The following is a 281,642-nucleotide window of genomic DNA, read 5'->3' on the forward strand; positions in this document are numbered from 1 at the left end:
CCAGTAAATAAATAAATCAAGGAGAAAAAAAAATAAACACAATTTGGAAGTATCCAAGTTACCAGGCAGAGCTTGCTTAGCATTTAAACTGGTTCTGTGACACACCGTTTGATAGATGCTGCTGGGAATTTGGGGCGCCACAGCAACAGAGTGAATTTCAGATCATTCCCAAAGGCTGGCTGCTTGGATTCCTCTGCTGGCAGGCCTCACGAGGAATTACCGGTGCCGGCTCAGACGTGCCAGCTGAACCCCGCTTGCTCTGAAGTGCCACAGACATCGTGACACCGCCTGTGCCCGTTCTGGGGAAGGGAACCTGCCATATCATGGCTTATTCACTGCAGCGAGGCCTCAGATGGAGGAATGGAATATATTTCCTGACTGTGGCGTGGTGTCCCCAGCGCGGATGCTGTCATCTGGTGGCACAAAGGAAGACGTTCTCACGCACTTGTTCTGTCCACCCATCGCTGTAACAAGATGCCGTCCCACAGCAAACGACGTGACAGGCCTGGTCTTACAAGAGGCATATCGGAGCCCTACATCTCCATGCAGGAAAAAGCATGGAGAATGCTGCTGTAAGTGCTGCAGAACAACAGCCTGCATTCAAAAAATAACTTTCAAGTGCCAGAACCCAGCTGCAGAAAACCAGCAGATAACCAGGGAGGACGCCCTGGGATCAGTTATACCTAACGCTTGGCTCAGCCCCACTTAAGCTCTAAGGCTGTAATAGAGCTAAAGACCTCATACTTGCAAATATTGCTTTTCTTTTTTATTTCCATGCACAGTAAGAAACATAAGAATTATAGCCCATAATAACACCTGTACTTTTCTCTCAAACAGCTAATAAATAAGCTCATGAACAATCTTGCATCTACTGAAAACCCTCCCGGAGCTGCAAAATGTTTGTGGCTGCCAGTACAGTGCTGCTCCCTGGGGAAGAGAGCCAGGAGGCCCCAGCCCAGGGGGGAAACAGCCTCACCGACCAGGCACAGTCCCGCACCGTGGGTAGCAGAGCAGGGTGGCGATGGAAATGGGTCCTACCAATACACCAGCTCCAAAGACAAGCAAAGAAAGCAAAGCTCAAGAACAGATCTGGGGAAGACTCACCTCCAACATCGAAGAACCCCAGGTTAAATGGAGTGTCTGGTGGGGGTCCCAAGTAAGGCTCATCAGGGTAATTAAAGGTAAATAAGGGTAATAAGGGTAAATAAAGGTAATTAAGGCACTCCCTGGCTTTGACATCCACAGTTTTTGTTACTGGTGATCCCTTCAGAATAGCAAAGGTCATTTGAGTATCAGAAGCCAAACTGAGTTTGCAAGGCTTACCGAGAGAAAATATATTTCTTAATCCAAAAACTAATCAAAGTTTGTTCTGAAATAACATTAATTCCTTCATCAAACCTTGGCTGGGCAGGCAGTAAAGCGGCAGGAACAGAATGAACTTATTGCAGACAACGATGACTCCAGGTCTGAGTTCTGAAAGGCAGAAACATCAGTGAGGAATGTATTACCATATGCTTAGGAGAGATTTCAATAGCACCAATCAAGGCATTACCGCCGCTATCGGGACAAATCCAAGAGCATTAAAGCTGTTAGACAGCTCCTGTCTACCAGTCCTGGCAGCGCATTCGATCCGAGGAGCAAGGGACATCTGTGAATCAAAATCTGCTTCCAGGTTCCCAGGCGCAGGAGCTACCTAGAAGTGCTGAGAGCTGCTTTCTGTTTGTTCAAAGCAAGAGAGGAAAATTTTAAAGAAGGAATAGCAATTTAGGCTTGACTTCATGCTGTGGTCACCTAAATGGCTCGTTTCACTGCATTTTGAAAGCACAGTGATGGCAGAGGTACCAGTGCCTAATGGATGGAGCATAGGCCTGTGGTTTGGATGACTGATCTCTGTTCTCACGGCTGCCAAGTGATTTCCAATGCTTTTTTTCTGTCCTTTTCTTTCTTCATCTTCACTCTGGGACTGAAGTGCGTTGAGATCTCAATATCAGACACCGAGGAGGAACATCTCCACCATCCAGATCACAGTTGTGCGCCTTTCTCTGCTCTCCACCCCCCTGCCAGCCTCGTCTCCCCCTCCAGGCACAGTTCGAACCCCTTGTGCCTGTGCAGCTTCTCAGCACCGCTTCCTCCAAAATCCCTGTGCGAGCCCTGCCCTTTACCTTAGTTACGTCTCCTCAATGCTCCTTTTCTGTGCTTTTTCCAGGCTCACACCTCTCTCCTTCACCACACCTGTGGTACCAGCTGTGCTCCAGTCCTTTCTTGCAGCCTTCCACTACAGAGGGTTTTGAGCTGCGTGCTCAGCATCCTCCCTTACCTTTGGCGTCACCTACCTCACATTTGCCTGCTACAACATTTTGCCTCTCATGGCAGGGACCTGCCTAATTTGTGTACTGCAGGGCTGCTTGATTTCTGGCTGGGCCAAAGCTTCCTAAACCAAAAACCTCTGCCTTAAAGTAAGATGAAATGTATTGACAGCTGGAATTCAGATGGACAGTTAAAGCTGCAATGCCCTCCAGATGCCTGGAGGAAACAGTTTGCTTTGGTTGCTTTTTTAAGGGAAATAAGCAGTCAAACTGAAAATGTTAGTCTGTAAGTGGTCTTCATTGGTCAGTGTGGACAGAGCGATCCTTGGCAGAAACAGAGAAGCGAGGAAAAGCCAGGAGGAAGACTCCTGCGATGCTGTAAATAAGCTGAGAGTCAACCGAGAACAAATAAACTCAAAGATTTACTACCTCCAGAGTAGCCCGTCTGTGTCTGCACTAGTGGAAGTGGTTAATTGATTGTTTTCCCAGTGGAGCAGGCTCTGACCGATTGAACCATGGAAAGCTCTGATAGATTTTTCCTGCTTTCTCTTTCTCTTCCAACTAGTCACGTAGCTTATATTTTTGTCTTGAGTCTTAGGTGTCTGGGTCAGCCTGGGAGATTATTTTTCATGTATTGGGGTGAGAGGATATGCTGCCTTGTCCCCCTTGTACTCCTCTACTGTTCTGCATATGTCTGTTCAGAAATAAAACCAAACTCCCTGCTTTGCTTACGGTGCTCTCTCTGCCCTGTGCGCTCACTGCTTGCTCCAAAGGGCTCCTGTGCTGGGAGCTCAAACGCAGTGGGGAGACAAACCCTGCTAGTGAGAACACGTCACGTGCATAAATCTGCTCAGGACAAACAGCCCTAAGAGTAAGGAGGGCTGAGGTCCTCCCTGCCTCGTCCTGCCCTTTCCTTTCCCAGGGCAAAGCCATCGCTGGTGCCTGGGCAGTGCGTAGCTGGCGGTCTGCAAAGGGCTCTGGCTCCCAAAAGCAGATGCAAAACGGATCACCCTGCTCCCCGGGGCTCTGACTGCTTCCCTCACCTGGTGTGAGCTCCTCCTGGTCTTCCTGAGCAGCCTGGAGGGCAGGAGAGGAGATCGTGCAGAACATGGATACACAGAAACGGGGACTAAATGCGGCAGAACGGCCTGGCATTGCCTCCTCCTGTCTTGTGGCATTGCATCACCGTGGGATGACGCTGAGAGATACTGACTCACGGCCAATTACACCGAGTACCACAGTTTCGCTGGATTTGGTTATTGTACGTTTGTATAACAATACTCATTTTAACTTATTTGTTATTCCTTATTATTTGTGCTGAGAGAATATTGAAGACTGATGCCCCGAAGAGCCAGGCACCGTATAAATACATGGTGAAAGACTTTTTCTTCCCCAGGTGCTCGCTGTCTACATAGTCTAGACAAAAACCAGAAGGCAGTATATTTTTTCTTATATGGTGCAGGGTGTGAAGCACAGGAGTTTTACTTGGTTTGCCCAAGACCACAAGGAAAAGCTCTGCAGGAGCAGGGAATTGAATGCAGATTTCCTGCTTTGATCTCAAGCCTACCTTCATCTTTTCACTAATATAAACATTCTGATTTTCCTGCCTCAGCAGAATTACATTGTCCGTGGGAAATTCTGCACATTGCCAAAGCAGCCAGACAGGCTTTTACAGCATCCTTTGCTGGCTGGGATCCAGGCGAGCCGAGAGTGCTCTGGTTTCGTGATAGCCCATCGACATCCCTGCCTTGCTGTGGCACAGCAAACGCTGCCGTGAGGAACCAGCCAGCGCAGTACTCTGTATGCACAGAGCAGTTCAAAATGCACTGCCCTTCTTTAAACCCCCCAGCCCCATCTAGAAGCAGATTTGTTTACAGTCTTGCTGTTCTTCCACCCTTCTCTCCTAATATCCTGTCTTAGTCATCTCTCTCTCTTCAGCTATCAAAACCAAGCCCACAAAGGTGCTAAACCACTGGTGAGACAGAGCTGGGAGGGTGAGTAATGCGATGCTGAGCCATCAGCCTGAGGTCCCACGTTCCCTCTCCTTGCTATCCCTGTTTCTTCTCACATTTGTCTAGCCAGCCTTCTCCCAGGGGTTAAGAAAACTCGAGGCTTCACACCGGATTCTGCACTGTTATTACTGTTGGCATCTGCTAAATCCAGACAGCTTCAGCCCATCCAGTGGCCTCCACCCCTTTGGAGCAGGAGTGTGTGAACGGGTTGGCTACTGCAGTGCGATATAATTCAGTTGACTATCTTCTGCTTCACCGTGCCTTCCCAAATGTTGTTTGGTGGTTTTGTTTGGTTGTTGTTTTGTTTGTTTGTTTTATTTTACTTTGCTTTGTTTTGTTTAGGCAGCAAGGATGGAGAACGATGTTAAATCAGGCTGTTTCTTTTCTGAACAGCTCACTGTGGGCCCAGACTGATGAAGTGCATGTACTCATCATTTGCAGACACGTGCTGTCTGTTGCAATATTCAGCAACAAGCAAAAGGAAAGAAGAAATATCTACGTGGAGAAAATACTGCTAGGAGCAGGTACTTACTTATCCGCTGGCCAGATTTATCACAAACACAAGGGGCTGTACTATTCCCCAGCTCTCCAGGCTTGGAAATGCTAGGCACAGTGAGGAGAAGCTTGACAGAGCTGGGAAAAAGAGAATAGGAGATCAAAAGCAAGAAGACCAAAAATGCTGAGCTGCAAGAGGCACAAAGGGAGAAGGAAAGGACTGGAGAGTTTAACTAGTCAAAAGAAGTTTTGCAGCCATGGCAAAGTTCAAGACAGCTGGAGGGAAATGGACTTGGGGCACATCCTATGGCCAGGAGCAAACCTGGGACACTAAGTGGGAGCTCAGGTACGGGAACAGCCCATCTAGCTCCTCTCAAAAGCTTCATAAGAGAAAAGCCCACCTGGATACCAGATCAACAATCGTAAGTGCCCGTGTATTAACGTAGCAGCTTGACTGGCCACAAATAAGAGAGCTGCAGCTCAGGCTGCCTGTCCTGCATGTGTGTCAAAACAAAGAGGCTGCTTCTGAAAATCTGAACCACGGTGTCTGCGCTGTACAAAGCATCCTACAGAGCAGACATTTTGTGGAAAATATCGTGAGAGTTTGGGGGGGTGGGCAGCAGATTGTGGCTGAATGAAAGCAAGGAATTGTGCAGACAAACTGCTTCCTTCCCTCCCTTCATTCATACCCGCTCGTGGCTTTGGCATTGTCACAAGCGGAGGCGATGCTGGGAATGACAGGTGGAATTTAGTGCATTTGAATTTTAATCAGCAATTATTGTAAAACACAATAATGCTTCAACTGGTGGGTAATTTAGCTCCAATTCCAAAAATATAGACTCATCCACTCTGGCTGTAAATTTCCAACCTCTTTCCTCCAAGCAAACTAGCATATAGAAATGTATGAGTGATAACCAAGCAAAGTAATGATGGCTGGAGAATTAAGATGGCTCAGAGCTATGAAGACAAATTACATTGCAATAGTATGGCACCCATCCCAAGTCATGCTTAGAAAGATTCAGGCTTTACTTCTCTCACTGGCTTTAAAAGGACTGCGACTGCACCCCACTCCCCTGTGCACACACGTAGGCATATGTTTGTGTGTGTGAAAGGCAAATAAATGTTTAAATCCAGTTGAAATATCAAAACTCAGTGCCAAGACTGCGAAGCTCTTCTACGTGTGCAACTAGCAATTTCCTGCGTGCTGCTTTGAAGGAAAACAGAAAGCTTCTCAGCTTTCCAATGTTAGCTTCTGAGTCTGAAGGCGTGAACCTGAGATTTTTGGCTTAGGATGAGCCGGCCCCAGGTGCTGGGGTTTGGTAGCCCTCAGCGCAGGACTCCTCCAGCCACCACAACAAGCATCCCATAGCGGGGCCAGCCCATGCCCCGGGCATCCCGAAGCACCGAGCCAGCTTGAAATAGCTTGGCTAGCAGCAGCCCCCTGGCCAGGAGGCCAGCAAACCCAGCCGATGAGGCCACAGGAGCTCTGTGCAGCGGCAAACGGAGGGCTTCTCCATGCTCCCCGGGGGCTAGCTGGGAGCTGATTTGCTTGGGTAGCTCTGCGGTCTGCGGCGAAAACACACTCTTAAAATAGGTACCTTTAAGGAGCTCAGCGGATGGTAATTTAATTTAGATTTAATGTCATGAGCTGGGTCCTTTGGTTGCTGGAACATATGACCACATGGACAAAATGCTCCTCGCTGCAGCACGCCTCATCTCGGCGCTTCTGCTCCCTCCGCGGGGGCTGCACGCTGGGCATCGCTGGCACGGCTGAAGTCGTTGGCTGTGGGACTGCCACGCACCCGTTCCCAGCCTGGTTTGGGTAATACAGTTTTTAAACGAGTCTGCTGAGTCTGTAATAAGAAGAGGACAGAAATAATCCTGTGTGTGACTTCCCACAGATGGGCTTTAGTACTTGTAAAAGTTGTAGCAAATGGATTTGCTCCGGGCTTTGGATAGGCAGTGACAGATTTATAGAATGAGAGGTGATGCAACATAGCAGCTACTGCAAAGCTGCATTTGGAAGGCGAAGTCGCTGCAAACAGTTGAGGACAGCTCACTCCAAATGTCACCATCTTGCTCCGGCACCTGCGCTGAGGCTGGACTCGGCGAGCAGCCAAGGAGGGCTCTGTGTCCTGCAGCGCGCGGCAGCTGGGCGAGACCCTGGAAGCCGACGAGGAAAGGCAAAAACGCTTTTTCTCCACCTCGAAAGCCAGCAACAGTTTGGCAAAATGGGGTTGCATTTTCACGGCGCTGCCTTAAAGGCTGCTTTCGCCCTTTTTCTTCTTTTGCTTTGCCTTTTCCCTTCCTCCTTCCTTCAGGCTGTGATAACTGCTCCAAAATGATAAAAAGGACTCACTTGTCTGTAGGTACCGACGGGGCTAAATTTGTTACACATTATGCACATTTTTCACGACGCAGCATTTTTTGCTGAAGTTGATAGGAACGACGTTACATAAGAAACCCTTAGCAGACTGTTTATAGCAGACTGTACAGGACAAATAACTCGAAGCTGTGACTCAAACTATGCAACTACAACCCGAAGGTCAGACTAACCAACTGATAGCACAAGTTTTATCATAACGCCCTAAAACATTGCATCACCTTGAAAATAAGCAGAGAGCTCAATAACGTGCTGTAGCCTTCACTGGCAAGCTCCCATTTAGCTTCACGACTCTCTTTTCTCTTCTGACATAACCTGTCCTAAAACCAAAAATAATGTGCTGTACCTTTCGAAGTGCCTCGTCTCAATGTGTCATCAGCAGACTGCTTTTCCAAGTGTTCCAACTCCTCTCTTAGGTCTCTAACTATAGGAAATTACGGGAGGGGATTTGAGGGACTGGGAAGAGCGTATATCTTCCAAAAGTTTAAATTTAAAGGAGCATAATCTAAAGTACACTGCAAGCGTATCTTGGGAATTTATTTTTATGTTGATTGCTTTAGTGGTTTCAGGGCTATTGTATTTCTTATCATCTGTCTGTGAAGATACATTGGTTCCTGGTAGTACCAGTAAAACCACAGATAATGTTTTCATGTTTTTATTGAGCCTATATTTCGCACAAAGTACTTGAATATATCACTCCACTTCCTATCTCACCAATCTCATTTTTATTCCCCTCTTCACATTTAATTTCAATATTTTTTTACGTTTGCACGCTCATCAAATCATTCACCTTTGTCAATCTTTTTGAGTGCAGCACTGTCAACATTACTAATGCAATTCCTGCTGGGTTTCACACTTCTTGCTAGGCAGAAATCTTCAAGTTCATCCAAATTACTTCCAGTCTTCAAAATATTAGGCCCACTCCTTCCAATACTCAGTGAAAGTACTGTGAAAACAATTTACCAGATTTTTTAATTTTGCTGCCAAAAGGACTCCCTCACTCCCAAGCTCAATTATTAAGGAGTTGATCGTTATTGTCTGAAAACCTGTCTCGGCTGGTGTTTTTTTTCATCCTATTGTCACAGGCCAGGACGGCACCGTGTTCAATTTCCTTGTCTCTGGTGGAAAACATCTTCAGTTTGCTTTTGACAAAATGGAGTTGCAGCAGTGATTCAGAATTGCTGAAAAACTGTTTTAATAAAATAGCACACTTGTCATATGAGAGAAAATATGGTTTCAATGTATCTTAGAGGTCGATAAATCTGCTGCTGGCTGGCTGTGGAGATAACTACCTTGTCTTACAAGGCCCAGGAGTTGCTTGCAGTTTATTTCAATAGCATTGTGGAGGATGGAGAAGTATGGAAAGAAGGTAACAGCACGGATTATGTAGCAGCACATAAGGTACCAGCCCGTCTTTGGATCCATTGGGAACTGCATGGACCGTATAACACCCATTGGGGACGTTCAGATTTAGGTTTTTCCTCAGTGCTACAAACACCTCACTTGTTTCTTTCCCCCCTGCCTATCTACAATGCCCTTCAAAGGAGGCAGGAATTCTGTTTGTCCAGCAGCATCTGCCCAAGCCCCGCTCTGCGCTGGTAACGAGCCCCTCAGCCTTTGTTCCAGCTCCGTGGGAGCTCCAGTGGCTCGAGCCCACTGCCGTTTTCCCCAGACAAAGCACCCGATTAAACTCGTGTGTGTCACAAGCACAAATGTCAGCTCCGATGGCGATTGGAGCAGTTGCTTCTTTTTGCTTTTTGAGGCTAAATGCACTTGGTGCTGGAGCCCTGGACGCTCTGGAGGAGGTGCTGCCCCACGCAGCCCTCCCTCAGACCCGGCTGGTGGCCCTGCAGGCACCTGCCCAGCTTGGCCGTGCTCCTGCTGCCAGCGTACATCCAGGAGTGAAATGCTGACACTCCAGGAGATGAGATGTTCGGGTAACTGGAGGCCAGGTTTCAGCACTGATTCCCTAAAACTCTCCTATTGCAGCAGAACCTGCACACCCCGCACGCACGGGGAGCCGAAGGGATGCTCGGAGCAGCGCTGCCAATCGCAGCAAAATCTGGAGACTGGACCCATCTCCAAAAGACTTTGATTTCTTAATTTACTTTCTGCTTGATTTAGCTATTTTCTGAAACAATTTCAGCAGTGAAAAGCCTTTTCAGAATAGAACAGGAAGGTTTTCTTTCTCCTGAAAATGCTGAAACAAGATGTTTTGATGCTGCCAGACCTTTTTGTTTGGTTGGTTCCTTTCAAAACAAAATTCCAGAGAAATGCAGTCAGTTTTGTGAAAGTGCTTTGATTATGATGGCTCTGTGTGTTCTGGCTTAAATATTTTTTCTGCCTATCTCTAATTTTCAGTTCAGGAAAAGCGGGGGGAAGGCAGAGCAGATGTCACCCAGTGTGTTGGAGGACCGGAGATCTGGCACCCACCTAGCAAACAGCCTTCAGAAGGGTGGGAACATGGAGCGGGCGCATCGGTGGCTCGGGGAAGGACACGGTAATGAAGAGTCACAGAGGAGTCCTGCAGAGCTCTGGGGCCATACCAGCCTCTGTTTCTGCCTCTCCCAGTGACCTCAGGCAGATGTCCGTGGCCCAGTGATGTACCTGTAAGATAGAGAACAACGGAGTGCCCCCTCCGATCGCATCTGCTCAGACTTCGGGCTTTTTAGGGCCATGACAGCCTTATGCATTGTTATTTTGGACAGCATCTTGGCCAGTGCAGCCCTCTTCCAGGCTGTGGGCTCTCTGCTCTGTGCAAAGCGAGGACAGTAATTGGACCTGTGTGTTTGTGTTAAGGCAGGCGGCAGCAGGAGAATTTCAATGCAGATTCCAGCATGCTGCAGACACAAAAAGAAATCCAGGCTTTGCAAAGTCAAATAGAAGCAGTTTCATCCTCCTGGGAGCTGCAAAATAGGTTAGGATGCCAAAAATAACCTGCTACTAGTTATAGATGCTCCAGCTCCTTTACCGAGACACGAAAACTTAAGCAGGGTTTGCTACAAGTCACTTGTTCCTTCTCCAGTGTCACTGTGACCTTCTGCAGTTTCCCCACCCCAGATCTACCCAAATTACAGATGAACCCATCCTCTCATTCACTGCTTTACTCTGCCTCCTGTGCTGCGCAGGGCTCGTGCCGCAAAGCTTTCTCAGGGAGCCTCTCCCCGTTTTGGAAATGGCTGGGTTTCTTCAGCTGTCTGCCCGTGCCTGCTCTCCCCCCGCAGCGAGCAGAAGCGTTCATCCAAGCAGTGAGTTGTGAACAAACCCGGGTGAGTGGTTCCCCCCTTTCTCCCCCCCCCCCAGCAAACTCATTTGCATGGAAACCTTGTTCCGAGCAGCGTGCTGGTTTTGTCAGGAAATGGAGCTGGATGCAGGCTTCCAGACTTCAGAAACGCCTCAGTGAAGGAGGAGCTTCCCGCGGGGGTCTCGCTGTTCCTGTCCATTTATACAGGCACCTGCAGACCCAGCTGACCTGGGGTGTTTAAGGTTTCACACAGCACCCCCAGAGCAGCAAACCAAGCCCAGTTTGGGCTTGGCACCCCAAAGAGAGTCACGGCCCGGGGATTTTTCTGAGGGAGATTATCTAAACCACAAACAAAGCTGATAAATTCCTAATCTAGAGACCATCCTGCTGGAGAAAGGGAAAATAGAGGGGCAATTTGAGCGGCCTCACCCTGCAGGTCATCCCAGTGCCTGCGTCTCTTGGTGCTTTGGGTGCTGGGGTGAAGCTGGGGCCACCCACGGGTGCCACTTCCAAGCCCAGCACCTCTCGCCCTGTGTCCAGCCCTGGCAGTAGCAGCTTCTTGGGCTGAAGGCCCTGACGTGTGTCCCTCTGTCCCTGGACGTGTCCCTGTCCCTGTGCAGGAGCCCCTGCCCCGTGAGCATGCACCCGATCCAGGGCTGGGAATAACGCCCCTGTCCTGCGCTGCTGGGCTGGGGTGGGAGGGGAGGCAGCAAAGAGGGTCACTGGAACAAAGGGAGATAAACAAAGGATAATCTGTCAGGCAACAATTCATCACTTAAAGCCAAAGCAAAGGAACAATTTCCCAGCGAGCCCAGCACTAAGCAGATGGGCTGAACCACTCCGTCAGCAAGCAGGTGTCCCGGGGCTCAGAAAACCCATCCATCCGTGGCCACGGGGCGATTATCCTGCACGGCTCAGGTATTTCCAAGCGTGGACAGCCAAATCCCTCGCTGCTGCCGCCGCTTTTATTGATTTATTTATTTCGTGTAACATTTGCAGACAGGACCAGCGGCATCTCGGGAGGATGCCTGCAGTGGTACAGCCGCTGCCTGAGGAACAGATGCTTTCCTGGCAAATCATTTCCATTTGGGAGACCTCACGTCAAAAGAGCAAACCTGGGTCATTCATGAGTTGTCTGAATGGGGAAGAAGCCAGAGAAGGGACTAGAGGGAGGTCAGGACTGCGGGAGAAGGAGCTGGCCCCGGGCAGACGGCTCTGTGTGTGCCGGGGTGTCACAGAGGTTCAGCAGCTGCACGGCCCCAGCACGAAGGCATCTTTCCTTCCTCCTCCACAGACGGGTTTCAGGCAGGTCGGTGCCGGAGGGCAGCCTTCGGGGCCCAGAAACCTTGGTGAAGAGGAGAGCTCGGGCTGCCCAGAGGCTGCTGCCGTCACCCCGCTGCTCTGCTGTCAGATGCCTCCGACAAACTTTGCTGTCAGTCAGAAGCCTTTCAGCAAACAGAGGCGCTGGCAGCTTGCAAGGCACACACCGCTGCTCGCCCAGCGTGCTTCTCTGCTCTCCTTTTTTAAGCACGCAGGTTGAAATTTCAAATTGCTGCTCCACTAATGGTCTCTGGAGCGAACGAACCTTCCCGTGGCCTCCAGCAGGCAGAGCTGAGCAGCGTTCAGCAGGGAGGGCAGGGACACGGCACAGGCAGCAGCGCGGCCGCTGTGGCTGGCTGTGAGCGGGGCTGGCACCCTCTCCTTCTCCATCCCGAGCTGTGCTGGATCCCAGGACGTGTAATATTTGCTTGAACATGTCAGCAAATCCCCCCTGTGCTACAAGAGGTCACCTTCCCTAATCTTCGATGTCCAGTTGCATAACCGAGATAGTGAACAAATAGCTTAAATTTAATCTTTCGTCCCTTCCGTCTCAAGCATGGAGAATCAATTCCTGGGCAAGCACAGCTTCAGCATGGGGCTGGGAGCACACACTGGTCACGTTAACCTCCAAAAGAGCCCCCAAAAAACACCAAGAGGAAAAAACAACCGGGGTTTTACTGCCCATTCCTGCACCCCATCCTGTCCAACAGCCCTCTAAGCCAGGGCTTTCGATGCCTTCAGCCCGAGACACGCAGCAGAGGCCCCGCAGCTTCCTGGAGCTCTTCTTGCTTCCCTCCGCCCCCAGCAGCTCTCACAGGGGTGGGGAGGGATGAGCAGCACCCGACACGTTGTGGTTTGTAGCCGGCCCTTCGATGGAGCTTTCCCCCAAGCCCCTTGGTATCTCTGGGTGCTGCTCAGCCCTTTGCAAGCAGACACAAGCAGACCAACGCTGCTTGCAGCTCATTTCAGGCACCAAAATCAATGGCTAGGCTTCAGCCAGGTTGGCCCCTTGCCTGCTGCTTAAAAACATAGCTTTTAAGGTTTCCAGAGTGCTTAGACTGCCTCAAAAAGCAGAAATGCCCCGGAAATGTTGCGTCTCGCTTCTGCCAGCTGAGGGGAGGCTCCATCAGGAGCCTGCTCCTCGTGCAGGCTTGGTGAGGAGCTGAGCTCAGCCAGAGCAAGGTCTGAGTGCAGGTGGCAGGAAAATTGCTCCATGACCTCCAAATCGGTGGCGCCCGGAGGCAAGAAGAGCAGGAGGGAAGGGCACCAGCAGCTGGGTGGGGAGGAGCACACCCTGCTCTCTGCAGAGCTGCAGTGAGGCACCATCCCTCCACCCCTGGAGGCAGCCGGGGAGCAGGGGCTGCTCCCACCCCTGGAGCATCTTCTGCACACGAATTAAAAGCGTTAGCCTCAAATCTCCTAATTTACCCCGACTTTTTCTCTTTGAGAGTATTCATGGTGCGAGCCATCTGGACCGGATCGTTTATTAGCTTAGAATAATTCAGCCTCTTTGCTAATCTCATCCCATCGCCCAGGGTTCCCCCCAGGTGCCTCGCGGGGCAGGCCGGGGCAGGGCAGCGCTGCCCTCGTGCTCCTGCCCCGGCCCCAGCTCGTGCCCCTGCCCCTGCCCCTGCCCCGGGGCCAGCTGGGGCTCCGCAGCAGCCCAGCTCTGCTCCTGCAAGAGGAGTGGGAAATACCTAACATGGAGCCGTGCACGTGACGTGTTTGTGAAGCCCTGCACCTTTATACATCCATACGCACACGTGATGGATTAGGACCACATTCAGATTTCTTTGGCGTCCCCAGCTCTTAGTAGGAAGTCAGAGGGTGCCGGATCCCCTGGGAGCCCCACTGGCAAGAGGGGATCGTGGCGGGTCCCTGCTGCCTCCCACAAGCCAGCACAGCCGTGACAGTGGCGGGGGGGACCCAAAACTCCCTGTCTCCTGGCGGGGACAGAGCTTGGCAGCTCCCGATGGCTCGGCCACCCCACATCAGGAGCCCTCCCCGGCCCCCAGGAGCCGCACAAGCAGGGCTGCCCCTCAGCCCCAGCAGTGGCACGCTGCCCCAGCACCGGCCCTGTCGCAGAGCCAAGACCGAGCCCTCATTAGCCTCACTGATTAAATTGCCCTCTACTGAGGGAAACCAATTTGCCAGCAAATTTCCTTCTGCTCGGCGAGTAGCACTGCGTGCTCTGCAGCCTGGTGCCTGCAGGGACAGCCGGGATGGGACCCCCAGCCCCGGGGGGCCGCACACTGCGCCCCGCTGCCCTGGCCCTGCTCCCACCGCCCGCGCGGGCACGGCGAACGCCTCACCCCCTCCTCTCCTCCACCAGAGAAAGAGCAGGGACCACGTGAATGAGATCATCCACCCCGAAATTACTCATGCTGAATTAATCACCCAGCACCGCAGCGGGAGCGAGCCGGGGTCGCTGGGGGCTGAGCGGGGAGCGGTGGGAGGGAAACCTGCCCACCGGGGAGAGATGGGAAGGGGCTCGCTGTGCCCCCTCTGCCGCGGAGCTGTAGGGCCTGATGGGCTTTTCAGAAATGTTGTGCAGAGCCCGGGGGCACAGCGATGCTCAGAGCAGGTTTTCCATCCCGGGAGGGCTCAGGGAGGGGGCCCGATGCCGCGCCCCTGCAGCGTTGGTGCTGCAGTTAGGGGAAGCAGCGTGGCACTGAGCTGCTGTGCTCGGGGAGAAGCCCTGTCCGGGCTGCTCAGCCAGCTCTCCACACAGCTGTGATTAAGTTACGGCTCATAGAGGAGCGCGGATGCCAAAAAACATCAAATCGCTTCCCCCTGTCACCATAGATTAGAAGTCCTCGTCCTGCTTCCTCCAGGAAGAAGCCAGCCCTGGTCTCACTGCTCTGCTGCTGGCTGCGTCCCCGTGCCGGCGGGTCCCAGCAAGGGGCAGGGGGATCGTGCGGGTGGGGTGTGGACACGTCCTGCTGCACCCCCGGGGCACGGAGCAGGACAGGGCTGGCACCAGAGCTGCAGCTGAACGCGGGGAGAGGGGGCCCGGGGTGGGCTCCCCACCTGGAGGGCGACTCCTGGGCCTTGGCCCATGGGGTGCTGGAGGCAGCTGCCAACAGCGAGCGGCAGATGAGTGTCTGAGAGAGGAGGATTTCCGAAAAAGCTGCAGCTGCTGGCTAGCGCTGACCTCGTGCCGTACGTCCTCAATCCATTTTGGGGGGCTTTGTGCTAGGTGTAAATCCGTGTGGTCCCAGTACGTACAGGGCTGGCTTGGTACAAGCCCCACGTCAGACGTTCAGCATCACTCGTGCTTTTTGGAGCTGCGCTGGGTGCCAAGACGAGCGGCTCCCACTTGGCACCTTCCCTCCTGCTGTAGGGCCGGGAGCCAACCCGGCTGCTCCAGGCCACGCTCTGCTGGCCCGACAGAAAGAGGCCTCAGCCCGGACCGGTCTGCGGCGGCAGGTGAGCACAGCCAGGGTGACAAGGAGGCACCTGCACAGCAGGACCTTACCCCGCGCTGCTGCAAAGCCATCGCCCACGTCCCGCTGGTGCTGCAGCCGTCCGGCCCCAGGCAGAACAGGAGGGGACGGGGTTTGGTCCCATGGGGTCCGACAGAGCAGCGAGTTTGGTCCCCAGAGCGAACGCGTCTGTGGTGGGTCAGTGCTGAGGTCAGCTCCAAACAGAGGAGCTTGGATGCTCGGCCCCGTGCACCACAGTGTGAGCGCATGAAGAAAGGGGGGTTCCCAGTGAGGGGTGAGTGTACATGCTCGGGGGTCCCTTTGGCTTCTAGGAATATGGGGGAAATCAGATATTTTTCTCTCCTTTTGATGCTTTTCAGAAAATTGCTTGCCTTAATGAAACGTTTGTATGTGAGCTTTAAGTAGTCAGCAGCTCAGAGAGGATCCAAAGCCATTTTTTTGCTCATGTTTTGCCTGTTCCAGAGAAGCTGCAACATTTTTCTGGATTTATGCCCATCATAAAACCAAGATCCTGTCCCAAAACAGCCATAATAAGGTATGGCTGAAAATATAGAGACTTAATAAAAACGTATGCAGTAATTTGGCTCTTAATCCCAAACGCAATCTCTCCCCTCAAATAATTGCAGTCCCCGCGAGATTGAATTCTCTCTACATATTGCTTGTAAGTCTGATACCTTCTATCAAGCTTAGAAGGGTTTTATCTTCTTAAGTCATGGCTCTGTAATTGCACATCTGATTCAGTCTGTGATGCAAGGAGCTCCCAAGGAATCTTTTGCAAAGGTTCCTCCATGTCTGACGGCGTTGTGTGACACCGGTGCAGTTTGAGCACTGTGCAGTGCATGCAATGCACAAGGCCGATGATTTCTAAAGGCAAGAGGAGGCTGTGCTCTTGGTCTCATTTTACCACTCAGCAGCAGGTCCCAGAAAAACCAGGACATCTGCAAACTGTTCCCTAAATGCCTGCTTCAGAAAAGAAGGGGGATCTGTTCCTCGGGCCTAAAAGCTTAGGATAAAGCAGAAACAGCCGTCCTCCCCTCCGCCCCCTTTGCCCCAGGGCTTCACTTTCTTCCAGTAATTAGCAACATCCCAATTCACAGTGGAGAGCCGAATGAGAGCTGGTGCAGTGCCAGGGGACGTGCAGCAATCCCCTGCTCCCTGTGTCCCCCCAGGAAGGGACGAGTCCCCCGTCCCTCTCCACCAGCCTGGACCGCAGCCCCTCGGGGCACCACGTCCCTCCAGCCCCGTGCTGTGAGGCTCTGTGCCTGCAGGAAACGTCCCACGCAGCCAGCACAGCATGGAAACAGCTGTAAGAGAAGCCCTGCAGGTGAAACTCCATCCTAAATTCCTTGTCTGGAGCAGGAGATTTTGTCCAGGTCACAAAGAGATGCTCCAATGTGGGCTCTTCTCAAAGCAGCTGCTGGAGAGCAACGAGCACGGAGAAAGCAGAGTACAGGGGAAATGCCCCCAGCTTCACTGCGCTTCACTTGGAGAAGGAGCGGTCACTGCAAAGTGCCAGCTGGGCTGTGTTTGCCCAGCCGAAGCTCTCCAAAATGCCACTGCCCCCGTGGCTTGCTGGAGAAACGCCCCGAAAGCTGTGCGGCTGCAGCAGGCAGGTTGTGCCCGCACCCTGCTCGCTCAGCAAAACGCCACAGCCAGGTTACGCTGAAGTCCTCGGCTCGAATATCATGGTCGTAACCTCCCCTGCAATCTGCTCGGGCAGTGACACAATTAATAGTGCCCTCGCTCAGGCTACAGGAGGAACATGTGATAGCTCAGCTAGCTATAAATCACGACAGAGTTTCCATCTGGCCCAGCGTCTATTTATACCTCACCAGCCCCAATTAACTTTCAAAGTTGGGGCTGGTGGTTAAATAGAAAAATGGTTCTTGGAGAGCGATGGGACATAGGAGAGGGCCCAGGGGAGGCACGGGAGCTCAGGGCTGAGGTCGGTGCCTGGGTGCCAGCACATCCCCGATGCCAGCAGAGCTCCCGGGTCTCACCCAGAGACATCAGCTCCGCTGGGACAAGAGGGTTTTCGTCAGGGTCGGGAGCACCGAGGAGAAAGAGCTCCTGGAAAGCACCGAGGGGTGGCGTGGCCAGGCTCCGTGGGGTGAAGGTCTCCTCCGAGAGGAAGCCTGGTCCACCGGCCTGCTTTCACTGCGCTGTCGGTCTCAGCTGGGCAGGCCCAGGAGGGTGATGCTCGGGGTGCTTCTGGGTCTCACCCCCTGTCACGTAGCTGCTGCTCTATCAAAAACCAAGCTGCTGCCAGGAGAGATTGGGACACTGAAGCTCTGCGTGAGCCAGCAAAGGCAGCCCGGCACAAGCCCCAAAAGGGGCACATCCTCCTGTGCGCAGGACGGTTCCTCAGGAGGAGCACAAGTCAGGAGGGCTTGGCCCAGCATGACACAGCCCTCAGCAAGGACTGCAGCACCACCTCCCTCAGAAAGGAGGCTTTCCCCTAAGTTTAGAGGCCAGCAGTGCCACTTTCCCGATGCGCACAGCAGCCCAGCATCCAGCCGGCAGCTGCCAGCCATCGAGTTAGAGGGCACAGACTGACTCCGTGGCTGGCAGCCCTGCAGAGCCTGGAGAAGCCAAATTCAGCAGGTTCTGCGGTAGAGGGGAAAAGCTACAGGCAGTGCAACTCGACCTGCATTGCAAGAGAGTCCTGTGAAGCTCTCCAGGCTCTTGGGCAGGAAGGAGTCAGTTTTGTCACCGGGCTTGAGCTCACCTCCCAGCCTCTTTATGAGTCTTGGGGCTCCGTGCCTTCTGCTTGGTAGTGTGCACAAACGCAATATGTTACGAGCCTCACCAGCTGAACTTGATCCCACTTTGCAGAAGGTCAGCCAAGGGGCAATCCTACAGCTGCCAGCTCCTCCTGTCCGGATTCTGCCGCCTGCAGCACGGCCCCAGGGGTGCTGGAGTTGCCCCAGTGCTACCAGGCTGCAGCTGACTACCGTAACACACCAGAGCATACGAGCTGCATCTTAAAGCCTCACTTTTCTCACTGGGAAGGAGCCCACGAAGTCAGCATTCCGTAAGAATCATTCCTTCTGGCAGTCTCTGAATTTGAGCTGGGTGGTAGACCGGTGCCCGGTAGCTTGGGGATGGTGAAAGAGGCCTGGCAGAGGCGCGCAGCAGCGGCAGCCCGTCGCAGCCTCTCTCTGCCTCCAGCCCCAGCCTCCCAAGCGATGGCAGAATCGTGCTCCAAGAGCAAGACCCGCCTGGGGCTGCTATTTTCTCACCCAGTTCCCAAAGGGCTTCCTCATCCCGGTGTTCGCAGACTGTGCTGGCTGCCAGCACTGCTGCGCCCGGGGCTGCGTGGAGATGTTGTCCTCCCTGGGGCTAAGCCCAGGGCACGCCCACCTCCACGTTTTGCATGCCCCCGTGGCAGGGAAGGAGCAAGGCGTGTGCATTTCTGGCCGTGCTGCGAAGGAAAGGCAGGCTGGGTCCTGCGGGTGTTCCCCGGGGGGCGCCTGGGCCTGGGAGAAGCTCCGGGTGCCGTGCTCACAGCGATGCTGTGCTCAGGACCCTGTGTGGGGGCCTGTGGTCACCGATCCCCCCCCCCGGAGCTGACTTCCAGCCCTGCTTTGCTGAGCAGCCCCGCAGCGGGGTGGCAGATGGCGGGCGTGCGATGGCGAGGCAGCGCCGCGTCACCGGCTCACCGAGACGCTCTGCCAGGCTTCCCGGCAGCAGCATCCCACTGCTGGGAGCTCAGCCTCCTGGCAGAAGCAGCCCTCTGTCTCTGACGAGCGCTCCTCTGTCGCTGGCACCGAGCGCTGCGCCTTTGCCTCCTCGCTGTGCGGTGGGGACGAGCCACGCAGCCGAAGCAGGAGTGCTTGTCCCTGCCCGTCTGGGCCACCTCCATCTGCTGCATCATGCCTAGCTGGCACCGCGTGTTCTCTGCGCCAAGGAGCATTTTATTTCCGTGGTTCTGGAAGAAAAGCGGCACAAGCGATCCGTAACTGGGAGCAGATCTGGCCAATGGTGATGATCATGGTGGCATCACAGCTTCTGATTTCTTTCATCACATAGCTACATGCGCAGAGAAGACCACAGAGGTACGGCCATATAAAAGAGAAGCAGGCATGAAAGGAACACATTACGAAGGATAACGGGAACCGTCCTTTGGAGACCAGGGCCACCCAACAGCCTGGGCTCTCTGTGCTCACCTGCTCAAACAGACCGCCCTGCCCCGTGTCCCACTGCCATCTGCTCACCCCATCGGGGCAGCTGCAGCGTGAATTTAGCATTGCCAGGCTTTTGGGATGTGGCTGCCAACACACTGCCCTCATCTATCGCGGTTATTGCCCGTGCCCAGGCCATGCCACGAACTGCCGCGCTCCCCGTGCCGCGGGAGGTGCCCATCCTGCTGTGCCAAGGCGGAGGCTTGGCCGCTGTCCAGCCCGCCACGGGGCTCCCCCGGGACCGAGGTGCGACACAGCAGCTCCGTGGGGTCAATGTGCTTTGCTAGTGCTGCAAAAAGTCCTGTCCGGCAGCTCCTGCAGAAAAACTGCAGAAGAGCAGGACTGCAGTACCCCCCGCTCCCCTCCCTGCTGCTTGTAGATGGTATCAGGGCACCCCGCCAAGCCTGTGCCCGCCCTCCTGGGTGCTGAGGGCTCTGCCGCCAGCTGAAAAGTTCCAGCACTGCCTGGGAAAAAAGCTTTGGTCCTCCACCGGTAGCTCTGGCTGCAGAAATGAGCTCTCAGTGCTCTTTCATTAGACTAAATGAGAGTCACATTTAAGACCTGGGCCTATCTGCAGCACAGGCTCGGAGCTGTCAGAGATGCAAATGACGGGATTTGATCGAATCCATTTCCCGGGGGGAGCGGGATATGGTGCCCTGACAGTGGAGTGGATCGGCTCTGTTCCTACTTAGAGGTCACTGCATTAAGATTTCATGAGACCCCACATTGTTAAAAGTGGTGCTGAGCTCATTTCCCTCACTGGGCAGTGATTTATCTCATGGGCTTCATGAAACGACTAAGCTAAAAATGTCACCCAGTGCCACTGGGGTGTAAGAAAGGTGGAAGGGAGGGGAGAAGGATATGATGGATTTTCCTAACAAGGGAGGCATTATGAAACAGCTTCCTCCTGATGTTCTCATTAGGCCTCTCTCATTCATCCTCAGGACCTGCCAAGCACAAATGACAGCACCCAGCTTGCACCAGAACAGGAGCAGATGCCCCCATGCCACCCTTCTGCCTCCAAACCCCACTTCTACCTCACCCTGCTTAGTGCCTGACATATTCCAGAGGAGGGACGCAAGAGATGAGAGCACCGCAAGTACCCTGTGTTACCACATCCAGCCTCATCTCCTGAAACTCTTCTTATCTTCTGGCAGGAATGGTTGGGAGGAGGCAAGTGGTGGCACCGAGGAGGCTAAGACACAAGCCTTTCTCCCTCCTTATCCAGCAGTGCAGTGCGTGGCTTGCAAAAATAATGTCCTAGATTGATTTGCCTTCCTTTCTGTCTGTGAGGAGGTTGCAGACTCCTCTGCTTCATTCTTTCTTTGAATCTAATCAAGATATTTTTTTTTTCTTGAGTCCTTACTCCCAGGAACGAATGCCAAAAAATGTGCTTTCTTGCTTAGTTGTGACTGATGGTGAATCACACGAAATTGCTCCTGTTCCCTTGCTGGATATGTTGGCTGGTTCCCGGTACGTGTTATTGTGTTACGGCTCTGGCAGAGAAGAAATAGCAACTGAATGGCAAGTGAGCCTAGGAGAGCGAGGACAGAGGAGGTGTCACTGGGTAAGTCACAGGACCACGGCCTTCCAAGTGTGGGTGTTGGGGCGTTGGAAGGTGCATGTTTCTAAAACCTTTGGTGGGAAGGACCAGGAAAGCTTGAAACACGTTATGTTTCTTTCCTGTTCTTAACTTCCTCCTGTGTCACATCCACAAAACCTTCTGAACAACAGGGCAAAGCAATTAAATGAAGGGAGAAGCAGCGTGCACAAAGCAGCGGATATGTGGCTCCGTTTCTGGTGCTACAGCCACAGACAGCTTCGTTCCTTGATACACTTAAATTTGCGAAATGTTTATGAATGCATTTATGGTGGCTTTGTTATCCATTCACATCTCAAACTCACCCAGCTTGGGGAGCCATGCCCTGCTATTTTCGTTTCAGCATTTCTTTGCCACTGCTGCTTCTTTATTAAGGGCTTGTTTTTGCCTTCCAAGGCGGCTGGCATTAACATGGGTAATTAGATAATGTTCTGGCAATCCAAAGGTAAATGCATTAACACTTTCCCATATACTGTCCTGGCCTTTGGCTGATCTGTGAGTATTCAATAAATGAATCAGGTCTGAAATAAAGTTGTTTTGCAGAGACAGGCAGATCTTTAATATGAATAGAGAAGTCTCAACTGGGATTTTCAAGACAGCCTCAGGATGTTATGGGCCCCATGCCTTATTCCTGCAGGATTCACCTTGGACAAAGACGTAAAGGAGTCAAAAATGAATCAATGCTCCTAATGTCCTTTGCCCAGAGAGGCTGTGCAGTCTCTTTCTCTGGAGATATTCAGAATCCACCTGGATGCCATCCTGCACAATGTGCTCTAGGGGATCCTGCCTGGCAGGGGGGTTGGACTCGATGATCTTCAGAGGTCCCTTCCAACCCCGCCTATTCTGGGATTCTGGCATAATGTGATTCCATGATTCTGTGAGTCTGTGTTTTTCTGAGCCTGGAAAGTCTCAGACCAGCTATAACATCCTGTCCAGAGATCTGGTGATGGTTGGTGGCTTGCTGGGAATTTGAGCAGAAAATCAGCTACGTCTTCTCTTCAGCTGTCAACAAAAGAGAGTGGCTATTCCTTTTCATCCCTCAAGATGCTTTATTAACTTTGGGAAAGAGTATATCTCAACCAAGGGGAACGCCAGGCTTCCAGGATAAATCATACAGCTCTGAAAGGGGCAGTCTTTTCGCATTTAATGTTTGTGTTTGCATTGCTCAGAAAAAAGTAACCTGGGGAATAGCTGAAAGCACAGCCCGCGTCCCAACCACCTCCACGCAGAAGCCTCTGGGCAGCCTGGTGGGTGTCTCCCACAGCGCATCCAGGACTGCAGACACAGACTAACAGCACATTAAACTCCTGGCTGTCTTGTGTTGTCTCTCTCTGCTGGGTTTTAATTTTCTGTCTGTACAAACATGAGAAAGACAGTCGGTTTTCTGTGATTTTTACCTGGGAATGCGTCAGCATGATCCTGCTGAAGAAACTCTGGTGGCCAATCATCAGCCCTGCTCTTCTCCTGTCTATGATATTAAGCTTCATTAGAAGGTGGGTGTGAAAGATGATTTATTTGAGAGTTTCTCATGAAGTCAAAGGGCGATTTAAGTTGTTTTTTAAAAAGCACAAGTAAATCTGCAAAAAGCTGTCCTGCACAGAAGACAAACCCCAGGCTACCTCAGTTGTCCCACTGTTCCTCTCACCAAGAGGTTGCCATGAAGAAACTGTTGGCCACAGCATCCTTCCATCTGTTCCTGGGATAAAAATAGGGTCTGCGTTTGGAAATCGTACCCTGGTTTCCAAATGCTTGTCACTAGATACAACTCAATGCTAAAGTGAATCTTGGTTTTGGATTCTCTTTCTTGCTTTGCCAGATCTGACTGTCTTCCAGTTCAGCAGAAAGATTACATTTTGCTTTTTTTTTTTTTTTTGCATTTTTTGCATTTTTTTCTGTACCCACAGACACAAGCTCAGATTTCCCTTCAAGGCTCTACCTGCTTTGCGAAGAAATAGATCAGTTCTAGTAATGTACTGAATTTGGTTCCTGAAATTTCATGCAGATCGGTGTGATGAAATGTCCTTATCTTGCCCTTGGGAGTGATGCCACCTTCATGATAACAAAACAGTTCTTTAATATGGAAATCACAGGTGGCAGGAGGAAAAACAGACTTTAATTTTCAGAGAAACAGACGGAACAATTCCAAGAAAAGTGGAGTCGTGGAGCTAGGCTGGAATAGTTTGCAGTTTTAATCTGAAAAAATATTCTACTTTTGTCATGATGGATGTGAGAGTGGGTGTCACCCCACGCCCTCTGCCTGTATCAGTTTAATCAGCACACCTCATATACAAGAGCTTACTTCCTGATAGCACTGGAGTATAAAAATGGATTGGAAAGAAATCTTGTCTAGGTTGTTGGGGAAAGCTCTAGAAAGCCCATCCCAGAGCTGCACGCTGAACTTCTGGGATGGGAAAGCAATTATGAGCACTGAATATACGAAATAATCCTCAGTGCCAGTCTCAGACAAACCTGCCCTCGCAGCTCTCAGTGCTGTGACTTATTAATCCTTTTATCAGCCCTGTGCCATCCTCAGAGTTATTTCCCAGCTCTGACCGTTAGTAGCCATTTCCTTGGAAGCTCCTGTGGATTGTTAAACTGGTAATAGTCTAGTGGTAGGTGTTTATGAAGAAAAAGACACCTTGAACCGCAAGCCAGAATAAAGATCAAAAATCCTGTTGGAGACATGCTGCTTCAGAGCTCTCACCATGACTTCACTGAGAATAATTAAGTTTTTGAGAGTCATTTGCATGGGGAGGTGGAGGAACAGTCACCTCTTCTTCTGCAGTTGATACATCAAACAACAGAACCAAAGATTTTGGGCAGAAATGGGAGGAGGGAAATCACTGTCCTATTTAGAAGGGGATAAAGCTCCACCCTATGCTGTAAATTCTTTTTTGAAAGTCAGGGCTTGCACAGGATGAAAGCTAAACAATCCATGCACTTATTAACATTATAAAGAACCTCTCCAGAGCTCTAGACAGCTAATGTTATTCTTTAAGCTTCAGGTTTTTAGGCCTCCAGACAGTCCTTACTTAAAAAGAGCACAACAAACATCAAAAGCACAGGGTGGGCTTTGACGTATGGCCACGGAGACACACGGAGCCACAAGAAGAGCTGCCATCCCGCAGAGACCTCCAGCTCCCCTGTGCTCCACCAAAGGAGATCCACTGTGCCATGAACTAGGGGGAGGTTTCTTTCATGTGGGCCATAGGGAGCCCAGACTTGTCCGAGTTGGTCTCATCAGGCCCCAAAGGTTGGTCTCATCAGGCCTTAGACGTTGGTCTCATCAGGCCCCAAAGGGGCCTCCTCCTGCCAAGGGGAGACTTCTCCTCGGGGTGAAACACCATCCAAAATTGAGCAGACCTGGCCCTGACCACGACATGGAGTTATGGTCTCTCCTAGCTGCTTTTCTAACAGAACCCATGCTTCAGAGGCAGCCGGAGGAGGGCTGCCGGTGAGCAGGCCGGAGCCATGGGCAGCCAGGCCTAGGGCCTGATGCTGGCCTGGGACACAGCATATGGGTGGAAACACTGAGAGAGGAAAAACATGAGAAATCAAGAACTGCAACAGTATTTGTACTTCCTAAAGATCAGAGTTTCCTATCAAATGAACACTTCCCTTTCAGTCTGAAAACATCAAGACATCTGCCTCTTTTTAGGGCTTGTCAGAAACAGCTAATAAATACGGGCCAGGGCTGGGATGTGACTTCTCCAGCCCTCTCCTCCCCTGCTTGGAAGCTGTGTTTCCTTGAGCTGGCAGCTTTGAAGAGTTTGCTATTTGTTCCTTGGCTTGATTTTTTTTAGCCATTACCTGGCATCAGATATGCACAGCAACTCTATACAGGTCTTAACAGCTACAAAATTTACAGCTATATATTCTGTTCCATTTATGTTTGTTTTCTGCACTGCCACTACTCATGAGCAGAACATAAATTACCTGAGTTTAATTCATGACCTAGAGTTCAGAGCACTTCCCCAGAAATAGCATTCTCTGTTTGGGACACTACTGCCAAGACTGCATTCCTGGAGCTGAATTCCTATCCCGTCCAAGACATTTATTCTACCCATATTTCCCATCATACTATTTTATACTATTTAGGTCATTTATATTTTCTTGCTCTCACAGTCACTTGTTATATGTTGCTCTGTCTCTTTGCAATTATGCTCTTACCTATGTTCTGTAAAGTCACCTTCAGACCTTCAAACAACTTCAAATTAAAATGGCCATTTTGACCTCAGTCCAAATTGCATTTAATAGAAATCTGTACTAAACCACTTGCATTCCTTGGACAGAAGGAAGAACTGAAAGATGCCCAAAGAAAGTATTATTTAGTCTAGTATTTAACTAGCAGGGACCATGAGGAAAACCTTCTGCTCTTTGCTTTAAATGTCACTTTAATTAAAGTTAATGACAATGCTAATATTAATTCTATCCTATGCAAGATGTTTATCCCTGATCCCAGTTTAGGTTCAGTCCACTCAGAAGTACTAGTATCTTCTGTAAATTTAATTCCAGCTAATCTAATTCCAGTTTTAACTTTGTCACAGCTGGTCGCAGTGTCACAAGCAGTTTATGTACAGAGAGAAAATACAAGACAGACATGAAATGTAGAAATTCTTCCGCTGGGGCTTTTTTCTTTCCTACTGCAGAAGTATTCATCTGAAAAGACACTGATTGTTGTCCCTTTCTGTCTTCAGTGTTGCTTCCTTACTAGGTTCCTTTCTTATCTCCACCATATACAACTCCAACCATCCCCACAACCAGAGCTGACAAATGATGAAACTCTTAATGTACCACCTGGGCTTCTGCTGGGCATCCTTTCACCAGCTTCAACAGGGAAACCATGGTAGATGCCATAAACTAATATGCTGATTCCATTTGGGATTCATCCCTTAGTACATTATTTAGTAATCTGTGAGATCCAGCTGTGGAACAACAGAAACGTGCAGACTGTAGATAGAGAACATAAAGAGATAGAGAAGACAGAGCAGAAGACAGAGAAAAAGGAGTAACAGAAGAATCAAGAAATAAACTATACTTAGTAGATCACAATTATATTTTGAGTATTTTGAGAATTTTTTATTCTGTGACAGACTGCTGGGAAACCAGGGATTCCTACACTGCAGGGACCACGATCATGTAGTGCCATCGCCTGTTTGCTTCCGGTAGCTACATCAGCTGAGATCTACTGCTTCCAAAATAAAATGACAGAAAAAAATAATTACAAAAACTGAGTAATTTATCAAGATTGTATTTCTGAACGAAAGCTCTCAGTTCACGCCATGATCCTCTCCTCTACTGCAGTGGCTCCCTGTCGGCTGTCTCTTGTTCTATAGCAGGATCCTGGAGCATATCCACATGATGAGCTGCCAGGGCCGGGTACGATGGTCATGTTCCTCTGAGATATGCTTGTTTTGGGGACACGTTGAGCATGTTCATGGACCAAATGTGTCCCCGAGATAACGGCTGTCATTTCACAAAGTTTTGGAGCTCTTCTCCCAGCTCTCCCAGCACCTCCATAGCTCAGCAAGAGTGCTGGGAGCAGCCCAGGGTGCAAACCAAGGAGATGAGGCCTGTTGAGAAGAGCAGGGGAAAAGAAAGCTTGGTCCTGGGAGGAGAAACAAGAGAAAGATGGTAATAACTGCTCCAGCTGAATCAGTGCTCGTGGCTGAAGATAAAGCATGGGCACCGAGTGATTTTCCTCCTGACTTTCCAAAGTCATTGACCTTTGGACTGAGGCAAAGCAGGAAACTGCAGAAGTCCTCCCATTGCCGACAGGTCTGACAGCAGCTTTGACAGGAATGGGATTTTATCTGAGGGAGAAAATTGGATGCCAGCATCCTGTAATTGAAAGGATTTTTGCTTTTCAGCCCCAGTAACAAAGCTTTGACAGGCGGTGCTGCTACAAACTTGTGACTCAGGGAGGTCACGTCATTTTGTGTCCCACGGGATTACAGGCATTGTAGAAGTGAGTGATTTTCCTCATATTCTTCATGGAAACCAAGCTAGGCTTTCCCTCAGGCCCCCCAAAACGCCCCCTCTCCACCCCTCAGTAAATGCCACTCATTACACAAAACACCCTAATTGCACAACACTCAGCCAGCAGATAAGGATCTTGTTTATTTTCTTGGGTTTCGGTGGGGTTTTGGTTTTGTTGGTGACTGAAACCGTGCAGTCTGAACCGCGGGGAGGCCAGCACCGAGGAGGCCACCCGGATCCCGCCGGCCCACCGCCCCCAGCGCCCGCCATTTCCCGCCCCGCTCCCTCAGGGCGGGCGCCCCGCCCCCACCCCCCTCTGCGCGCCGCCGCCACCCCGCGGGCACGCGCACGAGCACGCGCCCCCCCCCCCGCTCCCCTCCCCGCGCGCGGGCGCGCGCCAACAGCCCCTCCCCTCCCCACCATCCCCCCCTGTTGCTATAGCAACCGAGAGCCGGCTGGCGCCCGGCGGCGGCTGCCCAATGGGGAGGCGGCTCTTCCCGCAACTCCCGCCCCCCGGCGCCGGAAGGGGCGTGGCCTCGGGGCCGGAAGCGGGCCCGCAGCGCCGCAGGGTGTGTGTGTGTGCGTGCGTGCGTGCGCTCCCGCCGCTTCGCCCGCCGGGATCCAGGCCGCGGTGCCGCCGCCCCCGCCAGGTGAGGCTCCCCGGGCGCCCCCCGCTCCGCCCCCCGCAGCGCCCCTCGGGGCGAGCAACGCCGCTGCGGGCCCGCGGGAGGCCGGGGCCGGGCGGGAGAGGCCGCTGCAGGCCGCGGCGGGAGGGCCCCGGGGGGTGCGGGGCGGCTCCGGGCCGCTTTTTGTGCGCCCCCCCCCCCCCCCCCCCCCCCCCTCCATCGGGCCGTGCCCCGCAGCGGTGGGGGGGGGGGCGTGTAACGGTGTGCCCCTGCCGCCCCTGCCGCTGCGGGGCCCGGGCGGGGCGGCCGCCGCCGCCTCCTCCTCCCCAGCGGCCGGCACGGCACGGCCCGGCCCCGCCCGCCTGAGCCGCCCGCGGGGCGAGGCCGGCCGCGCACACCTGTGTGGAGCCCCAGCCCCGGCCTGCCCTGCGCCCTCTCCCGCCGGGCGTTGGAGTGCTCGGCTCGGCTCTGCCGTGCTGCGGTGAGGGGAGGGAGCCGGCCTCCACCGAGGAACGATTCCGAGCCGTCTTCCTCCTCCCGACGGCTCCTGCCTTACTGAAGCCTGCCCAGGCTCCGCCGCGGGGCCCTTCTCGCGGTTTTCCCAAAATCGGGGGCGACCCACCCATCAGGCCCATTCAGCCCCCCCGGGGTGGTGCTGTTTCTATGGCAGGTCGTGTGAGCACGCTCACGTACGAACAGAGGTGATTACAGAATGCTTTAGAAGGAAACTAAATAACGATATTTTCCAATTTTAACTCCTCGTGTCCATTTGGGAATAGGGATGAGTTTAGGGAGGACTGCAAAGGGAAAGACGGCTGCTTCAAGCCACTCCCAACGTATTAGAAGGCTGGGCAGTAACCCAGAGCTAACAACCCTAGGCTTTATTTAAGGTATGTATAACTGGATGTTAATTGGGATGAGCACATTTCAGGGGGATACAGTCACTCTGTTAATACATGGGAGCAAAAATATGTCTAATGCAACCATTACAGTATAAATTGATTGCTTAAATTCTGTGTTAACAGTTAAAACAACTTTTATGGTAGTAGAAAAACAAACTGCATGTTGTGCAGCATTGTAAAAAAATAAACCCCTACATTAAAAAATGAATTTGAGAACCTTTGGGAGGTTTTGCACCATCAGTGGTTGGAACGCTTGTTTTCACACATGTGCTACTGCAGGACCTTAGTCAGAAGTTTGCTTTTGTTTTAAAGTAATAGGGAGTTGTAAACTGATCTAGAAGAGAAAAAAGAAACAATACCTCTTTCATTGGCTCTGTTTCTGCAGTCCTTTAATATCAATGTAATACTTTGTTTATCGAATCGGTACCAGTGAAGTGGTAGACTCGTTGCACAGATGGGCCTAGTGCAGTTTTCTCAACCTCATTATGTCAGTACCGCATGTTCTGATCTCTGCTATTTTGATGTTGAGTCTTTTTTTTCTGTAAGCAGCCCTCTGCCAGTATGCAGCTTTTTGTGCTGTATGTGAATAAAAGCAGATGAGGAGGAGTTAAGAAAATAATTATTTGAATAACGAGGTAAAAAGCTAGTACTCCGATCCGCCTGGTATCGGATGCATCCCAGCGAGACCAGGCCTTCTGGTAGTGTCTTTTCCATGGCCACACGTTTTGCCCCACCCTCCAATATAAATATTCTCAGTTTATTGCTAACAGAAGTGATTTACCTGTGATACGTATGCATTAGTTTGGCATGAATTTTGTGCCTGGGGGAAGATTTTTTTGGGGTAACTCACTATTTCCACCTGGACTCTAGTCAAAAACAATTACACTGGTTGGAACAAAAAGGTGTTACCGTGTGAGGATGTTGTACTTTGGAACTGTGTGCCTGTCTCCACCTGCAGCTTTCCTGTACCAAGTGCCAGTGCAGTGCTTGTCAGCCTGAAGTTCCTCATTTAGAAGGCATTAAGAAGAGCAGGAATACTGCCACTAAATTTAATTTGTCCGTACAATATCGGTGCCCCTACATGATCTTGTTACCTCTGATGGAAAATCTGCAGTTGTCTACGGGGATTGAAAGCCTCGCGTGTAATTTTTCCAAAATGGTGTTGGTCAGTTTTAGGAAACAACAATTAATGATGGTAGAAGGTAACCAGAGCAAGTGGAGGCGTGGCTTTATTGAATGTTAATTTTATCTTCATGTTTGTGTAAAGACTTGCACTGAAGGCCAGGGCGTGTGGTGAATCAGTAGATGCAGAGGAGGCTGAAGTTACGTGCTGCACAAGGTCAGTGAGTGTCAGAACTGGGAAGTCACTTTTTTTCCCCTCGTCAAGTTAGCGGTATATTTTACTGAACTTGTTGTTCCCAGGCTTGTGCTAGTTGTAAAGGACTTCGGTGGTCAGATAGAACAGACAGGTTCGTTTTGTGATCAGTGACTTAACAATACGTGGTTACCTTGGGAGGAACTGGAGTAGAGCGACAAAGCTGATGAAGTGAAATGCCCGATGCCAAGCTAAAGAAAGGAAGGTTCCTTGCAGTCCATTAAGGAGCCCATTCCTTTCCTGTAAGGAATATTTATCGGGAGTGATGCCTACTGGACAGCGAATATCATCGATGTCACGCAGTTCTGCCAGCGTTGAAGCTCCAGTGTCAGCATGTGTGTACCTGAAGCATGGAGAAGGATTTGCCATTTGTTTCAGAAATGCTGTCTCCAAAGCATTTAGTCTTGGTAATTATCGAACTGTACTTTGAGACGCCACTTTCCTCACGTGAATGCTTAATTTTGGACTGAATTGCCCATCCAGAAATCTCTAAGGTGTGTTCACATGTTGTTGGGATTGCACTACAAATTTTGTACCAAACTTCTACTTCTCATGGTAGAATTTGAATGGATCTGCAAAGATGGTGACTGAGAATTGATTGTGTCATGCTTCACCAAATCTGGTTTTACGTCCCTTTTTCGTAGTGAAGCAGCCTGTTAACCTGCGTCTCTACTTGGCTCATTAGCGACTGATATGTCAAGCTAGTAATTGCACTGCTTTCTCACCAGGTTTTTAATGAAGTGGAAGCGTTTGTTTGACAGCTTCTAATGCTTGCTATAAAGAAAAGAACAATACGCAGAAATCAATAACTTAATTAGCATCAGAAGAATAGGTCATGGAGAGCAGCAGACTTCAGGCCACCGTAGGCTTATTAGTATTGTCCTGTCAGTTCAATATGTTATATAAGCCAGATTTTTTTCACTGTCAGTTTTTATCTGGTTTCTACAGACTTTAAACACGGTTACTTCTGAGCTGTTTCGGCTTCGTCCTAAACAGTTCATTGAGCCTGGAAACAATAAAGGCTGCGGAGCAGATGTAGTAACTGCCGGGTAGCAAGAAGCAGTCCTCAAGCACTCGCAGTCTCCTGAAGAACACTACCTATGTGTTTTGCTCCTCAGCTGTTGCTGAGATGTAGACCTCCAGTTCTGTGCATCCATCCTCTCTTGAGAGCTCTGGGGGCGTACAGCCTCTAGGTGCCATTTCCAGTTGGTCACACCTTCTCCTTTTTGCAGCTTCTTCTGAAAGTAGCCAGGCAGTCATAAACTAATGTTTGACAGGCTCTGACCTCCACCTTTGTCGTATGATTGTATCAGATCTCACCTACGCAGCCTTTTTTTTGGAGATGGGAAGTAAACAGTTGTAATCTTTTTGTATCTGTATACATGCAATTATGCCCTTGTAATAGGGGTTGGAAGACTTTAGGCTGTGTTGGGGAGAGATTTATTTTTTTATCTCCTATTTAGAGTGTGGGGAACTACAGTGCTCCGAATTTCTGGCTGCTGGTACTGTGGGCTGCAGGCTAGTGGTTGGCATTCCTTACTGTAAATAGTGTCCAGCCACTGCTTTGTGGAAGGCCACTAAGTTGTGGTTTGATAGATTCTGAAGAGGGCAGCCTTATGAATTTTACGTGTATTAACGCATCTGAGAATCTTCTGCTTAGAACGGGCAACTTCTGGGACTCCTCCGTGGCTGTGGTCTGCACGTCCTTGCTCCTTCTCCATCTCCCCTCTTTCTCCCTTGCCAACACGGCATGGCTTCAGTAGTGCTAGAACAGATCGTTCCTGTCGGCCTTCTGTTTGTCACCTTTGTGTGTTTTGCTCCTAGCTGCAGGTAACCTTTGTTAGATGGCTTCTGTTTGTGGCCTAGGACTATTTTTAGCTCTAGGCTTTGCTTGTTTCAGACTGTGGCACACTGATCCATTGTTAGAGCGTGGCTTTCATCTCCTTTATGGGAGGGACCAGTTATAACTGATAGTTGCTTCTTTGCCTTTTCAAACATCACTCCTTTCCTTGTATCTTTTTTTCCTTCTGGCAAACACTTCCCTCTTTCGGAGCTCAAGCCAGCATAGCTCTGCAAAGCTCTTCTCCAGCCTTCTAACAAGGTAAGCAATGGAGAATAAAATGAAGGTTTTAACAGTGTTCCTTTATGCAGCGCTTTGTGAGTGAAATAAAGGTAGGCTTACTGTCGGGTTGCAGACATTTTGGGGTGGGCAATGTTTTCCTTGTTGTATTTACATTCTGTCAAATCCATTTTTTGGAATAGTACCTTCTAGTTTCATGGCAAAACTACTAACTACTAACTAGATATTAAGATAAACAGTACAAGCCCCTGCATAGTGAAGTCTTAATTTGTCAGGCAGTGAAGTTCTGAGGAGCTCCATCTTCAGTAATCAGTTTGAGTTGCATTTAAGATGTGCATAAATTTCTTGTTTGAGAAACAACATTCTAATGCTTTGTGCTGGTGTTTTGGCTGTACAGCTGATGATATGTTAAGCTGGTTTTTGGAGCTCTTTTATCCACTAGCTCTTTGTCCTTGCAGTTCTGTCTGGTTTCCTTAACATGTCCTTATACGAACCCATTGACTGCCATGAACTGACTCGCATCCATGGATAAATATGTCAGCGAGGTTGATAAAACAAACCCTACGCCATTTCAAAACTAAACTGTATGCTGTTTGTAAACAGAATTCTGCATGGATAACTGGAGTAGGCATTAGAACAGTGTTGGCAAAATGCAGATCAAAGATGATACTGACCTTCCAATGGCAAAATGTAAACTGTTGGAGTTACTTGTCTCTGGGCTTCAACAAACAGGCTGCTTCTACAAAATAATCACTTTCCCCAAGAGGAAGAGAAGAAGATTGCAGTAGAACTGCTTCTAATAAGCTGTGCAGACGGTGAGGAAATTAGAACTGTTTTGGAACTGTTTTGTTTAGGCGACCTGTTACTTAAAGTTGGCTCTTGTGATATGAAGAGCATTCTTCAGGTATGCTGTGTTGGTGGGTAAGTAAGTGCCATTACTTCCCACGTTACGGACATAATCTAAATTTAGTGCTGAGTTTAGGGAGTGGTTGACAAGGTTGGATAGATGCACCAGTTACAAATGTAGTGGGTTCTCTCAATGGTAAATGTCTGCTGATTTCTCTAGTTTTTTATGTACGTATATATGCACCAGTGTGTTGTTGTTTCAAACAGAGCTGTAGTCTCTTGCCTAATTAACAGAAGCATATGAAAGCTAAATGTAAACTTACTGTTCTCATTTAGCTTTTCTTGTTCTTTTAGAGTTGTTTTTAGGCTGCTTAGGTCTCAGGCTGAAAGCTTCTGATCTAGACAGTGAGAGTCCTGATCGGACTTCAGGGAGTAAGAGAGGAACATTATTGCTTGGTACTAACAAGAACGACAGTTCTGGGTCTGTCTGAAAATGTAGATCTGCCTACCTGGATAAATTTTACTGATGAATCTGGGACACCTGAGAGTTTGAGGTATTGAGGTATCCACTTTTTTTTTTGATGAAAGCGAGGAGATTTAAGTTTTCCCATGAACCTGGGCCTAGGTGATGGCCACTGAACTAACAACGGTATATTCCAAGTTGATTAATGTTGGTGTTGTCCTGTAGAAGCAAGCAACATTCAGTCTGCCTCCCAGACACATTCTTTAGCAACTTCATTTTTCATTGCTCAAGTTCTTCAGCGGCATTGTGGCCATGTGATGTGTTTTTCTTGGCTTCATATGCTAAACTGTGTTATCAGAGACGATAAACAAGTTGTTTCCATACAAGCAATTGGTTTTGCAGTAGTGACTCTCATGTGGGCCACATCCCATTGAGTCTTTGTGAATGTCAGTGTTATTCAAAAGCTCTTCGAAACCAAAGACTGCAGCCACTCTAGGTGTGTAGAATTGTCTATTAAATACATGCTGAAGCATGTATAAAAAAAATGTAGCAGGACAGTATAAATCTGTTTTCCATAGGTGCCCCTGTACTGGGTATGGCTTACTTAACCCCACAGAAATAGCTCCTGCAGTGTGCAGACAAGCGTTGATGTGGGGAGGATCTGCCCAGTCCTTCAATACTCTTGAACAGTTGCTGTTGAAGAGTAATGCAGGTAAAAAAAAAAAAAAAAAAAAAGAAAGAAAACCAAAACAGCCCTGCTGGTTTCTGCATTAGAACATGAATTGTCTCCCTGGCTGAGCTATGGCCTGTATGGGAATAGGGAGAGATTTACACGGGGAACATGTTGCTGTGCTTAGACTAATGATGACATGGATTTTTCTGCACTGTGAAGAATAATGCTTATGAGTCTTCAGCGTTGTGATTATGTATAATTTCTAAATTGTGTAAATTATTGTCAAAAGTTTTTTTTACAAAACCTTCATATTTATTCCAGTTGATAACCTTCCCACCTGTTACCACCTGTGAGTTGTGCTTCACCCATCAATGTTAACTTCCACTGTGTAGACAATCAAATAGTTTTCTGTTTTTATTCCCCACTAATTACAGGACAGTCATGGATAAAAGTGAGTTGGTACAGAAAGCCAAACTGGCCGAACAGGCCGAGCGTTACGATGACATGGCTGCTGCTATGAAGGCTGTCACCGAGCAGGGGCATGAACTGTCCAACGAAGAAAGAAATCTACTCTCAGTTGCCTACAAGAATGTGGTCGGTGCCCGTCGCTCGTCCTGGCGTGTGATTTCCAGCATTGAACAGAAAACAGAGAGGAATGAGAAGAAACAGCAGATGGGAAGAGAATATCGTGAGAAAATTGAGGCTGAATTGCAGGATATCTGCAATGATGTTCTGGTAATAATCAAACAGCAAAAAATAACAGTAACTAGTACTGCAGCGTTCTTCAGAGAGGCTTAAAGAATCTTATTCAGGTTGTAGATACTGCAGCACTGTAGCAGGGAAATATTTTTGCATATCTATCCATTTGAGTCCAGTTCTAGGTCCAGAATTGTCTAGTTTAAGGAATTCATTTGTTCTTGTTACAAAAGAACGCTTTTTTTTTAAATATAAGGATGTAGACAAGGCAACGCTGGAGACCCTGAACTGCTGGCTAGTGATCACCATGAAAACAAACTTAGACCTGCTGGGGCACTAGCATAAGTCCTGCTAAACAGCCTACTGTTTCTGTAATTTCTTTTGTCAATGAATGCAGACATTGTGAAGCTTGTGTACTACCTCTTTGGTGGAAGCATAAGGTCTATATTTTTCCCCCAAGTTAGTTTTGCTGTTCCCCCTACTTAGATAAGAGGGATCCTTTTTATTGCTGCTCATCTTGCTAAAGATATGCTCTTAGGAACAGTTGCTGTCAGTACTCTCAGCCTTTGCCTCTCTTTCTGAAGGTACATGGTGCTGACTGTGCCACTATTCAGCTTTTCAGCCGGAGCTGCAGATAGAATCAGTTTGTTACGGATAGTTTCACTGCTCTGTATAGAATTCAAGTTCGTGGCAGGAAAAGAGTCTAGATCTGTGCTGATGTCGAGCTGCTGCCCTTTGTTAGCTTGCCTATAGATGTAGGTTTGCTTCAGTGTATTTCAAGGAAATATTTGCAGTCTTAAGCTCTGATAGCCATTAGGTTCTGCAGGAGTGAATTGTCAACAGCCCCAGTGTAGCAAGTTTTCTGCTTTCCAGGGACTAGGATACAAGTAGTTGTTTTTTTTCCCTGAGTTTAGGGAACATCAATATGACTAATACATGAGTATGCATAAGTCATTGTTAATGTTTTAACAGTTCATGTTTACCGTTGTAATGAAGGCTGTTCCAGACATTATTTGTATGACTTGGGGAAAACAAAGTGTTTCCTTTCTCAGGAACTCCTGGATAAATACCTTATTGTCAACGCCACGCAGCCAGAAAGCAAGGTCTTCTATTTGAAAATGAAAGGCGATTACTACAGATACCTCTCAGAGGTGGCGTCTGGGGACAATAAGCAAAGTAGGTGGAGGTGAAATTTCTCATTCTCTTGGGGGCTGGGCAGAATAAAGTGTGAAAAATACTTGAGTCCTTTTCTCCTAACATGAAATATTTCTTTCTTCAATAGTATTGAAGATGAGTGCAGTGCGAGTCACTTTTAGAGAAACAGACTTCATTGAAATTAATAGAAGTGATTGACAGATGTTCATCAAGCCAGTCAGATTCTGTTTGCAGCCACAACCTCAGTGGCAGATTTCTAAGCACATTTCACACTGTAAAATCCTTTTCCTAGAGTATGGAGGAAGAGAATGTGTTGTTTCTCATGGAAAAGGCTTTGTTGCTATCATCTCTCATTTAAACTATGAATTTAGCTCACAAGTCTTGGTTATTTGCAAGCTTTCTGCATTCAAATATGGGACATCGGGTTACTGAGTGCTAAGTCAATTAATCCTGAAGTGTTAAAGCAACATCCTGAATTCTTGGTGAGTGTCTGATCTGGTCAGTAGCTTGCAAACTTAATAAGCTCCAGAATGATGTCAAACTGTTACCCATTAGCCAGGGAAGGGACTGTTGTCTTTATTCTGAAACCTCAACCTGAAATACAGAATTCATGGCCTACCTGCTAAAAGTTTCCTTCTCCAAGAGTGTTTAAATTGGTAGTTTAGATACCTCTTTTTCCCCATATGGTGGTGTCTGGATTTATTAGAATTTAACTTCTGTAGTTCAAACCTTTATCTGAACAAATATTTGTCTTAATGGTTCAGCAAGTGGTAGGCTTTTACCTCTTAAATCATTGAAAGAAGCTTCCGTGTTTGTAATTATATGAATATCTAGTGGCATGGCAGTCTAGACAAAAAATGTAATAGCTTCCCCCATGAAATATGGTGGATGTACTGTGCATGAATATGATTGCAATTGCTTTTTGTAGCAACGGTAGCAAACTCTCAGCAAGCTTACCAGGAGGCATTTGAAATTAGCAAGAAAGAAATGCAGCCGACGCACCCCATTCGACTTGGTCTGGCTCTCAATTTCTCTGTCTTCTATTATGAGATACTCAATTCTCCTGAAAAAGCCTGTAATCTGGCAAAGACGGTAAGCAGACTCCTCATGTTACCAGTTCTTGGGGGGGCTAAGAAGATAATTACATGGTTACAGTAGTATTTTGCAGATTGTTATACTTTCTCATATGAAATCCTTTAAAAATGCTGTTACCTTTAAACTATAGTCATCTTAGTGTATTTTCAGGTAAGTTAGTTACAGCTAAGCTAGTCCGGCTAAGTTAAGCAACGGCAATTTGCTAGGGCAGTTGATCTAGTGAAAGGGGAGACCAAGTACCTCTTCCAATGTCCATGTAATTCTCTTAGAATGCTCTTGTGTCAAGTTTGAAAACACTCTTAAAGTGGAATAGTTTTTTAAATTTGAACACTTTGCAAATACGTGTTGTCTTTTTGAGTTATGACTATAGCATAGCTCACTGTGCAACTGCCTGCGCCTCTCTCTCCAGAGACCAAATGGAACTTGTATGATGCCAGATAGCTTGTCATTTGGTTTTAGCCTTCTCCCTAAAACAGGATTAGAACCTTCTGAATGGAGGTTTTTTACATCTGTGAAAGTTTTCTGGTAGTAACTTTAGTATGGCGTTAGCTGGCTTCGTGTTATTTATATGCACATTAACAATATTTTGTGACAAGTCATGATGTTTTGCTTTGCAAAATACTGCTGCTATTCCTGTTCTTAGTTTATATGCTTACATCTGTTTGAAACCTGAATGAGAGAGGACGCTTACTCATGGCTCTCAGCTCTGACCTGCATCATGTGCTTTCATGTGTAACGGATGGGCAGTGTGGCGTTATTAATCTCTATTAAAATGTACCCGATTCCTTGTGCTGTTTTGAAAAGAAATACAAAACACAACAAAACCGAAGAATTCTACTCCACTCTCAAAAGAAAAACCCACTACCTTGTTTGCCATTTACGTGTATAATGTCCATCAACTTAATGGTGGTACCTTTCTCTTTTACTGGCACTTTAAACCACTGAGGCCTTCATCTTTAATGAACGTATTGCTGTTAAGTGTTCATCTTAGACCTGACTGTGAGCTGTGTGAATCATTCTTCAGTATGGCAGTGTGTGTGCTTGCCTCTTCAGTGCTTGCTATTGGCATGGCAGTAGAGTGGCCTTAATCTGGCCCCTTTGCTTTTTCCACTGGTCATCTAGTGATCTTGTGCTCACTTTGGCTTACTTTTCTTCCCTTGGTGAAAAAGAAAAATACTGGAAGCTTTTGTCACAAAGCTTTTGTGGCAAATTTATGAGATCTGTGTAAGCAGAAGTGAGTTCAGAGCAGAGTAAAAGTTTCTCGTGTGTTTCTAGGCATTTGATGAGGCGATAGCAGAGCTGGACACGCTGAATGAAGAGTCTTACAAAGACAGCACTCTCATCATGCAGCTGCTTAGGGACAACCTCACTGTAAGTATTACAGGGCAAACTGCTGCATTCCGTGCTGTTACTTCTTTAGGCTGCTGGACTCCACTAAGTAGGACTCAGCATCTGAAGCTTTACGGAGGTCTGTGCCATTAAAATTGCCTTTTCTGAAGCATTAACTGCATGTCTTAACTGCACTGCTTTTTGTAACCAGACCAGTTAGACTTGCTGGTTTAGATCAGAGATCACTTGTTAACTACTGTAACAAACTCAGCCTTTCTGTAACACACAGTGCAGTGTGTCTGTTCTCAAGTCAGATTGTGTTCAGCTTGCAGACTTTTGTTGGCTTTTTACTTCTAATCCTTTACCCATTTTCTAGTTCATTCTTTATTTTTACTGTTAAGTTCAATTCTCTGTTACTCTTAAGCTGAGAAAATTGCACAGCTACTGCTAATTACTGTCTTCCCTTTCCTGATAGTTGTAATTAACCGTGTGCTTTCAGCATAAACATGTTTGTATTTTCTTACAGCTATGGACGTCGGAAAACCAGGGAGATGAAGGGGATGCTGGGGAGGGAGAGAACTAATGGCTGTCACGCTTCACTATATGTTCAATGTCACCCTGTATCCTACACATATATCCCTTTGTGCGACAAGCAAAAAGAATAGTACATCGACTTTCACAACCTCAACGTAGCAAAAACTGTCTGTGGGGTAAAAACGGTTGGTTGGTGTTTTGTGTACTTAAAATGGAGGTCGGTTATTATAATGGCATTCCGAATTTTCCTATTATGAACATTTACAGTTATGATTACCGTGTTTATATTTTTAACTGAACACTGTGATTATGGGTTTTGTGATTGCAATTGACTTTACAAAACTCCTATTGGTAGAAAAGTAGACATCAATTATGTAACAATGGCAAGCATAATCTGGCACCAAAATAGTCGAAGTACAATTCTGTTGTAAAGTTGTACAGAAAGTTATAGAGATTCTATTGTGACACTGGGGCATGGAAGGAAAACAATCCAATGTATGGCATTCCAGTTAGTAACACACTGCTATGAGTTAGTTTAACAGGCACACTTTGTAGACATTTTTAACCAAGTCTGAGGCACCGCTTTCAGTCAAAAGCTCACTTTGTCAATCCTGTCTTTCTGGGGATTGGGTTTGTTTTGGGGAGGAGGGTAACGGGGGAGTTAGCAGCTTGATTTCCAAACTCTTTACACTGGCAGATAACTGGGATTTGACTTTTAAGAGTGGTTTCATGCCCATACAAGATGCATGACTAAGCCCCTTCCCACAGCAATAACGTACCTAATTATACCTTAGATATTCTTCAGTAGTGAGAATTCTTGGTTCGCTACCATGGACTTGCAATAGGAGAAGATTCAATTTTTTGAATGGCCTTATTAGTTTGGATGATACCATGAAGCGATCTGCCACTTTAGCATTACTTTACTCTTGGGTGAATTGAAAACTCCATGGTATTCCCATTGCGATTTTATCTTGAAAGCCTTTTAAGTAGTCCACCGAGCCGTCTTTAAGTTTGCTTTATGGAAATTTTCTCCCATCGGACTCTATTCATCCTCGACCCTTTCACCTGCTTAAACTCCATTAAAACAATTTGGATTCCTACATATACATCATCCTTTCGTTGCGGGTGATGTCAGGATGGTAGGCGAGACCTGAGTCTGCTAGAGGACAGGTTTCTGTCTTGGATGTTTGAGAGCTGCCAGTGCTCTTGCGGTCTTCAGCTCATCTGCCATTTTTTTGGTAATACGAAGATCTGGCTCAAATATTCAGGTTTTCCCACTTATTGTACTGGAATGCAGACCTTACACATTTGCAATGCTTGTAATATTTGAGCTCCCAATGTCCTCACCTAGTTACGTTTCAGACATGTCCCATTAAATAAAACCTAATAAGAGTTGCGTGAATAATGCAGTGGAAAAGATTAGGAATAGTCACCTATCAGTCTCGCGGTATCATCCCCCTGCCTTCACATTCCACTTAGGTATAGGATCCATCTGTTTGTCTGTCCATCCGTCTGCTGGAGAGAGAATTTCATGCACTGATTTTAAAACTCCCCTCTACTAGCTGAACAAATTGTGCAGTTAATACTTGGCGCTTGATAAATGCAGTAGTGAATGTGGAACCGAGCCTGTCTGTATATCTGGTAGCTCTTTTCGCTTTGTTTTTACTGACCAGTATTCTGCCTAAAGTTTGCTTCTGTGACGGTTATATTGCCTAGCACACACGTGGTTGTGAGAATAGTATAGCAAAAAGAAAAACCTGGTTATTGATGTACTAGATTTGTGTATGTCTTTTAAACAGTTCTAGTTTCACCTTACACAAAATAATCAGGAAAGTGTAAAAGAATTCAAAAGTGAATAATAAAAAAATTTTATCAGTTGTTTGTGTCTGTTATCTTTGCCATCCTTGCCTACTTGGTGGTAGTAGAATCACCACTTTGTAGAATCATTAAGGTTAGAAAAGGCCTTCCACATCATCCGGTCCAACCATCCCCCTACTACCACTGTCACCCACTAAATCATGTCCCTAAGCGCCAGGTCCAACCCTTCCTTGAACACCCCCGGGGCGGTGAGGCCACCACTTCCTTCAATTAAACGCTCAGTCTTGAAGTGTGTGAGTTGATTCATGGTTTCCAAATGGTACTATGTAATTGCTCACTCCTTTGCAGAGAGAGTTTTTCCCCTCACGCTCCCACATTTGTAGTAGAGAATGCTGCTTCTCCTCGTTTTTGTTGAGGTCACATTTGTATTGTCACTGCAGGACGTAAAAGAAATGCAGCTATAAATATCTATCTAATTTGCCGTGAGTCACTGCATATTGTATGGGTGAGCACACTGTACATGAGAAAAGTATGTTACAGCACTTGCTGCTGCCGTTGGCCAATTACGTTTAAAGCTTTTTCCCTTAGGGAAACTTTTAAATGCATACTTCTGAATGCAGGGTTAGCTTTCCAGCTGGGCCTCCAACAATCATCTGCTTGTGTACCCGGTTGCACTGGTGAATAACCTGCATATGCTCTAGTTAACTCACTGTTCTCAGCTGGTGGTGTACAAAAGCAGCAGTACTGCGAGTGCAAATGCACGCTGAAAGTGTCTTCCTGGAAGCAGTGCTTGAAGAACTGAAGAGCGATAGTCCGGCTACTTGATACCAGTCATCCTGAGGGTGCTGAGGCGGTTGGTTGAGGACCGAGCAAATGTCCTGACTGCTTCAAAAGCCCGTTTCACTCAAGTGGGAGATGGTACAGCAGTGTGCTCTGTGCATAATGCCACTCAGATTCTTTTGTTTGATCACTGCAAATGCATTAGGCCAAAACAAAATGAGCTGCTGATCAAGCACTGATCTGTCCTATGCCCTGCTTTTAAATGATTCACCCTCTGTTTGCATCTGTACTTATTACTGCTTTGCCACTTTCTTCAGTGTTTATAGTCATATCTGCTCTCACAGAATTTTATAGCGTACGCTAACTCCCAGTCTGACTCATGCTAATGCCATTGTCAGCTCCTGAAAGGAAAAATCCTGGGCCGTGCTAGCTGCTTGAAGAGCGCTGGTCTTGCACCGGTTCTTTCAGATAACATCTCCTATTCTTACTTTCTTGTTTAGGAGTAATAATCTCAGGCAGACTGGTCTCCGGTGATGATGAGTTAGAGGGTATTTTTCAAGTAATTATATCTTTTGGGGAAGGTTGGCCCAGGCACTGTAGGAGTCTGGGTGTACTCTGCATGTTTGCACTGATCCAGTTGGTGCTGCTGTTCCCTCTTGTTCCTGGCACTGCTGATCTGACCCTGGGTGAGGCGGTTCAGCGTGGGACACCACCAGAAGACGTTTTAATGAAGTTCTGCCCCGGCTTGTGCTGCCGCTGCCCCTTCTGGGTGCTAAAGGAAAGCAGGGCATGGGGTGGAGCCAGGCAAGCATGGTCAGATCGGTTTGGCTTTAACCGTGTGGGACCGCAGGGCTGTGCGGTGCTGGCTGGAGGCAAGTCTGAGCAGTGCTGGAGCATTCTCCAGCAGCAGAGGAATCGCCTTTTGTCCTGAAATCCATCAGAGCTGTTCAGCTGAAGTCAGCGCGAGACACTCGCCCTGCTGCACGAACTGCCCTCCTTGAAATGCGGAGGCAGAGGGAGCACGGCCACGAGGCCCGAGCCCGGCAGAAGCGTGGACGGAGATGCTTGTTCGGCAGGCTGCTGGCCCAGCTGCCTCGGCTCTACCCTGGGCTCATCTGCTTCTTCATCCCTCGCTCCAGCTGCGCTGCAGGTCGTTTGGTGACGGCCATGGCCTCGGGAACAGCCCCGAGCCCTGACAGAGCCGTGACGGAGCCCCGGGCCGTGACAGCCCCGTGCCGTGGCGCAGCTGGGCTCTGACCTCGGGGGGCGAGGGGGTGCGGGGTGCTGAGGGGCGCCCTCGGGTGTCGGAGGGCGAGGGGCTCCCGCCGAGCCGGGCCCGTGTCGCCCGGGTTCCTCCTCCTCCCATTTCGCACCCCTCGGCCGTGGGATGAGTTCGGGACCGTCCCTCCAGGGAACTACCCGCGGGGGCCTGCCACGGCCCAGGCCGCACCGCCCGGCTGCCCCCGGGGGCGGTGCCGCGGGCCGGGCCGGGCCGGGCCGAACCGAGCCGGGCAGGGCAGGGCCGGGCCGGGCGGAGCCGCCGGAGGGCGGGGAAGGCCCCGGGGAGGGCCCCGGCCCCGGCCCGCCCCCGGCGCCGCCGCGGGAAGAGGCGGGGGCTGGCGGCAGCCGCAGCGGGAGCGGTGCTGCGAGCGGAGCCGCCGGAGCTGCTGGGCGTGAGTGAGGGGACGGGGGGGCCCCGCAGCCCCCTCACAGCCCCTCCGTGCCCGCGGGGATCGGGCCCCCGCCTCCCCGGGCCTTTCCCCCGGCTCCCTTCGTGGCCCCGGCCTCCCCTCAGCCCTCGGCTGCAGCCGGGGGTCCCCCGGTGCATTTCTCCCCCCCGTGCCTCTCCCCTCAGCGTCCGCGGGGGCGTTTTAATGAGTCCGGGGGGTTTGGGGCTCTCAGGTAGGAGCCCCGGAGGTGTGCTCCCAGCTGGGAGCTGCGCTTCTGTTCTCTGGGGGGTCCTAGCGCTGGCTGGTGTCTCCTCGCCGCTTCGTGCCCCGCTGTGTTGTGCTCTGGGGCTTCTCATCCCATGGAGGTCTCTCATGGGGAAGGGCTGCTCTGACCCCAGACCCGCGCTCTGCGTCTCAAACCCGTCTCCCTTCGCAGCTGAGCTTTGCAGTTGAACGCCATGAATGCCAGCGGCCCCGGCTACCCGTTAGCCTCTCTCTACGTGGGGGACCTCCACCCAGACGTGACCGAAGCCATGCTCTACGAGAAGTTCTCGCCCGCCGGGCCCATCATGTCCATCCGAGTCTGCCGGGACGTTGCCACGCGCCGATCGCTGGGCTACGCCTACATAAACTTCCAGCAGCCGGCGGATGGTGAGCCCCGTGTAGGGTGGTCCCGAGGGGCTGCCTTATGCCTTTGGGGCGGTGCAAGAGGAGCGGGGTCGGCAGTTGTCTGAGGGGACGTGTCAGCTGCTAGGGCTGCTGGTATCCTGCTGAGGCTGGGTGCTGGTTGCAGTTAACCCCAGTCTGTGCTCTCTTCTCCTGTGGCTGGGTGATTGCCCATCTCAGGGACTGGGAGATGACGCAGCAGCAGGGCTCTGGGTTCCTTCAAGGGGGGGAGAAGAAGGGAGTTGCAAGAGTCTCCTCCCTCTGAGCTCATGGGGAAGGGCACTGAAACCCCTTCTGCCCTGCTTGCTCGTGCCAAGGAGAAGCGAGGTCCCCTTCCTGATGTCCCTGCTGGCAGGCAGGGCCTTCTCACCCTGCTGACTGCAGCAATACAGTGCTGAATGGCAGAATTACCCACAGGGAGACTTATTTTGGAGGGAGGCAGCAGCGATGGGAAGGTGTTGGGTTAGTTGCCCTGGAGACCACAGTCATTACCCAGTAAATGACTTGGGCATCTGCCAAACTTGAGCTTGCAGCGAAATTAATGCTCTGCTGCCAGGTGCTTCTGGAATGTGCTGAGGCCTCCTGCCTCGTTTGGCTTAACGAGGTGCCCAGCAGTGTCCCCAATTCCTGTGTCTGTCTCGCGTGCTGTAGGACGGGGAAGGAGGTCCATCTGTGCGACCGTTCTCTCTCTTTGTGCTCACCTCTTTGCCAGCTGAGCGAGCCCTGGACACCATGAACTTCGAGGTGATCAAAGGCCGGCCTATCCGTATCATGTGGTCCCAGCGAGACCCCGGGCTCAGGAAATCAGGGGTTGGAAATGTATTTATCAAGAATCTGGATGACTCCATTGATAACAAAGCCCTGTACGACACGTTCTCGGCCTTTGGGAACATCCTGTCCTGCAAGGTATGTGCCTGCGGCTGTGCTGCGGAGAAGGGGGCTTGCTGCAGAGCTTCCCCAAGTTCTTGGCAGTGCATTCCCATCAGCTGAAACTCACTTGCCTGCTTTTCTTCCTAAATTTCCTCTGAATTCCCACCCTTCGCCTGGATGGAAGCCACAAGGCCCTGTGTTTCCCGTGGGGACAGGGTGCTTTTCTGCCCTGCACCCACCCCTCTCTTTTCCTTGTGGTCCCTGACCTGCAACCTGTGAGCACCTGATCACCGCTCTGCCGCTGTGGGAGCGGGATGTCAGGGGAGGGTGACGCCCCTGGGGAAGGAGGGTGGGCTTTCCTGAGACCTACTCATGTGCAAGGAGGGAGAGAACTACCATCTGCGGTTTTTACTTTTTTTTTTTTTTTTTTTTTTTTACTTCTCCTTGCCCTGCTGTTGTAGGTGGTCTGTGATGAAAACGGATCCCGTGGCTATGGCTTTGTTCACTTTGAGACTCAGGAGGCAGCAACTCGGGCCATCGAGACCATGAATGGGATGCTGCTCAACGACCGCAAGGTGTAAGTGTGGGAGGAGGAGCGCCCCTGGCCCTGCCGTGGCACTCCTCCCTCAGCTTGGTGCGTGCTTGTGAGCAAACACGTGCCCTGCTCAGGCTGCTGACTCCTGCCCTTGGTGTCTCCGCTCTTCCCTTCCTGGTTAAGCGTTACAGCTCTGCTTTCCGGAGCTGTGAGTCATTTGTGGTCCATGCTGATGGAAGTGTGATCGTGGTTTTGAGTCCTTCCTGGTGGTGGGGAAGGAGCCTGACCCAGGGCTGTGTTTTACTGCTGAGGCAGTGTAATGAATGCCCGCCAAGCAGGGCTGGTCCTCGATCGCTGCTATCAGGGTCAGATAATCTGGGGCAGGAAGAGGTCTGGTTGTTCTCCAGCCCTCTGCTGACATTGCATCACCTCAGATTTTGTGGGCTGCTTCCGTACATCCCTTTTTTGTGGAGGCAAGCAGCTCCCTGAAGGGCTTGGTGATAACTTCAGAGAAAGAGCTGAAACGTGGTGGCATCCTCTGGTGTTTTTTTTTTTGGGGGGGGTGATACCCCTGGCTGTGCCCAGGACGGGGCTGCAGCCTGTATCTGTGCTCATCCTGCTTCAGTGGGGTCTGGAGGTGCTGGGTGTGAAACACTTGGTGGCTTACGGTGACCCAGGGTGGTGCCTGAAGCGCAAGGGTCTCTCCCAGCCCCTACCAAGACAGATGCCTCTGTTTTCCCTCTGCAGGGGACATGGGGAGTTCATGGGCCTCTGCTTGCTTCCTGCAGGTTTGTTGGCCACTTCAAATCCCGCAAAGAGCGCGATGCAGAGTTTGGGGCTAGGGCAACGGAGTTCACCAACGTCTACATCAAGAACTTTGGGGATGACATGGATGATGACAGACTGCGGGAAATATTCTCCAAGTTTGGTGAGTGTGGTTGTTGAAGCCAAATATCTTAATGTCTGGTAAACTGGAGTTGGGGCAACCCCAAAGATGGGGAGAATGCTTGGCTGGAATACAGAGCCCTTATCTTGATGTGATCTGCTTTGCTTAAACACCATGTGGCCACAGGACTGCAGTGACTTAAGCTGTCAGGATGCCATGTGCGCTTTCCTGTAATGACAGAGGATACTATTAGGTGTTGTCTTTTTTTTGGAGCCACTTCCTTCCTTCCCAATAAAAGTTTCGTGGGTTTACAGGTTTTGATTTTTGTTTTTGAAACTGTCTTGAAAACAGTGTACTGGTTGTAGGAGCCACGAAAATAAGAGATGTTAAGTCTGAATTTAAAGCGAAAGTGGCTTTCCCAGTTCAGCCTGTTACTGGAGGATGCCTCTTGCACCAGGGCTCAGTACAGTCCACGTGGTAGCACAGCAGTGTCCCATGTGTGCATTCATATATGAAGGGAGATGAGAACTTCTGGCCACAGGACCCAAAAAGCCAGCAGCAATGTGAGCAGCACCCTGGGTGGGAGGGATTGTGCTGTCCGCCCCGCAGCCTCCATTTCCCCTGTGGCAGCAGGGATCCGGCAGCTCCTCCTGCCACTTGACTGATCTCCTCACTGCACCGGTGCCTCGTGGTGGCTTTGCCTGCTCCCGTGCCCTGGGTGGGCACCCTTTTTCAGAACAATCTCTCCTTCCCTCTTGCAGGAAAGACTCTGAGCGTCAAAGTCATGATGGACAGCTCCGGCCGCTCGAAGGGCTTTGGGTTTGTGAACTTCGAGAAGCACGAAGAAGCCCAGAAGGCAAGCTGCAAATTGCTGGGGCGAGGCAGTGGCAGCTCGGCTGCCTGTTGGCCGTCCCAGCCGGTCACCTGCCGGGACCTCCCCTGTCCTCGGGCGGGGACCTGCTGGCCCTGCTGGCCTGGGTGCCAGCGTGGGTGCCTGGACGGGCAGCACCCGCGAGGGCCAGCCCTTGGTGGGGGCTCTGTGAGAGCAAAGCCCCTGCCCTGTGCTCACCTGGGGAGGTCTCTGCTCGTGGTGGGGCTGGGCTGGGGTCTGCGGTGCTCAGAGCCGTGCTCTCTGCTGGCAGGCCGTGGCCGACATGAACGGGAAGGAGATCAACGGGCGGGTGGTGTACGTGGGCCGGGCACAGAAGCGGCTGGAGCGGCAGAGCGAGCTGAAACGGAAGTTTGAGCAGATCAAGCAGGAGCGAGTGAGCAGGTACCAGGTAAGGGAGGAGTGGGACGCTGCGTCCTGAGGACCCACACCATGGATGCGTCCTTTTTGATGCAAGTACCCATGCAGGGCTCTGGTCACCATCTAATGTCCAGGGAAGCAGTGTCAGCAAAGAGGAGAGAGATCTAAGTGCAGGGTAGTGTTGATGGGTGAACAAACAGGCCCACTTTTTCCAGAAATAAAATATTAGTTTGGAAATTAGGTTTCCTGAGCTCTTGGAGCAACTTCATAGCAGCGACCTGAGCCCTGCTTTGCTGGGGCATCTCCCCTGTGGGCACAGCACATGCGCAGCCCTGGCTCCTCTTCAAGTCACTGATCTCACTGGAGTATTTTTGGGTTGTTCCACCTCTTGGCTAAGCTGCTGATGAAACATCAGCTTTAAAAGCTGCAGTAAATCTTGGGAGCCTGCTGTACCTTCTGGAGGAGGCCAAGCTGCTTTTCTGCCTGTTTGCAGGGGGTCAACCTGTACGTGAAGAACCTGGACGATGGGATAGACGACGAGCGGCTGAGGAAGGAGTTCTCCCCCTATGGCACCATCACCAGCGCGAAGGTGAGGGGCCAGGGCTGGGCTGGCCGGCGCGTTCAGCCCTTGGAAAGGGGTCAGGACAGTCGTCCTGTTGAGCTGGAGCTCCCTGCTGATGGCTTGTATCTCAAGCCAAGCGTGAAGGATGTGTCACTTGTGTCCAACACTTACTGATTCAGCAAGTACTTTGTAACCTTGCTGAGTTATCCCAGCCCTGCTAAGCGCAGGATGTGACACTTGAAAAGAGGATCCTTCTCAATACCGCACGGTTGCTCACGTGGTTGCACACTGACGTGACAACATGCAACCCTCACATGCTCATTAGCAAGCAGCAAATGCCAGAGCATCTCTGGGTCCTGCAGGGCTTCACGCAGACCCTGTGGAAGGTCACAGGTCGCAGGTCTTGGGCTGGCCCAGACTGACCTTGGTGTTTAGCAAACCTTTGGGTTTCATCCCATTGTGTCCTCCCCTCCCCTGGGGTAATCTACCCTTGTGAGCCCAGCCCAGCCATGGGAGCACCCCGTGCCGACCTGTCCCACCCGGGGTGTGGGTGCTGGGGGGGGCCCCGACCGCGCCGTGCTTCTCGGGTGGCCGTGCTGATGTGTGGACTTAGCTGTGTTGTTCTAATCCAATTTTAGGTGATGACAGAGGGTGGCCACAGCAAAGGGTTTGGCTTTGTATGTTTTTCCTCCCCAGAAGAGGCTACCAAGGCCGTGACCGAAATGAACGGGCGGATCGTCAGCACTAAGCCTCTCTATGTCGCCCTCGCCCAAAGGAAAGAGGAGCGGAAAGCAATTCTCACCAACCAGTACATGCAGCGATTAGCTACCATGAGGGCCCTGCCCGGCCCTCTCCTTGGCTCCTTCCAGCCCCCCCCGGGGTACTTCCTACCCCCCATCCCTCAGGTGAGTCCCTGCTTCCTGTCCTGCAGTGACAGCCTTGCCTGGGGACCCGAACTTGCCGTGTGCTGGGGGAGGTGGGCAGTCAGGTCCAGGAGCATGTCTCTGTTTTGTGCAGAGCTGTATCTGTGCCGGCTGGTGGTGCCCAGCTGCCGACTCAGCGGCAGGGCTCGTGGAAAGGCTGGCTTGAGGTGCTCCAGCTATGGGCTGGGTATTTGGTGGATTGCCAAGGAGAAGTTTGGTGTGAAGGTTCAAGTGTGGAGAAAGAGCCCAGTAATGAAATGAGGGGAGGGAGAAGGGTTAGAGGCGTGCAAAAGCCTGTGGGGAGGAGATAAGTGGATGTGCTGGAGGAAACACAGTTGTCAGGACTGGAAGCAGATCTTTAAGATCTTTATAAAAGCTTTGGCATGCTGCAGAGCATGGTTTTGGCTCACCTGTCTGTGGTGGCTGCTGAGATGCTGCTCTGTGCTGATCTGACGTGGCTCAGCTCCCGGGTCACCTTGGATATAACGTGTTCTCCCTCCGTAGCCACAAACCAGAGCTACTTTCTACAGCCCCAGCCCAGTAGTCCCCGTCCGCCCCGCCACTCGCTGGAGTGCGCAGCCCTCCCGGCCTCCCCGTGAGTGCGTCCGTCTGTCCCCACGGGTGCTCGGGGCCAGCTGGGCCGCGCTGGGGACCGCGGGCTCTCTAAAAACACCACAAAATGTAAAACGTGCAGCCACGGGAAGTCAGTGCTTGGGAAAGCAGGCGGTACCTTGGTGCGGGGCTCACTGGTGACAGGCACTGGGGCTCAGGTTGCCCATGGAGGCTTTTCCCAGCCACGGCCCCTTCCCAGCATCTCTTCCATGCTTATTTCTACCCGGCAGCCTCGCTAATTGTGCTCCATCTCTCCAGCAGCGTATCCTTCAGCCACCCCCATCCTGAGAGCCGCCGTGCAGCCCCGGCGCCTGCTGTCCAACATCAGCACCATGAGACAGGCGTCCACCCAAGTGCCTCGCGTGCCCCCCCAGGCCCAGAGAGTGGGTGAGTGCAGGGGGACCCGGCTCAGGCCCCGCCGTGCTGGGTGTGCTCGTGGGGGAGTTTGGGTGGTGCTGGGGCTGGAGCAGTGTCCCCAGTAAATTCTGGGGAATGCTGTGGTCGTTCAGGTAAAGGGGCAGGTCTGTGACACCAGACTGGTTGTGTTGGGCGCTGCTCCTTGCATACGCTCTTTAAAGATGCTGCTGCAGCCATGGCTCAGTGCTCAGAGGTTCTCACCTGCTGCCAAGGCTGACTCCAGAAAAACCCACTCGTGTCAGGGCTGCTTGGAGCTGTGGCCTGACAAGGGGGTCTGTAGGGGGGTGAGATGTGGGTGCCTTGGCCAGCTCCTGCCCTCTGCCCAGACCAGTGGGTGGGAGAGCAGCGCCCAACCTGGGGACTCTGCCCTTGTCCTGGGGGCTGTTTGAGCCCGCGGCAGGGTTCAGCTGCGTTTGGTGTGTTTTTAACCGTCTCTTGCCTCCCTCTTGCAGCCAACATAGGGACGCAGACGGTCAGCGCCCGGGTGCCCTCCTCGCCCACCCTGCCGCGGGGCGCCCCGCAGTACAAGTACTCGCCGGCCGTGAGGAACATCCAGCCGCTGGGCAGCGTGCCGCCCGGGGCCCCGCAGGTAGCGCCCGCCTGCGCCGTGGGCGTGCTCCTTGTGGGATCCCCGCGGCTCTGGTTGTAACTGGTGCGATGGGTTCCTTTCCTGGGCTGTGGATCCAGGTCCTGCAGCAATGTGGAGGCGATGCCTGGCTCTGGTTTTTCCTAAAAGCTGGCGTTGGGGTACAAGTAGGCAGTGCCAGAGCTTGCAGCAGCAGCTCTGAAGGGTGAAACTCCCCGCTGCACCCAGGGACCAGCACCGTTGCTGCACACTGAACTTGTGCATTGCTTCCAGCCTGATTGCTGCTCTCTGCGTTGCTTTATCCAGGTGGGAGAACCCGCTGTGCATGTCCAGGGGCAGGAGCCGCTGACAGCATCCATGCTTGCAGCAGCCCCTCCTCAGGAGCAGAAGCAAATGATAGGTGGGTGTCCCTGCTGCCGGAGGAGGCCCTGCTGCCTGACTGCGTGTGCAGGCAGGCAGACTTAAATGCACCAGGGAAAACTTAGCTGCAAGGAGAATGCCCTTGTTGGATGGCTCTGATAATATGCTGCTTTAAAAAAAAAAAAAAAAGGAAGGAAGGATGTGGCAGAGCTCCATGGTGCCTGTGCTGCTCAACTCCTGCAGCTGGTGCCTGCTTCACCTGGCAGCTTCCCTCCGTGTGCCGAAACCCTCCCTGCCTAAGGGAGGGTTGGGAGCAGAGTAGTTTGGGTAGGGGAGAGGGGAGCACAGAGGTGGGAGGGCAGGGGGGCTTGGGGGTTTGAAACCACCGGGGGTCTTGTATAGTGCTCACTGATGTCCTCCCCGGTGCTCGGAGCAGGTGAGCGCCTCTACCCTCTGATCCACGCGATGCACGCCTCGCTGGCTGGCAAGATCACGGGGATGCTGCTGGAGATCGACAACTCGGAGCTGCTGCTCCTCCTGGAGTCCCCCGACTCCCTGCACTCCAAGGTAGGGGGCACTCGGTGCCCAAGCACATCGCGTCCCGAGGGCAAAGTACCCGCTGCTGCGAGCACTAAATGAGGAAGGTGGCTGTGGCCCAGAAGACGGGCCAAGGACTTGATATCCATAGAAAGATAAAGTAGCTGCCTCTATACAGTGAAAGACAGACAGCCAGGGCCCCAGGCTGATCACATCTGCCTGCTTTCAGCAAGAAGAGCTCAGAGCAGCTCTGGAAGCCTGGCCAAGCCCTAGGGGTGGTTTGGAGGTGAATAGGAAGCGAGAAGGGGAGAAGGCAGGGTGAGCATTGCTCCCCAGAATGAAATAGGGAAATGGTTTTGACTTAGTTTTGGTTTTAATCCCGGTGAATGTTTAGCTTCTGGTTCCCATTAAAACAGTCACAAGGAATTAACTGCATTGCCTTGCTGCTGCTCGGAGGCAGGATTCACTTTCAGCGTTCTGCTGGCACTTTTAGAGGAGCCTAGGCTCTGCTGGGTGCTGCTGGGCAGCTTCGCCTAAAGAGAAGCTTGAGTTCACTCTGGCCTTCTGTGACTCCTACAGAAAAGGAGAAATGCCCCAGCACTTCCTTAGGGAGGAGGCAGAAGAGGTCCGTGGGCTGATCCACGTTCTAGCAGAAGCAACAGACTTAGATTTATTATTGTTGTTTTTATTAATCCCCTTACCCCCTAGAAGTGGGGTTTGTGCGGGGGCTGCACTGAGACCTGGAGCGCTGCAGTTCTTGTGCAGTGTGATCCTGTGTCAAAGCAGCTCCTCTCTTCCCCAACTTGTGCTCTCTGCACAGATCGAGGAAGCTGTGGCTGTTCTCCAGGCGCACCAGGCCACCGAGACGTCGCACAAGGGCAGCGCGGCGGCGTTCCTGCAGTGAGCCCAGGTAGGTGCAGGGGTGGCTGCGGGAGCTGGCGTGCGCTCGGGGTCTGTGGCTTATGCCTGAAGCTGGGGATTGGGTTTCTTGTGCAGACCAAGTGAGGCTGTATGTACTGTAATACTCCACTTTAAATCATGTGATTCATCCTCCATTTTCCAGACTTAATTGTACTGCAACAACATAGTTCTGTGTGGTTCTTTCCTTGCCCTCTTCCCCTTGTGTTCATGAGGGCAACACCTGTGCTGCCAGGAAGGGACAGAGGGAAGGGCCTCGCTTCTCTGCCCTGCTTGGGGGGACTGGCACAACCTCTCCTAGGACTTCCCTGCTGGTGCTGCAGAACCTTGTCAGCAGATACGCTTAAAAAAATGTTGGTGCTCCTGCATGGGATAGATCAGGAGAGCCAGCCCTGCTGCTGAGTGTGGGACAGACTCATCAGCAAGCAATTCCCCCTTTGAAGGTGGTAATTTTTTTGACTTGTGATCACAAGGAAACGCCAAATTAATCCAAGTTCAGAGATGACCTGTGAATTCTTGTCTGGATCAAATTGTTCTTCTAGCGGCTGAAAATTACATATGTGCGTTCTTTGTGTTTTTTCTAACTAGGATTGGGAGCAAGTCCTGACAACATTGCCTTGGCAGAACGACAGCAGCCACCCCGCCATGCTTCTGGAATTATGACTGTATAGTGACACTGGTCTGTCTTCAATGCCCCATCCTGTTTTCTTGTGCGTATTGCAAACCTTGCTGCTTCCTCCCTGCACCTGTATAAAAATTCCAAAGTTAATTCTCTTCTCTTCTGAAAGTGTCTTGTGAGATGTAGCGTGGAACCCAGCCCAGTTCAGTTGCCCAGGAAATGACAAGTCCAGATGAATCATCCTTTTAGTGAATTGATTGGGTTCTGTAGTTTTACTTGTTCCTGTAGCTGACACTAATAAAGAACTGATGCTTCCACTCCCCAAAGCATGGGTTAGTTTCCTTTGCAGAAGGGCAGCAAATGCTGTGTCTATTTCATGCAGGTGGAGGGACAGACTCAAGCCAAGCTGTTGTAATTAGTGCTTGAAGCTTGTGGAGTTGGCAGGGTGGCAGTCCTCAGAGCTGGCTCAGGGACAGGAACTGCTGTGTAGGATTAAACGAACAAATTGCTGACCAACAGCTCTCCTGATCCTTCCACTCTCAAAGGGTGACTTTGAGCAAATTTCACAGCATCCACTTCCATTCTTATCCTTTCTAGCTAGCCCTTTCAATTTTCTTTTAAAAGGCTTCATCCTCTTGCTTGTATGCCTGCAGAGTACTGGGACTGAGTACCTTCTGGTCATCATACTGCGTGGCTCTGGTGCACAAGACCCAGCTTGAGATACTGTGACCAAAATCTGTAAATCAGAAGTTGCTTCTCCCATGGGTTTTTCTGACCAATTTCAAGGACTGAAAACACTGATAATTGCACCCTGGCTCAGTGGGATGCTCTGCTCATGGGCATCAAGGCCTGTTATTACTGATTTCTGTGCTCTTAGCCTCTCCTGGAGCATGCTGCAGTTGCTATAGTCATCCTGGCCTTAATGCTTTGCTCTTCCTATTTAGGAATGGAATTCCATTCCCTGGAGGCTCCTTGGTGCTGTCAACGTGTTGACCTTATTTGACTGCTTTTCCTAGTCTATAGGAGCACACCTCCATCAGCACAAGCTACCTGCTTTCTATCCAGTCTGTGTGCTGGTGCTGCTCTCTTGGGCTTGCTTCTGTGCTGTATCATACCCTGACTTCAGCTGGTTGCTGATTCATCCCTCCTACCTCTTGTTTTCCTTCCAGCATTTTAATAGCACTTACATATTTGCTCTTCCATGGTATATGTTCTGCTCAGCTGGGATTCTTTCCTGGGGCTTTTCTTCATTCCTGCTCTGATCTCCTTAAGTATTTCTTTTTGTTACAGAGGATGCCCCCCAGCCTGAACTGTGTACTGCTTAAACATCTCACTGATAAGTCTACAAAGGACTAAATCTATTTGATGTACAGGAGGAAAAAAATGCAAATTGCGTATCAGTTATGCATATAAGGAGCTGGGACAGAATTGTACAAGTAAAATTAATTCTGTTGTTGCCTAATTTGAGTCTGAAATGGTTGTTCAGGTGCAACGGATCAGTTGAGATGTGCCTGTGCCACCACTGACAGTGCTGGATGCCTTGGCTCAGGAAGACAGCTGTAAAGCTAGAGGGAATTCAGAGTGGGGGGCGCAGGAAGAGGCAGAGTAGGGAACAGCCTAAGAAAGGATATGAACAAAAAACAGGGTTTTTAAAACTTTTAAGTGAAAAGGTAAACTTGCCACTTGGATCCCTGTGTAGTGAGACAAGGACAATACCAGAAAGCTTTCAGAGTAGTTCTCTGAGCTCCTCCGGGGAGTCTGAGGCTTCAGCAAGTTGAGGCAGGAGCAACAATGCACATGTGAGTCCAGCTTGGAATAGTTGCTGTGCCCTTTGAAAAGGGCGGATGGAGGCATGCCTCTGTGACAGGCGCTCTCCAGCTGCCCGTGTGGATAGCAGTACCTTCGTGTGCCTGGGGAGCATCGTGTGCAGATAGCAGCACCCTTCCTGGAACAGAAGGGGACACAGGCAGAAGTGACCCTGGGCTTGAAGCATGGTGTCTTGTAGCTGCGCTTGATCTGTGTCTATCTGGTGGCATTGCGCTTCAGCGGGGAAAGCCTTAGAGATAAGATGGGGGGGCGGGGAAAGCATTCTGTGCTTAGAGGGGGAAGAGAGAGTGATTGCTGCTGCTTGGACCTACTGTAATGAAGTGTAGCTGAACAGGGCAGGTATCTGCCAGTCCTGATAACAGCACGGCTGTTAAAAGGAGAGCTCTTTCGTTAAGAGCAGACAGTTCCTCCTGTATGCCAGACGTTCCTCTGCTTATCTGTGCACTGCTGGCCTGTGCTGCCCCACCCTGAAATCCATCATGGTTAGCTCCCTAATAGCTTGGGGAAATGGTGGTTGCAGGATCTATGAGCTGCGGTGTTTAGAGGAATGGAGCAAACAAACCAAGTTGTGCCCCTGGGGGAGGTGTTGTTTCAAACCCTGGTGCGTTACAGCTGATGGCATACAGGCCCCCAACTTCCCAAGAGCTACTTAGCATCAAGCTAAGATAAGTCATTGTCTTACTTGAGCATAACAGCATAAGTGATGCCTGCCTTCTAAACTCAGTTCAATGGAGCACCTGCCTGGAGCACTAATGGCTGGGAGAGATAAGGTGGGGAAAAAAAGGTACACAAACCCAGACTTAGAGGCTAGCTTCTGTCTCCCAGTCTCTATTGTAAGCAGCTGGTTCAGGTCAATTGTTCACCATCATGACGCTACTGGTGGAAGCACCACACCCCTGTACAAGGTGTAAGAGTGAGCAATGGCTGGAGCCTGCTGTCTGGCAGCTGCCTTCCAAAGCAAGGCAGTTAGAGCAGTGCTTGAATTGGGGTCAGAATGAAGCAAAGCAGTAAGAAAAAGTGTTCCAGTTTCCCTACACCTTCCATTCCATAAAAAACACACATCTAGAGTGAAAATAAACATGGCTTTAATGTGAACATTTGTAACAGTTCATAGAACAACTCCAACCCTCTCTTTATCTACCGTTTTAAGTCAGTGCCATCAATACCATAAGGAAAAAAAAAAGTATAAACATGCATTGAAATAGTATGCCAGGCCTCAGCTCTGATATTACTGCATATCCTAGTCCCTGTAACACCCTGCATCAACTGCTCCAGAAGGCACAGACAAGCTAAAGTTTAAAACAAACCAAACAAAAAAACAAAACAAGGCTGTAAAATGCCTGAGCACCTGTAATCTCACAGAAGTAGTGCACTGTGTAACAAGGCAGGTTTAACTTAACTGGTGGTTTTCTTATATGTGCAGAACAATTAAAAATAAAAGAAAGCTGCTGCTGTAAACACCTGCCTGGTCACACTAAGTAGCAGAAATTCAGCTGAGGGCCAGCAGGTATCAAGTAGGAGAGGGAACATGCTCAACCCTGCGCAAGTAACCGTGCCTTGGGTCTAAGAGGGGTATGCAGTGCTCAGGCAACTGCAGCAGTCTGTCAGCAACCCTAGTTAAGTAGTAGCAGCACAAATGCAGCAAAACTGTCACCTGAATAAGGACTAACAAGAACACCTCAGTTTGTAGCTCTTCAGCAAGAACAGCCACTTCACATGCAGAGTCCCTGAGGCCAGTAGTTACAGGCACCTTGATTTCAGCCAGGGAAGCTGACCTATATGCCTCTTACATAGTGGCATTAAATCTTCTAACGATCTTCAAGCCATATAATCAACTTTGATACAGATTATGTATCTTAACATTCGTTATGCTGGCACAGAACCTACTACATCTCAGCAGCAGTTGAAGGTAGATTTCAGTACCCATCCTGCATTAAGATTGGTCCCTGCAACAACCTCAGAAGGAAAAAAGCTTTATTCTGCAGTAGAAAAAGCTTTCCTTGTTGGTTATCCTAGGCTCTCTTCAGTTCTTGCAGTAACTTCAGTGCAGCTGTGTTCTTTGGTTCAATTTTCAACAAGCTGTTGATGTCAGCAATACTTGATTTGTAATCCTAGAAGAAGAATTTTTAAGTGTTAGTGCACTGAAATACATTTTAAATTCCTAAGGCCCCTGCAGGAGAACTATAACCTGGTATTAGTGGAACGATAAAACTCAGCATAACATCTATCTGCTTCCAGCATTTCAAGAAGCAGGACCCAATGCTGAGAAACTCACAAGATCCAAACAGTAAATACTGAGGTAAAGGACAATTCCTTTCAACTTCATACAGGTCTCCACTATCTGATGGCAGAGCATTCGGTGCTAGATGTCTATAGGGCATTAACAGGTCCCTAATCCTAGCTTAAAGCTGGTCAAAAACTCCTGACTTACCTTCAGTTCTTTAAGTGCTTGAGCACGTCTGTAGAACGCCTTGATGTTTTTAGGATCTAATCTCAGAGCTGCTGTGCAGTCCTGTACTGCTTCCTTGTGTTGCTTCAGGGTCAGGTAACAGAGAGCTCTGCCATACAAAGACCTGGTTAGAGACCTTTGTCTAAAAGCAGCATCTGCTGCTGCAACGCACACAGATCTTAGTTAACCCCAGCACAGCGCAAAGCTGGAGTCCCCAAACAATCCCTATCCTGACATGTTACTTTTTCAGCTCAACACCTGTTTCAGTTAAAAGGGCGAAAAGTAGTTTTTCAGTCTGCAAAAAAGAGGATGTTTACAGCAATAAATAGAGCAGCCAGCACTTCAAGGGTGGAGGCTTGTAGCTACACCAGTCTAGAACATGACCTGCTTGTCTTGGAAGTACTCTGAGTATAGCAGCGTGCACTCTGTGATTCATGGGGCAGCAGACACTACTCAGAATAACGCAATCCTGGCAGACAAGCATTAAAGGGAGAAACCCCCTAGCAGTCCTAAACTGAGTGTCTCCAGGCTTTTTGCAGCATCTGATCAAAGAACATTATACAATCTACTTGGAAGACTGCACTGGGGGGGAACATGTGGGTGTTTTGTTGGTGTGTTTTTTATCCAGTTGTCTGGGAGCAAACATCAGGCAGCTTTGTCAGATGAAGTACCATGGTGGCTTTTATAAAGGGCCAAAAAGTACTTGGGCAAAGAGCTGAGGAGTACCTGTTGGTGTAAGCTGCACATTCCTGGTTGAGCTTTAAGCTCTCAGTGTACTTCTCAATTGCCTTTTTATGGTTTCCTTTCTTTACAAGTTCATTTCCTTCTTCCTTCAGAGCTCGAGCTCTCTCTACACCAGCAGCAATCTGGTCTGGAAACAGTGTGAAAGAATACAGAACACTATAAAACTGATAAGATCAGAGCAGCCTCTCAGAAAGAAAATAGCCCCTCTACACATAGAGGCAAGACAGAGAGATCAAAGGATCCAGCACCAACCAAGCAGGCTCTGGCAGAACCAGTAACCAGGCCCAGGTTTCTGGGGATCTCAGGCTGCAGACACACCAAGCAGGGATGGCAGCTGCCTCGCTCGCCATTACCCTGCTGATCTGAAGGGCTGTGCACGGCCAGGGACGTGCTCTCACCTGGGTGTCCCTGCGGTGTGCTTCCAGGGGGCGCATCTGCGGCGGGGGCTGCTGCGGAAGGAGCGCTCCATCTCTTCTGGGCAGAAATGGGAACCGTGGGAATTGGTGGGAGCTTCTCGCGCCAGTTCACACCATCCTTCTCCAGCAGGGCTTTAGTCATTCTGGAAGAGATGGCTGGAGGTCGCTCTGTTGGCTGGATGGGCCACTCACGAGCCAGCAGGGTCACGTTATAACCTGGCTCATACTGAGGACAGCATCTCTCCACTAACCCCGTGACATGCATCTAAACTAAGCTCCTTCCACAGACAGGGAATTAATGAAAGGAATATCTTCCTGATAGTAGGGCCAAAAATACCATAGGATGAGGGTTGGGGCTGTCAGTGCTCAGCTGGGCAAGAGATGTGTGGGTTATTCCTAAGCCCGGCAAGTAACGAAGTGAATCAGAATTTTCTCCAGGAAGGGAAAATGCCTATGGCAGCCTGTAATCCCTGTGAGCATAGGGAGGCTTATAGGACAGGATGCTGGAACTTGTAAGATTATTATTTCTTTAAAATAGGTACCAGACTAAGCAGAAAATTCCACTGAAAACATTCCCAGCCCTCAACAATGTACCGGCAGCTTGGAAGGAGCTAAGGGCGTTAGCACACAGGAAGCATGACGAAGCCTGCCCTTCGCACAAAGCGTCGGGGCCTCGGTTGTTTCATTAAAGCGCTCAGGACGCAGCTTGCTCCTGGCATCGCTGCAGACACGGAGCAGGGCTGCCAGCAGCCGCTGACCGAGCTGCTCTGCTCCCGAGCCTTCCGTCCAGGGAGCGTTCGGCATTACCTGTTGACACCATCGTGCGCCGACTGTATGGAGCAGTCGATCTGCAGCACGGTCTTGTAGTCGACGTAGGCCAGCTGGTAGCTCTCCAGAGCCTCGTAGGCTGCCGCCCGTCTGAGGAGGGGTTTGATGCCGAATGGGACCAGCTTGAGCGCGCTGTGAGGGGCGAGAAGGTGACACAGCCTGTGAGGCACCCGGCAGAAGTCCCCGGATACCTTCCTACAAGGCATTCAGTAGGCCCGGTCTAGGAAATACCGGACGGTGGGATCAAAGTCTTTATGTGCACTTCAAGCGATACGGTACCGTGGGAAGAGATCCTGCGGCAGCGAGCTTTTCTGTCTTGTTTTCTACCCTAATGAACTGACTAGAGCAAGGGAAAAGAAGGGAATTCCCTCCTCCCAGCTGGCAACCAGAAACATAGACCCGCTTTGGGGGCTACGCCTGAAAACTTTACACCTGCAAATCAAAGGCGAGCGGTACTTTTTCTACTCCAGTGTGGTGCAGAAGTGGAGTAAGTCACCAAGGTTTACCAGAGGGGTGCGTTTTCAGCTGGCGATCTGCTGCTGCATCACCTGTGGGGGTCCAGCGCCACAGGCGAAAAACCCCTGGGGTGAAACCCCCCTGAGTGAAGCCCCCCTGGGTGAAACCCCCCCAATGTGAAGCCCCCCTGAGTGAACCCCCCCTTAGTGGAACTGCCCCAGTTTGCAGCCCCCCCCGGGTGAAGCTCCCCCGGGATGAGCCCCCCTGGGGCACAGCCGGCCCCCCCCGGCTCACCCGCAGCAGTCGGCGACGCAGAGGCGGCAGGCGCCCTCCTTGAGGTGGCAGGCGGCGCGGTTGGCGAGCAGCACGCTCCTCTCCTCGGCGGCGGCCTCCCCTGCGCGGCACACCGGAGGGGCTCAGGCGCCGCTCCGACACCCCCCGGCTCCCCCCCGGTTCCCTCCCGGTCCCCCCTCCCCAGCCCGGCCCCCTCCTCACCCGCGTCCTCCAGCAGCGCCAGCGCCCGGCCGTACAGCTCGGCGGCCGGCCCGTACTGCCCGCGGCGGAACTCCTCGTTACCGGCGCGCCGCAGGGAGCTGGCGCTGCCCCCCGCCGCCATCCCGGGGGCGAAACCGGGGCCGGCACCGGGAGCTGGGCTCGGGGAAGCGGGGCCGGGGCCGGGCAATCCCCGGAGCCTTCCGGCGGCGGAGCGGAAGGGGCGGCGGGCTGCCATGGAGGCGTGAGGGAGGCGGTGAGGGAGCGGCCGGCCCCGCGGCGCCATGGACGGGGTGCAGCTGCGGAACCCGCGCCGGTAAGGGCTGGCTTGGAGGGACGGGGCTCCGGCGTGAGGCTCCTCGGCCCCACCGGGCCCGGAGGGACGGGGGGAGCGAGGGGAGCACCGGGGGTGCCGCGCCTCAGGTGTCCGGGCACGGCGCTGCCAGCCCCGGGACGCCGCGGGGTGGGCTCGCTCCTCGGGTCCGGCAGGAACGGGGCAGTTTGCCGTCAGTGTGGTGATTAGGCTTTTAAATTAGGCATCAAAACCTTCTCTTTTCCTCCCCTCGAAATAACGTAGGCCTTGTTTTAACCTCAGCGAGAGGAACCCGCCTTTTGTACCGCCGCTCTTTGGGCGCCTCGGGCATGGTGCCTGAGGTGGTCCCTCACGTTCTTTCCCCTCGTTACCCCATCCCGCGCCCTCCTCCCTCCCGCTCCCCGAGGATAATGTTCTCTTGCTAGGCGCTTATCTTTGCGGGGAAGCTGCCGGCTGCTCTCGGCATTTCGCCACTTCCTGACTCTGCTTCTGTTGGTTTCCTCCGCCTCAGGAAGCCATTCTTCGTGCTGCAGGCAGGCACCGCTTCGTGCGGAAACGGAGTAACCGGGGCCCAACCAGCGGCTTTTCGTTCTGGCTATGAAGAAACCGGGGGGAAAAAATACATATTTAGTGTCAAAATTAGTACGTACGTGCCTGGAGTGGCGGTCTTTAGCAGCAGCAGTAAGAGCTTTTTGCAGTTGCAGGCAGCCGCGCGTATTTCATCTTAAATGTTGGTTGCCGTGAGGCTTGTGAGTTCCGAAGGCACGGGCACTGACAAGGTTCTGGGTCTTGGAGAGTTGTGAGAGCTGGAGTTTGGCTTGGTTTCTCTGGTGGGGGTCAGTTTTTCTGGTAGTTTGTGCCAAAAACTTCCTCGTGGGCTATTGGGTGCTGCTTATTTGATAGTAAAAGAGTTTGTTTTCAGAACTTTTCGTATATTTTTAGTGTTTATACATATTACGTTTATAATATCTTTTAGAAATACAAATGTAGTCGTTAGCTGCTTTAGGAAGTTTCTTGGCGAACAGCTCTCCGGTGGGGTAGAAGTGAGCTGGAACAAGCGTGGTGGATTTTCTCATTGCTTTCTGTAGGGAGTCTCCCTGGAAGTCCCACTGGGGTGGGGGTTGGTAGGTGAAGGATCCCAGTACCTAGCACGTTGCACTAAAATTACCTCGATACGTAGAAGGTATTTCAGCAGACCCTTAGCAATGCATTTGAGAGGAACAGACCGAGCAGCGTTAAGATCCTCAAAGTCAGATGAGTTTCCTTTCCCTCCCCCCCACCCCCCCTTTATTTTTCCTTTCTCCCTGATAGCATTTTCCTAATATATGTCCAGGCATAAAGCCAGTATCTGAACTAATGTCCTTAAAAACGGACAAATGAAATCGGTATTGCCTGCATCCTCCCAACAGATGTATTCCTTACGTACTATAAGACCACAGAGAAGACCGTGTTCCCTTTTGCACAGCCCTAGTACTTACCTTCCATGCAAGAGTTTGAACATCTGCAGGTATGTTCGATAGCTACAAGAGACTGCAGTGCCAAGTTGGAATTGACCACCAGCGTGTAGATCCTCACATGCATTCCACAAAGAGGCACTGTAGATCTGTGTGCCTGAACAAATTCTGGTCTCTGTAATTCCCGGTCCTTTTTTGCTATTAGATAATGATAATATTTGTTTTTCTAACTATGTGACATAAACTTATTTGATAATCGACTTACTTTATGCAAGCCTTCCAGATACTAAAGTGGCATTATTTATTCTTTTGTTTCAGCAGAGCCCCCATTTGCAATAAAACTAAACGTAGTAATTTATCTATTCTTACATATACAGGCAGCTGAAGAAGTTAGATGAAGACAGTTTAACCAAGCAACCTGAAGAAGTTTTTGATGTGTTGGAGAAGCTTGGAGAAGGGTATGTGCTCTATTACAGTGGGCCCAAAGTACATTTCTCAAAGGGCAGATGTGTGTGATGGATATATGTTCGGTGGTCTTTGATTTTTCACTTTGTCATGATCCTATTACTGCAAAAGTATGCATTAGTGTAACGACTGCATTTGGTTAGTAACGGAATAAATAATTTGTTTGCCAGGAGTAAGATGTCTTCATTAAACCAAGCAATAGCTTATGGTTCAGCAGAAGGCGGTCAAAATGTTGTTGAAAAATGGCAAACTGGAGTGCTTTGTGGGAACTCAGGAGGTCTTGTAGTTCATCCCTGGTACCTCTTGTGGAGGATCTGTGTGGCGGAAAGGAAATTTTGTTTCATTGTGCCACTTGCTCAGGCAGAGCAGTTTGGGAACACTCAGTAAGTGATGTGTTTGTCACCTTAAGCAGTTCATTTGAAAAACCAAGTGGGAATTCTGCCTGGCTGCTGTAAGCAAAGAAGCTGGAAATAAGACAAATTATAGCTGACGAGAGTGAGCAGAGCTCTCTGACCAGAGCTGCTGTTCTTACTGTTGCTTAGCTGGTACCGTATGCTGGAGAAAGAGATGCTGCTTTGGTTGGATTTGTGTAAAAGGCCCTTCCAAATCTATGGGTGCATAATGATGATTGGCTCCTTTCTGACCGTCTCAGCATGCTGTTATATGTATAGTGTTTACAAGCTTGTGGACCGATTATTTAAATTAATGTAAAAATATTTGTAGCAGGAGGTATTATTTTTTTTTCCCCAAAGTAGGCACTTGCAAAAAGCATAACATTTGCATTTTTAAAACGGTCTTTTATTCATTGTTTGCTATTTTGTTTCATAGTTCCTATGGCAGTGTGTTCAAAGCTATTCATAAAGAAACGGGTCAAGTTGTTGCAATTAAACAAGTTCCTGTGGAATCTGACCTGCAAGAGATTATAAAGGAAATATCCATAATGCAGCAATGTGACAGGTAAATGTATACTGTGAAACCTATCATCAGTATGTAAAGAAAAGTATTGCCTGTGATCTGGCATTTAATCACATAAAAGCGATGATGTTGCCTTAAATGTTTTTTAAAAGGCTGGACTTGTACGGTCAAGTTACCTCGTATCAACTGAGTCATGTTAACCCACCATTTGGGTAGTGTTAATTCAAGCAAAGGTAAGACAACAAAAATTAAGCTTGCAATGCGAGAGCATTAAGCTAACTAAGTTAAATAACCTTGCGCTTGCTGCTGGCAACGAGCGAGGCGTGTGAGCAGGTACTGCAGTTGTCCCGACGCGCCGTAACTCGTTGAACAGTGGTAACTTGATTGTGGGTTAGCACAGCGGTTCCCATGTCCGAGGGGTAATGAATTACACACAAGTTTTGGTGTGGACATACAAACTGTTAGGAGAGGGGCTTGGTTTTGCTTTTTTTTATGCTCCTTTTTTTTTTAAGAGGCATGTGGATGAGAGCCACTAATGCATGACTACTCTTGCATGTGCGTCGTCTGCTTAGGTGGCAGAATTGTCCTTCACGGGGCCACTTTCTGCCTGTGCGGGTTATAGTGCGTTACAAGCTGTCTGCTCACGTTAGCATGCTCAGAATAACTTATGGACTGATGTTTGGCTCTCTGGGTTGTTTTTGCATGTTTCTTGTGGGAAAAGATGTTATATGAGCTCAGGCAGACAAGACCAGGAGGTGCAGAAGACCCCCTGTCAAAGTGTATCCTAGTCTGAGAGTTTAAAGTATACAAATTTCTTCTGATACTGGGAGTCTAGCCTTAAGAAATGCTATTTTGATAGACTTCAGGCATAGAAAACCATTTAAAGTAACTGGCAGTAGCAAAATAAAGCTATGGTCCCAGTCACTCTGTTGCATTTCACTCTCACTATCTTTAAATGAAGATGTCTGGTGGCAGCTAACTAAATGAAACTTTTAAAGAATTTGTTCTTGAAAAGTCTTACTGCATAACCTGGAAAGCATTAATAGGTGTCTCCTTAAAAAGAAATTAAATATTAACAGTGTAAGTCCTAAAATGAGATTTTACAGTTATGAACAGCAGAGGGAGTGAATCAATGGAACATCAGATTTTCTGTGCAAACATTCAGGGACACTGACTTCTTGATTTTGCTGGTCTTTCGTTTCTTCATTAGAAAATATTTGGCAAGGAATAGAATAAGTGCACTTTTATGCTTTAACTTTCATCCCACAAAATCAGAAAGGTTCCTTCTGTTAGTTTTTAGCTTTGCCTTTCCCAAAGGGCAGATGGTCGTTCTGACAATAGTGTACTTCGTTAGGTTGTTTGCTTTTTGGGCAATCTGATAACTGACTGTATGAGGGAGTTTTAAGTTGTACAGGATTCCTAAAATACATCACGTTCCTGAACGAAACTGTAGAGACAAGGTGTATGTGGTAATGGGGGGATATTCCTCTTAAGGAACCCCATAGCTATTTTCTAGCAAACTTTTGACCATATTTAATGTTTCCATTTGATTGCAAATGCTCTGCAGCAGCTTTACCAGGGACTACTGTGGTCCATTTCTCATTCCCTTGGTGCCCTGCCTTCTTGCCCACCATGGTACTGACCTTGTATTAATCCAGTTCTGGGAGCTAAACGAGACTGAATGCTGGCCCTTCCTTATTTCTGTAGGACTCATTTTCAGACATTTTAACTCCCTGAATCAACTTTTTGGCAGGTTGGTTGAGGGAAGAGGCCTGGCAGGACTGCAGTAGCCCTGTGAAAGTTCAGACTGGTTTGGAACACTTTTGGTCAGGGTTTCAGTGGCACTTCAGCTCTGGATTTTTAAAGCCCGCTTAGGGAGTCAGCAGTGTGTTTTGCTTTTGCTTATTCGGTTGTGCTGGTCATCAGTATTTGACCCTTTGGTTTCTTCTTCCTTTTTGACATTTCACAGTCCTCATGTGGTGAAGTATTACGGCAGCTATTTTAAGAACACAGACCTGTGGATAGTCATGGAATACTGCGGTGCTGGATCCGTGTCCGATATTATTCGATTACGAAATAAAACTGTACGTACTTTCTCCTTTGAATGTTACAAACGGGAAACATGGGTGTCCAGCAGCTCGAGGAAGCTAAGTAGCGCGTGCACTGCCTTTTGGGCATCACTCTTATGAGTTGTTCAGTGCCTGACACAGCCAGGGCTGCCACCTGAGATGCAGGCCCTTTGTTCCCCTGAAAATGAGGGAGCTGGTTATATTAATCAAGTTTTGGTTATTTGGATAAAGTAATCAGTTATCAGAGTTTTTGTTAAGATGTTACCTTGGCTTTTCCTGAAAACCCAGACTGATTCTGAGTAGCACACTCTACTTTGCCTTACTTTTGGCTATTGCAGGGTAAGAATTACAAGTTGTGAGAGGGTTGTGGTGTGTATGTACGTGTATGATGGTTGTAAGCTAACTCAACTACGTAATGCTGGAGGTTGCTGACTGAAAGCATATGGACTTTTCCATTAGTCAGTATGGCAACCTTTAATGAAGGCAATTAAATGCCAATTAGTAAATCTCAGGGAAATACAGACTGAAACAGCATTGTGTTATATCTCAGCAACTGGTAGGTTGATAGTAACTCTTCTTTTCTTTAGCTCACAGAGGAGGAAATTGCCACAATAGTGCAGTCAACACTGAAAGGACTAGAGTACCTGCATTTTATGAGGAAAATACACAGGGACATCAAAGCTGGAAATATATTGCTAAATACAGAGGGGCATGCTAAACTTGCAGATTTTGGAGTGGCAGGACAGCTTACCGTAAGTAAAACTAAGATGACTGTGTACACTTTCTCTTCTTAAACTGCATGTAAGTATTATGTGCTTGTGGAGACTTTAAGATGTTCTAAACTGCTTTCTAGAACTTTGCATCAACATAATAGGACAGTAGAACAGCAGCAGATTAGAGCACGGCTTCCTCTGGAAGCTGCTGTACCTAAGTAACAGTCTGTGATGATGTTTGCTGTTTGCCTCAGTTCATGTCTAACTTCTGTAAGCATGCTTCAATTTCCCTTTGCAGTCCTCCATATCCCAGTCTTGCTTAATCTAGTAATATATGTGCGTGCAAGTGACAGATAATTAGCATGATAATTCATTAGTGAATGCTTGTGGCTGATACAATTGCCGTTGTCTGGATTTTTATCTTACTCTTCTTCTCAGGATACCATGGCAAAACGGAACACAGTTATAGGGACCCCGTTTTGGATGGCTCCAGAAGTGATTCAAGAAATCGGGTATAATTGTGTTGCAGACATCTGGTCTCTGGGAATCACTGCAATAGAAATGGCGGAAGGCAAACCACCATATGCAGACATTCATCCTATGAGGGTGAGGACTGCGGCCTTTTAAAATGTGTTGCTCTGTGGAAATGATCTGCTATTGTAGCTGGCTGAATAAAATGCCAACATGCCATCTTGCTTTTAGTTTACAGAAAATGAGTTATTTTCTGTCAGTTGTTTGTGCTGTAGATTAAATGAAAAACGGTTCTTTGAGAGGGAGAACCTGCATGGAAAGGAAAATCATGGTCCTGTTCTGTCAAGACATAGCTGCATCTCCCTGTGTTGGGTGTGAAGAAACATATTTTCAACTATATATTCTCCAGAGTTATTTTTTTTGCATGCAAGCACATTTTTTTAAGACTTAAAAATGGCAGATTCGTGCCTCTTGAAGCATATAATGGGTCAGACAGAAGTGTAAGCACCTAGTGAGAAAAGTTTGATTTGTTGCTCCGTGTCCCTTCTGAGCAAATTTATGTATAATATTGGTATAAACTCTTCAGAAGCAGCAAACTCAAAGTGTCAGTCGTTCTTTAGCACCTGTGTATATCTGTGTGTGTTTATGCTAGGAAGTTTTAAACTTCGTTTGGAAATCTGGAATATTCTTCTGTTTACAGGCAATTTTCATGATTCCTACCAATCCGCCTCCAACATTCCGGAAACCAGAGATCTGGTCAGACAATTTCACGGATTTTGTGAAACAGTGTCTTGTCAAGAGCCCCGAGCAGCGTGCCACCGCTACGCAGCTTCTGCAGGTCTGTCTGCCTTTCCTTGCAAGAACATAAACTCTAGAGAAGGCCGCTAGTGTAGGCAGCGCTGTGCCTGTTGAGATGTTGGTCTCATTTCTTGGGGGATCCCATGCACTACAGATTTCACTAATGTCTGATTAAATTTATAGCCAACTTCAACTTTTCAGTTCTTCCCCAAGAACTGGTCTGATTTCAGCTTCCTATCTTTCTGGAGGTTTTTATTTTGCCTTCAAATTCTCATCGGCACTGCCAAGTGACTGTCTCTTAAAACACTAAAAAGGAGAGGCACAAATGAATGTAATTGCTCAGAATGGTATAGGCATGGCGATCTATGAAACTGGCTGTATACAGCTAAGCTGTTAAGGAATAAGTAGGGTTTGTGGGAGGGGAATGAGCCCAATGTTTCACAGCAGTAAGTGCCTTTAGAGTGGGATCTTGTTTGGGTAGGAGGGCTCCCTCTTGTGTTATACAGGAATATTTGATTTTTTTTGATTTTATTTTAGTAAGGTATTGAGTTAAGCCTTGATTTTGATTGGAAGTGGGCCATTGTAGCAGTGTCTACTGGTATACGTTGGTTCAGGTGCAGCGCTTACTAACTTTTAATATATCTTGCAGCACCCATTTGTTAAAAGTGCCAAAGGAGTGTCAATTCTGCGAGATTTGATTAATGAAGCAATGGATATCAAGCTAAAACGTCAAGAAGCACAACAGCGTGAACTAGATCAAGAAGATGAAGAAAATTCGGTGAGTATTTAGTAGCAATAGTATATGAGGTTCAATATCTCAGTCCTTGCATAATGCTTAGCTGCTGCTTTTTTTGTTTTTTTTTTCTTCAGTATTTTGTTCAATTGTCCATGGATTTGACTTAGTTCTTGAATTTTCTACTTTATGACTCCTTAACCTGATGCTTGAACTCTGCTCAAGCTTTGCGTTTGAGTGGGACAGTCAGCATGTCCCACCTAATATTTAGCTTACTTAATTAGCTCAAAGTGTAGCTAAAGACTTGCGATTGAATGTGATTATATAGTAGCATATGCAAGACTTTAATATAGGTTCATAATTGGATAATATTCTTTATGAAGTAATGAAAACTTTTTATTGTAGATTGAGGTCTTAGACTGCTCTGCTAGTATAAAACAATATCTGTGATACACTATGCTGTGAGTATGTTATGCTGTTTTACTATTGTTGTGCTTTAGAACCCCCCATATAGAAACTTTCTACTATGCAAGAACAACCGACAGAAATATGAGGTGAGGGCATGACAAGTGTTGAGGGAATTGCTGTGAATTTACGTCCTGGGTGCCTTGGTTCAATGGTTACAGCATGTGAATATGGAAAGCATGTTGAAAGCTTTTTTTTTTTTTTTTCTTGAGCCTCTGCTTGCTTCAATCTGGGTAAATGAAATGGGCAACAGAAGGCATTGTATGCCGCAGTCCTTTTCAGAGGTTGGACATGAATAGCATGTTGCACAGTAAAACAGATCGAATACATTGTTCATCTGGTTTTCCAGTTTAGGACTGCATATTTATTCAGTGTGGAAGTAATTTTATCGGTCGCCTTGCCATGATGTTGGCTCTAAGAGTGTTGTCCCTACCCTCTCCCCTTCGTTTCTGACTAGTCTGGGGTCTTGTTGCTGAGAGATGGTGTCTCTGTAGTGGAGCTGAGTGGTCTCTGTCAGGGTGTGTGTGTTTTCCTGAAGCTTCTGTATTCTGTGCCTGCTAGCAGAAAAGTGTTCTCAAGCGCTTCCCAAGTGCTATGGAAATTTCTGCTGTTGTTCTGTTAAATGATGTGTAGCAAAGGAATTTAACGCATCCTATCACCCACTCATCTCCACATAAAATATACTTTTCCTCCATTAAGATCTTGTGTAGTTTTTTTCCTCCTCTTGCTATTCGTTTTGAGAGTGGGAAGTTAATTATATAGGCATGCTCGACAGTGCAAAGAAAAGGCATACAACAGCAGAACGTGGAAGGGTGTACTTTTTCTGATAATGACATGGAAATGGAATATTACGGCTTCTTGGGCTAGACCTGTGTATTTCCTCTAGCGCTAATTCAGGCCAGTAAGGCCATGGTCACATATAGATTAAAGAGCCATGAGCTTTGTACTTACAACAAAACATTTGCTTTTTTATTTATTATTTTTTATTTTTTATTATTTTTTTTATTTTTATTTTTTATTTTATTTTTTTTTTTTTTTTAATATGTAGCTCCAAGGTGAGCTGCCTAGAAACTTTTTGCGAGATTTAATAAGTAGCACAGCTCTAAACCTAGAAGGTGATTTCTATTGCTGTTGTGGGATGCCAGGTGCACATTTCCAGGAAACTAAATAGATTGTAGTAATTCTGACCTCACTCTTCATGAAATTCTAGTCATAATTGATACCGAGGGACACAGCCTAGCAAAACTACTTGCTCTGACCAATGTAGGTATCTTCCAAAAAGCTGTCCTACCAGGATTTATTTCAGAAGTTTGTGTTTTCTTAAATATTCTGCCTCCTGACCTGTGACAGCATTAGTTCAAATTTCTACAATATCAATTATCTGTTAACAAATAGAAGAATAAGAAACCATTTTTATCTGAAAAAGAAAAAAGACTGGACTTTGATAACTTATTTCATTTAAAGATCTGCAAATTTTTTTCAGTTTTCTTCAGTGCTTCTGAATGTTATAGGAGTAAAACTGCCCAAATGTTGAAGTCAGAGTTCTGAAATATAGGCTAATCACTTTCCTTTGGTGAGTCATGTGCACTACAGACTTAGAACCGTTGCAGTCTAATAACTCATAATTTGGTGAACTATATCACTTGAGATAGGGGTTTTAGGTCAACTGGTATAACTGGCAGCATGAATAGAAACATAAATGACTGAATGAGTATTGTAATCTACTTAGGGACAGGTCACCAGGTCAGGAATGAGATACTGGTTGTATTGAGACGTCTCTGCTGATTGTTTACGTGCTCTCTTATTTATCTACATGCATAAACCAAAATGTCACTGGTTTCCATGTATATTTGTCAAAATCTCTGAATTATTAAGATTTGCTAGTATCCTTGAATACAGCCACTCTTCACAGGATTTGACCATCATCAATAAAAATGTATTTATGACATCTTTGTACAGGAGGAAGATGAAACTGATTCAGGTACTATGGTGAGGGCGAGTGGAGATGAAACCAGTACCATAAGAGCTGTCAGCACACTGGGTGATGGAGCCAATACGATGATAGAACTTGATGGCACCTTGGAATCCCAGCTGGGTACAATGGTCGTAAACGCAGAGGAGGAAGAAGAGGAGGGCACCATGAAAAGTAAGAACACATCTTTAACTTCTACAAAATTACTGGGAAATCGATGCAACACGTAAAGGGCTTCACTTATGAAATGACAGATATCTTACACATCGCAAACACAGCAAGGCATGCAGTGGGAAGAGCCAGCATCTCTAGACTTCATGCTTTTTTTAGTGTTGCTAAGGACAGGTTCAGTAAGGACAACCAAATAAACTGTGTGGCTGTTCTGAGACACTCAGGTTGAAATCCGTTCCACGCTAAAATAGAAAATCTTACTAAAACTACAAGCCCTATTGTAGGAAGTAATATTTAACGTGATGTGACTTTGATTGCTGATAGTCTGTGCAAGACCTAAGAGCATGACTTGGAAAAAGGTTGAGAGTATTTCTTGGATTAATGAGATGATGATGAGAATCTCCTTGGAAAAGCATAACAAGAACAAAGAAATCTTGTCTCAATTATGAATTCTCATAGAAATGTGTTCCTGCAGAATTGGTAATCTCAACAGTATCAAGGCAGAGGTAGTCATAGATGACTCAGCTGGCCAGCATGGATGTTTGTTCAAGGACTGAGGAAAGTGCTGAGTGGGGGCTTGGCAGCAGTAAAATATGATTGTCATAGGCAAGGCTTGTTCTTTTGGCTTTTGTGCTATTTCCAAAGGCTTCTTTGGCTATCTCATTTTTAAGCTTTAGCTATTGTGGAAGAAATAAAAATTCTCACCACGAGTGTGGGAAAAATCCTTTTATCAGGAAATCTTGCATTGAAACCTTCTTCCATGCGGGGGCCCTCTAGAGCTTGTGGAAGGATCCTGCTTTCCACTAGCAGTGAAATTTCAGTGGAACCTGTTTAAAGAATTTTGCAAACTTTGGCAAACACTGATTCAGCCCTGTAGAAATGTCTTAGAAATGGAGGTGTCAGCGCATGTAGCAGCTTGTGGCAACAAGGACAATGGAGTAATGCCATCAGGTTTTGTGGAGTAACTAGCAGGAGGCAGGTGGATACTCAGAGTAACTTAATAGGTCACCCAAAGAGAGTGGGGTGTGTTACCAGCCTTCAGTCAAACAAAGTGGCTGTTTCTTTATACATAGAAACAGTTTGTGCTGTTCCATGTCAGGATTTGTAATGACAGAGGTATTATCGTCAGTGGTGCCCCTGTACCGGCTATCAAAGCTGTGTAAGTGAAGCACCACTTGGATTTATCTCCCTCTGTTTAATGGGTGTTTGTCTTCTCCCCGTCTTTGTGAGATTGCAGTGCTTGTAGCTCAAAAGCTCTGCTTCTCTCTTTGAGCTAGTGTACAGCGTTTTGAGGAGACACCTCCGATAATCTCTTTTACAAGGACATACTCTCATTTTGAGCAGAATCGGTTACGAAGACATTGCAGTTATGTATTGTAGCAATGATGATGCTTACATAGTGTAGCATCTAGCCTCACGAGGGAGCTCCAGAACAAGCTCTGAGAAATCTGGAGCTGTGACTAGAAAGTTGAGTTTTTCTTTTAACCCCCTTAGACTTCAGACTTCATCCTTCTTTAAAGCACTGTAATTCAACTACTCCTGCGTACCAGTGTTCAAAGCCAGGCATGCGGTGGAAGCGCTTGAGCAGCTCTGCCTTCTGGAGGAGGCTTTTTGAGATCCCAGGAGCAAGTGATGCCCGACACTGGTACCACGTCCCTGGTGAGAGGTTCTGCACAGCAGTGTCTAGTGAAACCCAGCTGCGCCCAGCACTGAGCTGTGCTTTTATAACTTGTAACTCGATTACAAAAAATTAAGCGTCAGTGAAAGTGATTGTACCAAATTAAAACGTAACTTTTTCGTAACACCTTCTTCTACTTCTTCCGCAGCAGAATAACGCTAAAATTCTTGCTTCCACACGGAGAAGTTCTGTGATTGTTTCTTGGACAGTGTCTTTTAGCAGCTTGCAAATGCCCTTTGTGTGAATTGCCTTTAGCTCCATCTGTCCGACATTTCCATGTTCATACTTGCTTAACAAGCAGTTAAATTGATTTAACTGCAAAGCTCATCTGTCTGCTGCAGAGCTGTCTGGAGCAAGTTTTTGTAATCCTCAACGTAAAAGTTATGGTGGCGTTCGGAAGCTGCTGAGTTTGAAGAAGCTTCATTGTTTCATATTTTTAAAGAAGTCTGTGTTTCACTTGGCAGCTTGTGTTATGACTCACAATAAAACCTGCTTTAAGTCAATAAAGAAGTACAGATTTTTCTTGCGTGGTATTAGTAGGAGAATTTAGCTTTCCGAGGTGGCTAGGGCTGTTTAATGACAAGCTTCTGAGCTGGTAATCTAGCTCTTCCACCTAATTTAAGTAAATAAATAAATCCATGTGTTCAACCGTTTGCTTTCACTTTATTTTTGTAATGTAAAAAATATTTATGAGGCATTGAAATGTGTTGCTTTAGATAGGCTTGTCTTAGAAATCTCAAACAAACAAGTTTTCACAGCCCTGAAGGTGATTCTTGCTTAAATCAGCTCATGACTTTTCAGGCCCAGAGGAGACCCTAGTATTTTAAATTGTAGGGGAAAGTTTTGTTAGTTTTGTAGTCAACAGAGCTGTAATTCTGTTTGCTTAAATTCTTCCATTTGCTTGGCTTTTCTCTGGACACTCAATATAAATATTCAGGCAGCATTAAAAATGTCACTATGACATTGTGCTATGCATTTTGAAAGCACTCCAGTGATTGCATGAAACTGCAGATAGTAAATTGTGCCGTGACACATTTTACTTACAGATTGATAGCTAACGGATTACTTACAGATTGCAGTTCAGCTCTTCCATGAAAACTTTGGAAGTAGTTGAAGGACTGTAGATGAACAAGCGCTTGTGGTAACAGACATTTCCATTGTGGTCGGGAGCTGGAGTAACTTTTGAGCTGTGAATATGTCTGCAATCATCTTTTTAAATTACTCTGTATGAGAATATATAGTGTTTATTGTGCTAGTAAATACTGCCACATATATACATTAATATATATATATTTTACTCTTCCTTGCTCTTTCTGCTTAATTTGCTGTAGGTCTTTAGACATTGGAAACTTGGCAGGAGTTTGTCTTTTCAATTTAAAGAGTGGAACATAATTTTATAATAAAGCAGATAAACACATTGCCTTCCTTGGACTGTAATACGATCAGATCCAAGTGAAATAGGATCTAGTTTGTCTAGTACTTGAATCTGCCCTATTTTCTGTGTTAAAGTTTCTCTTCCTTTTTGAAGCCTGAAATAACACTGGAGAATGTGGAACTGTCAGCAGTGATGGGAGCTGGGCTGTCTGTTTTCTGGGTTGAGATGAATGAGGGATTAGGAGAGGGTGGAAGAATTGTGGGTGTGGGGTTTTTTATTAATGTGGCACACGTTCTGTCGAGCATCTGGTGCGGGGAGAGACCAGAAGCTCTGGTGGCACTGTCGCCTTGATAATGCAACGTGCAGGTGAAAATTCTTAATTGAATTTTCTGTTTTGAACGTTCACAAACTAAGTTCAATTCTTAGAATAAAGTTAGGGGTGGTCTTGGTTCTGTAACGCTTTTACCATCTTCGCACTGGTAAGCTTGGTTGTTGGGTCGTTTTTAAAAGATATTTTTCTTTTCAAGAGGAGATTGGATTTCATTGAAAGTCAAATGAGCTGAGATGCAGACTTGGCCATTTCCTATTAGAAAAAAAGATTCAGAGTAAGCGTGTGAGTCTTGGAGTGTTTGTGAGGCACACAGCGGCTGATAATTGAACTTAAACCAGAGCAGTGTCACTGACAAGATTCTGGAAACTTTTTTCCCCCCTAGTAATTAAGCTGTACTTGTTCATGTAAAGCAGTAACTTAAACAGGAGAGTGAATGTGGATGGTAGAAGGTTTGTGTGATTGCATTAATGTTATAATTGAATAAAATATGGCTGGTATGTAGCTGAGATAGCTATAGGTGGTTTAACGTCAGTGGTTGCCTGAGCTCGTGTAGATGCATGTTATCCAAATCGATAATGCAGGTATTGGAGAGAATAGCTCCACGTTTTATCAAAGGCATCGGATGTGTTTGCCTTCTGTTTTTTCCCTGTAGGAATAGCAGCTTCTTACTCCTTAGCGTTATTAATGTCCAGTGGTACAGTTTTGTGTTTAAAATAAATGGGTCCATTTAGGTGTAATTGAACCATAAAACATTCTTCGTGTTATGCATTTAAATAACGCACTGTTTATAGAAACACCTACATTGATTGAATTCTCCTCTGACTGTAAGAAGCATTATACTGCCACTCTTGAATTGTGGAGAATATGAATCTCACAGATAAGTCTCCCATCTGTTCTATTCTTTTTCTTTTTTTTTTTTTTTTGACTTTTATCTTAATAACAGGCTTGCTGGCAAACTTTACATAAACAGCAGCTAGCCTGGTTTGTTCAGGAATATCGAGTTGTGTGGACATAAGGACAGTATTTTTGATCAATGGGAGGAATTGTACGTATTGTCATTTTGTTGTTTTTTTTTCCTGTTGCTTTTTTTTCCCCTTCACTTGAGTAGTGGTAGACTACTGGACTTCTGTGTGGTGTCTTAGCATTTAGAACAGCGGTTATGTGCAAACCAAAGGAGCATGAAGGGGGGTTAACTCTGGGATCTAAGCTGGATGCTTGTCCATCTTCAATTGCCATGAGTATTTGCCAGAGCTCTAAGACGAAGCTAATGGTCTGTTAATATTTATATTTTCAGAGATGCTGAAATTGGAGAAAGAGATGTATGTGTTTAACAGAGCTGTTTTTGCTGTTCCTTACAGCTTATTATAAGGCACTCCTGTGTTGTGGTGGGGGGGGGTTAGGAAGCAGAGAGGATTTTTTCTTGAGCAAGATGAGAAGTATGACTAACGGAGTACTGAATAGCATCCAGGAGGCAATATGTTTCAGGAGACTCAACCAGAAGATGGGGTAGCAGTGTGGCTGTCCCATGTGCATAGATATTTACACATACGGGCAGACTGTGGCCTACCTGTCTTTTCTGAGAATAAACGCGCTTCCTACTGGATCAAAATAAAGCACAGAGAAAGCTGATCAGGAAATAATCCTGATCAGGAAATAATCCCTCTATAAATTGTTAAATTTCTTAATCACAGAAGTTTGAAACCAAATTCATTTTACCAGCAGTCCTTTGAGCTTCAGGGAAAAAAATGTTCATTGCCATGTTGCTTTCTGTTCTCTCTAGACAGGCAAAAGAGTTTCCAGGTGATGAATAGAGAGGGTGTTAGCAAATGCTTACTTGGTTATGTGCCATTTTGGGAGCCTGAGCTGGTGCCCACAGCATGCAGGACCCGACGAGTGCAGCCCCATCACTGAGGTTGTTTCTCATTCCAGTTCTCCAGAACCTGAGCCAGATGATGCAGGATATGAAACGTTCACTTCTTGCTTTGTGCACCTTCACATCTCACAGCCTGTGTCACGTAATGTGGTTCGCTGCTGGACTAAATTAGCAGCTCAAGCAAATGAGGTGAAAGACAGGTGTCCTGAAAGTCTGTGATGGAGGGAGAAAGCTGCTATAAGTTCATAATCTTTTTTGAATTTTTATGGAGAAGAAACATTAGATCTCCAAAACGAGGCAATCTGGTCTTTAATGGCTTTCGTTACTGTGAGGATTTCCTCCCCTTTCAGAACGAGTCCTCAATTACATAGACCACAGCTTCGGATGAGTGCTGGTGCTCTTCCTTCGATGTCTCCGATGCCTCACGTTCATTAAAAGAGGATTAGTTAGGATACCCAGCATTGATTTTGGTGGTCATTTAGGAGCTCCTTCTTAATAGCAGGACCTGTCAGGCATGTTCTGCTTTGATTTAATTTGAGATAGGCTGTAATTATGGGAAGTCTCGTCCTCATAATCTTCAGTATGTACCAAGCGTTATGTGGTCTGCTTTTAATGTGAGGAAATCTCAGCTTCTGTTGCCATGAGTTGAATTCATTAATGATGGAGCACTTTTTGCTCTGGTTGAATAAATTGGCATCTCTCTGCTCTGCTGTATAAAATGACTCAGTCCTGTTCATACTGTACAAATTATGCTGTCCAGCTGTTAAAGTTCATCTGTGATCTCAGAGAAATAGCCTGAAGCAAATAAAACTACGGTTCCATTTGAAATTTTAATATTAATGAAGTGTTGCTTGCACATAATCATCGGGTACTGTTTTGTGCATCCTAAATACATGAGCAATTTGAGTCTTAGAGTTACATAATTCAAACTAAAGCAGGCAGAGGGGAACTTTATGAAGATTACTGGGGACTAAGCTTGTTAAATGAGAGTCAGTGGAAGATCTCTGTTTATTTAAACCACCAAAATGAAGGATGAAAATAGGTACAAGAACTATAAAAAAAAAAAAAAAAAAGGCAAGGAGGGGTGGGTGAGTAGTGTAGAGACTAACGTTTTGAACGCCTGAGAGCTGAGGCTCTCTCGAGAACAAGTGCAAGTACACAAGCTAGCAATAAACTTTAGACCGAAGGTGAGAGGGTTTATGGCTCTAGCGGAACAGCAAGCCTGTCGACAGCAAGGACAAAACAAAACAGTTGCTTTACAATGGCTCTTGATCCCTCAGTGAAAAGGACTCTATAATTTTGTATATGACAGCAGAAACTGCTTCTCCCAGGGGACCCTCTCTGGCCTTATGTCTGACAAAAGGCAGCAATGGTGGTGCTTACTTTAGGGTTAACATGAGTGCTCACCGTGCCTCTGCAGAGCTTGGTTTGGAGCTCCTGCTCATAGGGGTGGATCTCCCTGAGCTTTGCTTAGGGCATTCATAATTCTTTCCTAGCACAAGTGAGTCGATTTGAAAAAAATGTGATCTTGTTGCTCCTGAAATCCTCTTAAAATGCAGGTATCTTCCAAAGCCGAGGACAGTTGCCTTCCTAAAGATTGCAGCTTCCTGGAATCCTGACAAATTTGTATTCTTGTACCAAGTGTCTGATTTTTTTTAATGTGATATTGCTAGTGTAGTAATTCATCACTTCATGGTTGTTGATTTAAATTACCTTCTTCGTAGATGAATGTTCCCCTTACCCAATCTGGTATGGCTGCTGGTTCTTAAAATCTACTGCTAGATGCAGCCGTAGTTCAAACATGTTTGTAGTGTGATCCGACTGCTCCCAGTCACCGGTGTAGCTCCAATTTTTGTGAGAGAAGGGAGGAAATCTCTCACCGTGGCTTCAAGAATAGGTATTTTAAATAACACTGTATTAACTTAAGTGACTGGAGTAAGGAGCACACAAAACGTGCTCCTGAGGTTGTTTCTTTCTCGTGACAGGCTCTGTGATTCTAGAGCTCACCCTGGCTCGATGATAGCAATCGCTTTGAAGAGGAAAAATCACAAAACAAGGATTCTTCTGCTGTCGAGTAGAGAAGAATAATCTTAGAAAAGCAGAAATTATAGTTTCATTACTCAGCAAGCTCCTTCAGTTAGATAGAGAGGTTGTGCAAGTTCCACTTCCCTTTTGAAGGTTTCCTTTGAAGTTCATGAACTTCTGAAAATTTTCAGTCGTGAGAGCTAATTTGACAAAATCAACCAAATGAGTTGCTTTGATTTCTGGGACTAGATGATACCGAATGATTTGCTTTCAGTGACATTCTTTACTGGTGGAAGAACAAGCTAAATCTTGTGCTGGTGTGACTGGCTGTGCTGTTTCTTCTTTATCATTCCCCTTTTCTCTGCAGCATCATAGGGAAGTATAAATGCCTTGAAGGCTCTCCACACCCCCTTTGTCCTCTCTTGCTCGGTGTGAGGAGGTCTCTGTGCTGCAATCAGCCTCTAAGACTGATCTCATCCCTTCCCTCGAGTTCAGGCAGGTGATTTTTTGGGAGGAAGGACATTTGTTGTTAGAGTTTTCTCACATTCCTTAAAACTTGTCCTTGCTGTAGCCTGGCAAAGGAGAGGATCAGGTATGCCGAGGCCACTGGCTGTTTGCTGATGCTGCCTTGCTGGCTTCTTGCAGTGCCCAGCATGATCTTTTGGCTTGTCTGGGCTCTTCGTTGGTTAAGGGCTGTCCCAGTGTGTGTGGTGCATGTGGCTGGACGTGGCTCTGCAGTACTGAAATCAGTAGTAAGCTGAGCACAGTGCTGCTTTAAAATTGTGTCACAATACAAGGAGATATCTGTGGTTCACCATTTATTTGGGCCCACCAGTTTCACATCTTTTCTATTTCACCCATAATGATGTTGATGTTTTTCTTAGAGTTTTCTGAACATGAATTTGCGCTGGGCAGCACTTGGGAGGTCTCTGCAGAGGGCTTGTCCTTTACCGCAAGGCCAAAGTACGAGTGGCCCTGTGAGCTCCTGCTGCTCTGTGCGGCTAGCCCAGACCTGCAGTTCTGCAGTCAGCTGGAGCAGCTCCAGCAGAGCCGTGGCGTTCCATTTGTGTAATTAATACAGCTCCTAAAAGATGACCGCACGTCCCCGTGGTAGGCCATTAACAGCTTCAGAGAGCTCTCGTGGCTCAACCCTATAAGCAACTCTTAGGGTTCTCCACGCGTTCGTTTCGGAACCTTTTCTTGTCACTGCAGGGTGACCTTCTAATAAAAGGCTTATCTCTGCCACAGCTGTGATCTCACTTTCTGTCAAATATTTGTATTTTAGTCTAACCCGATAAACCTGGGAACTTAAATGCTTTTTGGCACAGAGCAGCTTAGTGCCGTGTCATCTCAGCAGCACCTGATTCTGCAAATAGCACTGATCGATTTTTGTCTTCGGCTGCCTGTTATCAAAATCTTAAAGACATAGTGGTGTGACTCTTGCGTTGAATTAATAGCAGATCATCTTCGGAAAGATGACGCTGCTTTAAGTGCCAAGACTGACAAAAAGAAACCCAGTCGTGCTGGGATGATAATTGATTTTGGGTAATGCGTTTCCGTCTCCAGGAGCGTTTCTGTCAGTCTCGCTGTATATGTACCCCAGCTGAGATCAGAACAGCAGCTAAAATTTCAGATATTTTGATCTGTATTCTAGATCTTTTCCATTGTGTATTATCTTTTTCCGTTCTTTGTCAGTAACTTCTTTTTTTTTTTTTTTAAATGTAACTTTAGATGTGGATGTCTATAAACGTGCTAAAATCAGTGGCCAAAATTGAATGTAGATTGTAGCATGTGCTCAAAAGGCCTACGGTGGCTGGATATGGCTTTTGATAATTTGCTCACGCTGCAATAGGTTGTTCAATAGATGACATTTACAAGTATTGCAGCTGTTGGTAAAATACAAAATGTGGGGAAACGCGTGTGATTAAGTGAGACAATTACTCTCTGGTACAAGTGAACAGTCTTAAAGAAAATGAGTTAGCCACTGTCATCTGTGTGAAGCATTTGCTTTCAGATTCTCCTGTGCAAACAATTGTTTTCAAAACATACAGTGCAAGCTTAATTTAGATGCCTTTTTATCTAGGAAGCCAGGATTCAATTTGAGACCTAAGCTATCGCTCCGCAAGCTGTGTATAGATTAGCCTAGGTAGGAATTCATTTATTTTTACAAAATTTGTCAGTGTTAAACATTGCCACGATTGGCCATAACATGAACAACTTATCCCCTGCTTCAAACAGGCTGGACTGCAACAGAATGCAAGTGGTGTATTTACTTCATTCTAAATAAATGTTTTATCACTTAGCTGTAATTGGATTGCTATTGTATTTCAGTAATTATTCCCAATAGCAAATCTGTTCTCCCCTTCACAGATATTTCCTGACTGACCTTCACGCAGTCTCTGTCTGAAGATGTCTTTCTTGAACTAATTCTGTATTAGCTGGTGTTTTGGTGTGATTTTTTTTTTAAGGGAACTACTGCCGGGGGTAGAATGATTTGCCTTTGCTCCTGCTTTTTATGGTGCAAAAGATTAAGCATCTTGGTTTGTGCCTGAGCTTTCAGCCGACCCTTGAAGGCAGTAGGATGCAGTGCTCTTTCAAGATTCATCGTGATGTTTGGAGTGTGTAGAACCCAGCTTCTCTCGGTATCACAACCCAAATGTCCTGCCAAGAGTTGTCGCACTTTGCAGAAATTTGTCCCCTTTAACATGTAGAAAAATAAATTCCTCAGTTATCTAATAGCTGACTGAGGAATTTGTACACTTGTCTGAGGATCGGGCAGAGTCTGCCTGTGAAGTTCTGCATCACTGGATGGCGATTTTACGTTCAAGAATAATATTCTGTGATTAAATCTTAATGGGTTTCCAGAGTAGCTATTTTATTTTATTTTTTCAAGGGGAAGGCACTGCCAAGTGCCTTAGAATCCGGGAGTCCTCTTTGTGATCAACTTTGTGCACACCCTGAGGGGAGACTCTCTGCGTCAGGCAGAGCTAGCGAACCACTCGGGACCGCTTTGTTTTCCCTGTGTAAGTCCGCAGCTCTAAACTTGTGGTTGTCTGCCTGCCGGACAGATCAGATTTATTTCAGCTGTATGGCATTCGACAGGGAACTTATTTCCCAGCCCAGAGTGAGGTGCGTGTTTGGCGATGTGGATGCCACGTTCGGTTAACACTAGGATATCCTAGTTAACACTAGTTATCCTAGGATAACTGTTGGGTGAAAAGTGTTGTGTGGGTGCTGATTCCCGATCCTGCTTTCCAAAAACAATGGTTTCTGCATTGGCCAAATACATGTTTTAAGTATGGTGGACCTACTCCACTGTCTAGAGAACCATATTTTATGGGAACTAAACCATTTCACTCGGTATTGTCACAGTGCTCGCTTTCGATTACGCTGACAGGTTTTTGCGAGGCATTTTATTACGAAGAGCAGCCCAGTGGCATTAACTTATAAGTAGTCTTTAACTGCATTTGCAGCTGTTGTGGTCTTGTGGTGCACCACCGTTAAAACATATTTTCTGTGCTAGCCTGCCTTTTCGTTCAGATCGAGACCACGAGATGCTCGCTGCAGCTCGCAGGCCGGTTTTAGGTGAGTGTAGTCTGGGCAGCGTTTGATGCTGTGCCAGCTGAGCTAGTAAAGAAATCCCCCTGTGGAAATGCTGAAGGTCCTTCAGTCTCGATTCTCTGTGATCTTAAATGCTGTCTTCTCTTCCCGTATTGGCTTTTATCCTGTCTCTGCCTGGAATCAGCATCATCCCCCCTCACCTCGTGCTGCTTTGTGCCCTGCAGCCGAGGCCGGCGCCGCTCCTGGCACCCACCGGGCCCACACAGCGGGGAGGCGCCGCCATCTCTGAACGTAGGGTCGGGCCTTTCTGCCTTCAGCCGTGGAAGCCCGTTCGCTTGATTCGTGTGGTGTAATGGCACTTAAACGACACGAGCAGAGATTCGGGTGGTGTGAAGGCTGAAGGAAGATGGGAAGAGTTAGTGCTGGTATCCATAATCCCACCAACCGCATGACGTTCCTGCTTACCTGTGGGACTGTAGTGTTACTGCTCGTTGCTTTTAGTGGGCCAGCAGCGCTCTTCCCGTTGTTGCACTCGTGGTAGTTCTAGAGAAAAAACTAGAGTTGTGTAAATCTAGTTGTGCTGAAGCTTTGTGGCTGTATCTTACTTCTGCTGTCTGAGTGAACTCTGTCACTGAGAATGGTGCTCAGGAGGCCTCCTCCTGAAAATCAAGGCATTTGTATTCAGGTTACTGAGACTCCCCTATCTCCCTTTGTATCTTTACTTATTTCTTATTGCGACAAGTTTCTTAAACATGGTCTAAAATTGAATGGTTACTCTATATTTGTGGCTTATTCAAGTAATGCAGTAAGAAATTGTGTACAGAGGAATTAACTTACAGAACGAAAACCAGGACAGTCAACTTGATAGCTTACTGTTTATAAAAAGAAAACAGCTTAGCAAACTAATTAATCCTTTCTGCCCGAGAAGTGTAGACTTTAACTACTCCTACCCGAGACAAATTATGAAATTTGTTTGGCAAACGTGGCCTTTGAAAGCCTGTTTTTTGTACCATTCCATTCATAAATATAAAGGTGAGTTTCTGCTTGTAAAGTGATCCTGTTTGGTTTTAGAACTTGGCGTGTTCTGCGAATGCCTGCAGCCCGGCTGGGATGAAAGAACAGCTGCAGCTGGGAGCAGTTCACCTGTAGCATGCAGCTCACGAAGCCTGGCTACCTGGTAGTTTGCTGCGAAGGACGGATTACAGCCTAGTGCCTCCAGCAGTGCCTTCGCTTCTCTGGTGGGCTTTGAGCTTTCCTGCTCCGCTTCTGGACACTCAGGAATAGCTTTATGTTTGAAAAGCTGCTGAAAAATAGTACGTTACCAGTGTTACATGATTTAGTATGTGCTGAAAAGATGAACTCACTTTTGGGCATGATGTAAGGCAGTATAACTGAAAGTATATTTTAAAAAATAACTGTTTTTTTATTTTTTCTTTTGTATTTCCAGGGAGGGATGAAACCATACAGCCAGCCAAACCATCATTCCTCGAATATTTTGAGCAGAAAGAGAAGGAGAATCAAATCAATAGCTTTGGGAAGAATGTGTCTGGCCAGACAAAAAATTCATCTGATTGGAAAGTGCCACAGGATGGAGACTATGAATTTGTAAGTCTATACTCTGAAATTCAATCAATGTGACAATCTTTAAGAGTTTCAGTCAGAGCTGCTATACGATTATTTCTTGTTTTGACAGACTAATGGAAACTTGAAGAGATTCTAATTGCTAATGCATTCAGATGGGGCATTTTGAAAAAGTCATTTTCTTCAAGTATTTCTGAGTTATCATAACCAGACATTATCTGTATGCTGTTCTTGCTTAAAAACAAACAAACAACAACAACAAAAAGTATGAGGACCTTAAGGTAGAAGCTTAGTTGCCTTACACATTTAAAATTAAAAAAAAAAACAGATGGCAGTTGAAAAATGCTAATCCTGAATGTGGGGTGCTTGGCCAAAAAAAAAACACAACACTATTACAGCCTTTGAATTTCCTTGTTTTTCTTGAGCTTCAACACTACATTTTGTGTTTCTATGTAAATATCAAGCATGTCTTTATTTTTCCAAATCTTCATTTTCAATCTTTTCTGAGCACGTGAACATCAGATTTTCAGGAAATTTTCAGAAGTCAGAAGAAAAACCATAGTTTTCTGTGTTGCATTATTTATGGAATGTTCTGATTTAATTTTTTGGAAGAGGGGAAAATTTCTGATTTGAGTTAAAATGCTAGAAGATGCGTGCTCTGCTGAGCACTGTTCCGCGCACTGCATTTTCCTTCAATGATACTTCAGTGCAAGCACTGCCAGCTTTAAGTGCATTGTACACCCTCCTGATGTTTGTTCACGTTACCCGTGATTCATGTCACGCCGCACTCAGTCATTGGTGAGATTCACTCCACCTTCACAAAGCCTTGCAGAAGGCGAGATCCCTCTGCTAGTCACGACGCGAGGCAGCAGAGATGCTTTACTTCGAGGCTACAATAGCAGGAGCTGTTTGTTCTGGCTGTACGGATTGTAAAGACTGTTGTTGTTGCCTGTGTTTTGTAGTCTTTGCTGATGCTTCTATGATTTTGCTGCTTAGACTGAAAAGAATGGCTAGCTGAGGGGACCTGCTGCACTTTTTCTGTAGTCCTTGGCACTACGTTATGCTTAGCCTGAAGGCTCAAACTCACTGCATAAGCATGTTCTGCAAAAATAACCTGTGAACTGACTGTGTATCACAGGTCTGTGATACAAGCACACATTTCTGGTCGAGCCAGCTGCCTAGTTTATCTCATTAACCTTACATGCTATAACTTAATTGAATGACAAACAATTATTTTTCGATGTGTGGTATTTCCCAGGAAAGACAGGCTGCTTTGGAGTATCTTAAAAATCTTTTGTGGTCTGCAGAAGATGGCCCAAGGGGAAATTTGCTGTAATTATTTTTCTTCCTAATTTGGTTGCTATTGAGTGTAGCACTTACCCTCGCTTCCAGCGAGAAGGATGCACTCCACCCAGCACGCAGCGAGCTCGAGGTGCGGGCTGCAGCCAGGGAGCAGTGCAGAGGGATCTGTGCAGGGAAGGATCTGTGCCGTTCCAGTGAGCAGGACCTGCGAGTATTTTTAGAATGTGCAAAGCAACTGTTTGACACGCGTGTGACCTTGCTTACTGATTTCCATTAGTACTGAAGTATTGCCATGTGCATAGATTACCAGTGCGCTGGAAGCAATAAAAGCAAGCCGTAAAAACGAGCAATAAATCGGGCTTTGGGTCACCTTCGTGTAGTAATTTGTAGACAGCTGTGTGTATTTCTCTATTTCTACTATGAATATACCAGCCTGTCTTGCATGCAAATTTTTAATATAGCTGCCTTCTTACCTGGTCACTTCCTTTTTTTGTAGGAGAAGAAAAAAGCTTGAAAATAACCCTAATAGTACACACGGGTGTTTGTACAGTCCTTATCTGAGGGCTAGTAGCAGTAACCTTACGTCATGTGACATAGACGAAGACTTAAAACTGGATATTTTTTCCAGTTCAGCTAAAATTTGATGGCTAGCTATTGGGTAAAAGTCTTGTTTATTAATCCTTAGTAATTGAAAGCATCAGTGCAATAAGCTTTGTGGAATAAGAAAAAATACAGTATGCGTTGGATATATCAAGTACATCTGTCCTAGACTTGTGCAGCTGTAACTTATTTCTGCACTGCCAAAGCAAATAGGTTTGAGCAGGCTTTGTCTATAGAGTTTGCAGGATTCCGAGTAGAGATGAGATCAGTGAGATGCTGGGTGAATACTAGTTCCTCCTGAGCCTTAAGAAGTGATTGAATTATTATTGCTTTGTGCTACTACAGACTAGATAAATATGCCTTGAGTTCTGTTCTGTATTCCTCTCCTTCCTATGTGGCTAGCACCTGGAGTCTCCTGTCTTATAAAAAAAAAAAAAAAGGCAATATTAAATTACGAAAGATTTTTGTTCTTTTCTTCTTTTCCCCTGTGGTAAAACCATTTGACCTTTTCTTGACTAAAATTGTTCCTCTGAAGCAGGCAAATAAGAAGCTATTTATATCACAATGGCAATGTCACGTTAGATAAGGCTTGGTTCAAGTCAGCCCCGTTCATTGCAAAGCTGAAAACCCAAAGATCCTGTACTAAAAAGTGATGAACTTCATTCCCCCAAAACGTGATGCTCTAGCCATGCCCTGGTTGTTGTCTGAGATGGCATAAACCCACTCTGCTTCCAGCCTTGGGTTTCTGAGGCAGAAATCATTACTGGCTGATGAGCCAATGCCTGATGCTGTTCAAGTTTGTCCCCGCTCAGGTTTCAACAAGGATCTCTGAAGATTTTAGTCCTGCTTGACTTCAGAAATGTTTTCAAAAACATTATGATTTATTTAACATGGAAACAAAAGACTAATTATGGGCAGAAATTCTTGCTATAAAGGAGGAAAATAATAAACTCCGGTATGAAAATGCTGCAGGGGTAGGCTGTTAATGGGCAGGCTGCATTGTATGTAGAATTCCTAATTGCCATAATCAGATCTCAGAACTTTTGTAGTTGAACTTAATGTTGCCAGTGAATATTAGTCACATACTACTGCACAAACTTAAATTAATAATGCTAGAACATTTGTTTAGACAACGTCATACGTTTTTTCTCTTTAATCTTTCTGTAGTACTGTACCGTGCAGCGTTTCCTCTCTTAGACACTACAAAAGGCTCATTTCGTATTTTTTAAAGCCTGCTCTGAGCAGGCAAATATTCCAGTATTGCTTGTGGCTGAAGTGGGATCACTTTATTATTATTATTTTTATTCTCTCCCTGCTTCAAATCAGTCTTGCCAAGCCTATTGCAGCAGGTATTTGTGGATCATCCAGGCATGAATGTTGTGTATTATACCACTAATCATTTTACTGAAAGTCTGTTTCAATAGGAAATCATCAGGTTCCAGCCATTCATGGCTTGTGATACCTGTGACGATACTGCGACATTTTCAGTTCTACCCCATGAATGCAGTCTCACTGGGGAAAGTAAGTGGCACGTAGTGCCCCTGGCAGTCTTGAATTTTGCCATCAGGACTCTGCTGGGGTTTTTTAATGCCTGTAGTGTTGAACTTGGGTTTTGCTGTAACTGTAGTTCAGTTTCTTTTTTTTTTTCTTTTTTCACTGAGTCTTTGCTAATCAAGTTATCCTATCCGTGTCTTGGATGTGAAGTCAAACAGGACCAGAACACGCGCTAGAGCAAGAGTGCCGCACGACATCAAGTCTTTCTGCCAGCTTCACACAAGATGTTGAAGCTGTTTGCTCCAAAGCTTCTTTGGTTCCAGCACTTGTATATCTGACCTGTGTAAGGCAGCCTGTCAGGAGCTTAATTGGTACAGATGCTTCTGTGCTGTGTGTAGCTGCTGCTGCTACCTGTGCCTCCCTGGAAGAGCTCCAGGAGCCGGGCAGAAAGCGCTGCCCTTCACCTGCGGGACCTCAGTGCAGAGCCACAGCCATCAGCGGTCGTTGTGTGCACCGGCAGGCTCGTCCTGCTGCTGCGGCTCTGGGAAGGAGGCTTACATAGAGAAGCAAGGTTTATGCATCCCTTTTAAGAAATATCCTGCTTGCTTTGATGAGACCTTGATTTGCTTGCATCTCAGTCTTGCTGATTCAGACCTCTCCTTTTCCCGCAGTTAGCAGTAGCCAGAAGTTTCATTTTTTTTCCTTCACTCCTTGATTCAGTGAAGAAAGGTGTGCCTTCATAGGATCTCTCACTGAAGCAGCAAAACTTTGGAGCAAAACTTTTTTTCCTTGCAAAAACAGCATGAATTTATATCCTTGGGAGTGCCGAGGTTTGCAGGAGTAGGAGATGTGGCAAATCTCAGCTTTCTGTGCAAGCTGGCTGTCACAATGACCTGTGTTTGCAGGTTCACCACTTCAGCCTACCACGAGAGAACCTGTGGTTCAGGTCCTGTGTTTCCATGCTGAGTGCTATTTTCAGTACTAGTTCATCTTCAGCTCCCTTCCAGAAGCGTCTGTGGGTATCTAGAGACCTGCCCTGGGCAGCATTCCTCTTTCTGGCACAGAGTCCTGCTGGGGGCTGCAGTGAGCAGGAAGGTAAGCGGGGCCAGTGCTACAACGGAGAGAGCAACAGGAATGCATTTCACACTGCAGGTTGTAATTTGCTCAGAGGCTAACCTACAGTCTGGCAAACTGTCAAAGGAAATGTCAAGGAATTTATTTTTTTAAAGTTTAATAAAGTACGTTTTCTGGAGTATGTTCATATCTCAGAGTTTTAGAATTATCTGCACTGCAGGAATTGGTATGGCATCTACATCCTTCTCTAAATAGCTTTGAAGTCTTCAGATTTAGAAAGCATTATGTCCATTTATATTTACCCAATAGGAAACTAATTATTTTGTGCCCGTCTTTAATCTGGTTCTAGCCAGAGCTTTTAACAGTAACTGCTTGTACCTTTTTTTTTTATAACATACAATGAAAACAAGCTTTCCTCTTAGCTGAATAAAGGTATAATTCTTTTTGCTGAAGTAGTAAAGAAAACTATAATTTTCTATTTACTGAGTGAAAGGTTTCATTGTACTGCTGTCATCTGGGATATACTGTTTTTTATTAACATCCTCATTTCTGTGCATTTTGTTAGTAGCTTGGAACGGTGCATTGGAAAGAGAGATTAAAAAGCGAAATACAAAACCACCAAACATTTCTGACATCTTTACCAGCAGAAGAGAAAAGCATGTTAGTTTCAGCATCTTCACCTTGCTCAGTTGAACTGATGGCTGTTGGCTGTGATGAAATCAAAATGTGAATTGTTTTGTCTGGAGAAGAGGAGGCTCAGGGGAGACCTCATTGCTCTCTGCAACTGCCTGAAAGAAAGGTGTGGGGAGCTGGGGGTCGGCCTCTTCTCACAGGTAACAAGTGATAGGACTAGAGGGAAGGGCCTCAAGTTGCACCAGGGGAGGCTCAGGTTGGAAATGAGGAGACATTTCTTCTCAGAAAGAGCGGTCATGCATTGGGATGGGTTGCCCAGGGAGGTGGTGGAGTCACCATCCATGGGGGTGTTCAAGGGAAGGCTGGACGTGGTGCTTAGGGCCGTGGGTTAGTGGGGGATGGTGGTGGTAGGGGGATGGTTGGGCCAGGTGATCCTGGAGGGCTTTTCCAACCCTACTGATCCTATGATTCTCCTTGCAGTTTAGACAAATTAGTTAACGCTGAGACAGCAAGAGCAGGAAATTCTTACTGAAAAGTTTACAGAAAGTCTCAAGATTTCGAAGCACGTTAAATCACATTAGGATCACGTTGTGTTTTTGAGTCTGGTGATAGATACCAACCTGCCAATGCCTGCAGATCAGAACCTACGTCCGCACGTCAGGTACGGATGCTAACCACAGCGGATCGCTGCAGGCTGGCGTCTGAGCCAGAGGGGTGCAGCGACCGACACGGACTGGAGCTCCGTGCTCTGCTCAGCCCTGGTGTGACTCTGCAAGCACTGCAGCTGGTATCTCGCAGTACGTATGGCTCTGTGCATCGCCCTGCTGCTTCCCCTGCGCAGCTGTAGCGTGACCACGGGTTGAAAGGGGACCTCTCAGTGCCGTGTCTTCCCTCTCCCAGCTGAGGACTGCGGTGACGAGCGGCTGTGTGCTGGAACCATCCGTTTCTTTCAGTGGAAGTGATTTATAGGGAGGAACTGTTAGAGGGCAGGTGATTTATTGCTTATCAATAACAGTAAACACGTTCTGCTTTACAATGACCCGAGTCTCTAGTTTATTGTATTCTGTCTGTGGAGGTGTCATCTGTCTTGTGAACAGCTTGTTGTCTACCAGTTACCTGGAACATTCAATGTCTTTGGTTTCTCTGAGCATTCATTTGGATAGCATTTATTAGCAATCTAACATCGATGCTTTATACCTTTACTGCCTTTTGTCTGTCCTTCGTCAATCGATTAAAAACTTGGGAGAATTTTCTGTACGGTTGCAGGCTTTGAAAACACCGGCAGACTAAATAATTGGTTCTTGTTTTGTTGGAACTGGTCTTTGGGTCTCTTCTAGCAATAGGCAAAAGGCATGCTGAGGACATGTGGGTACGGCAGGTGCTAGGAGGAAAGTACTTGAATTTTGTGGGTAAGCTGCTGTTGTGTAACCTTTTGTGGTTTATCTTTTTATAATTCCTGCTTCTAATGTGGTCCTCTAAGCTTTATCTCCTTTTTACTTATCTCTGTCCTTTAAGTAGCTTGGTAAAGGTGTCTCTGCACAAATCTTTATGTTCCTCTTTTCCCTCATCCAGATTACTCAAGTGAATAATCCGAGCTGGTTACTAAGTCTCTAGAAAGTCTCTCTACTTAAAGAGAAAAAATATTTTAGAATGTGCACATTTGAAAAACAAATTTTTATATATATATATAATATTCTTTTCCAAGATTTGACCAAACACTTCCAGTGAATCCTCAGGGCATTTCTGTTCAAAAGTTTTTCCCCTTCATCTACTATGATCTCCGTCTTTTTCCCAGTGGTGGCTGGAATAAAAATTACTTCTCAGGCAGAGATTTATTCACATAGTTTTACTCTGATCATAAAGTGAACTTATTTGCTAGAGTATTCATCAATTTTAGAGATAAAGGCGGATCTGGGATGACTGATAGATATTCCTATGTTCTCCACAACTTTGGCAGATTTCTAGCTAGGAAACAAGCAAACTTGAGGTATTTGTGCTGTGCTGAATTTAAAATAAGCTTGCTTTCATTGGGAGAGCATTAAGACCATGTATTTTTTTTATTGAGAGGACTAGACTTGAATTAAAAAATATATTTTTTTCTGACAACAGAAGACAATCTGGAATAAGCAATTACTAACATCCAAAACTGAAATCATACCCCAATCGCATCTCCTACTAATTGAGTAAGATCTTGAAGTAAAGTGTGTTACCTAGATGTAATCTCTATTGTGAAGTATGGTTTATACAAAGAGACAGCTTTTTATATGTTTTATTCAACAGTTTTAAATGTCACCTGCCTTGATTTATAACATTGATGTCCCTTAAATGGATTTCCTTTTTTCCTTTCAGCCATCTGCCAGGAATTTTTAAAGCTCTGCTAATTGTTTGTGCTTCTTTCAAGTGTTACCTTTTCAGCATATTTAGTATGCTCTTCCCAGCAAATACTTTTAACTAGTGACATCTTTATTAAGGAAGGGTGGTTTATTTTGTTACCTTGTAATCAAACATACAGTCGTTTTGAAAAGAAGCTCTGGAACAGCTTGCTTATCTTCTCCTTTATTGTTTGTTAAGTGGTCTTGAATTGAACGTTTGCATGAGGGAGGCACTCTCCGACCGCACTGCAAACCTCATCAAATTCGTGACTGCTTCAAACCACTGGTGTGATTTACAGCAAGCTCCGTGGGTGCAGGTCGTACACACCTCCATAAATCCCTTTGAGACAGAAACAACAGCAACAACAAAAAATCAGAAGATACGTCTGGGTTTAGAATTCGTTGGCAATGTTTGAAAAAGGTAGCTCACTGGCTTGAATCTTGTATCTGAAGAGATACAAGAAGAGAATAGCTTTCTTCTCCCTTCCATTTTATAACGGGGTCATTGTTCACCACCTGCTTTCACTTTGCTGCGTGCTGACATTGATTGCAAAGCACTTACTGCTACAACTTGCTGTCGAAATTTCATTTTCGCTGGTTTTTTGGTATATAGCAGGCTTTCTGTGACATAAAGCTTTCAAATGAAACTTGCAGTGAGTGGGAAGCAAACTGAGTTGCTGTCGTTTGTGTTCAATTGTTTAGGTCGCAGCCCTTAATGGAGACAGAATTAACGTCACCTGAAATCAAATTCATACGAAAGCATTCAGACTTGTAAATACAGCATCCTGGACTATCCTTTCCTAATGTGTTTAATCAGCTGAGACTTTGACTGAAAGTTGTGTGGATGAACTAAGTGACTACCTGTGTTTCAGCCAGGGTCTTTGATCACTGGATTTGTTTCACTGCCGCTGTGTGCTTAAAAGGTCAGGCTGCAATGTGTGTTCCTGCTCTGGGAGGAAGGGAGGAGGAATTAATAATTGAAGGTGTGACGTTGGAAGCCTCTCGGAGCATACTGAATTCTTCAGAAAACCTGTTCGAGCCTTGTTATGCCCCCAGATCTGTCTTGGAGGCTGGGTGTGTTGTTGGCACAGTGTCTCCCTTACAGAAAGAACATTGCTGCTCAGATGAGATCTATTTGAAATGCTCCTAAAATCTTCTTGCAACTCATCTGTCAGCAAGAATGTTTGTAAAGGGTAATGCAGCTTAAAAAGACAAGTTCGCCCAGGTTTCTCTCATCTCTAGCAGAAAGGGCTCCTGTTGGAAACTCTGCATCGGGAGCCTGGAGTTGCTTGGGATTGTCTCTTGGACATCTGAGTCTCAGGACCAGAAGGGAGGAGTCTCGGGATAAAGTCTCCATCTGGCCTCCACAAGTACTTTGTAGCCAGGGCCTCATCCATACAGGTGCCTGAAATCATGCTGTGTGGAGGAGCGATGCCAGCTCTGACTTCTGGAGCTGGTGCGTTTGCCTTTGTGCACCCTTTTTGTGTATATCACTCTAAAACCTACAGAAAAGTCTACACGTTGCAAATTTCCAGTGGTGGTCGGTGCGTGTAGTTACTGGTGTCTCCCTTCTTACCTCAGCAGGGGACTGCAGTGAGATTTCCATCACATTTGAGCCATCTCTCAAACAAAGAAAGTAATGGAGTTTGCAGTCAGCCGTGGCTGCCTACAGCAGCCAGTGTGTACCGGGAGGTTTGCCTTAGCTCATATACCCAGTGACAAGATGACTTCAAAACCCAAGCTTTGCCCTTCAAGAAAGGGGGAGAAGGAGTAGCTTAGCACACAGAGTCTGAAAAGAATATAACTGGAAAAAAAAAAAAAAAGCTTGGTTCCTTCTTGTTTTGCACCTTGCCATTACGCAGGATCATTATAAATAGATGCCTAAGTAATAGCGAGCACTTGGGAAAACCTTGCATGGCAAAGCATGCAGGTTCATGTGCCATGGATTTTATGGAGGTGGTTCATTCACTAGGGGACTGCTCTAAAAGAGTATTTGTCCCTGAGATATCAAACATATGCCTCTGGTTTTAAAGCTGACAGCCTCTCCCATGGTCATGCAGCTGTTCATTTTCAAAACGCCCTTGAAACCTCTGCAGTTCCGTCTTACTGCACAAAGCATTTAATTCTCTTGCCGTCTTCCTTGCATTCAAATTGCCAGATATTGTTTCCTCTCCTGTAGCGACGGAGAGGCAGAGCACTGTCAGCCTGGTGTTTTGTGACTTGCTTGCTTTTGGGTACACGAGGTCAGGCAGCAGTGTGGTCTCGCTGGAAACAAACCTTGTTCAGCCACTCTCCTGGAGCAGGAAGTAAATTAGGGGACTAAGACTCGAATTAAACACATTTGTTGAATAAAGGTTAATATTTACCATGGATGATTTAGTCTTAAATCTCTGAAGATGAATCCGCCTGTCTTAAGCCTTTATTGTGCCTATCAGACTTAAGCATGTGATGTCTTCAGATAAGTTAATGTTTCTAATATAGTGTCTCAATATGCTTTTTTTTTTCTTTTTACTAAGCCCATTCCAATCTTTGTGGAAAAGTGGAGAATTTCAAGTTGGCAATATGTAGAAGTATTTCACCTGTTCTTGTCTTACCATTTTTTTCCCCAGTAACCTTTTCTCAGGGGTTCTGAATTTCTTTCCAATGTCTTTGTCTTCCAGTAGCCAAATTCTCGCGCTACATTCTCAATGAAGATGGCATTCACCTTCTGATCTAGCGTTAATCCTAACGGGTTGCCATTTCAGGTCCAGCCATGTCTCTTGGTAATAGTATGCTCTGGGAATTGAGCAGTACGGTTTGAAGGAATTCCTCTTACTTCAGGTGTTCTTACTGCTGCTTCTTCAGGTGCTCTACTTCACTTGGGATAAGTGATCCCGAAGAAATAAATTAATCCTTTATACATGAGTGAGTGGAGCCCATAGGAGTAAGGGAGAGAGAAGGGAAGGGTATGTCTGAGTAAGAAAGAAATGCTATTACAGACCCACCTACCCTTCCAAGCAGAACTTTCTTTGTTTCTGGAAATTTTGATTTGTTTTAAAGGAATCAGCACTTTCTGACAGATCGCTTTTCTTAAAAGAGGGGGGAAAAAAAAAGGCAACTTGGCCAGCCGCGTACTTTACAGTTGATTTGTACTGCTAGCAGGATCTTCAAAGCCTAGTGAAATGATTTATTTTAGCATGTTCAGAGGTATTTTGGTACTCTTACTTAAGAAAATTAAAGCATGACCACTTAGAGAAGAAGGGGGGAAAAAAAGCTTAAAAAAAAAAAAAAAAGCCCTGCTGTGCTTTTCTTTAATCCAATCTCTGGCAAGCAAGTGTCTTTTATAAGCAAGTGATGCTCTTTTTTTGCTCTTATTTTTTTTTCCCTTGTCCAGACAGGCTGACCTTTTAGCTTGATTTCTAATTCAGTTACTGGGGAAAAAAAAAAAAAAAAGAAGTGAGATAACTTGTCTTGGTGGTCATAGGATTAGTCAGCCACTTTGTAAGTCCCTAAAGGTTCTTAAGGTTTGGACCTCATGAAGTTTAGTGCTGCAGAACAACACCGACACAATTTGTCATTCCCCTTGTTTAGATTGTGTCTACAATATGTGGGATGTTTGTGGAAGTGAATAGTGAATAAAGCTATTCATACTTAGAATTCATACTAAAGTTAAAAAAAAAAAAAAAACAGGAAATTTAATCTTGAAGCTCAGAAGATTAAAATGCATTGCTCTTAAAAAAAAAAAAAAAAAAAAGGCAGAACACCAAACTTTTTATGATTAGTCACATCAATGAGTAAAGCTTTGGATATATATTTTTTTTCCTTAATATAATTTCTGTACATTACTGAGGGTAATAACGCTATGCAGGAGCTATATGGTTGTGCTGGCAGTAACCCAAACTTTTTTGAGCCTTTTAGGGATTACAGAAAGGAATGACAAAGTGCAGCTCCTGGCTCAGGGCAGCGCGGGGATGCCAGCGCTGCGGGGTGCGGCGTTCTCGCAGCGGGGCCAACTGCTCTGCGTCCTCGTCGCGTGCGTACGTCCCTGCAGCCCGAGCAGCCAGGGAGATCTGTATGTCCTCTACGCTCCTCTGAAGATTGGTTTCTGCTCTGGGAATTTTCTGACACCTTGCCAACAGCAGAGTTCTCCCCGGCCCTTCAGGCTTCAAGGAAATGGGGGGAAAAAAACCTCCAAATGGGTGCTGGGGAGACAGCAAAGAAAAGGTGACTCTTAGCTGGTGAAGGAGCAGCTGTGTGTCTGCAGCGTGTCCGTCTCTCTTCAGTAGCAGTGACAGGAATTAGCTACTGCAAACAAGCTCGAGGAAGGTCTGTGCTGAGCCAGGAGGATCAAACCTTGGTGCTGAAGGCAGCTTTTGCCTCGGCAGCTGCTGGTGAGTGAGAGCTCCCCAGCAAAGTGGCCCTGATGGCACCAGCAGCAGTGCCTTGCATGGTCAGGGTGTTCAAGGAAAGGTTGGATGTGGTGCTCAGGGACATGGCTCAGTGGGCAATGTTGGCAGTAGGGTGATGGTTGGACCAGATGAGCTTGGAGGTCTTTTCCAGCCTTAATGAGTCTATGATTCTGTGACAGCTTCCCAGACGGCCCGTCAGGCTGTGGTCCCCTGGCTACAAGAGGTAAGCTGGCACGGTGCTGAGCTGCAGAGGCAGGTCTTGCAGGAGTCCCTCCTGCAGAGGCAGGAGTTTCCAGTTCAGAAACTTCACAGTGCCGGCAAGAGCATGGCACGAAGGACAGTGACACACCTGGCCTTCCAGAAACTCAGTAGGAGTAATGCAGATGTGCTGGGATCGTGCACCTGTATTTTAATCAGATAAGTGAAGCAGCATGTAAAGCAACTAGGATCCTTACAGGCATTGTACCAGTAAGATGTTTTTACTTCCAGTAGCCATAGAAATCCACGTTTGCAAAAGTAAGATAAAGCTAGCCCAAACACATCGTCTGAGAAGGGTCTTCTCTGATTTAGCTCTTTTAAAATACCTTTTTCCAGTTCAGCTAGGGATTGAATGCTGTGTTAGTGTTTGTATTTGCTCCACAGAAAGTCATACTGTGATTTTACTCATTCAGCTGTTGTAGCTGGCTGACGTGCACTGACTTAAGTAGACATGGCCTCAAACACACATGTTGATCTGCTTGAAAGTTGAGGGTTGTTTTTCTTGAGTTGTCCAGGTACGGTGGCCTGAAACAACTGTCTCCAGATGTGCACTCATCGCAGCTCACGGTAGTCCCTTTCTTTTGGAGACTCTAGCCGCAGCGCTGTTCGACTTGTGTTGGATGCTTGCAGCCCATGATGTGTTTTGCTAGCACATTGCCTAAATAATTAAGATGCATTAAAAGCAGAAGCTTGTGCTGCTGAGACTTATTTTTCAAGTCCTTTGAAAGATTAATATCTGTATTTTTAATCTTGCATGAAATCCCGCAGTGACTGCATTTCATCCGTTGCTTTCATAACAGTGTGAAACTTCACTGACATTCTCATGCTAAAAGGGGGGGAAATCAAGATAATTAATGTTTGACTTGGTACTGGGGGTTATTCTGATTTACCGTAGCCTCTGTGCAGCATGGCTTCTTGACAGATTTGTGAAATTGTAGGGACCTGACAATCACGATGAAAAGTGGGTGGTAAGTGCCTGCAGGTTCTTAGATTCTCATGTCCCTTGCATTGGATACGGTGTTACAGTGAATAAATAGTTAATGCCTGCTCATGCATTACATGAGGCCTCCTTATGCTAGAAACATAAATGAGAACAAGGCATTTAATTTTTAGATCAGTGATTGAAAGTATGCCAAATGGTACCGAGCCAGCATTTCAGGAAAAATGCGAAGAAAAAATGGCATGCTATTCCAACACCAATTTGTATCACCATTTTCAAGACCTAAACTCTGGAGCACTGCTTAGCATGAGAAATCACCCTCTTCATTTAATTTTGGCCAGAGAAATTGAATGCTTCTTTTGCTGGTTTAAAAAAAAAAAAGTGCATAGTGCTATTCAGTAATCCATTTCCTCAGGTTACGTATGGTATGAGCATTTAATTGATACCATGTTTAAACAGTCTTTCAAGTTACAGAAGGCTAACTCCAGAATAGTCTAAGTTCTTACACTTGTCAGAGCTCACATTCATGAATTCTTGAGGCCTGACACCACTCCCTAGCTCATGGGCTTCTCTGGCACTCGTGCGCTCACGCTCTGCAAGCTGAATTGCGCTCCGAGGTGGTTGCTACAAATAGTCACAGCAAGAAGCACCCAATGTCTGTGGCCCAAAAATAAAACTCTGGTTGAGGAGGTGATAGGAGAAGAGTTCAAAAGTTGAGGTGGATGTGCATCAAACTGATTCGCAGGATCCTGAAAATGAAATGCAAGCGTTGCCCTGTGTGTTATCGGAAGGGGAGCATCCTGCTAGCATTGCTGACAGCTCTCTGGGATTCGAGGTCAAGTGAAGCAAGAGTTCAATGAGTGTCTTCCATGCAGAGCCTCCCTTCCCAAAGGACATCTGGACACTTCCTACGTTATTTGTAGGAATTTGCTTGTCTCTAGTAGCCACTCCTGGTGTTGTGTGATCAGTAACCTCACGTGAGGGGCCCACGTGCTTCCAGACACCTGTAGTCCCAGGCGGTTGGTTGGTTTTGTTTGTTTTCCCCAAACAGCCTGTTACTGAAGGTCTGAAACTTGGTATAAAATGTGACGTACGGGAAGTGTTGTCTCAGTGAGTGGATTTGCACGTCCGTCCACGGCACAGCAGGCTCGCTCTGCATCACGAGAGGCGGTGTGGGAGCGAGCCTGGCTGAGTGCCGCAGGCACCCGGTTGGAGCTGTGGTTTCAAGGACCGGTGTAACTCCAGGTTACGATTCAGAGCCATACGCTGGGTATTGCCCTCTCAGGTGAGCTCAGAAGTGTGTTCTGGCTTTTGTCCCCCGTACATGTTGTGTGTCTCCTGTTCCCTTGACGGCTTGATGCTGGCAGGGTGACCACTGTTCTTGTTTGAATCTAGTCTAATTTTTAAGTGTCCAGCTCATGATTATTCGAAGTCTTGGCTTCCATGTTCCTCTGAAAATCAAAGTGCGACTGGTAAGTAACTACTGTGGCACCCAAGAGCTGCCAAACAATCATTAGGTGCTCTGTGGCCTCATCAGATGAGCTCGTTCCATGTGTGTGCTTGTACATACACCATTTCTATAAATTCTGCTTTGATAGCCTGTTCTTACAGCGGTAATGGTTTTCATTATCTCCAGCAGCAAATTCCTTTTTGGCATTTAATGCTTAGCATAGCTCGGATAACTTGATTTCAGTGAAAACCCTTCTCAAGCCACGTTTAAATTTTGCTTGTCTAAATACGTGCAGGCAAATGAGTCGTGCTCCCTACTAATGTGATTTGAGATGTTTTGAGTTTCCCTGGGGTCTTTGATCTCTGGGTGTACAGTCAAGAATTGTTGAATTGCAGTGTAAAACTAGGCAAAAAAGGAAAATATGTCAACAAAAGCTATGCTAAATAGACAATTTTTTTTTTTGTGTGTGTGGTTTTTTTGTTTTGTGTGTTGGGTTTTTTTTAGTTCCCATCTAGCTCATATCTTTTCCACTAAGAATTTATTTCCCTGTGTAGTGTGGGAAGCTGCAGTTTTATTATTTCTGTATTTTAGTCTTCAAACTCCCACTGCCCCTTATGAAGTGATAATTGCTAAAGACGTTTTTTCTAAGGGCTATTTAAAACTTTAAAGTTTGACATCGAGTTATGTTGAGCAGTGGATGCCACCTGGAATATTTGGGTTAAAAGGCAGACTGATAGCTGCACCTGGGTGCTCCCTATTTAAAAAAAAAAAAAAAAAAGAAAACAGGCTCTTGGTGGTAAAGGTGGGAGGATATTCAGAAAGTACACTGTGAATGTGTTGCAAACATGTTTTTAACTTGCAGAAATTATGGTGGAGGGGTATGACTGGAGGGTTAAGGAAAGAGGGAACTTCCTGATTTCGTACGGAGGATTTCCTGTAGTAATGAGGATTGGAAGTGTCGTCGTTCTGCAAAACTGTTGACATATTTTCACCGTGAGGAAAATAAGCCCATCTCACCCATGTCATGTACATTCCCATTTCGTTCCAGAAGACAGCATCCGTCTGCAGGTTTGAAAGATGACGATAAAGGAACTGCATCCCCTCCCTGGTGATGGATGGGTTCACGTCTGGCACGAGCTTCAGGAATTTTAAGAGAGCATTTGAAAACAAAGCCCCGATAGTGTGCAGTGTGGCAAAGAAAAGGCTTGGTGTTAAATCTAGGGATCAGATTCAGTGTCAGAAGATGTTTTTAATGTGCCCTGCCACAGTCTTTGTGATTCCAGGGACCCCAGTGGGGCAGGCGCCGTCAGCTTGTGCTCAGTCAAAATGCTTTGGGGGAGAAACGTGTGAAAGTTGCTGGGAAACAGCTCCTTGCTGTCTGATGCTTGGAATTCATGCAGAAAAAGGCTTTTCTTGGCAGTGTTTTATGGAAGAGGAGCGCTAGGAATGATAGCTGAAGTGGGGCTGCTGGACACCATTGTATTTATGGCACTAGTTTGGGCTGGTCCCAGCCAGTGGTGGCCTTGTGCTGCTGCTGGACCTTATGAATATGCTGGGTCCCAAACTGGCCAAGCTGCAGAGCCTGCTGTAGGAAAGTCAGGCATGGATGCTCAGCAGCATAAGGCCTGTGGATACAGAGAGAACCCTGACAAGTTGTCAGCTTCCCATCCAAACAGTTTGCACTGTTCAGGTTTTTATGGTTGGTTTTCTTGGGGTTTGGGAAGGGGCTGAGCTGATTCTCCTGGCTTTGTGTTTGGCAGCAGATCTTGCAAGAGAAACAAACCTGGCACAGTCTGGTTAAAAATACTGGGGCAGGTTTTTAGGTGGCCTCTTGCTCAGGACAGAAGTGCCCAGGTATGTGCACAGCCACAGCTGAGAGACTGCCAGGGAAGTGCCTGCGCCTCTGATCAGCTTGTCTTCAACTGGGCATTATCACAGAGCTACGGTCTTTCTCAAAACCCTGAGTAAAAGGAAAACTGTTAATCAAATTGTTAAAATTAGCTTGCTGCATATGTAACCTTGCTTGAATGCTTCCAATGCTCTGCTACCTCTCCCTCTTGCTGGATATGTTCCACCAACCTTACACCAAGTATTTTATATCAGTCTATACATTTGAAATGCAATTCCTTCCTTTAAAAGGTTGTCGTAGCTGTTTGATTACCGTGGATGAAAATAGATAGGTTTTACAAAGACACTTAGACTTCTTGCAAGAGAAGAATTGCTGAGAAGTGAGGAAGGGAATGGGACTGAGCCCTGTGGCTAAAACCAGCTCTAATTACAGCTGTTCCTCGCTGAGACTCTACCCCACAGCCGTCTGTCATGAGATGCTCTGTCCTTGTCCTTCTTTTCTTATTTTCCTTCTGGCATTTCTCTAAGAGAGTAATGTCACTGTCCCAGGAGCCTAACGCTGCAGAGCTAGATACGCTAGAGTTTAAAAACTTCATTCCAGGAGAAAATCTGTCTGTGGTGTTGACTTACGATGAATTGCCACACAGCAAAGTGAAATGGAGGTCACGGTGTTTTAAGCAGCTCTGTTATTTCCTCTAAAGACACACGTGCGAGTGAGAAGACGAGGTGAGTAACAGCACAGCCCGTGTCCCAGGGCTCGTGTTGCTGCGGGCCGGGAGCACAGTGGGAGCAGAGGAGCGGACATCCCTGCTCTCCCTCTCTGCAGCTGCGTGGGCACTGGTTCTCGTTCATGAGTAATTGGGCTCGCATCAGTTTCGTCAACTCATTTGTGGTGAACAGTCACGTTCTGGGCCTTTTACTGGTGTTGCCCTCTGGCTTCTCTGCCTCTGTGAGGAATAGCATAGCAGTCACAACCACGCTGACGTTATTCCAGGTGAAAACTCTGCAGTGAGTTCATCTACATCAACACCCAGCGTTACGCATAGGACGTGTTTCTGTGCTTTAGATTTCTGCAGTGCATTCACTTTCCTCACTTCCAACATCTCTGGGTTTAATCCACAATCAGTCTCTTCGAGCAGCTACTCTGTTCTGCATCACGCGTCTGCGCAGGTAACCCACTTCCAGATTTGTTATTAATATAGATCTGTAGGCTTTTGCCCACTCCAGGCTTAGCTGTACTCAAGCATCTTCTGTACTTTTAGCCATCTGTCCTGACAAACACAGGAATTGTCAAAACCATTGCATCCATTGGCAGCAGTTGCTTACACTTAGCAGGAAGTCTTTCTGTGTGTCGGTATCACATAGTGTGTCCCAGGATGCTCTGTCATGTTTAAGAGCATCTGTAGGGCAGATTTTTCTTCTTACTGCTTCACTGTGGAAGATTGCAGCTCCGAGATGATTTCTGACCTCCGATGGTTGGCTTAAGCCAAGAGCGAGGTGCTTCAGATCGATTCCCAAACTCTCCTTTGGTATTCTAGCAGTGGTTATTCTGTGCGAGCTGACATCCATCTCAAGATCTGATCCAATATAGACGTTTAATGTATGTGCTCAATACTTTAATTCAAGCTTTCCCTCTTTTTTTCTTCTTTTTTTTTTTTTAAACATTTTTATTTGACTGTTCAATTCCCTGGATGCTGAGGAAGGGGAATGTTGAATGCTCCACGGTAAATCAGGGTGAAAAGGCAACTGGTGCCATGCATCAGCTTAAGCTGCTGCCTGGTGAAGGTGTGTTTCTGCATATAAATAACGTGTATCTTCGTGGAGGAAGTGCTGTGTCTTTCTAATGAAGGGTTTGCTGATTGGAAAGGCAGAACGACCGCATAGCACTGCTAGGGAGGGGTTGTTTCTCTTGTGCCTAGATTGTTGGAGTGGGTTGTGATCGTACGGCTGCATTTTGTAGGTATGCTAAAGAATTTTAGAAGACCTTATGAGAAATCAATGAACAGATGACTCTGTGGTTTTGGGGCTGATCTCTCTTCCACCTCAGGAAGAAAGATCAGGCTTCGTGCAGCTTGAGAGATCAAACTATACAACTGCCCTTAAACAGGCAGTAATTCGATTGCTGCCATATAGCAGGCAGCAGGCGTTTGACTGTGGTTTGGTTTGGAAGTGGCTTGAAAAACAACTGCAATAGCTGACTAATCAACAGCTAAACCAGGACAGCAGTGTCACTTGTGTCACTTGCATTTAATTGAAGTAAAGATAAATCACTCATTTATGACATTTAGTGAAGGTTTTAAAATTGATGCTTTTTTTCACCAAAAAAATTATTTTGCCTGTTCTTAGTTTCCACAGCAGGTGGGCCCTGAAAGCAGGTGGTACAAAGTCATCCCCGTTCTGCTGCAGTGGCTGTCACGCAGCGTCTCCTGTGCGTTTCTGGGAGTCTCTTGGTCTTGGAGGGGAGAAGGACTTGGGTGAAACACTCTGAGCGTCCGTATTTTTTAGCATTATCCTAAAACCTTCTCTGTTCCACAGGTTACAATTTTATGTAAAGGGCACAGCTATGGACAGTTCAGACTGTCCTGAGCCAAATTTGGCATTTTTAATCACAGAACAAAACTTTTCTGTGCCAGTTCTCGGTGAATTGGCACTCGCAAGAGAAACAATTAAACAAAGGGCAGCAGGTAGTAAATTGAGTAAGGGAAGTTTGTCCAGACTAGCCTGACATCTTCACGTGGACAGTGAAATACAAATTGTACTTGCATCTTATATTTGTATGAGGCTGACCCAAGGTGACCTGTTATGTGCGTTCTGGGATTTCTGACTTAGCAGAGGAGTCTGAATTCCTCACTGTGATTGATGTTCAGCCTGATTGTACATAAATGTGGTGTGGGTTTTTTTTTTTTCAAATGCATTTTTGTCAATGATTTTTTCTTCCTTTTCCCTTCTGCCTCATTTTCTTCACTTAGCAGAAGGAAGTTTGGTTGCAAGAAAAGGTGAGGGAGAGAGAATTTTGTTTCTGCTCCATTTCAGTACAGCGTTTCTGCCCTAAGACTGCAACGTGAAGTGTTAGAAAAACAGACCACCTCAATGGGGGAAACATCGCACTGGTTGTTTTATACACTCATGCTCCCGCTAAGCAGAATCCATAGCGTATCTGTAAAATGAGCAAAAGCAGCCCAGTATCCTGAAGTTTATGACGGTCCCACTGAGGAAGGAGCCCAGCAGGAGCAGAGCTGATCCACCTTTCCCTGCTGGAAGCTGCGCTGTGACCTTCAGCTTCCCCGACTCTAACAGGCAGCAAAACCCCTGTAGATGTGCGGATGGTTTCTGTACTGACGCTGATGCCTGCTCTCCTTTCCTCTCCCTGCTAGCTAAAGACTTGGAGTGTGGATGAACTTCAGAGGAGGCTCTCAGCACTCGACCCCATGATGGAGCAGGAGATTGAGGAAATCCGCCAGAAGTACCAGTCCAAGCGGCAGCCGATCCTCGATGCCATTGAAGCCAAGAAGCGGCGGCAGCAGAACTTTTGAGCCACCGGTAGAAAATACTTCCGTCCTCAAACAATCAGCTCCTTGCTTTTATGACTACTGAACACATTGATTTCTACTGAAATATGCTAGCAAAACAGAGGGCAATACTTCTGCTCATTTATTTTCCCATAGCACCTTTGTGAACTCAGGAATGCCATTAAGTGGAAAATCCTGATGGTATGTTTTAGTGTTAGACGTGTATTTAAAACGTTATCCCAAGGAGCTTTGTTACTGGTTTTAGGTGGCCTGTTTTTAAATCAGAGGAACGGGTAGAAATAGACTAAAGAAAGTTGGCTCACTCTCTTTTCAACTGAACTTTCAGTAGTCTGTTTTCTTTGTTTTAAGTTAATACGAATTGTGGTATTTAATGGCTGCAACTTTTGTGTTTTTTGTTGTTCATGTTTTTCTTTGTGAATGCACAGACTCGATTTTGAGCTGTTAACTGTATCGTTCTGCTGTTAAGGTACTGATAAGTTTTAGGTCACTGAACAGAACAAACTGTTCCAGCCTTCGAAAGAAACTTAAATCTCAGTTTTTAAAAAGCCTGTAATAAGCCCCATGCCTTACACTTTGTGCTTTAAGCAAGTGTGATTTCTTCAAGACCTCAGTTTTGTCCTTTTTTATGTAATTTGGGAATTAATCTTAGTAGATAAAGCATGTTGTGCCTCCATCAGAAATTATATTCTGTAACATAAAATCCACGTTGACTTAAAACCAAAAGCCAATCAGTGATCTGACCTAAAACAAAGCAGATTCCACTTCATCTGTCTCTTTGGAAATGTCCTTTAAGGAAACCCTGCTGACCGTGGAGTGCTGGGGAAAGGAACCAGTATTTGAATGGGTGGAAGTGGCGTGAACCTCTCCCGAGTTAGGTACTTCTGCTGTGTCTGAGAGGACTGAGAAGTCTCCACAGTTTGTGAAATATTTTACAGGCTTCATCATTTCAAATTTACATCTTTAGGTGCTGGAATAAAAACTTAATTTCACAATCCTTCACATTTCTGCACATGAGAAAAATTAAAATGAAAATTAACATTTGTTGATGCGCAAAGATGTGCGTTATGGGGTGGAGTGGAGGCAGAGCTGATCCGGAGGAGAAGACAATGAAAAATATCCTACTGGAAGAGATTCAGTCTCTTCCCGTTCCTCTGGATGCTCCTCATGTTCTTTCTCTTTAAATTACCCTGCCGTTTCTGCCTGCCGTAGCTCAATGAAAACACCCAGCATGTACAATCGCTGTGAGGATGGTGCAATTATCTCACGCTGGTGGAGAGGAGGGTAAAACAGAGCAACGATGAAGTGAGCCTGGCTGCAGGGCAGAGAGCAGTGACGCCTCTGCCCGCTGGGCTGTAACAGCAGTTACCTAGTTTTAGATGTCTGGTGTGTGATGAAATACTCGGACAGAGCAATTTATTTTTATTGTGCTCTGATGGAGAGAAGAGTTTCCATGTCATTCTTCTGCAATAGGCCTTGGTACGCCACCCAGATAATTAAACTAAATAGCAGTGTCTCCTGAACCCAGTGCTGCTGGAGAGAAGTGCTCACTTCATGCCTCGAGAGGCTCTTTTTCCCTGCTCGGAGCAGACTTTTGCCCGCTGTTAACAGGTATACTCCATTGCTGTGAAAGGAACCAAGCCATTTGTACCCCCTCTGCAGATCTGGTCGCATCGGTTTGTCCCGGTCCGATAGGCAGCGCTAACACAGCTGCTGCGGAGATCAGCGGCCCAGCTGGCCCTAAGGCGAACGGGAGGCAGTAAGAGCTGTACATCCTGGATAATCAGCTGCTTGATAGCCTCAAGTGTCAGGAAAGTTTGGAAAAGGCTTGCTTCCGCAGCACAAGCCCAGTAATTAAAATCTTTGTTGTTAATGGATTAAAATGCCTTACCAGTGACAGTCCGGACTCTGCTGAAGTCTGGTGACATGCTGCGTGAACACCGGGGCTCGCACAGCGCGTGTCCAGGAACTGCAATACGCTTTGCCCTGAATATTTGTTACGAGCAATATTTATGAGAGCCCTTTGCATCAAAGAAACTCCCACAGCTTAGGAGGGAGTGCTCTGTTAAGTACTGCATCTTGAATTAGTCACTTGGATGGATCCGTCCCCCCGGGCTCGCCCAGGCTGGCTGTGCGCTGGGCTGCAGCTCTCCCAGCACCATGCGGAGACCGGAGGCAGGAGGCCGGGCAGCTCCTGCAGGGCCCGCTGAAGCTCAGCTTTAGGTCACACCTGGCTTGTACCTCTGGTGTGACAGATGTTGGGATGTAGGATGTGGCAAACTGCACTGCGTGCACGGATCGAGCAGATTCTGCTGGGAGTAGTTTTACCTCTGCACTGTGTAGGTAACTTTCTAGTGGTTGGAGGGCATTAGAAAACCCAAGTTTTTAGGTGAAGCACCCTATTGTGGTGCATATTTTTGGAATATGCAACCTGTGTCTGCTGTAACTGAATGTAAGCACTGTTGAAATGCTCTGCTTCGCTGATGTGATTGTCTTAAAATACAGCAAATGAACCAAAAGAAGTAAAACTGGTCCAATGGCTTAACTGTCTTTGAACCTTTCGTAAATGCTTCCAGTAGCTGAGACTTGATGTTTCTTGCACATGGAGCTCTGATGCAGAGGAATTATTTTCTCCTTCACTGATTTGCAATCTGTTAGAGAAAATAATTCCCCATTTGGACCCTTGGTAGAGTGTCTGGGAGCAGAGTGCCTGCTCGCTTCTCAGAGTCCCTCAGACCCAGACCACGGCTGTTGCCCTAAGGGAAAGCTGTCCAACAAAGGTGTTAAGCAAAATGCTTCCTTAAAAACGCTTCCTTAATTGTGAAGCTGCATTCACGTGCTCCTTGGGTTCATCTGCATTGCTGAAAGTGTTCTGGACAAACCATTATCTTTGCTTCTGAAACCCAGAGATACCGATGATGTCAGTCATGCGAGACGTAATAATGTGAAGTTTGTAGCTTTAACTTTTTTTTGTAACAAAGAAATTAGCAACACTGGCATAAAGTGCTGACTTGAAATGCTCTTTTGTAAGATCTAGCTGTTTGTATATAATAGCGTTGGTCATTAGTTTGTATATGTATGGAATAGTAACTTTTATTGCGTTTTCCGAGTTTGATACAGGATATTTTTGTTTGATCTTTCTCAAATCTTGCCTTATTTGTTCAAAGGGGCAAATAAACTGTCCATACTGAAAGCATCAGTGTCATGAGTAATATTTGTGCGTTAAAACATCTGGCATATCAGGACGAGCTTTGACACGAGGTGCCTCTAGCCGAGCATACAAGCATTAATAAACATAAGCAGTAAACATGCCAAATGCGTTTTTGAACAGGCAGTTCTTTAGCCATAAAACATTGCTAACGCTACGCCTCCAGGAGAGCTGGGGGGGTTATTTGCTTCGGTTTGGGGGCAGGCCCGCGTGCTGCTGGCTCTGCGGCAGCTTGGGACGATGCAGGTGGATGCTCAGGCCGCTTCCCCACGAGGGTGCACATCGGAGGTGCAGGAGGGAGCTCTGGCAGGTGGGTCAGCGAGCTTTGCTGCAGTGCTTGCCATCCCTGCTTCGTGCTGCAGCACCTTCCCTGAGCCTGCAGTCGGCTCTGGGGCTAGGTATGCATCCGTTCCTTCTCCTTCCTACACAAAGGTGAGGCTCGAGTCACTCTCCTAATTCTGGCTGACTTGCTGCACTTTCAGCTTTCTGGCTCGGGGAAGGAGGCAGTTGACAGTGAGTGGGTGCTGCCTTCCCATGGTGAACTATTGGCTTTTACGTGGTTTCCCTGAGCAGTTACTAAATCTGTTCTGAAGGGATGACTAACTGAACCAGAGACAGAATTCATTCAGGAGTCAGCCTCGGTTAGCAATCCCGGAAGAAACAAAATAGATGTGAGCTTTTAAATGTTAGGAAGGAGTGTGGAATTCAAAGGGAGGGAGACTGCGGGCATTTCTAGTGACTGGGAAAGCCTGCAGCACTTGCACGTTCTCAGCAACATCACCAGGAAACTGCAGAGCACCTGCATGAAGGGAAAATGGTGCTCCCAGCACAGCAGCAGCCCTGCAGCCGTACAGCAGGAGTGCTCACATGCACTCGTTTCATGCTAGGAGCGGTGCACGTGCTGCAGAAATACCAACTGCATGTAGCTAACACAGACAACAGCTGACAAGTAGCCCTGAGCTGGGGCTCTTGAGCCAAGTTTTTCCCTGCCATGGGGGAAAAAATCCACTTGCCAAGAAGCCGTAGCCCCAGATTTTCTCCTCCTCCCATGGTTGTCAGTACTAAGGTGCAGGTGGCATTGTCTTTAACACCCAGCTGCTGCTTCCTTCACCCTCATTTTGTCCCTTTTCCTCCTGTCCACAGGCCAGAAGAGCTGAACAGGCACTCAGATAAATGCTCTTGGTGTTGGCTGACAGCCCTGACTCGAGAGTTGACAGTTTTTCATTGCATTAATCACTCCGGCAAAATTTAAGAGTCAAAGCAGGAAACGCCCATCAGCTATTTCCAGACTGAAAGTGACTTAATTGCCCTTTAATTTAAGAGTCCAGGAAGGCAGCCAACTTGTTTAAAAACTTTAAAACTATTCAATTCCATCCATTAAGCACAGTCTGCTCTGCTCCCCTCCAGGCTGTCGCAGCTAAGATCAATACAGCGGAGGGAGCCCGGTGCCCCTGCGTCCCGCCCAGAGTCATCGCAGCGGCAGGACGTCCCTGGTACCGACCTTCCTCCGTGTCACAGCGGGTGCTGAGCTGCACACCCTCCTCTCCTCACCCCGAGAGGCTCACAGGGTCTGGGCCATCACCCACCGACCGTGGCGAGGATGATCTTGAAGGCACGGGCCGGTTTTTCCCCTCTGCTGCTCTCCGGGGCTGGCTGTGGACGCATCCTGGGCTTTCCTGCATCGCTCGCTGGTGCCGGGCTCCCCTGCATGCCTGACCCCTGTTTTTTGTGGGCAGCAAATGGCATTTCCTGAAATCGTGTGATCTGCCCAGGTGCTGTTGGTTAGCTTAATTCCACCGCTTTGAGACTATTCGTTTAGCTAGCTCAAATGGTTAGGAGGAAAACTGATTTAAGTACAACCGAGTTAATTGCTGTTGTTCAGGTAAGGGCTGAAGCCTTGAGTATGTGCAGACCTCGGGGCTTTCCTAATACCAGGAGAAAGTGTTTTGCCACAATTAAAAGAAAAATAAGAACTAAAGCACAATTGCTCTTTATCGGTCGCCACTCCCAGTTCAGCAAAAGGAGGAATTACAAGCAGCACCGATGTGATCTGCACTTCGAGCAGCCTGCTCTGATTTCTGACTCCCCACGCTCACCCCCCTGGGATCAGGGCTGCAGAGCCAGGCGGGACAGGTCCCAGGGGCGCTGCCAGCGAGGAGTTTGCTTCCTACGGATCGCCTCCTTCCAGAGCTCCTGGATTTCCCACAACCAGTCGGGTGCACAGAGCACCCTCAGGGTGTCTGAACGCTGGCGAAGGAAGAAAAGGTTTTAAAAGTGCTGAAGTTTACTTTGTCTCTGAGCAGAGTTGTCCAATTCTCAGCTGCGTGAAATAGCTTAATAAGGTCACTCCTTAATCGCCGTTCCCTGGAGGTAAAATGGTCTCTCCTTCATCCATCATTTTTTGAGTGTGGAGAGCTGCTTCTGCAGACATAACCTGATAAAGTGTTTAATTGATTTACCCGCTGTACCAAAGGAAAACAGTCGCTCCGGGAAACTGATTAGGGATTAACAAGAGAGCACCAATTTCCTACTAGCCTTGGGAACAGTAAACCAGACCCGTCCCGGCAGCCCACCCCGTGCAGCAGTGCCTCGACAGCGCGCACGCGGCGGCGATCGCCCCTGCTGGCGCTGGGCACCTTCCTGCAACGGCTGCTCCCGGCGCTGCAGAGCTCCGGCACCGCCAGCTCTATCTGCAGAGCAGTGGGAGGACTTTCCCGGTTGCTCATCGCCATACAAATCCGAACGTCTTCGCAGCATGCAGGAGGCTAAAAAAAGAAAAGTCCTTTGTGGTTTTTCCCCAAAGCAGCCCCTCGGGGCAGCCGTCGTACGCAGCGGCTGCAGAGGGTCCCTCGGGAGGCACGGCTTGCTTCTAACCCCCGGGTTAGGGAAGTGTTTGCCTCGGAAAGATTCGCAGAATGGGGATTTTTTATTATTATTCCAAATGAAAAAACTCTAAAAGGAATAAAGATTAAACTCTGGGTTTTATCCTCCCCTCCCACCTCACTGCGGGATGCAGGTGCTGTGCTGGGAGCAGCACTGAGCCGTCCCCTCCCTTGTTTCGGAAGCCACAAGTGGCACCAGCGGCCACCTCGGCCTTTTATGCTGCCTCCAGGGAAGAGGATGAAGCCCAAGCAGCACCAGAGCCCAGACTTCACCCCCTGCGACACAGGGAGAGCTGGCTCCCAAAGAGCCAGCAGCGTGCTGGGGGATCAAGGAGCTGTGGATGGGGCAAGCCGTTTGCTTGGGCAAGCATCATGCCGAACGTTAATTGCCATCCCTTCCTCCCTGCCAGCCACCCTGCTGCCCGTGCTGCCGCCCATCCGTGCTGCTCCTCCGGGAGCCCCGCAGCCCAGAGCTGCTCGCCCCAGCCCCCGGGATGCTGCTTCGGCAGCCGTGGTGGGAGATGGCAGAGGGGCACCACGGCCTGCTGCAGGAATCGCTCTGCAAACGGCCCGGCAGCCCCTGGGGGCTGTTCCCACCTTCCCTCTGCCCCTGCCCCAAACCCATGGATTAATGGGGCACGAAACAGAGCCAGCCTCCGAGGTGGGTCACTCAGATCTTTAATAAAATATACCGTATGCATCCCATGCATAGATAGAAAATTAATTTACATGCTCTTTTAATTATTTGCATAATGCTTCTTAGTTAATACATGTAATTTAGTCTTCACATTTTTTTTTTGTACATTTTGCTACTGGGGTATTTATGGAGAGAAGGGGAAACTCCTTCCTTTGTTCAAGTAACGGTGCAGCGGGAGCTGGTCCGGGGCGGGCGGTGAGCGCGGGGCAGACCACGGCACGGCCGTACTGGAAGACTCGATGGCGCCAGGAGCGTGGGCACCTCCACCCCCTGCTGCTCCCCGGGGATCCCCTGGTCCCACCTGAGTTCAGGGCGGCTGGACCCGCACGGTTTTGTCTTTTATCCCCGTGGCCAGCAGGTCGCTGAGGCAGAGCTGTCACCAACCGCGGTGTCCCCCGCGCGGTGCCCTGAACGCCAGCCAGGACGGCCGGTGACAAGCACTGCGATGCGGGTGGCTGGGGCCGTCCTGTAGCCGTCGGAGTAGTTTGGGGCTTGCTGGGCACGTTCCTGTGTGCACAGGACTGCTGCACGATTTCCAGACAGAGAGCTGGGGGGTCAAGGAAAAGCTCTGTAGGGAGTTAGTGCTGTGCCAGGAGCAGCCCCGAATGTGTGCAGCTGAATCAGGGTCTGGGTGGGACGGGGGTGCCCTACGTGCCCAGCTGAGAGGGGCTCAGGCAGGGGGGTGACAAGGAGCAGCAGGAGGTCTCCTCTGTCCTGCCGGGGCTGCCTCCTCTGCAAAGGGGAGCCCCGGGGGGCTCAGCTCCCCGTGGGGATGGGGGAGATGCCCCCCGGCTCCTGGCACCGCTGCTGCCCCTGCCTGGCACCAGGGCGGGGGGACGAGGCGGCGGGGCGAGGCTGGGGAGCAGGGCACGTGTCAAATCCCTCGGGCTTCGTTCATCGCCCCAGTGCGGCAGCTCCTCCAGCACTGGAAACCAGGGGCACACGGCAGTGGCCAAGGCAGCTTCTCGGTGCCCAGGAGCATCCCTTGTGTCTGCTCCCCGGCAGCCCTTTGCAGGCACTCTGCCTCTTCTCTGCTGCGTGGGCCGGGTGCCAGCAGCAGCAGCAGCAGCAGCAGCAGCAGCAGCACTGGAACAAACGCCCCATGGTGCAGGAGCCCCACGGGTAGGGATGGAGCAAGGATGGAGCGGTGAAAGCCCACCTCCTGCAGTCGGTCCTGCCGCAGGGGCTGGGGGCAGTGAGGCTCACCCAAGCCGGGCACCGCAGCTCCTCCGAGGCTCACTTTGCTCCGTCCCCTTCCCGCAGCCTGCTGGGCTGCCTGAGGCCTTTCCCAGCTGAGGACACACGGGCAGGGAGAGAGGCTGGGACCAGCGCTGGCACCGACCTGCGTGGGGTACATCTCACCCCAAGCTTTTTCACCGTGCCCTAGATGACACACAACTTTAGGGCAGAGGAAAACCACGCTTCACGCACCCAGGGCAGCGCCTGTTTGGGGTTACCCACATTTCTTTTCTCCCCTCTCCCTTCCTGTCCCCTGGCTGGGGTATGTGCAGCTGAGACGCATCCAAACCGCCCCAGCTGCTGCCTCCCACCGCCCTGGGGCTGGCAGCAGCCGGTGGGCACCGTCCCCAGCCCCTCCTGTCCCCTGTGTGGGGCTGGGAGACGGGGAAGCCCGGCCCCTCCGCCACGTCCCGGGGGGCTCAGGGGGCGGGCAGGCCGCCGGGGGTCAGACCGCGGCGGTCGGGGCTGCCTCTGCCCAGGGAGGTTTCGCTCAGAGCCTCTGAGTCCCGGTCGTGGCTGGAGCAGCTCTCCGTGTCCTCGGGGTCTTTCTTCTCGCTGTTCCTCACGGCGGCCTCCAGCGCCTTCTGCTTGCGGTAGAAGTGGGAGAACTTGTTGAAGATGATGGTGATGGGCAGTGCCACCACCAGGATGCCCCCCAGGATGCAGCCCGAGGCGGCCAGCTTGCCCGCCACGGTGACGGGCACCACGTCGCCGTAGCCCACCGTGGTCATGCTGACCGTGCCCCACCACCAGCACGCCGGGATGGTGTCGAAGCCGACGTCCTCCTCCTTCTCCGCGGTGTAGGCCACGCCGGAGAAGACGGAGACCCCCACGGCCAGGTAGAGCAGCAGGATGCCCACCTCCCGGTAGCTGTGCTGGAAGGCAAAGCGGGGTGGCGATGAGCGAGGACCATCGTGGCCAGGGTGCTGGGGTGCCACAGCACAAACAAAGCCCCCGTGCAGCCCCCTGCACACCTCCACAGGCGTCTCGTGGGCATCACGGCGCAGTGGCAGCACATGGAAGTCAAAAACAGTGTGGGGAACACAGGGTGGGGAGTGGGAGCTCACCCAGGTGGGCTTAGGGTTGGGGTGCGTGGGTGATCCATGCCTGGGGTGAGTGGGGTGGCTGGGAAGCCAGCCCCCGGCACCCCCATGGGGCAGCCAGGAGAGGAGCAGGGCCCTGCACTGAGGGTTCCCGCTGCAGACGCTGTGCCCTGGCTCCATCACTCGCTCCAGCCTGATCTGGGCTGTCAGCATCCAGACACATTTTCCTTTTATCTTGGCAGGTCCCCAGGAAGCACCGGACCGGCAGGCTCTAAGCGAGGTGATTTGTATTTTCCTGAGACGCCGGTGATGTGCGAGCACGGGGAGGATGGGCGCCTCTGCTGCAGCCTCAGCTCTGCCTCCAGCTCCTGTCCCAGCCCCGGGCGGCCCCACCGCCTGCCCCTCCTGCACCCCTCACCACCTCCAGGGCTCGGCAGGCTTTTGCTCGGAAGCAGCCCCCTGCCCGATTCTGTCCCCTGAAGCCTCACCGCTGGGGACATTTCAACGCTGGGGTTCTCGGTGACTTTAACCCGTGTCCGACCCGGCTACAGGACACCAGAGATGCTACAGGAACACACAGCTGCTGGCTGTTGTGCTGGGGGAGGTGGGTTTTTTTGTTTTTTGTTTTTTTTTTTTTTAATAGGAACTGCTCTTTTGGAGATAATTCCATCTCCCTTTTGCTGCTGCTCCATGGGAGACTCGAAGCAAAACCGACTGCTCTGCCTCAGCACCGGTATGAATCGGCGCAGCCCCGCTCATCGGGTCAGCCTGGGATCCACCCAGCACCAGCCCGGGCTGGCCCCAGCACCCATCCCCATGGGCACTGTGCCCCTGGCTCACTGGGGCCACCCGGGCTGCCGGGCTGGGGACAGGGTGTGGTGGCCGTGGGACAGACAGACGACGGACAGCAGAGGTGTGCAACGGGGTAAGAGCAAACGGCAGCTCACAGGGCTGAGCCCATGCTGCAGTTCTGTCCCTGCCTGGTCACCACAAGCAAATTTCTTGGATGTTTTTGCCCACTGATCGGCCAACTTGCTCCTCATCTTTTGGGGAAAGGAAATCAGAGCTCTGATTGTATTATTTTTTCAGTCTCCCGACAGCCAAAGAATGCTTTATTGGAGACCACATAATGACTAAACGAAACATTGAGCAAAGCAAACAGCAAAAGACATGGGAAAATAGCTTCTGCGGTCAAGGCAAGACATAAAGGAGGTGTATTCATGGCAGGGAGCACGAAGACTTTGCTTATACTGCAGGCAGAAGCTGCTCAGCTAATGCCAGTAACACCAAGGGAAATAACATCCTCCTCCTCCACCATCACCTGTGGCTGCAAATGCCCCAGAGAAACTCCAAGAGCTCCTGGGGAAGGACAAAGAGCTCCAAGCTTCACAGACGGATCAGCTGGCCACGGAAGACTTGCTCCTGGCTGGAGCTTATCAGCTCCATGTGATGGAGCTTATCAGCTGCTGGGGGGAGGCCAGCACCGAGCCCCCACCTGGGAAGCGCACCCACTGTCACAGATGTCGGTACGTGGCAGCGAGGAAGAGCAGGGATGCGTGGGAAGGCTGCCACCAAATTAAATGCCCCCTGGATCATCTGCAGACCGCTGCGTTTATGCCGCACAGGGGCAGAAATCCCTCTGCTAGCACTTCTGTGGCAGGGCAGCAACTACTCGCCGTGCCAGAGCCATCGCCCCGCTTCCTGGCCGTTAGCAGGCTTCGCTCCTCTGCTGCTGCTGCTGCCTTATGCTCTTGCGGGAGGAAATAAATTATGATGAACAAGGCGTTGTAATTTATGTGCCTGGTAAATCACAGCACCAAGCTGCTGAGGCAGCCTTGTGTCGCTCAGCCCCTGCAGCTGGCGCGGGCTCCCCGAGCAGCGGCGCTCGGTCACGTCCCCCCTCTGCTGCCCGACGATGTGCAGGGAGCCCGGCAGCCCCTGCCCTGCCGCAGCGCGTCGTTCACACTCGTGTGGAGCACGGGAAGGGTTGGGGGAGCCCTTCCCACCTGAAAGGTTTGATTTAAATTCTGCGAGCTGCTTTACGTGTGCGTGCCGCTTGCTCATTGCTCTTCCGAGGTGGGTTTTCAGGAACAAGCATGCTGTGGGTAGGACCGCAGGTGCCTTCATTTCAAATAACGCTCCCGGGACCCCGTCCTCCTCCCCAGCCACGCTCAAGCATTGATTTTTTTCTACCCAGCCCTATGGAGCGGGGCCAGCCCTGGCCATCGAGCCCTGCTGATGCCAGGACATCCCGTGCCAGCACGGCGGGGTCCCCAGCCTGAGAACCAGCGCGGGTTTTTGGAAGCGGGGCCAGAGGCAGCCCCAGGAGGAGCAAAGATGTCTGTGCTAGTGGTGTCCTCCCTGTGTGCAGCTCGAGCATCTGCTGCCACACTTGGTGGGCCCGGGGACCGGCCTGGGGGTTTCTCTTGAGGTGGTCACCAAGAAGCAGAGAAAATCAAAGGCTGGGCTAGCTGGCCTCTGCATCGCCTGGATTGTGAGGTGAGGGGATGGCTTCACCCTCCCCAACACACCGGCTCAGCCACACGTCACCCTCGGCATGAGGAGGCCGGAGGGACTGTGGGGACAGCAGAGACCGATGTGGGGTGGCTGAGCTGCAGCGATGGAGGTCGGGGATGTGGGACTGGGCTGGCGAGGGTCTCACAACAGCTTCGTGCCTCGAAGCTTGTCACAGCTGCTCTCCCCAGTCCCTCCCCGGGTACTGGGGGGTGGCTCTGGTGAGATGCAGCCTTGGGGCTTGACATGGAGCCTGGGGACCTCTCCCCAGACGTGCGTGGGTGCCACCTCCCAGTGTGCCAGGGACCTGGGGCGCTCTCAGCATCCCCTCACCCAGCTTGTCCTCCTGAGGGCCTAGTCCTGAAGCCAGCTTCCCTCAGCCCTGCGTGCCCTGTGGTGCCATGGGGTGGCTCCCAGTGGTCCCAGACCCCGTGGCTAACCCAGCGAGGTGTACTGGTGGGACGTCACCACCCGCCCCTGCATGGCTCGTTCTGCTCTGACACCAGGTATGGTGCTGGCCCACCACGGTGGGGCTGGACCCAGGAGTCACCAAGTCTCCCAGCAAAGGGGTGAATTCCTGTTTGCTCCGGGTGTGCGCACAAGGAGGACTCGTGCAGCACTCCTCACGCTGCCTTGCTTCAGCACACCCCAGCACCCCAGCCCACCACCCCAAACAAGCTCTCACACACCACCCAGAGCTGGAAACCCATTGGGAACGGGCACCTCCACATCCCCCGGCCAGCCCAGAGCTGATAATAAGGGTAGGTATGGAGATAGGGAGCCCATTTACCTTCAAGGTGGCCCCCAGGGACCTCAGCCCCGTGGAGTGCCGAGCCAGCTTCAGCACCCGGAATATCCTCATGAGCCGAAAGACCTGCACTACCTTGCCCAGGTTGCCCAGCTCCGAGTCGCTGCCCATGGTCAGGTCCACCATGAGGGTGAAGTAGAAGGGCAGCACCGAGACGATGTCGATCAGGTTCAGGGGGTGTTTGAAGAACTTCTTGGGGTTGGGGGAGAGCAGGAGGCGGGAGGACACCTCGAAGGTGAACCAGGAGATGCAGAAATACTCCAGTTTGTGCAGGACGGCTTCGTCGAGCACGTTGCCGGCCTCGTCCGCGTCCTGGTACTCGGGCATGCTGTGGATGCACATGGTGGCGATGGAGACCAGCACCACGCTGATGGACACGAAGCTGAAGAGCTTGCTGGGGATGGAGTAGCCGGGGTTCTCCATGGTGAGCCAGAGGCGCTTGCGCGCGTTGCCGCAGCGCAGCGTGCTGTAGCGCAGCAGCTCGTGGTTGATGTCGGAGATCTCGTCCGGGGACGTGTCCACGCTGCTCACCTCGCTCTCCTCGTCCCAGTTGTGGTGCCGGCCCTCCAGCTTGCGCTCGTGGTAGCGGTAGCTGCAGCAGGAGTCCAGGAAGAACTCGTTGATGCCCCAGTACTCGATCTCCTGGCAGAAGGAGAAGACACAGAGCTCCTCCATGACGTGCAGCTTCCCCGTCTGGTAGAAGTGGAGCACGTAGAGGAAGAAGCCGGGGTTTCGGTCGAAGTAGAACTCCCTGGCGCTCACGTCGTAGTCATCGCAGAGCTGCAGGATGGACTCCTCCGAGTCGCAGGAGAGCAGGCGCCCCAGGCGGGTGTCGGGGAACTTGGAGAGGGCGCTGGAGCTGAGCCGCCGCCTCAGCCCCCCCACGTTGATGTTGATAACGTCCTCCTCGAAGCCGGGACCCCAGTAGGTTAAGGTCTTGTTGACCATGATCAGCAGAGCGGGGGCTGGTCCACCTGCGGGCGAGACACAGCGCGGCTCGAGGGTGCTTGCGGGGGGGACAGGAGGCCCCGGGGGGCGAGGGGGATGCTTGTGTGTGGGACAGCGAGGGACAGAGGGATGGGGGGGGAAGGAGCAGCTTTGGGCATTTGTTCTTTACTGGGGAAGAAGGAAAAAAAAAAAACAACAACCAAACCTATTTTTCCAGATGAGACTTTCCTTCCTTTTTTACCTCTTAAAATATCTCCATTTGCAGATCGCCAGTGGCTTAACGAAGGCAATTTTCTGCATCTCCAGCACCTCGCCTGTGGGGCTTTCCTCCTTCAAACACGCAATTAGTCACTGGAGAGAAGATTTATCCCCCAAGGAAAAAATAGATCTTGTGCTGCCCTGCGCTCATCAAATTGTGCCAAAGAGATTTGTAGCCCGACCACCTACATCGCTAATTGGACCTGGCCAAAAAGTCCTTGGATGGCATGATCTACCCAGGAGCCGTGGTAGTTTTGCCAAGATCAAAGCGTTTTCACAGGTGTCAGTCTTGGGGAGAATTTCAGAGGAAGAAATGTCAAAACAATTCGTCTGCCTTCTTTGTTTCCTCTTGTGTGCTCCGTCACGTAAAATATTAAGATTTATTTTTATAGTGTTGAAACATAACAAAAACATGATTCAGAATCATTGATGACTGAATGAAAGGCCTGTGTATTAGCAGGGAAATAAAAAGGGAAGTTTTGCTTTCTGCCACGTTTCAGGATTTTACAAGTTTCAGGGCGCTGGGCTTTGCCACGCAGCACCAATTGCATTTGCTAACGAGCAAGAGTTACAACATCTAACACAGAGCAGCATTCGCACACCCTAAAATGCATTTACCCACCTTGACCAGAGGTTTAAAATAAGAAGGCGAGCACTTGGTTTGTGCTCTAAGTCACCTTGCAACCAGACTTCTCCACCTACCTCCTTTGCCTCTCGCCCTTTCTGGAGGGGCGCAGTGGAGCTCGCAGGGAGCGGTGCCGGGGCCTTGGTGCCCTCAGGAAGGCACTGGCTCTGCTCTCCGAGACCCCAAAATTACATTTTTTCCCCCCACATCATCTGCTTTGGGAAAACCCCTGTGTTGGATGTGCCTTGCTTCTGAGCCCTGCTTGCAGTCGCTCTCATTGCTGATGTGACTTGTGCAGCGCTGAAGTTTTTAGTGGTTGCAGAGGAATTTGTGACCCTCTGACTCTGGCTCTGGTCTCAAAGCTTTCCCTCCACAGCTTTTATCAGCCCACTGCTTGTTAGAAAAGTCCCTCACCTTCCCGTCTGGCGTCAGCCATGGCAGTTTTCAAACTTTCAGGTGATGCAAGGACAGAGGCTGGGGACGGGCAGCAGGAGCCGGGGGAAGAGGTGCCGTGGGGATGCTGGGGAGCCCCCAGCCCGGTGGGATAGCCCGGCCTGGCTGCAGCCCCCGAGGGCCAAGACGTCGGTCGAGGTGGGTTCCCTCACCCCACGCTGCTCACCGGACACCTCGAGGGGTTTATGGGGCAAGCACCAAAGCAGGGAGAGGGGGCTGCGCGTTTTCTGGCACCTGCACGGTGACATAGAAAAGGTTAGAGGGCCCTGGGGGGATTTTGCATCTGAACCTGGAGGTCAGAGCTGGAGCCAGGGCTGGAAATAGCCCGCAGAGGTGGGTTTTTAGGCTGAGCGGGGCAGTGGGTGCAGCAAATGCCAGCTGGATGTGAAATAGCCCGGCAGAGGCATCTGCTACCTCAGCTGCGTCTCGGCACCGGGGCTGATAAAGACGCAGGCTGTGCACCACAAGGCAAGCGCTTCCCCTTGTCTGGAGGAGGCAACTCTTTTGTGCAAAGCCTCTGAGCTTAATGGACTCATCAGCTTTCCTTTCTAAGGGGGGGGGGGGGTGAAAAAAATAAAAGGATCAATTTTTTAGATGCTACATGGAAGGGAGAAAAGGGGCGCAGGCGCTCCTGTTCGGGGACAAACTGGGATTTCTGCGACAGATCGGCTTTTCCAGGGAAGACATCACACAGCCCATCTGTGGGGTGGGGATGACTAATCCAGGTTCCTTCCAGAAGGATGCTCATGCAGTCAGGCTGCGCGCAAAGGCAGGGGCCGCGGGGGTGGGCCTGTGGGCTGCAGCCCGTCCTGTGCCCCCCGAGCCTCTTCGTGCCTTGTTCTGCAGCCGGGGGGCCAGGCCAGGCCAAACGCCACCCCGGTCAGCGGGGACGTGGCTTTGGGGCCGGGATGGGGCAAGCCTGGGGGTTGCAGATGGGGCTGGCAGCGTGGGGTGAGTCCAAAGCGATGCCCGGGCTCGGCAGGAGCAGCTCGCGCCGTGCGGCTGTGGGTGATGCCTTGCCCCTATGGCAGGAGGAAAATTGAGGGATGGGCGAGCTTTGGGCCCTTATGGCAAGAGAAAAATGAGTGTTGAGGATGGGCGAGCTTTGGATCCCGGGGAAATTCCTCCCTGCTGCACGGGGAGCGGGGCGGGGGGGGGTCGCGGACCGAGATTCTCCCTTCCGACATTTGCTTCTGAACGGAGCGGATTATTTCTGCCCACACACGGCTTTCATCTGGGAACGCAGAGCAGCAATTAATAGTTCTGTAACTCTTTTGCCTGCTCGCTTCATGGCGAGCTCAGCTCAGCTTTGGAGCACCGCCGAGGCTTGAGCCAGGACCTGCCTGGCAGGATCTGTCCCATCGGCGGGGTTAGCGGCTGGGAGACAGAAGCTGGCTTTGGGAAGGTTGGGTGTGTTGTTTTTTTTTTTCCTTTTTTTTAAAATCACAATGGGCAGAGAATACAAATGTGCCTGTCTGGAGTAACGTGAATTTGCAAAATTGCCTTTTAGTCGCACCAAAATCTCCATAAATGATTGGAAAAATAGAGCAGATCAAGCCAGGCTCTTTGTGATCGATTTTGAAATGTTCTGTGAGCTGTTGTAGGGAAACTACCACACACCCAGCGTGAACCATGCACCGGGCATTCAAATGAATATGTATCTCGTGGAGGAAAAAAAGCTCTGATATATGCATTTATGACAGCAAAAAAATATTAAAACGGATCAAGCATATCTGTAAGAAATGCTGGAAGAGTTTCCCTTGACAACGCGTGGTTTTTTTTTTTCCTGAAAGCCTTTCAAAGGGAAGTTCTGTGTATTTATTCCAACTGGCGGAGGGGACCCAGGGGAGTGGGCAGGGAGATGCTAATAGATATTCGAGTGGGGATGCGGCGAGAGCAGGGAGTATTGCACACAGGGGTTTTCCAAGCAGGTACGATGGATTTAGATGAACAGCCCAAATAAAAAGCCCTGTACTTACAGCTCAGCGAGGCTTCCCGGCGGGGAGTCGTGGGGCTGGTCTCAGAGGAGCCATTAGAAATACGCAGAGGAGGAAAGCCTTCATCCCTCGCCTGCAGCCCAGCCCTAAGCACCCTGTCGCCCTGGGCTCGTGGCCCTGCACCTCCCAGGTGTGCCGGGGTGCTGGTGGCAGGCTGCTGGGGCAAGCCCCAGGTGGGATGCCCGTGGGATCGGGGCAGGGCTGGGGGAATCCGGGGGGACAGCGGGGCTGGCTGACGTCCCGGGGGGTGTCCCCATCCATGGGCTGCATGCTGGGGGCGGCTGGGGCAGGACTGGGGAGGTGACACCCTCCCTGGGATGCCCATGTGCCCCGTCCCCGCCGCTCAGCATCCCCGGGCCCGTCGAGCTGCAGGTGCTCAGGACCCTCGGGCGGCGGGGCGGGGGGAGCACGGAGGGGTGTCCCGCTGCCGGCAGCTCTCTGCAGCCAGAGCGTGAGCTGCCGCCGTGTGCTCGGAGGCCACCGACGTGCCCTGAGCTGGGGGCAGGCGGCTGGGGGACTCCCGGCTCTTTTTCGGGGTGCAGGAGGGGGGCGGTTACCGACAGCTCCGGGGTCGGCCGGGAGCGGGAGCCCAGCGCCTGCTGCGGATGCTGCCGCGCGCGGAGCCTCTGCTCCCAGGTACTGGGGGCACAGCTTTGGGGAGGAAAAGGGGCAACCCCACACCTTGCCCTGAGGTTCCTGGGGGGGCGCAGAAGACCCGGGGGCGGAGGGGCTCCCCTACACCCACCTCCGGAGCGCACGGCAGGGCTACCCCGTGCGCCGAGCTCCCCGCAGCATCCCGGGCTGCCGGCTCCTCTCCTCCCCGGTCCCTGCTCAGCCCGGTGTGCCGGTGTCCCTGCCCCTACCCCCCCCCCCTCGCAGCATGCATCCCCCGACTTGCCCAGCTCCGGCTCCCCCCCGCTCACCTGCAGCCGCGCCGCCCCCGCCGCAGCGTGCGCGGAGCCGCGGAGCCCTGCGGGGCCGGCGGCAGCTCCGCGGGGCCGGGCGGGGAGGGGAAGGGGATGGGAAGGAAGGGGAAGGGTTGGGGGGGGGGTCCCCGCCCCGTCACCCCCCCTCCATCCTCCCCTGGGTGCCGCCCCCCGGCTCCGCCCGGCGGCTTTGTGCTGGGGGGGGGGGAAGGATGGGAGGGGGGGCTGGGGAATCCCCCCCGCAGCTCCCCTGGGAGAGCTGGGGATGGGTGCGAGGTGTCGCTGCCAGCCGTGGGGGGGACACACACACCCATTTTTTGGCAAAACCATCTCATGATCGGCTTTGTGGTTTCCCCCATGAAGGTTAAAGGCAGCTCCACGATGGCTGCACGGGGCTGGGAGCGGGGTGGGCAGGGGAACCCGTGTCCCCCCCACCCCAAATCGCCTTACCTGCTCGAAGCGCCCCGAAGCAGGAGGGCTGGGGGTGAACGGCGGGGCCCTGAGCTCAGCGTGCCGCCCCATGGCGTGCCGGCGACGCGCCTCGGCCCTCGCAGGTGCCCGTCACGCCATCCTGCTCCATCTTCCTCCTGGGGCTGGGGGTGCTGAGGGGTCCTGGGCAGCCCTGCCCGGCTCGCCGAGCTCCCCGCTGTCCCTGTGCAGGAGGTGGGCGAAGGCAGCGGGTCGGGCGCATGGTCGGGGTCAGCTCAGCGGGACGCCGCCACCCGCCGCCATCCCCGCGTGGCCTGGCGAGAGCTCCAACTGCCCCAAAAGTCGGCTGCCAGAGCAGAGGGACGGCAAAGAGAGGCTCTGAGACCTTCCGTGGGTGATGGCCGCGTGCCCGTGCGGCGATGGCTCATTGCTCCGGCACCGAGCAGCTCAATCGGACCGGCAGTTTACGCGGTGCGAGGCTTCGCGCCACCCTCCAGGGCAAATCCATCTGCTTTAGGGCTCGGGCACGGAGCCTGCAGGCCATCACCCTTCTCCAGGCACGCAGGCAGCCGGCTGGGAGCTCGTGTCGGCGGAGAGCATCCTTCCCCCCGCTGCGTGCCCGCCTCTCGTGGCTGCGTGCCGTGCCAGCCCCGTCCCTGCGCCAGGCGCTGCGCTGCCGCGGGGCCGTCGCCGTGTCCCCATGTGCGTGGTGTGCCAGCGTGTGCCCCGCGCCTGCTGACATGGCAAGAAGGCAGCGGAGGGAGGGGGGAGGGAAGACTTGGAGGGAGGCCTCGGGGAAAAAAAAAAAAAATGGAAAAAAAAAAAAAAGGAAAACCAACGGAGGGAAATTCCTCTGTTGTGCGATACGAGGCAAAAGCGTTTATTTTTATGGCGATTGGGGTGGCTGTGCAGCCCTGGAGGCTGTGAGATAAGCTCGGCCAGCTTTGGCTGCTGGCAGCACGGCTCTCGGCCCGGCTGGGGGGGCGAGGAGGGTGTGCTGCCCCCTGGGGCTTGCTCTGCCTGTCACTGATGTGCTGCCAAGGGGAGAATTTCCTCTTCCCTTCTGAAATCAATTCTCTGCTGGTTTTCTGGGAGGGAACCTTGCCTTGGGGGAACCCCTGGGCTCTCCGAGGGCATCCGCTGCAACTCACACCCGGTCTCTGCACCGGTCAGCTTTTTGTAAACCCCCCCTGCCCCATTTATGTGCTGCTGCAGGGCAGACCCAAGCCTGCCCCCCCTGTCCAGCATTGCCAGCTCCAGCGGTGTGAGGCAGAGAGCTGCTGGGGCTCCCTGGGTGCAGGATTGCACCCCATGCCCCTGCCCGTCGGCACAGCAGGCTGCAGGGGATCACCCCGGGATCGGGGCAGGGTGTCCCTGCGTGTCCCCACACCACTGTGCTTCCAGCAGCACCCCCAAAGCCCTGGGGGAGCCTGCAGAGCCCAGGTCACCTTTTGGCCTCGCCCAGGCTCGTGCTGGTGTCACCGCGTCCTTCCAGGGGTGGCTCTGCTGCAGCATAAATGGTACCCGAGTGACTTCTCCCCTTGCTGCGCGAAGGACTGAAAAAGGGCTGGTTCTCTCCTTAGCCAGCTTTGGCACTTGAAATGCAGGGCAGGAAAAGGGGGTCCAGCCCCGAGGCTCTCCCCCAGTGCAGGGGGTGCGCTCGGGGCACCCAGCAGCGCGCCCGCGGCCCCGGGCGAACCGCCGCCACTCCTGAGCTAACTCGCAGCGATGTGGTGAGGGAAGCAGGCAGAAAAATCAGGTCAGCTGGAAACGCCTCGCCGTCTCCTCCTCCCAACGTCTTCCCCCTGCTGCCCCTCTGGGAGGGAGCCCTCCTCCCACCAAGGCCCGCGGGGGATGTCGCCGATAACCGCGTGGCGAAGCCTCCGTCCACGCGGCGACGAGGGACGAAGCCTCTCTCTCGCCTCGCTCCCTCCCGCAGGCTGGAGGCAGAGGCAGGGTGAATCCGAAGCCAGCAGCCATCTCGGTGCTGCAGTGAGTCATCCCGAAAGGCGGCCGGCTTGTGTCAGCTCTGCGCCTTTCTGCTTCCCTTTTTTTTTTTTTTTTTTTTTTGTGGGGGGGGTTGTTAATAGCTGATGTAGCAATAAATTAAAATATAAAGGGAAATATAAATGAGTGGAGCTTGCCTGCAGAGCTCCTTTAATTAAAAGGGAAATCTTCGGGCCCTTGTAAGGCCCCTGGATGTGTGCTGAGAGGGACGGAGCTGCTGGTACCTGCACTGTGGGAAGGCAGGAGGGTGGCTGCGAGTGCAGGGACATCGCTGCGAGTGGCACCTGACAGATTCTGGGGACACCAGCACAGAGGGAATTTAAAAAATCTTCATTGCCAGAGAGAAAGAGCTAAATTAGGGTAGAAGAAAAAGCCTGCTCTTTGTGCCTGTTGGTGGTAAAGGCGTTTGGGTTTCTCTTCATGCTCCTGGTTCCTGGAGCTTTCCGCGCTGCTGCTGCCTTGGTCTCCCCGGAGTGAGAGGGGCTGGGCCAGGGGCTTCCCCTTGCCCTTGCCCTTGCCCCCTTGCCCTTGCCCTTGCCCTTGCCCTTGCCCTTGCCCTTGCCCTTGCCCTTGCCCTTGCCCTTACCCTTGCCCTTCCCTTTCCCCTTTCCCTTCCCCTTGCCCTTGCCCTTGCCCTGCCACCTCCTGTCTCCCAGCATCTTTTCCTCTCCCCGGAGCATCCCCAAGAACCGCACGGGGAGCCCCAAGCACACCTTTGTTCCAGAGTCCCACTCCACATCCCTCTTTTTCCCCCCAAAAAAGCCACAGGGAGCCTGTGGCAGGGGCATTTCAGCCCGCTCAGTGCAGGGAAATTATTCAGCCAGCCCCTCCGGACCCGAACCTGCCCCAGAACCCGTGGATGTGCCACCAGCATCCACCCGTCCTCCCGCAGCGCGAGCACCGTGGCAGGCTCCAACAGCCTAAAATGCTTTGGGCTTGGAGTTTCATGAAGCCCACTGGGTTCCTAAGCCAGGCAAGATTAATGAAAATTCACTGAACTCACCGGAGACCTTGGCTTGTGGATCAACTTAAAAGCTATAATCAGAAGCATGAGAAAATTTGGAGAGCCCTAACGCAGCGGTGGCTATTTTTTACATAGACAGGGAACCTCCGGAGGGGGAGCGGGGAGGTGCTGCAGTGCTGAGGGATGGAAGTAGCAATGATTTACTGTCTGGAGATCTTCCACATGCCCGGAGGATATACATCACCTCCAGCCACGTCTTACAGCACATCTCCAATGTGCTGAATCCCTCCCGCTGCGCTGTCTCTGCCCCTGGTTGATCCGGCCAGGACACATATCCTAAAACACAGCGCAGAGAGAGGTGAACAGCAAGGGCTGATCCTGCTGTGGTGTTGGTGCCAGAGTCAAACAAGGCACAATAAATTCAGGAGTATGGCCACAGGCACAATAAATTCACGAGTACAGCCACAGCCACCTTACGGGGATCACACGCAGTGGCCCCAAGTTCCACCTGTACAGAAAATCCTGGCAACTCAGCGACCTCCAGAAATAGCACTGCCTTACACATCAGCGTTTAGCCCTGATATAAGGAGACAAGCTGCAAACCAGCTTCATCATGCAAAAATAAGGGGTTAGCATAAAGCAAGATGCCATTTCCCTGAGCCAGTCAGTCCTGCTCAGCCAGCACGCCGGGCTGCCGTAGGGCAGCACACCGGCCCTGGGGACAGCGAGCTGCCCCCGGCTTTGGGACACATCGGCCACTGCCAGGCTGGGATGGCACGACAGAACATTTCAGCCAAACCCATATATTTTGATAAATGGTCGCTGATCTTGGTGTTTCAGAAGTGGAAGTGCCCCAGTGGTGGGATGAGCACCCGTCCGCCGACGGCGAGGCTGGTGTCCTGCGTGGGGGCTGCCTTGGGGCTCCCCAGGGGAGGTTCCCATGGGGTGGGCTTGGTGACAGGGGCTCCCCATGGCACGGAGGCTTCTACCACCCCAGAGTGGTGGCTCACGGGGTCGTGCTTGGGGGTCCCGCTTGCCCAAGCTGTCCCAGCCCAGCCGGGCTGCGGGGCTCGGTGGTGCTGCCTGCCTCCTCCATGATGCGGGGGTCACTGCTGCTTTCATCTCAGGGCCTAGGTTTTACAGTGCCAGCTATGGATCTCCCCCTTCTGTACAGCTGGCCTGGCTGCTTGTCACTGCATTTTTGTGGGTTTATTTATTTATTTTTTTATTTTTAACCAGGAGTGGTTGCACGAGTGGCAAAAGAACAGTCTGGGATGCAGGGACAGAACTCAAAGGGCTGAGCCTGGTGCGGACACTCGCTCCTGCAAAATGCACGCAGCATCCTGCTGCACCACACCGTCCTCCGTCGCCATTGGCACACCGAGGACAACCCTCACTGGTTGTTTGACTGTCGGGGCCCAGGGCTTGTATTTTAGGCAGATCCAGGTACAGAGATGACACATCTCCCTGGTTTCCAGAGCCCTGGAGCAATGGAAGGAGCATTTGTGTCCCAAGAAGATCCCGATTTCTGGAGCGCAGCGTGGCATCGGTGCAGAAACCCAGCTTGCCCAGGAACCTCCCAGTGACATTTCAGAAAAAAAAAAAACACATTTTTCTATTTTTAGTGGTTATACTGTGCAGAGCCAGGACATCATTGTGTGAGTCCCACTCACTGGCCCAGCGCAGTGCCCAGACCAGGGTTAATGCAGAAAGCAGCCGAGCATCCCCGAGGCTGCTCAGAGCCACGGTGCCGGCTGCCCTGGGCTCATTAATGTGATCGAGTCGCAGCAGCTCCTGAAGCAGAAAGGCACTTGGGCATCAGCCCATTGCCTGCATTTGGTCTCTGCTCATACGGGCTCTGATTGTTTTGGGACCGTGGCTGTTTCTCTGATTTGCACCATCCCTCTGATTTTAGCCCCAGAGGTCCAAATCTCATCTTCCCGTTCGCCTGCCTGTGCACAGCGGTCTGCAACGCTGCTCCGCTCTCGCCCATCTCCCTGATTAATGTGAAGCCCAGCTTCATGAATCATGCATGGAGCTGTATTTAGGATAATGATTTCTGACATCCAGTGCCTGGGCACAGCATTTCGGGACGGACCGTTTGTGGCCAGAGAACTCCAGAAATAATGAGCCGACGTTTCCCCCGTCCGAACCAGGAGCACACACAGAGGGGGAGGGAGGTGGGCGACGCAGCCCTGCCTCCTTCGGAGGCAATCACAGGTTGCTCCCTAATTAGCCAAATGTGTAAACGCTAAATATTGACATAGCTTTGCGGTTGCCTGTGCCTTGCAATCGCGTCGCATGCTATTAACCTACATAACCATCGGGGAAGGAGCATCTGCGTGCGCCTTGGCACAGGCAGGGCTGCAGAGGCAGGAATTCCCCCGTGCTGGTGCTGCTGCCGGTGCCCTGCTCTGCAGGATGCGACTGAAGGAGTTTGGAAACAGCTTCCCCTCTGCAGCTGGAGCCCGTCCGTGCTGCCCGACTGCGTGAACAGCCCCCTGCCCGCTGGGGGTGGCTTTGGGGATGGCTGGGGGGGTCCTGGTGAGCTGTGCGCCCGGGAGGGGATGCGGGGCCCCTGGTGCTCAGTGGGCGGCTGGGGGATGCTTTCCTGGCCGTGCACTGTTCCATGTGGGAGCCTTCAGGGGCTCCGAAGCTGTTAGCTGCGGAATGGCGGGGGTGCCTGTCCGAGGGGCTGCGGGTCTGGCTCGGGAGCTGCAGGAGACTGGGGGAGCTCCTGCCCTTGCCGCTGCCCAGCCTCCACGTGCTGAGCTCTGGCTGCAGGGGAAAGAGTTTTCTGTCCCCGCTGCATGGGGACAAGGGGCTGCTGGCATGCAGGGGTTCCCCCAGCTGCAGGGTGCTGCCACTGCTTTATTCCTTTGCTTTTTAATTAATGTATTTTTTTCTGAGGGTGGGTTTGTAGCCTGAAACAATGGCATTGTGCGTGTTGGAGAGACTCTACGTACTCCCAAAAATATTCTGAACCCCCTGGCTGAGCAGCTCTGGCCATGTGCAGCAGGCTAAGCTGGCAGGTCCCCATGTCCCTGGTGTTAGGTCCCCAGGCCCCTGGCATTAGGGACGAAGAGAAATGCTACCTGTACGCCTGCTTCTGCATCAGGCTCATCCCTTACCGACCTCAGGGGGTCCGTGCCGATGCTCAGACCGATGGCAGAGGCGCAGGGAACCAGGTGCCTCTGGTTCATCTGATGGCTTCCTGGGCGTGCAGCCCCAGCTGGTGGCAGCCTGGTGAGGATTTCCAGGGGGATTCGGTGGGGACACGGAGCCAAGCGGCTCAGCTGGGCCCTTACAGCTCTGCTGCCCTTCGGCACGTGTGTGGCCACCCCAGAGCTGCTTCTGCACCAGGATGAAGCTGCTCCTGGCAGCACTTAAGGGAAGAGAGGACGAGGGAGGGTCCCAAAGGCTTCCCACTGCTTTGCACCCCCGGTGCCAGTGAGGGTGGTCGTGGCCAGGGGAGCAGGCTGGAGCAGGACGAAGGCCACCAGACAGACCACGCTGGAGGGCCCCAGCTGCAAGAGATCTCTGGTCTGGCCATGAGCACCTCGACTGCAGCCTGCAGGGACTGGCCACGGGGGAGCCGAGCTCAAAGAAACAAAGAAAACACCCCACGTGTTGAGGCACAGGGTGAATTCATAACTACGCTGACCTTCAGCGGAGGATGGCCTGCTAGTCTGCAGAGGTGTATTTGTTCCTCGTATGCGGGGACCAGAAGGGTGTTGACTCATTTTCCCTCCCGAAACGCTGCTGCCTCTGCGCAGAGCAGGCGGGGGCTGCGCTCAGCACCCGGCCAGGGGCAGTGTGGATCTGCTCACCCAGGGGTTTTCCTCTGACGGGTTTGATGCAATTGCTGCATCCTACTGGGACTACAGCATCCCACTCCTGGCCCGGGCTAGTTAAATAACCCTCCCTTTGCAAAGGTTTTCAAAGCTGTAGTAATTCTTATTAGGCCGGTCTGAATCATCTCCTGAAAAGGTCTCGCATCGCTCCGGAGCGCCAGACTGCTCTGTATTCAGACCCTGATCACCCACACTACTGAGCCAGAGCATGAAATACGCAGGGAGAAGGCTGCAAGAAAATATTAAAAAGATATTCAAGTGTGCAAGGGGCATACAGGGGGTGAGACCTTCCTTCTCCATCCTCTGCTTTGTCTCCATTTTGGGGTGGACCAGGGCGTCCTGTGCGGAGCCAGGCTCCTGGTGTGGTGCTGGCGGGTCCCTGGGGAGCCCCCCTGGGTCCTGTCCCTGCGGATTGCAGCGAGTGTTGGGTGCTCCCTTTGGGATCCCACCTGGTATCACCCAACAGTGACCGGCCCACCACCTCATATCCCGAGGGCAGGTGGAGTAAGGCAGGTCTCCGGCATGCAAAAGGAGCCTAAAGGCTCCGCGCCCTTCACGGGGACATGATGGGTGTGCTGGGTCCTTGGGTGAAGCCTTCACCCCTTGTGGCCTCCTCCCAGGAGAGGGTCCCACAGCTGCGAGCCCCGGGCTGCGGTCAGGCCTCAGGCAGAGGACCAAGGGCTCTGTCCCCGTGCTGCTCTAGCCCCGGGGGAGCAGATGATGGGGGCAGAGCCAGCAGGGAAGCGTCTCCTGGCTGGCACAGGGCGCGCTGCTCCCCTGCTGTCTCCTGGCACGAACACCTATGATGCACGGCGGAATTCCCTCCTTCCCCCGAGACCCAGATCCGAAGGATTTCCAGGCAAAACCCGCTGCCAGCAGCTTCCCGCAGTCAGGGTCATGCCTTCCCCGTGTGCATTTGGGTGCGTCGCCCTGCTCCTGCCGGGCGGTGCTGGCTGTCCGCGGGGTGCAGGCAAGCCTCAGCCCCGGTGTGGGGGCTTCCGGGGGGGGCAGGAAGGCTTGTGCCACAGCTCCAGCTGGGTATTTGAGGCTGCTGCATTATCTGAGTGATTCCCAACCTGCAGCACCCCAGAACCGAAAGAACCTGGACCCTCAGGCATCCTCCTCTGGCCGCCTTCGCCATCTCTTCCTGCCCAGCTGGGTGGCAGTGGTGACAAGGGCAGGTCAGACCTCTGCAGCATTCACGTGGAGGACTGCAGGTCCCATACAGCAGCCTACAGGGTAACAAACCCTCCTGAGCTGCCTCCTGTCCCCTGCCCCCACGAAGGATCTGCTGCCCTGGGCACAGGGGGCTGGGCTGGCTAGGGCCACGAGCACTGCTGGAGGCACCCCGTGCCTGGAGCTCGGTGCTTAATCAAACCAATTAGCGATTTAATCTTGTTAACAAACCGGGATAATTGCAGCATTATCAAATTAGCCAGCTGAATGGAAATGCCTGCTTAATAGCTGATAATGGCTGGCGCTGCCGGAGGAGGGGTGCTGATGTCTGTGACTGATGGGACGTGTCACCACGCGAGCCATCGCGCCCGCACGGCCACGGGGACAGCCTGGGGACAGCGCTGGGGCTCTGCTCCCCCACTTTGGCATACGGGTGGTCAGGGACGTCCCCACGGGAGGACACTGTGCTGGTCCTAAGTGCTGTCCAATTTCCCACCTGGGTTTGGCTGCTCCCAGCCCCTGGCCTCCTTCTGCCTGCCCCTGCTGGCTCACCCGGTGTTTGTAATCCCCCACGGGCACCGTGCAAGCTGTTGGCATGTCCCTGTCATTTGTGGGGTGCCACTCTGTCCCTGCAGCTGACACCTGCAGGCTGCACGCTGCCGACTTGCCTCAGCATCCCCTGAATGCCTGGCCCCGATCTGCTGCAGAAATTACAGAACATGGGCTGTCCTTTTGTGCCCTGCCTGGAGGCTCTCCCAGGCACTCCCCTTCAGCTGAATTTCCCCTACCAGCTCGGGTCCAGTGAGGGGCTCAGCACCGCTGGGTTACGGGGCTGTGTAACCCCTCCCCAGGTGCTGGGTACCCGCAGAGGGTCCCGTACCCTGTCCCACCACCCTGCCCAGCTCGGGTGCCCCCGGGGACCCGCTGCCCACCCGGTTCCCTTCAGCCTGCTGGGAGGTCCCTGAAGTGTCCCATCGGGTCTCACCGCAGCCCCTCCAACCCTCCTCTCGGAGTCTGTGTGCCTCGGGACGGGTTTGCTGCCCCTAAGCATGTGCTGGGTCCAGAGGGTTTCCTCCTCTTCCCCTGGCACAAATCCTGGGGAGGAAGCAGCAGTGGGAACGTGCACCAGGGTGGGCCTGAAGAGGGGCAGGAGGGGGAGACGCACACCACGAGCTCTCCTGGGACAAGCTCCTTTATTTGTAACAGCAGTGGGGAAGGGAAGGGAGAGGGTGAGCAGACTGCAGGTAGCATCATGTGGCAGCCAGTCCTGCAGCCAGGGAGGTCTCAGAGCGTGGGCAAGGAGCTGTCCCCGTCCCCAGCAGGACAGTCCTTCCCGGGGTGCGAGCAGGTGGCTGTCACCAGGGGTGGCATGGGGATGCGGAGAAGCCTCTCGGTCTGTGCCGGGACCTCACGCTGGAGAAAGGGAGAGAGACAGAGCGAGGGGCTGGGGCTGGTGCTCAGAGCACCTGGGCCACCCCCAGCCCTGAAAGCCACGGCCACCTCCCTGCCCAGAGCCACGGCCACCACGGCCCCTGGTGCCCCGCAGGTGGCTCCGAGGGGACGGTACCGTGGGACGCGGGGACGTCGGGCGGGCGCGAGAGGCATCTCCTCCCGCAGGCGCCCTGGCAGCACTTCTGGTGGCGGGGGCACTGCCGGCTGCTGTCACACGTGTTCGGCGGGTTGGGCCTGGCGCAGGTGATGCGGACGTGCGGGCAGGACCAGGCGGTGCCTGCAAGATGAGGGGGCTGCAGCCCAGGAGGGTCCCCAGAGGGCTTTGTCCCCTCCTGATGCGCAGGCCGGGTGCCACCCCGTCCCCTTGGACACCTTTCCTCCCTCCTAAGGTGTTTATTACCTGCTGGCAGCTCCATCCAGGCGATGAGCATCCCCACGAGGAGGAGGGCGGCCACGGACCTCATGCTACCGCGTTCCCCCGGGAGATGTGTGCGGTGCCTGGGGGATGCTTAAATTCCTGGGGGGAGGATGGGGGTGGGAAGCAGGCTGGGGGGTGCCGACGTTTGTGCCTTTTTCCCCTGTGTTTTCCGGAAGCCTTTTGCACAAGACACGAATGGGATGGCGCCGTTGCTCAAAAAGCTGGTACTGCCTTGCACAACTGCCCTGTGTGGCTGTACCTGGGGCCGGGGGGCAAAACGAGGGGAATTGGTCCTGGGGGTGTCTGCCTGCTCCTGCACAGGCACACTGCTCCAGGAGAAGCCTTCATGGGGACCCTGCCCTGCTCTCTTCTGGGGGTTTGCTGGGGAGAGGCAAAGATCCCCCTGCACAAGGAGTTCGCACCCCTGCCCCAGGCAAAGCTGCTTTCTGCGGGTGCTCTTGGGCAACAGGCAGTTGCTCCACTTCCCACCAGCGGGCTAACGTCCCGCTCACCTTGTGCAACGCTTCCCGAAGCCCTTCCTCGGGATCCTTGCTGCAGGCAGAGCCCAGAGCTGTGCTGGAAGCAGGTGCAGGGGATGTCCTGGGGGAAAGGCACCCCCCCCCAGCCACACACACAGCCCCTGGTCATCCTGTGATCCTGCAAACACAGCCTGGGGCAGCCCCTGGTTTTGCAACTGGGCAGGGCAAGGACACGGAAAAGCAGGAGCATCACCCCTCTGTGCCCTGGGTGGTCCCCGCCATCATCCTGTCCCCCGGAGCCCCGGGGCTCTGCGGGCATCTCGCCGTGCCCTTCCCCGCTCTGACGTCCCTTATCGTGTCTCCACGTGCCCTGGTAACTGGCCTTTAACTCACGGATAGCTGTTAATTATTGCCCAGCTGCCCTAATGATTCTGTGGCTACATTTAGCTCTTTGTAAAGTCATTTGTTAAACAACTGGGGAAGGATTCAGCCAACCCAAACAGGCTTTCTGGGCTGTGCACCAATAGTTGAACGCTATCGATGGGAAACAGAAGCGCTGGAGCAATTTTGGAGCAATCTTTAGGAGTTCAGCTGCTACTGGGGGAGGGAGGGGATAGTGTGGGGCCGGACAGGGTCTGGCCAAGGTGGCGCTTGGAGCTGCACCTCTGCGAGGAGAAAACACCAAGGAGCAGAGGGGGATCCGGCAGCTGAAAAGCTGGGTGGAAAAAAAAAAAAAATCCCTCTGGGGGAGCTGATAGCACCTTGTCCATAGGGGAAATGTCTAAAACCTGCTTCTATTGCAGCCCCTACGGAAGGACCCAGAGCGTGGCAGCGTGAACATGGGACAGAGGCAGTGTGGCACCCCTTGTCCCACCACCCTGCGCTGCAGGGACAGGTCCCCAGGGGCAGGGTGCCCTAACCCAGAGCACCCTGCTTAGCGCTGGTGTCTGGTGCCACCTAGTGAGAAGCCACCACGGCTGCTCCGCAGGACAGGGCCCTAACGGGGTTTTGCTCTGTCCTGGGATGCGCTCCCAAAAAATCCCAGCCGGGTGAGAGCCGGCTGGTGCCCAGCTCCTGCTGCTCTCCCCCCCCCCCCCCCACGCTCCCCTCGTCCCCTTGTGCCCCTCGCCGTCCCCACAGCCTCCTTGTGCTGGCCACTTCCCATCCCTTAGCACCGGGGCAGGACCCCCAGCACTCACCGAGCCCCGAGGTCTCGCCGTGAGCCCTTCTGCAGCCTGCCTCACACACTGCCAACGTGCCAGCAGTCCAACCGAGGCTTAATACAAACTCTCAGTGTGCGCCATTATCTGCTCTAATCAAGCCTGTCATTAAATCCTAGACTAAGTGTTGTGTTTTCTCTTTTCCCTTTTAATTTTCACTGTGTGTTTTTCGGGGAGCTGCACGCCGAGCAGGGAGGTCCCATCACCAGCAGCAGGGCTGCAGCGCCCTGGTGGGATCAGGCTCACGTCTCTGCCTCCATTTGTGAGCCCCGTCCTTGTCCCCACCAGGGACCCACTTGGGGTGCTCAAGAAGCAAGGATTTCCCCAAAGGATTTTCAGAGCCTGAGGGCATGGGGCCTTTGCAAAAGCCAGAGGGCCCCTGCTCGGACACAGACACTTCCACGGCCCTGCAGCCCAGCAAAAAGGAGAGAGCAACGTCCTACAAATGTCCAGGGTGTTTATTGTCAAGATAGAAATTTCCATATATAAAATAAGTGTTTAAAAATAGCACTACCCTGCTCTCAACATGAAATATATATGTACACGCACATAGATATTTATAGAAAGAATTATTACCATTTTGCTATGTGATTAAAAAACAAACAAACAAACAAAACCACAAGATAATGACCAATTCCCAAACAACCCTGCCAAAACAGGGACGAGGGGCTCCTGATGCCCGCTCTCCCATGGGCGCACGCTGGGGCTGTGTCCCCATGGCCAAGGGGCTTACACCCCGTCCAGCCCTGCGCTGCCGGCAGCTCGGGCTCGCCCTGCCGGCAGCAGCTCTCCGGGTGCCCTCACCGCCGGGTTTTTCTCTCACAAAGCACCTTGGTGAGCACTGGGGCTGGGGCCAGGTGCTGTAGGAGCTGCGCTACGTCTCCTCTTCCAGCGCCCAGCCTACCCAGCTCACCCCAGCTTGGAGGAACGAGGCAACTGCAAAGGCTGAACCCATTCTCTTCATGGCAGGGCTTGTGCTCAAGTTCTTTTTTTTTTTTCCTTTTTTTTTTTTTTAAACACACTCCATGTCCCCTTGGGATTTTGTGATACAAGAACAAACAACGCTGCTTTACACATAATCTAGCAATAACAGCTCCACGTAGCTACCGGGGGTCCCCGTGCCCCACCTGAGCACCGCGGCTCTCCACGAGGATCACTTCTTGCGGGCGATCTGCTTCTCCAAGGCTTCCAGTCTGGCTGTCATCTGAGCAAGTGAGCGTGCTAAGGAAACCGTGAGCTGGGCAAAGAGCGAGAAATGTGCCCCAAACAAGCATGGATTGTGCCTTACCTGTGCCTGCTGGCACCCACGGACCCTCCCTTTGGAGACCTTGGATGGGACTGAGCTCCCATGCCATGAGATGTCACAGTGCTGCCTTTTTCTCTTGACAGATCCGACAGTTTTCACTGGCCAGCACAGACTGCCCTGGCCGTCCCCACCTCCCATCCCTGCTGCCAGCCCCTGTGCCTCCCCCGGCAGGAGTTTGGATGCAGCCCCCTAGAGCTGCGGGCTGCTCTGCGCCCCGGCGCGCCCATGCAGCACCCAAAGGATATTCCTCTCGGTCAGGCTCTGCAGGATGGCCACGGTGTTCGTCTGGAACTGCACCAGCGCCTCGCACTCGCACGGGCTCCGGATCTCCGTCTCCCCTCTGCCCTCCTCTGTGTCAGTGGGATTTGGGAGTGCTCAGAGCACAGTGCCACAGCCGGCTCTGCTCATATCCCCCCCAGTGCAGCACCAGCCCCTCGTCTTTCCAGCCCTTTTGCATTAAACCCATCGCCCCCAGCTTCTCCTCTTCCAAATAATCCCTCCCTGAGACCCACCCCTCTATCGTCAACAGCAAGAGGAGATCAGGAGAGGGGCACCCTAGGGTTACAGCAGCCCTGGGGCTCAGTTTAGGGGCTCTGCCTGCCCCTGCCAGGCTGCCACAAGCATCACGGGTGATGGTGGTGATGATGGGTGAGCCGCGGGGCGGCAGGGGCACGACTCACCCTGTGGGCTCCTCGGGGAGAGGAGGGCTCGTGGCTGGGCACCCACCTGGGCAGATGTTCAGCTTGAAGTTCTCCACCAGGTGGGTCATGGCGGTGAAGTCCGCCGAGTAGGAGAAGTGCTGCTCCACCGGCTCGGAGGCGATGGCCCGCAGCTCCTCTTCCACCGCCTTGCCGACACCCACGGCGAACATGACGATGCCTGCAGGGTGAGGCCGGACCCTGAGCGCCCCACGGCAGGCGATTCCCAAACCCAGAGAGAGTAAAGCTGAGTACTTCCCCACCCTGGGGCTTCCCCCATGCGTGGCATGGATCTGGGAAGGACAGGCAGGAACGGGCAGGGGCACGGCAGCGTCAGCACAGTGCATGCTGCGGCATTAATGGTGCTGTTCAGAGCATCCTGACACTGCAGCGAAAGCATGGCTGGGATATGGGAGATGAAGCACAAGGCTGGGTGCTGTGGGCAGGCTAAACCCCACTCATGAGAGCCAGCCATCCCAAGGAACCACCCTGGGATGGTTCCCAGCCCCTTGCCCCTCTCACCTGACTCTTTTGCTCTCCTGGCCCACTCAGAGATGTCGTCCTGGGAGCGCCCGTCCGTGAAGACGAGCCCGATTCTGGGTACGTTGTGGGAGAGGGGCCTGGCCCCTTCCAGCTCGGAGAAGCTGTGCTCTACCATGTGCTTGAGGGCAAGGCCGGTCATGGTGCCTTTCTCCATGTACTCCACCTTCATCACGGCCGCCTTGATCTCGTCCGCACTGTGGTACTTGTTGAGGGGGAACTCGGTGCGGACGCGGCTCGAATACTGCACCAGCCCCACCCGCGTGCCCTGCGGGGACACCTCCAGCAGGTCCACGATGCGGTTCACAAACTGCTTCACCAGCTCGAAGTTCTGGGGCCGGACGCTCTTGGAGCCATCGATCACCATCACCAGGTCAACGTGCCCGGTCCCGCACCCTGCGGGCACACGGCGGGGTGAGAAGGGACCGGCGGGACGCTGCTTGGGCCCCTGGGCCGGGGTGAGGCTGGGAGGTGGGGCAAGAATTCCTGGGGACCTCCATCCAAACTGCTCCACTGCCACCCCAGGGTCCCCTGGACGTCCCTCCTAGGTCTCCCTCTTCCTGAAACTTTCCCCAAATTCTTGTTGCACCCTCTGGGCTCTGTCTCTGCGGATGCAATCCCTCATCCATCCACGCAGAGCCCCTCGCAGCTGCCCATGTGAGTGAAGCCCTCGCTGGGAGCTGGGTGCACTGCAGCCCTGCACTGCATCCCAGAGGGTGAGCTGCACCCCGGTACTCAGTGCTGCACCCCGGTACTCACGGCTGCACCCCTTCCCGTCAGCCTGGAGCTGCTGCCCCTCGGGGCACACGCAGCGGTACGAGCCCTCGCTGGTCACACACTTGAACTCGCAGCCGTGATCCACTCCGTTGCAGAGGTCGGTGGCTGGGGGACAAGGCAAGGGCACGGGGTTATCCCCGTGCATGCAGGGGACCCCAGCACCCCTGCTGCATCCCGCGGGACTCACCCCTGCAGGAGCTGCCGTCGGGCTGCAGCGTGAAGCCGCGGTGGCAGCGGCAGCGGTGCCCGCTGGGGATGCTCACGCACTCGTGCTGGCAGCTGTGGTTCCCAAAGCTGCAATAATCGATCACTGGGGAGAGAAGAAAGCAGGGGGAGGTTGGCAGGGGGCTCTGCAGGTGCCACTGCGGCGTGGGGCAGGACCAGGACCCTGCTTGTGGCAGCAGAGTAAAGCTGGGGAGACGCCGAGCCCTTGTTTCCAGCACGAGCAAGGGCAGGGGATGTTAGCAAGGGAAGGGATGACATACTGAAGGACAAGGGGAGGATGAGCAAGAAGCAAACAAAGAAGGAAGAGAAGAAGCAGCAATGGGGGGAGATGGACACGTACTGGTGCAGGTCCTCTTGTCCTGGTTGAGGTAGTAACCCGGGCGGCAGCGGCACGAGTAAGACCCACGAGCGCTGACACACTGGTGCTCGCAGCCGTGCCTCCCGTCGGCACACGCGTCGATGGCTGCAGGGGAAGCAGACACCCGTCACCCTCCTGCCTCGGTGTCCCTGGGGCAGTTCCCCAGGCGCAGCACCACGAGGCAAGAAGGAAAGGTGGTGGCCAGAAGCAGCCAATACTGCTCTGCCCTCTGGGAGGGCAAATACTGGGAGCACCCGGCTGCTGCTGGCCTTGCTGGGCCCTCTGCTGCATTTCGGCTCCCCTCCAAAAGACCTGCACCTGCCAGTCCTTTGTGAGAGTTAGAATAAAGAAAGGTTTTTACGGGAGCAGGTCTTTCCGTCTGCGTTGAGCCGGTAGCCAGGGTTGCATTCGCAGTAGAAGGAGCCGGGGGTGCTCACGCAGCTGTGCTGGCAGCCGTGGTCACGCTCCACACACATGTCCACCCCTGGAAGACAGAGAGGGGTCAGAGCGGCCCACGGGCTCCTGTACAGCTCTCCTGCATGCTCCCTGTCCCCACGGGGTGACCCATTGGGCTGATTTCCAGTGCACAGGCACAGGAACCCCTTGTGCTGTGCAGGTTTCTGAACGGCTTTGGCGTTTGGGTCTGCCCAAGCACTAAATAGATGCTCAGGATTAATTGATACTGTTGACAGCCAGAGCGCAGCTGTTCTTCATGAAGGAGCCCAGGCAGCTATGTCTGCACGTCCACGTGAGCAGAGACGGCTGGGAAATGGGCGCTGGGGCAGGGAGGCAGCAGGCAAAGGCATTGCTAGAAGGGCAGCGTGCCCCAGGGCACATCTCAGCCCCTGCGCGAGGCACAGCTCCTGCTGGCCGAGGCTGCGCGCTGCCACCCCAAACACCCCCCCGAGGACCACCTTCTACCCTGCTCTTGGTACAGGGCGAGGAGCAGGCACTGGGACCCCCGTCACCACCCCGCCGCCGCGGCTCTCACCCACCGCACAGCTTGTCCTGGAACTGCTTCCCGAACTGCCGGATGAGCTCGAAGGACTCCACGAGGAAGACGTGCTCCTCCAGCGGTGGCGAGGCCATGGCCCGCAGCGAGGTCATGTCTGCCCGCTGGATGCCCACCGCGTATATCTCGATGCCGGCGTCCCGGGCCTGCGTGGCCACCTCGGTGACCCGGTCCTGGGGCCGCCCGTCGGTCACCACGATGGCAATGCGGGGGATCTTCTTGTGCGGCGGGCGCGCGCCCTCCTGCACCGTGAAGGCCACGTTCATGGTGTACTGGATGGCCAGCCCCGTCATGGTGCCCTGGGCCAGCGGCACGATGCCGTTGATGGCCTTCTCCATGTCCTCCCGCGTGAAGAAGGTCTTGAGGGAGAAGATGTTCTGCACCTGGCTGGAGTACTGGATCACCCCCACGCGCGTGGCGTTGGGGCCCACGTCCAGGTTGCCGATGATGTCGATCATGAAGCGCCGCATGGTCTCGAACTCGAAGGGGCGCACGCTGCGGGAGCTGTCGATCACAAAGACGATGTCCAGGGGGCCCGTCCTGCACTTGAGGGCTGCAAGAGGGCAAGGAGGTGGTTTAGTCTGCAAGGAGCGGAGGTGTCCCCTTTGGGTGGCTGTAGGGGTGCTCATGGGGGAAGGAGAGGGCAGGTCGGGGCTCGCCGGCACCTTCCCACTGCCAAATGAGCCTACGGAGGGTGCCTGGTAGGGAGTGGGAACAAGAGGCAGGGGACACATGCCCTGGCCATGGGGCTATAGGGAACGGCAGTGTTCTCTCATTCCCAAATCCTCCTGCTGCCCTGCTCCTGCACAAACACCTCTGTCTGTCCGGATCTGCCCTGGCAAGGCTCAGGCAGAGTTTTAGGCAGTGGCGTGTTCATCTCTGCCGCAATTCCTCTGTCCCTCCTGCAGCTCCAGCCTCCTGTTTTTCACTGCATTTTTCCAGTTCCTGCCTAAAACCAGAGCTTTCTATTTTATTCTTTTTTTTTTTTTTTTAAAGGGTAAAAAAAAAAAAGAGACAAAAGAGACAATGAAAAGCCTTGCTACAGACATGCACATCGAGAGGGTCGAGCCAAACAGCCTCTCTTGGATACACGGGTGCAACTTCCAGTGCAAACTGGGCGGGTGTTTAGCAAGTGAAAAGCCAACGAACATATTTTGCTTGGCTTGTGCGCCCCTGAGCCTGGGAGAATTTGGCCGTAATGGTAAGCAAACACTCTGAGCCCCCTTGGGACAATGCCCAGACTGGGGCTGTCATCCCAGCTGCTCCCAAGTGCCCAGAGGTTTCTGAGACATACTCAGCTCCTTTCTCCATATGGTGCTTTCATGGTTTTTGAAACTGGAACTGATTTGGCCACCTCTGCCCGGGGAGGACAGAGGCTGGTGCCCCTGTATTTGCTTCGTCCCCCCCACCAGGAGACCCACATGCATGGAGGGGTGCAGGTGGGGACCCTGCATCCTCCTGGGGATGCCCCAAAGCGTCAGGTCCCCACCAAGCCTTCCTCCGAGAGCTTTGCTGCCCTCACACGCTCACTTCTCTCCCCTCTAGGCAATTCGCAGCAGCCGGGGCTCACCTGCAGGTTTTGGTCTGGCTTCCAGCGTTGTTAGGACAAGCAGGAGGAGAGGAGCGACCCGCAGGAGCTTCATCGTTGCCGCGGGCACTGCGGGGAGGAGATGTGCTGTCAGTGCTGACCCCCACGGCTCGCAGCTCCTGCTGGCAAACCCCATGGGCAGGAGGTGCCCCTGGCACTGCCAAATCCCCCAGACAGCAGCAGCAGCAGTCGTGCCAGATCTGTCCCCACACCTCCCCGAAACCCAGGCGGGGTCTGTTCCAAGCGAGGACGGGCAGCCTCAGCGCCGCTACATTTCATTACAATAGCAACGATTTGCCAAGTGAAAAACGCGGTCTGATTTTCTGCTCTGGGTGGAGCTGGCCACCGGACAAGCCTTATTTTCACTTGCAAACCATGCGGCTGGGATGTTCAGCCAAGTGCTCCCTGCCTGGCGCTACGGCCGCTCGCCGCAGCCAGAGGACGAGGGGAGCTCCGCGCCCGGGGATGTGTGGCCACGGCCCCACCGCTCCCGGCATTGCAGGGCCACCAGCTCCGTGCTGGGAAGAGACACCCCGAAATTAAATGCCAGCCCAGGCAAAACCTGCTCAGAAGCCTCTCGGAGTCACTGGCAAAGACTGCTTTTCCAAGAAGCTCTGGGAATTTATTCTCCGTCTTTTTCCAGGCTGCCCTGGGAGAGCAGAGAGCAAAGACGTCCGCATGCACAGGAGGTGATGGTGCCTGTGCAGATGGGTTTGTGAGACCTGAGTGAAGGATTTGGGCATTTGAGGTGGGATAGCCGAGGGAACAGATATTTAGATCAGCTATCCAAAACCTCAGCTTGTTGCTTGTCTCCCTCCCTGCCCATCTCTGTGTTTTCTTGCCTTGGCTTTGGCTGCCCTCGTCTGGCTCCTGTATTTCCGTGGATTTATCTGGGGGGGCTATAAGGCAGGGACTGAGCAGGTGCCAGCCCTCCTGCCACGTCTGGGCCTAGTGAAAGAAATGGCAAACCTGGGGGCTGCAACAGCACAGCCTTGGTGCAATGAGAGCAAAGTCAGGAGGTGCCCAGGCACCGCTGGATAACGGGGATCACCAGGAGGGAGCCCAAAGCCCAGGCATCCAGAGCAGCCCCAGCACAGGTTGGAAACCCAAGGGGCAGCAGGGAAATGCCGCAGGCAGCACGGCTTCCCCAGGGAGATGGGGAGCAGGCGCTGGAACAGCACTCGTTGAAAAAGTACACTGGAAATTCGCTTTATCAGTAGTTATCGGCCGATATTTGCTTAGCCCCGTGAGGTCTCGGTTGTAATTCATCACCGGGGTTTCCACTTAATTGCTGAGAGATTGTGCGCAGCCCTGAACCCAATGTATTTGATGCTGATAACAGGTTGCACAGCTGCGTCTTAAAATTGCCTCCAGTGTTCACACCTGAAAAACAACACCGGAGAACTCAGAAGGACAGAAAGGGTCTGCAAGAGGAAAGCGGGGTCCCAAATACCAGCCTCAGAGACTTGCTGTTCAACCTTTAACTTGGCCAAACTTCAATTTGTGCCCACTCACAGAGCCAGCTCCACGAGGAAGGTTTCTGGGAGCAGAAATCCAGCAGGAGAGCCCTGGCAGCACCCAGCGGCTGGGAGCTGAAGGCAGAGAGGTGCAGAGGACACACGAGACGCAGCCCCTCACTGGGGAGCACCATCAGCCCCAGCTGCTGCCCTGGGGCTGGCAGGGGGCTGCAGCCTCACCGAGCCCCTCCTGCAAAACTTTTTATTTTTTATTATTATTTATTTTTATAGGAGAAAGCGCTCACTAACCACCAAATTTTCTGGGGGCAGCCGTGCCACCTATTTCACTTCTGCAGGTCTCTGCTCTCCAAGCCTCCCTGCAGTGGCAGGCTGGCACGGAGCCTGCGTCTCGCAGCATCCAGAGAGCGTCAGAGCCAGCCCAGAGGGAGGAATGAGCTCGCGGGCCAGGAACCAAGGAGGAGAAAACCAGTTCACGACTGATCTATTTTTAACAGCATCCGAGTGTTGGATGAAGCCTTCACGCTCCCCGTGGCTGGAGGGGCTGGACCGGGCATGGCACGGCGGCTCAGCCGCGCATCCAGCTCCAAGAGGGTTGTTTTGGCTGTCCCCGATTTAATCAAGCACCCAGCAGCAAGGCTGATGGGGATGGGGAAGCTGAGAAAACCCCCTGAATATCCCTCCCACTACCCCATGCTGGGCAATTCCCACAGCTACCTGCTTTTCTTGCTCCCTGGGGGGGGGTTCCTCCACCCCGAGGGGTGCCGCACGCCCGAGCCCCCCACCACCAGGAGCAGGAGGGAGATGGGTGGGAAGCGGGCGGCTGGCAGGCAGGTGCTGCGAGGCAAGGCAAACAGCGCCGGGGACCTTGAGATAACACCGAGCTATAAAGGAGAAAAGGGCCGGGGGGGTGAGCGCTGCGCAGGGCTGGCTCTGCCCCGCGGGACGCCTCGCACCAGTTCCCCACTTTTCAAGGCAACGCAAAGGGGGAAGCCAGCCTGTTGATTTTCCTCACTGAAGAAGATGGCCAACACGTGGGGCAGCAAAGGCATGAGCCACACGTACGGGCAGAAGGGCTGGCAATGAGCCCAGGCTCCTCTCGTGCCCTGGGACAAGGAGGACGCCAGGATGAACCCCCAGAGGCAGCCAGGTAAGGCACCCCCCCGGGGCGCTCGCCTCCCTCCCGTCCTGCTCCCTGCCAAGTGCTGAGCCTCAGGGAAAAAAACGGGCCGCTTCGGGTTTCAGCCTGGCCTCCTTGGCAGCACTCTGCTGGCTGCAGGTTGACAGAAATGCTCTGAATATTCCCCTTCTGATTCAGCTGCAGGTTGGACCTGGGCGCATCCTCCCCTGGGCAAGCTGAAACAATAGGGCTGGGGTGCTGCAGCCAGCACGTCTCCTTGTGTAAAAACAGGGACTGGGATCTATCTGCTGGTGTGTAGGAGGAATGGAGAATATGGAGAAATAGGGGGTGAGAGGCTCAGATGGCCATGCGTTCACAGACAGGACAAGCACTGGCCGTGGTGTCACGGGGAGAAAAGCAGACCCGTGTTTACATGGTCAGAGCCAGGTCTTAGACACAAACATGTTTAACATGGGTGATGTGGAAGGGGTGCATGGCCCTGATACCATGTGTGCTGTCACCTAATAGCACCTCTTTCTGTGCTGGAGATCTCGGACAACATTAGAGCAGCTCCAGACACGGCGTCCCCATAGCCCCCATGCCTCTCTGCACACTCAGCTTTGCTCTGCACCCGACCACAGGGCTTTTCTTTGCAGAGACCCCACCAGGCAGTTTTGCAGGCCATAATTCACCTCCTGCCTGAGTATTATTGAATAAAGTGTCAAAGACCATCCAAAATGCACTCAGGAGCCTGGACACAGAGTCCTTGTGCTCAGGACAGCACCACAGAGCTGGCCTCAGGCTGGAAGATGGGGACACCAACGTGTGCCTGTGCTTGGCAGGACAGCGAGCCATCCTTTGGGCCCTGCCCGAAAGAAATTCTGCCCCAAAAGTGCAGGTGGGACCAGGGGAGGACAACAGAAATGTGTGCTGCCCCAGGCATGAACGACAAGGAAGCCATGACTGCTGCCTGGAAAGACGCAGGCAACCTGCATCAACCTGGAGGCCCCTCCCGATGTCGGGTCTTGCCGTGCAACCCCCGGGGACTTTGTCTGGATTTTTGCAAGACTCAAGCAGTGTGAAAGGCCGAGGCTCCTGGAGCTGGAGCCACGCTCCCCTGGAGGGCTGCCCAAAGGGCGGTTTCTCTCTGTCGCTGGACTGAAGCCCAGTTTCAAAGTGGAACTGTTTCCCAGCTCCCCTTTTTGTGACACCTGTGCTTTTCTAGAGCTTGTAACCTGCACGAGAGCAGGCACTCCAGAGCAGCAGAGCAGGGCCCAGCCCATTTCAGTGGATGGATGGGGCTGATGTGAGAGAGTTGAAGCCCGGCCCTGCCAGCACTTTGCAAAGGGGTGCTCAGAAACACCTAACCTCGGTGCTCACCCCCCTGTGCAGAAGGCTTGGGCATCCCTTTCCAGAAGCAGGGCTCCTTCAGGTGGCAAAGAAACGCTGCCTAAACCCCAGCAAGCATAAACTCCCTGAGCTGAAATGGAGGAGGGAAAAAGCAAACCAAAACCAAACTAAAACACAACCAGAGCCTGCTCCAGGTCTCATGCACTCAGCTGCTCATTAGCACAGCAGAGGGGTGCCGATGCATCCCCTGGCACAGCAGCTCCCTTCCCAGCTTTCTGCACCCCAAGCATGAAGCTCCGGTCTCCTCAGACACCCTGGGTGCCTGCTTGTCCCCAGCCATGTGTCCTTGGGAAGGTCGGGGCTCAGTCCCTAGCACAGAGCTCGTCCTGAGCAGCATGAGAGCGTGCAACCCAGGCTAACTGTCCTGGGGTGCCCCTGCTGCCCTGAGCCCCACATCCACCCTGCGGGCCATTTTGCAGAGCAAGGGAGCATCAGCAAGCACCATTGCGTCAGGACCAGAGAAACAGAATGGATTTCCAGTCCAAAAGCAACAGAGAATAAAAATTTTCCCCCCTTTATAAGACTGGCACACCCTCGGTCCCTCCCCGACGCACGTGTGGGATAACGAGAGCAGCCTCTTCCCAGGACATCGCAGTGCTCTCCGGTTACAGCGCTCAGCAGCTCGTCTGGGCCAAGTGCCACCTGGAAGGACACGGTGTTTAAGAGACAAGGCTGTGCTTCTCAAACAGCACATCGTGCCTTCAGACCCGACGGGAGGGCTGTAACAGGAAAACCTTGCTGGATGCTGAGGGGACTCCTCTGAGAAAGCCAGTTCCCCATTTTTGAGGCCCATTCCCACGCTCACTGGGGTTAGCACCTTCCCCAAAACACAGAGCAGAGAGATGTTTCTTGCCTGGGTCCATTTTCAGGGTGAGTGGCAGATGTCTGTCTCACATCTTATCCTCATGGATTTAACATCCCACAAGTCCCAACAAGCTTGTGCTATGAGGTGGCATTTGCCACAGCCAGCATTTCCCTTCTGAGGGGAACCCGATGGGCAGAGCATCCCTTTTTGGATGTTCCCCATGACAGCAGATGGGGTCTTTCTCTGATCTAGTTCTAAAATACGTGCTGTGCTCAGCAGCCGAGCTAGGAGGAACTCCTCTTGTCCAGCCTGCTCTGAAACATGTGGTACCTGGGCTGCTGCAGCAGCTGGCAAGAAAATAAAATGCCATATTCACTTGCACATTAAACGTGGCCTTTGAAAGCACGTGTTAAAGGTGTAGCCAAGAGGGAAACATCAGCTGGTCAGGCAGTTCCGACTGTTCAATCGATCATGTCAAGAGATGGCTCCTGTTGCAGGTTCTCTGTTCTTCATTATCCTTACCCTGCACATGTCCCCTGAGCTGCACACAGCCCTGCTCCTGCCGGGCATCTTCAGCAAAACTGGATGGGCCTTGGAATAATTCTAGATTTTGACGAAGAATAATCACCAGGGGAAATGCTCACCTTCCAGACTCTCTTTCAAAAGCAAATGCTCATCTGCAAACGAGCCCCTGGAGGACAGCTGACCTGAGCCAGGACACTTCAATCCTTGGAGGAAGAGAGGCGTGGGCCATCCAGAAGCTGAGGCAGCAATCCACAGCCCAAGTCCTTGTTCTGAGAGGAAGGTGTTGGAGTGCATTTTTTCCCCAGAAATATGCATGTTCAACCACAAAGGAAAGAAATGGCCCGAAGCAGTTCCTGGGCTGGTGCAGAGTTCATCAGCTGAGCTTCTGATGCAGCAGAGCCGGTGTCTCTAAACACTGAGACTGACAGCTCCTAGCAGGACCTCTGCCTCCCAGATCTGCTGGGACCAGTATCCCCAGCTGACCTCCAGCAAGCTCACAGGGCACAGACAACCGCAGCGAGCGCCTGCTATTTCAGCCCCACAATCACAGATCTGCTGCCTGACCTCCTTCTCTAAATCTTTATATCATATTTCTCGCCCTGGAGACGTGACTCAATGTGTTGGCACACGGAAAGACGCCAGGAGAATATTCTCGTGCCTCCCCGCTTTATTCTGCCCGTCCTGCCACGCGTTTAATTGAAATAGCAGAAAGCGAGGAGCCTTTGGCTGCCACAGGAAAGCATGCAGAGACTTCTCAGCCCTCCTCAAGAGGGAAAAGGTTGAAATATTTGTCTAGATACTTTTCATGTTGAGAATCCCAAAGGCAGCATGGGAAACCTCAGAGCAGCATCGGACGCCCCAGCTGATTTCAGCCTTACCCCAGCGTGAGGTTTGCCCTTTTTGGTCAACCCATGAGCAAGTAGCTGAAGTTATCTAATTCTGTTGTGCTTGCTGAGTCCTTGCTGAAGGCACCTACGGGCTCGTTGATCCCTGGAGACACCAGGAACAGCCCAAAGCCACTTTGCTGAGGTCTGGAGGCCTCAAGAGGCTCTCCAAGGCAAGCCCTACAGTGCAGCGTGAGGAACCAGAGGCCAGGAGACTCCAAGCCGCTCGCTCAAGAGCAGAGCAGGTCTGGGACCTGGGTTGGCTCTCCTACTGGGACAGTGACACAAGGACACATCAGAGAGCAAGGGGAACACACGGCCACGTGCTGGGGGAGCTGGTGGGGCTGCAGCGCTACCAGCGCACTGTCAGCCTCAGCAGCTTAACACCAAAGGTTCAGCAGACAACACGGAAAACGAAATCGAGGAGCAGTTGTGAGATTTCTGCCTGGCATTTGAGTGCAGACAGCAATGTTTTGTGTCACTCTCCTCCTGGCTGGTGCTGTTAAAACCAAAGCAAGATGCTGTGAGAAGAGAAGAGCGAGGGGGGTGTTTAATGTGACACTTGGAGGAAGCCGTCCAAGTCCAGCTGCAAGCGTGGGAGCTGTGAGTTTCCAAAGGCAGGGTTTTCCCGTCTTTTCCAGCTCATGGACCCCTGGTAATTTTCCAGCCGCGACACACTCTTGCACAGTGGGCTAACTGAGCTGACAACAGATCTGCTCCTACCGATTCCTGCTGCGGACCACCTGCAGACCGCAGATGAGGATCCTGCCTTTGTGCAACCAGTGGAGCAGCACGACACAGCCCAGGGACGGGAAGGCTCAGCCTTTGGAGAGGAACCAAGTCACTGCCACCTCTCTGCAAGGGACCCCAGCTGACCCCCATGGGATGCCCTGATGTGCACCAGAGGGACCAGGGTAGGGATGGATTCACCCATGCACTCAAAGGCTTGCAAAGGGAGAAATCAGAAGTTTGGGGAAAAAAAAAGACAAGCAAAGGCAGAAACATGCTGGGGAAGGAGGATCCCACGTCCAGTGGAAAATGCTGGGTGGGAGAAGCAGCCAGAGAGCCAGAAAAGCTTCAGATGCAGGATCAGGCCAGGGGCACCCTGCAGGGAAGCACTGCCACGGCTGGGCACTGACACCTCCTCTCCTGAGCACGTGCACTCAGCAGGGCTGGCCTTAAACCCTGCACATTTATCCCAGACAGGAGAGCAAACAGAACCCTCCTAACCACCAAATACCCATCGAGGGGCGATTCTGCCAGCCTGCAGCAGGTAACAGAGCACCAAGGCCAGGTCCCTTCACCTGGATGCTCATCGAAACCCTTGTGCAAGCTGGACCCAGGGCTCCCCTGCAGCCAGCAGAGCCCCCCTCATCAATTTGCTACTGTTTGGCCCCAAAGCGGAGAAAACAATTTCACGAGGCAATGACGAGGTACAGGAGCTGCTCAGCCTCGTGGCACAGCTGGAAGAAACGTGCAGGACATCTGGCACAAAAGGGACCCTTTCTGGGGGAGCAGAAGTCTCTTTATAAGCCTCTTTATGAGCATCACTCACTCTTCATTGTTGTGTTTTTCCTGGGTCCCTTTTGTTCAGTTAGGGAGGGTTTGTCCGTAATTTGCATGTGCACGTAGGTACAAACGCTGCTTATCTCTGCCTCTCTCCGTGTTCCAGCCTTATTTATCCAGCATTTGGAAGTGGCATTTTACGAGCACTGAGTTTTTAACAAGGCAGGCACACTGCTCAGAAAGCGAACAAAGGGGCCCCTATTGGAAACTTTAAAAATGTTTAAACAAAGGCTTCTCTTGAAAACCTTTAACCCCTAGTGCCAACCTCGTGGGAAATACTAAGTTATGAGCAAGCGGAGCACAAACATCTTCTGTGACCACCGATTGCCTACAACAGGCTGCCTTGTTGGCCACATCTTTTCTGTTCACTACCATCACCAACAGGATTAACTCCCCAGCCCATCTTGTACTAATCCCATAAAATTTATTTAATTCTTCAAGGGAAAAAAAAAACAAGTCAGAACTTCCACAAAAATGAACAGCAGCTTTTTCCAGTTGGATGCAGCAGTCCCCTGTCTGCTTTGATGGAAAGTGCCATTTTACTACAAACACGAAGATCTCTTGCATGCCCTCCAGATGGGAATTTGTATTTCAGACAAGGCCAGATTTAGCCCAGGAGTTAACTCTGCTCTTCGTATTGCCAAGTCCTGGTGGCAAATATCAGGGCTGAGATGCGAGAGCAGATTACACACACACACACACACAATTTTTGCCTGTACCAGATGCCAATCTAATGATATTCCCCAAGCAGATTGCAAGAACCTGCTTGTGAAATACTTTTTCTACTTGCTGCCGAGAGCCTACAGGCTGACTGCCTGTGACTGATCACTCCTGTTCTCAGAAAAATAAAAGATAAGGAAAAGCTTTGTTATTGCCACCAAGAGATGCTACAAACGGTCCCACAGGGAGGACTTTGCAGTAACTGTATGCAGTCTGGCCTCGGTGGAGGCAGAAATCCCATGGGCTTAAGTAGAAGAGGTAAAACCGTGTGAACAGGGTCCTCTCTTGGAGCCCTCTTCCCCCAGCCCCAGTCCCACAAGCAGCAGAGCCCCGTTTCCTTGCTCCCCACCGACACCAGGTGGGTGCTCCCAGGACCAGGATGGACTGGGCAGCTCCCTGCTCTGCAGCAACAGCTGTCCTCACACCTTCTGGCCAAACGGGGGGAGAAAAATCCCAAGGAGGGTACAGACCACCGCACCATGTTACCTGCATGGCCTGGCTCGGCTGCGTGTTGGCACAGATCCGATGAGCACAGAGCAGTCTGATTTTCCAGACAAGTTTTCCCACGTAATTGCTTGCAGCAAATATGCCCAAAGCTATTTTTTTTTCCTGTGCAATGCTCAGGGTTATAAGCCAAAGGTGGGTGATTGCTCATACAAACATGTTTATGGGTATGCACAAACAGAGCTATGAGCATGCACGGCCCCAGTTTTCCAGTCATGCAGAAGGGGTGCAGAACAAACTTCGGGCACGCTTCTCAGCGTATCTTTTGGCAAGATCTAGCTCTCCTATTGCTCGGTGCGCTTCGCCCAGGTGTACAAGACCTTATTATTCTCTGCTAAAAGAGATCCTCACTTGTGTAAGCAAGAACCAGCCCCAGAGCTAGGCAAAAGGTGAGCAGAGCGCACAGACTGTAAACTGCACCATCCCTGTGGCAGGGAATGCCCCCATCCTCCCCGCAGGTACCGAGAGCAGAGTGGGGGCTGCTTTCCGCAGCGGGTGCTGTGACCCCAGCACCCACACCCCGCACCCCCAAAAACCAGCTGGGACAGCGAGTGCTGGCACCACGGAAAGGGAAAAGCGTACAGGTGGTGGAGCTCAACAAGCGCACTTTTGGGGGGAAACCCCCAAAATCAGTGATAATCAGGGGATCAGCGCCACCCTCCCGAGGGGGCACAGCACTCCCTAACCCCCCCCAGCCCAGGAGGAACCCCCCAACCTCCACCGCCCGCGGGGTCGGGGCTCCCCCTCACCCCATCCCCATCTCCTTTTCCGCTTCCCGCAGGTGCCGTGGAGCCCCTCACTCACCCGTACCGGCCTCGGAGCCGCTCCCCGCCGCGGTACTGGCTCAGGTACGGCGGGGGCTCGGCGGGGGCTCGGCGGGGGCTCGGCGGGGGCTGCGCGGGGGCTGCGCGGGGGCTGCGCGGGGGCTGCGCGGGGGCTGCGGGGCTGCGCGGCGGCGCCGGGAGCGGCATTTAACGGGGCGGGGGGAGGCGGGGCGGGCCCGGCCCGGCCCGGGATAGCGCGGGTGGGGCCCCAGCCCCCGGCCAACCCCCCCCCAAAAAAAAAAAAAAAAAAAAAAAAAAAGTCCCGGGGCTGGCGGCCGGGGGCGAGCGGGAGCCGCGCAGGTGGGAGCGGTGGCGCCGGGGAAAACGGCGGGGTTTGGGCGCAGCCCCTGCCTGCACGGCACCGGAACGGCCAGCGAGAGGCTTCCTCCGTTTGGGTTTTGGGGGGGGTTGTTTATTTTTTGTTTTATTTTGGTGTGGTCTTTTTTTTTTTTTTTTCCTGTATTTTGGGTTGGGTTATTATTATTTGTTTGCTCCTCTGCTGGCGGAGTGCATGAACCATAAAGTCCAAAGGCCCCGGAAAACAGCCCGAAAGCTCCTCGTGTCCTTCCCTACAAACCCCCAGAGACCCGGGAGCTCGGGGAGCTGGGCTGGAAGCAGGGAGCTGAACCTGGTCCAGCTCCCCGAGGACAAGTGATGTGCGGGGCTGTAGCCCTGGGGAGCATCGTCATTAAACGCCCTGGAACAGAGCTTCCCAGTCCTCCACCGCCTCTCAGCACTCGCATCATCTCCTTGGTGGCAGGAGCCACCGTTAGTGCTTCACAGCACCCAGCTTTAATGCTTTAGCAGCACTTTCCGCCTTCCCCACGCTAACACAAACAACAGCAGGCGGATCAGAGAAAGGAGACCCCAGCAAACCACCCCCGTTATCTGAGCTTTCTCACAGTCGAGGCGATGCTGCGGTACCAAACATGGGCCTTTGGGCGCTGCCGGGGCGGTGGCGGGGCAGGAGCACGCCGTGGGTGACCACCCTGCCTGGCCCCCGCTCCCCCACAGCTATCCTGCCTCCCGTCCCCGGCTGGTGTTTGCCGTTGGTGTGGTCGAGAAATCCCCCAAGCCCAGAAAAGGCTGAATTTCGCTTGTGTGTGCAGCAACGAAAATATAGGATTTATAAATACCCGTGCATATACAAGGGCTTGTGGGTTGGGTTGGTCTGGATTAAAGGAGGTATTGAAAAATGAGGGAAGCCAGAAACTGCAGGCTTCTCATTTCTGTGATTTCTAATGGCTTTTCCTTTTGCATAAACATCACGCTGACTCCATACCCAGGAGCACTGCAGGCTTTTTCTCCCCTGCTCTCTACGAAATATAACCCAGACCTCTAAAATGGATATTCTTTATTAGGACATTCGGTTTTCCCCAGCCACAGGAAAGAACAATTGCACTCTGTGGCACCAAGTCGCCAGCAAGCTGCAGGGCAGCTGTGCTCTGAGCAAGGCAAACGACAGCTCCTTTTGGGGTTGAAAGGCAGAAAATTAATGCTGTGCACCTGGATCAGTGTGCACTCCAGGATAGCATTAATGTGAGTTAAGGTTCTCATCTACACAGTGACTTGAAGACCTCAAACAAGAGCTGATGGGTGGTATTTAGGTCTCCCGAGTCAGGCACTTCCATTCTCAGCAGGACCCCGAAAACTGGCACCCATCCTCTGCAGGCTGAGCCGGTGAGTGTTGGGGAAGAGCAGGCACCGCATGGCAGCCAGGGCTGGGGAGCAGTGGCAAGGGGGGGTCTGGTTCTCCCAGTGCCCTCACATGGGTGTTCTGCTCTTGGGGTCACCCAAGGGTGCGAACACGGGGCGGTGCTGGGCTTCTCTGCCCTACCTGCCCTCGCAGAGCAGGAGGCAATGAGGAGACCAGGGGGTGTCCACACCAGAGCTGGTCCAGCCTTGTGTCTCCCACGGAAAGCACGCAGGGCTCTGCTTCTTTCCTGCGTCCTGGCCCATGCACAGCAATGCGGTCAAGGCTTGCAAGCATGCACGGAGTCTGGGTGCTGTCACACCCCTCACTTCGGGCAGAGCCACCCCAGAGCCACCCCTACAACATCCCCAGGTGTAAGGGACCCGCAGGGGTCATCCCATCCAAGCACACCTCAAAGCACACCCGCTCCTGTGGCACATCCAAACCCACCAGGCTTAAAGCAAGAGAAGAGCCCCAGCACTGCACAGCTCCAGGCTGAGCACGGAGAGGGAAAGGCTTACAAAAATCAGCCAAGGAAAGGGGTCGTGGCCCGCAGAGCCGAGGAGGCAGGGCCTCGCTCTGCCTCTGCATAATGCCCAACTTTGTGCAAGAGCGTTTGATTCCCAGCTGGGAATTGCGGCTCTGAAAAGGAGGCTGTTAGCGCGGGCTGTGAGAGCCCGGCCCGCGTGGTGCTGCTAACATGACACTGAACTAACACTGCACTACAATCAAAGCATTTTAATAATTTAATATAATAAATGTCAGAGGGAGTGAATAATTCCCTGTAACCCTGCAGAGGCTGGAGGTGCCAGAAGGAGCCAAGTGGGTACCGAGCAGCATACCGAGCCGCTTTAGCAATAGCTCTTTGACTTGCTGAAGGCAAATCTAAACCAGATGATGGATGCTGGGTGGTCGGCTCCTGGTCAGAATGGTGAGCACTGTTCAGAGGGGCGTCACTCAAACAATTTAACCCCCAGATTTGGGCAGCAATGGCTGCAGAGAAAGGAGAAATTAAACTCCCCAAGTTTCTGGGTAGCCCTTCCACAGCTAGACATCAAATCTGGAGAACCACAGTCTGCTTACCTGCCGTTGGCGTGCACGTTCCTGCACTAAGCAGCAAGTAGCACGTGGATAATTATTCCAGAAGTCTCCAACAAGACCTGTGCAGCAGCCCCCGTGCCTCTGGCATTACGCAGGGATGTGATGGTATGGAGCGATGATACGTGCACAAGCCCAGCCCTGCCCCGAGCTGTTGCTGCAGGAAGCTCTGCAAAGCAGGTGTTGCTGCCGGCCACGCTGTCAGCACACGTCTTAATCCACATTTTTTGGCAATTTGCTGCCAAACACTCCCTGCCGATGGGTGAAGCCGAGGGGCTGCCTCCAGCACCAGCCCAGCTGCTCCCAGGCAGCCCTGAGCTCTGCCATGGGCACCCAGCGGGGTGGGGGGCACCCAGTGGGGGACATGGAGCTGACACCCGGCTGGACCCAAAGCTGCGCTCCTCATTTGGCACTGAACACTGAGCGATGGGACCCGCAGGGAAAAAAAAATAGAAAAAAATAAATCAGGCACGGAGCCTGGTTCATTCTTATGTTTGCCTGAGCAAGGATACAAACCACTCAGTAGAAAGAAGGGTTGGAGAGAAGGTTTCAGCAAGATGAAAACCTATCCTGGAGAGGTTGCTGGTGGCAAACCAGGGGGTAAAGCTCGACTTGGGGCACTGGGGCACAGGGCAGCAAATTCAGCCTGGATGGCTGAATTCAGCAAATTCAGGGTGGCAGCTGGTGCTGTGGATGGCACCAGTGCCAGCCGTAAATCTGCTTTTGGCACAGCCCCGTTGATTTATGCTTGCTGATGATGTATTAACGCATGGAGAATCGAGGTTATATTGCCCATCTCATAACCAAACAGGGCAGCGATGGGAAACTCTGCGGACAGCAAAGCGCCGGGTCCCTGCGGGACTATCTGCCAACAGAGGAGGCACTGGGGAAATACTTGTTTGTATGGGAGGCGTGCTCATCTTCACGTACAGGCAGGAAAGCATCGGCTTCATTCACAGCGTGGGAAAGCTGGAAGTGAAGGGTTGGAGGTGTCAGGCTAATTGTAACGTGGTCCCTCAGGTCCCACGGCAGAGGAGGACACCTCGGGCTCGGACCCAGCCAGCCTGTCCCTGCCCGACCGCCTGAGCCAGCAGAATTAAAGGGCAGGTGCACGGGAACTGCTCCCAGTTACCAGAGCAGAAAGCCTTGATGTGGCCCTAAAAACCCTCCCGGTGCCTCTCAGTGCCCAGCTGCGTGGTGCAGGGAGCTGAGGGCTGGATTTGGGGCTGGTACCATTTGCTAGCGAGGTGAGGAGCCCAGTCTGGGTGTTGCAGTGCTGTGGGACCTCTGTCTCGTAGATCCAACCCCTACCAAGCCAACCTGCTCCGAGACGGCGTGCGGAGGTACCTGCAGCTGCCGGCAGACCAGACAGTACTCATACTGCACGCAAAGGTCGCCCAGAAGTCGTATGGCAATGAAAAAAGGTAAGAGTCTTCATGGGCTGAGCAGCACGAGAGGGCACCTTCACCCCGACCTGCACTGGTGGGCAATCCTCCTGCCAGGTTCCTCCCAGGGACAGGAGGTCAGAGGGATGGGGAAAAAAAAAGAAAGAAACTATTCAGGTCTCACCCTCTCAGCATGAAATTGCAAAGAATAAGAAGAGAGGTCAGTGTTTTAAGTGCTCTGGAAATCGTCTTAACATCTGAACGGCCACACTGGGACGTCTCCATCAATGCCCACCGTCTCCCCAAAGCTGCTATTTTGGACAATCCTCCCCACATCGCAAGAACACCTTGAGGTTCTGGCTCGGATCTCCAAAATTGCTACTCCCAGGCAGCGACGTCAGCATGTGGCACCGGAGTGTAATTAATCCTCCATTAACCCTTGTGATATAAATAATCCTCCCTTATTACCGAGCAGCTTTGAGGTGACAGGCTCTGCCTCGAAGGCTGAGCTGCACCCAGATGAATGGGGCTGGGGCTGTTTTTTCCTTCGTGTTGGGATTCAGGGTCCAGAGCCCGGGGGATTTGTATAAATAAATCCGTAGCCCAGCACTTTAGGGCCCCAAAATATCACCCGCTCCTGCACTGCTCGCGTTTTACCCAGTATGAATAGAGGATGAATTTGTGCCATTCACCCAAGTGCAAAGACAGTGGAAACCCAAATAAAACACAGGAAAATAGGTTTCCAAAACCCCGCACATAGATTTATTTGCGTTGGGCTCTGAATCTGGCTGTGAATGCAAACTCTGTTCCTGAGCTGCCGAAACTCTGCATTCCAGGCGGGCAGAGAGCGGGGGCCTGACCCCGGGGGCTCAGCTGGGGGGGCTGCAGCACCCAGCACCCACCAGCAGCACCCAGAGGTGCGGCAGCGGCACCATGCTGGCTCCGCAGGGGTGCCCGAAGCCACACCTTGAGCCAAGCACCGTCTCTGGGTGTTTGAGTGCTGTCAGGAGGGGCCTTCTTGTCTCCACAGGTTTTTCTGCCCCCCGCCTTGCGTTTACCTGAGTGGGCCGGGATGGAAGTTAAAGCAGGAGCAGCTAACAGGTACGTGTGGGGTGGCAGCCCCAGACCTCTCCCAGCGAGCCATCCCCCACCTCTGCAAAGGGAAACGCATCCTGATTATTATTTCTGTGCCCCCCAAGCTCCTCATTCCCTGGGGCTGGCCCCTCTGCAGTACAGACCTGAGCAGGCAGCAGCCTGGGCCACCCCAGGAGGAGCCCCAGCAGGTGCCAGCGTGGGGCTGGAAGGTTTTTATCCCCGTCTCTTCCAGCCAGGGACCTGGGAGAGGCGGGTTTCCGCGTGTGGGGGTACATGGGGCTGGACAGCATGGGCAGCAGCCTGATGGAGACGCAGAAGCTGAGCTTCGAGGAGCAGCCGGACTCAAAGGTAAATTGAGGGCTCGCAGCCTGCTCCGCTGGGGATGTTCTGTGTGGGGTTAGCCCTGCAGTGCCCGCTCCCCGTGGGCAGGATTCATCCTTCTCACCACCTTTCCAGGTCTGTGCAGCCCTGGGGCAGGCTGATTGCCAAAAATCGCACAGCTTCCCCAGCCCGTTACGCGCTCCCGCTGAGCAGCAGCGCGGCTTATCGCGAACTGAAAGCCTGCCCTTTCATTTGTGGGTAAACAGCAAAGGAAAACACCGCTCAGTCCCAAAGTTCAAGAGCTTGAGAGGAGACCCAGCATCTTTTGATAGGGGAAAAGAAGGGGAAAAAACTGTTATCTGGGGTCCCTGAAGAGTGCGGGGTCTGTGTTGGGCCAAAAACATCACAAAAAGAGCTTTGTTTGCAGCACTCGAGGTGCTGCTAGAGCACGGCGTATCAGCCCTGCCAGAGCCAGCACGGTGGGGAAACCGAAAACCCAGGGCGATCCCTCATGTTACGCGGGATAAATCACACGCGAACATTAATTTCCATGAGGAATTCTCTGCCCCCTGTGTAAATAAAGCCTCTGCCGATCCCTGGCTCTTCACCGCACCTGTAATAACATCTCCGGCCGTTTCCCCCTGTAAATGAACCCGGGGCTCTTTGAAAGGGCACTATTGTCCTGCGGGGACGCCTTGCCCGGGCTGGTGGTGAGGAAGGTGAGGAGGGCGAGGAAGGCTGGAGGGGCTCGGGCCATGCCCACTGCCCCCAGCCCACGCTTGGCTGCTCCTCATGCCCCCCGCAGGGCTTCGGCTGCGCCAAGGCGCTGTACATCTCGGACGCGGACAAGCGCAAACATTTCCGCCTGGTTCTGAAGCTCTTCTTCAGCAACGGGCAGGAGATCGGCACCTTCCACAGCAAGCTGATCAAGGTCATCTCCAAGCCCTCGCAGAAGAAGCAGTCGCTGAAGAACACGGACTGTGCGTACGGGAATGGGTCTGCTGGGGGGTGGGATGGGATGGGATGGGATGGGATGGGATGGGATGGGATGGGATGGGATGGGATGGGATGGGATGGGATGGGATGGGATGGGATGGGATGGGATGGGATGGGATGGGATGGGATGGGTGCTCACATCTTGCCTCCAAAGCAGTCAGGGCTGATCCAAAGCCCATGGGCACCCTCAAAAAAGAATGCATGTGGGCATATTGATGTCCATTTTCCAAAGGGTTGACCCACTGCAATTTGTAGGGCTTTGGTGCTAATGTGCTCCCCACCCCGTGGGCTTCACCTGCACCTCTGGGAGGTGCGGCTGGGCTGCTGCTCACACAAAGAGAATGGCAGATGGAAGTGCTGCTTGCTGCAGTGCTGCTCACCCCAGTAACCAGGACTCGTCCTCCCCGGTGCCACCAGAAGCAGCAGGGCTGTAGCCTGAGCCCCGAGCAAGCTGGCCAACGCTAACCCAGCCACCTCCCCCTGCAGTGTGCATCTCCTCGGGCTCCAAGGTGTCCCTCTTCAACCGCCTGCGCTCCCAGACGGTCAGCACCCGCTACCTCTCCGTGGAGGGGGGAGCCTTCATCGCCAGCGCCAGGCAGTGGGCGGCCTTCACCCTACACCTCGGTAAGGAGCCTCATGGGGCTCACACCAACCATGTCCCTGCGCGGTACCACATCCCAGCCCTGCTGGGTGCTGGCCTCCCAGCCAGGTCTCTCCAAGCAGTGAGCACCTGTGGTGCAGATAAAGCCATAAAAAAAGCACTGTGGCTGTGGCCAGACCTGCTCCCTGCTGCTCGTGGCACTGACTCTGCCTCTCTCCTTCCCCCGAAGCCGATGAGCGCTACAACCGGAGTGAGTTCCCCCTGCGGGAAGGGTACATCCGCTACGGCTCCGTGGTGCAGCTCATCTGTACGGCCACTGGTGTCACCCTGCCTCCCCTGGTAAGCCTCAATCCCCACGGGGCTTGGGTGGCAGGGACCTGAGCAATGGGTACAATCCCCGGGCCCATGCTGCTCTCCTGCTCCTCTGAGCCCAGGGTCTCGCAAAGGGCAATGTGTGCTTCATCCCTTCGCTTCCTCCTCACGGGGGCACAGCCTCCCTCGGGGCGGGGGACTCACCAGCCCCATGCTGAGCAGGTGCCCCTGCCCTGCAGATCATCCGGAAGGTGAGCAAGCAGTACGCCATGCTGGACGTGGACGAGCCCATCTCCCAGCTCCACAAATGTGCCTTCCAGTTCCAGGGCAGCGACCGCATGTACCTGTGTCTGTCCACGGAGAAAGTCATCCAGTTCCAGGTACGAGGGGCTGAGGACCCCCAAGTGCTCCACATCCAAACTGCTCCACTTGGTTTCTCTCTGGGAGCGGGTCACGGGGAGGGGGAGGTCTGCCACCAACCGGGGTTGCCTCCGAATTAAGCTAAGAATCACTGCAGAACCACCTCCCTCCAGCCTTCGTGGGAAACTCATCACCGAGGTGTTTGCAAAGCATCTCAATCCCCATTTTATAGCAGAGGCACCGGCACTCGCTGGCACCAGACAGAAGCCAGGCGTCCTTGGCCCTGGTCCCTTACTGTCCCCACCATGACATTTACAGAGCTGTGACCCTCTCCACAGGCGTCTCCGTGCCCGAAAGAAGCCAACCGGGAGCTGCTGAACGATGGCTCCTGCTGGACCATCATCGGCACTGAGATGGTGGAGTACACCTTCAGCGAGAGCCTGGCCTGCGCCCGCGAGCCCGTCAGCCCCGTGCCGCTCATCGCTGCCCTGCAGGTAGGCAGGGCTTCGGCTGTGGGACGCCTTTTGGGGCATCTCCATCCCCAGAGGGCTCCTCTGCTCGGTTTCTCTTGGCGTGGGGATGCGGCGAGGCCGCTGCCCTGTTCCTCGGGGCTCTGCGCGGGGCCGGGGCGCGGGGCAAAGCAGCCGGTGCCGTAACGCACTGCCGCCGCAGCTCACCGGCGGCGGGGACGTGGCCATGCTGGAGGTGCAGGGCGAGCATTTCCACGCACACCTCAAGGTCTGGTTCGGAGATGTGGAGGCGGAGACGATGTACAGGTAAGGGTGGAAAAAGGTGGGGGCGGAGCTCGTGGGGGAGTCTCTGGGTCAGGCACAGCGGTGCCTGCGGGATGTGCTATGCAGGCCATGTGGGATGTGGCTGCCAGCCTGGGCGAAGGGGGCACTTGCACCGCCCGTGCTGCAGGACCAAGCTAGAGCATTGCACTGAACAGTGGGGAGGGCTGTGGGGGGGTTTGGGGTCGCTGCCCACCTCGCTGCTGCTCGGCTGGGTGCACGGGTGCTGCTCCTGGTGTGGGAGGGCTGTGCTGTAGGGGTGGCTGGAGGCCACGGGGACCCCAGGGGCTGAAGACAAGCAAGGAGCCCTGGCAGAGGAACAAAACAGGTGGGAGGAGAGAGGAGAGCGGCTGGAGACTTCCCGCTGAGCCCCAGGTTGGAAGTGATGTGTCTTCCAGGTTATTAAAGCACATTTTCTTCATGCACTGCTCCCAGGAGCCCCAAATCCCTGGTGTGCGTCGTCCCCGACGTCTCCGCCTTCGGCAGTGACTGGAGGTGGCTGCGATACCCCATCACAGTCCCGCTCCTGCTGATCAGGGATGATGGCCTCATCTACTCCAGCTCGTTCACCTTCACCTACACCCCGGAGCAGAGCCTCCTGCCGGGACAGCCGGTCCCCTCAGACGTCCCGCAGGACTCGGACAAACTGCTCGACAGCATCCACCAGGAGTTCACCAGGACCAACTTCCACCTCTTCATGCAGAGCTAGCGAGCGGGGCCGGCAGCGCTCCGCCTGCCACCGGCCCTGGGGACAGGAGCTTCCCTGAGCCACATCTGCAGGCTGGGGTGGCCCTGCCCGAGGGTCCTCCCCATACATCCACTGCCCACCCGTTACCTGACCCACCGCCTTCTCTCTTCTCATGGCAGGGTCTCGCCCTGGTGAGATCTCACCTGAGAGCACCAATAAATCATGCTTCGAGGACTCTTTATTGATTCTATTGCTTCTTTGCTGGCCTTCAGGATTTACCTCCTGTGCTGGCACAGAACATCGCGGCTCCCCTGATGTCCCCGGTCCATATATTCAAAGGCCAGGAGCGACAGGGATGAATGCAAGTGACCTTAAATGTCATTGATTGATACCAGGAGACCCTGCACCACTTCTGTGCTTTTCAGTAACGAGGAGCTGGTTTCCAGCAGCTGAATACCCAGCACCAGATTTTTTTATTTTTTTATTTTCCATTAGAGGCCCAAATGGGGGAATTTCAAAAGGAGAAGGGAAAGAAAGAGAGAAACAGTTCAGTGTGAAACCCAGCCCTTTCCTAGCTGTCATGGCTCTCTGAGCTCCGTTGTTTCACGCGCACATGCGGTGCAAGGCTGGAGCCAGCAGGAAGCTGCTGATCTAAAGAGGCCATAAAAAGGAACCGGGTTTCTTGGAGCTGGACCCGAGTGCTACGCAGAGTGGGGCTTACAGCTTTATTTAGCCTTCAGATCTCCGTGGCATCAAAGGAGCTACGGTGTACCTAGAAATCGTGCTGCCCTGGCAGTTCTGAGCTGGGGTTAGAAACAAGCTGGGTGCCAAAACCGCGGAGGTTTTGAACCTGTGCTGAACTCAGCAGCACTGAGGGGAACAGGGGCAGCCCTGAACAGCGCGGGGCACACAGTGCCTCTGGCTCAGTGCCCAGGCACCCCCTGCCTTTTTTGGGTGGCAGCACCTCCCTAAGGCCCCCAGCAGTCTGGAGATGGGGCTCCTTCTCCCCCCAAACCCACGCAGGGTTAGAAGCTGCTGCAGACACCACTGTGTCTGTGCGATTGCATCACCGGGGCTGCAGCTGGTGGAGGAAAGAGGCAGGAGAATGTTACAGCCACCCACACAGAGCTACAGCCACCCCACCAGCCCCTGCTCCCCTGCAAATCTCCCTCGGCTAATGGAACTGAGGATGCATGCCAAGAAAAACCCTTTAATCAACCCCATTGAAGACAAAATGCCTGAGCTGAGGATTCCTCCCAGCTCCCCAAAAGCATTTCCTCTCCTATGTCCGCAAAGAGCTCGGGGGAAGGATGGGGCCAAGCGTTTCAGCCCATGCCTGCATCCCAGCCCCTCCTCCCCGTGTATAATTCCCGTTTTATGAATGGAAAGTGCCCTCCGCTATATTTAGCAGCAGCCCAGCCCTGGAGGCAGGAGGACTTGTTGACTTCAAGGGCTCTGAACAAGCCTGTGTTGTTGTGTTTACGGCACGAGGCTTCGCTGGAGAGGCCAAGAAGGCACCGAGCGGCTCATTCCTGAAGCCTGCTGGATTCAGCAAACATCTGCAGTAATTTAAGGCACATGGGGAAAGGGAAGATGGGAGGGCTGGGGGAGCCTTGGGGGAACCGTGGTGGGACTCTCCTCCATCCCCCCAAAAGCCAGCCATGGGCTGCATCTATCCGGGGCTCTGCATTTCCAGCAGGTCCCACAAGCGGAAAGGGGCAGCTTTGCAGCTCTGGGAGGAGTCGCTTCCCCGAGCATATGCTCCATGCCTGGGCTGGTAGCATTGTCAGAGCTGTTTATTTCCATAATCCCCAATTAACACAAACTGTCTCGGACAGGCGCCAGCCACCCAGTTGTGAAGTCTCACTCACCAGCAAGTCAGCAGCACCCGCCTCTGCTGGATCACTCAGGGACCCCGCACACATGGGGACGCACACGGATTGTCCCCACGGGCCCTGGTGGAGTTGCTCTGGCATCTCTTGTGCTCCCGAGCCACATTATGGACTATCTGATTTACACATACAGGCTTTTCCCCATCCCCAAGGTGGCCAGAAATGTGGGTTTAAAAGGAAGAATGAAAAAACTTTCATATCACTCCAGGAGATGCAAAATTACAAAAAGCATCACATGTTTTTAGGGACACTCAGAATAACTTACACCGTGGGTCGCCATGGTGTTGGGTGAGCATCCTCGGGTGATGGCAATGCCCCAAGGCAATGGGAAATCACAGCAGCAGCGCCCTGCTCCTGCTTCAGTATGGTGATGGGCGCTTTATATATATACATTTAACTATATATACATTTAAATATATATGTATATATATATATAAACAGGTCCTGAAGGTGTTAGCACCTTCAAAACCATCAAGAGGAAAACAAAATCTTGGCTTTCTCCCCCCGAAACACCTTTCTAAAGAACATCAAGAGTGGCTGCTGCCACCTAGCGAGCCAGCACACGGCTGCAGCCCGGCTCCGACGGATTGCTGTTTTTTTTTTTAAACATGGACCCGTTGCATTTTGCCCCAAACCACGCAGCAGGTTCGGGGAGTGTTTTGTTTTGTTTTGTTTTTCCCAAATAATGCCCCGAGGGGGAGGAAGGGAGCACAGCACAGAGCCCGGCTAATGGCAAGCAAGTGCTGGTTGCGGCACTGAGCACCCCACGCCCTGCAGCCCCGCATTGCTGCAGGATCCATCCCCGCACCCCACAAGGACAGTCCTGCCCTGCCCCACATCGCACCCACTGCTCGGGGAGCGAGAGGCAGCTGTGGTCCCCCAGGAGCATTCATCTCCTGCTCACCCAGCTCGCATCCAGCCCACCGACACCGCTCCCTGAGCCCAGGTGGCCGGAGGGCTGGCTTGATCAGAGGGCAGTCGGAGGTTTTCCAGCCTATAGAAAGGCTGGAAAAAATGGATTTAAAGAGGATTTTGCATCTCTCTGAGCGTGAGGGGTGGGCAGAGAGGGGAGGCTGGCCAGGGGAGGCTGTAGGAGGGCGGCTGGCCGGTGCCAGCAGGGCTCAGTGCAGGTGGGCTTGCTGCCAGCCCTGGTTGTGACCCAGCGAGGTGTTTGCATTGGCAGGGGCAGCCCAGGGCAGGTCCCACTGCTGTCACAGCTCTGTCACCTCCCGCCTTGAGGTCCCAGGGGGTGGCACCTCCCCCCCAGAGGACAGCAGGACCATGGCGAGCATCCCCTGGGACCCCACATTGGGAAGGGCTGCAGCAGCCAGCGCTGGAGACACGGGGAACGCGGGGCCACCACCACCAGAGCAGCTGCTGCTGCATCCCCAGCCACACTGTTTGGTGTAAATCTCACCCCAGGAGGGTGAGGATGTGGGGATGCAGCTCTGCCCATCAGCAGGGGGAAAGGTGCAGATAAAAGTGCCTTTCTTGGAAGTTTTGTGCTCCTGACACCCAGGGCTGGCGTGGTGAATGAGCAGACCTCAGCCAAAGCTGAACCAAGGGGCTGGTTCCTGCACCACAAGCCCAAACCCTGCCTCCATGCCAAGCCCCCACTCTGGTCCCAGCCCCACCCTGCGGACCCCAGCAAGTTCCCCTCACCCCAGCAGCCCCCCAGGGCACCCCCGGCCCCAGGCAGTGGAGCTGCATGTATGGGGCTGTAGGTTTGTGCAGTGCCCAGAAAACCCGTGCTGACTTTATCCTTTTTCTGGCAGAACGATAAATAACCCAGCTGGGCAGCAGGATGCAGAACGATGCCAAGGCCAAAATAAGCTGGGCCGGGCTGCTGAGGAATTGCAACTACCTGCTCGAGAGACTCCGAGCGCATCGGGAATGGCCCAGGTGTGTGGCACCACTGGCCAGGCTCAGAAAACCCTAAAGCTGTATTAAGGACAGAGAGAGCTGGGGACATCCATGTGTGCCTGTGTCCCCCTCGGTGCCAGGTGGGGGTGTTGTTAACCCCATCCCTAAATGGGCCGTTTGGAGACCACCACGCCTCTGTGCCCACGCTCCAGGCACTCAGCCTTGTCCATGCAGCCAAAAGCCTTGTGGAAAATCAGGGTTCGGGTTGTTTCTTTTTCCCTAAAATGAGAAAAAACAGGTTTTAAACAGGCTGCCTCCTGGCAAGCTCCATACTCCCTGCAGTGCGGGGAAGGACTGAGCCTGGGAGCTGGCAGCATCCCCAGAAGAGGACAGGACAGGGCCTGGTGGCTGTATGGGGGGCTCGGGGCAAGCAGAGCCATGCTGTGGGGCTGGACATGGCTCCCAAAACCAGCCCCACGCCGCAGCACAGCGGGGGGAGCCAGGCTAGCAGGGCAGGATGGAGGGAGCTGGCAGTCTGCTTTGATCCCCGTCTCAGAAGAACCACCCTGATGGTTTTCTCAGGGTTCACTGGGAAGGGAAAGTGGGTTTTTAAACAGTTTATATAAACAACCGGGCTTGAAAAACACAGGCCTAATTTCCATGCACTGTTGCTGTAGTTATGCATGCAAACCAGCAGACAATTACAGAGCGGGTAGGCTCAGTGCTGAGAACGAAATCACGGGGTGCAGCTCCTGCCTGGGAGCCCGTGAGGACTCGGGGAGGGAGCTGCGGGGTGCCTCGCTGGGACCCCACCAGGCTGCGGGCACGTGCCCCACACAGACCTGCAGCAGCACGAACAGGGTGCAGGACTGGGGACCGAAATCTGAAACTGGACTTGTCTCTGGCCCTGCTTTGTGCTGGGGAGCTGCAGGGGGCACAGCCCCAGGCAGACATCGGTGCCCCCCACCTCTGTGTCAGGGCCAGTCTCGAGAGCCCAACCCAGCTGGTTCCTGCAAAAGGGCCGGGGGTCTGGATGCGTGCTGGGCTCTGCAGGATGGTGCTGGAGGAGAAGCAGCAGCAGCAACTGGAGGGCTTCGACCCAAAGGGATGTGTCCCTGCTCCCTGCAACCAGGACAGGTGCTGGCCCGGCAAGGACGGCTGGGCAGCGCCAGGATTTCAGGGTGTGGGCTGAGTGGGCGACATGGACCAAAAAAAAAAAAAAATACAGAGAATTAATGAGAATTAAACAGAGAATTAAAGACTGGGCCATCCACCCGGTCACCATCCCCTTGCACCCCACTGAGAGCTGGCACACGTGTATGCGTGCGTGCACGCAGCCCCCCAGGGCTGTGCCGGAGGGACCAGGCTGAAGGGCTCTTTGTTCCCCGCTGTAATTATACCTGAGCGGGTAAGCAAAATGTGCTGAAAACTCCTCACCGGGCGTTTCTGCAGGGAGCCGCGGCGCTCAGCCCAACACTGGCCCCATTGTTCCCTTGGTGTGCTCCGGGCCCACCTCCACTCCCCGCTTCCCTGCCTTTCCTCGAAGTAATCAGTCCGTGATTAAAAACCGGGTCTTTTCCCTCGGCAATGTCAACATTGGGCAAAACGCCCTGAAACGCCCTCCTGCTGCGGCTCCCTGCGCTGGGAGGGTGGCAATGTAGGGACAACGGCACACCCCTGGGTGAGATTTTTGGCACTGGGAGCACCCCGGCTCCCCTGGGGCAGTTTGGGCTCACTGAGGTGGGAACACCCCCAGCACCCCCACCCCTCGTGCCAGCCTGGCTCTGGGGACAGCTGGACTCGTGTCCATCCCTGTCCGTGCCAAACCCCACTGAGCTCTGGGACTGCCCGTGCCCTGCCCTCGGGATGCAGGGCAGGATGGAGCTGTGGCTGCGATGTGCTGCTTTCCAGCACCAAACTGGTATTTGGTGGTGCAGCTCTACCCTGTCCCTTTTGAGATACCTCCTCCCAAAGGCAGATGGCAAAGCTCTTGTGTGTTTGTGCACTGCTTGTTCCCAAAGCAATGCCCGAGCGCAGAGCTCACCAGCAGCTTACCCCTGGGAGCAGAGGCTGTGGCTGATGGCTGCCTCTGGGTCCTCCATGGGGCAGGGGACAACGCAGCACCCTGCCCCTCGCACTGGTCCCTGCAGGTTGTTTCAAAATTAGGCAGCCCCAGGCTCTGCATTTAGGCTGTGCTTCTGCCTTCTTACAGCTAATCCCTTCCTGGGACCAACAAGGCTTTAAAGCTTTCCCCACCCACACCTTTCCCCAGCCATCAATATTTCAGCAGAGCAGAAATCCCTGCCCCTTCTGCTTTCCATTTCCCTCGCACGAGGCAGCCTGCCCCAAATCCCACCCTACTGCTTGGGACCCACGGTCGGGCAGGGCCATGGCAGCCCCCGCTGCTCTTCTCATGTCTTCTGCAGGTGGATTGATCCTGTTCAGAGCCCAGGCCCCATCTCTAACTGCGACCAGGAGCTTTGGCGTGTGACAGGTAAAGCCCCGCTGCTGCTTATCCCTCGTCTCCGGCTCCTGCCCGCGATGCACGCTCACCCGGGCAGCCCAGCTGGGGTCACCCCGATGGTGCTCATCCCACCTGGGTGCTCGGGAGCTCATCGCACCCCCAGCTCAGCACCTCTTCCTGCTGAGGGCTCAGAGGCTTCATCTAGGGTCGAGATTCTTGCAAAGCACTGAAGAAAAAGAACAAATAAAATAATAATAGTAATAATCATAATAATAAGAGTAAAAACCTTCTTGCCAGCTGCCTGGATTGCGGAACAGCATCAGCATGACCACAGCTGGCTGCCCTGCGCTGAGGGATGCTGTCGCCGAGGAATTCCCCAGGCCCTGCCAGGGCTGCAATGAGCAGAGACACCCCAAAAGTGCCCGTGCCCGGCTTTGGGGTGCCGGGTGCCGGCCTGTGCCTGAGGTGGCAGCAGGCACACGGCGAGCGGCGGGGGGGGGGCGTGGGGCTGCGGGTGTCGCGGGGACACCGACGGCGACAGATTCCTGGTATGTGCAGGGGAAATGCTGGGGGGTTGGTGTCGGGAGAGCAGCTGGGACAGCTGGGCAGCAGTGAGACACAGCTAGGGCTTTGTGTTCCTAACGTGTCCGCTGCAGATATTTAAGATGCTGTTTTTACTTTGTATAGGGTGGGTTTGTTGTGTGTTTGTTCGTCTGAAGGGGCTTTGGCAGAATCAGGATACGCTTTTGAATACACAGAAATTACAGAACACTTCCTCGTTTAACGGCGGGGTATAACAGGTCAGTTTCTATGCTCTGAAATCAGAGAAAAGACTAATTTTTTAAAGAGTAGGAGAAGAGCCTCACCGATATTTTAGCAAAATTACAAGTGCAAAGTTTGGAGGTTTCTTACAACTGCTAGGGCTCTGAAAATCTTCCCTAGGTTACACTCAAGCCCCAATAAGAAAGATCCCATGGCTAGAATTAAGTTAGCATTTCTGTATATGAGGCCTAGGCTAGGAAACAGCTCTGTTTTCCCCTAGCTGAATTGTACCCATGTTTCAATGGCCACCTGCGGTTGTGTTTGATGAGGGAATATACGCACATAACTTCAAGCACAGGCAGCAGTTCCAGCACAGAACAATATATGCTGCCCAGTCAGGGCCTGTGAGGGCCGAAAAGTCAGAAGAGCATGTGGCTTTGTAAAAAAAGTGCATGTCCCTGGGAAGCCAGTTTGAAGCCAAGCTTACAACCCAGTATAAGAAGCATCCAACTGAAGAGCTGAAGTTAATTTGAGTTTTTTTTTTCCCTATAAAGTTTTTCCATAAACCTTTAAGTTTTTACATTCCTTTATAGATACTTGACCTAGATACTTGACTGTAGATACACATTTTACAGTTTAATATTTACAATGTTTCATTCATGTTAATAAAAAATGAATTTTGCATAAATCTCTCTCTCATGCATCCTCTAAGCAGCCATCTCTCATCCATTGCCATGGTACAGAATCCTGTCCTGGCAGACAGTAAAGCTCAGGTTGACTTTACCTGGAGTTCCACATCTGCATGGCTGGGCTTCCTTTGTGGTGCATTCTTCTATCTCACAGCTTGTTTGTAACATTGGGCTTGTTTTTGTGGAGTGCTTGTGCCATGATTCCCTAGACATACGATGACTTTTTACCCCAGCCATCTGAATTGATTTTGACTTTAGTGTAAGATTAGTGTTTGCAGGAAGGAGCTGAATGCTACCCCAAGCACAATTATGTGCTCAACATATATGTATCTATCACTTGGGCAGTGTGGTCATTTGCAGTCTCTGTTTTTGTCTTACCTTTACTAAGGTAAAGGTTGCTAAAGCCAATGTTGATTAATAACATTCGGTATCACTTGTCAAGCACACCATATAAGTTGTCCTCTGTGTTATCATTTTGTTTTCCTCCTTTTGTAGCTGACATTTGGGAAAAATGTTATTGTTCAACCTCAGCAACCCCAGTCTTTTTATTTTTTCTGCTTCAGATACCTTAATTCAAGATCCAATAGTGGTAGGTGCTCTGTAAAATTCATGAGAAGAATGTATTCCAGGTGCCCAGACTACTGATTAGTTTATGTTTGCCAGTTCAAGATGAATGTAGTGCAATTTTCACATTCGAACTCTGAAAGAGAGTATTTTCCCTGTTAAAAATCATGGTCTATCAGTGAATGGAAACACCAAATAATAAACTAACATCAAACCAACATGGTAAGCACAGATAATGTAACTGAGTGGCAGAAGTGGTTTGTATACAAAATTTTACCTTTCTTTTGGTCCTTGTGATTTCTGCTGCTTTGTTTACTTATTTGGGAAAAAGAGGAGACTACTGATTAGCTCATTTTTTCCTACACTTCCTATAAGATACTCGGGCAGGATGGAATTTTCTTGCAATTCTTTTGTCATAACTTCTGCTTGACCAGTAATAACTGCAACAGATTAGGAAAGTTTGCAACATCTGTGCAGAATGATCTTGTACAAAGGGTTTTAGGAAAACCGTGTTTACAGTATAGCTTTTCAGATTTCCTGTGTTTGAAATGGTCAAGCAGTGCTTCTGGGAGTTAACTTCTGAGAGATAATATCTGATAATATCGGTAATACTTTTTCACATTCTTTCTCAGTCTAAGCCAGATTTCAAAGTCACCAAGGCAGAGGTTTTTTTTTGTGTGACAAAATATGTATAGTATTTATTTACAGTCAGGCTTCTAGATGCTATTCTTAGTAATATTATTCAAATCGCTAACGCAATCTTAGCTGAATTCTTTCTGTCAGAACTAGCACATTGAGTTAGTGCCATTGATGCTCGGAGTTGACTGGGAAGCCACTGAAGTTAAGGGTCTGTGTGGCAGAGTTGTGTAAATCACTTCCATGTTTGAATCTTTCATGTTGTGTTAATAATAATAATAAAAAAAAATCATAGAATCATAGAATGGTTTATGTTGGAAGGGACCTTAAAGATCAGTTAATTCCACCCCTCCCTGCCAAAATCCTACAATATCATTAAAATACTGCAATTCCACTAGGCTTTTGAACAGGAGCCTATAAATGGATATTGCTCTGTGAAGCCTCAAAGCCCTAGGCTCCCTCAGCTTCACGGCTGGGACTGGCCCACATAACAGAAGCAATGGACACCCAAGTTGTTTTGTTATCTGAGAGTATGAGAGCCCCTTTCCTGAAACAGACCCTGCATTCATTCATTCCCATGCTCCATTCTTAACCAGCAGGTCCCCGTTGGCCTCACAGATGACAAACTTACTTTTTTTCCAAGATTACCTAACTTACTGAAGGTGGCACAGCAAGTCACTGTCAGAGATAGAAACTGAACTGGGTTTCTCAGTTCCTTGGCAAGTGTTTAATGATTTAGGATTTGTGATTTTCTGGATTTTTGTATGAAAATGCTAGCCAAGCATACAAAAATCCAGACAATCAAATAAATATACAGGATTTAGGTGGGCCTCTAGGTCTATCTCCTGCTCAAACCAGGACTAAGGTTGCACAGAGGGCCTTGTCTAGTTGAGTTAAAATCATTTTCAAGGTTGGGGATCCCACAGCCTCTTCACACCCCTGGTTGAGCATTTGACACCCTGCATAGTGATTTTTTTTTCTTATATGTAACCGGAATTTCACTTACTGGAACTCTTGCCTCTTGCCCTTCATACTGTCCCTGTGTACCTCCACAAAAGAGTATGGCTCCATCTAGTTCACTCATTCTCTTCTAGCTCTTTGCTTCAGTTCATGCCTGCACTGGCTGTACAGGCAGGATGTTCTCAAGTAATTAATTTCTATCACTCTTGAAACAAAAACATAGCCTCCTTTTAACCCTTGGACTACCAATACTCCTCCCAAATGGAACGAGCTTGGTCACGCAAATCTCTAGTGTAAGTGTTGGTAGTGCTTATCCACAGGGAAGTCGAACTGAAGGCTCCTTCTGCCCTCTGTTGGGCAGTTAATGATGGAAAGTGGTAGCATAAACACAGTCAAAACCTGGTAAAGTGCAGCAAGTCTTTACTAAGGAGAGGGGAGGAGAAAGTTAACTGTGGTGAATGTGGAATGTGTTGAATTTAACATTGCTGGGACAAACGTTATTGTTGTTAGAATGCTAATGCTAGTTATAGTAATATAAATGTAGCTGTGGATTAAGATAGTACAACTCAAAGCTGGACTGGATCCCCAGTGCTGTTATTCAGTGCTGCTGCACAAGGTGGTGGTGTGAAACCTCACGGTAAAGGGCTTTGTGTGAATACACGAGGCAATACGTGAGTTTATGCTTGAGGCAGGTAGGCAGAGTTCACTTACAGCATGAGCTGTAACACACTTGCGAGTACTATAAATGTGTATCTATGATACCCACATAACAACACCATATTAAAAGCCAACTTTAGGCATGAACAACAAGAGCTCTAGACCACATGCGCCCCCCACTAAGGTGAATTACCAGTGTGAGTCACGGCATGCATATAAAAGAGCTGCTGCAACCTTCAGCTGCTGGCTGGGTCCTTCACAGCCCTCCTGTGGGCTCTGGCTGAGAACACTAAGTTTACAGAGCAAAGTCTTTTACTTAGAAGATGGCAGCGATAGCAGCACTGTTATAACCTTCTTTAGGCGCCTGGTGATATTTACCACGATACAACCTAAATGGATGATCAAACACTCTCCCTGCCTCACTGAACAGAATGCCTTGTGCTAGCTGAAATAGTGGTTATCCAGCCCCTCCTTCATCTGCAGTGTTCTGGGTAGGGATTCTTCTTCTGTCCTTCTTACCCCCATGCAGGGTAAAACGTTAGTTTCCTAACTCAAGGAGCTCCTGAATGCTGCCACCACAATATCGTGGCACTTCACAGACAGAAATTAATTTATTTTTGTAGTGTTTGTGTGAGTTTGTGAGAAAGTAAAGTCCTTGTCTGCAGTTCGTGGGTAAGGGTGAACTGACTGCCTGTGGGTACCACTTTCAGACATGCAGTATTTGATTTGTCAGAGTATTTGGCATTTTGACACATTTCCTAAGGTCCATGAGGTACTCTGGACTTCAGTCCACATTGCCTGGCAAAACATTGATCAGGGGACACAAAAGCCTGTTGTCATGGGCTCCAGGACAGCTGCAGCTTGGGTGCAGTGCACCCCCCAGCCTGAAGGACAGCCTGACATTCAGCATCCCATATATCCCCTCTGCTTTTGTGGCATGCAGCAGTGAGGGACTGTGTGACTTGCTAGCAGAGACTGACATCCTGCAGAGGAGTGATGGGCTACCTGGCAGCTGCTCTGGGTTAGATGTGTGGGCTGACCTGTAGGTACCACTAAGTGGGAGCCAAGCTTTCCTCCCTTGCTGTCCTCCCAGGCTTACATAAAGCCTGTGAAGATTGGAATTAGTAACAGCTTAGGCCTGTATGCAAAATAAAATGTGGTGTCAGATATTTTGTTTGTTTGTTTGTTTTGATGCTGGTGCCTAGAAAATGAGGACTATGCACTTAACAATCACTCATGCAAAGCCTGTCCTAGCGGACTGAGGCAGCACAAGGCTGTGCTTGTGGTAGGGTAGAACCCAGATCCCCATGCTCCCACTGCTCTAGATTAATTGTCAAACCATTCATGCTGCTGATACCCATCTCCTACCTTCTGTGAGAAATGAGGTAAGGCCCCACAGGTAACAACCTCATTTTCTGTACACTTCTAATTCACACTCAGTACAGATCCTCTCAATGCGCTGTTAAGAGAGAATCCTGTTGAACAAATTATGGGCATTCTTTTTATGAAAGAGCCTGTCAGATTACATAAAACATTTCTTATAATGCATATAATACATGCATCACCCTAGTCAAGCAACTAACTGGCTTAGTATGGAGTATCTGTGTGAAGAATCTCCTGTATTATACAGAAGTTTAGACTGATGTTTTCTCCTAGTCTTGAACTCTACAGTATTTTATAACCAAGCCAGTAAGCACCCCCCCCTTTTTTTTTTGACATTGTTCTTCAAAATTCATACTCTAATTTAAAAAAAAAAAAGGTGCTTTTTTTTTTGCCTTTTTTTTTTTCCCTGAGTTTTACAACTTGTCAGTGACTCCGAGACCCAGAACTTCCCTACTTGAAAATACTACAGTAAATGATACAGTAGCAGGATGTATAACATGAATAACTTCCTGTTACTATTATTGTACTCTACTACTGGAGTGGTTTTTTTTTGAACTCTTCTGTTCTTTTCCCTGTTCTCTGCTTCATCCCACCCTATTCCCTATGATTTAGCACCTATCCTGTGCCATCTGGCATCCCAAACCCCCCAGTGACAGCAACACTGAAAGGACCAGAGTGTACACAAGTAGTCAAGGCACTGACTACTAAATTGATATAGTATAACACAGTGCTATGAGGTCTCAATCTCCGAAATCAGAGGGTTGGGGCAAACTAGGACATTTGCTTGACTTGTCTTTAAGTGCTCTTTATGCAGTTACAAACAGTCGATACCATTTTCCCAAGCACTGGAGCACCTTCACACTAGGTGGAGCTGACCTGTCCATATTCAACACCATTAGCTCCTGCCACCCACTGTAGGCTTAGGTGTAATCAGGTGCTGGGCCCAGCATTCACAGGGAGGTATGTTTTGAGCTGAAAATTGTGGGAATTATATGAAATGATGTCTATGTTTTGGCCTAGCTGATTAATTATGGAAGGACATTTTGTGCATAGGGGTTGCTGTGTGTTAGTGCAGGTTACAGTGTTCATTACAACTTACAGACAATCAGGTTTGCTGAGGAGCAGGCACCAAACACTAAGCTTACATGAGGTGTTTTGTTGCCCTTAGGCCACATAATATAATGTAGGGCTGTTGGCAAGACCCTCGGCTGTACTTCAGCAGAGGCAGGCATGCAGGAACACACAGAAACTGTGGTCAGCCAGCAATGCAATGCTTGGATGCAGTGTCAGGGGAGCAGATGGAAACTGCTAGAGTGTGAACTGCTGTCCTGCTGATGTGAGCTGGTGTGTTTGAGCTGTGGTGAAAAGGTTGCAGTGATGTAAACCCACAAAAGCATGACCAAGTTAGGTGAACCTGTCCTAGAGCTATGGATACGTCAGTCTTTTGGGCACCTTTCGACTTACAAAACTGCTTGGAGTGCTGTCAGATGTGCTGGTGCAACCTGCAGCACTCCAAATATCAAACACAGATATTACCACTTGCATGTATAGTGGCTGTAGGACTACAGATTTTCTACTAGGACTGCTCTATTTCTATGTGGACTTTTCACTGTAGGACTGAAGATCAACTGCTGCTCAGATAACAAACACTGAACCTCATTTACAGGGAGTACTCTTGAGTGGAGTGGAGGTGAACTCTGCACTGATCTACTTGGACAGTACTTCCAAACTTTGCAAAATAATTCAACAAGAATTTGTGGGTAAGTGTGAGGAAATCCTCACCTTTAAATATTTCATAGATAAAAGATGTATAACAAACTGGTTGCATAGTTTGCCCCAGTTCATGACTGAGGCTTATGAAAAACCTTTCACGTTACAACAGGAGTAAGAACAAAGTGTACGCTTGACCTGCAGACAAGGCTGAGGCAGGGCTCTGCCTCCTGTCCGTGCAGCAGGCATTGGCTGTGGCCAGGGGCAGGAGCCGGCAGGCCTGCCTGCGCTGAGCCCCCCCGCCCCGGCACTTGGCAAACTGTTTGGAAGCTGGAAAAAAGATCAGGCCACAGCCAAGTCCAAGGGTCAGGCAGATAGCGCGGCTCATGGGCTGTGCTGCGCGCCACTTGATCAGCACAGCGCCCTGCAGGATAACAAAAAATGTTTTTATAAATATATTAATGGCAAGAGGAGGGCCAAAGAGAATCTCTGTGATTTACTGGACACAGTGGGGAACATCACCACTAAGGATAAGCAAAAGGCTGAGGTTCTTAATGCCTTCTTTGCATCTGTCTTTACCAGCCAGACCACTTATCCTCGGGGTACTCAGCCTCCCGACCTGCAAGTCTGGGACGGGGAGCAGAAGAACCTCCGCACAGTTCAGGTGGAAACAGTTGAGACCTGCTGCTCCACCTGGACTGTCACAAGTCCATGAGGCCAGATAGGATCCACCCAAGGGTGCTGAGGGAGTTTGCTGAAGGACGTGATTGCTGGGCCGCTCTCCATCATCTATTAGTGGTCATGGTGGAGGCTTGCTAACGTGACGCCTGTCTATAAGAAGGGTCATAAGGAGGACCCAGGGAACTACAGGCCTGTCAGCCTGACCTCGGTACCAGAAAGGGTGATGGAACAGGTCATCTTCAGTGCAGTCATGCAATGTATGTAGAACCACCAGGGAATCAGGCCCAGTCAGCATGGGTTCATGAAAGGCAAATCCTGCCTGACCAACCTCATCTCTTTCCATGACCAGGTGACCCGCCTGGTGGATGAGGGAAAGGCTGTTGACGTAGTCTGCCTAGACTTCAGCAAGGCCTTTGACACACTCTTCCATAGTATTCTCCTGGAGAAGCTGGCAGCCCATGGCTTGGACAGGTACACTCTGTGCTGGGTTAAAAACTCGCTTGATGGCCAGGCCCCGAGTGTGGTGGTGAACAGAGTGACATCCAGCTGGTCACCAGTGGTGTTCCCCAGGGGTTGGTGTTGGAGCCCATCCTCTTTAATATCTTTATTGATGACTTGGATGAGGGAATTGAGTGCACCCTCACTACGACTGCAGATGACACCAAGTTGGGGGAAGTGTTGATCTGCCAGAAGGTAGGAAGGCCCTGCAGAGGGACCCGGACAGGGTGGGCAGAGGCCAATGGGATGAGGTTCAACATGGCTCAGTGTCAGGTCTTGCACTTGGGGCACAACAACCCCATGCAGCACTACAGGCTTGGGGCAGAGTGGCTCGAAAGCCGTTCAGAGGAAAAGGATCTGGGGGTGCTGATTGATGCTCGCCTCAACATGAGCCAGCAGTGTGCCCAGGTGGCCAGGAGGGCCAGCAACATCCTGGCTTGTATCAGGAATAGTGCAGCCAGCAGGGCCAGGGAGGTGACTGTGTGGGGAACGCCCCAGGCCAGCCGGCCGGGGAGCACAGCCCGCTCTGCGCCCACAGCGGCTCCGCGGCCAGCTCTGCTTTGGGGCCTGGGGCCTGCTCCGGGCCGGCGGCGCTCCAAGGCCGGTCCTGGCGATGGCTGGTGGCCGGGCCGGGCCGCTCCAACTACCGGCGGGCATCGGATCTGGGGGGTCGCCACTGCCCCGGGGGCCCGCAGAGCCCCCCCGGGGCCGCTTCCCCGGCTCACGCGAGCCGGTGCGGCCCCGCCCCGCGCACACACACGGCGGCGCCGCCTCTGCTTAAAGCGGGCCCGCGGCCGGCGCCGCCTCCTCTTCCGGCGGCCGCGGTGCCCGGCAGCATGTCGGACAAGCTGCCCTACAAAGTGGGTGAGTGCGCCCCGCGGGCTCGGCGCCGCCACGCTCCGGGAGGCGGCCGCGCCGGGGCTCCGCCGGCCGGGGGCTGCGGCTGGATGCGGCCGCCGGGGGAAGATGGCAGCTGCCGGGGGGCGCGGGCGGGGAGCGCCCGGCGGAATCGGAGCCTGGGAAGCCCCTGGGAGCTGCGGGAAGGGGCTGCGCGGCCAAACGGCAGCGAGGAGGAGCTGGGGAGCCCTCGGGCGGGCTGAGCGGGCTTCCCGAACCGCCGGGGCTCGGTGCGGGGAAGCACGAGTGCGGTTTCCGCCTGTGCTCGTGCTGCCCGCCTGCCCCGGGGCCCCCGCAGCCCTGCGCCAGCTTTGCCTCCCCTCCGGGAGCCCTGCGCCGGGCACTGCGAAGGGAAAGTGCCCTTAAATCTGGGGCCTATCTTACTCACCCCTCAACGATTTTAGTGGGTAGGTTTGTAATCTTGAACCTTCATGTAAATGGCAACAACGATAACCAACGCAAACAAAAAAAAAACCCACTCATTTTTCTAAAGAGTTTTGTGGTCTTTGAAGATTAAGACCAGAAACACTAGCCCATAAGGTTCTAGTTCATAAAAACAATTTGCCTTGGAGGAAAGAATGTGAGAGCTACAAACCTGAAATACTCCAGGAGATTCTTTTAGCAGCCCCTGGTAAGACTGCTGAGCTTTTAAGATGGGTGAGATTAAAGAAAGTCCCTGCCCACCCCTGTCATCATCATTTCAATGCCCATCCATTTCCTAGGCTTTTTCAGACCTGGTTGCTGTAATGGCCAGGCCCTGGAGCTTCAGTGGGCCCTGGGCTTCATTCTGGGATAAAATGCAATTAGCTTGTCAGTATGAACCTGGGCACTCTGGCTTGGTGTTCCTGAGTGCTCTCCAGGGCCCATTTTCACTAGGTAGCTGAATGAAATATAGCTGACCATGTTTGTAATGAAACAGTAAGCTCCTGAAATCTCTGGAAGAGATTTAAAAAAAAAAAAAAGTGTCAGGGCCTTTTGGCACTGAATGATGCTGAGGGGTAGAGCACCTGGGTGTTAGCCATTTGGCCCTTGATCTTGTAGGTGAGGCTGGAGTCTGTATACTGTGTATACTGTATACCTGTATGCAGGTGCAGTATTTTCAACCCCGAGCTAGACTGTTGGAAACCTTTTGTACAGACCTGTGACTAATGATGCTTCAATAATTATCTCTGTGGAGCCAAGGTGGGAGCCCTGCAGCTTCGTCCTTAATGGGGGGAGCTGGGTGGGGCTCAGCCCCTCGAGCCTTTGGCAGGGAGCACAGTACTCTGTGTCTGTTCTTACGTGCAGAAGCTGTTACTGTACAGGCAGCCCTTACACATGTGCACGTCTTAATACTGTGAAAGTAAATCTCTGGAAAGTGACAGACCCTTAGACAGTATCTGCAGGAATGGGTGCTTGAAGACGGAGTGTAATGAATGAATGGGCCGCAGGACTCCTGAGCAATAGGTCACAGTTGGTTAACGTGCCTGTACAGGAGCTTTGCTATTTTAGGACTGTTTGATCTAAACTTGTTTGAAAGCCTGTGTACCATAGTGCAAAAGCAGGGAGTAACTGGGATAGGGCCTGTTTTTCCCTCAGCTCTATCTCCACGCTGTTGCTTGGTGTTCAGTTCAGCTGTTGCAGCTGTTTCCTACCCATAAGTGTGTGAAGGGATACCAAGGCCTCAGCTATTTCAGCTCTGACACCTGTTCTTCTCTTGCAGCTGACATCAGCCTTGCAGACTGGGGTCGCAAGGCCATTGAGATTGCAGAGAATGAGATGCCAGGGCTGATGAAGATGCGGGAGATGTATGCTGCATCAAAGCCGCTGAAAGGTGCACGTATCGCCGGTTGCCTTCATATGACCGTGCAGACGGCAGTTCTCATAGAGACCCTTCTAAAGCTGGGAGCTGAGGTAAAGTGTCTGAGTTTCTCCATCAGTATGCTCTTAGGTAACACTCTGCCTGGGGCACTGCTTCAATTTATATATTTACTGTAGGGGTCCTTGCAAATTTCTGTCCTTTTTGGGAAGAGACTGTGCTGCAGTCTAAAGAAGGGTGGATTATCTCTTCTTTCCTTAAGCAAAAACCCCTGGGTTGTGATGTGTATCTTCCCTCTGGACAGGCGGCATCTTCACAAGTGTCTGTTTTGGGCTGGGTCACTGGCTTCAGCTGCTCCCTCAGTGGTGTGCACAGCACCCTGAGGAGTGGTGCCAAAAGCTGCTCCCATGTGGTTGTGTTGTGTTGAGGCATGCAGTGCTGTTGCTGGTATGCTGGTAATGCTGAATCTCCAGTGACTGCCTCCTGCGCAGATTAGCCTGTGTTATGAACTACCCTGTGCCCTCAAAGTCAGCAAAAACTAATGAAGCTGTCTGAGAGCTCCTGACAGCCCTTGAGCTGTGCAGAAAACACCAGAGAGGCAGCATGGTTCAGTGATGGAGGGTGGAGACTCTACTGACTTGAAATTCACTGGGTGACTGTGAACCAGTTACCCTGGTCTGTATTAAAGACTCAGATACCTATAAGCCCTTTGCCGCATCATGCCCTGTGCCTGTCTTGCAGAATGGAGTCCAAGATTGGCACAATCCAGATAGCTTGTGAGCTGATCAGGGAACTGGCTGGAGCTTGATGATGAATTATGTAAAGCACAGGATGTGATCTGAAATTCCTTCTTCCTGAATTTTAGCTGCCTGCACCCTGGCTGCCCAGAGATGCCCTGTATGGGATCCCTTCCTGGGAGTACATGCCTGGAAATGGTTACAGGAAACAAGCGTTGTCATGCTGACCAAAAAGCACTGGTAGAAGGGGAAGTTCTCTCTAACAGCTAAGGCATTTCCTCAAAGTCAGTGGGATAGATCTAGATGGAGTGCCAGGACTGCATGTGCTGTTGTGTGTGGAGGTTGTCTTCTGTCTGGTCAGAGTTGTTGCAAATAGTGCAGCCCTGAAGGAGAGCTTTGAGTTACAGTCCTGGTTACAGTTTATTTCAACTCCTATGAAACTATGAAACTTTCATCCCTTTTCAGGATTTAAAAGCAAGTGGTAGCAGCTGAACTTTATGAAGCTCCTTGCTGCTCCTGTTTGTTGCTGTATCCCAGTATGGCTGGCCTAGGCAGCAGCAGTGTGCTTGCTTAAAATTGCTAAACCGCTTTAGTCTGAGTGCGGCTCAAAATCAGTGTCATATGGCATTCATCCAAGTCATTCAGAGAGGTACCTACAAAGATTTGGTTCCTCTAAGTGTAAATTAGGGTTGTGCCTCTAAGATGTGTGCTGTTATATTAGCTTGGTGCTTGATTGTGTTGATTGTGAGCTCCTTTCTTGTCTTGATGCCTGCACGTAAGTTTAGGCTTCACCTTGAATTTGGTTTCAGCCCTGGTTTATCTGTTCTACTGGAGTTTCAGTGCTTGGGAGGGAAGAGAGAAACTACAGTGAAACTATATGCTACACAGTGAGGATGTAGCTGCAATGTAGTGATCTTGGTGTCAGTTTTTGTGGTTAGGCTCACAAAGAGTAAATACTTTGTGCCTTCAGTGTACATAAGTTTTAATATTATGTAATAGCAATACATGCTCTTCATAACCAGTGCGATGTAAATATTAGGCTCTGAGCCCATCAAGTACTCCAGTAATTCTTGGGTCTATGCCATTACCACAAACTGGCATTACCGATCTGAGGATGCAGAGTTTGAAAAGTGGCTTGTATCAAGTGCTTCAAGTGTAAATGGTATATAGGTATTCAGTATGCTTTGAATTTCACGACACCTTCTGATGTCATCTATGCTGATATGGAGGGAGATAAGAAAAACACAGGTGAGGAGGTATAGTGCTTAACTTTGAATTCAGCTTTTCTGTGCTTTTCCTGGATCAGTTTTCCCTAGATGGATAGTGTTGTTGCCAACACTTAAGTGTTGGTTTTATAGGCTCAGATGGAAGAAAACAGGGTATGCTACTGCAACCCTTAGTTTGAAGTGTCGATTCTTGATGCAATGGGATGAATACCTGAAATCAGGTTGAAGGATCGTACCTGATTTTTCCTCTCTCCTTAAAGTCTGCTGTAAATAAGCATGCAGATACCTACCTGCTGGTCAGCCCAGTAGGGAGCAGAGCAAGAGCTCCAATGTGTGTCTGTCAGGTCACACTGGGGACCTGGGAGCCACCACTGGGGAGCTGCAGTAGGTGTGCAGGTTCTTTTCAGTGTAACTCAGCAACATGCTGTTGCTCTTCTAGGTGCCTGAGCTTAAGAAATCTGTGGAAAATGCTTAGCTCACTGGGAAAGCTTCCATGACTGTGGCACAGAGTGGGAGTTGGGTGAGCATAATCTCAGAGAATGCCTGCTGATGGACTGTAGTGTTTCTGACTTTCCTGAGTGCCAGCAGGTGTGCTGCTGTGTGGCTATCCCTTGCTGGACACTTGCTATGAGGCTGTTCTGAAAATTTGAACTTAATTGACCCAGACTTTCTAAACCCACCATACTGTGCACTTCCTGAAGATCTATAGCTAAATGTGTGCTTTGGCTGTCTGGCACAAGTGCTTGTAAGTAAGTAGATGTCTGAATATGCGGCACAGCTAAAGCTCCATTATGTTATCCACCCAAATATCATTATTCTCCCTGTCCTAGTCAAATACTTAGTTTTCATCTTAACTTTTGCAGAGCTACTTAGGCAGGAATTTGTACTAATATGCTTTTCTGCTTTTGTTCTCTTCTGTGTCTGGATATAGAGTTCCTGATATCGCAGAACTTTGTTCAGCAAATAAAACTTGAGTTGTTTTCCAGGTACAATGGTCAAGCTGCAACATTTTCTCTACTCAGGACCATGCTGCAGCTGCTATTGCAAAAGCTGGTATCCCTGGTAAGTTTTCTATGTCCTAATTTGGCTCTGATGAATTGGGGTATACAGTCTGTTCTAGCTAAATCAAACTGTGTACAAATCAAGCTCCTCTGAATAAGCTTCAGGATAGAAACAGCCTATCAAAGCCAGTGATTGTTACAGAATGGGACATTTGATTCTAGCTGAATTGCATCAGACAGTCTAGCACTGCTGACAATGGCTGATGTGGTGGCAGACTGCAAAAGAGCTAGGCTGTCTGTTAACCAGCTTTAAGCCTGGTCAGTAAGATGATTAAATGGGCTGGACAATAGACACTGGTGTGTAGGTGTGATAGACAGGTGTTTGGTGGTTTCCAGCAAGCTTGGTTCTAACAGGGGTTGGGGAAGGGATATTTACTGCCATGTGCCCTATTACAGTAGCAAGGTCAATATTCAAGATATTTTAAGGCTAAAGCTGGGCCAGTTGTACTGCAGCCTAATATCCCTGCAGCGTTCTACCAAAATGCTGTTTTATTACTGTCATCTTCCAGTTGTTAGCAATTCCTTGCAGATCAGTATAAATGCATTAAGCTGTTTGCCATGTAGTTAACATGCTGAAGGACATCCAGTCCTCATGGCTGCTGGGAGTACATGGTCTGAGCCTGGGTGTTGGCAGAGGCTAAATCTGTTTTCTGGCAGCCTGGTTCTCTGCTTTGGGAGGTGTCCTTCATTACTGTTATAATTAGCTGTTGCGACAAGTCTTTCCTCAGCTGTGGTCCATTTTCATGCAACAGAAGAAAGCAATTCTTTCATCAGCTTCTGTGGCATTACTAGCTGCAGGCATCAGCTCCTGCTTGTTGCTGGTGTGTGATGTCAAAGGATGAGTGACGACTTTCCAGATATGATGTTAAGATATTGCCTCCCTCACTGCTTTCAACACTCAAAACTTCAGCTGAAGAGCAGTTTTATAGGTGGAGTGTTTGTTTAAGCTTTTGACCTATGCCCTTGGTATTCTTGCTTGGTGGAACTTGCTCTTTTTTGTTAATATTACACTTCACATACTGAATTTATGAGACCTTGGAGGAATGCCGAACCTTTGTATACAATGAGAGATACTAATGCACATTTCTGCAGAAGGGTCAGTTGTAGGATTGGCTCCTTGTGGCTCAGAGCTGAAGTTTTCAGTATAAACAGTGGAAAACATGGCAATTTAGCAGCTGTCCAATGTTGGGGTATATAAATCATATGCCTAACAAGTTTGAGTAGCTTGTTATCACTGAGGCTTGAGTATAACATGAAGCAGGTACAAATGCCTGAAAGGCAAAGGTACTGCTAGTTATAATGTGTTAGTTGTTGAAACATGGTGGTAGATGTACTGATCTAGAAATACACCTTTATAAGAACGACGGAATCACAGCAGCTTGGATTTTAGCACTGTGCTAGAGACTAGAATTTAAACTCAGATTTGCTGGAGAGTTTGTGGTCTTCGTTCTGGTGCTTTGTTCATGCTAAAGTCTGGTGCCTCTTTTCTGCTGTGCTATAGGATGCTGTAACTGTGTTTTTATTTGTATCATAGAATTATTAAGGTTGGAAAAGACCTTCAAGGTCATCTGATCCAACCATCGCCCTGCTACCAATGTCACCCACTAAGCCATGTCCCTAAGCACCACGTCCAACCTTCCCTTGAACACCCCTAGGGACAGTGACTCTGCCACCTCCCTGGGCAACCCGTCCCAATGCCTGACTGCTCTTTCTGAGAAGAAATGCCTCCTCATTTCCAACCTGAGCCTCCCCTGGTACAACTTGAGGCCATTCCCTCTAGTCCTATCACTAGTTACCTGTGAGAAGAGGCCGACCCCCAGCTCCCCACACCTCCCTTTCAGGCAGTTGCAGAGAGCAATGAGGTCTCCCCTGACCAAACAACCCCAGCTCCCTCAGCCGCTCCTCACAGGACTTGTGTCCCAGGCCCTTCACCAGCTTCGTAGCCCTTCTCTGGACACGTTCCAGGGCCTCGATGTCCTTCTTGTACTGAGGGGCCCAAAACTGAACACAGCACTCAAGGTGCTGCCTCACCAGAGCAGAGCACAGGGGGACGATCACCTCCCTGCTCCTGTTGCTGCACTATTCCTGACACAAGCCAGGGTGCTGTTGGCCTTCTTGGCCACCTGCGCACACTGCTGGCTCATGTGAGCATCAATCAGCACCCCCAAATCCTTTTCCTCTGAACGGCTTTTGAGCCACTCTGCCCCAAGGCTGTAGCACTACATGGGGTTGTTGTGGCCAAAGTGCAGGAGCTGGCATCAATATATCCACTGGCTATTTTGAATTCCTGGTAACATAGTGAATTAAGGGAGAAAGTGGGGGCATTGTGGGTATGAGTCTGCTTTAGTTTGCTTTGTTTTTTCCCTCTTAATGCAGAAGAATGAGGAGAACAGTGCAGTCTCAGTTTTGATAAAGTTTGTGGCCTGGAACAGAAAGCAAAGCGATTTTACTTCTCCATTCTGAGTTTTTTTTCCCAATGCAAATGTCTCTTCTGGCCTGCAGGCACGGATAATAATGTCTGTTGGCTCTGCTACTGAGTGCTGCTGATGAAATCTTTATTTACCTGCTTTATTACACACTGAGTAAGAAACTATCTAATTGTGTGTTTGTTCCTTTGTAGTTTTTGCTTGGAAAGGGGAGACCGATGAGGAGTATTTGTGGTGCATTGAACAGACTCTTTATTTCAAGGATGGGCAGCCCCTCAACATGATTTTGGATGACGGTGGAGATCTTACCAACCTCGTTCATGCTAAATACCCACAGCTCTTGAAAGGTAACTTGCAGTTTTTGTCAGGCACTGTTCTATTTGGGAGGCCATTTAGGTGTTTTTTCTGTGGGAATTCCCTGCCTGTGTAAAAGGGGTGGAGGGATGATGCAAATGCATGTGCCAGGAGGCTATGGATGTGTCCATGAAAATTGCGTACAGTCAAAAACCAGAATCTCTTACCTGCAGGAACTGTTGTTTCCATCTCTGCTTTGTAGTATTTATACTACATTAACCTATCCTTCTGGCCATCATTCACTGTATCCATTACCTGAGTGACCAGTGCTGCTGCTGACTGGTCAAAAGCTTCCTGGAAATGGGCTGTGTTTTTAGAATTGCTTAATGTCAGCTAGCAATTAATACATATTTTTTGTCATTAATGTTCTTCTGTTCCCTATCCTCTTAGTGCATCTCTAGATGAACTTGTGACAACATGTAGTTTTTTCCTGGAAAGGGAGCAGTTTTCTACAGTGTATAAACTACAAGGCATTAACTCATCCAATTTATGTCAGCAAAGATGATGGCAGAGTCAGGTTTGGGACTCCTGTTGATTTGTTACCTTTGGTATAAGATAGTAAAACTGAAAACATCAGTGTAGTGTGGCTAGCATGTGTTATTGTAAAATGACTTATCTGAAGGGAATTTGACGTGACTTTTAGTAGCAGGCTCATCTGTGCTGGGCAAGTATGACAGCTTCTTTGCTCTGCCAGTGTCCATCATATGTGCCGCTGCAAACCACAGAGGCCTATTATTGCCAAAGGATGTGTTTGACCTAGGATGTGTGGAGATAATTGGATGGGCATATGAAGCAGAAACTAAACTGACACCTTTGGGTTTGCTGCTGTTCATTCTTGGTCCTTGGAGGTGGGGTTGCTGTAAAGTTTGCTGGATCAACTTTATTGAGCCTTGTGCTGCCTGAACAGGGAAAAGTCAGAAGTCATGACACAGGGCTGTGTGAAGGAAGGAGGCTGGGTCTACTTGCCATCTGTGCCCATGTGTAGGTAGGGGTACAAGGAAGAGAGGAAACTGCATCTGTGAGACAGGCCTAGCTTTCTCCTTGACCCTGAACCTCATGTTAGTAATTCTTCAGCAGTGAACATCTTGGTGTTTTTTGAACTAATGCAAGATTTTCACTGGTGTTTGCTCAGCCATCCTGGGATCCCTTCTGTTCCACAAAGGTCTCTTTTGCTTTTTAGGTTGCCTCTGCCTAAAATTCATGACAATTTGCTTCTCTGCTGTTTAATGCCAAAGAATACCACAACTAGTCACGTCTCTCTGGCATTGTGACAGGCCCAAAATGCATTTTCATACTCTGATTCTGTTTAGCAGGGTTGTTCCCCTGCCACATACCTGCAACAAACGCCTCAATTTGTCTCTCTCTTCCTAAGGGTGTTTACACTGAGCTCCTTTCACACCACCAGCCTTTCTGATATCTGCTCCTTTGTGCTCTCACTTGTCTTGTGTTCCTGTTGTGCAAGGGACCAGTGTGATATGTTGCAGCAGGGCAGCAGCTGTCTCCTCTCTCGGCAACCATCTGTGGTCTGCCATTCATAAAACATCCCTACTGTCTGGGGTTGCTTCCCATCTCCAGAGTGGCTCTTCAGCTGGGTTTTTAAAGGGTCTAGACAGAATGTCATACCTGTCAGTGTTTCCCTCGCTAAAATGCATATACTGTCTGCACTGATTGTAGCTGAGAAGCCTCCTTGCAGCAGTTCAGTAAGTTAAGACTCATCTCTGTGGAAGGCAACAGAACATGGTGTGTTTTACCACCCAGTCCAATGCTCCTCAGAAGCAGCAAAACTTTGAGAATGGGACCCACTGAGTAGAGAGCCTTGGTTGCATTTAAGATCTGTGCTTAGCCCTTTGTTGCAAAAATTGCTTAAAAAAAGCTGTGCAGCATCTATTTTTTTTCATGCCTTGAGGATAACAGAGGCTAATAAATGCTAAAGGCTTGTGGTGATTTTTGAAGGTCATTGAAAATGGATTGATGTCACATTTCAACGGCCTCATTGGGGATGGAGGTAGGATGACAGTCACATTAGAGCATGCACAGTAGTTGGCAGGGCTGGATTGTGAGCGCAGATATGTTGCAGCCCATGTTCTCCCCTGGAGACATGGGGAAAGCTGAGAATTGAGCAGAACAGCTTGTGGAGCTGAGCTGTGTGCACAGCAATGATGAGCCGAGTGCATCATTTGCTATTTGAAGGCTGGACAAGTTTCCTGACTTAATTTTAGAGGGAACTGTCTGTCTTCCATGCTTCAGCCATGTCTAATTTATACAGGAGTTAGTTCAGTCCTGGTGTGCAATGAGCAGTTGAAAATAGGGCTATGTGATTCATTCAAGTCTACTTCAGCTAGCAGCTGTGTTGAACAGCTGCGTGGGAAAGCTTGCAGAGCATTTCCTTGCCCCTATTCACAGCTGCAATTATAGGGCAGAATGGCTGTTGTACTACTTTCTTTTTCCACTAAGATAAATGCTCTTAAAACCAAGATAGGTAAAGGTAGGAGGGGGGAAAACTTCAGAACCAAAGAAGAAGGTCATCTGAACTTGAGCAGAGGTCATCTTTGGCATCTCTGCAAAAGGCTGCTGTTCAGAAAAGACTGAGAAGATGGGATGACTTGTGATCTGTTAGAGCTCATAGATCAGGTAGGAAATACGGGAGAACAAAGCAGGCCTGAATGTTCAGCAAGGCTTCTTTATTTTACTTCAACTTTTTCCTCGCTGTAGACCCATCTCTGTTCTGAAGTCACTCAGGCATTAAAACTAAGTGTTTCATTTGGCACAGTCTGAGGGCAGCTTAGACCAGCTGTATGTGTCTCCTGGGGACAGCAGGCAGGTGGCCTTCAGGGAAGGGAAGCTGCTGAGATGCTTAACATGAGGTTCACTTTGCACAGTTTTAAAGGCAGTCTGCTAAGCTTGTCTTTAGGAAATAGGCCAGAAGAAAGGGCAGATTTGAACTCGAGGTTTCTGCCATCAACTCCCAAAGATTTCCTTCAGAAGGGAGAGATTATCCTTGATCTAGTCAGTTGCACTAGGAAATTGTTATTCGGGGAAAATGCTGCTTTAGAGAGACTTGCTATAGATGCTGTATGTCACTGTGCACCAGACAACATTCTTCAGACTGTCCTGTCCCCTCCCTGCCCTCATTGTGCTAAAACCTGAACTTATTCTCTCTGCAGATAACAGAGTGAAATGTGGTAATCGATGGCTGTCTGAGGTCTGTGATGGTAGACCAGTGGGGACAACTGACCTAATGGAGCTATAGGTCCTTCTAGAGGTGCTGGTCTCCCATTTCTCTTTGTGACAGCACCATTATTAATAACTGGTGGCTGGGAAGTGACAGGGAGGCCTGGAGGCTGTCTTTTGGACTCTATCAAGACATGTTGCTCTGTAAAAATCCCAGTTTGAAAACAGCTTTGTGAATCACACACAGATCTGAACCAAAGTTGCTGGGGTTCTTGGTTTGCATGGCTCATCTGGGCTTAGGTCATGTCGCAGCAGGTTTTGAGGATGATTTTGAACAGAAATCAGCATCTGTGTGCTCCGTCTAAGGGAGTAAAGATGTTGGAAGATAAATCAATAAACATTTTCCACTAACGATTTGCCACAGGAGTGACAATGGGGGACAGCATCCCCAGGGCCTGGCTCGGCGGGGGGGCGCTAGGGGGCGGCGTTGGTCTGCGGAGGGTGGTCAGGGCCGGCGGGGCCCAGCTTCCCTGGGTGCTGCCTGAGGTGGCAATGGCCTGGGCTGGGGCACACAGCGAGCCACGCTTCCCGAGGGCGAGGCTGTGAAACTTTGGAGATGACTTCAAGGGATTTTGTGTTTCTCACTTAACTCAGCTCTGGTACTAATTTGGGGTTCTCCCTTCTTCCCTGGCAGCCCCATTGGCACAGGTGGCCTTGGGCTGATGGCCAGAGGGGAGACCAGCCTCTCCATGGGCTCTCGTTTCACCTAGGCAGATGAAACCAGAGGGTTGTTGCCGAGCACCTACATCCTGTTCCACAGGAGCACATTCACATAGCCTGTGGGGGGGCTGTGCCTTGAGCATGCAGAGCCCTGAAACATGTGCTTAAGCTGGAGCCAAAGGCAGCGGTTCCTGCCCTCCGCACTGGGTGCGTGCCCTTGCAGAGCACATAAGGCCGTGGTCATTCTTGCAGCCATGAGAAACCTCCCTGGAGCCTGCAGGCCCCTCGTGTGTGCTGCCGTGCTTGGCCAGGCCTGGATGCTTTGATCCCCAAAATTAACAGGCTGCATAAACACTTCTGGATTTTGCTTGGGATTGTTGGTGGTTCGCACTCACCCTTCCAGGTGTCCACCTGGATCTCTTTCAAGGGATATGGCTCATGTTGGTGGTTTCAGCCTGATTTAACAGTTCCTCTATTTTCACCTAATACCTAATTTTCCCCTAATTTCATACAATTACAGAATAATTAACTTATAGTATGCTTCCAGACCTTAAAGAACATAGCCACCATATTCTCTACTACTGATATTCTGCTAGGCTGCATAGGTTTGTTTCAGATTTGTTCTGATTGTCACAAATTGAGTAGCTTTTTGTGTGGATAGACTTTGTAAGTAATCGGGGGCTTGCCCAATGAAGCATACAGAGAATTTACATGCAATGAGATATTATTGATACAGCAGGGAGGAGAAATATCTGGAATTAGTACCATATGCGGTAATGCCAGTTCAGGACAAAACTCAAGGCTGACAAAAGGTCTGAAGAGTCAGGGCCCTTAAAGCAGGGAGCACACTTACAGCTTTGGCATTTGGATAATATGGTAATTTGGAGCAAACTGACTGAATGACAGCTCCTGTCATATCAAGATCTTGTTCTATGATGTTTGTGTTTCTAGACAGTCCTTTGTCTCTGGCCTCCACCTCCTGGACTATTTTCAAACAAGGATATATTTGAAACAGTGCTTTTTTGACTGTGGTAGTAATACCTATGAAACTGAATTTTCATGTAGCTAGTGTCTAGATCTGGGGTGTTTAATCAGAGCTGGGGTTGATTACCAACAGGAGGACTAGGAATGGTGAACTGAGAAATTGAATTTCTCTTGTTCCAAGTGCTTTAGATTTAAATGCGGTTATCTACGTATCACCTCCTTTCAAGCCATCTTGCAAGACTGGGCTAGGCTTTAGAAACATCACTGAAGCGAACATCTTGCTCTTTGCAGAAGAATTCTTTGCTCAGGTTGTGGGGAAAATAGAACTGTGTCTTTCCTGACTCTCTGATCTAGAATCGATCTCTTCTATTTTTCAAAAAAATATTTTGTCTTGCTGTTTTAACAGTCCTGTGGGGAAGAAACTTGTTTGAAGCTTCATACTGCTATTGGAGGATCCAAATGAGGGTTCTGATCTCTTCCCTGCTTCCTGCAAAGGATTTTATAACCTAGGCCTGTGAAAATTGCTTCTGTCACTTGAATGTATTGGTTTGCAGTGGTATTAACTCCAACTAAGATGAATCATTTTACTCTTCCCATAGGAATTAGAGGTATTTCAGAAGAGACAACCACTGGAGTTCACAACTTGTACAAGATGAAGGCCAATGGGACCCTGAAGGTTCCAGCTATCAACGTTAACGACTCTGTCACCAAGGTAGTGCAGTTAGAACACTTCTGCTATGTTGTAATGGCCGGTTTGGTGCTGGGAATTCCCCTACAAGTATTCTTTCTCTTGCTGACTTAACATCTGCTTGATGTGGTACTGAGCAGATTTTCAGCATATATCCTTTTCTAGCATATAGAGCCTGTGTTGCCTCTAATCACAGAATCCATTCGATTGGAAGGAACCTTAAAGACCATCTAATTCCAACCCCCCTGTCATAGGCAGGGACACTTTCTGCCAGACCAGGTTGCTCAAAGTCCCAGCCAGCCTGGCCTTGAACACCTCCAGGGATGGGGCATCCACAGCTTCTCTGGGCAACCTGTACCTGTGCCTCACCACACTCAAATGTGACATTCCATTGTAAATATTCCGTTTTTAGAACATCCAGGGCTTGTTTGTTTGCGAGGACATGCATTCTTTTTTTTGTATTTCAATAATATGAAAACAACCCTGGAATTTATGCCTCTGTTGGGCTACAGTTAGATTCTGTGTCAAGGAACTTGTCAACACCGACTTAAAGTCCACAGGTAGATGGCAGGTAACAGCTGGAAAAGAAAGTGAATGACCTGGATGAGCTTGTGACTGGTAAAGGTTGGTTTGTCTGACGTATTTCTGCAAGCAACAGTTCCTAAGGATGGAGCAGGAGGTATATATCCCTTGCTTAGCTGTATTTCTGCTTTCTAAGATAAATGCTGGTCCATTGAGGGTTATGTAGGAATGGTATTTAGAGGGTGCTGATGCTTTCGGATGCACATGAATTATAGTGGGATTTTCAGGTGTGCATGAGGTTTGTGTCCAGATGTCTTTAAATCTAGTCAATAAATCTCTTTTGAGTTAGCATGCTCTATTCAGTTCCAGACAGTTCTTCTGTTCTGAAACTGCTCCCATTTCTTCCTCAGAGCAAGTTTGATAACCTTTATGGTTGCCGTGAGTCCCTCATTGACGGTATCAAACGTGCTACAGATGTTATGATTGCTGGAAAAGTAGCAGTGGTGGCAGGTTATGGTGATGTGGGCAAAGGCTGCGCTCAGGCCTTGCGGAGCTTCGGAGCAAGAGTCATCATCACTGAGATTGATCCCATCAATGCGCTGCAGGCAGCCATGGAAGGTGAGAACTGAAGATGTAGAAATTACTACTGGTTCTGTCTGTGTTAATGTAGAGCAATAAATGATACCTGGTCAAGGAAGTTTCAGTAGATTTCAGCCCTGTCTATATTGTAGATGTAGATGTGACTCCCTCTTTAATTTAAGGACATGAGGAACTTTTCCTTTGTAACTTACGAAGGAGTTCCTTAGTATAGGCCTTGAAGATGTATTTGTAGTCCAAGATAAAATGACCATTATGGGGTAAGCCCTTGATTTCATAATGCTCTGTCTGGTTTTGAATAACTTGATTATCTTCAACTTGGGCAACTACCTCCACTGTGGGTTAAGACTTTGCTAGAGTATTTCCACACTAAAACACCAGATCTTACCCTCATTAGATGTTTTTGTGGACCAGTGCTATGCTTTCTGCCTTTCCAACATGAGGCTGTGCTCTAGCTATTCTGTGGGTGCTTAATGTAGCTGTTCTTAGTACCAGTTTATCCCATTTCCATTCATAACGGGTTAGAACCAGCAGGTATGTGGGTGCATTTCCTTGGCAAACATGAGCCCCTGAATCCAGTCTGAGAGCTGTGGCAGACACTACACCGATGGACACAGGATGCTGAATGTATAGATCTACATACTGGAAATACTGAGAGAGAGATTTTTGTGCTACCTTGGTATTTAGTAAGAGAAGTACACCCACTATCCTGCACCCTCTGTAGGCCAGGCACAGACTTCTTTTATTCGTAGTTCTTTATACTTTTCTGCTCATAATATTGTAGCCCATTTTTGAACAACATCTGGTGGTTGGGCAGGGGGATAATCTTTCTTCTTTTTTCAGGTTATGAAGTTACTACTATGGAGGAGGCCTGTAAAGAAGGAAATATCTTTGTTACCACCACTGGATGCACTGACATTGTTCAGGGCAGGTATGATCTAGCCACTTGCTTTAGTGAAAACATCCTGGTGCAGTTAGACAGTCATAACTTGCCAGCAATATGGTGTTAATATTAATTTAATGAGAGGTTGGGACTTCAGTCTTTCAGTTCTGTTGGATGTTGACAAGTTGCACTTGTTGTCTTACAGCACCTAATGCTGGAGAAACAAAAGGCATAGATGGAAAGACAGACTTTGGAAAATGAAAGGGCAGGTCTGAGTTTTCTGTTAGATAAATGTGAACAAAAGGGGAGGTAGGTAAAGATTGAAAGTGATTCCATCTGTTAGTGTGCACAACAGACTTGAAACTAATCTGTTCTCAGTAAAATACCCTGCTGGTTTTTATCACTTCTCAGATCTCAATTTACAGTCCCTCCAGTCTTCACAAACCCATTCCTGTCTTTGCCATTAGGTATCTATGTGTTGTAGTGCAAGGTCAGATTAAATGGGAGGAGTTAAAGCCATTAGTCTCCAGAGATGTGAAACTGCTGGTAACTTTAAAGTCATGGAGAAAGATTTATTCTGTGTAGGAAAGAACAGAATAACTACAGGTATTTTAGTACTGACCAATTAAAAAAAAAACTTTTACTTTCTTTCCAATAACCTCTTACATTCTAGGGAAGGGTCCTTTTTTAGGGGCTTGAAGTTTTTTTTTCCAGCAGATTTCACGTCTAAAAGATTATGAGACCCATGTATCTCATGTTTGTGAGAATCAACTACAGTGATCCAGGGACTCTTTGCTTCTTGAGTAAAGCTATGGACCAGAGCATCTTCTGATTTTGGAGAAACATTTTTTTTTAACTTTATGGAACACCTTTTTTTTTTTTTTGCAGACACTTCGAGCAGATGAAGGATGATGCCATAGTGTGTAATATTGGTCATTTTGATGTGGAAGTTGATGCAAAGTGGCTGAATGAAAATGCAGTAGAGGTGGTGAATGTTAAACCTCAGGTGAGACAGACCTTGCAGAAGATACCCTATTGCAAGTCAGCGTCTGCTTCCAGGAAGGGGGACACTTCCTTTCAGTTGCTTCTCTTTGCATTTCTAGCTTTTATTTTTGGAAGCAGTGTTGTTCTGGGCTGATCAGAATGTGAATTCTAATCTGCTCTTGCCTGTATAACTTGGGACAAGTTGCACGTAATATTTTTGCATTGGTGTTAAAGCAACCGGTTCCAGCCATTGCCTTGGAGTAAAGCACGGTCTCTGACAAGAGGCGCCTGGTATGGATGCATCTTTGTTCACATGTTCCTACTACCTGGACAAACAGGAGCCTATGCCTTAATGTTGGTCATGTAGGCAATTGCATCAAGTTTGTTCCTTACTGGAGGTCAGCCTTGATGTGTGGGATATTGAGGGAGGTATAGAAATGTGCTTTTTTGATAGCCACCAGCTGAAAACAAAGCCATAACTCAGTTTTAAAAAACAAGCTAGGTGATGAATAGAGAACAGACCATTAAGAGAATGTATAGAATTTATTAGGAACAGAGCTTATGAATTGCCTAGTGGCTGATCTGAATTTCCTCAAAGGAAGCTGTTTATTGATGTAGCTGCCCTGCACCAGAACAGTCTAAGCCCTGATGCCAGGGTGCTGATATTAGAATAAATCTCAAGGGAATGTCTTTTGGGGATTCTGTCAAGGTTTGAAAAAATCACACCTCTTGCTTTTCAAAGCATTTTTTTGTTTGGAAATTGAAGCCTCAGGAAAGCCTATGTGGAGCTCTGCCAAATTCAGACTTCTCTTCCAGACTCAGTGGCTTTGTTTTAGAAACCTGTGGAGACCATAAGTCTGAGCGTGGGTGGAAAAGACAGGATATTTTATCCTTGCTCAGCTTTCATTCTCAGTATGTATTTACTTCAAATCGTGGTAGTAGACACACAGGGAAGTAGGCATCTAAAAAAAAATTCAGCTTTTCAGTTGTGTCCTGGAATAGAGAAACAAAACTAAATTATATCAAAATTATTTTGTAGCAACAATGTTGAGGGAGAACATCGCAAGGCAAACCAGGTTCTGTCCAACTTGGCATACCTTTTGAAGAAGAAATTCCTGCTGATAGCAGGATTCTGGGACAGGTTTTTAACTTTTTTAACCACATCCAAGCGTATGTCTTAGATCTCAATCTGCTTTTCCAATTTTCATAACTTCCCTGTGGCTTATTGGGCACCCACATCAAACTCTTAATAAGCAGCTGCAAGTCTTTCAGTATCATATTTGCTGTTGGGATACTAAACATGGGCTGAACTAGATATAAAGTTATACTCTCAAGTTCTCACTATATTCAGGTCTGTTCTTGCCCATGGCCTTGATGTAGAGCTGACTTCACTCTAGGTTTTGTCCTAAAGGAGCTTGTAGCAGGCTGCTTGCTTTCAGGTAGCTCAGGTTTTAAAAGGTTTTAAAACTGGAGCTATTCGTAAGCATTGTGAAAGGCTGAAATGGATGTTAATGTGATAATGTACAAACTACCCGCACAGGCCCATTCAGTGTGGCTCTTAGAATCCACGCGAAAATCTGAGTGTCAGTGTTGGAGGAAGCAGTAGTTCATTTCCTTTATGTATTCCATGTAGAAGGAGCTAGTCCTGTTACAAATGTATTGGGTGCACTGAGCAATGAGATGCAGTGTAGTTCAAGGAATGAAAAACATTAAAGGCATCTGGTTAAAGACATGTTTTATTTTTAAAAGGCTGGAGTTATGGTCAAGGTAGTCCATATGGTTTAATGCTGAAGATTTACCTCCTACCCTGAATCTCTCTGTTCTGTAAACCATCGCTGTTGCAAGCAGGAGTTTCGGAATGACCCAAAGGAGGCACCTGCTCACACAGAAGCCACTGCCTGGGATGCTGTAGGGACATGAACATCTACATTTAAATGTAGCTAAAGTTATTATCTGAAGTTAGTTGTGTTCTTCCTTACCCATCTACTGCTTACTGCTGGAGACAGGCTGTACTTACGGGTTTAGAAACAAACTCTCAGGAAGGTGGCAACTTCATTCTCTCACCACCTATGTGGGTATTCATCTGCATGCGTTAGGACCTTTTTCAGAGCAACAGTGCTGAGTCACTGTAAGAAATCGATAGAATCGCTTCTGCGCTGGAGACTGGGAAGGAAATTATTGGTCTGCCAGTTAGGCCGTTGCTGGCTTCTCAGTTTTGTTCAAATTCATCAAAGGGGCGCTTTGGTCATCTTGTCCCTAGTCGTCTTCAGAGCTTCAAGCCGAGGTCAGTCCTGTGTTAAAGGTGTGCTTATCCCTAGAATTGCATTTTTTTCCACATTAGGTGAGGGGACCTGTATGTGTTTATAATACCAACCCTCTGCATACGTGAATTTTTAATAAGACCTAGCAACTTTTTTCTATATCCTGTAGCAACGAGGGGAATATAGTACAAGACCAAAAATCTCCATCCATGATCAAAACCCTCCTATGAAGACATCTGTCTCTTGGTCTTGAGAATTAATACTAGAGCTGAGTACATGGTTGCTAGACATCAGCTGGAGGTAAAGGGTGATTATGGAAGCATCCAACCTTGTAGTTTTCAGTAACGTGTGGTCCCCATTTACAAGTTGTGAGCTGGCATAAGAAACCTTTAACACTTGGGATAGGAAAATGTCTTAATGTGCCATTCTAAGACTCATCTGTTGCCTTCAAAGTACAACTGAGGAGGAAATAGACTTATTCCTAAAAAGCTGGCAGGTTGTTCTGAATGTGCTTGCACTGGGTGCAGTACCCCTCACCTGCGTTGTGGTATTACGCTGATATGTAGCACAAACGTTGCTCTTGAGGGGAAGGAAAGCTCAAGGAATGATGAGCTTTTGCTTTGAAAATAAGTCATTTATGTATATATTATGGTCTGGAGGGAAGTGCAAAGCAGCCGGAAAGTCCAGTGTAAGCTAAATGCAGATAGGGGAAAGGAGGATGCGTTTAACTATGGAGGTGAACTTAGCACTTGGATAACCTGAGTTGTACTTCTCTAGCAGCTTCTTGACCTTATAAGTGAGCTGGTGTATCTGCCCATGGGTGAGACTTGTCTTCACAGTACTGACTTCTGTACAAAAACTTTAATTTGCATTTTTCTGCATTACCCTGTGCATTGAATCAGTCACGTCAGCAGATTGCCGAAGGTATGTGATAGCACATACAAGCCAGCAGCTGTACAGGTGTATGTTGGGTCAATATCTGGGTGCAACATCTTGACACGCAAACCATCAGATTCAAACCTCAAAACTTAATTGTAGCCATTTAATCTGTAAACAGCATTTACTGTCAGCAATGCTGTAGTTCTCGTGTTTTTTTAGCATGCTGCTTTTGCTGCTTTGTTTCATTATTCCTTCCCACGGTCTTCTGGTGGTACATGTTGTATTTTTTATGGGTGAACTGAATGCTGCCTCTTGCGGTCCACACTGGAGAATCAACATCCGTAAAAAATACAACTGCTCAGTCAAAAAAAGAAAAACTTACTAACTCTACCTTGCTGTATTGCTTTTGGGCAGGAGAAATTAAGAATTTTGTTTAGGGCTTCTGTTTGCGATAGTCACTGTCTATGTACATGCTAAAACCAGTAATCTGGTTTTAGGTTGTCCCCAGCACAGCCTGGAAATCAGCCTGAACAAAGGTCTGTGTTTTTCTCTGAGAGCAAAGTGGGGAGGTTGTACTAGAAATCTAGGATAGCCATTTATTACACGAGCTCTTCACAGCTACAGGTTCAATGTGACTTGCTCTCTTGATAAGTGGGAAGATCCTCTTGCATCATGTCTTTGGACCTGTCTTGCTCTCAGATGGGCCTGGCCTCATCACAGGAGATGAGCTGTCAAGCCACAAGAGACTTCAAGGAGCAGTCTCTCCTAGAATCTGGTGCCAAAGAGTTTGTAGATACCTACAGCAGCCTGTACCTAGGAGACAAACTGTGCATGTCTCAATTGTCAATCGATTGCCTTACTGAAGTGGGAAGATTTACTGGGGAGTAATTTCAGCAGGTTGAGCAAACTGGCTTTTACCCTGGTGTTAGATGCAAATCCTCCGAACTGTTGGATGCAGAGGTGTACACTCTCAGGGCTCTCCATACTGTTGTATAATTGTGTACATGAATTACATGTTACTGCTGGCAGCGTGTTCCCTACCACAGATACCTGAGATGATATGCGTGTGAAAGAATCAGAAGAAATGGGATAACTGGTTAGGCATGAAACGGATGCCAAGATTCATGTTGTGTGAAGCCCAGGGTAGTTACAGGCTTTGTTGAATGCTGGCTGGGAATTGTGAGGGGTGTCTCAATTTTAATAAAAGTCCACATTCCAAGCCTGTTGCTAAATTGTTGATGTGGGAAGGTAGCCCACCAAGTTTTGCATGGGTTAAAATGCTGTCTGTGCCTTTGCCTCTAACAAATGCTTTTGCTTTTTCCCACCCAGGTAGATCGCTATACATTGAGGAATGGCCGTCACATTATACTGCTAGCAGAAGGCAGACTGGTCAACTTGGGCTGTGCCATGGGTCACCCTAGCTTTGTTATGAGCAACTCCTTCACCAACCAAGTGCTGGCACAGATTGAGCTGTGGACGAATAGTGACAAATACTCTGTTGGAGTCCATTTTCTGCCAAAGAAGGTGAGGTAGAATAGCAGAAAGATGCAAGCTCATAAGGAAGCCAACTTCAGATGTGATAATAGAGATTTTTGTTTGTGCTTGAGTTCGTTTTCCTACTGAATGTTGTTACAAAGAGCTTCTGTCTCTTATTAAGTGCTTGACTTTGGTCACACTGAGCTTGTTGAGTCTGAAGTGGGCTGCTTTTTGTGCCTAGGAGGTTGTGAAGAACAGACAAAGCCTTGTGCTGCTTCAGGATAGTCAGGAAGCTCTTTCCAGCTAACATGTTCCTTCTGCTGAGTGTCAGCATTCACAGCAAGCTGTCACATTCCTATCCAACAGCAAAGTCTAGTGGGGCAGGGTTAAAGCTGGAGTGAAATTAGAAGTCTCTTTTACTGTGGTTGAGAGCAAGCCTGGGTCCTATTTGCACCTGAGCAGAGCTTATCACAATCTGATCATAATAGTTTCACAAAATATTCATGACACAAATTCCCCTGCGTTTCCCTCTAAACTTATCTGTGGGTTCTTTGTTCTTGGAGAAATCTGGGTCATGTCATAACTTGCAAATTCCTTTGTAAGACTAATCTGGTTTTAATTTTCCAAAACAAGCCTGAGAATTTGAGATGGTCATTGAAAAGATACTACAGATAAATCCCACTGCGTTTGAAATGCAGCTAGGTGTGAGACTAAATGTGAAAACACTTTTCATCTGGGAAGTATAAAGTGTGTCTTTGGGCTTATTTATGAAGTGTTTGCTTAGGTTCTTAAGCTTCCAAAAATGTCTTTTAATGATCAAAGTATACCAGAAATATGAGTTGGTCAGCAAGCTCTCACACACATAATCATCTTCAGAGGAAAAGTTTTGTTGACAATTCCCTCAAAAAGAGTGCAATGTTGCTAATAAAATGTGCCTTCGTATTCTTCGTGAATAACAGTTTTTAGTAATCGTACTTGAACTGAAAAGAAGTAACACCCAGATCAGTTGCTTACAAATAGAGTTGCGTGTTTGTGCAGCATATGGCAATGATGTGTTCAGGTTCATGTACTATGACAAAATGATCATCTTTGCCAACTGTGCTCCACAGATAACTTGAATGAGTAAGGCTGTCTTCTTGTCAGAACCAATAAAAGATGGGTAGAAGAGTTTTCTTCGATAATTTTTTTGGCTAGTATCTTTCCTTTTTCTGTGCAGTAACTTTGAGATCAAAATGTAAATCTAAGAACTGCCAAATAATGTTGTGTTTTCTTTGACTGCAGACTATTGCTTTGATGATTAGCTATTAGGAACATGCATGTATTTCTGCAATGTATTTTCCTGGAAATCTAGGCTAGCTGTTGCATCCATATTCTTGGTGCCAAACCTGCCCTCTTTTATGCTCAGCTTCCTGATTTTAAGTGTGCAGTAGGTAAGAATATCAACCTATCTTTCTCTAAATCTTGAAGTCCACAAGCTGAAGCAGCTGTGAAACAGCTTCTCTCTGCTGCAGTCTGAGAACCTGATCTGGGGAATGTCAGCAACTCAGTAACAGCTCCTTTTTCAAGCAGGTGTAATCTGTCATAACAGTGCTGGCAGTGCACCTGTCAGATCTCATTATGTCATTCCAGTTCAACCAGATATGTATCTGATTTTTAACCCTCCTGTTTTTTTAACTGGCAGGGTCTACAAAGCTTAAATACTTGTTTCCCATTCTAAATACAGTCCTTCCAGTTAGGAATATCAAGAAAGAAAGAAAACCTGACTCTTACGTAGCGTTCTGTAACTTTCATGGTTAACTTCCACATTCTTTAAAAATTTCATTTATTGTTTTTGTTTGTCCTGTACATCTTTGGCTACGCTGGTTCTCAGTAGGTTTTAACAGCTCCATGTTACTAGGAACAAGTTGAGCTGCACTGAATTACTCTGTTCGAATGTAGCTTTTTGTCATATTACCTGATTATTGCAGTGGGATTACTTTACAGTAGTGGTTTGTTAGCACACTCTTGTTTAGGATGTGCTTGTTCACACAAGCTAAAGATCTGTCCCTTGATAGTTGATTTTATTGACAAAATGTATTTTGACCTTTCACATCCATTTGATTAGCATGGAGGTAATATTATCAGTCTTTGCTGCTGGAATTTAGATTTATCTTGTGTTTGTGTTTCTTTAGCAATGATTACTTGTACATTGCAGGAGTTAAGAATGATATTAAGACTTGTCCTTCTATCATATGTAACTTAGCAGCACTGATTCATCCCTCCTTAATGCTGTTCTGTCTCTTTGAATATCCTTTATGGATCTGCCTTCCCATTTAACATAGTAGCAAGCTTTCTATGTTACTGTTTGTATTCTGACTCTTCCCTTGTGGTACTTCACTATCTTCCAACTTTCTGCTCATGTATTTCAATTGCATGTTTGTCTGACACCTCTGGCATAAAGAAAAGCTCAAAGTTGGGTATAAAATATGATATACTTGCCCAATTTGGCTTTATCGTTCATGAAGACCATGACAATAGATAATAGTATTATTGCTGAATTAATGATTCTTGAATGAATATTCTTAACACACATACCCCAAAGATGGTATATCTAGAAAGGAAATGCATTCTCTTTTGCCAGTATTAGAATATTTCTAAAATATTAAGATGATAGTCTAGAATGTACAGATGTATTTATAGTGGAAACATGACTGGGGCTTTTCCATTCTACCGAACTGGACATTCTTATCTTTGAATAGTTTTACCTCAGTTCTTTACCTGGTGGTGGATACGAATGTGTAAGAGGGATTGAAATGGGCTTTAATACATAGTTGTCTGTCTCACTTATGCTTTTGAGGGAGTCAAATAAAGCTTGGAGCTTTTACATCTGAAATTGGTTCTGTGCTCAAGATTAGATGCCTCTGCACTCAAGCAGTTGAATGTTGGCAGGGAAAGAGCTCAGTGACTGTTCATCTATGTCAGTCTGTTAAATCTTCCTTGGGACTGCTATTGGTTTCAGGCATTCATTCCTCATTGTTGGCCATGACTTCCTGAATTGAAGCTAACGTTCTTTTCTTGATGCTTTTTTTTCCAGCTGGATGAAGCTGTGGCTGCTGCTCATCTGGATAAACTGTGCGTGAAGCTGACAAAGTTGAGTGAGAAGCAGGCCAAATACCTAGGCTTGTCAAAGGATGGGCCATTCAAGCCAGACCACTACAGATACTGAGCAGGTGGCAGTACCCAAAGACCAAAGTGCAGGGATACAACCTTCCAAAGCTCTGGTGTGTGCTGGGATTCTAAGAACAAGCCCTTCACCATCCTCCTCTCAGTGCTGCAGAACTCATCCCCCTACCCAGGGAGCTTCAGGGCTTGTTTTCTTAGTGAAAGAGGATCATTATGACTCTTGGAATTAAAATTGGTTACTTTGCTAATGTCACAGTGAAAAGGATCCTATGCTCCTTTTATTGGCTTCTAATGCCCCAATAAGAGGAGCAGGACAAAAGAGAATGCTAGATGAAAATGCCTACTCCTTTCAAACACGGGGCCAGCTGCCTATTTGAATAGACTAATCAATAAGATGGGGAACAGTTTCTACAGAGATGCTTTCTGCCACGTCCTGTTCAAACTAGATAAATCCTGTTATGAGGCTAGCTGTGTCAGGCTTCTCTCCACAAAGGTGCCATAGCTGAAATGTACATTTGTGAAACTGGGGGAGGTAGGGAGGACTATTTCTGTAGGTTGCTTGGTCTCCCTCCTATAGTATCAACATAATCATCTACTCAAATTAGAACAGGAGTTATTTTCTGACTTAATCTATTCCGTTGATTTTGGTCAGATCTAAGACCCTTCTATCCTGCTTCCATAGCAACTTTGGAAGGGGTGAAGCAAGGGTGACTTACTTTAGCAGCCTTCTAGTGTGTCGTGAATGGCTGAGAAACCACTGAGGGGATGGTTAGGTTTAGGGATCTTGTTTGATCATACGAAAACACCAGGAGCACACTTCTACCCAAAACTTGATTTTCTGATTTATGTCTGCTGTATCTTTTGTCACTGAATCAAAGTGCTTTTATTAAAAATGTGACTGTGGCCTGACTTGTTTTGTCAAGATGCTTTGGGTTTTGCCATGGATTTATTTAGTTCTGTGTGTTTTAAGCCAATGAAAACATTTTATTTATCCATTTGTGGTTTCACAGGCAATAGCCAATATTGTGGCTAACCTGCATCATATACTTGAGATAAGAGACATTCCTGAATTTAAGTGTATTTGAAGAGCTGAATGAAGGGGGGGAATGGGTTGGAATGAGGGGGTATGCAATCACACGACACCTCTACTCACACAGTTTCCTCTCCGTATGTCATGAAAGTTCTCTCTTGCCACTGTCTGCTTCAGTTAATGTTATACAGCAGACCACCTGTTTCTGGATATAAAACTGTGAAATATTTGGTAGGATATTTCATGGTTTTATATCCAGAAACAGGTTTGAAGATTTAAAAATCTTTTTAAGAGATCTGGTAGGATATTAAATAAATAAATAGCTGAAGTGCTCTGGGATTCATGTTCAAGCGTCAGGTATGATGTCAGTGATTAAAACAAATGGTAGGTATGAACTGTTGCAAGAGGTGAACAAAGGGGATGAATAACCGAGGTGTTGCTTGGTATGCATCTGTTTTACTGCTTTCCATTTTGCAAAGAATCTGTCAACCTCTAAAGAGCACTGTTTTTAGCTGAATGTGGATGTCACAAAGACATGATAAATGAAACCATAATCAGTATCAGTAATCCTTTAAATCTACGTATATAGAGTTCCACCCCAACACACACACACACAGCTGCAGTGTACATGCAAGTGTAGATGACAGGAGATGGTCACCTTCTGTCATACATATCTGTATGTGACGGAATAAAGATTATATATTTATAGTCAAATGAAATAGGAAAACAAGGACTGGATATTGTCTCTTTTGTTTCCCTTCAAATTCCTCATTACTCTTCTCTAGCTGGGCTTTGTCTTCTTGAAAGCCATCTCTCAGCTGAAAATCTGCTTTCCTGAAGTCCAGGGGTGTAATTCTGCTGTTGGACTTGACTGCTTCTATCTGGATTATGAATTCATTGAATAATTTAAGGGCCATCTGGTCCTTCTCAAACCAGGACTGATGATAACAAGTTGCGGATCAGCTTGCACAGGTGACTTTGTCTCTAGGGATAGAGATCACAACCTCCTTAGGCTTATCAACCAATATTTGACTATCTTCTAGATGAACAATTTTTTTCTGTACATCTAACTAGAATTTCCTGTGTTACATCTTATATTCATTGCTTCTTTTATCCCTGTACACCTCTGAGAATGGTCTGTCTCCATCTTCGCTACATGTTCCCATTAGGCAGTCATAGCAATAAATTCCCCTTCATCTTTTCCAGGTTGAACAAACTCAGGTCTTTGTCTCCTCATGCATCCTATTCTTCAGCTTTCTGATCATCTCAGTTGCTCTCAGGTATGTCAATGTCGTCTTCACAATGGGGAGCAAAGCTGAGTGCAGATGCCTTTAAAGTGTCAAAACAGGAGAGAAGATTCCTGTGTCTTGACCTGTTGGCTCTACTTTTGCTGGTATAGCTTAGGATAAAGGCTTCCGTGGTCTCTACAGGCAAGACTACTTTCACATATTTGACCAGTTTTTCTTTGAGTAACACGTCCAGCAGAACACTTAATCTAGGTGGCTTGCTGACTGCCTGTGTCCATAATTGTCCTTGCTGTGCTAAACTTCCTGAATTGCTTGTGCCCAACCCTACTGCCTTTCCAGCAGATACCGGGGTGGCTGGAATGAAGTCTCTGTGGAGTGGGGTTTGCTATCAAGAGGCTTCTTCCAGCTGCCTAAAGAAGCTTTCAGCTGCTTCCTGTTGTCATTGGGTGGTCTTTATCAGATACATACCACCATGTAACCTGTGTTAGTCTGTCCTCTTACACTTGGTCCATAAACTTCTGACTCAATTCTCAGAGAATTAGAGCCTCAGAGAAGTTAAACAAGGCTAGCTGATACCCTAAGTTTGTGAAGTATATACTACGCTAGGTGATCAATGCACAGCAGTCTTGGTAGTGTGTTCTTTTTTTTGGTCGGAAATCATCTTTCAGGAAGATTGGTCAGATGGTTGAGTGGGGATTAACAACCAGTTCTGTGCTAATGATGCTTCGTTGTCATTTAATGACAGGTAGGAGGTCAGGGCTTATTTCACATTGCTGTTTGTTAGTGACAGATTGTCTGCAGAAATCGTGTTTAATATATAGAGGAATTTGTGTGTGTGTGCATATACACGTGTTTGGTTTTCTACAGAAAGACCTTGAGGTCTTGTGTTTCCTGGTGGTTAGAGCTCTAGGGAAGCCTAGTAAACATTATTAGGGGCTGCAGCTCCTGAGTTTCAGAAAGCATCTCTAGGAAGAGTTTCTGTGTGCAGAACCATTTCTGGAGAGCCTAATGCAAACTCCTGTTGTTCAGCTTCTGTTTAGACTCCTTTTCAGCATGTGAAATTGTGATTTTCTAAGTGAGTCAGGGAGATGTCTAGGCACCAGCAGCTTGACCAGCTCTGAAACATCTTGTCAGCTTTGCAGGGCCAGGTGCCAGTGTGCTGAAGGGGAAGAGAACAGGCTGGTGGCTTCCCAGTGCAGCATTTTCATTGATAGATCCCAACCATTTTTTCTTTACTGCTGAAAATACAATAATTCGAGCAAGTTAACAATGTGTGAATTTGACTTGAAATGTGTTTTGAGTTGATAAAATATAAAAATTATATTTGGAATATGTTCTGTTAGATCTTCTGTTTTATTGATCCAAGAAGACTAGATCAAACGCATCTAATAAAACCACTGGTGGAATTTCTCTGCCTCCCTCCCATTCCCCACAGTGCAATTGTGTTTTAGTGCTGCCTGTAGAAGAAAAGCTACGCCCGGTACCTGTCAACAGTATGTGTGAATCAGCAGCATTAATGTAAGGTGCTATTTCATATTTTTGTTCAGCTGTCATTGTGCACTGTATAGCTGTTTGTCAGGTACAGCTTTGCAGCTTATCTTCCTGAGGGCTGGTACAAGTATGATTAGTACTTTGGCCAAACTTAGGTGTTGCTCTGGTCTGAACTCTTCTTCAGGGACAGTTTTGAATAACCTTTGCAGTAAGATTTCAGTTCTGCTTCAGAAGCTTTCCAGAATGGATGGAAGACTTTGAAACGTGATCTGTAGTGTAGTAGCTGATTTTTTTTTATAAAGAAAAAAAAAAAGCATATTATCTTGCCTTGATTCCCTACTGCTTTCTCAATTGGTGTCTCAATTGGTGTCTGATCCATAGTGGAGGAAAGTACACAGCTTTATTGCTTGCTTGCTTTTTATTGGCACATCTGCTATAACTAAATCTTTTATCAGCTCTTTTTTTTTTTTATCAGTTTTCTCATTTTTGCCTAAATACAGATCGTCAATCCTACTGCAGTTCCCTTACAGTGGTTTTAGCTGGAGACGTAATGAATGATGAACAATAGCACTGAAGAGAGCACAGCATCTGTAGGTACTGTGGTTTGCAAGTCTCCTCCCTCCCCAGTGCTGAACCCCCATGCATCGGTTTGCATGGCATCCCACATCTGGCCTGCTGCATCATTTGACAGTAACACAACTACAACTTTTCCCACGTTGGTAACGAAGCACAGCAAATGTTACATAAGCAGGGTGAAATGCAAGCCACAGGCTCTCTGGGTTTGACGCACAGAATCCCAAAAGAAGTAGGGACAGATCATTGCACTGTTGAAATTAGAGAGACCTTCACATGTGCAGGGGTGAAAGTACAAAGTGAGGAACAAAGGCAAGTTTCCTACTCAGTGTATGGAACTCAACAGATTTAGTGGATGGGGAAGCAGGGTGATGCATTTAACTGCATGTCTGCACATGTTCTTCCTGAAAGGTGCAGCGATGAGGCCGTTAGGGAGCAGTGAGGAGCTCGGCTGCGGTCTGCATTGGGCTCGTGTCCTCAGCCAGGGTGGCCAGGCATAGGAAGGCTTGAGGCAGCCCTGCCTTCCAGTGCATCAGCTGCTTTCCTCAGTCTTGTTTGCAGGCTCGTTTTGAAAGGCAAAAATAAAAGGAGACATGAGATATCAAACAGTGCATAAGGGAAGTCTGGTTTGGAAAAGTGGGAAAGCGTGTATGATACGTCAGAGGAATGTGGAGAGCACAAGGAATATGTGTCTGAAGAAAAGAAGCCTCTGGGGTGACCTTATTGCAGCTTTTCAATGCTTAAAGGGGGCTTATAAAAAAAAGACGAGGAGGGACTAACTTTGTGCTCAGTCAAGTAATGACAGAAAAAGATAATGGTCAAAACCAAAACGTGCAACAACAGCAAAAAAAGTAATAAAGTACTGTTAAAATAAACACAGTTACTACACTTGGAAAAGTTCTGGATTATATCCTGTACACTTCAGTTTGCTTTTTAGTGCCTTAAGCAGTTTCCACTGCCAATACTTTTTGTGTGGTTGGGCTGTCCTGGGACAGCAAGGAGCTGTGTGGGCAGCCTGCCCCTGCAGAATGACTGAACCTGGTGGTAAAATGAAATGAAACTAATGATGACAGATTGTACTGCTAGCTTTTAGACAGGTCTGTGACTTGGCCAGGAAGAACAAGAGCATGTTTCCTTAAATGCCTGTCAGATTCATTTTCTGTTAACACTTTTCCTATTGCTACCAGTGAAAATACTATTCTCTTTTAAATATTACAGTGCTTGCCTCTATTTCTCCCTCCAACCTTGAGTCAGAAGCAATGTGAGAGAACAGGCAGAATGTTTTTCATCACTTGTCTCAACCTGATACACTAGTTTCTATGATTAGGAAAAAAAAAAAAAGGCAGCTGACTTTCAGTACAGTCTAGCAAGGTCCTGCTCTTTGTTTTTTGGTGTGGCTTAGATGTTCTGTGACATGGAGATCGATGGAGCTGTATAGAGATAGCAGTGATCCTTATTTCCTAAGGCTAACGCTAAGGATCACTGAGAACAAAGAATGGGCAAATGAAAGTTACACTGACTGCATGATTCGTGTATGGGCCTGTTTTCATAACAGTGGTTTGTCTTGAAGATGATCTGAAGTTTATCAGATGTGTTTTTTAGCCTTTAGGCCTTTTTTGTTAGGATAAATCAAATGTAGTAAATGTACATTGTAAAGCCCCAGTAGTTTTTCAGTAGCACTGTTTGCTACTGAACAACTTTGCACAACTGTAAGAAGTGTCAATTACAGTTAAGTATTTTTCCCTTTCTTTAAGTCACTAACCATTTGTGACTGCTTGTGGTTTGCAGGCCAAGTAAGGAAAAAAAAAGTCCTGCCTATATTAATAGAAGGAAAAATACTTCCAGAAGGAAGAATACTTCCAAGGTAAAACCATAAAGCATTTACAATCCTGCAGCATCCTTTTGAACTGAATGGGGGCTGGCATCCCTTCTGCTTGTCTGATTCCCTGAAATTCTGTAGAAAGTCAATTCAACTCTTGCCGATATTTAGGAAGTCTGTAGCAAAGTTTCCAAAATTTTGTCACATTCTGCAGGGTCTAGAGACACTTCTCAGCAAACCTGTTAGTTTTCTGCAGCGCTCTGGTTTTGATTTCGTCAATTGAGAAATCTTTTCTGTAACAGAATACTAAATGGGCTTTATGTTCAAAGCCGTGTGGTCTCTTCCCTGATTAAAAAAAACAACAGTATTTTTGAAGTAAATGGAACAGCATTTTAGTTGCACTATTTATGTACACATTTTGGAAGCACCTTGAAATCCTTAGTAATGAGGCTGGCACACAGAATTTTGTCTTGAGTGTGTGCTTATTGTAGGTATCTGCTTTGCATTGTTAATATAATTTCTACTCAGAACAGAGAGGTGCTGGTCCTGGTTTTTCTCCCCTCCAAAATTGCTTCCTATATGTGTTTGTTTTTTAACAGGTAAATTCAAATTTTTTGATCCTTTTTAGCAATTATATCCTTTGCCTGAGATGCTGTCTAATCTGTTATTGTGATGTCATTTTGTAGATGAAGTGACATCTGGCCAAACGCTTGCACTGGGAAGAAAGCAGTAATAATGGAGGGACATTGAACAAGTTGAAAAGAATAAAGGGAAGCAAACATCTGATACACTCATTTAGTGCTGCAAATACTTATTTCCTAAATGAAGTTGCTATGAAACATCAGTGTGCGAAAGATCTACTAAAGTCTTTTCATGAATTTATTTTTTTTTGATGTCACACTTGTTATGGAACACAAGGAAGAGAGGTTGTGTATTTTCATGTTTGATTTCTGACTATTACTGTTTTAATTTGTGTAATGCTGTTTTTTACCTGTTTGAGGCAGCTGCACAGAGTGAAGATCTCCACTGATGCAAAGGGGCCCGAACCAGGCCACTGGGGTGGCTATATGTAGCCAGTGGGAGGTATCCCTACCTGTGGTGTGGGGATTGATTGGAACTAGGTCTTTAAGGTCCTTTCCAATCCAAACCATGCTATGATATTTTTGTCTTTTCCTGCCTTTATCTGTATTAAATGAATGCCATGTGTGAATTGTGTTACGACACTATTACAGCCACTTTAGGACTTCTCTATTTCAGGCCAGGATTTCATCATCTCAGAGGATTTCCTGGATAGAAATACATGTGTATGTGGTGCAGCAATTGTATATACATTTTTCATTTTATTGAGAAATCTTGCAGAAATGTTGAAAACCTACCTTTTCTTCTGGGAGATGTGAGAGAGGGACTTACTCAGATGGCCAACATATGGCTATCATCTGAGACGTCTGCCAATAAAATCTTTGTATTACCTCAGACCGTGATCTGCAGGCACAACAAATTTAAGAAGGGTACTTTGAGAGTGATTGATTGCTCTTTTGGACAGCTTAGTGTTTCCCTCTGGCCTTTTGCTGCTCTTCCAGCTGGGGACAGTCTCCTATGGGTCCCATGTCACATCTGCCAGCCTTAAGTGGCTGTCTCTGGTACCCTAATGTGTCTAAGATGGCACTGGGCACTTACACTGCTGAACAGCTCCTTTTGGGGGAAGTCTGTTTTTTGGGGGAAGTCTGTTACTGTGGGGTGGGAGGAGAAGGTGGAGGGGGCAAATGTTCACATCCCTCCTCTTAGCTCCTTCAAATTGCAAGGACCTGTAATGGTGGTGGCAGTTGCTGCAGGTGAGAAGCTGGTGGGGGGGGGGGTCAGGAGTCCCTGGCACTTTGGGAAAGGCCATTGGCACGAGAAGGGTGGGCATGCCATCACCGTCAGCAGGGGCTGCAGCCCCCACGGCCTCCCCAACCCATCCCAGCTCAAACACAGATGGCGTCCTCCAGGCAACTGCAAGAAGTAGGGAAAGAAACAGGCAAGCCCAGGTCATCAATGGTTGCCTCCAAGACTGGTGCCTCCCCCGGAACTTTTATAATCGTGGAAGAATCTTCAAGAGGAGGTCTTCTGGGGCCTGGTGGGATTCACCCCAGAGTACTGAAGGAGTTAGTGGAAGTTATAGCTGGACCCTTCCCAACAATTTACTAAAGCTTGTGGGAGTCTGGGGAGGCCCCTGCTCACTGGAAGCTGGCCAATGTTATACCCATCTGAAAAAGGGGTATGAGAGAAGAACTGAGAAACTACAGACCTACTAGTCTAACGTCAGTCCTTGGAAAAGTAATGGAGAAGGTTGTCCTAGGGGATATTGAAAGGCGGTTAAAGAACAAAGCTATTATCAGGCATAGTCAATGGATTCATTCAGGGAAAGTCCTTCCTTAGTGATTTGACCTCCTTCTATGATAAGGTCACAGAATGGCTGAAGTTGGAAGGGACCTCTGAAGATCACCCAGTCCAACCCCCCTGCCAGGCAGGATCACCTAGAGCACATTGCGCAGGATGGCATCCTGGCGGGGTTTGAATATCTCCAGAGAAGGAGACTGCACAGCCTCTCTGGGCAGCCTGTCCCAGTGCTCTGCCACCCTCCCAGTACAGAAGTGCCCCCTCGTATTGAGCTGGAACCTCCTGTGCTTCAGTTTGTGCCTGTTGCCTCTCCTGTCGCTGGGCACAACTGAAAAGAGACCATATCCATCCTCTCAACACCCTGCCCTCAGTTATTTATACACACTGATGAGGTCTTCCCTCAGTCTTCTCTTTTCCAGGCTAAACAGGCCCACTTGACTCAGCCTGTCCTCATATGACAGGTGCTCCAGTCCTCTGATCATCTTCGTAGCCCTCCTCTGACCTCGCTCCAGTACCTCCATGTCCCTCCTGTACTGGGGAGCCCAGAACTGGACACAATGCTCCAGGTGTGCCCTCAGCTGGGCTGATCAGAGGGGCAGGATCACCTCCCTTGACCTGCTGGCAGCACTCTTCTGAATGCACCCCAGGAAACACTGGCCTTTTTGGCCACAAGGGCACATTGCTAGCTCATGGTGGGCCTGCTGTCCATCAGGACTCCCGGGTCCCTCTCTGCAGAGCTGCACTCCATCAGGTTGGTCCCCAGCGTGTACTGGTGCTTGGGGTTATTCCTCCCTAGGTGCAGGACTCTGCACTTGCCCTGGTTGAACTTCATGAGGTTCCTCTTGGCCCAACCCTGCAGCCTGTCCAGGTCCCTCTGAATGGCAGCACAGCCCCCTGGGCTATCAGCCACTCCTCCCAGCTTTGTGTTGCCGGTGGTCATAAAGTCACCCTCTTGGTGGATGAAGGGAAGGCAGTGAATGTAAGCTTTATGGTTTTAGTAAGGCCCTCACAGATCAAAGGGTCCTAGTAAACGGGGCTGCATCTGGCTGGTGGCTGATGGCTAGTGGCGTTCCCCAGGGCTCATTTACAGGGCCAGGCCTGTTCAACATCTTTATCAGTGATCTGCAGGCAGGAGTGGGACGATCCTCAGCAAGTCTGCTGATGGCACTGAACTGGGAGGTGCTGCTGACTCCCTGCAGAGGGGTCTGGATAGATGACAGCATTGGGCAGTCAACAAAGGGAAAGGCCCGGTGCCGCCCCTGGGACGGAGCAGTGCCGGACATGGGCACAGCCCGGGAGATGCGTGGCCGGAGAGCAGCTCAGCAGGATGGGGCATGGGGGTGCTGGGGACAGCAGATCAGCACGAGCCAGCAGCGAGCCCAGGCAGCCAAGGGGGAAAAAACGCATTTTGGGGTGCATTAAACACAGCATAGACAGCTGGTGAAATGAGGTGATTCTCCCACTGTGTTTGGTGTTGGTGGGGCCTCACCTTGAATACTGTGTGGTTCTGGGCTCCACAATTTCTGCTTCTGTGAGAAGATCCTAAAGCCTGCCATGGGGAGTTGTTTGTTTTCCTCCTGTGGTCTCCCACGCACTTTCATAGTTTCCCAAGTGAATTACTGAGGAGTTTGGAGCTGATGTAGTCATTAAGATGTTAATTCTACCATTTTTTTATCCACCAGGGTAAAGTTGGATTTTCTCATCTCTGAGTGTGACTATAAGCAATCAAGTTGGGACTTTGGATGGGAAAATAGAGTATTTGTTTTAAATTTCCACAAGACAGGCAATATTTGGAAAAGCCAGTAGTGATTTATTTGTACTTAATGCTACTAAGCTCTAATCGAGGAAAAATTTATATTAGTCTTTAGGAGAGAGATGTCTCCGTCTTGCAGCATTACTGGGTATGTCTCTAACCTTGAAGTCTGGTAAGTTTTCAGACTTATTTTGGCATGTGACAACTAAAAATTAAACAATTCATCTTTCTCATGCATATGTTTTATCATATGTATGCTGATGACATTTCCCTTAGGGCACTCTTGCACTTACAAACAACTCCTTAGTATAAGTATCTGTTCAAACTAAATACAGGAAGCATATAGCAGTTGTACACATTTTACTGATTTCTGTACCCTATCAATACCTCATGCAATGTGATCTTTAGCTAGATAAGTAAAGTCACTAAGACTAACAACAATTTCAGAATGCTTGATTATATATATTATTTGGTGTGATAGATGAATAGCAGAGAAAGCACAATCTCTTTCTAATCAATTCTGGTTACAAAAAAGAAAGAAAGGTTTATTACTAAATGGAATTGGTCAAAATGCACTATGTATAAATGCTATATTAAAAATATATGCCTATGTGTTTAAAAACAAATGACCTTATTCTCATACGAAAAAATCATTTCTTTCATTGCAGATACGCACTGCCTTGGACTTTGCTTGTTCAGCTTCAATGTCTCTAGCTCCTCACTGTGGGCCTCAGCACTTTCTGTTTCCTTAGCTGACAACCAAGCATGAGTGGAAGCTGCTGTCAAGATGACAGCACAAGCTGTTTGATTTCTGGCTCACCTTCCTTCCATTTTTCTCCACTGCTCCCCTCTTCCCTGCTAAAGTACAATTGTTATGACCAGCTGGATGTTCTGATAAGACAAGGATATTTTTCCCATGGTTGAAGTTGTGTGATTACTGATATCATTTTAGTATCAACTTAGGATGCTTTCTTGTGAAAAATTTGAAACAGCTTGTCAGGATTTACAGCTTCCCTAGTAAAAGTTGGGGCCAAATTCTGTTTCTTAAGCCCATCATAATGTATTCCTTCTTATCCTCTTCTTAACCACAGCTTATGGATTCCTGAGCCAAAATATCTGATTAAAAGAAATAGTTATGTACATTTAAAAGAATTCAAGCTTGCACCATATATGACAGCTGATATATTTTATAAAAGATGAGGAACACAAGAACATCCTGTCATCATTTAGGCTCTTTCTTAGATTAATCTCTCTGTCAACTGTATCTCTCTCTAAGAAGGTGAACAGATGTTTCTGTCAACACCTGGCCTATGTTTAAAGCTCTGGGCTTTGGACTGATGTTAGAAGGAAAAAGTATGTATGGCTTGAGCCACTTTAGAGAGTATTTGTCACCTATATTTTCTTTTCCTTCCTGGAAGATTTTGTACCCCCTAGCTATACTTAGAACTAAATTAGTAGAGAATTTTCCTCCAAATTAGACCTGCACAAAGCATTAGAAAATTCAGGTTTAGGGGTTAGGAATTCATCATCAGAAAATATCTGCCTGTGAAAGCAAAAAGGTGTTGGCAGGAACATTGCTGCAGTCCTCTTGCAGGCAAGCAGTGAACACCAAAGATTTGAGTTTAGCCCTGGGGGTGTACATGGCTCCTCAGGTGACTGGCCATTAAGTGGGAGGAAGGGGAAAGACTAAAATCAAGTAAGGCTCCCAGGATGAAAAAGGATTGTATAGGAGTGGGGGAGAAAGAGCAACAGAGAATTTTAAAAGTAGGAGAGGTGAAGTCTGGCAGATGTGAGAAGCAGCAGGATCTCAGATACACCTTCAAGAGATGGGGCATGCTGACACTAGTTGGGACGCACCTGACTAAGTGGGGCAGCAAGCTGGCTGGCCTTATTAACAGAGCTTTAAACTGGATTCAGCAGGGGAAGGGGATGCACTTCTGAGTGACAGAGAAGAACCAGAGAACACTGACATTTTAGGAAGCAGCAGGGAAATACCTGTGAATTGTGCCAAAGGAATTAGGGTGGGCTCCTCTAAAAAGGTGATGTGGCTGATAGCCTAGCTGAAGTGCCTTTACACCAATGCACGCAGCATGGGAAATGAGCAGGAAGAGCTGGAAACCACAGTACAATTAGAAAACTGACCTAATTGCTGTCATGGAAATGGTGGGACAAATCATACAACTGGACACATTGCAGTAGAGGGCTACAAGCTTTTCAGGACAGGCAGAGAAGGAGGGGTAGGGGTGTTGCCCTCTATGTTAAGAAATGGATATATTGCAAAGGGCTGCCTCTGAGAAACTGATTGAGAGCATGTAGGTGAAAATTAAGGAGTGGATCAATGAAGGACACCTCGTGGCTGGGGTCTGCTACAGGATACCTGATCAAGGGGAACCTGCTGATGAGGCCTTCTTGCTTCAACTACATGAAGCAACATGCTTGCACATTCATCCTGATGGCGGGTTTCAACAATCTGGATGTCTGCTGGAAAAGGTACACAGCAGGCTGTAAGCAATCCAGGAGACTCCTGGAGTGCATCAAGGATGACTTCCTGGTCTAGGTGTTAGACAAACCAAGCAGAGGAGAAGCATTACTAGGCCTGGTGCTCACCCGTGCAGATGAACTCATTAAAGAGGTTAAGATCAGAGGCAGCCTGGGCTGCAGCAACTGCACCCTGGTTGAGTTCATGATCTCGAGGAATGTGGACATGGCAAAGAGCAAAGTCAGGACCCTGAATTTCTGAAGAGTGAACTTCCAGCTTTTTAAAGAATTAGTGGATGAAACCTCCTGGGACACTGTCCTTAGATCCTTAGATCAGATCTGCCAATTCTTTAAGGACTCTTCTTAGAGTGTAAGAGCTCTCTCCATCCCCATGTGTAAGAAATCAAGCAGGGAAGGCAGGAAACTGGCATGGTTGAGCAAAGACCTGCTGGTCAAACTGAGGTGTATAAGGAAATTCACAGGCAGTGGAATTGGAGAGATACAGATTTGAAGGGTGGACCATCCAGTGGATAAAGAATTGACTGGATGGCCACAGCCAGAGAGTGCTGGTCGGTGGCTCTATGTCCAGGTGGAAGCTGGTGACAAGTGGTGTCCCTCAGAGGTCTGTTGGGACAGACTGTTGGGACCTCCTCAACAGAGGAGTGGCCAGCAGGTTGAGGGAGGTGATTGTCCCCCTCTGCTCTGCCCTCCTGAGGACCCACCTGGAGCCCTGCATCCAGGTCTGGGACCCCCAGCACAAGAAGGATGTGGAGCTGTTGAAGCAGGTCCAAAGGAGGGCCACAAAGATGATCAAGGGGCTCTCCTACAAAGACAGGCTGAGGGAAGTGGGGTTGTTCAGCCTGGAGAAGAGAAGGCTTCAGGGAGACCTCACAGCAGCCTTACAGGATCTAAAGGGGGCCTACAAGAAAGCTGGTGAGGGACTCTTTGTCAGGGAGTGTAGTGACAGGACAAGGGGGTAATAGCTTTAAACTAAAAGAAGGCAGGTTTAGATTAGAAGTAAAGAAGAAATTCTTCATTCTGGGAGTGGTGAGGTACTGAAACAGGTTGCCCAGAGAAGCTGTGGATGCCCCATCCCTGGAAGTGTTCGAGGCCAGGCTGGATGGGGCTTTGGGCAGCCTGGTCTGGTGGAAGGTATCCCTTCAATCAAGATTAAGCAAAGAGCTTCAAGAACAAGAGGAAGATGTCTTGTTTCTAGCCACCTGTTTGCTGCTGCTGCTGCCTTGAGCTTCATCCATACCTTCAAGGCTGTTTCTGAACCTTCAAAGGTTGACGTAATATTGGATAATTTTTCTCCTGTGGTCACTGGTTGCATGCCGCATGTAGAGATTACCACGTAAATTCATGCCTGGGGTAGCTGCTGGGAGTTGAACATAACAGGGAATGAATGTGTGGACTCAAAAGATAAATTGATTGCTTTTAAATGGTTTTCTTCAAGATATACACGTGGGCAACACATTCATTTTTTTCATTCCTTTCTTCCTCAAAGTCCTGGTTATTTGTCCCTGCTTTTGTACTCTAAGTGAAGTGATAAGAACTTTTCTATGGAAGCAGGAGACTGGCCTAAGACTTCTTTCCTATAGCTATGAGTGGGGAAAAATTCTGATTTTTAATTCATGAGTCATGGGTACATTCAGGGTTTGAATATGTGTAGGTTATACACCTTGGACATACTGATTACTGGTAGAAGGACTAAAAACTCTGGAGGTGGATGTACTGATACTGATGCTCAGCTGGGGATGATTAAAAATGCTTTATTATTTTGTGCACATCTTTTTATGTAGAGTAACCTGTGTAGATTTGAGTCCTGATTTTTGCTCAATGTGTGAGGAAGGACTTCACCCTGAAACCTGCATTTTCAGCATTATGTTTTGGCTCTGTTGGAAGCTAGTGTTGTGCTGTCATTGTGGGCAAACCCAAGCTCTGGTCCCTCACTGGATTAACTAGTCCTATTTCAGTGTGACTGTTTGTGTGCTGTTGGTGCAGGTTTTGCAGTGCTGGTTAGACTGTACTGAATTCTTTGGTTAACAGAACCCTTCAAAAACAAACAAAAAATCCCACTGATAAATCAAAAAACCCTAAAACAAAACAAAACCAAGAACCCAGAATTCTTCTTAAATGCAGGTTAGTTTTGCTAAAAATGCTTGTTTAAGGTCTATCTCCCTGGTTGTCTGCTCACTAAAAACCCATCTTGTTTATGACAGAATTATCCACGTGAAGAAAACTACCATTGTCCATTGAAGAGGAGCAAATCCAACCTACCAGCTTCAAAGCTCTCTACTTAAATTGCTATGCACATTAGACAGTTTGACGTATACTTGAGAAGCTAATGAAAGACAGAAGCCGTAATGTGTTCCTGGTTTGGTTTAGCACTTTGGGTTTAACGTTAGACATTGGCAGATGGTCTGAAATATTCGGCATTTGCACAAGGCGCAGTAGTTACAACATGAATTCAAGTGTGGTTTGCAGGTTTTGAAGTTTGGCACGCAGTCAGCTGCAGGTGTGGGCCTTGGTTTTGGAGGTTTCTTCAGTTCAGCTTTTTTCTACAACAACAAAAAAAAGAAAATTCATACAAATGTAAGATAAGTATGGGTCAGAATAAAGGGTAGATGCAAATAAAATGAGTTATGGGAACTTGTGGCTTGAGATTAGTAGGTGGTTGCTAGCAGTGGGACTTATATTAGGTAGCAATATAGAATTGATGTGGTGGGACTGGATCACGGGAAATACTGTCTTGCTGCAGCCTATCAAGCAACAACTGCATGAGCCTGTATTGGGTCTGGCTGGGATGGAGTTAACTTTCCCTGCAGCAGCCCATACAGTGCTGTGCTCTGCACTTGTAGCTGGAACAGCCCTGGTATCACCCCGGTGTTGTGTCTGCTGCTGAACAGTGCTGGCACCGCATCAGGACTCCCTCTAACACCCCGAGAGCCAGCAGGCTGGGGGTGGGCAAGAGGTGAGGAAGGAACATCACCAGGGCAGCTGACCTAAACCATCCAAAGGGATATTCCACACCATATGGTGTCACACTCAGCAATAAAAGGTGGGGAAGGGGAAGGGGGTGGGGAGCCTCTCATTGGTAAGACGACTGTCCTCCCAAACAACTTCTATGTGTATTGAGGCCCTGCTTCCCAGGATGTGGCCAAACATTGCTTCTTGGTGGGAAGTAGAGAATATATATTTTTTTTTACTCTCTCTGTGTCCACGCAGCCTTTTTTTTTTTTTCCCCTCTTCCTTTTCTCTTTAATTAAGTTATCTCAACCTGTAAGCCTTTTTTCTTTCCAGCATAATTTCTTCTTCCCCTCTTCTGATAATGGGGAGTGAGAGAGCAGTTGTGGTGGAGTTTGGCAGCCCAGCTGGGTAAAACCACAAGAGTCCCATATTATAAGTAATTATAAATGTGACTGGATAGAGCTTTGGATTATACACTGAAGGGAAGAATGTGGCATCAGCAAAGAAAGGGACACATGAATCTTCTAAGATGGTGACATTGTTATAGGTAACAAGTTACTCTTGGATCCCCAAAATTTTCAAATGGAAGAGTGGAACCTCCCTGTCATCTGTGGGGATGGGATCCACTTTGTTTTATGGACTGTGCAGCTGAGAGAAAGAGGGGAGGTTATTTGGCAACACTCTACCTTGCAAGGTTTGTTTGCCAGTCTGCTTTTGAAGCTCGGTAATCAATTGTGCATCAGATTTGTGCATGGGAATCCTTAAATGCAGACACAGCTGAGTGAGCTGGAAAAGATCTAGCCTGTCTGAAGAATGTTAGTACAATATGATTTGGAAAGGGAGAAAACTTTGTCTTGGTCAGCGTGTGCCTGGGACCTGGGCAGGATCGCTGGAGCCTTCCAGCTAGAGCTGCTATAGGCAATTTTCTAACTCGGTAAGTTTGCCAGAAGTTTCAGTTGTGAGGTAAAACATTATGTGGTCTCTAAAAGCTTTAGGAACTTTTAAGACCAAGTACTTGAACACAGTTTGATTACCAGAATGTCCTGCTCTGAGCAGAAAGTGGAAAAGCGTGACCTCCTGAGGCCTCTTTCAATCTGAGCCATCCTTTGGATTTAGGAAGTGTTCCAGGGAAGGTTGACCACACAAGACACCAATTAGAAAGGAAAAGAAGGAGCTCTAAATGTTTCTGGTTGCAGCTATTACTGGTTTGGCTGTAAATGGCTATCGTGACTGTAGATGTCTATCGTGACAAACTAAAAATGAAGTAAGAATGCTGTTCTCTGCTCTTCCTAGAGAGTCTTTAAAAACATAGGAGTCTGGTCCAGGTAATGTTTCACATTTAAGATCTAATGGCTACAGGTTAAAGAAATCTATGAATCTGTATCTACAGATTTGATAAAATTACTTGGTAATATTTTCCAAGCAAATAGCAAATTCTTTGGCTGCCTCTACTTCTATTTTTTAGCACCCGTAGTTAAAAATGAGCAGACAGTGAGTTTATGCCCCTGGGCTGCAGAGCCTGGACAGTTAACCTACATGGCAAGACTGGGAATGGTATCTTTTTTAGCAGATATCTAAACAGTGTTTCAAATACTTAAAGAAACTCAAGGCTAAGTTACCTTTCTATAAGAGGACTGTAAAATAAAACAAACCAAAACCAATTAAAAAACAACAAAACACAAAACCCAGGAACCTGTAACAAATCTAAGACCATACTTTTCTTTCCATCATTCATGTTCTTCATCTGTTTCTCCTGTATTAAGCTTCAAACTGTATGCAAATTATTTAAATCAGGGAATGACTGTAAAAGCTTTTCAAATGAATGTGCTGAGGAAAATTATAGAAGTAGCAAACCATTCCAATTTGATGATATTTTCTGAACAGCCACCTACCTTGGAAGATTTCTTGTTCTCTGCCTCTTTCCTGCTGACTCTCTGGGATCTTTTAGTTAAATCTTCAAAGAGAATATCAAAACATATTATTAAATCAGTCTTACAGCAAATATAATTTAATAGAGGTGCTTGATACTATTTTTGTGCAACAGAAGGCGGATAACCTGCATTGCTACCACACCACTGCAGTCTTCCACAGCTGAATGTTTTGCAGTAATGAAGTTCTAGGAACTGTCCTCACTTAAAAGTAGCATCTGAACTTGTGCTATCACTGTTGCTTGTGTAAAACAGAAGAGCACTGACATTTGTATTTTAGGAGTTTTTTTTTTTTTTCCGCGTTTGCCCAAAGTGTTATGTGTTTTTTAGATATTTGGACCAATGTGAACAATAGTTTCAGATAAATAAAATTCAAGGGCTCTCTGTAAAAAAATTAGGGTGCTAATGCACATCAGTCACATGAACAAAAATGGGAAAAACCTTCAGAATTCCAAAATTTGCTCTGTAAGAGGAGGTGTTACCTACATAAATTTGTCAGGAATTAACAAATATGTTCTGGGTTCTCAACTCTGGTAGTTGATTTTTTGATTTGGTACTTTTTTGGGGGGGGGAGGGGGCGTGAGGGGGAAAGAGAGAATTTCAGACTGCCTGATGTAAAATTTTTGGTTTTATTTTTAGATGAAAACACCAGTATTATGAAATTTCCCATACTATCCTTTGAGGAATATTAGCATTATTATTATATCAGCTCTAAAATTATTTGTTAGTGTATATTAACTTCATGACTAAGACTTTTCTTGGGATCTAACACAGCAAGACTTTTCTGCTGAAGTGTGAGACACTTCCTGTCTCACTAACCTATCACGGTATTTTCAAAATCTTGGTTATCTGTGTGTGAGGTTTGTAATAAGCACAAGCTCCATGTAATGAATGACTGGCATAAAAAGATTTACATATGCCCATTGTTGAATAGTGGCTTCTTGTCTTTTCCAGAATTTGCTATAGAGATTTATGTGAACACTTAATATTTGCCAGAATTTGCAGAATTACACAGTTAAGAATGCACTGCTTGGCAGTTTAATTTACTATGCTTGCATTATTACAGAGTTACACATCTGTCTCTAAGAGACAGTGGGAGGAACAACTGTATTTCAGGCATAAAGTATTTCAGGCCACTCAGTAAGAGCATGGCTTAAGCAGGCATCGCACCAAGTGGTATTAGGGGTTTAGATCCAGTTCCAGCTGGCACATTGTGTTGGTTTTGTTATACTGTCCTTTGAAACTGAGTTACCTTTTGGTAAATGAGTTGCTTCTAAGTCATTTAATTCTACATTCATTTAATTTTCTACATTACAACTGCAATTATATTGGAATGTTTTGCTTACAGACTTGTTTTCATTTTGTTCATTTAAATGTTGTATGATGTCATTAAACTGAGATTTATACATTTCTGTGACAAAAATGTGTGTTAGTTGTTCCAGGCAATTTGGCAAAGAAAATGATGCCTAGTTGGCAGCTGAGAGGGAAACAAGGAAATGTTTTTTTTTTTTGAAGGATTTGTACTGTAGTCATCTCTTCCTTAGTTCCTCTGCATTAGGTAAAACACCTGCCAGTAATTTCATATTCCTCATGTTCTACTTACCATATTTTCAACTACTGCCTAATTAACCAGCTCCTTACAAATCTCATCTATGAAGATACAGGGAAATGTAATACAGGCTTGTGCAAATATCAATAATACATACCTCTAACTTCTGCTGATACAACTGCAATTTGAAGTGTTATAAAAACCCTGCATTAATTAGATGATTGCATCATGTTCTAGTTGATGCTAGGAATTCCTCTGCTTATGTTTTAAGACATGATTCAATTCCAGTCTCAGGTTTTATTGAATTAGAGCCACTCATAACATCCTTTGGTACCATGACCACTGTGATTTATTGGCAGGTGTGTAAACTTGATTGCAAGTGAGGTTTATGACTTGAGTATTGCTATAGCAACATTTAAAAAATAAGCTGTAAATATGAGTGCCTCATCCCTGTTCTATGTGGCCGATCAGAAGGAGCAGGACTTGTAAGAAAATGTGATTCGGATAGGAAGTGATATTGTAAATATTAAAACAAAGATGATGAGAAATGTCTCTGTTTGCATGTAGTAGATTATGTGGATCACCATGATAAATTCTAACCGATAAATCATAAAGAAATCAACTCCTTAGATGTATTAGAGTAGGCTTTGGTTATTTGAACACTCTTACTATCAATTCTGAATTAATTGTTTCTGTGGTGGTGATGGGAAAGACCATACCATCTGCCTTTTACCACGGCACTGTTGTTATAATAAATACCACCACATGCGGCATCATTCTCATCCCTGAGCAGTGGAAGCAGCAGCAGCTTGCTGTAGGACTGCACTGCTGGTTGCACCCATCTCTGTGCCCACTTCTATATCCGGCTGCTTTTCCCAGATGCTTTCCCCATTTGCATTTGTTTCTCCCCTTGTTCTAGGCAGGACTGGCTCCAAATCATTGCTCTTTCCCTCTAGCAATACTTTCCTCTCATGCTCTTGTGTACACTTATTTCAGCACAGCTCCATTTCTTCATCTAGCTGCTGTGTAATGCACAGAGCCCAGCAAAAATAAGGGGAAAAGGATAGGCTTCTAGTTACATCTCACAATATGCTGGAGTGAGGCAGGTGATGGACTGTTATATTTAGCTTTGCAAGTTATAACTCAATTTATTTATTTATTTATTAGCTAGTAAATGATAAAAGTATCGTGGCTTCCAATTGTCTAAAATAAAACCTGGAAAGGTTTTGAGCATGTGCCATTTCAGCTCCAAAGTAAACTGTTTTGAAAGGTATGTCGATTCTACCGAGTGAGAAAAATTGTAATGATTTGTCTCAGTTTTCTTACTCACTTTGTATTGTTCCAAGTGTAGATATGAGGCAGCGGAGGATCAGGCTGGCCTCTCATGTTTGAACAACTGGGCTGTAGAAAGGCCTTGATATACCTCTGTAGATGCCTCTTGGCACAGGAAAGTGAGCACAGCCATGGTCAAGAGTTTTGTACAGGGAGTACAAGAGTTTCAGTACAGGGAGTTTTGCATCTGTATTTTCCTTTTTGGAATAATCAACCAAGATAGCAGTCTACAGAAAAGGTGAGCATTATGCCAAGATATGCTCAGTTTTAGCTGATCATATTGTATTATATCATTTAGAATATTATAACTCTTTGGAGTTATTCTTGTATTTTGGATGTCAAAAGTTCATTCTGTTTATATGCATATAGGACAAGGACAATGCAAAAGGCAGATTTTTTTATTCTTCTTACATTTTTTCTTCTTCTTACACTTAACTGTGGTTTGCCACATTGCCATTCTTGGATACTGCCCCTGCACTGCTATTGCACTTCTGTATAGTACTAAGGCATTGTACAAAATTGCAATGTTGTACTAAGCTATCAAAATAGTACATATTAATCAACAGCTGTACTGTCTGGAAGTGCTGCTAATTTGGCATTGAATGGCAGATTTTACTAACCTACTATGGAGATGGGTGGGAGATCTGATAGGTTCATTTTGTTGTTCCTTGACAGGTTACGCTCTATCTTCTCCTCGATTACCATGTGAGACTTGGTGGCTCTGAGCAAACTGTAGCAGAGCAATAGGCTTAGGAAGAGGTTCTTTCTTTCCATCCTGGGGAGAAAAAATCCCATTGTCAAAAAAACAAGATCAGTCAAAACTTGTATGTAGAAGAGAAGCAAGAAATGAGTCTCAGCAATGGTTTGCTATTGTGTTGAGCAATTTTATCAACATACCTTTGACAAGTTTTGGAGACCCTCCCTCTGTTGCCACAACCTTTTAAAGATGATAGCGAACAGAGGCAGAGGCACTGACTCGTACCTTCAGGATGCACCCTGCCTGGTCTCATGGACTTTCCTACATCCCCTTGATTTAAGTGCCCTCTGACTGCATCTTTGCCTGCAGTATGTAGTGCTGTGTTCCTGCAGGCTCTGCCTCTCAGCTCAGGCACCTGGGAGGCCAAAAGCAGACCTGACCTTTGAAAGCTGAGGAAGACATTGAGTACCTCAGATTTTTAATATATCCCTGCTCCACTGAGAACCTGAGTTCCTCTCAATGGGCCCAAGGCCTCCCTTGGCAGTGTCACTGCTGGCTGTGTGGATGGGCACCATCACCATCAATAATCATCATAGCAAAAGTACTTTTACGGACTTGCTATCCACACAATCTGCATGTGGCAAAGACAGAATGGAGTACAGTGGGTCTCCTTGTGCACGCATCTATCCCCTCCCTCTGGCCATAAGTGCAAGATTGGTGTGAAAGGCTTTTTTTTCTGTGGAAAACATCCTGTATATTGCCTATCTGCTACTGACCATAATCAAAAATCCCTTTTTTATTTTTACTTATTTATTTTTTTTCTGTTTAGGGTATTTTCAAGACATACCCTGAGACTATTTTTATAATTCTCCTCTAATGCCTCTACTTGCTGGTATCAGCTCTGTTTCTTCTCCAGCCTACTTATTTTCCCTTTGGCTTTCCAGAAGTTACTCTGGCGGCAGAACTGCAGGTGAAGCTCGGTGGTTACATATCTGCAGCTTGGGGATTTCATTCATCTGCCCAACGTGTTGCCAGATGAGTGTGTCTTCCCGATGCCCCTGCGATGCAGGACACCAATCCACTCCCTGCTGTGGCCAGCTGGCAGCAAGAACCCAGTTTTCCCCTTTTATAAAAAGGGGTTTAAGTAAATCCTTAATCACCTGCAGAAAACAGTGCAATTCTTAACTTGTTTTTAGCCAAAAAAATAACGTGAATTTCTAGGATTAAAATTTTCATAGGTTGCCAATGTGATACATCTATATTTCTGCTTCCTCTTTAAATTGAAGAAAGGCTATGAAATACTATTGAGTCAAGTCTGGCAAAGGGCATAGGAGGGCTTCTTTCAGTTCATTCTCATTACTTTTGTTCTTCCTTTCAGACTCTTTTCCCCTAGTTTTTTGTTTTTTTTTTTTTGTTTTCATTCCCAGGTACAGAGGCCCAGCACCAGGCACTGTCTGTTCTCTAGTTTTTCAGTACCATAACCACAATGAGTTTACTAAAACAAATTCTGCATGTTGTACAGAGAAAAGTGTACAGAGACAAGTGTACAGAGACAAGCATTTGAAGCTGTTTGTTAAATTTCATTGTGATTTTAACTTAAGCATCTTGCTGAAGTTATTGAACTCATTCTACCTTTCTTGCTCCCCTACTCCTTTTATTTCTATTTTCTGATTTCTGTTTCTACCTTTTGTTTCTTTTCATTTTCAGCTATCCCCTATGTCCTGTTGCTTTTGACATGGAGATTCCTTAGACAAAAGCATTTCATGCATTTATTTTTTTTTCCTTTTTGTACTCTTTCATTGTTTCCCTACCCAGTTCTCATCATCCCCAACTGGATATTCCTGAGGAATAGAGTGGAAATTGAATATGTCACAGTACACAGGCCAAGTTCGAACACTTAAGTTTGAGTGAAAAAAAAATCCAAACTTGACAACTTTTGGATTTCAAATAATAGAAGGGAAAGAACTGGATGTATTGATCACATCACGACAGTGACAGTGTGATGCAGCATGAGGAAAATGGGAGAGAAGCAGCCCTGCAGCCCCCAAGGTGAGTGCAGCAGGAGGCAGGAGGTGCTCCAGGCTCACAGCAGCAGTTCCCCTGCGGCCTGGGGAGAGGCCCCTGGTGGAGCAGGCTGTCCCCCTGCAGCCCATGGGTCCCACACGGAGCAGATCTCCACGCTGCAGCCCGTGGAGGAGCCCCCGGTGGAGCAGGTGGGTGTGGGGGGAGCTGCCACCTGTGGGTGACCCATGTTGGAGCAGTTGTTCTTTAAGGACCCTTCCAACCCAAACCATTCTGTGATTCTATGAACTGGGAGTGAAGCTAAGCCTGGGAAGAAGGGGGTAGGGGAAATTATTGTTTGTTTTTGTTGTTGTTGTTGTTTGTTTCTCACTATAGCATTCTATTTTTAATCGACAATAAATTAAATCTTCCCTAAGTCAAGTCTGTTTTTCCTGTGATTGTAATTGGTGAGCGGTCTCCCTGTCCTTATCAATCCATGAGTTTTTTCTCTGTGTTTTCTCCTGCTGTGCTGCTGAGGAGAGGGAGTGACAGAGCAGCTTGCTGGGCACTTATCAGTCAGCCAGGGTTAACCCACAGCACTAATACACTGTTACTACATTCTCACAGTTAAAACTTCACAGTTTTAAAGGCATCTTACTAAAATATACCTTTCCCTCATTTCCTTGATTGTATCAAATGGTTTTCTTATATTTTCGAAAAAGTAAAATGTGCTACAATGAAAATTGTTTCAGAGTTCCCTCTTACTTTGGAAAAGGAAAGCAATTCGTTGGGTAGCTAGATATGTTCTATCTCTGCAGCAAATTTGGCTGTACTAACTTTGAGCAATACTCTTCTTGTGTCTGTATTACCTGTTCCTTGATTAAATAAAGAATCATAGAATCAGAGCATAACCCAAGTTGGAAGGGACCCACAAAGATCATCAAGTCCAACTCCTGACTCCACACAGGTCTACCCAAAAATCAGAATTCAGACCATATGACTAAGTGCACAGTCCAAATGCTTCTTAAACTCTGACAGGCTTGGTGCCGTGACTACATCCCTCGGGAGCCTGTTCCAGTGCGTGACAACCCTCTCAGTGAAGAACCTCTTCCTGACATCCAGCCCGAACCTCCCCTGTCGCAGCTTGACACCATTCCCTCGGGTCCTATCTCTGGTCACTAAAGAGAATAGATTGGCGCCTGCCCCTCCACTCCCCCTTGTGAGGAAGCTGTAGACCGCGATGAGGTCTCCCCTCAGCCTCCTCTTTTCCAGGCTGAACAGGCCCAGTGACCTCAGCCGCTCCTCATACGTCTTCCCCGCTAGGCCCTTCACCATCTTTGTAGCCCTTCTCTGGATGCTCTCCAACAGTTTCATGTCCTTTTTGTACTGTGGTGCACAGAACTGCACACAGTGCTTGAGGTGAGGCTGCACCAGCGCGGAGTAGAGCGGGACAATCACTTCCCTTGACCGACTAGCAATGCCGTGCTTGATGCACCCCAGGGTATGGTTGGTTCTCCTGGCTTCTGACACACTGCTGGCTCATGTTCAGCTTGCTGCCAACCACAACCCCCAGATCCCTCTCTGCGGGGCTGCGCTCCAACATCTCGTTGCCCAGTCTGTACGTATAGCCAGGGTTGCCCCGTCCCAGGTGCAGGACCCAGCACTTGCTCCTGTTGAACTTCATGCGGTTGGTGATTACCCAGCTCTCCAATCTGTCCAGATCTCTCTGCAAGGCCTTTCCACTGTCAACAGAGTCAACAGCTCCTCACAGTTTAGTATTGTCAGCAAACTTGCCCAAAAACACCTTCTAGTCCTACATCCAAATTATTTGAGAAAACATTGAAAAGACCTGGCCCTAAAATGGAGCTTTGGGGGACCTTACTGGTGACTGGCTGCCAGCCTGATGTAGCCCCAGTTACCATAACCCTTTGAGCCCTACCCGTCAGCCAGTTGTTCACCCATTGCATGATGTGAAAAAAATCCCTTTCCCCCTCTGAGAGAGGTGCATCCCATCTGGTGCCAGCAGGCCTGGTGTCGCATAGACCTTCCCATGATCAACAAACCCAAAGTTCTGGTGGTTGCACCAGACCCATGGAGCCATGGAGTCTTGGAGCCATGCACTGATGAGCTGAGTCTGCCTTTTGATGTTGATCCCTGCTACTGGAAGGATGGAGGCAAACACAACCTGCGCCCCTGATCTGTTAACCAGTTGCCCCAAAGCCCTGAAGTCCCTTTTGATTGCCCTTGGACTTCTCCTTGCTACTTCGTCACTACTAGCTTGAAAAACCAGTAGTGGGTAGTAGTCAGAGGGCTGTACCAGGTGAGTGACTTTTCTAGCTATGTCTCTTACCCGAGCCCCAGGGAGGCAGCAGACTTCCCTGTGGTCTGGGTCCGGACAGCAAATTGGACCCTCTGTCCCTTTCAGAAGGGAGTCCTCTATGATGACAACCCTTCTTTCTTTCTTGGTAGGAGAGGTGATGTGGGGGGTAGGTTTCCTTGCCTTAGGCACCCCTTCCAACTGGGATGGGCTTTCGTCTACATCATCGTTTGCTTGACTGCCAATTTCCAGAGCCTCATACCTCTTGCGTAAGGATACCCAGGAAGGCGAGGTAGGCAGGGAGAGGGCATGCCTACCACCCCAAACAGAAATCTGCTTCCATTCGCCCCCATGACCTAGATTCCCTCCTGCTGCCTGGTGGGATAGGGGAACCTTTGTGTCTTGTGTGGTGGCTGTCTCGTGAGTCTGTCTCGGGGTGGGCAGAGTATGCTTCCACCAGTCAATTTCCCTCTCTGACTCCCTGATGCTCCTCAGTCTGTTCACCTCCTCCTGGAGCTCTGCCACCAGGCTGAGCAATTCTTCAACCTGGGCACACCTCCCACAGACATACCCACCGCTGCTGCTGTCGGACACCGACAGAAGACTCGGGCACACCCTGCAGCCCAAGGCCTAGACGGCCACGTGTTTCCCTGAGATCTTTGTATGGTAGCCACATCGCTAGATGTGGCTGGAGAGGTCACAAGGGATGCAGAGGCCAAGGCTTTCTGCTGGGTGGATACCATGGCTGGGCTCTTTGCGAGCAGGTTACAACCACTGTTGGAAAACAGCAGTGACAGTGCACTCCCTGCTTGCCCGGCCTGCATGAACTGCCGGGCCCTGCCCGCTCTATTCACCGTGCTCCTGGTCCAAATATCTCATATCACGCATGTACGTTACAAAAGCATCAATATATAACATTGATGGCATCCTCTGCAGTCTATTCCTGTTAAAAGTAGTCATCATTTGATCACCAGAAGAAAACAGACCCTTCCTTTTTTCTGTGTCTGATCTCTATACACACAGCTGCAGTTGCAGAAGTTGTACAGACTGCATCAACCCTGCTTACAGGCTGCCTGAGGCTTCCTGAGCACAGTTCAGAGCGGTAAGTGAGGCGCCCAGCTAATCTACACAGATTTGTCATGCAGGAATACACGATGTCTACCATGACTTGGCTTATATATATTTAAAATCCCTGATTTACAGATGTTGTATTTATTACCGTTATATATAAATGAAGTCATTTTAAACTCTCTATGTGTTTATATAAGTGGGGGATAACTCAGCACACAGAGACTCCTTCAAAATACACTGAGTTTATTTTCATTTTCTGCAGCTACACTGGTCTGTCAAAACCCTTGTAGTTATATAAACCAGATGCCACACAGTTTAAAACAAAATCACTTGAGCTTAGATGGGCTGAAAAGGAAGAAAGTAAATTTCCATTTTGAGGATTTTCAGCAGAGCCCCCTGTGCCATAAATTCATCGTAGCTCAAGTCTTAGTATGGTAATAAAGTGTGAGAATCAGTCTTTACAGTAGCTAGAATCTATGACTCACTGGGGTTCAGAGATCAATTGCGTTGGGATTAGAGTCCTATTAGGAGAGAAACTTGTCCATTACACTTGCTATAACTCACTAAAATGTTCACTGCTTGCTCTCCTCCCTGCTATTGCTCATTCAGAGCCTACTAGAGCCATCTCTGTCCACTGTTTTCATTGTTCAGGATGGAAAGGGCAACGAACAGAGATTTAAATTATGGGAGAAAATATTTAAATGAGGTATAAGGAAAACCTTTCAAATATTTGTGATAGGGAAATATTGGAATAGCTTGCCTGGAGGTAATTATGCATTCTCCAGAGTCAGAGATATTGAGGAATGAATTAGATATATCTGTCAGTCTGGTCTGCTGTATCACTTATATTTAAAACTAACACATGTAAAATCAATGAAGCAGGCAAAATTACACCCTCTTCAAAACTAGCCAGTGTGATGGTGTGTGTAAAGCAAAGGGATGGATCCTCATTTCACATTTCATACAGATGTTAGATACTATAAGTGAGGGTGGAGTGAATTTTAAAACTGAGAATAGTCTGTTAATAATGGAAACAATGAGACACAACTAATATTGAAGGAAACAACTTTGAATGATGGGAGCTGTTGTTCCAGTAAAGTGGAGAAGGCACAGGGAATCAATAATTTTAAATTTGTAGTGATCAGTATGAAGGATGGGGTTCTTGTAAATTATTTTATGGATACTGCCTGTAACATGGCTGTTAGGCTTGTTACTGTATGTTTATATTAGATTTAGAAGTGACTATTGAACTGATGATTTAGAAGAGCTCTTGAGAAAATAGTCAGAAGCTGCTACAATAAGACTGGATAAACAATATGCTGCTAAATATTTAGGGGAGAGCAGAGTTGTAGTGAAGCTACAGGCTTACAAAACCAAACAGGACCACTGAGATCATATGGTCTGATTTATTCTGTGGCAGGCCATAGACCCTGCCTGGATTACACTGCTTAATTCTTAATTAAACCAAGTGATAAAGATTCTGGTACTTTGTTAATCTGATTGCTTCAATTTCATTTTCCAGGACCTGAATCCTTCTAAACCTTTCTCTTCACTGTAGATTTTTTTTTTTTAATTCCTGAGAGATGGCTAGCTGAGCAGGTAACTTCCTAATATTCTTCTGGTTCAGCTGAACAGGTTGAGCCCAAAGAATTACAAAATTATAAAAGAAGTATAAATTACTTTTCTCTCAGTACTTCTGTTATCCACGTGGATATATCCACTATTCAGTTGTCTATTTTTGCATTAGAAGCAGAGGTAGTGTTCCTTTAGTGACTTTGCTGATGACAAGTGATCTCCTTACTCTACTCTAGGTTTTTTGTAAATCAAGCTCTCTAAGTCCTTTTCCAGTTTTTCTAAGATCTATGTCAAACCAACACACATGTGATGGCCTTATTATCCATGTAATTGTTTAACTATAAGAAATTATTTAGCTGTTCCATGACTTACTGAAAATGTTTCCCACCCAGCTTCCCCAGTTAACAGATAGCACCTGCTTTAAATTGGTTACCCAATCTTCCTTCAAAGAGGAAACGATTCCACTAGTATAGGGTGAAACCACGGGGGTATAGCAAGATGGGTGAACGGGTGAGCAGATTGATCGATCGATCGATCGATCAAAGCACTGACTACAGAAGGAACTCCAGATTCCTGCCCTAAGGATTTCAGGGGGAAGGAGTGCTCCTCTTTGATGCTGAATTCTCCTCTCAGTTATGAGATAGTCCCAGCTTGTAAGGTGACCTGTTAAAGGCTTTGTGGTAAGTGATTTAGACTGGTTGTTTTAAAACAGCTTCAATACTCGTCTTCTGAACAACTGGTGGAATGTAAAGTGTGTTTGAGTGGTTTTTCTTTTACCCCAATAGTAAAGGTGGTTTTTTTATTTTTGTTTGTTCTGTGTTGTTTTTTATTTTATTTTTTTTCTTTTTAGCTTAAGTCATATTCTCTCGTGTAATAGATACATATTAGGGGGGCTTTTCTCCCGTGTTATCTATGAGCCCTATTTAGAATCTAATCTGCCCGCATAGGTTATCATTTTGATTCCTGTTTGTAAGCAATTCTAATCTTCTCCTTTATTTTTACTAATATCAATTTATTATAAAATCTTTATTTTTTTATTTAATTTTAATTTTATTTTTAAAATTTATTTATTTTAAAGCAACATTCTGGTTCTCAAGTTATTTTGAAGTTCAGGGGCAGGACTCTTTGTTTGAAAGCATGCTCCTGCCTCAGTACCAGGATTCTGGTCATTGTATGAAATGTTCCTTAAAGTGTTCTGAGCTCAATTTCTGTTTTGCCTAGCTTATTTGGGAGAAATATATTTTTTTTTCAGCTCTGTGGAATTGTATGTCTTCAGAAGATGGGAAATGGGGAAAGTACATGTCTTTGAAGAACGTAGGAAAGCAGAAGCTGTAAAACTATGGTTGCTCTATGCTAACTTTCTAGAGAGACTACTACATTAAATTCTCATTCACTTGTTATTTTCTAAAAGTTCACGTACTGCTTTGATTAACAGACATTATCTTTTTGACAAGTCCCTCTATTCCTTCCTTACGTGTGACTATGTCAGAGGCTCTATGGGTTTGAGTATGGGAATTTTCCTATTTCTATTCTATATAAAACCTGTGTTGTCTTAGATTTGTGTGCTGGGTTTACTCTCTTTGTATATTCTGGAACAGATAGATGTCTTAGTTGTGACATAAAAGTCAAAGTGGTGATTTATTTTTAAGGATCTGAGTTATGAGATACTTAACTTGTGACTGGTAGAGGCTGACATTAGATAACTTTCAGAAATCATTTGGGCAATTATAATCTTCTTGGTGATGACAGCAAAGTGGTAAATCAGAGCAATGATCAAATTATATCTAATAGTAAAAATGAAATAAAATAACACTCTGGCTTTTTCTGTTGATTAATTTTAAGAGATTTGCTTGAAAATCAGAGGATAGAGAGGTTCTATTGGGAAGGTAATGGAAGAAGTGTTCAGAGTGTAATATGATGTCCATTTGCAGTGGATGGAAAGCAAAATGAGTAATAACAGATCTACTGCTAGTAGTAGTTTCTATTGTGTGGTACACGCGTAGAAGACTGAGGTTTCTAGACATTGCTCCCACATCTAAGCAAGTTTATATTATCACAGCTATGCTCTGGATAAATAATGGCAGTTGGAGCCATTGGAGTTTGCTGCTACTTAAGGTAAATCATTTGTTACAGTTATGTACCCTTTTAGAAGTGAGAAAATAACATTATAACTAACATTAACAAAAAAAAATTAAAAAAAATAACATTATGACTAACTTTGTCTGTGTGTGGAGAAACCTAGCATCAGTGAGTCAGACTTGGTGTACCATATGGAAGAAAGACGTTGGAACAATCTCTGGTATCTACACAAGATCAACAAGGGATCTGAACTGCCTCTACAAAGTGCTTCAAGGCACAGCTTTTTTTGTAGAAGAAGGGAAATCCATGTGTGCCCCATAAGCGGTAAATAAGGATGAGGACAAATGGCTGAAATATGTATTAATTGATAAACTACCCATAGGAAAACAATATTTTAAAAATGGAAAAAAAATACAGTCATCAATCTAAGAAAAACTCTAAGAAAAAATAAGCATCATGCTTTAAGGATGGGGAGATTCTCTTCTGGAAAGCAGTGAATCAAAAGGTTTTGGGAGTTGTGGTGGAAATCAGCTCCCAGTGTAACACTGCGGTCAAAAGCGCTCAAAAGCACTTAGCACTTGAATGAGAAAAGAGGACTGGCTTCAATAGCAGAGAATATTTATTTGACATTTGGTATGGCTATTACTGGAAGACACTCCGAGAAGAACACTTGTTGAGTGGAAAGAGTTTGGATAAAACAAAAATGATCAAAGGAATGGAAAAGTGTGTCTGAAAAGAGCTCTTGAAGCTCAATCTGTTTGATATCAAAGAGAAACCGTAGAATGTCTCAATCACTGAACATACTTGATATGGATGGGGGGAGGGAGTGGCAGAAGACTTTTCGAGCAAAATGGCAAAGATATAGTGAGATGAAGTCACTAGAAATAGAATTCAGGCCTTGAGTATTTCCAAGCTCTTGACTATTCTGGTTCGTTAATAATTATGTTTTAGAACAACTGCCCAAAGGCTGAAATGAGTTTTCTATTACAAAGACTTAAAACAATAGATTTTTTTTTTCTTTGAACTAGGAAATGAAAATTCTGAGCCAAGCTGCTGGTATTTGCATCATTGTCTCTGTTATGCAATAACTACTAGTGAGACCTTCACTTTTATTTATCATTTTACAAGTGTCTGAACCTGTGCCAGGAGTAGGAATGTTCATTTCAGCTTGGGCATGCAAGGGGTACACTTCTTCTCGCTGGTAATCTTGGAGACAAAATGCGGTGTTTGCTGTTATTGCACTGCCATGTTTGGTTTTCCTACTTGCTCAACATATATCCCCTGTTATTTATTTCAAAGTGTGGTGTTTCAATTTTTTTCTTTTTTTTTTTTCAAACCCTGAGATCTCTGAAACCCCTCTAACTCCAGGAAAATTGATTGTTTTTATCTTGAGCATCAGGCTTTGAGTCAGGCATACTGAAGCAGCATGCCTCTGAATCCTAGAGAACATACATTGGGAAAACAAGCTAAACAAGCTTTGAAATTCAACATTCAAAAGATTAAAAAGTTTAGGGCAAATCCCTAAATAATATATATGTGTGTATATGTTAATTTTGTACTTTGTTTGTACACTGTATTCCCTCAAATGCAAAGTGTATTGTTTGCAGATGATCTGCCTGGAGCTGCTTCTATGCCACTTTTTATGAAAAGAAGATAGACAGTAAGTCTCTGCTGATCCAGCATGGTTTGGGATCTGAAAGGCGACTGTATGGATTCTTTCTAACTTTTTAAAACTGATTACAGGCATGAGCTGGATCTGGTCAGCTCAGAGCTTTATTTGATTTTATCAGATGTCACAACTGATGATTCAGTGTGGGTTACTGTGCGTGCTTCCTCTCGGTAGGATTTGTCACCTTTAAAACATTTGTTTTTAAGGCAAGTATATTACTGCCACCTATAAATGTGTCTCATTGGTGGCAGCAGCCTTTGTAAGGGCTCTGTGCTGAAAGAACCTACCTGCTGCCATCAGCCGCTGGCTCCTGCAGCCTGCTCTGAGCTCAGCTCCATGTGGCAGGGTTGCTTTACAGTGGTGCAGGGAATACATCAGTGGTGGACACGTGGCAAAATCCACTAAAAAGTGTGTTTTACAGGCAAAAAAAAAAAAAACCACTACAGGTTTATATGAGTACGTATCTTCACATACCTTAAACCGAATACTTCTATTGATGGGATGAAACCTTGCTTAATATTTTGGAAAATAGTGAAAATGATCATGTTAAATAGATTTGAAATGCTTAATTAAATGCTGTTATTAATATAATGGTTTCCTTAGTATTTACAGATGAGTGACTTTTTTTTTTTCTGAGATGTTTTTTGTCACGAGTTATTAAAAATGCAGAGAGAAGTGAGTGAAAAGGTGTAGTGAGCCCTGTTGGAGCAGGGCACTGCTCCATACTGCCTTCTGCTTCCTTAGGTCTCTTTTATTTAATATGAATTAAGTATATTTAAAATTTTAACCCACAGTCAAAAAAAATATCAGAAAGAAAGTGTGATTTGAAAAATAAATTGCAACTGCTATTCAAGAAGTCAGTGGCTTTTTCCATTAACACATTTCTTAAAAACAGCAAATGAAAAACATCTTAAAAAAAAAAAAAACAATGCAATAAGTTTCTTATGCAGTATGTATACAACACAAGCACATATATATGCTTAATTAATAAGATGTTAATTATCTCAACAAAAATTTTAGTAGATTTTTACCCTGAAAAGTACAGAGAACTAATGCATGTAGGTCTGCATAACGGATCAAAGGAAATACTAACGAGAAAAACCTATACTGAAGTTGGCATTTTTTTCCAGTTTTCAAAGTGAATAGTTTTTCTTGCATATATGAGAACTGTATCTTTTTTTTTTCTGGTTATCTTCCCTAGCCGTGATTGCTTTTCTATTTTTATGTTTGAGCTGGGACACTCACTAAAGCTTTCTGAGCCCGTTTCAGTATAGAAGAACAATTCCCATAGAGTGGGAGATGCATAGGGAAGGGCAGCCTTAATATTTGGAAACCCAACAAAGATGCATGTTTTTTGTAAAACAAACAAAAACCCGAACAACAGAACAACCAATAAAACATGTAGCCTCCAAAGAGCTTTTGAGAGAAACAGTGAAAACAACTGCCCAAGATGTTATGAGGAGACTTCAAACTATCCAAATAAAATGCATGCAACTATTTAAAAAAAAAAAAGTCAGATTCTACAGTCATACTGTCTTTATAGAAATCCTCTTGTCTCAGTCAGAAGTCTTTCTGATATTAAGATGGTCCATAAACTATGAAAATATCAGAGAAGCAACAAATTCACTTTTGAAGCTATGTGATAAGCTATTACTTTCATCATATAGCTAAAAATCAAAAGAAAAAAGAGCAGTTTAATATACAAGGAGAAAGGAAGAGGGGGAAGCAAAACAAGCAAAAAATATCAGGACAGCAGTAATGAATGCATCTCTTTAGGGAAATAACAAATGTCATGAAACGTACAGATAAACTGAAGTCACTATAAAAACCAACAGAATTAAATTGTGAAGAAAAATGCTGGTATTGAAAATGGCAATCATAAATCATGTCTACATAGAAGCAAGCAACAGCTGCTTTAATTCTCATAAAATTATATCATAATATTATGAACAAAATATCTTTATAATAGATTTTATAAATATATTTCTATATATGAATACTATTAATACTAATTGTGGAACACTAATTATAAATACTACATGCTATAGGGAGAACTTACAGAGCAAATTAGAAAAAGAATTACAATCCAAAGTTTGAAGAAAAAAACATTACTGTCCCCAAAATAAAATCTAAAGCCTTAAAATCATTCAGGAATTATAAAAGCTTCAGGAAAATAAAGATTTCAGTGTCATGCAGTAAGTTTATTTGTTTCACTTGGAGGACAAAAATTAAAACTCTAGTGAACTTCTTCAAGCAGTGGAGAAATACAGCCTCGGAAATGTACTTAACATTAAAATCATAATACAGTAGTGCATAGAGATAATATAACATTTAAAATAAATATTTTCAGAAAAAACTTAGATATATGTCAACTAAACTAAAGCACAATTTGCAACAAAACTGAAGATACAGATAGATCAAACAGAAACAAGGCACTCTAAACCGTGGACGATGCTGAAAAAGAAGAGTTTGAAGCCAAACACAGAACGGGAGCAAATAAATGCAAAAAAGTAAAATATCAAAGTAAAGACAGTTTCAGAACTTCGCTGCTTCCCACACCATGAAGATAGATTTGCACAACTGGTAAGAATGTAAAGGAAGACAAATATCTCTGGTGCAATGTAGCAGTAAAATGCAACTTTTTACATCCAAGCAATACAGTGGAAGTTAAATGCCCTGCAGAAGAGGCTAAACATTTTGGTCCTACCAAATTAACAAGCCGCTATTCTATTTATCAGGCTCAAATGACACTTAAAGCAGCTGTTCTCCCTTGTTCTGCTGATCTGCAGAGAATATAGGCAAAGCTTTTGGAGTTGTTTTTAGTCCCTTTTCACTGCTGAGCAGCCTGTTTTAAATATCACCTCCTCCCAAAGCAGTGCAGAAGTGTTTTCTATGTATTAGCCTGTCCATTGTGGTTATAATTTTGTCAGCTATTCTCTTCTACTTGGATTTCTGCTTCTTCTCAGTGCTTTTTTTTTTCTTTTTTTGAACACCCTTCTCTGTCTAACTGTTGCTCTGAAAAAATCTGTTGGAAAGTTGACCCTCAGCTCCGCCTCTTTCTTCCCACTTGAAAACCAGGGGGACAGTCCTGTTGCAGCAGTCTTCAGGCAGAGGCATTTTCAGCTGATGGTAGCAGAGAAAAGGCAGCTAGGGGTTGTTTTCTGTCACTATTGTAGAAACAGTTATGTAATGGGAACAACTGAAAAGACCTGCTGGTAGAAATCATGCTCGTCAGACCTTATTAAGGGCCCGTTCCTGCAAGGGACGGTATCGGGCAGCCACACTCCCTGGAGGGATCATTGCAGATGCTGGGTATGTGTGTGAGCAGATCTGCAGCAGTTGCCTGAATGTGATAACAGTGGTGTTTTAAACTCTGCTGCAATGAGATAATTATAGCTGGAGCAACGTAGAGGAGGAAAGGTGGTTTTTGTTGTCTGTATGTTCGTGTGTGTTTTAAAGTTTAATAATTGCATGTGCAAAAACCAGATGAGTTTACCGGAAATGGGACACAAGTATTTGAAATGTATCAAATGTCCCTCTCTGATTTCAAGGCTATAATTGTGCTTTCCATACACTACAATTGTACCCTGTAATGGTATATTAATCCTTCATGCTGGCTATTTTACAGCCATGTGTGCCTCACGTGTGCCACAAGCTGTTTTTGTTTTTTATACCTACTTGGTTGAGTTCAGTGCAATGGGATAGATGGAAATAATTAATCAGGAAGATGTTTAGCCACTGACAAAGCTGCAGCCTAGGGCACCAAGACTCGCTTTAGAATAAGCAACAGAGTGTGAATTGGTTTTTGTATGTTGAATGGGGGGTGGTGGTGGGGGGGGGGGGGCTAATATGAAATAAAGTCGTGTCTCCTTTTGTCTCTGTGTGATTAACAAGCCGTTTGTGAAGGCAGTTGTTCACTGTTCCCTCCGGATCTCATAACACAGCAAGGATTATTTCTGAATAGGAAAAATACCTCCTTTGGCTGTTCTTTTCTTTTATTTTTCTTGGTATGTCTCCTAAAACATGGTAGTTTAGGTGAGAAAGAACACACTGAGATAACATGAGCTGAGGATACGGGTTTATAAACATTTGTAAAAAGCATGGGGAGATGGGAATTGCTGGAACAACTCCACACACGCCATGTGTTGGAAAAACTTGCAAAAATCATGAGATTAAAACAACACTTTGCTGACTGCAGCCATGTATTTGCTTGGTTTAAAATACTGCACTTGTATTATTCTCCTAGATATCTGTCATGGCTGATTTTGTAAGAAACTCCTGTTACTAGCAGTATTGGATGCCTATTCCATTATAGGCTAGCTTATTTAAAAAAAATAAATCCTCAATTTCTGGAGATTTCATGTTTCCCCAGTGTTACAGTTCCAGTTTTCCTGCCCCAGAGTGAAACAGAACAACAAAGAGGTCAGGGTTGTGCCATTTAAAAATAATAATAAAAATAAATATATGACACAAATATGGAAGGTGAAATGCTAAAGGTACAAAAAGCCCATAAATATGTGCTTTAATAGATTGCCAACACAATTTAAAATGAGTTAGAATATTTAAATGCTTAAAAGTAACTATGGTTTAGTATACTTTCCTGATTCAAGGTCACCTTATTTTGCAAATAAAGACATCAAAAGCAGTTGTAAAGTCACAGAGCAACAATTCCAGATTTACATGAGGATAATTAGAACCGGAGAATAAAATTTGACCCAAACTCAGCTTTTCACAGAAGACTTGCATAAACATACAATATCAATGAGAATAGATACGGGGTATCATTAATTGAAGCAAATTTATGGTGCTGATGTAGACTTCCAGCGTTTAAATTAAACCCCACAGGGGTGGGGCAAGGGGGCTTTTCACATCTTTTTTTTTTTTTTTCCAAATGGAAAGACTGTATAAGTCAATGAAAACCTTCTGCATCCAGGATGTCTCTTTTGGAAGAGCAGTTGACAAAATGTGTTTTCCTATGTTTTGCTCTGATATTGTCAAACTAAGATCTCTAAGTGCAATCAGAGTAGGAACTAAGAAGTTAGTACTTACATCATAAAGGAATAAGAGGCAGCTATACCTCACATTTATAACATGACTTTAAATTAAAGCTAATTAATAGCTTTTTACTAAGATGTGTTGCTTTAGTATGGCAGTAATAGCTCCTCATCATATTTTTTTTCCCTAAGGTTTTTTTTTTTATAGGAAACCAGCTAATTCTGGCCAAGCTGCAGTGCTTTGGAAGCCAGTAGAAGCCTTTTAAGAACTTGGCCAGCTGGCAGATAACCAGTTATTTGTTCAAGCTTGCGTATGATGCCATGATTTGTACCATGGAAATAGGGACGTGTGGGGCTCACATAGTCTCACATGTGTAGACTGTTTTGCTTGCAATCCTTTGATTATCTAATTCAAAGTTAGTTTCTCCATTTTTGGATTTGAAATGTGTGTAGATAACTTTACACAGATTTTGTGACATCAGTTTAGGCAACTTAGTTCAGATTGGACGTTGCTTATCTGTTTTTACAGACAAAACGTAGCAAAAGGTCTTCAGAAGCCATCACGTTTGATGTTACTCTGTCAGTAAAATGATATCACGGAACATTTGGGGATTGTTTTGTTCCTACTGAAGGAAACAGCACACAGCCTTCCTTTTTCCAAAAAGCATCCAGAATGTTAGCTCATCCTGGAGCACTTAGGGACTACCCTCCAACAGTACCTGCACAAAGGAAAAACGTGTTCAACGACCAGAAACATGGGCAAAAGATGTTTTCTGTGTTACTGAACATGTTTGAGATGCTCGAGGAGCAATGTTTGAGGCAAAGAGAATGAGCAAATGTGTGGTGTGGTGAAGGTGAGAAGTAACCTAGGACAGTGGGAGGAAGATAGGCTGACATGAACACAGTGTATTGATGTTTTCATTCATCCTTCTCTACTTATCTTCAGTTTTGTTGGGTGATGAGTATAAAATGACATAGCAGTAGAACCAGTTGAATTGTATGAGTTGGAACATTCTCGTTTTTTAAAATTGACAATTATCGATTATCACATGAAAAATTTTAAAAGCAATTAAATATTTCAAAATGAAAAAATGTCTATTAAAACATTGTGCTGATATCCGCAGGGGAAACCTATGGTATCAACAATTTCCTTTCTTTTGAAAACACTGTTCTTATTTTTCCATTTTAGAACTTCAAAACATTTTTTTTCCTTTCGAAATGAAAAATAGCATAGTCAAAATTTCCCTTAAAGGAAAACCTATTTTTCAGACAGTGCTTATTAAGGCATGATTCTTCTTAGCTTCTATTCCAGCACCAAGTCACAAAATCTGTACCTCCTTTGTAAACATTTATGGGATTTAATTACAAGATAATTACAAACTTTCTCCTTTAAAAAAAAAAAATCAAAAAAAGAAATCCCAGGGATTTGTTCTGTGCTTCTTTGAAATAAAGCTCAGCTGTCACTCTGGAGAGTCTTAGATTGTCAGGAACATTGGTTTGCATTCACAGTACCAGCCATTGTAACCTTGTGGAAAACCTGTGTGTGCGTCTGCATTTGTGTGCCTCCTCCTCCTCTCTGTTTGATGTCAGTCTGTTTTTTATTCTCTCCCTGTCTGGCTTATGTTTTCTATTGTCTTTTTTGTTTGTTTGTTTTTTAAAGAAGAACAAAAAACTTTCTTTCCTTACTTCTTCCTTCTTTCCATAGTTGTTTTTACTTCCTCTCCTGTACTATCAAACGAACATAAATTATTTTTTCACACTTCTTTTTCTACCCAACTGTTTTCAATTTTCCTCGACTCTCCAGAGTCCTTTCTTCTTGACTTTCTCCAGACTCTTATTTCCCCTTTGTTCACTTTTATTTTTTTCACTAGGCTTCATTATTTATATTTTATTAACCATACTGTTTGCTCTCATCTGTTCCCCCTGTTTTACCATCCTCTCAATATTCTCAAAATTTCTCCTGGCTCCCTCACCATACCCTTCGTCACATCCCTAACACAACACGGCACAGCATGTTGATTCTTTCCTAACTGCCTCAAACCTGCACCTGGTACCCCTTCTCACATGCACATCTTTCTGCAGTTGTTTTTGGTTGCATTAGGACGGGGATGAGACAAGGATTTTTTCCCTGTTCCCATGAGGATCTGGAAACACGCGGTCTGTAGGACATTCAGATGTGGATCTCTGCAAGGTCCATTGAGCAGTTTGTGGATAGTTACAGATCATATTTTAACTGACCCATACTACCCTAGAATAAAGACTTGATGTCTTTCATGGGTGTATGAGATCAGACTCCTCTCCGCAACATCTCTTTGATTTTGAGATCGTGCTTCTGTGAGAGAAAACAGCCTGGTCTGCCCTCATCTCTTTACATTCATACAATGTAAGAATTTGCAACTGAGGGAAAACGTTATATGCTTTTATCAGGGAACTATTGCTATTCTGGAAAACTTCGAATGAGAAAGAAGCCTGGCATAAAGCCAAATTGATGTCATTTACAAGACTCTCACTGATTTTAGTAGAAAGAAGGGTGTCTGCTTCTGTGATGGTAACATTGGCAGGTGATCTAAGCACGTTTGCTAGAAGGACAATCTGGAGGGAGAATTGCTGCTCTTCTCCAAGAGAAGTAACACTTGTCTTTGGGCAACCTCTTTTTCTGATCTAATTCTTACTTTGTTGTTGTGAGTAGATGCAACAAAAATATGAGAAATAAGACTTAATGCACACCTAGCTTTGCAAAAAATCAGTGGGAGGCAGTTTTACTGCTACTTCTGTGGAGTCGCACAGCTAGAAAATTAGTTTCTCTTGTAATAAACAAGGAAGAAGACAGGTCTATTTGGAGAATGATCAGAGAAGCCTTAGCATTTGGAGAAGTGATACGTGATATGGTGCTTACAAATGAAATAGATCTGCTTTTGAGTAAAATATTATGAATAGTTGCAGAACACTTTAGTAAAATAATACTACATCCATTCAGAAAAAAATGCCTTATCTTTAAGCTTGAGAGGTTTGGTATTTCATAGTTTATCCTTAAAGCTGAGAAATCAAAGGATACAATTTCAGTGGAAGCAGTCAAAACTAGTAACATCAACACGCAGCTACAGTTATTTATGTAATAACAAGAAACATCAGAAGCTTGCAATGTTGTCCAACTGATGCCATGGTCATTCCCTCATTCTTTTCCATTTCTATGAAATTCATAATGTAGGTTGTCTTTCACTCCCTTGATCTATAGTATTCCAGACAGATTTAACCATATTTCTTTATTTGTTGCCCTAACTTTCAGAATTTCCTCCCTGATGATGTGCCTGATCTGAGATATGAATTTTGCTTTGCAATTTAAATGCCTTATTCCTCAGAGGAAAGAAATATATAGAGTATGTTGATAACAGAATTGTTGAAAATATTAAAACATTGAGATTGGAAAAATATTAGGCAGTGTTGATTAAAGAGCTTAAAAATAAATCCATGCCATCTCTCATTATGCTCCTTTAATAAAGTTATCTACCCATCAAGAGTTAATCCCAACTTTTTTGTCGTATTTAATCAGAAAGGGGTTTAACTGAAGGCTAAATGTTTAAAATTTACTTTATAAACTTATTTGTCTTGCTTCTGCTTATACTGAAATCAGTGGTAAAACATTAGAACATGTGTCCTAAAAATTTATTTCACTTCTCTGATGAATAGAGAGTATGTACAGTATTCATAACAGAGCTTCAAGAACAGAACAGGTAGAGTGGGGCATTTGGGATAATGCAGGGAAGAAGGGGGCAATTGCAAAATAAACTTAAATCTGGCAGGTATACATTAATTACTGACAGTAATATTTTGTGGATATGTAATTTGTTGCATCTGTTTCAACTCTGATTGCCTCCATGATAGGTTTTTAGGATTGAATCCTTGAATTGTAAAGATTTGGGGGAAAAATATTTTCATTACTTACTGAAGTACCTGCTATATTGCTGGTCATTGCATAACTAATTTGTGGTGCATCTTTATGCCTCAAAATGTCAAATATATACACAGTATACATCTGATATATAAAATGAGGTTTAGGAAGTGTTTCAATTCTTACATTCATTACATTAATTCTTTGAATTTTAAATTGCAAACTCTAGTGACAGTCATGACCGTGAAAGGAAAAATAACATTTTAATGACATAGCTGATTCATATCTTGCGTTCATAGCTTTGTTTATCTGGATTATAGTCATAACACTTGCCACATCTTAGATATGTCATGCACTTTGAGAGGTGTATTTAAGCATTAAACCAGGCTGCAATGTTAGTGTTTTGGAACCTCCAAAACAGATTCTAACTGTTCTACTACATCTAATTTGTAACTAAACATAGAAAAGGATTTTAAGTACCTCATAGGATTAAATTAACACTCCCTCATTTCTCTGTTGCAACATTTTGTATTGTAATGTTCTCAGTAGTTCTACTCCTTTTTTCACAATAAATCCAGTATATTTTTTGTTGCAAAGGAATTAGAAGGGAAGGGGGGAAAAATAATAACCCAAAACCAACTTTACCACAAACTTTGTTTCCCGCCCCCCCCCCCCCCCCCCCCCTTAAAGCTACTTGAAGTGAATTGTTGATTTAATTGTACCACAAAAAATTACCTGAACTTGCCATCCTCCCTCAACAAATGGAATTAATGTTATTGGAACCTTGGTAGGATTAATCTTAAGTCATAAAAGTCTATAGCTGCTGAGCACCTATTCATTAAATTCTTCAAATAGTCAAAACTCCTACCTTTGATTTTTCTATATGAGAAAGGCAACTGACATCTGGTCCTTGTTAATGCCATCAGTGTGTTTACAGGGTTCAGAATTCTATGTATACCAGGAAAACATCAAAACATCTTGCATAAATCTGAACATATACACTATGTAACATTTACAAATAAGAGTTTCTGGTTCTGAAAGAGGGCAACTCAAAAAAATAAATAAATGAAAAAAAAAAAACAGCAAAACCAAACAAACCCACCAACACCACTCTAACATTCAATTGGATCAGACAAAAAAAGTTTAACTCTTCACTATGAAGAAACTTTCTTTTTGTCCAATAATATAGAGTTTGAGGCCAGTACAAGACAAAATTCTGAACACATTAAAAATACATTTCTAAATATCTTTTGATATACAGTCTAAAGTGTCCAACTTCTGAAGGCAAAATAGTAATTTGAAAAATGGAAAAAAACCACTATCTTGCCCATAAATGACAGTTGCAGAAATTAATGTTTTAATTTAACTAAAACTTATTTTCTTCATTTCAATATAACCAGTTTTTATTTCACAAAACTGGTGAATAATTGTTACCCTTCATGTTCCAACTGACCAGTGCTATTACTCCCAGAGTAGATGATATATTTCTATATATAAGCAGAGTGTTTAAACCATAGATTTCTCTGGTCCCTGCATTTTCATTTTATCTTGCTAAACAACTCCATATTGCACGTAAAATTCTTGCTGGAACTATATATCTTCTTAAAATATTTCATTGTAATTTAGAAAAAGAATATGAAAGTACAAACCTATGAAAAAATTATGAATAAAAATATAACATCCATTTAAATAACGAAACATTTACTCACCTCAGGCATGTAGCTGAGGAGAATGTACTTCCAGCCATATTTGAAAGTCATAGCAGAAGTGCTGTACATTGACCGTCAGTTCTGGCTTTTCTCATTGCAGGAGACTTCACTACAAGTCAGGTGAAACTAATCCTGCTAAATCCTTTGATAAATCCTTTGATTTATCTAGAGCTTTACAGGTAGCTAAGGTTTTAAGGCCTTTCTTTCTCTTAAAAAATAAGTGACTGACAAAAAAGAGGTAACTGTAAAAGAACTGCAGTAGCACTAACGCATCCTGGCATTGTAGTAGCCGCCTATGGGCAGAAAGGACAGCAGGATGTGCTCAATAGATTTTGTTTAGCTGTATTAGAAATGAACTTCCAAAAGTGTTTACTACATACCTTTCTTACCGGTCTTCAGCTGTCTGTATTGTTAATGTTCTGGTTCTGCTTCCTTTTCATATAAATCAGAACTTACAATCCATGAACTGAAGATGTGAGAGGACTTGCTTATACTGAATATTGAAGTCATGTTGGCAGGGGTGGTACTTTTAAAGGGTTATAATTTTTTTCCCTCCCTCTCCAACGCAAATGTCAAATGGGACTAATGCTGTCAATTCATGTGGTCCTTTGTATGTACACAATAAAAGTTTGTACATCAGGTATGCAAGATGTAAAAGACCTGGTATATAGTTCTAGAGGAGCAAGCAGCTGATACTGTCGAAGCGTAACGTGGTTTTTGCTCAGACCTGTTGGTTACTTGTCTCGTGCCTTTGGTATTGGCACCTATTAAAAGTTGAAAGTGAAGGCCTGAAGGCTTTATTTGGTGTCCCTTTCATAGCAGGTTCTAATCGCAGAAGGAGATCTGTGGGTTTAGTACCTTTCTTTTTGGAGGGGCAGGGCATTTGATTATCCTGACACTAAAATCAAGCCACTGAACACTTGGTTTCTGTCCTGTGTGTGGTGGGGGAGAAAGGTTGATGAGCTCTGGGGGAGTGCAGAGAGGGCAAACACCTCTTGCTGATTCCTTTGGGTTCCCTTGCCAGGAAGTCCTGGTTTAGCTCCAGGGCTCTTCTGCCAAGGATGTTGGTGGCTTATAGATCTATGTGCAGCTGTGGGCCTGGGGCCGCTTTTCCTTTGCCCCCTTCAACAGCTTGGAAACCTCTTCCTTCCCCAACAGAAAAGCATTTTTCCTCCCCGCGCCCCTTCTCCCCCCCCCCCCCCCCCCCCAGCCCAGGACCCTCACTGATCCCAGAAGTGCTGCAGCTCTGCTCCAGCAGTGTTTCAGGAATCACAGGACTGCCAACAGCTAGCAGCAGAGGAGGGGGAGCGCAGTCTGGCTCTGGCTCCTCTTCTTTCCCCGCTCCTATCACACTGGTAGCACTACCACAGCCTGGAGACAGAGAAGAGATGGGGCAGGGATGCCGCAGGGTTAAGGATAAAAAAAAAAAAAAAAAGACGGTCTGAGTGGGCTGTGTAGGGTGGCAGAGTGAAGCAGAAAGCTACCATCATGGATAATGTGACTATATGGGTAGCTGGTATGTGCTTGTAATGTGCCATCAGCATCGCTACTGCTGTGGTGTCGGTAGCTCATCCTTCCCCATGCTGACGGCGCTGTGTGCTGTGCGGGGCCTGTCCTGAGCCACGGCCCTGCCTGGCACCTGCTGGCCGTGGACTTCAGGGACGTGACCAAAAGCCTCTCATACTTGTGAGCCTGGGAAGAGCCCACAGCATTTTGTACAGTTTGATTCACAAGGTATTCACCTTGTCCAAGCCATGCTCATAGAAAATGTAGATATGGATAATGCTATAAGATAATGCTTTTAGATGGATAATGCTTTCTCCTTCCTCCTTCTCACCCTATGTTGTGTGAGGGCTGGGAGGGAAGGCTGTTCTTTACAGCTACCAAATGGATGTGGTATTGACGAGAAACAAAGGGGTGATACCAGGACAAAGGTGTGGATAAGGTCTGGAGTTGTAGCATCCAAACCAATTCCCTCTTCCCTACTGGCTAGGGATATGATATTTTGGTGAGGTGAGTCCTGTTCTGCAAGACCTGCTTGGTTGCTGTTCCTTCTGCTAATGGGGCACCAGGCTAATGGGGCCTGGTGTAGGTTCCATTCTGTTTCCCTTTCTGCAGCTCTGCCTCTCTGATGTGTGGGGTATTTATTTGAGTGGAAAATTTTGTTAAGCAATTACTAAACATGAATAAACATCACGCAGGCTTAAAAAAAAAAAATCCTTCTCTTTGGTTGCTTTTTATTTTTGCTAGAGGCATAGCAGTGGTGCTGGGCATTGCACATGGGAAGCTGTGCTTTTTCACAGTTCAGAATGTACCACACACAGGCTGTGAAAGCACGTCACTCATTGCTCCATGCAGGGAATGAGCTACGCATATAGGCAATCTTTCCTCAAGTTTTCACAAAGGGGAAATTAAAAAGCAGAACAACTTCTTGAAGCAGATAAATGCTTGAAGATTGGAACCTTAAAAACTGTTGGTGAACAGTGGTTGAAAAGAGTGATATAATCCAAAACATGCATTCTTGGATGTTCTTTCAGTGAGAAGAACTTTCTAGGATGTTTTGGTTGAGTTTTGGAACTGCACAGTGCTGGATTTACACTTTTATTCTTTTTCTTTTTAAAGGCAAAAACAGGCAATTTGCCTTTTTTGTATTTTCCTGACATTTTTGCCCTTGTTTTGGTTTATCTGGTTCGCATCAGGCTGAACCTGGCCTAATATATGACTTGCATATAACTCTGCCAGAACCAGCTGGAGGCTACTCACATTTGCCTGAAACCTCTGATTATTTCAGCTGCCTCTGACAGTGATTACACAGGGAATATTCCCTAGGGAATTTGGTTTTGTATTCACCCAACATGCCTCTTCGGTTGTATAATAAAGAAAGTTAAACCGAAAAAGGCACAGACATGTTTTTGTAACTGAAGCTTTTCAAGTAAAACCTCAATTTTACTTTTTCATTCTGACTGTGTAAGATGCAATCTCTCTTCTCTCCACAGGCTATATAGTTTCCTACTGCTCCTTTCTATAAAGCATAAAGATACAGTTTTATTTTTCAAAAATAATAATAAAATAAAAATATTTAATATTTAGGTCCAGATCTTTAAGTGATTGAAGTTCATAGGTCCAAATGGAGTTGTGCCATTTTGAACTAGCTGTAACTTTTGACCTGAAAGTACTTTGTAGCTGGTGTAGAAACTCCTAATAATTTTGAAAGGTCTCATTGCAAATAGGCACAGAAGACTGACTTTGAAATATGAAAATGTGCTGTCATTTTTTTCCCTGTAAGATAGCCTAGTTAACTTCACAGCCCCTTCAGAATCTGGCTAGTGCATTTGTTCTTACTGAAGCTAGAGGGCAAGGTCTTTATGGATTAAATACCCTCTATTGCCTCCCAATTTCAAATGTGCCTTCTGTTAGTATTTGCCATCTTTGCAGGGTTTTCTTTTTAATTTGAATGGGTTCAATTAAATAAAAAGCACATCCTAATAAAACATGTATCAAAACTCTTACTAAGAATTATGCATTTTGTGAAAGCAAGATATTGCAAAGGAAACATCAGCATTATTAAACATACAGCAATCCATTTCAGGACCCAGCATAGCTCCTGTTGGGCATTGTGTGTATATGTTTCTTCCCAAAGCCGTAGAATAACACTTTTTTTTCCCCTCGCCTGAATATATTCTGCTTTCACAGACCTGTGAAAACAAGGTCTTCATAACAGCTCGGTTGCCTAATTCTGGAACTGGATACTAGACATTCAAAATGTGTGCTGCAAGGTGGAAGAACACTATCTGGTGACGACACAAATGCACTACTTAAAACCAAGATGTTTGATGGGTATTTGTGTGTGTTTGCCGAACACATATATGTGCTCTAGAATTCTTACTCAGCAACTAATGCAGGGTGTTATCATGGTATTGCACATGAATTCAGACTGGAACTCTGTCCAGAGGGCCAGGTATCTTTTCCTGTTCTCCCTGAAGCTGCAGTGCCCCAGCACTGGTCAGGGTTTCTTGCAGGTGCTTCCAGATGATTATTTGTCCAGATGAAACGCTTCCCAGAAGTGTACCTGTCCTTGGTGGAGTCTACGCTAAGAGGTCTTTGGGAGTCTTCGAATTTCTCTTATGAAGTCCTGGCACTCCACCATCAGGAGAGCTGACACAGGTGTATAAAGCACAGACTTGGTTTGGAAACATATGGCTGTTCAAGTCTTTGTATATTTGAAAAAACAAACAAACAAAAACAGCTGCAGTACCATAAGAACTTGAGAGTAAATTAAATAACTTTGAAAATAAAATCTGAGTTAAAAACATGAATTCTCCTTGCCCTCAACAGCTTAAAGATGATGTAGTTGTTAGAAGAGCAAATGGGCACAGAATTAGGTGACTTAGAGATTTGAGTTTTTTTCTGTAGGTAGATGACATCAAGAACTTGGCAGACACGGTTGATGTTCAGGCTTAGGCAATTCAGACTGTTCAGACTTCAGGCAATTCAGACTGCCAGGAGAACAAAATGATGGCATCCTGGAAAGGAGCAATGCATGGAGCAGTGTAAAATGGTTGTGTAATTGTGTAAGTACTATGGGCAGAATGGGCTATACAGCCCGTGAACCTCTCCTACATCTTGTATCACACAATGCTTCAAGTGTGGCAAAAAAGGTTCAGTGCCTACAGCTCCTCCTCTCTCTTGATTTACCATATTCCTCTTTATTTTATCCAGATGGTTAAGAGTTATTTTAACTTCTGAATCGTGTAGTAATTCATATTACATCAATTTTTTTATGAACAGAATAGGAATTCCTCTAGTCTCTGAGCTTTCTCTCCCAGCTAAAAGGTAACTGGATGCATTACTCTAAGAGCTCTTTGAATGGGATGTGCTTCTCTGCTCTCCAGGCTGATTCTTAAGGTTGTAAGTCTTAGTTACAACTAGTGCCAGCTGTAAAATCAAATTTAATTTAATGAAAATGAGAAATACATATTAGAAATGTATGCTTGGTTTCTTTTATGTGTATGGAAAAAATGTTAGCCACTGCCAAGTAATTAGGATGCTTGTGTGGCTGCTAGCAGATCCTCCCTTGGTGCTTTGTCGGAAAATGGGAAAAACAAAAGTCTCACTCAAGCTTTGTACTGGCAGCTTGAATGCTCAAGCCACTGAGCTGTGAAGCACATTGTTTTCCTTTCTGTAAATGAATAGAAACCATAAAATTTATATGATAGATTTCATTTAATGGAGCTTTCTCAGTTTTGCTGAACAGATAAAGATAATATTCTTCTCTTTCTGCTTGGGACAGGATGCCTGCATTCCAGCCCAGAAAGTCCTAGACAGAAATCTGGGAGTAATACACAAGGACAGGTTAACTTCAAATGAGAAGAGATGGGTTTTCATGGGCACAGCTGTCTCCCTGGTGTGGGGCAGTTCTGAGCAGTAAACAACATCTTGATTTCACTGTCCATGAATGTTACATGCGCAGCCATTTGCCTGGACTGCAGGCAGGACAATTAGAAACACTCCTACTGTGCTGCATGGATTGCTACCTCTAAGAAATCTGTGGCGATGACCTAATTTCTCCAATATCTTTCCTTTCTTCCACCCAAACTCAAATTACAGGGTAAAAACAGGGCATGCAGCCCCACAGATCTGAAGAAAAAAAAAGTTTCTTAGCGGAAATATTGCTGAAAGTAGTATTTTCACAAAGAAGCTCTAATTTTATCTAGGTGGAGTTTAACAGTCAAAACTTTAGTAAAGTGTTCTCAGCTGAATCTCTTTGTAAATGTGATGCCTGTTACATGCCTATAAAACTGCACACAGCATTTCATACTGCACCATGACTTATCCGTGTAAGGTTTGATAAACTGAAGTAATTTTGATCCCTCTCAAAGAATAGATATTTTATGTGCTCTTCCAATTATGGCAATTATTTTTTTTAGCTTCACGCTGTATTCAAACTGTTTGCTTTTATTTTTAAATTAATATGAAATCACTGATGGTAGTTTTATGCTAGAATGATTCTTATACCAGCTCCTGTCAAGGAGGAGATGAGTTTCAAGAACCATGTTTCTTTAATGTCTATCAGTTTGCTCTGGTAGGAATTCTATTTCTTAAAATACCTATGTTTATTGTATTATACAATGACTAGGCTTGCTAGACTGACTAATATCAGGGAAAGAGATGAAAGGTTTCACATCCCGGTTTCTGCACTTGTACTTGTTATTAAATCAGCATGATACTGATACTTTTGATATTCAATAATATCTGCATCTTTTTATTAGTCAAAAAATATACAACTTCTTAAGAATATAATTTATATGACAGTTATTGTTCCCCCTTTTTAAGCTTGTGACAAACTTCCCACTTCCCATTTCTAGTGAAAGTTATCCGTAATCGCAAAGGTACCTGATTACAGCGCTAAAAGATTTTTTTGGCCAAAGCATGTTTCATCTCAGTGGTGCCAATGTTTATATGGGAGAATGTGAAAGTACAAAACAAATTTTGAAGATATTGATTTCACTTATTAAGCAGTTACATACAATTTTATACAACCAAAGTGTACAAAAAAGATCATTCTTAAAATGGGAGAATTTGTTGATAATTTCAGTCTATTTTCTCTCTGATTTTTCTGTTAGTTCACAAATATAGGCTCTCATGGGTCTTAATGCAGCTTTATTAATGTTTGGTTAAATAAGGAGCCCATAAACACGGAAGACTGTGTCTAGGCCAGGTAATATTCCCCACAGACAAGGAATATGTTGAATAGCTGAGTTCTTGTTCTGCTTTATCTACACATTTCACTTGGAGCTGATTCTTGAGTGTCTCTCACAAGTTTGGTGAGAATAAGATGTTTCATCTCCCGCCTCAACAGCATGTCTTGATGCTCTGTGTTGTGCTCACCCTTGCTAAAGTCACCATTTAAACTCATCAGTAAGAAGTTTATTGTTCTGGAGATGAGAAGTCAATTTCTGAATTTGAGTGAAGTTTCCTTGCTTTGAATATAGTGTCTACAAAGAGTTGCTGACCCTATGCTCTTTATCAGGGAGCTTTTAAGAGTCGGTAGAAATATTTGGTGTTCAGAAACTGCTGTCCTTATGGGTAAAATTAATGTAGCTAAATGAAGATGTCAACATCTGAGATGATCATACCACGTTTTTTTACGGTCAAAAGATGGAAAATTGTGCCTTCAGAGCATCTCTTGCTAAAAGGAACATCTGACTCGGGTTGCGTGATTCTCACCCTGGAAAGATCTGTTTCTCTCCAGTGGATAAAAAGATGATATTTGCAGGTGTCTAGACTGATCTACAAGTAAAAATAATATTGTAGAGTTTATTTGCTGCAGTGAACATTTCAAGCATTGCAGATAATGCAAAAAGCTTTGGTTCAATAGAAAACATTTCTGAAAACCAAAGTAATTGTGTGTTGATTAAAGGAGCAGCAAAGAATAACACTAACAGGAACTTTATAAATGTTGAGTGGCAAGTACTAAAACATTTAGTTCTTTAAGGCAAGATCTGGCACATGATTCATGGTGTATGTGGGGTATTGATGCTTATCTTTCAATGAAAATTGAGAATTATAAGGAATGCAGAATTAGGCTGTCTGGTAACGTAGGTACTGGGTGAAGTGTAGAAGAATTTAGAAGCCTGAGTCTCCAGACGCAGAAATAGGTTTGGAGCACAGGTAGTAAACACACAGAAAGAGAAAATATCATGTTAACTTCTTGATTTTTGTCATGGTCTTTAGCTATCTCTGTGTTCCTAAGATCCAGAACAGTGTTTGCCCCATTTTTAAATTTATTCTTAAAATAAAAGCAATATTCAAGTCTTTGGACTCTGTTTTATAGGGCTTAATTTATCAAGGTTTAATAAAGACCAGAAATGATAGAGGAGTGCTATGGAAGTAAAACTTTATTACCATTTTTGGTTAACTACCTGTAACAGCATCTGGCCTTGATATCCTCTTAGATATAGGAAGAATAAATTCTGGTGTTTGAAGCCCTGCTGTGGGAAGGTCACACTCCCCTCCAGATGTTGCATAAAGTTCCTCTTTCAGTTGACTTATAGATGGGAAGTGGCATCTCCTTGTAACTCCTCAGTTTGAAATGGTACTCTTTGAGTCTGAGGGGAGGGTTTCATGGTAAAAGTCTGGTGAATCTCTGAGAAATAATTCTTAGACTAAGAATGCTCTTTGTTTCCCTATTTTAGTTCTTTGCAAAGTAGTCAATGCTTTATTGTTGCTCTCTTAATAAGTGACACATTTTTTTTCTCATTTCTCTTTCCTTAAGGAGTTGATTTTGTTAAACACTGCAGTGTTTTGTCTGAGTTGCCTCTATCTCCATAGCAGTGTAGGTTTCCATAAGAATGGACAAATACTCACTTACCATGAAAGGTCTGTAAAGCCCAGCACCATTTCCGTGCTTTGAACAAAGGTTATTTATTTATTTATTAGGAGGAGGAGATGGGGGGGAGGTGAAGCGCATGGGGGTTGTTTTCCCTGTTATAACAATTCTCTTGGTTGCACTGCAATTTTGAACTGCACATAGAAGTTTGTCTAGGAATTATTTCTTGGTATTTAAGGAATCCTTGGCTTTTGTGTAGGTAAATTCTTGCTTACTGGAAACTAAGGATAATCAGAAATGCAGTCTGAACAAGTAAACTAACATATTCGTCATCTGATGGATAGACTTCTATGACCAGATTGTGTAACACTAGGTACAGAAGGCAAATCAGTCAGATTGGGTTCACTAGACGTGGAGCAGAGAGAGAACCAAGATTTCCAAAGAACCTTGTATATCTTAGGAAATTGAGATATGCAAAAAATACACTAATAAATATTAGCAAGACAAAGAAGGTGATCTTTTCCTTCTACTCAGCACTGGAGAAGCAACAACTGGCACATGGTGTCCAGTGCCAGGCTTCCCAGTACAAGAGAGACATGGACATACTGGATAGAGCCAAGTGAAGGACCACAAAGATGACAAAGGGACTGGAGAACATCTGCTATGAGGAGAGGCTGAGAGAGCTGGGACTGTTTGACCTGGAGAAGAGGAGGATCGGGAGGGATCTCATGATTGTCTATAAATACTTGCAGAGAGGATGGAGCCAGTCTATTTTCAGTGGCGCCCTGTGCCAAGACAAGAGGCACAAAATGAGAGGTTTCCTCCGAACATCAGGAACCACTTTTTGACTGCAAGGGTAAATATTCCTGAAGATATTCAAAAGCAGTCTGGATGTGGGCCTGGGCCACTGCCTCTGTGTGGCCATGTTTGAGCAGAGGGGTTGGACCAGACAACCTCCAGAGATCCCTTCCAACCTCAACCATCCTGTGATTTTGTTGAAGTAGGAGGTAGTGTGCAAAATCTGGACAGAAGCAACCATACTTGCTTGCAGCTGGGCAAGAAAGAAGTGGTGAGTCCAGGATAAGAGTAGTTTTAAATGTTTGAAAGTATTATCTGTTACTGATCTGGTCCTAAATCTATGAGGAAAAAGGAGAAGAAACAGGGATTGAACTCTTCATCTGCAGTCAAGAAAGCCTTGTCTACTTAGAAGTTGGATGACTAGATATTTCTGAATAGAGTCCTAATAAAATAAACCTCAATTTTATTCATGGTTGCAAAGCAATTACAATTGATTGTTAGCAGACTAGTGGCTTTTCTAGCTCATTGCTCTTTTTTCTAATTACAAAGATAATGACTTTTGTTCAAATCAGCCAGGAAAATTAACAAATCGGTCTTCTAGTGACAGACATCACTAAAGACAGAGTTTGTTTTCACCACGAGTGAGATTATGGAGTTTGCTGGGGTTGTTTTGAAAAATATTTTCCTGGCAAGAAATGCTGTGTTTTTCCCGTAAGTGCAATATTTTGTAGAAACGCAGAAATTATGACAAAATATCTTTCTGAACAACAAAAGAGTGTAATAATACTGAAGTGGGTTCTTAACTTCTCTAGAATGTAACGCTTTGCTTTCACATTTCAAGACATTTCAAGCATTTCATTTCAAATTGTACATTTCAATTTGTCTGACCAAAGGATTTTTGCAGACCAACACTATTTTTATGAAATGGAAAACCTGGTTCCTCCCTAGCTACAAAGCGTTTTGTTGGAAAGTCTGTTTTTTGATATGATGATGAATAAAGCTTGGCCCATAATTCTTTAAAGTGAATTGGGTTGTAATGGTTAGATCTAAGGCTCAGCTGAGTTGGGATCATTTGTTAGGCTGGGCAGTTTCAGCGTATAAAATTTGTTTAGTGCTTTAAATTTCATAATTCACCAAAACAAATATGTTAACCTTGCTCAGAGTAATATTTGACTCCTTTTTATAAGGTTCCAATTACTTCAGAAACCTAAAAACTGCAGCTTGGAATATAGAATTGTAGAATACCCTGAGTTGGAAGGGACCACTTGCTTTTGTCAGTGTGTTCAGGATACATACAATTATTCTGCAGTCCCCTTGTATGGGACTAGCCTTATGAGCTAAGTAATAGATAGACTTCGGATTTCCCTGAGAGCACACTGGTACATGCAGAGTTTTATTCTGCTCGTTTTGGTCTCTAGGGTCCTAAATCTTCAGTCTTCTGCCTTCACCACCCCCCACCCTCTGTTCCACATCTGTTGATGACACAATGTCTCTCCTTTATAGTCTCACTGGATGCTATGTCAAAAATGAAGCTGAAGTGCTAGTTACCTATGTATTTCTTTTACTGGTATATGCTGGGCCACAATGTGACCTATGATACACTAATTCTGTAAAGGCACTGGAAGTCCAAAGGCTTCAGTGCACGTGCAATCTTCAGAACACTGGCTCCTGTCTTCAAGTAGACCCCACAGACTTGTACTGCTATGCAAATATCTAGACGGTGATCATGTATTCTGACCTCAAGCTCATTGTACAATGTCTTTAGCAGTTCAACAGAATAGACTACTGCAGATGACTGCTACTAATGTTCTAAGTGTTGTACATGTTGTCCTGACTCTTCAGGATTGGAGCAAGTATTTCACAGTGCCTCATCTTCAAGGTCTGTGAGCAGTACTGGTCTTGAAGGTCTTAGTTCTACTTGTTTTTCTTTTTTTTTGCTTTAGGTCATACCTGAACTTGCCTAGCACATTTGATTAAGGAGGTGGCAAGGCTGTAAGCCCTCTGTCAGCCCTGCCTGATGAGGAATGCATACCCTTTTTTCAGTGGGAGACAGCTAGTCACATGGATGTGGATCGCATAAGGGCCATGGCTATATGTAGATTCTGCCGTTGACATTAAGACTGATACCGAGCCATGTGGTTTGCAGACTATGTCAAATCTGTGCATCCTTTTTGGTTTCTAAAAGAACTGCTGTGATAGCAAGAGCCTTATTGTGATTGATGAGGGACAGAGAAAACAGTGCCAGATGTGCTGCCTGCACTGTCCTACTGTCATATTTAGTCCTTACAAATGTCTCTTATTGAATCTTTAGGGCTAAGAGGAATGCATTGGGTGCATGCCGCAGCAGACTTGCAAGCGCACGATCCTGGGGAGAGCAAGGGCTCTATCTACCCTATACTGAGTGCCGCAGTGACTCAGACAAAATACAGAAATAGGAAAGAGTTGGAGGAAAGTGCTGTTGCTGAAGGATGGGAATAAAGCGAGAAATTCAAAAGGGTCTCTGTAATGTGCCAGTCCTGTTGACAGTGGGGGCTATTCCCTTGAAAAGGCAACGCTCTGGAAGTGGGCTGCAGTTTCATGTGTGTGAAAGAGGTGGGTGTGTATTTTAAATTTGCATCTTATTTTTAATTATTTTCTTTGAAATTTCTTTCTGGTTAATTTTTGTTTGATAGAATAATCTGGTTTTCTTTTAAGTTTTCTTGTTGGTTAATTCAGTTTTTCTTGACAAATCTAGAGTTCCTCAGGTTTCATGAAAATAAATAATCTAAAAGACAGACACGTGAAACCAGAGAAAGGTACTTAAACCTCTGGATATACAACTTGATTCCCAGCTTGGGGTCTGGTATTGTCATTTGTTAAGAGAGCCCTTGCTGTAAATGTTAAATAACATCCCTTTGAAGAGGAATTCCAAAGTTCTTGATTGTTCTGCAAAGGTTCAGTCACGCTTTACTGCCTCTTCTCAACTATTTCAAAATAGCAGATTTTCAAATATTTATTTTTAATGTAAGAAATATTCTGCAAGACCTTTTGTTTGGAAGTGGCCCCAGATTTAGAGGATCCATGGGACACTTCCAGCTGGTTTACAGATACTTGTTTTCTTCTCTCAAAAGTCACTTAGCCAATAGTCAAGCAGACAGAAAACACTGTTATTTTGAGAATGCTTGAATGAATGTGCATGACTTTGTGGGCTTGAACCAATTTAGTATATTTCAAATGTAGATAGGAACTGGACTTCTTCAGCTGTGCCAAAAAAAAAATTGGTCGAGTTTCTTGCATTTCCACTGGTTATGTTTAGCTGACTGAGGGGAGAGCTGATCATTCTGTTGAACTTGCACTGCTGAAAGTTAGGGGAAAAAAACAACCACATCTTTAAATAATTAAGCTGTGTACATTTGATAGGGGATAGCTGGTAAAAACATGGAACACTGCTGTAACATTCACAGAAAATACACATTTTTGCTCCAAGTTCTGTATCAAACTAATTTGTTTATTCCTTAGTGAACCGTATTAGACTTATATACGCCCTTTTTCTTGTAATTTGAGTTTTTTGTATTGTTTTGTGTTGCTTACAATAAAAATCTGTAGCATCAAGGGATGACAAATGTGTATTCAACTTATTAGTAGACGCTTTCCAAATATTGAATGGAGTTAATTTTTACTGTGCAGGTTTCATACTGAGCAAAGAGGAGTTAATTCCTTTGCTGAGGTCAGATCTATCCCTCTGGGTTGACTATTGCCAAATCACAGTTTTGGTTGGTCAGACTCTTGCTACAACGTTGCATATCAACCTTACTCTCCATAAATTAGGTGCTTTTTTTGAAGAAAGGACACTTTAGTATGCCTTTTTGAAACCATTCAGAAGACTCAAGTGAAAATAGATTTAGTCCTGTGATAATTTTCATAATGCTGGAAATAGTAGTAGTGAGTGTAGTGTATGAAGAAATAGGGCATTGAGATAATTCCAGAAAGGTAGAATGAAATTTGGAATGGGTTAGTGACTTGTAATTTTGGGGATGGGAGTTGCATGATTAAACTATAAAGGTTGTGCGTATGTTGAAAAAGATAACTGTTCTCTATTACTGCTGTTATTTCTATGTGAAGTGCTGAAATAAAATTACATGTGATACATGGGGATTAATGAACAAGGAAAGCAAAATAAACACTTTTATTTTGTGGCAAAATGCCCCATTCGTTGTTTTTCTTCATCATCTTCCTTTTAGTTTTTTTCTTAGGCTAGACTTCAAGGAACACTAAGCCAACATAATCTGGTATTGCTACTGCAAGAGGCAATTTCATCTTTCTTCTGTTCCCCAGTGCCTTCTTTCCCTTGCTTGTGCCAGCCTTACCTGGCAGCACAGGGGCTTGTACAAGAGCAAGGGAGGGAGAGCAGAGCAGAGACAAAATGAGGAGCTTGGGTGGGAAAACCTTTTGCCTGTGGAAGTGTTGATGCCAGTGACTTCACATGATAGTGGACTTATCTCATGGTTTCACCTCCTTACTGCTAATTTTCTTCTTTTTTTTTTTAACGTATCTGAGAAGGATGGATAGAAAGAGAAAATGGGGTAAAGGAGAGAGGAGTAGAAAAGGAACAATAGAAGGGGATTCCCTTGTAGGGAAGACCATTAGGACTTGCCTGGGTATGGGATAGTTCAGGAGAAACCCTCAAATGAGTATTAATAGCAGTGGGGACTAAAGGTGATACACAGTGCGCCTAGGAGCTTTGCTGGCTTGGGGAGTATGGAGTCATCTACATGAGGAGGTGCTTTCAGAGTAGAAAACTAATTTGAGACCCATGCAAAAGAAATAACAGAGTGCTCTGGAGGCGATAACAGAATGAAGACCAAAAAGTCCCCATTCCTGGTCCAGCTCTGAAGAGAGTGAATGAGGATATAGTAATGATGCCTCAGTGAAGTCTACTGGGCACTTTTTGACAAAATATGAGTCCTTTCAATGAATTCGACTATTCAGCTGAAAACTTTTGTAGAGCTAGATCACCTCTTTCCACAAGAGTACAATTTTGCTAGCAAAACAAAACATGCTCATGTTTCCTACAGGGCAGCTGCACATCGTGAAAGATTTCAGATCAGGCACTATAATTTCAGTGTTCCGCATTTCACAAACAAACCTGTTTTACTGATTTACTGAAACACTTAGTTTTGACTCAACTAATTCTTAACCATTTAAATACAGAGAGGCAAGGCAGTGTACCTTAGTGCTCATGACTTTTGGCTGGGGATGTGGGATGCCATCATTCAAGTTCTAGCTCAAAAAGTGTGTGCTTGTAGGATGAGCAGCTTGAATTTGTTTTTGTACTGCAGTGGAGTGAACAGCACTCTCTCCTGCTGCATGGTGCTGGGAGCCTCCCCGCTGTGTAAAATCTCTGGTTTGAATCAGGTAAAACAAAGGTTGATGTGGCTATCTCCTGCCTCCTAGATGAGGGTCCTCCTAAGATCACAAAAGCTTTAGTGGCATGAAATTTGCAGTTTTCTCCAACTCTCTAGTGTCAAAGCACTGACAACGTCTATGACTTTTACTGAATAGCAGAAACTTTCCATTTTGCAGACCTTTAATCTTTTGTGTGAAGTCTGTCTCTTCTGGGGTCAAAGTGCTGTTCAGCACATTTACCTGTTTTTTCAGCTTCTAAAAAGAATAGGGTAAATTCTTATTTGATTACTTTCTTTCAAGATGCACAAATATTCTGTGTATGTTCCATAATGTATCTTCTCCAATTAAACTTTTCTGATGCTTTTGAAAAAGATCAGGGAAGAATGCTCTTAATGTATTTAAGTGACATAATAGAGTCTGCATTTACTTAAGTACTAGTTTTTATGAAATTAATCTATATCAGAAACGCTCTTTGGTATCATTACTAAACAAGTTACCACAGAAATTGTAGCCTCTGTAAAATCAGGAAGCATTTTAACCTTGAGGGTTATTTGATATGGCTCAAAGACTTTATTGGTATGTTACATTTTTTATTGTACTTTGCACTAAAATTATCATCCGCTTTTGAGTTTTTTGTGGAATTTTTCAACTTAATAGACTCCAGAATTTTAGAGATTAAACTTTGCTCTTTCTCTAACTGAAAAGAAACTTTTTTTTTATTTACTTGTTTTTTAGCACTTTGGAAATCAGCATTGATTAATTGATACATCATTGTTGACAGTCTCATAAAATCACAGATTGCTCAAAGCCCCAGCCAATCTGGACTTGAACACCTCCGGGGATGGGGCATCCACAACTTCTCTGGGCAACCTGTTCCAGCACCTCACCGCCCTCAGAGTAAAGAATTTCCCCCTTATATCTAATCTAACCTTGCCCTCTTTTAGTTTAAAGCCCCTTTAGTTTAAAGTTTAGTTCAAAGTAATTTTAGTTTAAAGTTACCCCTTGTCACATCACTGCACTCCCTGACAAAGAGTTTGTAAAGCAGTGATTGAGAAAGGCCTAACTGAAGAGGTTATACAAGAGTAGTGCCTGTGAATTACTGTATGAAAAGAATGTATTTGGTTTGTTAATCCTTATGCAAAAAGCATTTAAGATGCACTGAACAGTGAGGACCAAGGTATTGTGTAAACTCATGCCCAATAAGGGGGGGGGGCGGGGGGGGGGGAATCACTTTCTAATGGGATGTCTTTGTGTCATCCTGTTCCTGATTTGGAGGAGAAATACTGAAATGGCTCATTCACTGCATGTCTCATTAATTTTTTTCAATATTGTAGTTTTATGATTGTTAGCTGATTAGACTGTTGTTGATTTTATTTTTTTTGAGAGGACAAACATGCAGTGCTTGCAGAGAGCTAGGACTTAACGTTCCCTAGCAGGGTTCTGACATGCTTAGTTAAAATAAATAATAATAATAATAAAAAAAAAAACACTTCTGGGTTGAGTAGATGGGGGTCCACAGCTTCATCAAAAAATCCTGCAAATCAGTGAGTGAACTTTCTGACTGTCTCTGTTGGTGCCTGCCTTCCCCAGTTCTTTAGAGTTTTTACCTTTTTTCCAATTCTCTTCCCCAGCCCATTGGGAGTGGGGGGGATACTGAGCAAGCAGCTGTGTGGTGCCAAGCTGGCTGCCAGGTTAAACCACAACAAACATCTGTTTCAATTTTAAAATTTATTAATAATGAGGTCAACTGAATCCTTCTCTTCTCCTGGTTCAACAAGTCCAGGTCCCTCAGTGTCCCCTTACAGACCAGGTGCAGCAGTGCCCTGAGCATCTTTGGCCCTCTGCTGAACTCCAGTTTTTCCATGTCTGTCTTGTACTGGGAAGCCCAAAAATGGGTGTGGTGTTCTGCATGTGGTCCAATGAGTGCTGATATGGCTGAGGATAGAAGGGACTATTGAAAGGGGATAACAGATTCGCTTGGTCTCCTGGCTATTCTCCTTGTTCCTACAGCCCAGGCCATCCTTCATCTTTGCTGTTAGGGTACATTGCTCATGTTCTTCTCACTGTCTGCCAGCATCTCTGGGTCTCTTCCAGCCATGCTGTTTCCCAGCCAGTCAGTGCCCAGCCTGTATTGCTGCAAGGAACTTCTCCTTCCCAAGTGCAGCACTTTGTGAACTTTGTCAAGGGCAAATGCAAAATTCTTGCTGGCCCACTTCTCCAACCTGTCTAGGTCTCTTGGGATGGCAGCTGTGCTCTTGAGCGTATTGTCGCCTACAGCAAATGCTCTGTTGCTTCCTCCATGTCAAAGATAAAGGCAGTAAATAGGACATGTCCCAGAAGAGGCTCCTGCAGTACTCTGCTTGTTACTGGCCTTCAGCTAGAGCACAACCCATTAAGCCCTATCCTCTGTGCCCTTCGTTCCAGCAGCTTTTTAATTCTCCGTCTGCCCAGCTATGCAAACTGCAATGTCTTGACTTGTACACCAGGATGTCGTCCTAGTAGTCCCTGCTCTCCCCTCATTCACTAAAGTCAACCTCCTGTTTTTATGTAACAAATCTGTGAGTCTCTATTAATAATTTCACTGTGACTATCAGAAATAAATCTAACAAAGCCAGTAAGCATTAAGTAGGCCTTAATATTACTCTGACCGTGCTATCATCAGGTAAAAACAAGAGTGCGTAGCCAGGGATGACAACCCTTTCTGCTGTGGTAGACTTTGGTGGTTTAAAGGCATCAACAGTGATGCATATGCTACCTGCTTTTGCTAGAAATACTGAATTTTGCAGTTTTTCCCTCTGTTGTAAGATATAGGGTAGAGGACCACTGACCAGCAGTCAAATTTGTCTCTAGACTCCAGGCAGTGTTCAGCCAGATGGAGTGTTACTAACAAAGTTAGATCTTGGACTAACTTGCTAGTGTAACCTCCTATGCAGGGGGAACAAGAAGCTAATAAATTCTTGTTGTAGCTTAAGATTATTTGTTCAGTAAGCAGCTTTTCAGACACTAAATCTTTTTTTTTTTACATAGGAAAAAAAATAAAAAACTCAAGACAGAAGCACGCCAGAACTATTGGCCAGGGAGGTTTTCAGCACAGACCTGAGCAAGATGCTGCAAGACGCAGACTGCACCAGATTAATTCAAAGAAGCAGAGATTAAGGGGGTTGGGGTGGGTTGGTGCAACAACAACAACAAAAAAAACCACACAAAACCCAACACCACACAAGCACAAATGAAAGCAAACTCCAAACTAACTGAATGACCCTAACTGATCTTATGTTTCTGTACCTGTTTTGCACAGGAGTCCTCTCTGTAGGTGTAGCTTGTTGAAAGTGGTTTAGGAAGATGATCAAAATATATTTTCTGGTCGTAGTTATGATGATTATGAAATTTAATTTACACTCATATTGGCCTGGTCTTCTGCCTTTGAAGTCACTGAGGTTTATAACACTGGTATCAAGAGGACCAACCTGTACCAAAGACTGTCAGAGGAAATAAGAGAAATAACGTCTCTCACTCAGTCCCACACAGTTGATGTGCAGAGCCCTGCGCTTAGAGCAGCATGTGCCGAGCACCTTTCTTCGTGGTACAACAGTGCCCTTGGTTGTGCACACAGACTAAGCAGAAAAGCTGCCATGCCCTGTCTCCTAATGAGTCTCAGACATCCTTCACCATCTCCTTTGTGCTTGGGAAGAAAATCATTCTGTTGGGACATGTTCAAATAAGAAGAAATGTCCACGAGTTGTTCTGGTTTTGTCCCTGCTTGTGTAGTCTCTCCTACTTCATGGCAAACTGAACATATTCAAGCACAATATAATAGAGAATGTGGGAATTAGGAAGAAAAAACAAAGCTGGTGAAGACTGATTTCAGTTGGTGAGAGCAGAAAGCAGGTCCCCTACTCAGATCTCTTGAATAAACTTTGCCTAGACCTCTAGAGAACATGCAATAAACAGGAGAGGGCAGAACATCCTCCTGCAGAGCATGGAAAGAGCAGAGCAGATACTCATAAGAGATAAATCCCAGAATGATGCTTGGAAAGAGGCAAAAGTCTCTAGAAGGAAATAGGGGCCAAAGAACATTTGAGCTCAGCCATGAGATTCAAGCACGTGTGTGTTTGTGTGTGTGTGGTTCTAAGGGCAGAAAGAGGTAACTAGAAGTTGGGTTCTGTTAAATTTGTATGAGATGCCCAGTAGAGAAGGGAATTCAAGGTGGTCTACAGAGCAGCCAGCATTGGTTTTTATGGCTCAGTGTAGTTAGTAACAATTCTTTTCCTAATTAGTCTGCAGACAGATTATAATTTAATGAGTTAATCAGTTATTGAACTCTTTATTGACTTACTGTGGATGCATATTTCAGTGCAACACATGATATATGATAAATATTTGAAATACTAACTCCTGGAAGGAAACATGCTTGTTACTTAGCATCTCTCTGACTGCATGGGACCAACACTGAAAAGAGACCAAAGCAAATGCAGTGACTTTAAAAGTAAATATCTGCATATATTTTCCTTACTTTTGTCCAGTAGGTACATATTTCTGCATCTCTGCAGAGACTGGAACCTCAGTTGAGCAGACTTTCATTCTGAATTCAGAAGATCTCAGATTCAGATCTTTTTCTTGTTTGCATACGCAAAGCTCTTACTACATAGAGTAATGGTTTAGTTTTAAGTCTACCTTTTCAGGATCATTATTTGCAAAAATGACAGTTTGACAGGTTGCAATATTCTTCTGAATATCCAACAATCATCTGAATATTAGTAAACATAATAAAAAATTTTAAAAAAGGGAATGAACATGTTTTGTACCATGAAGATTTTTGGTAAAAACAAAACACGTTTTTTGTAGAAAGTTCTTGCTGAATTCAGGATGTTTGATTATTATTGATTTAAGTATTCTTCATTTTGAGCAGCTTGTCTGTCTCTTCTTCAGCAGAAAGAAAAGTAATAGGGGGAAAGAATAAGAAAAAAAACTCTAAAGGAAAGCAAGGCTTGTTTTTTAAACTAATTTTGGGGAAAAAAATGATCATGATCTGCTTTATAAAGTAGTTTGTGGACTCAAGATAGTATACAAAGAATAAAATCTGACTCCCGTACAAGACAGCTGAGCTTGGATTTACATAACAATCCTCTACTGCTTTATTTATTCTCAGAAAGAGAAGTTTGTGTTTTAAACATGCATTGTTCAACTTGATTTTGATTGCAATTTTATTGAGTGAAAATTTAACTTCTCTGACAGTTTTGCTGTAAAATTGCACACTGAGCTGGGAGATAAATAGAGGCTTGTCTGTGAAGCATGAATTGAAGGAGACAGAAATTATGGTTCTCTGCTTCTCCTCAAAGACAAAAATACACAAAACTGAAAAAGAAATAAAGCATTTCTTTGAACCTCAAAACTGCTTAAAAAGACTTTTGCTTAAGGCAAAATGTGTACAGACTATAGAATGAAGAGAATCATCTGCTTGTGGATGTCAGCTGGGAACTGAATCTGTGCCACAGCAGGACAACATCTAGAAGTGACACAGTGCGGGCTTTCCTTGTGAGGAAAAAAATACGATTTTATGGTATCTGTGCAAGAAATGTACCTTTTGCTTTTGAAATGCCTGATTCCTACAGGGTCATTTCAGGTAGATTCAGAACGATACCTCCAAAGGACTGATCTGTGGCTACATCCGTGTCTAACTACACACATCCTTCAGTAGTTTGCTCATTGCCCGCTTTGCTGCCTGGATCTGTTAAAAGCTTCAAGTGACAAAGAATCAATTATATGTCCAAGAAAGTGGTTCCTCTCCAAAAATATGGTGTTTTCCTTTTTATCTTTGTAGACTAACTTCAACATGTAGTCAAGTACCATCCTACTTCTTCAAAGCTTTAAAGAAACAAAACCAACCCACCATATTAGTATAAAGATATGTTTCCTAAGTTGGTCATATTTATAATAGTGAAATTAGGTCTTATTTTGAAGCCTAATTTACTACTGAAGGGATCTTACTGAGCATTGGCATATAAATGTGGAGGCAGATACTTGTCTTTTCTTTTGCGGTGTTAGGATCACTCAGCTGTAACAGAGAATGCAGTTAAGAGCTTTGGGTTCATAGCATCTGCCACTTGTTAGCATCATAAGTAGTTTCAGAGAAACTGTTTTTATGTTGTTTGAACATACATGTGATGAGAATTCAATCATCTAACTAAGAAATTAAAAGAAAACTTTCAGTCTGAAAGCAGAATTTATAGAATTATTTTGTGTGCTTTTAACTGTAAACACTTGTGTGATGCGCACTTTGGATGAGATGTGGCTCTAAATGACCACTTCTTGAAATATATTGGTGTTCATGACCATAGGGAAGAGGAAGCTGAGTATTGGCTTCATTGTTCAGGAGGAGTTCTCCCTGCTGGAGCAGAGATTGCATCTAGCTGTACGGAAGTCAGTCCCTGACTCTTATGTTCTGGCCATATCTAACTGCTAATTTTTTTTCTGTTTTCTTTCTGTGCTAACTTAACAAACATAAAGAAACAAGAAAATCTTCCCAGATAACCTGACTTATGGCATTGACGTGTCATAGTTTCAAGATTGAAACCAGACAACCACTGGTGAAGGGGATGGAAAATCTGTGATTACTGCCATGGAGAGTAAGAGTTATGGGAATAAGAACATAGATCTGTAGTGATGATTCAAATATAATAAACCATATGTAAGGACTGATACTCTAAGGAGAAAAAAAAAAAAGCTCAAAAATCACAACAAAACCATATGTGTGTTTTTTTTGGACACTGTTTCAGCAGAAAGTAGATGGTTTTGAAATTAGTCTTACTCCTGAAGGCTCTACAGTCTTTGTGGCAACTGGAGGGCAAATGATCATCTTAACGGACGTCTTACTTTCAAAAAATAAAATTAAAAAAAAAAAAAAAAACTATCCAGATTAGGCACTAATTTACTAATTATTTGTTTGACAAATTTAAAGAAATAAGTCTTTTTCTCTCTTTAATGTACATATTGCACAAACATACCGAGTGTTTCCTGAAAAGAAAATCTGCAGGGAAGACAGTATCGAGGATGGTACCTTAGCACGAAAGTGTCTGAAAGAGCATTGAGAGTCCTTGGAAGAAACATACCCCGTACCTTGCCAAAAAAAATCATTTGGCTTACTTCCTGCAGACACTTAAATAGTTCTTCAGCTACTATCTTAAGTATGATGATACAACTTGAGGACCGTTATTTTAAAGTATCCCAGATTAAAATGTATTTCATTTACAATAAATCTGTAACTGCTACTTCTGTCAGCTGCCATGGTGCTTATGACTCCCTGGGTTCACAGAAGCAGTCTGTAAATGTTATGACTTTCCACCCTTAGTCTTATAATGCTTTTCTTTTGTGTGTTTACAAGCACATCGTTTTGTCTGGTGATACAATTTTATATTCTGTTGTTGTTTTCTCATGCTGTTTTAAAAATAGCAAAGATGGAATTATAATACCATATAGTAATGCCTTAAACAGATTTATTTATTTATTTATTTATTTTGTAGTTAAGAATTTTGAAGTATAGATTTTCCAAGAACTTGGACTTTCAGATCCACTGAAAATGAAGTAAAGATGACGATTGTCAGTTACATGTAGTCTGGAAAATGCTGCCTTGAAAAAATCAAACTGTTTTGCAGAGATACATTAATTTCAATGAACTCTCTCCAAAACACTTTGGTTTTGACAACTTGCCTATTTTTTGTCTGTGCACACTTGTATAGTGAAAGCCATTTCCTTGACTTTGTGCTCTTTTTGCAATGGTGACCCTTTAAATTTTTATTTATTTATTTATTTTCTGATGTCTGTAAGCTAATAAAAGCTGGTAGGAGAGAAACTTCTGAACTTGAGATGCATGTACAACAAATCTTTCTTGTGATAAGATTTGTCAGGTCTCAAGTGTCTGAATGGTTTTTTTCATGGTTTCTCTTTAATCCTCAGGGCAGAAGTATCTAAGTTCAGAGCTCATCCATACATCATCTCAAAGCATTATCCACAAAAAGATGCTTTAAAGCATGTACTCAATAAAAACGTGAACAAGAACTTGAAAGTTACCTTGTTTAAAGAGGAAAAATTTTAAAATAAAACCAACCACCACGAAAAAAAACAAACAAAAAAAACCACCCACAGAATTAACTTAAGACTTTGCTACTAGAACAACTAAGTCCCAGAAAGCCAGCCTTTCCCATTGAGCCTTATCCTTGGTGCCATCCAAGATGTTTACGATCCAAGAAGTTTTACGATGAACATATAAGAAACCAAGCAATTCTTACCAGGGCAGACCAGCTGTTTGCCTAATGCTGTACTTTTGTTTACACCAGTAGCAGGATGAGATGCTATTCAAGGAAAGCATGTGTACTGGAACAGAAATGTGTTTTGCTGCCCTGGTACTCTCTCCCCCTTTACTCAGGGTGTTGTAACTAAGCTACCCGCATCATGGTCCTGTGTTTGTTCTGGTGGCTGGATGATGCAAATACCAGCGTGGCGTCAACTGTTACAGCATAACAGGATGGCCATAAGCCTATGCTCTCAAATGGACTTGAAGTCTGCCTGGAGTTTGCACCTGGAAACCATTTTAAAGGAGTAGTGAAGGCAGGATAACTTTCTCCTGGAAACAATTAGGTAGTTAGGTACATAAGTGCTACCAAATGGACATACAATTATTTGGCAACTATGTAAATCTTTTTCTGATTACAGAACCACAAATGTCATCTTAGGATCATGCTCTTATTACTGTGATCCAATTGTTTTATTTCCCACTGATGATAGTTTGTGAAGAAGTAATGAATCAGTTAACTGAAGTGGTCAATGTAGTGTATTTTTTTTTGACCAAAAGGTATTGATTTTCTTTTGGGGGATTTTTGGAAGCTGAATAAGAAACAGTGCTAGCTGGCATGCACCCTGAAAATTTTTTCCTTGTGGTTACCGATGAGCAATCCAGATAGAATATAGCTAACCAAAGTTGCAAATAACTAATAGTGACTAGCAAGTACATATTTTTAAATGAAACAAGCATTAACAAACATAATACCTATTACGACTGTATATAACAGTCTGGATCTAATGAAGACAATGTAGTTACGTTAGAAAGTGCTTCTATATGCCTAGTGCATACGCAAAGTAGAGAGATCTCTACATTAGTGCCTTAGTTCACACCAGGAGTGCACTTCTGAAGGAAATCACAGAATCACAGAATGGCTGAGGTTGCAAAGGACCTCTGAAGGTCACCTAGTCCAACCCCCCTGCCAGGCAGGATCACCTAGAGCACATTGCGCAGGATGGCATCCTGGCGGGGTTTGAATATCTCCAGAGAAGGAGACTGCACAGCCTCTCTGGGCAGCCTGTCCCAGTGCTCTGCCACCCTCCCAGTACAGAAGTGCCCCCTTGTATTGAGCCCGAACCTCCTGTGTTGTGTCCGTTGCCTCTCATCCTGTTGCTGGGCACCACTGAAAAGAGACCAGCCTCATCCTCTCGACACCCTCCCCTCAGATATTTATACACACTGATGAGGTCTCCCCTCAGTCTTTTTTCTGGGCTAAACAGGCCCACTTGACTCAGCCTGTCCTCATATGACAGGTGCTCCAGTCCTCTAATCATCTTCGTAGCCCTCCTCTGAACTCGCTCCAGTACCTCCATGTCCCTCCTGTACTGGGGAGCCCAGAACTGGACACAATGCTCCAGGTGTGCCCTCAGCTGGGCTGATCAGAGGGGCAGGATCACCTCCCTTGACCTGCTGGCAGCACTCTTCTGAATGCACCCCAGGAAACACTGGCCTTTTTGGCCACAAGGGCACATTGCTAGCTCATGGTGGGCCTGCTGTCCACGAGGACTCCCAGGTCTTGTTCTTGCAGAGCTGCAGACTCCATTTCTCACCCTTGGGTTTGTGTTGTGGCTGAATGCACTTGCACTTCAGCCTCTAACTGGCAGTCAGGCAATAGCACCAGGTTAGATTTGGGTGAATGTAAAAACCTCTGAAATGGGCATATTGTGGATGCTGCCTTCACAAATGTTGACTGTGTTGACCCCTGTGGGTCATCTGCTGTTACTGACCTGCATGATAGCTTCTGAAATTCCACTGAGAACTTCCTGCTATGCTATATCGTGCAGTCTCACCAAATTTGAGTTCATCTTGAAGCAACGCCACAAGGGGATATAGCACCCTCACTATTTGGAGCTGAATAGGCTATTCATGGAAGTGCATATGTGATTGTTCATGTGAGTGACTGATTTTTTTTTTTTCCAAAGCTGAGTGGGTTTTGCTGTTTCTCATTCCTTGAAAACAATTGTAATTAAACAAAAAGGTCTCCTATAAATTTTCCTTATTTCTGTCAACACTTTTTTAAAATCTCTATTACAATCTGTTTCCCAAGCTCTTGGAAAAAATGTATGTATTCTTCCATTATTGTTTTGCTTTATTTATGCAGTATTTCCAAATTGTTTTCATTTGTTTCATTTCTCCTTAACAACTAAAATTGCTAAAGACACACTGTGTGGGAGAGGGACTCATTGGAACATTTGAATTTCATGTGGATTAACTGCTGGTGTAAAGTGGGTAAAACATATAGAAAGAAGAGTGTTTCAAAGCACAAATGATGACATTATTAGCACTTCCTTCCAAGATATTTTAGTTGAATAACCACAGCATTACAAGGAAAAAAAAATTTGCAGAGTCATTGCCAGTTTCATTTACTTTCAGTCAGTGCCTGTGTCAGATTCTTGTACATTTGCTTTTCTTTAAGAAGCTACAAGATACCTTCTGCTGTAGCTGACTCAAAGCTGTGGAGGTTGCAGTGCTGTGCACAGAAATGCATAATCCCAGCTATTCAACAGTCATTTCTTAGCAATCCGAACTCTAGGCTGTGATACGCTGTCTGCAAGAACAGTTTCTTTTCCCCTTTCTTCCTCTTCCTACCTCTTCTCCAAAAGAAGATCAAAAGGTTTAAATTAGAGGGTAAGGGTAAATTGTGTTTTTCTCTGTCATTAGTGACCCTTTCTGCAGGTCAGAATATTCTAGTCTTGAAGAGACTAATCAGCACCTGCCTGAATCTCTGATCTGCTTTAAATCCCATTATTGCATCTCTAGAACTGGAGATGGACTAAAGTAGGACTAAACCCTCTAGATGTTGTGATATATTTTTTTTAAAATATATTTAACGGTCGTATATTTTACAATCCATCATCTTCTTCATGCCTTCTTGTTTTAATTGTTTGGGTTCAACCCCAGCTGCCCCGGTGCCACAATGGTGCTGAATTGGACAGCTGCTGCCGGCGCACCCTGCCCAGCTCGGGGCAGCAGCGCGGAGACGGTTCCAAATCCTCCTGCAGTGTTTCAGGGGGATGCTCTCTGCAGATGGTGGTGGCATGCTTTTATGGGTGGTGGTCATATCAGCTGCCTACCTGTGGGCTGGCGAACAGTGTGCTGTGTGCAGTAGTGATGTGGTCTGCAATGGATGCTCTTGTGCAGGAAGCCTGAGAACTTCTTTATGCTGATATTGTGTAGCTGCTCTCCTGGTTCAGATAACGCCAGTCTTGGTAGTAATGTGTATAGTAAACATTAGGACCTAAATACAGAAAGTGTGCCAATTCAGACATGGTAATGAAAAGGCAAGGAAAAGCAAAAGATTTGAAGGCTGCCAGTTCCTCAAGGAAAGACAGAGGTACAAGCTGCAGCTACGCAGGGATAAAGAAGAGTTGGAAGTATACTCAGAAATGAACCAGAAAGTTAGTTATTCAGCTACTTAAAATGCAAGGCATTTATTCCTTCCTCTATTCAAATGAAGAAATAAATGAAGGAAAAATTGTATAAAAGGAAAATGAAGTCGTGACCCAGAGTGAGCAGAAAAAGAAATGCCAGAAGAGACATGACCAGTATCCCAGAGTCCAAAGGACAGAACAACACACAATTTAAGGTAAAGACATATAGCAACCCCACAAGCTAGTCTACTCTGCTACTTGATACTGCAGTATTTAAGAGGGTATATTTTCAGGTTCTATCTGTAAACAGGATGCCCCTAATCTTACATTTTAATCTTTCAAAAATGTTAGTTTTCTGTAAAGGAACAACAAATAGCCCAAGATTATATGTAATTGTGAAAATTGCATCCTTCAGAATGGCTTTATTACAGCATTTACTTTAAAGTTTGCAGTTAGCAGGATTCCAAAATACTCAAAAAGTAGAATAGATGCATAAATGTATCTGTTTCACAGCCATTATTTGAAAGTGAAATTAGAATGAATGTGGTTGAAATAAATAACACTGGAGCTACAGCCTCTTGACTTCACTCACAAATAACAGGTGTGTAGAAACAGGCAAATCAGGCAGAAAAAGCAGTGACTTAAAAACAAGGCTGCATTCTGCACCTCTCCATCATTAATGAGGAATGATTTTCACAGATAAATTTTTCTTAAACAAAGATCTGTTATTTAACGCGGGTAGAATCACAGCCTGTTCAGCATATTTGGGAAATAAACTCTTCCTGAATGTGTGTATTGGGTTTATGTAGCAGTGTGTGTGTGTGTGTCTGTGTGTGTCTGTGTGTGCATAGGGAGTTCCTCTGGGAGAAAACTCCAGAAGCTGACCCATGTTAGATAAGTTCTGAATGGGAACTGCCAATTCCAACACCTAACCACCTTTTCCATGAAGAAATTCTTCCTGGCATCCAATGTAAACCTTCCCAGGCCCAACTTGAGGCTGTTTCCTCACATCCTGTCCCTTGTCACTTGAGAAAAGAGACCGGCACCTCCTCACTGCAGCCTCCTGCCAGGTGGTTGTAGACAGCAAGGAGGTCTCCCTTCAGCCCCCTCTTCTCCAGACTAAACGGCCCTGGTTCCCTCAGCCATGCCTCTTCTTTTCTAGTCCCTTCACCAGCCTTGTTGCTCTTCTCTGAATGTGTTTCAGCAATTCAATGTCCTTCTTGCAGTGAGGGGCCCAAAACTGAACCCAGTATTTGAGGTGCAGTCTCACCAGTGCCATGTACAAGAGGACAATCACTTCCATGGTCCTGCTGGCCACATTATTTCTGATGCAGGTCAGGAGGCCCTTGGCCTTCTTGGCCACCTGAACATGCTGCTGGCTCCTGTGCAGCAGGCTATCGATAGGCATCCCCAGGTCACTTTCCACCAGGCACCTTTCCAGCCATTCTTTCCCAGGCCTGCACTGGTTCCCGGGGTTGTTGTGCCCCAGGTTCAGGGCCTGATACTTGGCCCTGTTGAATACCGTGCGGTTCGCCTTGGCCCATTGACTCAGCCTGCCCAGGTCCCTCTGCAGATCCCTCCTACCCTCGAGCAGATCAACACTCCTGCCCAGCTTGGTGTCATCTGCAAACTTACTAAGGATGCACTCAATCCCCTCGTCCAGATTATTGATAAAAAATATTAAACCAAACTGGCCCAAATACTGAGTTTTGGGGAACATTGTATGTGACTGGCAGCCAACTGGCTTTAACTCCATTCACAATGATCCTTTGGGCTCAGCAATCCAGCCAATTTTTTACCCAGTGAACCATCCAAACCATGAGCAGCCAGTTTCTCCAGGAGAATGCTGTGGGAAATGGCACCAAATGCTTTTGAATATGTCCTAGAAACAGTTGGATTCACTCAGTTTGGTATTTACCTATAAGGGACTGCGCCATGCAGAGTTTTTGTTTCTTCTAATTTGAAACTCACCATCAAAAAGACCAAAGAGCTGCATATTATAGCCACTCTTTAGATATATCAATGTTTTCTTGTGTATGTGTGTGTGTTTGTTCAAACTGCAGCATTGTTACACTGGTATCCAGCACAACAACTGTGCATCCTGAAAACTGAAGTATATAATCCCACAGGATTCTATCATAAAATGAGTAAATTACTTGGTTTCTATCTTTCTCCCCAGCCCTTTATATCTCATTTAACTAGACTGAAATCAATGTTCTTATGCATCAAAACATTCAAGAGCACTGTTAACTTTAAATATGTGAACCTGCAACACTGAAATTCAGACTTTGATTAATATGTTTATCCAAGGTATCTTTTCATGGGACCAATGGTTCAAACCTGCAACTAAATGGAAAGTAGTTGGGAATCAGTAGAAAGGTATCTTTTTTTTCCATCACTGCATTTCCACCTGGCCTGATGGCTGCAGATGATTCCCACCTGTCTTAAAGGTGGAAACTGATCCCAGCCCAGGTGCTGGCAGGGCTCATTGAGAGGGCTTTAAACCAAGTATGAAGGGGGACAGGGATGAAATGAGGCTCGATAGAGGTGAGTCTGGGGGAGCATTCACAGGGTTTGGGGGTGAGGGCAATGGCACAACGTCTACACCAATGCATGCAGCATGGGCAACAAACAGGAGGAGCTGGAAGCCACTGTGTGGTAGTCAAACTATGACCTAGTCACCATCACTGAAATGTGGTGGGACCACTCCCACGACTGGAGTGCTGCAATGGATGGCTACAAGCTCCTCAGAAGGGACAGTCAACTTAGGAGGGGAAGTGACGTGACTCTCTATGTTAGAGAGTGTTTCGATGTTGTCGAGCTTGGGGTTGGGAATGATAAGGTAGAGTCCCTGTGGGTAAGGATCAGGGGGTTGGCCAACAAGGCGGACATCCTGGTGGGGGTTCAAACCACACCAAACCACGATGAAGAGGCAGAAGAGGCGTTCTGTAAGCAGCTGGTGGAAGTCGCTCAATTGCCAGTGCTTGTTCTCATGGGGGACTTCAACTTCCTGGACACGTGCTGGAGATACAACACAGCCCTGAGGAAGCAGCCTAGAAGGTTCCTGGAGTGCGTGGAAGACAGCTTCCTGACGCACTGCAGACTTCCAATACACCTACAAAGGGTGAGCTGCTCAGTGGGACGTGGCAGAGGAAGGGACGGTTCCTCCTCACAGAGAGGTCCTTGCAGCACCTCTCCTTGGGCTCCCACCAGTTAAAGCTAGGCACAGTTTTGCATTGTGCTGATTGCAGCACTGTTATTAAAGGCATTGAGGGCTGTGCTTTTTTGGTTTTATTTTTAGATTTCCTCCTTTTTAATATAGATGTTGATCTAGACTTTCTAAGGAAACATCAGAACACAAACTGCAGTTGCCCTAGTGCAGCAAGACCTCTGATTTGGATGTCAGAAATGGTGGCCAGGCGAAGTTATTGCCCCAGAGCTAGCCATGCTGGTGAGAAATTCTTTTATAGTTGTGGTTTAACCTGGCAGGCAGCTCAGCGCCACGCAGCCTTTCGCTCACCCTCCCCCCCCTCCAAGTGGGATGTGGGAGAGAATCGTGAAAAAAAGAAGTAAAAGCTTGTGGGTTGAGATAAAGACAATTTAATAGGACAGAGAAGAAATAGAAATAATAATAATAGTAATAAGAATAACGTGTACAAAACAATGTGATGCACAATGCAGTTGCTTGCCACCCACCTGTCTGGGTGGGCCCGTCCCATCCCAAAGCAGCGGTGCCCCCGACCCAGGTCAGCCCCCCCATATTAATTGTTCAGCAGGACACCATATGGCATGGAATACCCCTTCAGCCAGTTGGGGTCAGCTGTCCTGGGTCTGTCCCCTCCCAGCTCCTGCTGCACCCCAGCCTTCTCACTGGCAGGACAGTGTGAGAAGCTGAAAAGTCCTTGGCTTAGTGTAAGCACTGCTCCGCACAATTAAAACATCAGTGTGTTATCAACATTGTTCTCATCCTAAGTCCCAAATACAGCACTATACCGGATACTACAAGGAAAATTAACTCTATCCTAGCCAAAACCAGGACAATAGTTTAGCACATGGTATTTTAAAACTAACACAGATGTTTCATACGCTGCTGCCCAGGATGTTCCCAAGCTGGCAGGTGTATGGAACATCCACAAGCTGAGAGCAATGCAGGAGGCAGGTGTGCCTGGGGAAAGTTCTGTGCTAGCCAGGGAGCCAGGAGAGAGCTGGGCTCCTGCAAAAGAATTGGGGTGACTCCTTCACCCAAAAAGAGCAATGTTTTGAAAGTGCCCACATATAAATGAAAGAAGAAAAAAAGAGAAAGAAAGAAAGAAAAACAAAAGAGGACGAAAAATGAAGGGAAAAAAGAAAGAGGGTGGAAGGGCTTTATTCAACACTAAAATCTCCTGCATTCACACCTCAGCACATAAACCTCCCCTTTTGGAAAAAAAGAAAACAAAAATAAACACATACACACACACCCCAATTTGCATACATTTCTTCACATCATCTCCATGTATGAGCAGGACACAGATGAGCATCTCAAAAAACACAGTCCTGTAAGATCTTTGGTGGGTGGGGAGGGCAGGGAGATTCAGGAAAAGACTTTGTGTGCAACATCCACTTTTTCTGCAGTGTTGTGCAATAGTCCTTCAACACTGAAATACCAATGTGTAGAACAGAACTGCTTGGTCAGTACAGCCTATCCACATGTTTCAAATTTCCATCCAGTGCATACAAAGCCATAAATGACAAGTTTTTGTTTGGAAGCAAAAACAAGTGTTCTTTTGTGGCCAAAGATCACTGCTTATTCATATAGATTTGAGTGTCAGTGTTTCCCCAAAGAAGCGAAGACTATGCCTCCCACTGAACCACAGAAATATTTACTAGCTTTCTAGACTCTCTAATTTACATATCAAAGGGCATTTTTGCATGCCATTTACCTAACTGCTGTAACTGGACTTGTAGAGAAATGAGCAGCACATGCTTTTTATTCTTTAACTACATTGCATCTTAAGAATGAACAAAATATTTTCTTCATCAAGAAAGCAGAGAAACTCAACAATTTCGTTATCCAAAACAGTATGAGATGGAAATTACTTAAATTTAACTGGAAAAATTATGAACAATGTCCTAACTGCAGACTGATGTCAGTACTTAGAGACACTCCTATATGTCAGGGTTGAATGAAGAAGCCACCTGGTAACTGGCCTGTGAAGGCTTGTAGATCTATAAAAGAAGTAATAATAAGAAAAACAAAAAAGGAAACAAAAGCTCTGTTGGAAATAACACTGAATCTTGAAACAAACTAATGTTACTGATAGCACTTTAATTACTGAAGTGTAGATCCTAGGGACTAAGTGTCTTTGCTTCACCAGGTAAAGCAAACGGCTCAACAGATCCATCCATCGCTTCACTCTAACACATCTAGGTGTCTTTAAGTACCTGAACTAATGCTATGCAGTGGTATTTTGGAGTGTTTGTGCATCTCTGGAGTTGCTCTGCTGGCAATGGACTGGTGAGGGTACCCAAATGATCTTAAAAAGAGGGAAGGATCCATTGTATGAGCTGATGCAGTCCTTTGTCTGCACCATTGCTTGCTGCACTTCAGTGAATGGCATTCAGCATTCCTGCCTATCTACAGCATAAACTGAAAATGAAGATCATCTTCCAACATGCAGCTTCTGTTGTTGTCCCTGCCAGTACCCTGTGAGCCCATGCTTGGTTTTGATTGTTGGTTTAGTGTGATTTGAAAACTATGTATGAGTAGTCAGTACTGAAAATCTTGTGTAGGATGAGAACTTGGCCTGCATGAGCTCTGAGGGAGTGTAACATAAGTGAAGGCTGAAGTGAGGTCTGCAGACTACTAGCATGCTTAGAGCAGAGAATGCAAGCTTGATGAATCCAAAAGCCCTGGGAAAACAACCCTAATGCTAGAAGATACCTCTGGTGTCACTAGTAATGTTAGTCAAATGATACTCAATGGAGACATTGTAGGACAACTAAATACTGTACTAAGACACATGCCAGCGCTCTACTCAAGAAATAAGTACCTGACATTACAGGTGTTACCATTCAGAGTACCTATATCCTTACAATCAGACAAACAGGGGGCTCAGTCCTACAGTGTTGGCATTTACACAGCATTAGAAAGATATTAGTTCAACAATTTCTATATGGCATGGGACTATAAAATTGTATTGCTTCAAATACTTACTAATCGCTGAATTCAGATTAAAGCTGTATTTGGTGATATACACTAAGGGGTTGTGCCTGCATGGTTGTACAAACGTGACCACTGTTATGTGCCAAGGATCTGCAGAGTTCTGTTCTGTACTGCTCCTGTTGGTAGTAATGAGCTAGCAGAAAGCTGTTTACTGCCAAAACATTTAAATATTGGATAGATTGTTTCATACCAAACACTATAGCAACACAGACTCTAGCATAGCTATTTACAAATAGCATTAAGAAAATAGCTGGCTATTTAAAAAAAAAAAAAAAAAAAAAAAAACAAAAAAAAAAAAACCAAAAAAAACACACTTTTTTTTCTCAGAATTAAGATGTGATGCAGACAGAACAGGAACAGCCACTTTGGGTAAGACATTGCAGTCATTACAATTTAGATCAGCTGCTAAAGACACAAAAGAGAGTGAGCGTCTCTACTGGTGCCAAGACCTGTGCAGAAAAGGCTGTTCTCAGTCATTTTTGTTGACAGGTACACTTTTTGCTGGGTTAAAAACTGGCTGGATGGCTTGGCCCAGAGTGGTGGTGAATGGAGTGAAATCCAGCTGCCAGCCGGTCATGATGTGTTCCCCAGGGGTCGGTGTTGGGGCCCATCCTCTTTAATATCTTTATTGATGATTTGGAAGAGGGAACTGAGTGCACCCTCGGTAAGTTTGCAGATGACACCAAGTTGGGGGAAGTGTCGATCTGCCAGACTGTGGGAAGGCCCTGCAGAGGGCCCTGGACAGGTTGGGTCGATGGGCAGAGACCAACGGGATGAGGTTCAGACCCAGGCCATTATTTCAACTGCAACAGGCCCAGCTGAAAGATTAGCATGAACTTATTTCCTTTGGGGAGTCAGATTCATTACTTTAGAGAACTTTAGCTTGCCAGAGGAAAAGTGCTATACATCCAGGCCTCTAAATAGAAGAATCTCAGTTAAAAATAGCCCACCTTTTGCACTATTTTATCTTACATTGCCTACAGCAATATATATGCCAGTGCCTTTGGGCACAAGATATTAGTGTGCTTACCCAAAAGTTGACACTGAGAAGGATACAGCATTGCATCAAAAACCCTTATGGAGGAGGGAATAAAATGCTGAGATAAATTGTGTTGGGACTACAGAAAAGTGAGGAACTGATGTCTGGAACCTCAGAGTTAAACAGGGTACTGCTGGAACCAAAGCGGCTCTGACTGCCAAGGATGTCATCTGCCCAGTAATGAATGGGAACGGTCAGTTTGAAATGACATGAAGCACAGACCAGGAGCTGAAAATGTCACAACTGACAACTGCTCCTGCTTGGTGCTTTTTCCACTGGGCACACCAGAAGGTGAGAGCACAATTGCTTGTGCATTTCTATGACTGCAGCTAATTGGAATGATTTTCAGAAGTTCTACTTGTGTGTAGTGATTCAGATTTTAATATTCATTTGTTCTACATACATAAAATTTCTTTTCAAAAAATGTAAGAATTCAATGCCCTATCAGCATGGCACAGCTTGGGTTGTCTGGGTAAAACAAGCACTTGTATGGGGAAGTGTGAATAATGTTTTTATCACAACATTTTGTTCTGCTGCCAGACTAGAAGGAAACTATTTCTTTAAATACGGCTCTGGATCTGAGAAAATTAGATGATACCCCTTTCTGAAGAACTGCCATAATTGGTCAAAAGTACAGTAAGTACATTATTTTTTTACTTTTTCAACAGTGTCCTGTGCCAAGGAGATTGACAACTTGCTTACTTATTTTATGTATCTTTTACTGAAACAGCTGTCTGATAATGTAGTTGAATTCCTGAATTCAATAAATATCGAACAATCATTTCCCCTCTGCATTGTTGACTGTGTTTTAGGCCTTTCACTTACATGTTCCTCTGTCATCTCTTCTGAGAACCTGTGTTACAGTTTTATTTGGATAGGAAGTGGTTCCCCAGCTCTAGTAATCTTTTTTGCCTCTTTGTGGACTTTTTTGATGTTTATAACTGCATGTAGAGTTCCAAACATAGGTACTTCATTGGTTTACGCAGCCAGATTTTCTTTCTTTTTTTTTTGCTAACTTTATTATTTCAGTTCTAAGAATTGATTTAGAAAGTCACTCTGACGACTCCATGAACTCTTTCCAGACTCAGACTTCACTTTCCATATCTGTTTCTTCTCACTGATGAAATTTATTGACCTTTGTTGCAAAATCTCTGCTCTGTGCATCGTTATTCTGAATAACTGTACGTAAAAACAAACTTTGTATTAAGTAACCTGGAAAAGGGAGAGAGATCACGTGGCAACTATGAGCATCCCATAAATCCCTTTGGACTTCTACTCTTCTTTCTGAAAAGCAACCATTCCTTCCTACCTTTTAAACTGGTGATACAAAGCTAGCATAAAGTCTTGCAGTTAATTCTTGTTCCGTAACAGCACGGTTTCTCTAAACATCTTCATAAAGGCACTGCTGAAAGTCACATTTTAAAAAAAATCTGTGGTATATCAGCAGCTGATATTTATCTCTGCCTCTTAATGCCTTAACCTTTTTGTATTTCTGGGAAAGATTTTGCTCTGCAAAAGCTATGTTGGCTCTTATCTAAATACTTGGGTCTACCTTAACTCCATATTTTATTAGCTCACTGTTAGTTTTTATTATTGTATATTCATTCTCTTCTCCATAATCACATCAGCCTCTTCTTTATTTTGCTCTGCAGGAGTCCTGACTCCTGCATACAGCTTGTAGCAATAGACTGGCTCTTCAGAACTGATGATTTGAGCTGCTGCTACACACAGCTCAGGGCAAAATCCAGAGCAGCATCTTTGCTAGCCTTCTGCTGCCTGTTCGAGCTGACAGGGACCTGTTTATGAATGGTGCCTCTGCATCAGGTACTTGCCTGACTCCCACCGCACATGAGAGATAGGTGACATTTGTTCTTATGATAAGTGGGAAGACAGAAATCCAGGCTCCCATCCTTCAGGTATCAATCACTATGTATTTTTATTTTTTTATTTTTTAATTGAAAGCTTCATTTAATAAAAATGCTCAGAAATTTTTTATTCAGCTGTGAAGAAGTTTGTCAACCTACAATGACTGTTTTTTTTTTTTTCCCTACCAATAACAAAAAGCAAGAAAAAAGCAAGAGGTGATTTCTGTTGTGTTGCCTAAGGGTGACTCTCATTGCATTTGTCTTAATATATAATATAGATAGATAGATACATTCTTAACATTCAACCTATACCTGGTATGGGCAGTCTTTTTCACTGCTAGAAGTTTTGCTGCCATTGTAACCAAAAGACAAACTTCTTAGTAGTTCACAACCTGTTGAGACTGATTTATTCTTTGCAATGACTGGCCCGCTATACTAGAGGCAGCATGCATCTCCTCCAGTAAGAAAAATCAAGGTCGAAAGCACACTAACAAAACTTGGTGTGTGTTGAGATTGTGTGTTTGTATCCCCATGTCCTCTTCTACTGATGCAATATATATCATTTCCAGGCAAAAAAGCTTTAATGATAAACTGCACTACTCTTATTCTATTGTTTGGCATAGTTCTGTAACCGGGACTGTTAAATCATCAAGTAATATTAGTGCAGACCTAGATTTAGATCTCAACCACTAGCTAAAATCTGTGTTTTTCATTGCATAGACCATAGAACCTGCTTAGAACAGAAAAGAGACTCCTAAAAAGTTCTGGTTACCATGAATTAGATCGTCAAACATTTTTCCTGGCTTGGATGCAGGGTAGTACCTTTTATCTCAATTGAAATTATCATAGTTTGATCCTTGGCTTAATAGTGGTGTCAGTTTGGACCAACTAAATCAAGGTACAAGATCTCAACATGCACCAGTGCTACGTTAAGGACCAGTATTTGTTTATTTGACTTTGCTATTCACTGCAGATAAATTGTTGGCATTTGTGGGAGAAGAATTTGCAGGGAGCTTTGTGCTGTTTTGTGGGAAAGGAATTCACAGGTGGCTTCGTGCTGTTTCACATGTCCCTGAGTTACAGATAATGAGGAAAACAGCGGCAGAACCAAAAACTTGAGCAAGGATGAGATAAAGTAAATTGGCTACAGTGTTAAAGATGAGTTTTGGGCAGTGGCCAATTTCTGGCTGGCTCGGGGCGCGTGTCTGAGGGTCTCTAACCAATGGTAAGGCAGATTCGGGCGCACGGACAGCGTGTGGGGCTACGGGGAAAGTATATGTAGTGGTGAAAAATGGCAATAAAGGCCCTGCTGTTGAAGAGCCATCAGGAGTCCATGTCGTGCATGCCTTCAATTGGTGACCCCGATGTGATAGGGGAGGAGCAGCACGGCACGAGCGTCCAAAGGGAACCCAGCCGAACGAGTCAAGCTCGCAGCTGGACTGCAGCTTCAACCCCGGGACATCACCTGAAGGACAGGTGAGCGGCTGGGCATTGATCAAGGAGCTAGCCTTTCGGCAGAGGAAGAGGCTATAGTGAAACTACTAACGCAGCTCCTAATAGACAGGGGAGTAAAATCTGATCCGTTTGAGATAAAGCTATTATTGAAATTTTTGCGAAAACAAGGGTTCCCCTCAATGGCTTCCACAGTATTTGATGTAAAAACTTGGGACCAAGCGGGGGAAAAAATATGGGAAGCAGCGTCCAGTGGGGATACTAATGCTGCTGAGGTGATGACTATGTGGCGGCTAGTGACAAGAGACTTTAAGATCGTGGCAGGCAGAAAAGGAATTACAGAACGCCGCTGCCCAGGCAATAAAAGCAGCCGAACCGAGATCGGAGCCTGCAAGGTCACCAGAGCGGTGCGATTTGATAGACCTGGGGGATGACAAGGAAGAGGGCCCCTGCCCGCTGAGCCCCTCGGCTCCCCCCTTGCCTGCCCCCATAACGCCTCCCTGCGGGCCCGAGCTTTCGGCCCGCGGGAACGAGGGGAGCTGGTGCGCCGGGGAGCGCTGAGGGACGGGGTCCCGGTAGGAACGGCTTTCCCGATACAGGTGCGGCCCAACGGTCCAAATGAATATAATGCCTTCCACCGGGACCTAATTAAAGAATTAAGAAAGACTGTGACTACCTACGGGTTACCCGCACCGTTTACTCAGCCGTTGTCAGAAAACGTTACGGCGGGTCGGTTGTCGGTGCCGTACGACTGCCGCCAGCGCCGCCGCCCGCCCCGTTGTCAGCTCCGGGCACCCGCCGGCGGCTGCGGCGTTTCTCCGGTTTGGGCGCCCGCCCGCCCGCGCGCACCGGGCGCTGCCGCGTTCCGCCGGCTGCTGCGGCCCCGCGGCCCCCCGCTCCGCCTGCCCTCCGAGGCCGGGCAGAGCCGCGCCCCGCGACAGCCCCCACGGCCGCAAGCGCCGCCGCCGCTGCTATCCACACCCCCCCGGCCCCGGTCCTCCCCCCCCCCCAGCCCGCCGGCCCTTCTGCTGGCGCTGCGGGCCGCCGCCGGCAGCTCGGCCAAGGGCGTGGGTGGGTGCGCTGGAAAGGCAGCCCCGGCTCTCAGCAGTGAACACAAGCTCAATAAATCCCAGCGGCTGAAAAAGGTTTTCAAAGAATATGGTGCTGTAGGGGTTTCATTCCGCGTTGGAATTTCATTAGTATCTCTAGGAATCTTCTACCTGGCCGTGTCAAGTGGTGTGGACGTGACTGCGGTTCTCTTCAAACTTGGTTTCAGTGAATCATCGCTGCAATCTAAAAGGGCTGCTGGTACAGGCACATTTCTGTTGGCATATGCTATTCACAAATTGTTTGCTCCAGTACGACTCAGCATTACTATAGTTTCTGTGCCATTCATTGTCCGATACTGCTGGAAGATTGGTTTCTTTAAACCTCCCACCCCAAATCCGTGATAACTTCTTATGGTTTTTATTCGCCCAACATGGGGCTCAAGGAATTTGAGATAGGATGATAGTCGAGAGAAGTAACGGGCAAAACATGGACTGGATCTTTTTTATGAATGTAAGAGTTGTGAAGAATTTAAGAAAGCAGCAATTGTGAGGAATATGTTTCATATTAGTGTGGTGAAGGGACGAGGGGTGGTCTGTGTGTCAGTTGTCCACCTTGTCAGTGTTGTGATGACGTTATGTTTATTTTGGTGTGGGGAATTCTTTTTCTTTTTGATGTAAGTGAAGTTTGTGAAGACTGTGATAATTGTAAAGTAAGAGTATATGGAATGTAGTGTTTACGTGGCAAGGTATTGGTAGCAGGGAGCCATAGGGGTGGCTTCTGTGAGAAGAATCTCAAAGCTGCCCCATGTTAGGTAAGGGCCCCGGTGCTGAACAGAGCCGAGCCAATAAGCGATGTTGTTTGAGCCTCTGTGAGAGCAGATGTAAGAAAGAGAAAAGAAAAGAAAAAAAAAAAAAAGGGAAAAAAACACTGTGCCAAACAGCAGCTGGGAGAGTGAGAGGAGTGAGGAACAGCCTTGCAGGCGCCAAGGTCAGTGAAGGAGGAGGGGGAGAGGTGCTCCAGGCACCGGAGCAGAAGTCCCCTGCGGCCTGTGGTGAGGGCCACGGTGAAGCAGGCTGTCCCCCTGCAGCCCACGGAGTACCACGGTGGAGCAGGGTTCCGCGCTGCAGCCCCACTTGCCACGGTTACCACCGTGGACACCCTTTCAGCAAGAACCAGAGAGAGTGCCAGAGTGGATGCCTCCACAGTAACAGACGCCACGTTGTGGTGTACTCACATTCATAAAATTCCATTTAATGTCAAAGGACCAATAGCGAATGACTGTAGTGTATTGCTGCTAGGATGATCAAGTACAACTTTGACCAGATTGTTTGTTTTGCCGGGGATAATTGATGTCGATTATAATGGACAAATCCAAACTATGGCTTGGACACCGTCTCCACCATTGTCAATACCAAAGGGAACTAGAATTGCTCAATTAATTCTTTTCCGAGCAGTAGTCTGCAGGACTTGGTTCAAGAACAACTCCAACAAGGACATATTGTTCCGACAAACAGCCCATGGAATTCACCAGTGTTTGTTATCAAGAAGAAGAGCGGGAAATGGAGATTACTGCATGATTTGTGACGAATCAATGCAGTGATCGAGGACATTGCAGCCAGAAAAAAAAAAAAAAAAAAAGAGAAAAAAAAAGGGACAAAAAAGAGAAAAAAAAAAGGAAAAAAGAAAAAAAACCAGTACCTTTGAATATTGCATCGGACTAGCAATATGCTGTAGGTGTTGCTCAGCGCATTGAGAGGGCACATTTGAGACACATCCCAAAGGAAAACTTGTTTCTAAAATTTAAAGAGCTGTTATTTTTGGTAGAGCAGCGAGTGCACCTGTATGGTATTATACATAAGCAGAGCCGCACCATGTTACCCGGTATTTTTGCAGAGGGCAACACACACGCTGACCAGCTAACTAATATGACCCTGACTGCCCTGGTGCCTAAGGTGCTGGAGCAAGCTCGGTTATCCCATGCCTTTTTCCATCAATCCGCCAAAGTCTTGGCGAAACAATCCACTATATCAGTCACTGACGCCAAATTGATTGTCCAAACGTGTCATGACTGTCAACAACATGTTTCGACCCTGTCTTTAATTGTAAACCATAGAGGTCTACGGTCCTTACAGTTATGGCGGACCGATGTAACGCATATTCCAGAATTTGGTCACTTGAAATATGTTCACGTATCGGTAGATACTTTCTCTCATGCTATTTGGGTGACAGTTGTGGTGGGTGAAAGTAGTCGCCATGTCCAGGCTCACTTCCGTGTTGCTTTCGTGGCACTAGGCATCCCAAAAGAAATAAAACCCGACAGTAGCCCCGCCTATGGTAGTCACTCCCTGCAAACCTTTTTTCAAACTTGGGGTATCCGACACATCACAGGCATTCCTCATTCCCCCACGGGTCAAGCCATTGTTGAGCACACACATCGCACCTTGAAAACACTGCCAAATAAACAAAAAGGGGGAGACACCCAGGAAACACCACAGAACAGGTTGGGAAAGGCACTTCACGTAATGAATCACCTATCATTACCCTTTCCTCACAAAGAGGTACCGCCCATAGTAAAACATTACAAAAATATGAATTCCACACTGTCACGGGTGCCACGGTCAGAGCAGGCCTTAGTAATAGTAAAAAATTTAAATACAGGTCTTTGGGAGGGACCCCAGCCTCTAATAACTTGGGGTCAAGGGTATGCTTGTGTCTCCACAGGTCACGGACCAAGATGGGTACCAGCAAGGGGGGTAAGGCCATGGTTGGTCTCCTCCTCACAATCACCGCCGTCATCGGTTATTGCCAGCCCTGGGTCTCCATCCAACCACGCCGCAACATCTGGGTCACCCTTGCCAATATGACAGGACAAGAAGCGATGTGCCTGTCCCGGGCTAGTGCTAACGATCCATTCACGACATGTCTGGTGGGGAACCCAGCAGATAACAAAGACTGCACTGTCTACTTGCCGCAAGCGCCCCTAGAGCCACAGGAATTAGACATCCTGGGATGTGTAACAGCAACAGCATGTGTAAGGTTTAATTGCTCAGGCAAAAAAACAAATCATGAAACAAATGGTCAACGCCACACGGTTCTTATTGCAATGCATCTCTTTGCTGTAATTATACAAAACTTTAATAGCATCCTTCCTTGCGCCAGGAGCCGCTCTGCTCGGCTGTGGGATCGACTGTGGAACGGACGCCCCTAGGTGCACCCCGAGCATTTTTTCCTCGGAGGGGTCTCCACTGTCAGCCGCTCTCCACGGGAGCAGACAAGGACCTCCTGAAGCCGCACACAAATTATTTTAAGTGATGTTTTCTTGTGGTATGAATGAGAAGTGCAAGAGGCCTCTTTGCATGATTGTGTGATTGTGCTGTGTGAGTAAAAAGCAGTATCGCTGCAAAGCAACATTCCTAGCACTTAGTGGCTTGTTGACTGATATAGATTCTAGTAGGCACGCTACTTTACAATCGTAGCTCTGCATGTGATTTTCACCCTGTTGCTTATTGTACCTTGCTTATTGCAGTGTCTGCGGTGATTGATAGAAAAATCTATAGAAAGCGTTTGGTTGATTGAAAATAAAAAAGGGGGA

General features: G+C 47.4%; 10 protein-coding genes and 1 long non-coding RNA gene across 23 annotated transcripts in view; 6 read left to right on the plus strand and 5 right to left on the minus strand.

Annotated features, from left to right (window-relative positions):
* The first annotated feature begins 27,463 nt into the window (after nt 1-27,463).
* On the plus strand, nt 27,464-40,621 carry YWHAB (tyrosine 3-monooxygenase/tryptophan 5-monooxygenase activation protein beta). The gene is made up of 6 exons (XM_066978574.1): nt 27,464-27,619; nt 34,369-34,669; nt 35,683-35,806; nt 36,714-36,877; nt 38,156-38,251; nt 38,736-40,621. The coding sequence occupies exons 2-6, from the start codon at nt 34,376-34,378 to the stop codon at nt 38,790-38,792; spliced, it is 735 nt and encodes a 244-aa protein (XP_066834675.1). The 5' UTR covers nt 27,464-27,619; nt 34,369-34,375; the 3' UTR covers nt 38,793-40,621.
* Nucleotides 40,622-42,875: 2,254 nt separating this feature from the next.
* PABPC1L (poly(A) binding protein cytoplasmic 1 like) lies at nt 42,876-54,213 on the plus strand. 5 transcript variants are annotated; one of them, XM_048072615.2, is made up of 16 exons: nt 42,876-43,014; nt 43,448-43,662; nt 44,390-44,583; nt 45,009-45,124; nt 45,871-46,010; nt 46,730-46,824; nt 47,111-47,248; nt 47,711-47,806; nt 48,418-48,684; nt 49,207-49,297; nt 49,573-49,701; nt 50,184-50,320; nt 50,624-50,717; nt 51,114-51,244; nt 52,035-52,124; nt 52,721-54,213. In XM_048072615.2, the coding sequence occupies exons 2-15, from the start codon at nt 43,470-43,472 to the stop codon at nt 52,116-52,118; spliced, it is 1,905 nt and encodes a 634-aa protein (XP_047928572.1). In that variant the 5' UTR covers nt 42,876-43,014; nt 43,448-43,469; the 3' UTR covers nt 52,119-52,124; nt 52,721-54,213. The 5 variants fall into 5 exon arrangements, 3 of the variants coding, with proteins under 3 accessions (XP_047928572.1, XP_047928573.1, XP_047928574.1); XM_048072616.2 differs by having other exon boundaries at nt 49,576-49,701; XR_007166450.2 differs by lacking the exons at nt 49,207-49,297; nt 50,624-50,717; nt 51,114-51,244; nt 52,035-52,124; nt 52,721-54,213.
* A 1,428-nt stretch (nt 54,214-55,641) lies between these two features.
* On the minus strand, nt 55,642-60,249 carry TOMM34 (translocase of outer mitochondrial membrane 34). Its single transcript, XM_048072555.2, has 7 exons — nt 59,967-60,249; nt 59,766-59,865; nt 58,995-59,147; nt 58,170-58,330; nt 57,754-57,898; nt 57,010-57,136; nt 55,642-56,689 (listed from the first exon to the last, which is right to left on the minus strand). The coding sequence occupies exons 1-7, from the start codon at nt 60,247-60,249 to the stop codon at nt 56,591-56,593; spliced, it is 1,068 nt and encodes a 355-aa protein (XP_047928512.2). The 3' UTR covers nt 55,642-56,590.
* On the plus strand, nt 60,145-106,005 carry STK4 (serine/threonine kinase 4). Of its 4 annotated transcripts, none has more exons than XM_013189286.2 (12): nt 60,859-60,918; nt 61,686-61,783; nt 62,108-62,188; nt 63,024-63,152; nt 65,080-65,194; nt 65,767-65,931; nt 66,331-66,498; nt 67,064-67,201; nt 67,811-67,939; nt 70,319-70,505; nt 82,793-82,950; nt 102,660-106,005. In XM_013189286.2, exons 1-12 carry the CDS (start codon nt 60,874-60,876, stop codon nt 102,816-102,818), a joined length of 1,572 nt encoding a protein of 523 aa, XP_013044740.1. In that variant the 5' UTR covers nt 60,859-60,873; the 3' UTR covers nt 102,819-106,005. The 4 variants fall into 4 exon arrangements, with proteins under 4 accessions (XP_047928509.1, XP_013044740.1, XP_066834672.1 ...); XM_066978571.1 differs by lacking the exon at nt 102,660-106,005 and adding an exon at nt 102,255-102,643; XM_066978572.1 differs by lacking the exon at nt 102,660-106,005 and adding an exon at nt 83,039-94,326.
* Nucleotides 106,006-110,367: 4,362 nt separating this feature from the next.
* KCNS1 (potassium voltage-gated channel modifier subfamily S member 1) lies at nt 110,368-121,628 on the minus strand. 3 transcript variants are annotated; one of them, XM_048072553.2, is made up of 3 exons: nt 120,861-121,628; nt 115,186-116,177; nt 110,368-111,713 (listed from the first exon to the last, which is right to left on the minus strand). In XM_048072553.2, the coding sequence occupies exons 2-3, from the start codon at nt 116,149-116,151 to the stop codon at nt 111,258-111,260; spliced, it is 1,422 nt and encodes a 473-aa protein (XP_047928510.1). In that variant the 5' UTR covers nt 116,152-116,177; nt 120,861-121,628; the 3' UTR covers nt 110,368-111,257. The 3 variants fall into 3 exon arrangements, with proteins under 3 accessions (XP_047928510.1, XP_066834674.1, XP_047928511.1); XM_066978573.1 differs by lacking the exon at nt 120,861-121,628 and adding an exon at nt 120,408-120,509; XM_048072554.2 differs by lacking the exon at nt 120,861-121,628 and adding an exon at nt 119,467-119,599.
* An 8,388-nt stretch (nt 121,629-130,016) lies between these two features.
* Nucleotides 130,017-130,848, minus strand: LOC125183813 (caltrin-like protein 2). Its single transcript, XM_048072643.2, has 3 exons — nt 130,693-130,848; nt 130,408-130,569; nt 130,017-130,253 (listed from the first exon to the last, which is right to left on the minus strand). Exons 1-3 carry the CDS (start codon nt 130,754-130,756, stop codon nt 130,249-130,251), a joined length of 231 nt encoding a protein of 76 aa, XP_047928600.2. The 5' UTR covers nt 130,757-130,848; the 3' UTR covers nt 130,017-130,248.
* A 2,001-nt stretch (nt 130,849-132,849) lies between these two features.
* On the minus strand, nt 132,850-148,911 carry MATN4 (matrilin 4). 2 transcript variants are annotated; one of them, XM_066978381.1, is made up of 12 exons: nt 148,842-148,911; nt 148,727-148,775; nt 138,896-138,982; nt 137,309-137,878; nt 136,675-136,797; nt 136,296-136,418; nt 135,918-136,040; nt 135,713-135,835; nt 134,936-135,349; nt 134,442-134,594; nt 133,961-134,065; nt 132,850-133,621 (listed from the first exon to the last, which is right to left on the minus strand). In XM_066978381.1, exons 3-12 carry the CDS (start codon nt 138,966-138,968, stop codon nt 133,563-133,565), a joined length of 1,866 nt encoding a protein of 621 aa, XP_066834482.1. In that variant the 5' UTR covers nt 138,969-138,982; nt 148,727-148,775; nt 148,842-148,911; the 3' UTR covers nt 132,850-133,562. The 2 variants fall into 2 exon arrangements, with proteins under 2 accessions (XP_066834482.1, XP_066834481.1); XM_066978380.1 differs by having other exon boundaries at nt 148,727-148,860.
* Nucleotides 141,517-158,515, plus strand: RBPJL (recombination signal binding protein for immunoglobulin kappa J region like). Its single transcript, XM_066978569.1, has 12 exons — nt 141,517-141,538; nt 148,566-148,770; nt 152,836-152,961; nt 153,953-154,023; nt 154,250-154,365; nt 155,144-155,318; nt 155,821-155,958; nt 156,165-156,274; nt 156,487-156,627; nt 156,946-157,101; nt 157,280-157,383; nt 157,834-158,515. Exons 1-12 carry the CDS (start codon nt 141,517-141,519, stop codon nt 158,105-158,107), a joined length of 1,638 nt encoding a protein of 545 aa, XP_066834670.1. The 3' UTR covers nt 158,108-158,515.
* Nucleotides 158,516-173,551: 15,036 nt separating this feature from the next.
* Nucleotides 173,552-198,580, plus strand: AHCY (adenosylhomocysteinase). Its single transcript, XM_013189264.3, has 10 exons — nt 173,552-173,709; nt 175,445-175,635; nt 178,490-178,565; nt 181,185-181,337; nt 186,819-186,931; nt 187,840-188,047; nt 188,870-188,957; nt 189,798-189,915; nt 194,363-194,557; nt 197,583-198,580. Exons 1-10 carry the CDS (start codon nt 173,682-173,684, stop codon nt 197,712-197,714), a joined length of 1,302 nt encoding a protein of 433 aa, XP_013044718.1. The 5' UTR covers nt 173,552-173,681; the 3' UTR covers nt 197,715-198,580.
* A 9,419-nt stretch (nt 198,581-207,999) lies between these two features.
* Nucleotides 208,000-281,642, minus strand: part of ASIP (agouti signaling protein) — a 78,819-nt gene continuing 5,176 nt past the window's right edge. The window contains exons 1-4 of one of the 3 annotated variants that reach the window (XM_048072618.2): nt 240,602-240,765; nt 218,841-218,995; nt 215,304-215,365; nt 208,000-213,002 (exon numbers count right to left, since the gene is read on the minus strand). In XM_048072618.2, coding sequence (XP_047928575.1) covers nt 212,826-213,002; nt 215,304-215,365; nt 218,841-218,994 — 393 coding nt within the window. In that variant the 5' untranslated portion in view covers nt 218,995; nt 240,602-240,765 and the 3' untranslated portion in view covers nt 208,000-212,825. Of the gene's footprint in view, nt 213,003-215,303; nt 215,366-218,840; nt 218,996-240,221; nt 240,379-240,601; nt 240,766-281,642 lie in introns of those variants that run through there. The other 2 variants (XM_066978520.1, XM_013189075.3) reach the window with 2 other exon arrangements.
* Nucleotides 276,462-281,620, plus strand: LOC125183798 (uncharacterized). Its single transcript, XR_007166410.2, has 2 exons — nt 276,462-277,024; nt 280,772-281,620. It is a non-coding gene; the product is annotated as an uncharacterized lncRNA (long non-coding RNA).

The sequence above is a fragment of the Anser cygnoides genome, chromosome 16 (genome assembly GCF_040182565.1).
Source record: "Anser cygnoides isolate HZ-2024a breed goose chromosome 16, Taihu_goose_T2T_genome, whole genome shotgun sequence".
In the NCBI taxonomy this organism is placed as follows: Eukaryota; Metazoa; Chordata; class Aves; order Anseriformes; family Anatidae; genus Anser; species Anser cygnoides.

Excerpts from the sequence above, each read along its gene's own strand:
- RBPJL (XM_066978569.1), top strand. The coding sequence starts at position 141,517 with ATGAACCCCCAGAGGCAGCCAG. Across the intron at positions 154,366-155,143 it reads AGGAGCAGCCGGACTCAAAG|GGCTTCGGCTGCGCCAAGGC; the intron begins GTAAATTGAGGG and ends TGCCCCCCGCAG. Across the intron at positions 155,959-156,164 it reads GGCCTTCACCCTACACCTCG|CCGATGAGCGCTACAACCGG; the intron begins GTAAGGAGCCTC and ends CTTCCCCCGAAG.
- YWHAB (XM_066978574.1), top strand. The coding sequence starts at position 34,376 with ATGGATAAAAGTGAGTTGGTACAGAAAGCCAAACTGGCCGAACAGGCC. Across the intron at positions 34,670-35,682 it reads ATATCTGCAATGATGTTCTG|GAACTCCTGGATAAATACCT; the intron begins GTAATAATCAAA and ends TTCCTTTCTCAG. Across the intron at positions 35,807-36,713 it reads GTCTGGGGACAATAAGCAAA|CAACGGTAGCAAACTCTCAG; the intron begins GTAGGTGGAGGT and ends TGCTTTTTGTAG.
- STK4 (XM_013189286.2), top strand. The coding sequence starts at position 60,874 with ATGAAGAAACCGGGGGGAAAAAATACATATTTAGTGTCAAAATTA. Across the intron at positions 63,153-65,079 it reads ATAATGCAGCAATGTGACAG|TCCTCATGTGGTGAAGTATT; the intron begins GTAAATGTATAC and ends GACATTTCACAG. Across the intron at positions 65,932-66,330 it reads GAGTGGCAGGACAGCTTACC|GATACCATGGCAAAACGGAA; the intron begins GTAAGTAAAACT and ends TCTTCTTCTCAG.
- AHCY (XM_013189264.3), top strand. The coding sequence starts at position 173,682 with ATGTCGGACAAGCTGCCCTACAAAGTGG. Across the intron at positions 188,958-189,797 it reads ACTGACATTGTTCAGGGCAG|ACACTTCGAGCAGATGAAGG; the intron begins GTATGATCTAGC and ends TTTTTTTTGCAG. Across the intron at positions 189,916-194,362 it reads TGGTGAATGTTAAACCTCAG|GTAGATCGCTATACATTGAG; the intron begins GTGAGACAGACC and ends TTTCCCACCCAG.
- TOMM34 (XM_048072555.2), bottom strand. The coding sequence starts at position 60,249 with ATGGCGCCGCGGGGCCGGCCGCTCCCTCACCGCCTCCCTCACGCCTCC. Across the intron at positions 59,148-59,765 it reads TGCGTCGCCGACTGCTGCGG|CGCGCTCAAGCTGGTCCCAT; the intron begins GTGAGCCGGGGG and ends CGCCCCTCACAG. Across the intron at positions 57,137-57,753 it reads TGTGCAGCTTACACCAACAG|AGCTCTCTGTTACCTGACCC; the intron begins GTACTCCTCAGC and ends TTTGTATGGCAG.
- LOC125183813 (XM_048072643.2), bottom strand. The coding sequence starts at position 130,756 with ATGAGGTCCGTGGCCGCCCTCCTCCTCGTGGGGATGCTCATCGCCTGG. Across the intron at positions 130,570-130,692 it reads CTGGATGGAGCTGCCAGCAG|GCACCGCCTGGTCCTGCCCG; the intron begins GTAATAAACACC and ends CTCATCTTGCAG.
- PABPC1L (XM_048072615.2), top strand. The coding sequence starts at position 43,470 with ATGAATGCCAGCGGCCCCGGCTACCCGTTAGCCTCTCTCTACGTGGGG. Across the intron at positions 46,825-47,110 it reads AGCACGAAGAAGCCCAGAAG|GCCGTGGCCGACATGAACGG; the intron begins GCAAGCTGCAAA and ends CTCTGCTGGCAG. Across the intron at positions 47,807-48,417 it reads GCACCATCACCAGCGCGAAG|GTGATGACAGAGGGTGGCCA; the intron begins GTGAGGGGCCAG and ends ATCCAATTTTAG.
- MATN4 (XM_066978381.1), bottom strand. The coding sequence starts at position 138,968 with ATGAAGCTCCTGCGGGTCGCTCCTCTCCTCCTGCTTGTCCTAACAACG. Across the intron at positions 136,798-137,308 it reads GTTCCAGGACAAGCTGTGCG|GGGTGGACATGTGTGTGGAG; the intron begins GTGGGTGAGAGC and ends TCTGTCTTCCAG. Across the intron at positions 135,836-135,917 it reads CGACGGCAGCTCCTGCAGGG|CCACCGACCTCTGCAACGGA; the intron begins GTGAGTCCCGCG and ends CTTGTCCCCCAG.
- KCNS1 (XM_048072553.2), bottom strand. The coding sequence starts at position 116,151 with ATGGTCAACAAGACCTTAACCTACTGGGGTCCCGGCTTCGAGGAGGAC. Across the intron at positions 111,714-115,185 it reads CCCTGGGGGCCACCTTGAAG|CACAGCTACCGGGAGGTGGG; the intron begins GTAAATGGGCTC and ends TTTGCCTTCCAG.